At 38.7% G+C, this 288,358-nt stretch overlaps 1 long non-coding RNA gene and 1 other non-coding gene across 2 annotated transcripts; one reads left to right on the forward strand and one right to left on the reverse strand.

Moving 5' to 3' along the window:
• The first annotated feature begins 9,509 nt into the window (after window positions 1-9,509).
• On the forward strand, window positions 9,510-212,666 carry LOC127476076 (uncharacterized). Its single transcript, XR_007906466.1, has 3 exons — window positions 9,510-9,543; window positions 141,590-141,634; window positions 212,613-212,666. It is a non-coding gene; the product is annotated as an uncharacterized LOC127476076 (long non-coding RNA).
• On the reverse strand, window positions 211,271-211,383 carry LOC127476150 (U5 spliceosomal RNA). Its single transcript, XR_007906486.1, has one exon. It is a non-coding gene; the product is annotated as a U5 spliceosomal RNA (small nuclear RNA).
• Window positions 212,667-288,358: the final 75,692 nt, after the last annotated feature.

The raw sequence follows: 288,358 nt of genomic DNA on the forward strand, positions 1-288,358 counted from the left end.
TCTGAGGAAAACACAAGATTAGTAGTTGGCAGAGTTAAGCCAACTGAGTAGCTGAAAAAGAATGAAAAGAGCTACAGAAGTTCTTTTCAGAATCCTGCTCTCTTTGGTATTATTTCTCTAAAGCTTGATTTATCAAGAGGAGAATACAGTATTTGGTTTCCCCACAAGTAAGCTCTTTTCATGTTTTGTCTTTGAAATGAAAATCGTCTTTTGGAACAAATATCTGCTCTATCAGATAACTGCATGCTTGTCATCCCTAACAGTGTGCTGGCAGGAAGGCTGGGCAAGGATTTTTCTGCAGTACATTGAGTACACAGTGCTGGCACAAGATCAAGAATCAATTCCTCTGATATCGAAATATTGACTTTGCATGGCAAGTCTGATTTAAATGCTTATCATTCTTGACTTTGTAGGCTACATACATACTGCAAACATTTTTCATGTGGGCCTGAGAATAAACGTCTTTACAGCTGTCTGGCCATTTCTAAGCAGAATAACAAAGGGGCTGTGTGCATGTACGGGGAGCCTGTGTGTGTGAACAAAATTGCCAGCAGATTAATGCAACTGCCAGTTCTGCATAGGGCCTGTTGAGAAGTTGGGAAGGGTATTTTTAAAACTGGGAATTACATAATGTTGTTCTTCTGAGTGCAAACACGAGTTTCTCTGCTCAGTCTGGATGGGTGCAGGCCACATTGCTGGGGAAAGGGAGAACACAAATAAACCCCAGCACAATTATTAAAACATTTAAAAATCTTCACGATTTGAAATAATAATAATAATAATATTACTACTAATAAAAAAGTAAAGATAATTTCCCATAGGCAATCAGAACACCTATTAAGTTAGCAACGGCATTTAATTGGCATTATCGCATGCTTCAGTGAGGAAGACAATGGATCTTGCGGGTGCGCAAGTGGAACACATTTGCATTTCATAGATGATTAAAATAGATTTGATTGCATTTGTCTGAAGCCTGGCAAGTGAGGGCACATCTGCTGCATTCGATGTGCCCTGTGTTTCCTAGGACTAATGGAGTGCACTGAGTCACCGCGAGATGGGCTTTTACCTCTGAAAGTCCCACGGCACCTTCTGCTGCATGGCCAGCTTCTTTGTTAGCCCTGGAGACCTCTTCTTATAAAGAATTGATGTAAAGTGGAGCAAGAAGGGAAGGATTTGAGGCAGTGAACTTGTCTTCATCTGGTTATGCAAGAGCCCTTGGGCTTTCTGCTGCTTCAAGGTAGAATTTATAAGGTGAGATGAAAGGTAATTTAAGTCATTAATTTGCGTTAAGGGCTGGCAGAACAACAACGGTGCATTTAATCTTGCTGTAGAAAAAATTGGTGATTTTCAGACTAGGGGTCAGAATTAGGGATCTGATTTCCTCTTCTACTCAGTTTAAAAAGGGCTGCTTCAAAATGGAGGGTTTTATTTACTAGAAACATAAAACTGAGTTAATTGACTTTGTAAAAAACATCCAAGAACTTTATATATAATATAGAAACCAATTAATTAATGGTACTAAAATGTTTTCCTCCTGTTTTTCATTATGTTCACATCTAAATTCAACATTACAAATGCAGTCCTGGCATCAGTTCAGCTCAGACTTGTTGCCCATCACCCCAGCTTGGTGAAGGACAAGGGCTGCCCTGTGTTTTGCACAGGGGCAATGCCCTTGCCTGCAAGCCCACCTTTCTCTCCCTGACCCAGTGGCCACTCAGCAGCTTTCTTTTTGGCAGTGCTATGCTTTTTTCACAGCCAATGTAACCACCCCATGGCTGATGCTCTTGTCCTTCTCTATTACTTCCTCCAGTGCTTCCAGAGTGTTTCCTGGCCCCTTGCTGGGGTGCTTGTCTATAGATTTCTGCTGTTTATTGTTTTCTCTACTCTGAGGTGCCTTCTATTTTTACTGCTTTTGCTCTTGCTACACGTTGTGCTCTGCGGTCCCGTATTCTCACGGCACTGCTCTCTTTCATGTGCTGAATGACTGCTTTTCCATCTTTGAGAAATGTCTCTTAAAAACACATTGCCCTTACATCAAAGAGTGAAATAAAGATGAGCTGGCTTGACCGGGAGAACCTGGAAAATATGCCTCCTCAGCTGATGAAAGCAGTTTGCTCTGGACACTGTTTAGGAGTAGCTGTATGCATTCAACAGCAGTGATGATAGCTTGCTAAAGGAGTGAGTTTCTTGGATGGCTCCTGCACTGCCACCTCCAGTGGTCCTCGTGTGATTGTGGGCATGATTCTGCTCTGTGCCTTCACAGTGGGTTGCTGATGTTCTTCCTCCTGCCTTTCAGTCCTGATCTTTGCTCACAGCATCCTTGCCAACACTACGGATCTGTACAAGTTCTGGCATTGCTCATTTCTTGCTTTTCCATTGCTCAGTTCCCTCAGGAACAGCCCCGTCACTGCTCAGCTTGGAGGGAGTGGAGCACACAGTCCTTCTGCCATTAGGAGAACCCAGATACCAGCTATGCCTTGTACCTTTCACTGGGACCTCACTGCAGGCCCTGCTCCCTGAATTCCTTTTCTCCTGACCGTGACCATGCCCTGTATGTGTTGTAGGCAAGCTCCATGGCTTGGGTGGTAGCCATATGGAGATCAAGCACAGAAGTGCTGGAGGGTTTTTTAAACCATGTTGCATTTGGAAAGAAAATTACTGGTGATGTATGTCACATTGTTAAAATAATAATTAAAGTTTGCTTTAATTATTAAATCATGTACATGTTGCATTTTTTTTCCTTTTACTTAAGGAAAGTATTCCCCTAGAGAAAGAGTGCTTACAAAAAAATTTCTCACCATTTATTGGCAATGCTTTTCCCTTCAGCTTTGTTACTACTTAATCTTAGCCCCTGGAGACAAGTTGCACATATTAACCTGTCAGAGCAATGTTAAAATTGTGTGACACTTAGGAATATATTCAGAAAGTCCATAAAACCATCATAATGGTTCTGTTTTTTCTCCTCATCTGGTCATGTACTTTAACAGCATTTCTCCATACACTGTATCTCTAACCCTGTTTTTTTAAATGTGGTCTTCCAGCTGGAAAGGGCTTTTTGGAGGTTTTTGGATCACTGGCCAGAGAAATGTGGGCCTTTGCTTGTACCCGTCACCTGGTCTAGGGTTTCTAAACTTCAAGATACAGACAGAAACCACAATCCAAGACCTCCTTTGAGTACTTCTGCCTGGTTATAAGTAAAGCATAAGGACAAAAGCTCGAGCTGAGTCCTCCTGAATGCTAACTGATGGAGTACTGTGGGTCATTATCTCTATAAAAAAATTGACAATCTACCTGAACCTGTGTCTGCTTATGCACAGATCCTTTTATAAATGACTGATGATTATTTGTTTGCTCTGAATCCCCTAATGGCCCGAGACGTCTAATTAAACTATCGTGAAGATCTATTTTCTCAGGTGCAGTTGGCCATTCTTTCTGAGGATGGAGAGGAAGGTAAGGAAAGGCCACAGGAAAATGAACTTGGATATGATTAATGTCATCTGCTTTAGAATAGTATTTTCACTCACAGGTTTCAAATTGTTAAATATAAATTTGGGCATCCAGCTTTAGAAACACAGTCAGAGTCTGGGAAATAAACATTTCAGATGTTTCAGAGCCTGAATTCTGCAGTCAAGAGCAGTCCCCACATAATAAAAACTGCTGTTTCCACATGATGACACAGACACCAAACTGAGGGGGAACTATGTCTTTTAGCTTCAGTAGTGTTTATCTGTGGTAAACGCCTGGAATATTCTTTATCAGGGCATATAAATATATAGTATTTAGGCCTCTCCTTGAAGCAATACAGTTTGAAATATAAAAATCAGAATTAACACACAGGTCATGAATTTGTAGATTTCATTTTTATTCAGATAAGGAAAAATGTTTCTTGTTTGAAATGCAGTAAGCATGTACATGCTAAAAAATTATTTACCATGTTTCAGAAATGCAAACATAAGGCTAAATTAAGCTTGATCAGTCAAGTCTGACTGTATCCTCTTTAATACACCACAGTCGACAACCCTAATCATGAAGTTTGCAAGCTGCAGAAAGAGAATAATTTTTATACACCTTTGGGAGAGAGGATCCTTTCCTGGTAGCTAAGAAGTTTCTCTCCCTATTTCAGAAAGACAAATGTTCATAAGCAACAGAAAGATCTTTATTTGAAGGCAAAAATAGCACCTCTCTGTCATGTGCTCTAATTAACTTGCTGTGATGTCGCTTTGGTGATGGACACAGAAATAGACATTTGCTTTCCTAAATCCTGAAGTAGAAAATGAGGCATGAGTCAGGAGGATACAAGAGGGCAGAACTAATTTTCTTTTAATTACTTTTATTCAGGTTATATCATCCAGCAGCTGTTCAAATTTCATTTTGAGAAGTTGAATCCTCCTGAAATCCCAGCATGTCATTTTTGATGGAACTTACTCTCTTCTCCCTTATACATATATCAGGTTTTTTATCTAAGTGCTGATAGGGAAAGTAGACATGGTGAACAGTGTTGCCATTCACTGTTTAGGGATATAATTGGCCATCAACTCTCTGACAGTAAAATGAAGTAGGCAGAACACTGCAAAAAGTGTGGCCAAATAAGATGAGATTTCTCATTACTAAGTGAGTAGCTGGGGAAGTGTTTAACTGTTTCTCAAGTTGGCATACGCATGTACCAAGGCCTGCTTTGGGGAAGATCAGTTCAATGCACAGCTGCATGGCAAATTTTGGATGGCTGTACAGGCTTCATCACAACCTCCGCTTGGCAACTGAGCTTCGGGGAGCTTTGCTCACTGTGGCTCTAGACAGGGCTGGCAAAATTAAAGCTGTAACCACGTGAATGGTACTCCCCAGTGGCTCTCTCTGCTTTTTAGTCTGCAAGGCAGGTTTGGCTGAGGGCAGAAGATGGTCCTCCAGAGGTGCATTCCTGCTGAATACTTGCCAGTCTTCTGGCCACTGTCATCAGTGTCTGATTCAAGCCCTCACTCCCAGTGCCTCAGCTCCTCTCCTCCGAAAAGAGAATAATATGACTCTGTTTTCCAGCAACATATGAAAATAAAGACATAATGCCTTCTGAACCACCACACATGTTCTGCAGCTGAGCCCTACCCTGTGTCTAGAAATGATGCTGAAGGCAGTCAGTGCCCCTGAGAAGCAGCAATCTTCTTTTAGAGAAGGTAATGGATGGACTTGCTGGGGACTGGATAGACTTACCACTTAAAATATTTCCAGTCATTTTCCTGCCTTTTTGAGAAAGAGTAGGAAATTTAGAATAAAAATTACTTAGAAAATTCTGATTTTCAGTTCCTCTTTTGTTGTGGTACCTGGCTTTTTCTAGTGATGGACAAAGAACTGGACCTTTTATATGTGTTAGTTGACTTACTTTTGACTACAAGGTCTGTAGGTGCAGTCTCTTATAGGAGAGAACTTCTTTTTTTTATGGATAGTTCTTTCACATGCCCCCTTGGGAGGTTAGGTGACAAGTAACTGCTTGGCTTTCTAATTTCAGATGAGACCCTGAAACACTACAGAATGCCTGGGACAGAATGACAAAGACTATGCGGAAAATCTCAGAAGCAAAAAAAAAAAGAAAAAAAAAAAGGAAAAACCTGAAAGTAAGGAGGTCTGTATAGGAGCTACTTTATTTGCACTGTTTGAGGGTATTTGAAAGTCTGTAAGGTCTCTGACGCCTATTTCCTTAGGTAAGTTTAGGATGCCTTGACAACATAAATCAATATTTCAGTATTTAAAATCTAGGAAGTGAAATGTGTATAAAATGGAACTGCCTGAATGAATTTTGACAAGAGTTCCTATATAAATTATTTACTTTTTATTGTTTTATTTTTTACAGATATGGATGGTGACTGAGCCACTGATGTAAACTTGTATCCAGGTAGCTTTAAAACACATATTATTGGCCTGGTCCATAGTAATAATATAGTTTAGTTATAAACCAGCTTTTGTTATAGACAACTTTACAAGCTTAAAATATATATCAAACTACTCAATATATAAGAACCATTTCCACCTATACCTGAAATACTCTTATGTAGAGTGGCTGATTCATAGCTGATCCAAAGCACATATAAAACTCCTGAAAATATATTTAGCAAAGGAAGTGAAGGCTATTTTAAATTTATGTTGAGCTGGAATTAGAAAGTGCCTACAACAGTGGAACTTAACACACAAACTCCAACAGAGAGAGGGGGTATCATATCCTTAGGATTTACAGACTGATCAGGGATTCGATTCAATTTTCTACTTCCAAAGGACCACATTTCCCCACCATCACAAGCAGCATGCTGTGCTTCTTGTTTCCTGACCCAACAATGGCATTGCTGTCAATCATCATCTCCAGATTATGCAGCACAGACCTGTATCCTGAAGGTCCCATATGACCTTGGACCCATCCTTGTTCAGCTTCCTAGTTGCTGGCATCAGCCTCTCTGAGTCAAACATTGAGGCTCAATACTACATTTGCACTCCAAAGTCCATTCTGTTTTAGGGCTTCCTTCTTTTTCTTTTTATTATTCTCTGTTTAAGCTTTTTTTCTCCCCCCTGCAAGCTCTATACATTTAAGTTTCTTCCAAATGGATGCAAATGGCTCTTATTAGAAAAACAGAAACCAGAAAATCACTCCTGGATAAAAGCTATCCCCAGAATGTTTTAATGTTCAGATTAGAGTACAGTCCCCAGTGCTAAAATGGGGTTTATAATGGAAATGCTGACATCCCTACCAGACTCTATGGGCCTGTTGCTCTTTTGTCCTGCAAGTTATTAAAATTTAGCCTGGTTGCCTAAGAGACAGGGTAGCTACTTAGAAGATATTTAGCCATCAGTAAAAATTAATGTCCAACCTATTTATTGGAAAAATACACTTAATTAAGCACTCAAGCTATACAAGCCACCCACCAACTACAAGTGCGTTCTGGCAACAGAACTATTGTTACCCTGGTCCTGCTTCATCGTGTTATTTTCTTAAGTAAATGCATTTCTCAGCCTAGCAGTTCTGACTGCAGCATATTGATAAGATAACTCTTTACTAAAGGGAGCCATAGTATTTTTAGTCTCCTTTTCTAGCTACCAGTAGTTCATTAGTGACACTGTTGTGAGAGCGTTGATTCTTTAAGAGTCTTTTTATTAGCAGTCTGATAGTTTTATGTAGAAGAAAAATCCAAGGAAAGTAACAAGGCACTCAGCATTTTATGCTGTTTCTTTGGTACTTTTATCTTTTGTAATGTCAACAGATGAGCCAGAAGCTTTCAGGGTTGCAGGTTTTAAGCCAAACCTGAGTGTGTGCAAGATTTTTTTTTTTAATTTACACACAGTGTTATTTCAGGGGCATATTTTTGTTTTGCACGTGAAAGAGGTCTAGTAGATGGCAACTGCATGGGAAAATCAGATGTGAAAGTTCTGTTCCTAAATTGCTTTTAATTGGAGCCTTAAAGGCTAACATGGAAACACCGGGGAAAATATGACTTTTGCTATGTTATTTAAATAGGCTGTTAGCCATATCCCTAAACTTTATATGGCTTTGACTAGATTAGGAGCTCTCTGCTAAGCTATCAAATATGTCATGCTCATTTAAATTCCTAGCAAATATATAAATATGTATTTTTCATTGTTTATAATTACCATTTAATTGTAGGACCAAATTCCATAGCTTAACATTTATACAGTGCTTGATACTTTAAGCATTGCACAAATATTAACTAATTAATAAAAACATCTGAGCAGCTCTTCTGAGACTGTCAGATTCCAAAGAACTAAATTCCTCTTCTTAAAAAACAGGACTGTTCAAGCAAACACACTGTAAGCCTTCAAATGGCAAATCCAAAATGACACAGTGGGACACCATTTCATGCTTGAAATCTGAGCACAAAGCCTTTATTTTTCCAAGATTTTTTTTCTCCAATCTTGTAAATAAATACTAGGTAATGACTTCTCTTAGGAAGCAGAGGGGAGGCAGGCCAGAGATGAACTTGACATTGGCACTTACTTTGTTTTCAGCTGCATATAATATTTCATTGGACTATAATACTACATTGACTTATGTATTCATTCAGTCATGAAATTCAACAGGACTCTTCAGTTCTGTCATCAAAAAAAGCAAAAAATCAGCAAAGCAAACTCTATGGATTTAACCTTTGCTCTCCTTGATGAGAACTCATCAAACAAATTTGTGGCCTTTAAGTCCTTTATGAGTTATTTTGGTTTTCAAAGGTCTGATTTAATGATGTAAAACTATGTGACTGCCTCTGGCTTGCAAACAAATCTGAAAAAACCAAACCCAAACCAAAACATATTTTTAGATAACTTTAAGCTACACTGGTCCTTCTGTTTTCCTAGACTCAAGGCTTTGCTTTCCATGGTGATCTTACACTTCTGGTCCCCTCTGCCTCAGTCAAAGACACGACATTTCAAAGAATTACAGAATATGCTGAGTTGGTAGGGACTCAAAAGGATCCTCTCATCCAACCCTTAGTCCTGCACAGGACCATCCCCAAGAGTCCCACCATGTGTCTGAGAGTATCATCCAAATGCTTCTTGAACTCTGCCAGGCTTGGTGATGTGACCACTTCCCTGGGGAGCCTGTTCCAGCACCCAACCACCCTCTGGGTGAAGAATCTTTCTCTAATATCTACCTAAACCTCTTCTGACACAACTTCAGGCCATTCCCTTGGGTCCTGTCACTGGTCACCACAGAGAAGAGATCAGTGCCTGTCCCTCCTCTTCCCCTCATGAGGAAGTTGTAACTGCAAAGAGGTCTCCCCTCAGTCTCCTCTTCTCCAGGCTGAACAGATCAAGTGACCCCAGCCCCTCCTCACATGGCTTCCCCTCGAGGCCCTTCTCCATCTTCGTTGCCCTCCTTTGGACAATCTCTAACAGCTTAATATCTTTCTTATATTGTGGCACCCAAAACTGCACACAGTATTCAAGGTGAGGCCACCCCAGTGCAGAGCAGAGCAGAGCAGGATAATCCCCTCCCTCAACCAGCTGGCGATGTTTTGCCTGATGCCCCCCAGGACATGGTTGGCCCTCCTGGCTACCGATATTCCAATTGCCAATATTCCAATATTGCCACTGTGCCAGTATGCTGACTCATATTCAACTTGCTGTTGACCAGGACCCTCAAGTACCTTTCCATGGCACTACTATCCAGCATCTTATTCCCCAGTCCATATGAATATCCGTGGTTGCCCCATCCCAGGTGCAGAATCCAGCACTTTGCAGGGCCTTTCTGCCTTCAAGGGAGTCAACAGCTCCTCCCAGTTTTGTGTTGTCTGCAGACTTGCTTAGTATCCCTTCCAGATCTGTGTCCATGTTATTTATGAAGATGTTGAAGAGCACAGGGCCCAAGATGGAGCCCTGTGGAACCCCACTAGTGGCAGATGGCCAGTGTGATGTTACCCCATTCCCTATTACCCTCTGTGCTCGACCCATGAGCCAATTGCTCACCCACCACATGATATGTTTATCCAGCTGTGTGCTGGATATTTTGTGCAGAAGGATCCTGTGAGAGACTGTATTGAAAGCTTTACTGATATCAGCTAGGTGAGTTACCTTGTCATAACGTCCATGACCAGCAAGCTGTTATTGCTATATATTTTTATATTTGACATTGTGTTTAAGAACAATCAGGACAAAGCAAATCTCTACTGTTGGCATTTTGCAATTTAAGGTGGACACAGAATGGTAGAAGCTGATAATGAGCAAAGGGCAAAAACTGGCTGGGTAGAAGGGGATGTAACTGTGTTTTTGTTTTGAAACTTTTCAGCTTGGAAGTTATGTTTTTGAGAATTGTTTGGGGTTTTTTTTTTTTTATAGTACTATATTGTCTAAAATAGAAATGCTACTGGCTAGTAAATTTTAATTTCTGGTTCTTTGCTTTCCTTCTTCTTTTCCCCCCTGTCATCTGGGCCAATGTAGAAACAATATGTTTTTAACCATAGTTTGCCGTTTTGAGAACTGAGCAGGCTTTTAATGCATATTTTTTGTGAAAGAAATGAATAGTTTTACAGATTTTTTTTCTGTATTACCCTAAGTATACCCTGCAGTATCACCCTAAATTTATTTCACTTGGGAAGTAGTGTTAAGGATGAATGCTTTGGTAGCAGGGAGCCTCAGAAAGTTAATCCAAAAATAAAATTGCAAAAAGGAGTTTGAGGAAATGAAAATGACACTGACATAAGCAGCAGGAATCTCAGAACCAATCCAACAGTTTGATCTGTTGCCGTGTTGTTTGCATGTCTAATTAAAGAGCTCTAATGTATATAAGACAATTTGAAAATAGTGAAAAAAAATTAAGTTAATGTAGATGTGATTTCACAAGAAGTGTGCCGTTTATTTTGGTTGATAGTCGGGGATAACTGAATGAGAGTGAAAACAGAAGGGTATAATGGCAGCATATTCATTACCTAAGTAGGATTTCGGCTCTAAAGCAGCTTTCTGTGAATTTCTGGGTTTCTGATCACAGTTTCCCTTCATATTGCTCAGCCCATTACATCAATATTTATACATTTTGGATAACCAGCCAATATCATACAGCTCAATCTACTTTTTTTTGGTGCATGTTCTCTTTCAAGGGAACTGTGTTGAAGTTTGTCAGTTCTATGAGTACCACCTCAAGCATAAGCTCTGTGCCCCCTTATAGCAAGATCCTTATAGCAAGATTTGTCTGTTTTGACAGCTGTCCTTGCATGGCAAAGACAGCAGCTTGATACTATGAGATGAACAGGGATTAAAAAAAAAATCTTCAAATGAGAAACCCTAGGCAGAAGTGTCTGGAACAAAAGGAAATTAATAATCACTAACTGTGAATTTACAACATCTCTTCACATTAATAAATTAAAATACTCTCAAGAGAGGATCAGCAGATCTTAGCAGACTGGACAACAACTCTGAGCAGAAACACAAATAATTAAAAAGTATTTAAAAGCAGAAGAATTTGGGATTGGCTATGCATGTCAACAAAAAAAGTTTTTTTACTCTACTTTGAATAGAATCCCTGCAAACAGTGATTTATTCAAAAAATAAAATAAAAAACAAAGGACCTTGAAATGAGAATTTATAAGCCATCCCAACCACAGAGCAAAGTTTTTTTAACCTAATCAATCACTGCATAACTGTGCCCTAAACCTTCAGTTTCTAAATAATTAATAAATAATTAATATATTAACAAAAATATTCATTTAATCAAGACAAGGATATCCATAAAAACTGTTCCCAAATATCCCATATATTTTTCAACTTACTCGCATCAGCAAGATGTGAGAGCCCAAAGCTTATTTTCAGTGGCTCAGCTGATGTGGATCTTGTCCCAGTTTGAGCCGGGCACTGGAAGCAAAGTTTGCTGAATAGGACGTGAGCAAAATGTAGGGCTTTGATTTTTGGGCTGTGAGGCACCTCAGCAGCCCTGTGTTGGAAAAGAAGAGAAGTGCAGGTTCCCATCCACTATTTTGCACTTTCTACATCTCATGTTTTTAGATACAGTTTCTTATGATCCCTGTGAAAGATTTCTTGTGTTATTCAGGAGAACTGAATAAACTGTCCTTTTCTACTCTGGTTATAATTTTATGAGAAAGCTGAGATATTCTGGGCCAGATCAGCTGGCAGGAGTCAACAGCTATCCCACAGCTGGAGTGGGTCAAGTTTATTTCAAATTTTGGAAGGTCATTTGGTGCAATTTTTGGAAGGTATTTAAAGTTCTGTTTCTTGGTGCATTTTTGTCCTAGTTCCTTTTCTTTGATTTCATAGATTTTGTTTTCTTTTTCATATGCTTTTTTTTTGTTCTAAAATCCAATCCTCTTTTCCAGTAAAGGAAAATCCTCTATGCTCTTCACAGCACTATTTTAAAATATTTTAATTTTAGTTAGTAAGTATGCTAATGGTTTTGATTTTTTTCATTTTTCCTACTGCTGTTGCTATTTGCAGTTGCTGAAATTTTTAATATATTTTAAAAAATACTCTAAATAAAAAATAGTTTAAATTCTTCCAGACTGCTGTTCAAAAAATCTCAAAATTCACATTTTTCAATTCATTTTCCATTAGACAGCACTGTCACATCAGCACAGGGCACTATACAATATCTAAAGAGTGTGGAGAAGTCCCTGGGGACAGTGCAATATGGTGAAGGGGTGCAGCCACAGGAGGCAAGTGTTGTGGGATCATGCCACTGGAAGATATGAACTGTCATATGTATTACAAAAGCAAAAATAAGTGAACTTTCTGCCCATGAATCTGGTGGTTGTTGGAGCAGTGCTACTCATGAAGCAGCTGGTGAAGCAGCAGGAGGTGGGTGTGCAGGTGAAGGCAGCAGTAGAGTTTGAGGTGGTTTAGAATACAGGGAGATGCCTGATTTGAAACAAGTAATGCAAATACTGGTACTGTGGAAAATAAGAGGAAACTAAGGTGGATAAGGGCATTTTACAGACATGAAGTTACCAGGACTGGACTGGAACGTTTTGTACTATGGGTGTTACCACTGCTATCAGCAGTGAGAACTTCATGCAGTGGTTGCTGATAAAGGGCATCTCCTCTCAGAGGATAAGATACTGGGGTAGGTAGAGTTGCTCAAAGGCACCTTCCAGACCAGTGGTAAAATCAGGGGTACATCTCACTCTCCAAAAGCTCTCCATTGCTATAAGCACAAGGTCCCACTGCTCTGAGCGAGGCCAGGCACTGCCTGCACCTCGGTGCTGACACTGGCACTGGGACAGAGCACCAAGGAGCCATACGTGGGTTTTTTGTTAGCCTGGACTATGAGTTTAATCAGCCTTCTGGAGACCAAGACAAAGAACACTCAGCCCTGTTGGCTAATGGTGACCATACATTGTCTGAATAGCATCGTGTCCCCATGCATCTGACTCTGTCCCAGACACCTGCATTCAGATGTTGCTACATATTTTAAATTCAGGAACAAAGTGGCAGGAAATGGGGGGACAGAAAGAGAAAGAGCAGTGGTAGAGCTGACAAGGTTTTGTGTGTGGCTGAAGGGCAAAGATGATACAGCAGGGAAAAGCCCTGGAAAGGGGAGGGGAAGGGTGATTAGATAGCCTAATACATTTTTTTTCTTCAGTGTTTAATTTCCTTAGGAGTATATGCTGCATTTTATGTCAGTGACAGATAACGAAGGAGTCAAAAGATAATAAGCTCGGTATTCAGAGAAGATCCCAAGAAGTGGTATGTTACAGGTCTGTTTGGAAAGCTGAAATTCTCTGGTGATAGGAGATGGATGAGTTGGCTGGATGCCCCACGAGATTTTCCTCAGTCAATCTAAAATTAATTCCCCTCATAATTAAAATACATTTTATATTTTTAGGAGCAGCTCTTTAAGTGGCTTTTTTTTCTCTATTGCTTTTTACTGTGTATCAGAAAAAGGCCACTTTAATTGCTAGTTTGCCTAATTTAGAATGAAAAACCCCCAGGATGTTCATGGCTGCCTGTCTTAGCTACTCATTTGATCTTGTGCTCATTGTATAAGCTACAATGTATTTATCTCTCCAACAGATCTTTAGGGCAGTGACCTGCTAGTATTAATGTACAGATAAAGAACTGTACCACAGTCAGATAGTGCAGGTTTCCCAAGGTCCCGGGGTAGTAGATGGTGAACCAGGATTTTAGAATTCAACCTCTCAGCCTTGGACAGTTCTTCCTGTGCAGTTGTCTGGGGCCAATACCTACATCAGGAGTTATGTAGGGGCCACGTGGATCCCTGAAAGTGACACTCAATCCTGTGGAGCCTCGTGGCACCAACTGTCCAAGTGGAGTTTTCAAGGCAATGCTGCACTGGTTTATGACTGATCCTGCTACAGCCATTGATAAAGCTTCCACTGCTTTCAGTTCAGATAGTTCCACTGCTTTCAGTTCAGATAGTTCCTCTGCTGAAGCTCTCTGGAAAAACCCTAAAGCGAATCAATTTTTTATTCCCATTTTATTTTTTTAGCATGCTTTGTTGGGAACTTCCTCTGGGGTAAACCCCAAACAGCTCACTCCCACCTCCCTCCCAGTTTTCATTTGGTCTAACTGAGAATATCCCAGGACCGACCCCAGCCTACAAGACAGTTTCTGTTAAAGACAGTGTTAGCCTAGCATCAGGAACAACAATAGCAGTAGCATCTGACCCTAATTTAAAGTAGTTGCAAACTGGAAGATGGAAATTCAGTAATATATGCTGGCAGATTTCCTGCTGCTCCCAGACACTGGATCACTGCAGTTCATCTGAATTCCAGTTTACCCTATAGGAATACAATGAGTCAATTAACCCTTTAAATAAATCAACTAATTCCAGAGCAATTGAACAGCATCTGTTTCTGTATTTGATCAGTTACATAATAAAAATCTTCCTCCTGTCTTTCTATTTCCTATTGCATTCTGTGCTGTGGATAAATACCACCAGTGCTTGCCAAGTCACAGTTGCAGAGACCTACTGCAGAAAATGGAACCAGAGACACACAGTGGGAGAAATCTTCTTTAATGCAGTGCTTCAAATTGAATGCCTGCAGTGCTACACAGAATCACAGAATGTTTTGGGTTGGAAGCAATCTTAAAGATCATCTGGTTTCATGGCAAATTTAAAACTAAAATCCACACCTCATTAACAATGAATCCTGATGAGTAAGTTAAGTAGAAGAAACATCAATAATTTATGGTGATGAACTCAGCATTTTCCTTCTCCCTTTTTCTTTTTGTGTTGCATCTCTCTTTGGAAGCCTGTAGCATGTTACAAATGAGGTGCCAGAGATGAGCTAGAAAGAAAAAGCTAGGAGCTTTTCCAGGGAGACAGAGAATAAATACAGAACCTCCACAAATGCAAACACACATGCTTTGGACAGTTAAGAATTTTGAATCACACAGTGTTTTATCTTCTCAGAATTTCCCAAGTGGCAAAATATATCCCCAGGAAAAGACATGACAGCAGATGAAGAGCAAAGAGAACCAGAAAATAAAATTCAAATCAGAAAGCCTACCCTAATACAGTTTGAAATTACTTGTTCCCTGAATGATAAAGGAAAAGTAGTAGTCATGACAATGATCAATTTTGCTTAAAGAAGGCTACCAATTTAACGGTGGGTAAACGTCTTACAGATATCCTGGCTGAAATAGAACAGAGGGAATGAACCAAATGATTAGATTTCAAAGTGTGAATGAGCTTGTGTCGTTTTTAACAGACTGCTTTGGAATATAGCTCTGTTTTCTGTTGGTGTTTTTCACTCTGTGTTATTTCTTCAGTTGCCTAGCATGGACTTACCTTTGAGTTTTATCCTACAATATTTTCCAGATCAGTTATCCTGTGTGTAACAGTAGGATGGACTTTTTTCAGAAAGCCTATTATGTGTTGATGATCCCTTTTATCCAACTCTGTTACTGTTACCTTCCTTTTTGCATAAACACTTAGCAAATATATTTTCTTCTGGTGAAGGAGATTATGGAGTCAGGTGTTCCTCTGAAAATAACTTCTTACTTTTCAAAGACTGTAAAAGTTCTCTTACCCTGAATGCAATAAAAAAACCCTTGCTCATTAATATCATGAAGCTTTAAATTAAGTGATTTCTTTTTTCAAAGTTCCCAATTTTTTTTTCAGTATATTATGCCCATGACTTTTATTCAGAGCCATAGTACAGGAAGCTTTACTAATGTCGATGTCTTCTTTGCCTCTCTTGTAGGTAGTTATTTGCATAAAGGTGTGCTTAAATCAAACTTCAACCTGTCTTCTGTAGTCAGTGTAATTTTCAGGTGAGGCTACCATTGTTTCAGCAATCACTAAGAAGATATATTGAGGCTGGCAATAGAGAATCAGGGTTGTCCATGGTAAAAAGCAATCATGAGTGTGTGGTAGGCAGCAAGGAAAGTTATAATGTGATATAAACCTTGTAGCTCTAGTGAATCCATGCTTTTCAAGTAGCCAGTAGAACAATGAATTTTTATTTCCAGGCCTGTGCTGAATGATGATGTCTCTCTTGAGCAACAGTATTAAGAGACCAAAAGTGTTCTCCTATTGGTATCTGAATGTTAGTGTCCTGTATTGTTTTACTTCTGAGTTTGCTCTGGGGAACAGTGATCACTTGGTTTCAGTGAGGGGAGAAGATGTGTTCCATGGTCATACACCTCCTAGGGTCTCTGTTTGTGGGATCCACGCTGGTGGCTGTGGAGATGTGCTGTCCGGTCCTGCATTTATTCCTCAGGCATGGTCAGGTTCCTGGTTTGTAGAAGTTTACATCTGAGATGACTTTAACAAAGTTAGAGTCCCTGCTACTGGGTGGGGAAGTTGGAGAAATTTTCATTAGAATAGGGTGGTTTTACAGCTAGTTATCAGTATTGGTCTTAAGTTAAAATGAGAAGTAAGCTTTCAGAGTAATGTTTTGGAAACGTTCAAAGTCTTTTTGAGTTCATTAATGTGTATATTTTGACTGTTGTCTTTAGAAAACAATGGAAGAGAATTGATTATGGCTGTACATAATTTTTTTCTCATGTGTCTGCTAATTTCATTTGGGTGGGTTTAGTGCTCTACTAATATTTTTTTTTCTAACATGAAGGAGTTTGTAGGCTACCACTCCTTATGATGATTATACGAAGACTTAGATATTTAGAGACAGTTCTATGAAGAATGCTATTTAATTAAAGTTTGTTGGGAGCTAAATCACATGGAAAAGCTGAAATTCTGGTTAGTGATTATGTTCTCTTGGCATAGTAGAAGAGGCTATGATGCTGCCTTGGGGAGGGGTACAGGCATATAGACTGGTGACATCCAGGTGGCAAGGATGACATTAATGTGAACGTGAATTAAATAAAATATCATGCAGATTTGCCTACACAATTAATAGGTGAGGCAAAATGGTACTTTTTAAAACTGGTAAGTCATCTGCAGTTGGATAGCAAAGTTTGAAAAACCTCTTTGGTCATATTGTAAAAAAAAGCCTCACCCAACTGCAATTGCCTTGGTTAGTCATTTAATGATCAGACCCTACAGACTGAAGGACAAAAATTTTTCTGCTTTTATGAAAATTATTTGGATTTAAAAAAATTCCTGTTATTTTATAGTGAAATTAAAGGTTTTATTTGTTTAGCTCTTTGTATAAGATTAATTGGCACTTACTGATGACAAAAAATTTAGTGAAAACCCAGAGGGTCAAATGAAACCCTGATGTAAAGAGAGGAGGAGGAGGAAGATGAGAACTTGCTTTAACGCTTCAGGTAACATGGAAGCATGTAGGGTGACTGGTACTTAGCAAAGGAATTAAAGTATTTTTACAGACCTGGGTAAATCCATTGCTGTACCACAGCTGATATACACAGAAGAATGAACCTGCTACCAAACATGCAAAAAGTTTAGTTTTGTACCCATAGGCAAGGAGGTGTGCTGGCTGTATTTTCAGGGCCTGACTAGAATGACAGTAGCAATTATTTTTCAGGGATTGTTTTACAGAGAATTTAAGATGTATGGTATGTGTATCATATAATTGGCATCTGTATTGCCTCAGGACTGAATCAATGTAATCCAAGACTGCAGCTACATAAACTTCCCCTCTTATATAAGGAAAAGTTTTCTTTGGGTGATGGTAGTCTGCAGAGTCAGGATGAATTGGATAAATATCAATTTAACTGTTTCCAGGCTGAACTGGATAAGAAAAACCTCATTAATTTCAAAGGTATTTTAAAAATTTTCTTTATTTTGTATTGGACATAAAAATGGAAAGAATGAGAAGAAAAATAGGTGTTCCACTGATTTCTGTATCACTCTGGTACTAAGAGATGTTTTTATAGCAGTACTTCATCTGTTTCTCTCAGATGCAGATTTACAAGGCATCAGGACCAAAAAAGTGGGAAAAAAATGTTGTAGGCACAGCCTTGTGCAGCCTGTGTGCCCTGCATCACGTGAGGCAGTACTTGTCACAGGCACGTCCCTACTGCTGTTTCCTCATTATCAAAATAGCTTGAGAAAGTAAAATAGCTGGAGAAAGTATAAGATTGCTGGATTCACACCAGAAGAATATTTTCCAATTTTTCCTGTCTGTTAGGGAAAAACCAGCGGATTTTAAGTAGACAATGAGGAAGGAATATTTGAATAGGGTATAAATGTCCATTGCATAAGAGTGGACTTAAAGAACATCCCTGAAGCCAGTGCCTTGAAAGCACTCTTGCCACAGCCAGACATGCACTGTGACTTTCAGAGTTAGCATCTTCCGCATTTCACGTGATGTCGACCTGCCCCTTCCTACTTGGTGTAATACTTCTGACTCCATTCTGCTGGTTTTCTACACCCATGTCAGTGCTCTTGTTCTGCCCCATCTGTAGTCCCTTGGCTTCTGTAGAGCCAAACACTTTGGTTTGCTTTGTTCTCCCTCCTGTTATCCTGAGAACAAGCTCCACCAAAGCTGGCCTGGTCCACTGCTGAATCCTGCAAATATCTTCCAGTGGGTGGTTGCAGCACCTGTTGAGCCAAGCTTGCTCATGATGTCTGTATTCAGAACCTGCCTCTCTCCCAGGCATGATTACCCTGATCTCTGTGCTATTTCTAACTGCAGAAATCTTTTCTCCCTCATAAACCAGCTTCTCAAATTTAGGTCTAAAAATGGCCTCACCTGAGCTGATGGGCCTGGACAACTGCACAAAGAGGAAAAGCAGACTTTTCTGCAGTTCTGGCATGGTTGCACAAATTCAGCTGCTTGCAACGGTTCAGCTGACCATTGCCCAGGCATGAGGAAGGGGATTAATCAAATCAATCAGATAGCTGTCACCATGCAAGCAGATATTGCCTTTTGACCCTTTCCCATCTACCCTATCTCATCTCCATGTTCCTACTGACATAAAATAAACACCACTCTTCTCCCATGGCTATCAGAATGGAGAAAGCATTCAACAGTGGAGATGAACAAGGTGGGAGCAGTGTTTCTGAGGCTTCTCTTCTTCTCTAAGAGGTATTAGCCCGCATTGTTAGGGACTGAGAGTCGCTGCTCTAAGATGAGCTGAAATATATTCAGTCTTGCTTATTGCCTTATTTTGATTCCAAAATACTAATATCAAAATATGGCTTAAACACCAGCAAAGCAGAACACAAATCCATGGATGACTTAATCTGTTGTACAAGTGTTGGTTCATTTCTATTTCACAGATTTCAGTTAGTGAAATAGGGACAAAAAAGATTTAGTGGTGAACAACTCTTGAGAGCATGTGTATATTAAAGTTAGTTATTCCAGTAGCATCTATACTAGAAGAATAACAGTAAATTTGATTTAACAGCAGAGACAAAAGAGGCAGGTGACTACTCTGAATGTGGATTGCTGAAGGAGGAGAGCTGAATTTTCTCCCCTCTGGTTGCTGAAGGTTGCCGTGTTGAATGCTAGGTACGTTGAGGTCTTGGTAGTAATTTTGCTCATTTTGGTCCACGATGTCCCTGACTTATGTCTCAAATCTGAAGATTTCTAGAAAGTCTTCATTTAGGCTTGCAGGTGTTGTCAATCAGGAGAGTCCTGGGCACAAGCATATGGCAGATATTAAAGAAAAATTAAGAGGATAATTTTTAAAGTTCCATTAAACCTCTGAGAAGCCAAAGATACATCAACATTCAAAGGTTGGAGGAAAAGGCAGGATGCACAGCCTCTTTATGGTGATTACATGATAACTCATCAATAAAAGCCTCCTATTAGGTCCTTGATACTGGTTTTGTTCTGTGCTGTAAGATAATCCCAAAACTAACTCAGTTTTAATCTTAAATCAAAGGAGAACACTTGGGGAGATGGAGAGGAGGGGTAATAGTTCAAGGAAACAGAATTCTACAAAAAAAACCCAATTGTTAGCTTGCATGAAGAATCTGTATGCACAGATTCTTTGAGTCCAGAAGCATCTTGCAAGAATCTGCACACTTTTTTTTTCCTTAAATTTGAAAAATACTGGTGTCTTTTTATAAAAAAAAATTCTTTATGTGGATGATCTTAAAAGAGGGATCTGATCATTTGGACTCAGTAACAAGCTTCCTAGGTCAGAGAGGATTTTTAATTAACCTGATGTTCCAGTTATTTTAACTACCTTTGTAGTTCCAGGTAAAGGCAATATTCACTGCTTCCCAGCTTCAATTTAAAAGCACTGATGCTCTGCACATTACACCACAATGCTTCTGTTATTCCCATGGCTCAGGAACATATTAAAAAAAATTACTGTAAACATATGTTTAAACTGGGAAGTATTTTGGCATTAAAGACAGTATGGAAGAGGAAAGTGTGGTATTGATCTTCCTCTCAGGAAAAAGGAGAAGTACCCAAACCCTAAAATAAAGTATCAGTGAGCATTACCAGAAGTTCAGCTTTACCACTAAATTCAGCCTTTATAATTGTTTGCTGAATGGGAGCAGGACATCAGCACTCTGTGCACATCGTTTGCCTTTATTTCAAAATGGAGAGTCTGAATGCAATTTGAGACAATCTGAGCCAAATAGGAGGGTCAATGGCTCAGATGACAGTCTGGGCTCAGCATAGCTGGCCTGGGTGGGGTCCCACTCTGAGTAGGGAGCTGCCAAGCGAGATCACTGAGTAAGCAAGCCACGTTGTGAAATAAGTCTTCCAGACCTTCATAGGCCGTATACTCTCTTCCATTAAATAATATACTGAATTGTCCCTAAGCCAGTCCTAGAGGGTTAGTGGTTTGGTAGCCAGCCAGCATCTTGTTATAAACTTTCTGGCACCAACTGGTAATATTTGTAACAAATTCTATGGATGTGTTAACATAAGGAATTTGGAAACATTCACTTAGATGTCCCAAAAGAGGATGAATTCCAGTACTTTCATGACTTATTTCAAAGAAGATCTTTACCAAAAAAACATCAAGTCAAGTCTCGTGCTCAAGAAATAAACCAGAAAACTGTATGTTTGATTAATGCTGCATGTTGTCTTTTTTTCCAGCTAGTGGGATATCCATAAGCAGGTCACGAATGTCCCTTGTGTATATATGATAAACACTTTTCCACTGGTTTGATGATAAAAGTTTGCACTCAGCATAGCAAAATTCAAAGATTGTTGCTTAATAGGAATTTGTAATGTAAGTCACAGGGTGCTTTTTTTCTACATATTTTCTGCAATTGCATGGATAAAGAAGAAATTTTGAAATGACCATTTCTAGACTAGAAACAGGCTTTCTATCCATAAACAGATGCCTTACTGGACGTCATGGTGTCCTTATAACTCCTTAGTGGAGTTCAAGAGGCTCTATACAGTGGTAAAATCCATACTAAGGCATACAGCTGTATTCTAGTGCCATTGTCTTTGAAGCTTGGTTTGGCAAATTCTTGTAGATATGACCCCCGAAATTTGGGGGTTGTGCCCCTAAAGCAGCGATTGCTGTGTTTCCCCAAAAGAGGAGAGAATTTTCCTGAAATGAAGGCATATTATAAAGTGTTCTCTGGGATTCTTGGTACAGTAATTTCTTATGAGTAAGTAGGACAATTATTCACGTGGTGTTTGGAGGCTACAATGAACATTTGAGCCCAGGTGTGTTCTAAAAGAGTCAGGATCTGAGGTTTTGACTTCTTTATTTGACTAGAGACCTGGCAGGTGTCTAGGTTCATTGTACTTTGTAAAAGAAGGCTCTACAAACCCAAATATTTTGCTTTAGAAGTAGTGTAGTAAGGGTATCCAGAATATCTCATGGTACATTCTGAGGCAGCTGGAGAGCTTCAGAAGGGTTCTTATGGACTTATACAAATCAAACAAGGCTCAAATATAACACATAGAAATGTGGTAGCATTTGGTAACATATATTAAGTGTGCTGATTTATTCCACAGTAAAGGCAGGCAGTTCTCTTTGTCATCCTATTAGTCAGTTATGGTTAATTCTTGATATGGTGGAACTTTATATGATTTACATATTTATATAGTTTTGTTGGGGTTTTTTTGTTTGTTTGGTTGGTTTTTTTTGCTTATAAAGGTCATTAGATGCAATTATTTGTGTGGTTAATTCATAAGTAATTTTTTAAGAGTCAAGGATGATGGTTCACTTTGACGAAAGTTATTAATAAAATAAAATAGGTGCCCAGCACCATATTTTAAGGTCCTGGAAGAATCAGCCTCCTTCCACAAGGAAATGTAATGTGGTAAGTCCTTTCCTAGGTTAGCTGTTATGCCAGAAGAACATCGTTCATAGGATTACCCTCTATGAACAAGTTAATGTATGAAGTAAGAGAGAGCTTTAAATAAGAGCTGACTTACACAATACATGCCGGGGGATGCCTGACCTAGTGGCGGTGTCTGGGAATAGTCTTCTCTCTATTTTTTTTTCCTTGTTTAGCCTTTTTCCCCTCCCCCCTGCATTGCACATGGGCTGCTTAGTCTCAGGCTCTGGTTATGACTATTCAGAGTACGGACAAATGCAAGTGCCTCTCCTTGGACCTGAGGGCAAGCAAGGCAGCTTTCAACTGGCTAAGAGTTTCCTTAGTGCAATGCTTCTGCTGGAATGATTCATTCTTTCTCCCCATGGGATTTATTCGTGTGGGGTATGCTGTTGCCCCTGGGATGAAGCAGGGATCAGTCTGGAGTGCTCAGACTTTGGACAAAGTCTGTGCTAGTCCATATAGATCAACTTTCTGGGCTCTTGTGTGCAGGGACTGGGTCCTGTGCTGGAGGTGAGTGCCTGTGGGTGCCTGGGTGCAGCCCACTGAGGAGCTGCACAGACCTGCCTGCCAACTAAAACTGGAGGGGCATCTGGAGCGGACCTACTACACTCCTGCTTTGTGAAGGCCAGGCCAACATCAATACTAGCTCAGATTTCTCAGAACCTGTCCACCAAAGCGCTGCATCGTAACCTTCTAAACCCAGAGCATCTCTGTGAAGCTGCACGGCAGAAGTGCAGCCAGCGGCCCATAGGATGTGATCACTCCCTGTAACTTGGCACTGGGCAGAGGTCAGTTGGAGCACTGAATCCAGTTCTGTCTTTCTCAGCACAAGAAAAACACCAACCACCTGGAGCAAGTCCAGTGGAGGGGCCATCAGAATGGGGGTTGGACTGAAGCAAGTGATGTAGAAGGAGAAGCTGAGGCAGCTGGTTTATTTTAGCCCAGAGAAGGAACAGCTGAAAGGAGGTCTCCTGGCTGCCTGCAGCTACCTATTGTGAGGCTGTAGAGAAGATGAATCCAGCTCTTATGAGAGATGCACAGTGAAAAGGCAAAAGGCAACACACACGGCCTGGAAGATGGGAAGTTCCAGTTAGCTATTAAGAAATTTTTTCACTTTAAGAGCAGGAAAAGGTGGAACAGATTGGCTGGTAGAGGTGCCAGAGCCTCCATCCTTGGAGATGCTCAGAACTCAAGAGGACAAGTCCAGCGTAAGGCGTTTTAGTGCAACTGATCTTGGTGGTATTGGATTAGATGAACTACTCCAGTTCTTTCCAACATAAGTTATTTTGTAATTCTATTTGTGGTCTACTGTAATTCTCAGAGTAGACCAACATTGTCTCAAAAACAGCCTTGCGCTGCATAGACAAAGGTGTGTGACTACTACTGCCTTCTCAGAGACCACTGAAAAAGTAGGAGAGGCAAAATATTACGGTAGATCTACCCAAACTCTTTCTTTAATGGAAAATCCTCAACTAACAAGCAAATAGAACTCTAAAAGCAAAAAACTCCCGAAAGGAAGATAAAGCAAAAATACTTTAAATTGATCAACATTTTGTACAATTCAGTATAGAACTTGTTAGTCTCAGGTTATGTTACCTTTTTCTGCCCTTTTTAATTACCAAACATAGAACCAGTTTCCTACATTAAAAATGCCATTTAATGCAAATACAGAAATGTACAGACATGAAAATATTGAAATAAATATTTTACTTTATATTTCTATACCTGTTTTAGGATCACTGTGATGGAAGCTTAGGCAGGACTTTGAGACATTATCTAAGCCATCCTCTGAGGCTGATTTAGACTGTTTCAGCAAATGTTCTTCTCCCTGGTAAGTTTTTGTCAGAAGTCTGCACGGAGTTCTCTAGTTCTCCTCATGACACAGTAAACTTTAGTGAAGTCAATAGCTACTCTGGCAGCAAAGTAGAAATGAATGAGACTCTCTATTTTCAGAGCTCTAAAATAGCCACTGAGCCATCCTTTGGAAAACACCACTGTCAGGGAGGTCTGGTGAAGTGATGTTGGATTTCCAAAGGGACAGAGAAACAGACAACTGTATTCTTGAGAAGTTCATGCTGACTTTCTGTGAAGTGACAAGGACGGCTTCCCTGGAGGGCTGGCTAGCTTTAGGGGTGAGATTAAATAGCTGACTTTACCCTTCCTAAGTAATGTGCCAAAGATATTACTACCTCTCCTGTTTCAGTGCCCAGTCATTGGAACTTCTGCTGGCACCAAGGTCTGGTTAATGTGGTAGCAAGCCCTGTCACCAGGGTCCCCTGCCACTTGAAAGTACATATTTAAAGGCAATTTTGAATCCGGAAGGGAAGAAGGAAGAGAGTGTAATGCTGTGCTGTTTCAGCTGCTAATTGTGCCCAGATTAGTTAATTAGATAATTAACATAAGAATGCTCTCTTTTCATATTAGAGCATCATACATTTACAATAGAGCTGTTCATAAGTAGAGCACTATGCTGTGGGAAACACTAATTAATTTTGCAAATTTGGACCTTTAATTGCTAAAGTGCTCTGCTTTCTCAATGTTTGTTTTAGGGTAATGTTAACTGATTAATGCCTGTTTGGAGAAGTATTTATTCTCCCTGCCAGTTGGACACATTCCTCTCGCTGTGTGACCAGAATTCCAGTTTATTTGCAATATTAACTGCACTGCACTTCAGAGGAGCCTGCAAGAGATGAAATTGCCTATAGGCCCAGATGACATTGGATCCACTATTTGCAGAAAGCAATGCAGCCCATCATTTCCAGTTAGGACCCATCCTAGTCAGATATCTCTGCTGCCTGCATACTCGATTATTGGAACAACATTCATCCTGGCTTGAAAGCAGAATCTGGAAAAGCTGCAGCTGGCAAATGCAGCACCTGCTTCCTTAGCAGTAGTTCTCAGAAAACATCAATCCACGTACCAGGCACTTTGCTGGCTCCCTAATGATCTCTGAGTCAATTTTCAGGGCTTTGTGCTGGGTTCTCAGAAGCACTTATGTAAGTTGGGGAAGCGTCAGCAATGTCTGCACCGTCTTGATGGTCTCCTCCTTGGACTCCAGCTCCTGCCACCTTGAGAGGATTAGATCTATGGGTAACTCTGCAGCACTGGCATCATCCCCACCTCCTTTGGAAGCTGTGCCACTGCTCAAGGATTAATTCAACAGTTATCGAACCAAAAAGAAAGCAAGCCTCAGCGTGATTCTCTTGCCCAAGACTTACATTTGTTTGGGTGAAGGGACACACGGGCTTGCTTCCTGCTTCTTTATGCAACACATGAAAAATTTTGAGTTAGGAAATTGGAGCATAGATCTTCAGTATCCTTGGTGGATAATTCTGCCACTAAGCTAGGTCACCGGTTGTGGTTGTTTTTCTTCTGGTGTGTCTATGGAAGTGACAGGGCATTTCCACCTGTGTCTATCTGCACAAGGAAACACAAAAATATCTAAATTAATAAAATGTCTATGGTGCTCTGTCTGTCATGAGCACTTTAAAGGTGAGATTTAAGACATATTTTTAACTTTTTCTTCTGGCTGACAGCTGCAGTAGAGCTGTGGATGCCAGTCCAAAGTACTTACCATATTGCACCAAGGACTTAGCTGCCTAGCTCAGGGATGTTGGGTCTAATCTGAACACAAGATGTCTGTGTTGCTTTCTAAGCACAGCTCATAGTTCTTACTTCAAATCTTTTGGTAAGTGAAAGCTGACTTAACTGTATAAAAGTCTTACCTGTGACTAATCAGTAGCTGAAAAGCTTCAATTTAGCCACTCAATGAGCAAACCTGAGTCAGCAAAACTCAGATACAAAGGCTGAATACAGAGATGAACTTTAAAGAAATACTTTCAATCTTTTCCACTTGTTCAACTAACTTTTTCAGTACCTTAACCAGCTTCAACAGGGGAAATAGAACAGAAAACAATAGAAATATAGGCTAAATAGATGCACGCGAGGATATTTTTAATATGAGCTCGGTCATTTTGAGAAATAAGTGAAAATCTTTCCACTGTGATATTGCTGTCCCCAAAAGCACCTTGAACCTTAGCTGCATTCCTCGAAGAAGGAGAAATAAGAAGAAAATACCTCATTTATTGTGGGATGAAGGGTGTGGAAAAGGGCCTTTAGTAAGGGAGGGGCAATATGGCAGTAGAAATTACATGATACATTTATTCGTTACCGGTATTTTGCTTTCTGCCTAGACTGCTGCTGTGTTCATTGCAGGCTTTAAGTTGCTGCAATCATTCATTGAGGAAACAGAACAAAGCTGCCAATTTGAACACAAGACTTTGCTCAGTAGCAGAAAAAAAATGAAAAATTCAAGGGTAAGTCAGAAGATTACAAGGACCTTGAAAATCATACAGAAAATAAGCCTTTTAATTTAAGTAAGAAAAGAAATTAAGGTACAGATTTTGCTCTCTGCCTGCTGGGTTAGTCCTATTGATTCCAGGTAGGCCACACATTATTAAGTACCATAACAGGTTTTAGATAATTACAGTATTCATCCCTTGGGTAGCACACTTTTTAGGGTTTATGTGTTCAATTTTATCCCCTAGATTATTTCGAGTGGTAGGAATTTTTTAAAACATGAAAAGACTGTATGAAATGTTTCAAAGAAGCATCTTCAATGCTTTTTTCGAGTATAATTATTTGGTCTTATATACCTGCTTCATCCAGTGAGATCCTCCAATTCCTTCTAAGCCTTTATATTTCTGAAACAACAAGGTTCACGTTTGCTCAAGTGAGGTGCAGGATGTAGGACTTATGTACTTGTTTCATTACATTCTGAAGATATGTCTGCATCTAATAATGCAGTTTCTAAATGGCTGCTTTCTTCTGACTTTTCTTTTACAGTATTTTCCCTGAGGCAAAGCTCTTCACTTATTCCAGCTCAGTGTTTACTGTGCTGCCCAGTAATATTTTCCAGCGTTTGTTAGGATTACTGTGCTCATTTTGTTTCTCTGAAAATATCCTCCATAATCTTTGGAAGCTTGTGCTGGCTGTGGTAAAGTCATCTTTACCCACAGAGGTCAGAAAGAAGCAATGTGCAGAAGACAGCCCTTCTATTTGTATAGCAGTCCCACCAGGCAGCAGATGAGGGAGGTTTCTGCATCTGGGGATGTCTAGTTGGATTCCAGTGCTTCAACCTCTGCAGTACTTACTGCCTGACTGCAGTAAGGCTCGAAGAGATGATATTTTCTCCCTCGTGCTTTCTCTCTCTCTGGTTCTTGCAGGTACACACACGTGTGCATTTTCTACTGAGGCAGGTAGTTCAGCTGGTATATGTGCAAAAGGACCAGCCTTCTCTCTCCTGAGATTGTTTCCTCATGTGCATAGGCTGTTGTGTGTAGCAAACGATACTACAAGGTGCCCTATGTGTATTGATGCTCATAGGAGACATTTTTTGTGTTTACCATCAAGGGTACCTGGGAGAGAGAAACAGAATTAAAACTGCTGCTTAACTGAGGCCATGAAGTCTCTGCTTGTATTGAACTACTGGGTTTGGGTGTAAGTATTTTTCCTCTCCACCATTTCAATACTGTCAAAAGAACTAGTGTGGACTCATTTTAAACTAGCAAAAAAGTCTTTGCTGTTGTAGTTTAACTTTTGGGGAGGAACAGGCAGAAGCACAGCTCTGTCAACAGGAGTTACATCACTACAAAGAGTTTCCCATCTGGTAGGAGTGTTTTCCACTTCTCCGTGTCAGTGAAACTTGAGTGGGAGTCCTGCCATTATTGTGGGAATACAGGGAAAGATGTAGCCATGGAATTAATAAGGTGTTAAGATGGAAAGCGTGTTCTAGCAAAGGATTGTCAAAAAGTATTGATGACTGAAGGTGAAAATATAAGACGGCTCTGAGTTAATATTTTGGCAGAACATTTCTGTATGAGATGCAGGCTATTTATGGCAGCTTCTCAAGGAATTAGTGACCTTTGAAATGGTGCTGAAGTGGCAGAAGCAGCAGAGTAACATTTGTTGTTTTCTGTAGTACTAATTTAGACATGCAATGTTGACTTTATCAAGACAATCTCTTTCAGTCTAGATTACTTGATCACAAGAGTGCCCAGGCAACAATATATATATATATATTATATATAAAAGCATGATAAAGAAATGCTTTGAGAAGCATTGTTTCCTAGCCAAATATTGGACATGAGTTGGATTCTACTTTTTTAATTCTGGGAATCTCTTTGACTTGAGTGGGCTTTGGCTCAGATGCTGAAGAAATGGAGAGATGCCCACTTTGGTACAAATGTGTTGATGGAAAAAATTACCATTCTTGTGTAGTCGCCACTGACTGCAGTGGTGATTACTGTCACCAGCAATTTCCCAGTTAAAGTCACTTAGGCTATCTTAATTGATTTTTCCTGAAGTAAATTAGAGTGCTCTGACAGCCTGCTTTGCCAGCCCTCTGGTGGAGGCTGTAGCTTCCAGAAGAGGGGTGATTGCGCAGGCACATATGGATCTGTAAGAGGACTACTATCTGTCCCCTGCAGAAAGGAAGGAAGTTTGCTGTTTGTCTAGACTGTATCAGACAGTAATTTTGCCTGGGAATAGCTTGCATTGGACTTCTAGATTTTTTTTAAAACTTTGTTGTTATCTCCAGATTATAAACAACATAATGCATTATGCTTACTGTGGGTTTTTTTCATGCTATGTCCACTTTCAGCTAAAGCAAGAAATAATTAATAAGGTAACACTTTTTTTTTTTTTTTAAATACTTGTCCTCTGGAAATTGCTGTGATGCTGAAATCAAAATGTCCTTCAAGACAATATTGATTTGAATGAGACCTGGCTGTGAAAAATGACTTAAATAGAGTTGGTATAATGTGTTATGAATTTTCTGGAATAGAATAATGTAATTTATCATTTTAATATCACTTTTTGAAGTTTACTTTCATATTTGTGCTGGAAGAAAACATTTTGATTAAGGAGACGTGGGTTGACCCAAAATGCCTTTTTTTGATTAAGAAGTTTCAAGAAACAAAATGGCTTTTTGCTGATTTGCTGTTGGACCAGTATTACAAATTACAGAGTTACCATACATCTGTAGCAATGTATCAGAGTAGGCAGATAGTGTAGGTGACCTCTCTAGACAATCTTGAATTCAAGTCCCAAAAATTAATACATTAATTTATCAGGATGGATACTTTGATAAAAATTCTTATGTGGATTCTGTTGTGCAAGCATTTTTACACTGTGATGTCATTAAATTACTTTCTTGTCGTCATAGCTATATTGGCTCCATTAGTGACTTGAATAAAGGGACCTACAAGAAAGCCAGAGAGGGACTTTTTACAAGAGCATGTAGTGATAGGACAAGGGGTGACGGCTTTAAACTAAAAGAGGACAGGTTTAGATTAGATAGAAGGAAGAAATTTTTAACAATGAGGGTAGTGAGGCCCTGGAAGAGGTTCCCCAGAGAGGTGGTCGATACCTCGTCCCTGGAAGAGTTCAAGGTCAGATGGGATAGGGCTTGGAGCAACCTGGTCTAGTGGAAGATGTCCCTGCCCAGGGCTGGGTGTTGGAACTAGGTCCAACTAGGTTTTTAAGGTCCCTTCCAATCCAAATTATTCTATGAATTTACTCCATCAGTAAAATCCACTGATAAACCTTCCTAAGTGTGCCCAAAGCTTATGTGCCTGAACAAGGACAGAAAGTTTGATTCTGGTTCCATTTTTTTGGGTGAAAATCTAAATTAATGCAGTTTTGCTCACTTTTTAGCCTTATTCCCTTGTAACATGATAAAGTGAAAGACAATGAAGTTCAGATGCAGTAAAGTTTCTTTTACAAAGAGACTGAAAGAAAAGCCCATATCATTTCAAGTCCTCCAAAGGCACAAACTGCTGCTCTGAACATGTTGAACCCTTGTTTATTGTGAACTTCTCATAAAAGGGAAAGGAGTGTGGGACTGGGGATCCTGCTGGGTGAAAGGACAACACAAATGACTACAATACTGAGAAAACAAATGAGCATACAGAAGGGCATATCAGTAATTGTGACCTCTCATTATTAGGTACCGTCCTATTCAGTACCATAATTTTGGTAGTAATTGCTACTAATTGTTTTAATTTCTCCCTCCTGAACTTTCTTAGAGCTCATAGCATGAGGTCAGTTTTCCTTGGCTGTCTTCAAATATGATAAATGTAAATTTTATTTTTATACCTGAGTCAGGGCTTTGCGGAAATGCCTTCTTCCTCTGTGTGTCAGTACAGAAAGGAAGCAGGAGAAAATGCTACAGGGTCCACTGCTTTGCTTTGATTTTCTTTCTCAGAGTTATTAAAAGTGAAGCCTTTAAGTGAACAACTGTGAAAATTAAACCACTACATGAGGCTTATAGGAACTTCAGGGTCTGCTGTAGCAGCTGTCTGACATAGTGGTGTTACCTTCATCCTCAGGTTAGGGCAGGAGGAACAGCAATTCCATCTGCACAATGTTGTGATGGGACACATCAGTTCCATCCTGTGCCTGAGTGACACCAGGCACGTGCTGTGCAATGATGCTATTGCCATATCACTTCTCAAGTCCTGACTGGCATGGAGCTCCAGCTCTCCTCATTTGAGTATGGAATCTGAGGGAAGGACATACACTGCTACCAGGGGATGGTTGGTAGCAACCTGTTGAGGATGAAGATGGATCCTTCATTCCTAGGTGTCCTCCTGTCAAGGTGAAGGACTTTCTGAAATGCATTAATCAACTAAGATGAACAAAGCCAGCAAAACAAGTGTTTCTGGCCCTCAATTTAATAATTCATGGGGGGGGAGGGGAAAGGGAGCTAGATAAAACTGCAGAAAACTTCTGAATCTTATTGGTAAGTTTCTCTATAAAGGAAGCTTAGAAAGAGACTTTGTCTTTCTGTTTCTCCATATCCACAGTTAAATTGGATGTTTCTATGACATCCTTTTTCACTACAAAGTAACTTTAATTAGCTCTCCTATGGTGTAAACCTTTCGAGTTTAAAAAAAATAGAGTTACATTAAATGTCTGTGTTCTCAGACTTGCAGCTGCCCCACTTGTGAAGCAGTCATGGAAAAAGAAAAACACAAAATTGTGGTGGGAGGAAGGTTTTGATTTGGATCCTTCCTGGTGGGAACAAGTCATAAAACAAATGTTCAGTTTCCAGATTTGGAAGAATTGCAGAGTATTTTTTGCAGAGTTGCTTTAGAAGGAACTGAGTAAGAGCATAGTATCTCACCAATAGGCACTGCCTTTGAATTTTAGAAGAGGAAACAGTAGACTATGACTTTGAGAAAGTCAGATAAAGGCCAAAGGCAGGTTTTGGCTTGCTGAAGAAAAATAACTCTAATCTAAATGGCATGGAGTCCTTTGAGTTTTTGGTTTATGTTCTCTTTTCATTTTTATTCTTTGAAACAGAAATGAAGAAAATCCCTAAATCTGTGGACTGGCAGAAAAACAGCACTTGCAGGCAAAGGAATGATATTAGTACATATGGGTACTGCTGATTTGAGTATGACTGTTTGGTTCAAACAAGGACAAATTAATATCATCAGTTTTTATCTTTGGTGCAACTAGGAACTCCTGGCCATCTGATTATGGGCTGGCAACACTTTTATTGAAATTTATCAGCTTGCTTTGAAGTTTTCTAAGCTTCCACTTGCATAGTGAACATATTGATAAGAGGCCTCATGGTACTATGTTCACATATCAAAATTATGCTCACTGTCAGAGCAGTGAGGCTGCAGTTTAAAAATTGTGATAACGCAGCTTCAACCTGAGCTCCTTCCCCTCACCACATTAGGGCTTCTATGAGACACTTTGTGTTTCCCAGGTATCTGGCAGTTGCTAGCAAGATCAGAGCTCTACTGAATATCCTTTAATGTGTGAGTACCCATAGGCAAGCCCAAATAAATGAAAATGAAAAAATATAATGAAAAAATACGGGGAAAAGGTAGACTTTGCCATTTATACTCCTTTTCAAAATCCCCGAGTTCCACAAAGGGTTTCTCTCGCCTCAGAGACAATGTACTTCCAAATTTCCTGAAAGGTTAGTTTTATAACAAGGTAGCTGAAACAGAAAACTACCACAACAGAAGGTTTGCTTTTACTTTTGATGGTCACCGCCTCCAAAATCAGCATTGTTTTTATAGAGGAGGACACACAAATGCCTGGAGTATGGAAGGAATCATAACTGTTCAGTAGTATTGGGGACATTAGTAGAAATGTATATATTTAGAAGACAGATGTTATCTTATGATGCTGACAACATGAACTTTACTGTTATTAGCAAAGGATCTTTTTGGAGGCAAAACAGAAAGCTTTCCTAAACTAACACAGATATTGGCATCTTATTCCATTAATATCCCAGGAGTATCCCTCTAATTTACTGTGATATAGCTATTCCTATTATCCTGATTCTAAACTATATCTTTCATTGTCTAATTAACCAAAACTCTGTGAGAATGAACAAACACATCATTCTGCTGAAGTCTGTGCAGCTGACGCCTGTAACTTCTAACCCAAGCAAACTGGAGTTAGGGCAAATTTGGACATTGCTTTTTAGGGTAAAGCTCATGAGAATGGAAATAAATTTCTCACTTAAAGTTAAGGTCAGTCTAGCGCGTTCTATACTGGGTTTTAAAATCACAGAATCACAGAATATACCATGTTGGAAGGGACTCACAAGGATCATTGAGTCCAACTCCTGGCCCTGCACCAATTCCCAAGAGTCACACCATGTGCCCAAGAGTACTGTCCAAACGTTTCTCGTTGGCTGGGGGGAAGGATTTCTTTTCCTTCCCTTTGGATATGCTCCCAAGGCACTACATGGGATCACTTGGAGCCGAGGAAAGTCCCTGCAGAGGCCAGTACAGGCTGCTGGCAGCACCAGCTCGCACCAGCCCGCACTAGCCCTTGGGACCACAGCAGGCATTGCTGACCATGGGGATGAGCAATCTGTACTGAATAGTGATTGGGTCATAAACATGAAACAACACTCAACACACAGGTGGGAATGAAAAAAATGGCTTTGTTGTTATTGCCCTATTCAAATGTACTGGCTTGGATTTTGGGTTGTGCTTTGGCTGCAAAGCTTTGTAACTGAGGAAGGCACTCTGCAAGAGCTGGTGTTAAGCTATCTTTAGGCCCTATCAGTTCTGCCTGACCAGTCTCTCTTCCAGCATTAGACCAGTGTCAAAAAATCCTGCTTTCCAGCTCATCCTGGCCCTGGAGAGCAGTTCTGGGAACTGTAATCTGCTATGCTGTGGGCAGAGAGCCAGGCAGAAGAGGAGCCCAGGCATCTGTGGGGTGTGTACAGCAAGTAATGTGGCAGGACTGGAGCAGAGAGAAGCAGTGTTGAGGGCAAGAGGGGTGTACAGGGGGGGGAATTTGGTCTCTCCTCCTGAGGGGACAAAATGCTCGTTGGTGGGGGAGCCCATTGTTCTGCTTCACTGTACAGGGCAGCATGCAGCTCCCCCATGGCCAAACCTGCCCTGCTGGGTGCTACTGAGAGACCTTCTGACAAATCTCTGCCCCTGGTCTCAGCTGCAGATTGATGGAGGCTCCCCAGGATGCTTTGGGACCTGCCACCATTTGGGATCTGCCAGCATTCAGGGTTTGGTTTCAGGGTTTGGTTTCTGCTCTCTGTCAGAGGCATGGAAAGCTGCTGGGGAGAGGAAGGTTGGTTCTCATTTCTCAGTTGCCAGTCCTCCGATTTCTCCTCATACATTGAAAAAGTAAACCCACTGTGATATAGACTATTGTTGTTCATCCAAAAATGTGATTGGAAATGGTACATCTTTGTTTAATTTGAAAAAGTACCAACATTTATATCTTGAGACATTTATCAACTTCTCAATCAGACAACTATCTGCATGGCTTTACTTCCAAGAAGTCATGAAATATTATATCTTAGAAAAATCCTGTAAGCCTGACTTCTGTTATTTTATACCTAGATAAAGAAAATAACTTCTGATTCTCTTTAGATTATCCCAGTTGACAGTATATCAATGAACATGTCATTATCAGATTATAAATGTTGTGATTTTTGTGACTCTTGCAGTCCTGTTTTTGCCAACCAGCACTGCCTGTATCTCAACTTACATCTCTGCATTAGCTCTGTGCCTTCCTTGCCAGCACACTGGATGCAAAATTTTGTAAGTGCCTTTGCTACAGCAGCTGTTACCAGGTTTATTGCCCATATGAAATGATACTCTAGGATGTATTTCTTTACCCCGCTGCAGAGATGTCTGCACATGATGACTACTTGGAGACAAAGAATCACGTCAAAAATGAAGAAGCAGCTTCAGAAAGTTGTGGAAAAATGCAACTTTGCTCTCAGCAAAGACTGAATTTAAAATATCTAACTGCTCCATGTTGAATACAAGATAGGACTGCTTCTGGAGAGGAAAAACAGTTTAGTCCATACAGTAGATATACAAGCCCTTAAGGTAAATAGACAGCTTATGGATCTGACTCTAAGGAACCAGAAAACCCACAGCAATCACACACAAGATTTCTGTAAGGTTTTCCATCTTTTTGGAATACACAGTCTCTACTATCCCTTTAGTATAAAGAGAGATCGAGCTTATATTTCAGAATGCACCAGAAACACCAAAGTTCACAGATATTAAAAAAAAAAAAATAGAAGCAAATATATATACCTATATAATATTTATAAATTAAAAAAATCTTTGTAACCCTAGCCAGCATTTAGAGTAGATTGTCCATCTTGACATTTGAGCTCCTGAGCACCTGTGCTTTATGAAGCACAATTCCCTGTTTCTGTGCGTCGACCCCTTCTTTGGTCTCTTGCCAGGATGGCAACCTTTAGAAATTGCACAGCTGGTTTTCCACACTTTATGTGAAACATTTTACACTTGAAGAAAGAAATTATCTTGTACATCACTGGGATGTAAAGCAAACGTTGCAGCCGTGTTAGTGGTATAGGTGAAAGGGAGATGTTATTTGGAGTCCAGAAGCGAGGGAGAGAAAGGAAGGGAAGGAGCTTGTGTCAGGCACTGGCTGCATTAGAAAGGCATTAGTGACAGGTGGGGACAGCATGCACAGCAAAGAGAAAGAATATAAAATAGCTAGTCACTAGTTTTACCACAAAGGCCAGGCCTTGGCAGTTTCTGCCAATGAAGAGAATTAGACAGAAACAGTCTCCCCAAGCATCCTATGATGCCATCTGGCTTATTACAGAGGAAATCCCCATTGGCAGTCTGGATTTTTTTTTCCCTTTTTCTTCACAACAACCTGAACAAGTGCCAAGATTATTTCTCTCTCTCATGCTCCCTCTCTTTGGCATCAAAACATCATTCTGTAGAAGGGGGAAATATGCACTGCATTGGCTCAGATGAAGGCAGCAATTTAAGGAGCAGGAGCTTTTGCAAGCCTGAGAGGGAAGCAAGGCTGATAAAGGAGATTAAACAAGCTGAGACCCTTTTGATGAACAAACTGAACCATCTTGCTGCTGAAAAAGTAGAGATATAGTCAATAGCTCTGATACACTGTTGCTTGCCAGTAGAGCTATTTATTTGCATTATTAGTCTAAAGGGTGGTCTAGGCAATGAAGTGAGTCACTGAATAGGAGTTCAGGTGAGACGAAGGTGGTATGAGCAGGGAATGCCTCTCTGTTACAACTCTTCGAATCACCCTCTGTGGGAAATTACTTTGTCACCTCCATGTCTTTTCTGCAAGGTTTCCTTTTCTGAGATTAGCAATGTGCATGCACAACAGCGGTCTGTGTCTGACAGGCAAAGAGTTGCAAGAAGTGTGGTTAGTTTTAATTATTTTTCAGTGAAACATCCACATTAGGTGCAGAATCGAGCTGATTTAAATTACCGCTTGCCTGAAAACTGTGATTGACCTGCAAAAAGGTCCTACCATGTTTAAAAAGATGATTACACTGGAGGAAAATGTTGAATATTTTACCAGACACTGAATATTAATTTCTTATCCTAAATACATAGTTTTATGTGTGTAGTCACACATGTATATACACAGAGCTAGATTTTGTATATAATGTATTTTTTTAACTGTTAAATGTCTTTTTTTTCTAGATGAATAATTACTTTTTGAGTTCCTCATAATCTCAGTAGTCTTTTGAATGCCAAAATCTTTGTGAAGAGCAGCAAACTGATATTTTTCTCAACCTAATAATTTTCATGTCAGCTTGAAATGTTAATGAATATTTTGTAAATAACATAATATAAATATAGGACATGTATATATCATGCATGGAAGTCTGGCCCTTATTTTTATATTGTGGTGAGGTAGGATACTTGCTCAGTTCTGGCCCTGTATGATATATCTCCCCTCAATCTTTGTTATTATCAAATCATATTTAATCTGTGGGATAGAAATGGGACTGTCACATCTCCCCCTCTCATTCTGTTGTTTGTCCAGTCATAAAATTAGAGCTCTGTCTCTCAACCACTCTGCTTTTTAAGATTATAGTTCAATTGCATTATTGTTGAGTTTTCTCCCCTCTTTCTTGCAGTATGAAAGACACTGAAGTATTTGCTCTAAAAATATAGAACTTGTTCAAAGTGGTTATGTTGTGGGTAAAATGACCTATCAATACTGATATATCCGGGGAGGTGTTTTACAAATATAGGAAAAAAAGCAGTACAGTCAGCAGGTTTGGAAAAACTGTATCAAATGTCTGCAAAGCAACTGTTCTTATGTTAACACTAGTGCTTCCTGGCTTTGAAGTGTACTGGAAGAGCATGAAGTTTATTACCTAAAGTCTAAGGGTTTTTTGCACTTTCTAATTCACAGTGAAAAATTCTATTATTATTTTTATCATATAGCCATTTAGCCACATCTAAATTCAGAAAACATTATAAACAGTTCCACAAAGAAAAATCTATATTTTCTTAAAGAAAAGAGAGACTTTTAGGTATTACCGAAAGCATCCTACTGCTCCATGGAAAGAAAAGTAGGAGAAGGGGGAAGAAATTAAAACGAGAATTCTGTATTGTGTGTAAATAAGGAAAGATTAGTTATGTTGCCTCCTGACAGATTTGGGGTTTGATTTAGGTTCCACCTACTTTGTGTATTAAGAGTGTTTTCTACTGTTATAAAGGTTTCTGGCAGTGGATTTCAGTTCTACACTGAGAAACTTCACCTGCCTGCGGGGGACCTGGCTATATGCAGGGGTGAAGGTATTCAGCTTTACTGAAGTTGGCTGAGTGGTACTGGCATGCAAGTGGTACAGCACCACAGAACTGAGTGAAACCTGAAACTATTTCCAGGCAGAGAACTGAGGTCAGGATCCAGAGGTGTCCTTGAGGAGGCACCCTCTATGACCTTTGTGCAACATAACCTCACAGAGAAGGGACTGACATCTCCTTACTGAGAACTGCCCTGTGCAAATCTCAGCAAACTGTGATTTAGTGATCTCAGCAAATAATGACTTTGTCTGCGGTGTGTGATTTTCCACCCTCTGTGTGGTGTACGTTGCCACTATAAATGGCACTGACTGCCTTGGGTTTGTGCTGCTCAGAGCCAGACCCTCCATCTGCATGTCCAGGTGTGCAGCTGGAGGGCATGGAAGGGAAAAAGGTGTCGGCAGAGAGCACTGGGGAAAGACCAGGGTTTTTGAAATAAAACCCTCTGCAGCCTGGCCATTCAGCTTTATGAGGATGGCCTCTGGAAGGGACTGTTCCCCTAGACCTCATCCTCAGTTTTTCAAAGGGAAATTCCCCAGGCAGAGCTTGTGAGCAAACCCTCCACTGATGAAACAGGGGCGATCAGTCACCAAGATCTGGAAGCCAACTGGGGAGCTGTACTAGTTGATGGTAGAGGTGTACCTGATAGCAATAACGACTCAAGACCTTTATTAGAGATTTATTACTGTTTGATCACAGCTAGTCAATGTACCAGTCTTTATCTGAGTAACTCTTTCCAAGAAGTTTGAAAAATGAAAAAATAAAGTAGCCAGAATCTAACCTGACAAACAGTAGGTCCAAAGATAACCCAACAGTTAGCTTATTCAAATCTAATGAACTGCCTAGTTGTTTGAACAGTGCTGATAAGTTTTTGATAAAAGGCCTCGTATTATTGCTTTTGCACAGTTACATCACCCTTGCAAAAGACAAATGAGTCTAAACAGAGGACAAATGTACTTTCTTATATGTCTCTTCACAGAAAATGTGTACAAAATTAATGAAATAAATGAAAAAGAAACATAAAATAAACAAAAGAGTGACATTTATGTGCAGAGGCATATAAAAATTGCCTTTGCAACAGAAAAGACATCTTGATTGTGAAATTGGCTGCAGTTGGAATAGCACAATTTCAGTAATCTCTCTATCCCAAGCACAATATTTTACTTCTATTTTCCTTCAAATCCATCACTCAGTTTTCTTGACTATAGGAGTTTCCACCAACAAACATTGTACCAAACGTATCAGTAATTTATATCTGATAAGAAATGAAAATATTCATGGATTTCTATGCAAAAACTATGTGCTGGAAGTGTGGCACAGAATGATGAATAGCCCTGAATATCTGAAGGTATTTATGTCTTCTGTTATCTTTAAAAAGACAGATTTTGGAAACACGTGAGATCCAAATTTTTTACTCTGTTACAGTAGCTTTAAGTAGTGCAGTTCATCTTTAGGAAATAAAAAAAATATTCAGATGCCAGCAGCAGCACAGACTCATGTTGTCTCATTCTCCTCTCCTGTAGAATAGGAGGTCTTCAGGATACGTTTGCTCGAATTAGTGAGTTTCAGGAGTAGTTTTGCATTTTCATTCAAATACTGGGCCTGGAAAATAGGTGGAGAAATTAGGGACTTCTTGGTCACTGGAGTTCTCCTTTCCTCAGAACAGACACATATACCTTATTTTCATATGTAAGTCTGACCCATGCCGTAGCCAAATCCCCTCATAAACTGTGCAAACTGCATCATCATCTCTGCCCCTGTAAAAATGCTAAATGCCATGGTTTAGCTTGCTGTAGTTTCTAGTGCAGAATTTGCACTGGAGTAGGTCAGGCCAGAATGCATTTGGTCACTTTGCAATGGCAAATGGACAGATAATTTTTTTTTTCTCAGAGGAAAAACAAATTGGCATATGTGCATTTCTTAACCTAAAGGTTGGATGTTGACAGAGGGATGGATGATACCAAGATCTGATATGCTGCTGGGTCCTTCCCTGCACTGCTTATTCCAGGAAGCACTAAAGGTAGACCAGCTCTTGGTGTCTTCTGCAAATCCAGCTGGCGGGAAAAAAATCCGTTGTGCTTTGTTGTAACTGCTGCTGAATGGGGAGTTCCAGGACAGTTCTCATCCTTCTGAGTGCAATCACATTAAGAATAGTTCAAATCTTTCTCAGCAGTCCGTGTCCAAATATTTTGTATGTACTGTAGCTTAGCAATGCCTCCCAGGAAATATTACTCTGTCAGTAGGCAAACAATTGCTTAGCTTGAAAGAAGTGTAATTATTTAAGGCATGCACAAATGTTTTTGGCTGCATGGTGCTGTAACATTATTAACTGTGGGGGAAAAGCAAGCTAGATCTATTTTAGAAACTATATTCCCATTGTCCTAAAATGCAAAATAGCTGTAAGTCCTATCCTGACCAGAATTCCACATTTGCTCTTGATAGTAGATTGGATTTCAGAGCAGGATTAAGTAAATAAGTCATATTAAAATGACAAAATGGGTAAATAGAATATAATGTGAAATGAAATGTAAATTGGATTTAGGCAAACACTTTTATACAGACCTCCCGTCAAACCCTATCACACTGCTTCAAATTCCTACTGTGATTTCTGCTCGCAGTTCTATTACATGTTGCCACTCAAGGGCATTTGATGTTTTCTCTCTCTGGAAATTCATTTGCATTTAAATGATTTGAAATAATCATAAAAGCCAAGTGCTATGAAGTTTGAAATTAGTTACTGTCTATAAATTGCGATGCCATTAAAAGATGATTTTGAAGAGCTTTGCTGTCTCAAATGTATGCAGATTAAAATCTAACAAAGTACACCTTGTTACAAAACTGTAAAGAATGGTGTGACATGGACTTAAATTGATTTATTCTCCTACTAGTGCCTATAAACTTTACATACTTGGGTTTCTTCTGAAAGTGGAAAAAACCCTTTCATTTGCCTGCTGAATCTGAGCCAAATTCTGTTCTCAGATGGGGTTTCATTGGGTGTATCTGACACCAGTGCTTGGCCCTCAGAGTTTAATCTATATGGTCTATTAAATTTCTGGAAATGCTGTATGAATAGCTGGGTCTCATAATTTTTTTATAGAGGGAATAAAGGAGTGGGATCAGGAACAATGGAGGCCATTTACAGTTGGCAGTGTGTGTATGCGCATTTATACCTGTATCTGTTCAGTTTTACCCCGTCTCCCTTGAATTCCGATGTTCTCCTGGTAGGTGTTTCTACAGGATCTTCTCTCTGAGGCAGCTAATGCTCCTTACCCTGGAACCAGCCTTGCCTTCTTGACAATGGAAAGGTGAAACCCAGTTAGGAGCACAAATACATTTCGAAATACTGAAGCCTCCTTTGAAAGAGAGCTCTTTTTTCCGTTCACCTCTAGAGGAGCTTGGGCAAAATAGAGCCATCACCTCATAAACTCGTCTTCCACCTCACCTCCCCTAGCACTATTCCACTTTTAACCTACTCCTGCTCTTTGCCTGTGAGACCTTGTTGCAGTATACTGCCTTATATAAATTCCTACTCTCTGTTTATACCATTGGGATATTGTAACTTTACATTTTTGGATACCAACAGTACATTCCAAATATATTTTCCTATACCCAAATAATTTTAAATGGACTTAACCACAAATATATGTTCAACTATGTCTAGTTGTATAATTTGATCTTAAGATATTTGTAGCCAGGAAAGAAGAGTTGCCTTGTTTTATAGGTCTCAGAACCCAGGGATGGAATTACCTCCTTATGAACATATTTATGTGTGGATTTTTATTATTCAGAAGAATTAAAGAAGTGTGGACAAAATATCTTAAAGAACAAGAAAAATGTTTCATTTTTGTATTCCCAGTGGTTCAAAAATTCCTAATATAGTTTCCTTGAAGATAACATTAGCTCTAAAATTCTTGCAGTTTCTATTACAATAAAGACTCCTATACTTGTTTGTGTATGAATCATAAAGCAAAGCAGCTGTTTTAACTACCTCTTTAATAAAGGGTCTTTTTTTCTGAAGTTGTCTCAGTAGCTACTGCAAACTACCAGTAAATCCTTCCTTAATTGCAGTGCTCATATTCAATGTATACACATTAGTGTGGAGACAACACCTAGTCTCTTGAGTAGGGTTCAGGGTTGCTGTAGTGTCAGATTAGTGATGGGGAGTGGGGGAAGTGAGACAGGAGTGAACTGACAAATTGAATACGTTCTTGTTACTCTAGCACACCACAGGCCTCCTATGCTGGTGTTCTGGTAGAGTCCTGACTGACTTATCAGAAGAAAAATCCTGATAGGTTCACTCTGTAGCTCAGGCTAAATAGCTCCAAATAAAGGATGAATCTGTCCAGTTCTGAGCATTCCCTGGAAGTTCAGCCCAAAGACAGTGGATTTTGCTCAGGAAATGAGAGGCGGGCTCCTTGCCCTGGGCAGGTTTTCATTGCAAAACCGACTTTGGCTTCTACAGTTTTTGCTGAAAGTTGCATTGCCTGAAGTATTGATCCAAGAGCAAGCATTCTTTTAATCCCGGATGGTTTCATCCAAGCAGAACTAAAGACTACCAGCATCTCTTTCTTTCATGGAAATGACTTGGCCACTTTGCTAACAACCATTGACTTCAACCACTTTTCACAGTCTGCTTCAGGAGCTCAGAAGAACAGATGAATTTCTCCCAAATCCATCAAGGAAGAGCAAAGCCCTGGAGCAGCAACACAGAGAAACAAGGGATAGTCCCTGAGCAGTGGATGAAAGTGAGAGAAATTGCTGAGATACAGCAGTAATTTGGACAGGGATGAAGGATTCACCTACTCACTGTTGAACTGACTCAAGTGCTTAGGTACCTGCTTTTTCCTTGAGAGAGAAGCAACTGCTCCTGAGAACAATGGATAGACTATCTTTCAGTAGGAAATCCTTTTTAGCACACTGTGTAGAAAAGTTGGAAAAGCTTTTGTTTGAGCATAGTCCTCCATCATGGCAAGATTTACTTAAATAAATTAAAAGTTTATGAAAAGACTGTTTGTCTTGATACCTCTTTTATATATGCCTTTTTAAGAAAGATGCCCAATAAATGAGCCATGGTCATTGATTCTGTCCTGCTTTAAACCCATATACACAGACAACTGGAAAGTTTTGCAAATCATCTGGCTTTGAGAACTCTTACTACTCAAAACAAGATCTGGCAAGATAGATAAAAAATTACTCATAACTGCAGATGAAATTGTGGCAGGAGATTTAACTGAAAAGTATAACATTTTATGAACTCAGGGCAAAACAATATCTCCCAGAACATATTGCAATCCGATCTTTGCAGATGTTATTAAAATAATGCAGGGTTTGATAAAAATGCATAAATTATACTTTATTGTTGTGGATTATAAAATGTGTTCTGAAAGGGATGGTAAGCACAGCAGGCATTTTGCTTTATCTAGTTTGACAGCATTTCTTTGCCATTAAATGAGGAGGCATAGCTTTACAACATTTGCAAAAGGCGGAGGAGGAAAGGGCCCAGACCAAAAACTTTCCAAAGATGGGACTGCCTTCTTGTGTGCTTACACAGTGCTTAACACAAAGACCCTTGAGTGCTCAGTGCTCTCCCTGGCACAGACACTAACATAAATAGCAGGAAAAACCTTCTTCTTTGTTCTAAAATGATAATGTTTTCTTTACACTTTCAAAGCCTCATGTTCTCTCACAGAGCTTAAGCGCCCTTTTGCTTTCATCCGCCCTTTTTTCCTAACCACTCCCTACAGGTATCTTTTTTAGCTGTGCTCTGACCTATGCTGGGGAAAGTAAAGTTTTGGCTCCCCAAACCTGTGTTAAGTTCAGTATTGCAGCTCAGACCTGTCACTGCACAAGATGGGTTTGAGGGCCAGAACTGCAGCACTGAATTTAAAACATAGTGGGAGGTAAGCCCATCTCCTACTACTGCAATGACATTTTTAGTTTTAGGGGTTTTTCCCCTCAGGCAAGCATTTCTGAATGTTCTGGAGTGGAAACTAACAGATGGATTTCTTTAAGAAGATACAAACCGCAGCTTAGGGTTTCAATCTGATTTATTTTTTTTTTTTCTACCAGAAGGTAGGTAATTAATGATTCAGTGTGCAGCCACCATACACTGGAATTTAAGCTGCTGGAAATCTCATTTGTAACCATAAGAATGCAAAGGGACACAAAAGGTTTGATGTGTTTTTGTGGCTTTCCTGAGTTAAAATTAAACCTATTACCAAGAGCTGACAATGCCATATTGTTGCATTAAAGCTATGTTTATACTTTTTCATGCAGAATGTTTCCTGTGAATAACAAAATACAGAATTTGTGGTATTTTTTGAAGGCAGAGGTTAAAGTTATTATTCTAGTGTTGTAATATCTCTTTGTAGCCACACATGCTGTGCCTACTGCCTGCATATTGCCTCTACTGCCTGCAGATTTTGCAACCCTGATCACTGCTGTTAGTAGGGATATTAGACATTCGCTAGACAATATAGTTCCTGTTAGCTATCCAGCAGGAGACTGCATTTTGTGAACATACTGATTGTGTCCCACATTTATCTTGCTTTAAGTCTGCTCTCTTTGGAGCTGGTGGGTTGCTCATTGCACCTCTGTTCTTCTCATCCATTTTTGAAGATGTTGTGTTACGGAGTTCCCAGTTCCCATTTAGGCAGCTGTAAACAGGAGGCAACTGCTCCAGAGGAAAGCAGTTGTGTAATTAACACATTGATTTAAATTTGTTTAATATAAACATGGGAATAAATGTAAATAAAGGTGAAATACAGAATACTTGGTTTGTCCTCTGGAACTTGCTTAACACAGTGGAGAAGTGCACTGGGGCAAAGACGTATAGTTTCCTTGCAGAGACAAGAGCCTTGTGCTTCTTTTTACACTGCCTCCAAGGAATGAAATGACCTCCAAGAACACAGCACTAGTCAGAAAGGCAGTAATAGCTTAAGTCTAGAAAGCATTTAACAATTTGCTTAACTTTAAGCATTTTTTTTTTGTTTCCATCAGCCTCAGCAGGCTTTAACAAGGTTCTTAACATCCTTTCTGAACAAGGATACTTTCCCGGAGTTGGCCTTAACAAGGGAACTCACTAAAGGATACTTTCCTGGAGTTGGCCTTAACAAGGGAACTCACTACTTCCTTTTGCTATGCATTCTAATGCTCTTTGAGTTCTGCCTTTTCTGCAACACCTCTAAGGAGCTGACTCTGCTTTAGACAGGAAAAGAATAAAGGTAAAGGGCTAAGTAATTGGTTGCCATCATATCTTTGCATGCCACCCTTATTGTCCCATGGCTGGTGGTTTCTCTCATTCATCTTCCCTTGGATCTTGCCTGGTAAATGATGCAGAAGGTCACACCTGGGGTCCAAGCACCTGCACCAGAGACTGACCACACATAACATACTGCAGAAAAAAGGAAGCAAGAGCAGGGAGGGGTCAGGCAAAAGGTAATTCAGAGTTGCTAACTGCTTTCCTGCATAATTTTGGCCAGTTATTTGTCCAGCTCTAATTACGCTTTTACTGTTGATTTAAATTGTAACACTACCAATATTTTTGCATGGTCTTTGCTTGGGTGGAAAGTAAGCAGAAAACTGAACACTGATTAAAGGAAATGAAAGCAAATCTGTTTAGTGATAATGTGTGTAGCAACACTGAGACAGGTAAATGGTACTCAGAGATTGATTTCTCCTCATGTTTATGATCTTCAATATATTTGTGCATTTCTCATTTGCTGCCCAGGCAAAGTTTGCATTTCGAAATTACAGATGTATCATGACAATTTTTGACACAACAAGGTACCAAATTCTTTCATTCAGCAGACCTATGCTGTTACTTAGTAATACTTCTGAATGTGATTTTACTGGGTTCTGTTCTCATTGGAGAATATACTAAAATTCAGATTAAAGATGAATGCCTTCTTTATGCACTGGAGTTTTTCATAGATCTTCCTCAGAGAAGCTTTTCTTTCCCTCATTTCATCTTGAAAGGTCATTTTAGGAACTAAAAAGCCCTGTTGCCGACTTTTAAAATAATTATGATCTCCAATAAAATGCCATCTATTTTTAACATTGTACTTTTTAATGTGTCTTTTTTAAAGACACAAGTAGATGACTTTTTCCATGAATAATGTATGACTTCAGAGACTTTGAATGCTATGACATAAATTATCAACTACTTTTCCACTATTTGCTGATAAAGTGGGGGTGTTTTCTGCGTACTCTGTAGTTAGCTCATGTTTGGAGTCAGCTTCGTTTTGTTGCTGTATTTGAATGATGGCATTTCATCATAGTTTATACCACTTGATTGCATAAAATGTCAGGAGGAAATGATCATAACACTTCTGCAGGTGATAAGTATTCCCTGCCTGTACTCCCTGAAGTAAACCATGGTGCACTATGTAAAGTAAAAGCAGACACCGTGGCAAAAGTACTGGGATTAGGAACACAGAGTGTGACTGCTCTAGCAGAGGAAACATCTAGAAAATACCTTGTAAAAAATGTCTGTTGTCTCTTAAAGATTTCCAGGGATGGGCAATATCAATAAAAGTCAGAGACAGCCCCGTAAGCTGTGTGCAGGGTCTGGTGGAGTACAGAGGTTGGACTTCATGATTGCTGGATGAGTGACCAGGGCAGAGCATCCAAACGCAATGCAGAAGGGTTTCAATATTCCTGTTTGCCAGGGTCAACAGTAGTTGCAGTGTATTTAAACTGGTAATTCAGACATGAAGTAGAAAAACACTGGAAGGTTTGAAAAAGGGAAAGAAAAGAAAAATTAAGTACATGGGTGAGGCTGTGCTGTGGCAGTTAAATATTCAGCTGGCTTAATGTGATTCAGGAAATAGTGATGTTTAGGATGAAGAGAAGAAGAAAATTAGTGGGAGTAGAGAAAACCAGATAACATTTTTTCAGGCAAGGAGCATATTAAAGCAAATAAAACACTGGAGGGGGAGAGTCTGCTGGGACCTGGAGCTTAGCAGAGAAGTGGTAAAGCAAATAGTGGGAGTTAGAGAGAATAAGAGAGATGGAAACTGAAAGGTGAAAATAGCCTTACAGCACATGGAAGCAAAATATCTGGAGGAGACCCTGGGGGACACTACTGTGGATTTATGTCCTGCAATTATAATTAGTGAAAATGAGGGGATAAAATGAGATTTTGAATTTTCAGGAGCACAGAACTATTTCCAAGTTTTAAAGTAAGCTGTATGTTGTCCTTGTCTGCTAGTGTTTTTCTGAAAATTCTCATCCATTGGTAGTCTTCCCAGAAAGCACCTTGTCTGTGATGCACCCTGGGATGAACTGTCGTCATTGGTGGAAGACACAGCAGAAAGAAAATTCTGGAGAAATTGTAAGACCCATTTGTAACAGACATAATACAATATTAATAAATTGCATGGTCAGAAATAGCCAGCATATAAATAGGATGTGGCAACTGGAATGAGTTTATTACCCAATGCTCATCAAATGCTCTGATTTGCAGTGGTATGAGAGTATTTATATTTTCAAAAATGCTTTATGGCTGTCAGCTCCCTTGAAGAAAGTTCTGGTTTGCACTGAAACTTCATGAAGGAATTGGACAGGCAGAACAGTGAACCGCTCTCATACTTCAAAATCTAGAAATTCATTAATCCGCTGGCAGGCTCTGGATGCTGAGAAACAATAAAGCAACACTTGTTACATCTATGTGCCTTTTGGTGAGGAAGCTAATAGAAATGTGAAGAATTCCTGTCTCTGAGTCCACACGTCTTATGAATGTTTATAAGATCAAATACTTATTAATTTAGAATGGCTGAGTTTTAGACTTGTGTTGTCTCTTGTTTCCTTAGAAATCACCCAGTCAAAATCATCAGGAATTTTTCAACACCAAGTAATTGGATATTCTGCAAAAAAAATCTGAGTAACTTTGAAGCATGGACAGTCTTGGATAATTCAGAAAAGGTGACTGAATATTTCAAATATTTTGTTACAAATAATTCATTGTAGTCTAGCAGCAATAATGTCAAATCTGGCTAATAGCACAATAACTGAGGATTCATAAAGTGTTTCTGGGAATCACCATGTAATTACCATTGTCTCCAGCGGTGGTACAGGAAAATAATAGCAATATTTCAAGATATTTAATTAAGTAATGTCAGTGAGTTACCTTGAAGATGACTTCTATCACCCCCATATGACAGACTTGTGGATGACTAGCTGATGGGTGAGTCCCCTCAGTATGGAAGACAGGTGAACTGAGGAACATCAGCGTGATATGCAGAACTCAGTACGATAAAGTACGTATAATTGTTATTTACTCTTTAAAGGTGACCTACAAATACAATGCTTTAGGGGAATTTTTTTGTTGTCTTCTTTATAATGTAGTAAAAGAGTCTACAAAGTTCTTCTGTAGAAACTGTACATTTTTTCTTTCCACAGAAATTCTTGTCCACTTTGTTTTTCCCCAAAGGCCTCTGATCCATGAGGTAAATAACAAGTTTATGGTATCAGATAACAAGGAAAAAAAGATGTTTGTGTGAGGGTAATTTCTTATGTGGTCTGCTTTGGATGTGGGAGCTGTTATGAATTCATGTGTGGTTCACTAGTAATGTCAACAGCAAACCCCATCATCCCTGTCTTGAGAATTGTAGAAAAACTTGTAGCTTTCATGACAAAAATGTAATATGAGGTCAGTGGAAAGACAGAAAAGAGATGAAGTTAAAGAAAGATGGGTCTTCTAATAGTTATTTCTGTCAAAGTAGTTAAGGAACTACCAGTTTCTATTTATGTTTTTTTAGCATAAACAGGGGACTTTGTGTTCCTTATTCAAGTAACTGCTCTCTTACAACCTGTGGGATGCATTACCTTATATTTTGACTAACTGCACTTTTTCTCACTGTCACCAGACAGCTGAACTGATCACAGCCTTCAGTTTGGAAATCCTTGCTTTTTACTCTGATCCTTGCTTACTAGCCCATTTGTCTTCTACTCTATCAGTGCACTTCTCTGTGGACCCTAAGGTGATAATTACATTAGCTGTACTTCATCACAAGCTTGTTAGGGCCTGACAGTTGATTTTGGCTGACTATAATCGGCCTTGTCCCCACTTGTCATTGTCCCTTTGTGCAGTGGCTGAACATGACTCTTTATACATTAGCAAGTAGTGTGCTCCATTAGGAGTGGATCTGCTGAGTGAAATAACCTGCCCTGACCTCTGCACTACGTGTGTTTTTGGGGACTTCGTGCTAGCTACATTCTGGTCCTGTAGACTAAGTGCTCGTTAGTGGCCGAGGCACATCTTTGGGTTTATCTTCAGCTGAAAGAGGTCTGGTTTGTGTGCTCTGAGACACGCCTGTTGTGCAAATCAAAGCACAGTGAGGGGGAGATAGTTGGGAGATTTAAAAATGCTGATGAAAGTGCCTTTGCTGCTTGCTGATGTAACCAGTGTAGTACTGCCTCAGCTGGTCTAAAGTAAGACAGGGTCCCTAAGGTTTCCCTGGGTTCTGGATCAAAAGGTAAGTGAAATTATTTTTGTAATTTTTCTACAAATAAATCCTGTGCTCATTTAGCAGAGGACAAATGCTCTTTTTCTCATTGTGTGCATCCTGACAAAGGGTAATCTTGGCTTATTCCTGTGGAAGTATCTCAGTGTGATATCCAGTTGACTTCAGCGGATCATCTCAAAACTAGAACAGGTGGGTTCTCTTGTCCCTTCTACCTCTTCAAGACGGTTGGGCCCTTTTTTATTTCCTTAGCCTTAAATTTGGACATGAAAAAGTGAATAATTACATGCACCTATACTTCCTCTCCCTCTGCTTTTTTGTATATATCAAAGAACTTGTTCTGTGTTGCTGAAGTCCATGGATCTCTAGTCTTGGACTGTGCATTTAATTAATTAATTAATAATAATAAAAATAACTACTAATAATAAAAAAGTAGGATTTAATTAAATTCTGTCAGTGAGTGTAAATTTAAAATAGATGACTGGAGTTTATTGAAAGATCCTACACATTAAGCAAGATTAGGTGTGGTCGAGACAGTTGACAAGTAATATTGTATTTGAAGAAATGCTTCACTTATTTGCTGGGAATAATTATTTGAAATAAGATTGAAAGCAAGGGCAGAGTCTACTTTTTGCAGTTGTTGCACCCACCAAATGCTGGAAGTAAGGCAGGAAGTGTAGGAGTTGAGAAAACTTCTTGTGGTGGATTTTGCATCCATCAGCCATGATTCATGTGCTGGGAGTAGTGGTGTGTCCATTCTGACTCTTTCACTGCAAAACCCCTGGTGAGGGGTCGTTGTTATACAGCATTTGGTTCAGTGGGGCCTTAATTCATATCAGAGATCCCATAAACCTGCTCAGTACACAGTGCTACTATTACTACTACTGCAAGAGAGAAGGCTCTCACAGATGCAGTATTTGCTCATTTTTCTGTGATTCTGAATGTGACCTTGTGCAAAACACATGCAAGTTGACTTTGAGTAAATGATTATTTTATGAAATTGTGGCGTCATTGTCCTAAGCTCTTTCTTTTACATGTTTTTTTCCCCTTCCCTTTTCTTCCAACCAGGACTTTCATGGAAGATCTATTATTTGATTTACTTAATTCTGCCTTTTTTTTTCCCCAAAATTTTTCTTAAATAAAGCTCTTCTCTTTTTTTTTCTGCATTGTAGGTCAAGACTAGATGCAACGATGATGCTCTTTTTTTTTCTAATGCAAGCCTATGCTTGTGAAGACTCATAAATAACTTTAATGCCAATAAGGACTGTTCGAAACTTGTTGACTGCACAGGAGACATACTTGCAGACAGAGTAAAAGCATAAACAATGTGTTATCATTCTTTCAATTTAAAAGAAAGTCAACAGTAGGTGAAAGGTTTATAAGCATCGCCAATCACAGAAGTATCTTGAGAAGTTAGAAGCTAACAACCAGATCTTCAGCTATGAAAAATGGGCATAACACTGCTGAAGATTCTGGAGCTATAGCAATTTAAACCAGCCTGTCCTGGCCTTCTGATTTTTATTCTGCATTTTGCACATAATTTTTGTCATTAATCTCCATTAATGTCAATGACAAATGCATATTTCAGGCAGTCAGAAGAAGACAAAGAGGAGCATTCCTTGTTATAACCGATAAATTAGTGTCTTTGTTCAAACAACTAGCATTTACATTCACTGTTAGAGAAGGAAAAGCTTCTTAAAAATTTATAAGCTGACTATGCAGGTTAACTTAAATGTGCAGCCGTACAGTGTTGACTCAGAGTTAAATTTAGATGCACTTTGCAAAACTAGTGGAAAGTAGAGCATTTCTTCAACATCACAGACTTGCAAATGGTTGAGCTAAATATATGGTGAGCATTCAGTCACAGGTCAGGTTCAAACAGTGTGCTCAGAGTGCTTTCTGTGCATCGATTGGTCTAATTTTAGAGATCATTTTGTGTTTTATTCAAAACTAGACAAGGCTGTGAGGAAAACATGGACCTATGGGATACAGAAAAAGACTGAAACATAGAGCAAACCTGATGCTCTGCTTCTTTTTGTGTGCCTTATGCAGTCAATGTTGGGAACAGTACTCAGCTACTGGGGCCAGGTCCTCTCTGAGCTGCCTGTGAGTTATGCAGGGCATTCCCAGCCCATCTGACATCAAAAGGATTTTAGTTTATCAATTGTTTGTTCAGAGGCCTCCCCCAGTTCTTTGTAAACTTGGACCTGGGCTTTCAAACCCAGACGTGTACCATGTGAGCAAATGTGTAATATGTATGTGTAAATGCACATTGTGACCACATAAATCACTTGCTGTCATCCACGGCTGACCAGGTTGCTGCCCAATTGACCATGTTCCCATAAAAATACCTTAGTTAGAGACAAGCATTAGGCATCCATGATATGTGGATGTAACTGTATACCCTTAAACAGATTAATGGGAAAAAAATTTTTTTCACCCTTTATTTGTTTCTCACTCTCCCATCTACCTCCAGCCTGTCTCAGGACATAAAACACTTTGACAGATCCACCCAATCTTTTAGATTACAAATTCCTCTGGGTAGGAGGTTTGCTTTACATGTTTTCTCATATGAGCCTGGTGTACTCTCAGGCATTAGAGAGGTGCTTGAGCACATGCCTATACTTCTAAGCAAGGCTGGGGTCCAGGGGCCATGAACTTCACGTGCCAGCCCATCACCTGTCTCCAGGGTTGCCATAGAGTCAGCCTGCACACAGCCTGCTGGTGCCTGGAGGTGTCCCAAGAAGCTTTGTTCTCAGAGGGTGTGCAGAGGTTGTAATCCCACATGTTGAGCTGTGCTTCCATGTCCCCTGTCTGAACTGCTTACATGACTGGTTGGCCTCAGAACCACTGGCAGCTTGCTCTACCAATGCAGATACCATGCCCAAAGTGCCTTCAAGAGGAATGAGAAGAATCTCTTCTGGTCTATCTGTTTGAATTTTCTGGCCAAAATTTTGCTTCATTTACACTATTTGTTGTTTATCATGGGGAGAAGACATTGAGGATTACTGGGTATTGACTGTTATAATGGATGTAGAAAAGAGGGAGTCATTTCTGAACTGAGAAGCCACTCCAAGGAGGTTCACAGGCTGAGATTAGTTTAGATTAGGTTGGTTGAAAAAAATAATTAAAAACCCCCAAAATTAAGACAATACCTGAAGACTTCTTTTTACTCCTTATGAAGGGACTTTTTGACACAGTGTACTGTTGGGATAGAGTTCCATGTATTCTTAAGTTGAATGATTTCAGCTGGGAATAACAATAAATCAGATTTAGACTTTTTTTTTAAATAGAACATGATCATCTAATACCTGTGCATTTGGAACATCAAGTATCTTTAAAGTCATTAAAGAATGAGATGAGTTCAGCTGCAAATGTTACTTGAAAAGGAATGATCACTCCTCTCTGGGTGTAGGAAGCCTCTGATATGCTACGAGAATGGCTGCAGAGTCCTTTTCGAATTTGTTATTTAGCCAATGACTTGATGACATCTGAATCTGCATGATTTGCTATGAAAAATTTAAACCATAGGGAGCAGAAAGTGTGACTGAATTAAAAGACTGAAAAATGCTTGAAAATGCTTTCATGATCCTTTTTCTTGCTTAAAACTTGAAGATCAAACGAGAAAAAAATTGCGGTTTAGGATTACTTCACACTGTACAAGAAACCAGCAGAGTTGCAGAGTTGAGCTCATTTGGTATATCTACTTTAAAAGGCATCTCTTTGTAGTCAGTCAGGAAAAAGCTGTAGACATTAATAAGGAAATATTAAACATTTATTTTGAGTGTTTTGGCTTGTCTTCAGAGGATCATTTTGTAAGCAAATTATGTTACCAGATAGGCTTTATTCCACTATTGTGTACAAATTACCTGTTACTCACTTATTAATACTGCTTTTCTGTTTCCTTTTCAAGCCAGTGTCAGAGGTTCAGAGCTTGAAAGAGTCCAGAGTAATGTTGGAATATGTATTTTCTGAAGTTTATTGTGTATATCACTGCTAGAGCTCTTATGCTAAATTAGGAAAGTTTGAGATTCTTGCAGTAAGCTTTGTTGTGATGAGGATTGCCAAACTTGGGGTTTAGATTGCAAGTTAATAAGCAGTGGGGGGCAAAGAAGAACAGTGTCTCTCTCCTCTCTGAAGCACCGTACCCTGGTGGCAGCAGATGGCTGGATGCTGGGATCAAAGAAATTATGTTCTCTTTCACTGTGATAATTGCAACACTCCTTGCTGATTTCCATGTTTATGATCACAGATGAATTTGATATATTTCAATAGAAAAAGGTCCAGGAAGGTGTATTTCCTGTACAGTAATCAAGACAACTATAATCCTGGCTAAAATACATGCACACAAGGTGGTTAACAGTGAACAAGTGCAATGACTGCAGGGCTGGATGAGGCTGTCATTGCTCTTAGCTTTGAGAAGATGTTCCTTTCCTGATGTTGTGGGTAAGTGAGTGGAGTTTGTACAACCCATCCCTTCAGGAGTCAAGAGGTTACTCTCATCCAGGTGAAGAGAGCTTTGCTTGTGCCTTGTGGTGAAGGATAAGCAGCTGGGAACACTCTACATAGGCAAGTGCTTTTCTGTTAGCTGGCTATTTGCACTTATCCAGCCTTTTCTAACTAACTTATAGGTGTTTTGCAGGTCGATTTTTATGGCTTGCTTTGATGTATGAGGAGGGAGACTGTATAGGCTGAATATTTACTCCCATATTTTCTTGGGACAGTCAGTACTTAACAGTTGAACTGTGCAACAGTGTGTATTTAATCCCACCCGAAGGCCATTCAGTCATAAATATCTTTAGATTTTTGAGTACATAATTTGAAATATGAAGTCACCAGAGTCCATATTCCACATGTGGATGCAGGAAGTAGACAGGACATATTTCTTGAGCATGCCATGCTCACATAGATGTCATACAGCCAAATGACCATGACTCAGCTAGCAGTGAATTAAACAGCTCCCAGAGAGCACTTATCCTCCAGAAACAGAGAACTGGGCCAAGCCGTGATTGTGAAAGTGTGTAAACAGCACTTATTTCACTCCACCACTGTTATTCCAGGACCAAGAAAGACAATAAATGAGGGTGCTTGTACAGAAATAAAATTTCCTATTTGTTGACTTCATGTTCTGCAGTAGCGTTGCATTTCATTTTGGTTTGGTTTGGTCTTGGTTTTTTGTTGGTTTTGGGTTTTGGTTTTTTTTTCATTCCCCAGGCATTTATTGTTTTTAAAATTCTCTGTGTAACTATGATTTCTTCTAGAGGATCATCAGGAAGACCTGTAAGCTCTTTCCTAACAGGAGATTGAGAGAGAAGAGAAAAAGAACTGTTAGCAAGAATGCTGTCTGCTGTCTGAATTGCCCTAATTCATGAAGGGACATAAAGCTTAGACAAAAATTTATGGTGCCTTAACCCTGGGAATGACTCAGTTGTTTAACAGAAGCATAGATCTGGGCTGAACCAGAGTGTCAGGCTGGAGTGCTGCCATGGATGGATAGGGGTTCTTCAGGAAGGACCATCCACGGGAATGCAAGGAGTGCTATCTGAGAGCAGCACGGATGCTTGGATCTCTGCCCGGGGATGGATGATGAGACAGTTCAAAACTTGCAGGTTGGGATTAGGGGAAGTAACAATGTGGGTGACTTTGTACTGGGTGCCTGGTACTGACAGTTTAATCAGGAAGAAGCAGATGAACCCTTCTGCAGACAGCTGGAAGCCTCCTGTTTGGAAGCCCTGGACCACATGGGTGGCTCCAACCACCCCGATATTTGCTGGATGTGACAGAGCAGGACACGAGTGATCTAGAAGGTTTCTGGAGCATGCTGATGGTAACTTCCTGACACAGGTGATAGAAGAGCCTACAAAGGGAGACACTCAGGTAGACCCAATACTTATGGTCCAGGCTATGAAGGTTGTGGGCAGTCTTGGCTTCAGTGACCATGAGATGTAGAGTTCAGGTGGGAGCAGCGCAAAGATCAGTGTCATAGTTCTGAACTTCAGAACAGATTTTGTCTTGTTCAAAGGCCTGTTTGAAAGAATCCCATCGGACCTAGCCCTGAATAGATGAGCAGTCCCTGGCAGGGGGTTGATTTTCAAGATTCTCTTCTCCAAGCTCAAGAATGGTCCATCCTGACAAGTAGGAAAGCAAGTAAAAGTGGCAGAAGGCCTGCATGGATGAACAAGAAGAGCAAGAAAACTTTATCCTCTGAAAGAGGAGTAGGGTAGAGAATATTTAAACAAATTGGGCACACGCTAATCCTTGGACTTTAAGGAATTTGAAGGAATTTGCACAGACAAAGAGGATTCTATGGTCTAAGCAGCTCTTCCACCTTTCTGTGACATATGAATTTAGTTTTGTTCTTCTGAAAAAAAATCCACTAGAAGCTGATTTATTTTTCTCAGTATAACCACTTCTCTAACCTTGAAAACTTACTTCATTGCTACAAGGTGATAATAAAACTGTACAATGCTCAGTTTAAAACAAACAAACAAACAAGCAAACAGTTATCAGGGCAAGAAATAGAAACAATAATTGTAAACAACTTAATACATCAAGAGATCTAACTACAAAGTAAATAGTTTATGAAATGTACATAGTCAACCATTATCTACTAAAACTACTATCAAGAGTAAACCACAAACAGAAAAAAAAGGCAATAAACAAGGTAGTATATCCTGGGAATGAATGCAGGCCTAAGAGTTGGACTTGATGATCCTTATGGGTCCCTTTCAATTTGGTATATACTGTAATTCTGTGATCCTCATTAATAATTTGACAAGCTCTAGAGTTCAGCATTTCTTAGGGCCATATTGACATATTTATATATTAAAAAAGCTCTGAAGGTTGCCCAGAAATTGTATTATTTGTCATACCTGTTATTTTTTTGTGTGTCAGAATCTGTTAATTAACTATGATGTTATATTTTGTTGAGAGATATCAATTTCTCCAAGCTGCTGTTCCATTTCAAAAGATTTCAGAATAAGATCCTTCACCTATTCAGCTGAAAGCTAGCTATCCCACAGAGCCATTCTTTAATCACTTCAATACATGCCTTCATAGAGAGCAGAAAGTGTTCTTGACTTTATTAAAATACATTTCTTCTTCCAAACTGAACGCTAATCCAAATTCAGAGTCAAAAGATCATCTGGCTCAGTTCTGAAAGGTTTTTTAATTTTTTGTTTCTGATGTTAATAAGCCTTAAAAGTTTGAATATTGTTGGTGATGTATACTTTGATCAGTGGATTTGAAATGTAAGCTCTTTGGCCATGGCCCTTATTTTCATTATGTTCAGGCAGTGCCGAGTACAATGGAGACCAAACTCATTTGGAGGCCTCTTAATGCCAATAGCATTACATAGTAATTATAGAAAGAATATTAATTAGCACATAAGTTTTAGTGAGACGGGAGATATTTTTGATTTCTGTCTCTTACTTGTTCTGTGATTTTTGACCTGAAGTCCTCTGTAAGAACCAAACAGGATTTCCTAAGAATTAGTGTGTTTGTCCTCCTGCAAAATGTGTTTCTAAACTGAGTTGGGGGATATAAATATCCTCTTCCCAGCTGCAGATATATCTGTGGGTCCAGTGACTTTTGCTTTTCATGTTCATATGGGAAAAGATAGCTTTTCCCATATGCCTGAGCAGGTCTGTGAGCAGCACAGTCAAACAGATGAGGGTGCTGCAGCTGGCCCTAACCCTCTCCTCTCCCAGCCCCTGTTAGATGCTTTTGAATACATTCAACACAGCTTTACTTCTGGATCTGCTGTAAGAGTATGTTTGGAAAAAAAAACTTGAAAGAAAACAAAAACAAACTTGAAAAATCTTGTAAAGACAAGTCTTCATGCCACTCTTCCTCCACACACTAGGGTGCTTCAAAATGTGAAGATGTCTGGTTAGGAAGTGATCAGCCACTGGCAAGTGGCATTGGTGATTGCTTTGTTAAATTCAGGACAACAAAATGCAGAACAAGAGTGCTCTGAGCATGCATAGCCTGCATGCTTCCAGCTTTGACAGATACAGAGCTCCCCATGTAGCTGTAGGAGATGTAGCAGCTGCAGCAGCTGCAGGATCCAGCAGCTAGGAAGCTGAGTAGCAGTTAAGCAAGCTAAAGACCACTTTTCTGGCTTGGCTCATAATTTGTTTCCAAACCCTACAGACATATATTATAACTTCAGAAACTATAGTAATTGATTTGGGTTCTGGTTTTGTTTTCTTGCGGACTACAAAGAGCATTATTTTAATAGAGTTCTGCTTTACATTAAAACTTCATTATAAAGCATTTTTTCTATCCTCGCACACTGCTTCCGATCACCAACATCCAAAAATTCACCTCACCTAGATGAAAGATTGATCTGCTTCATATTTTCAGGAAAAGATATAATGAATGATTGGTTGTGGCTTGAAAACTTGGATAGCAGGTTCCAAAATGAACAGCATTTATGGCTGATTTATAAGCACTTAAAACATAGAATGGAAATACCAATACAGCCTTGACTACCGAAGAGACTTTATAAAATCTCCCTTTAAATTATAATGTCTTGACTTTAATGCATTTTAATGTTCTTAATTTTGAATTAGAAAGGAAAAGGAGTTAATGACATTTGCACTATGTGGCTCTGCTATGGAAAGTCATAGCATCTCATAATGGCTTAGATGGCAATAATAAATAAACAAAATGGTTGTTAAAGCTATTTTTTTTCTCATTTGTATGCACAAAGATGTCACAAAAGTTGCCTGTTTTCTCTTTGTAATGGTAACACAGTCCTTGCTTAAAATATAGTTGTCATAAATGTCAGTTGTTATCATCTTCCTAATATTTTTTATTATATGGTTGCACTGCTGAATCCACAGTATCTCTTGTGCTTGCTGTTGAGGTATAGTTGAAAATTTAGACAGAAGTGTGTGTCTACCCATCTAATGAATCAACACATTAAAAAAAAAAAATAAAAACCCTACAGTTTTAGCCATTCTGTACTGCACTTTGGTTTTCAATGTCATAAAAGACCCCACTGATGGAAGCACAGTGAACAGGGGTGTCTGGATGGGACTTGGCCTTAGTAGAGGATAAAGAAGTTCTTGTATTTTGGGGCTAAGTTAACTGGCATTTTTTGTTGGTTAGTGGTTTATTACGTTGCACTTAATCACTTGTAGGTACACCGGTTTGATCGCAGTTCTTAATGAGAAGTTCTAGTTGTCATTTGTGGTTTAAATGTAGTTTTGTGTTTGTGTGGGTTGAGAGGTCAAAAGCCTTGTAGCTCAGGGAGTTAGGTTTCCTGTCTTTAATTGCTGCTAATGAATATTCAACTGCTGAAAGGGACAGAAAAGCATTAGAAATCCAAGTGACTAGTGAATGAGAGAGCCCAAACAGTAGCAAGCTACAGAACTTATCTGGAGACCTATGTGCTTGGGTTTTTATATATTAGCCATGTGAATAAGCAGCAGGCTTGTGATGTTCATGAAGGGTTACCTGAGGAAATAACTTTTTTTTTGTGAAATGATATCTGAAATAGTTACAGAATCACAGAATCAATTAGGTTGGAAAAGACCTCTGAGATAATCGAGTTCAAAATATGTCTGAACACCACCATGTCAACTAGAACATGACACTAAGTGCCACATTGAATCTTTCCTTAAACATCTTAAACACATCCAGGGAAGGTGACTCTACCACTTCCCTGGGCAGTCACCTTTTCCGTGACGAAATTCTTCCTTATGTTTGAGCTAAACCTCCCCTGACCCAGATTAAGACTACGTCTTCTTGTCCTGTTGCTGGTTGCCACCTGGCTCCAACCTCCATTCAGGTAGTTGTAGAGAGTGATAAGGTCTCCCCTGAGCCTCCTTTTATTTAGGCTAAACACCTCCAGCTCCCTCAGCTGCTCCTCATCAGACTTGTACTCCAGACCCTTCACCAGCTCCATTGCCCTTCTCTGGACACATTACAGCACATCAATGTCCTTCTTACAGTGAGGAGCACAGAACTGGACACAGGACTCAAGGTGTGGCCTCAGCAGTGCTGAGTACAGGGGAACAATCACTACCCTAGTCCTGCTGGCCACACTGTTTCTGATACAGACCAGGATGCCATTGGCCTTCTTTGCCACCTGGGCACACACTGGCTCATGTTCGGTTGCTGTCGACCAGCACCCTCAGATCCTTTTCCACTGGGCCATTTCCAGCCACTCTTTCCCCAGCCTGTAGCGCTGAGAAAATTCAAGACTATGGATAACAATGTAAATCAAAAGAGTTTGGAAACAGCAAGGAGAAAAATGTAGAGGAAAACTGCAAAGCAGGTTGAAATTTGTGGGTATGTAGTGTGCTGGACAGCCAAACGCCCCCTGAAGAGATGCTTCATAGAAGTACTTACCCTTAAGGCCGAGGAAGAAATAGAGCTTGGAAGAAGTAGGATAAGGAAGCAGAAAGAGAAAACAACATGGCAGGAGAGAAAACAAGAATAGAATCCAGTTTCAAAAGGAGAGAGAAAAAGAAAATAGAAATAACTAGGGATAAAGACTCCAGGAGAGAATAAGATGACTGAACAAAAAGCAGAGAGTACAAACAGATGAATGGGTGAAGAGAGCACAGTGAATCAGTACAAAGGAAGGTAAGTGATGTGACACTTGCTCAGTGTTCAATAAAATTAAGTTTTCTTTGAAGGTGGCAGCTCCCTGAGGTCCAGAGCTATAGACTAAAGCTCAGGAGTGTGCAAGGGAGTGGGAACGATTCATGGCTCACCTTTACATCAGGACAGATAATATTACCAGATGATCTTGAGACCAAGGAAGTCATGCCTCAGGTCATTTTTAGCCCTGGGAAGGGGGTGAGGTTGTGAGAAGATAATGCAGTTAAACAGGTAGCCCAAGGCAGATGCTACAAGTTCTTGGGATATTTGGTCATTGCAATATTAGATTGAAGTGGACCTTTGGATCAACAAATCCAATCCCTGCTACTGTAGAGAAACATATTTTGTATTCTCTGTGGAATCACAGAAAACAGACTTTCCATTCCTTAAAAGTCTGATTAAATTATATTCCAATATCAAGACTCCTGCAGCTGACAGGAAAAATGTAGATAACTAGGAGGCAGGAGGAAACAAAGCTGGAAGAGGTTCATAGTCACCCCTCATGAAGCTTCTACAGGAGGACAGGAAAATGGCAGCTGTAAGGGCACGTAACTGCTCTCTAGCAGGTAGAAATGTTACTTGGTGTGAATTGTTGGGAATGGTGAGTCCCAGTTACATCTCAAGGTAAGATTAAATGCCAGAGTCTGGAAAAAAAAAGGGAGGGACTTACACTGCTGTGCAGTATGGGACATTGAAGGTTCAGAGGCTACAGAAACCTGCTGGCATAGCAGTCATGTCTGGATTGATGTGCATTATTGTTCAGAGAGGACAGATATTGAAATAAGTAATCTTAACTACTCTGTCTGTGACGGACTGGAAAGTCTCAGGAGCAGTTTTGGTCAAAATCCTTCAGACATAAACAAAGAAAGTGGTGCAAAGGTAACTTTCTGGTCAAGATTCCAAATTTCAAGAGAGAGCCCAACATACTAAAGGAGTAAGTGAATGTAGTCAGCCCAGACTGAGGAACTTGGGAACTAAATGCAAAGGGCTCTGGGAATTTCTTTCTGTCAGAAGAATGCAAACTATCTAAGCTAGACTCAGTCCCTACAGATCAGTAAAAAGATTAGAAATAAATGGAGAACCTATATTGAGGAAGAAAACTAATGAATAAATAAAGCTAGCTTTTGCAAAGTTAGAACTGGGAAAGGGTATTAAAATGAATAGAGGAAAAAGGTTTGTTTAGCTATAGGAAACTTAGGTCAAGGAACTTTTGCCTAAAATGATCCTCCCGGTGTGATCAAAAAATATTATTTTGCACTGGTAGAGCTAGGATTATTTAATCTGACACAATGAAAACTGAGAAGGGATTTATGAACACTGTCTGCAAATACATCTGGGTGGGAAGGCACTGTGTAGGAATAAAAGTTCAATCTGGAAACTGGAAGAAAGTTTCTGACCATGAGAACTGTGAGGTTGTGGAAAACCCTTCAAGTAAGAATAAGGTGGAGCTGTCACAGTTTGTGGTTGAGATTATCAGACAATTATCTATGATAGTAGGAATTTTCACTGTGTCTTCTGGGAGTCTCCTTCCACTGCAATGTTACTCCTAATTTTAGGGCTAGCATAGCAAGTACTTCGGCTGAGGAAGGGAAAGACATTGCTACAAAAAAAAGTTTAAAGGAAATGTTAGTTTGCATAATGACAGAGATGGGAAGTATGACAGTGGTTTTAATCATCTGAGTATATAATTATTATATGTGGTTTATTATTAGCCAGTATTTTTGGGGTCCATGTAGTTTTAGAACTCCCTTCTTAAATTATGATTCATCTGTGGCTCATGGCATAATATTTCTTTGGATAGAAATGAAAATAGAAAGGTCTCAAGAAAACAATGAGTATTTTTCTTTCATGATATGAAAATACTTAGTTTAAGAATGGACAAAGCAAAATTATTTAAATATAATCTCTTCTAATAACCTACCAAACCTTCTTCCCCAAGTTGAATTGAATTCAATTACCTTTCTCCTTTCCCTTTACTGAAAGCTTTTCAGGAGACTCTTAGAAGAGCACTGGTCTGCAGTTCCTTTTCTTGCTTCCCTTGTTCTTTCTGCATGTCACTTTTTGCAGTGAAAATAGTACAATGATTGGAAGACATATCTTGTTGTTTCAGCTGTGGGAAATATCAGTAAGGATTTCTTACTAATGATTATAACATAGAATAGACATATGTTTTGAAAATACATTGTTATGGCCCTCAAGCTATATGGGATAAGAATAAAGATTTTAACTAGAGCTATGGTGTGAAGAAGCAGCTCTATTAGCATTTGAAGAGAATATTTTTAAAGCAATTTGTGAATAAATAGGTGGAGAGACTTGCAATCTCCTCTGGAAGAAATAGGATGAAATAGATCTTGCCAAGATTCCTCAGCAACCTTTGATAGCAGTCAGTTGTTAACAGGCTACATCAACATTTTGCAGCTATTTAGAGATGCAGCACTGCATACCCAAAGGGTAGGAAAATGTGGTTTGTAGTAGAACAGCTGCTGCTAATAATGCAAGTGATGAACTGAAATGAGCAATGGATATTAAGTTTTTAAAGTTTCTCTAGTATCCTCTGGCTGTGCTACCTATTACAGGCATTCTTTGATTTCACACCATAGTATATCATGATTCAATGGGAACCATACCAGTCAAACGAAAATGAAATTCAAATTTCATTGTTTCAATTTGATTGTTTGTGGGAACAAATGGAATAGGATCTAAATCTTTTGTTCATGTGTTATAGTTTTCCTTGCAATTAAGGTTTTTTTAATGCATGAATAAAAATAATAAAATTTTTTAAAAAATAGATAATGTGGGAAAAACTGTTTTGCCAATTAGGAGAGCCCCAGATCTTTCTTGCATGATTTATGACAATGTTAGGTTTAAATTGAGGGTTGCCAATGCTGAAATAGGTGATTGAGAAATATGTGAGACTGCACAGAAATGCATAGTTTGTTTTATGCAATAATAATTCATTCAGTTATGAAACAAATTCCTAAAGCACTTCAATTGCATTTGTGAGAAAACTGTTATTACTGAAGGCAGAGGTTGTTAGGTGCCAGAAATAAAGCATAGAGGTCAAATTCAGAGATGTTCAGTCATGATGAGGTTCTCCTTGTTCCCTTACTTGACCTATTGATTTTACATAAGGTAAATCTGAATTTAGCTCAGTTGTCAGATCTGAACTGAATGAAGCAGGACTGAGGAAATGCCGTAGCCTAGTTTTTTGCAATGCATCTCTTAAATTTTGTCTTTTTACTTTTATCCATTTTGTTCCTCCTGAAATATTTGCAGTTTTTGTGGCAACTTGTTAACTTTCCTGTGTGCCAAGTGTTGCTTGCCTACAGCTCACAGGAGCTTGAGAAACATCTTTTCTGGAGAACAGAGACTAATTCAGATTGCCACTATTCTGTTTTGCATTTAATTCCAGTTTCTCAGTTCCATTCATGTTTTAAATAGTAACCAAAAATTTTATTCTTACAGTGCTCTATATTATTGTCGTTTGCTTCCTTTTGATCTTTCTTCTCTAAGGAGTTACCATTTGCCTCATCTTTTATTTTATACTCACCTGTAGATTTATTATGTTGTGTCTAACCTTCCTGCTAAAATTGTACCAGAAAGAGGGAATGAGCTCCCTCCCATGCCAATTATCCCTGGAATCTTATGCATCTCTACTTTAATATCTGCTTCATTATGCAAAATAATTCAATAAATTGGTTTTTAGTGTAAAAGATCAAATCCCATTTTTTCTCTGAGAACTCTTCTTTGTCCACTTCCACGTGAATTTTTTTATGATGTGTGATATGTCCCCACTGAAGTGAAAGGTCCGTGTTGTGCCACTACAATGTACTCTGCAGAAGTGATAATGCAGTTCTGACTCAATTTGTGGACATTTCAGTATGTTTAGCAGTGTTTATAGGAAGTATAAGAAGTCACTTTTCCAAATGCAGCAGAATCTTAAACCTCTCCAAAAATAGAGTTAACTAGTTGGATTCAAATGCAATACATATTTAATTTCTTTTTAATTCCATGTCTTCTCTGCAACAAAGTGAATGTTTAATTATTGCAGGATATTTTGTATTTTATCTTCTTTTTTCCATTCTTCTCCTTGCCATGGCTATTTCTTTAATGACTTGTTATTGAGAATTAAAATCCAGAAATGTTTTTATCTTGGGTGACAGCCATTGAACTGGTGGTATCTGCAAAGAACAATTATAAAGGAATGAGTCAAAGGTAGGGTACTGCAAGTCCTTTTGAACATATGCAGGAAAGAAGTGCAAAAGATGGAAAAAGGGACTGTTTGGCTTGATTAAATGCAGGTGTTATGAACATGGAGCAGAAGAAAAGACTTTATTAAGCTCAGGGGTTATTTAAAAATTTATGAGCCTATGAAAAATACCAGCTCTTTCCCAATTAAAAGAAAACCACTACCAACAAAAAAGGATCCTACTAGCTGTGAAAGAGCAAGAGGTAGCAACACTGAGAAAATCTTTTTTTTGCTTTATTTGTTTCCTTAAAGGGATCTGGGAGTTGACTCAGCCTTATGGCAGCCTCAGTCGTTCCCCCAAAACCCGGGGTTCATCTTGTTTGCGGCACCGCTGCTGCTGCAGAGTGTCTGTGTGATCTCAAAGCAGCCTTCTTGTCCCAGTCATGTTCCCATGATGCTCTGAAGCTGAAAGGTGATTTATTAGTACTCATCACAGCAGTTGTCTGGCTTGAAAATTCCTTGGAGAGGGGTCATATCTTCAATTCTGGGTGGCCTCATGGAGTTTCGGTCACTTTTTATAACCTTTGCGATAAAAAAATGCATTGAGTTAGCAGCATGATCTGTTGATGGGAGCATACCTGGGAGTCGTTTCTGCTTGCAGGGAAGTGGCTGCTGGATTTCCTCCTGTTCCAAGTGCTCTGTCATTTGTGACTACAGCACAGAAAGGCAGTACACTGCCCACTCACCTCATTGTAGCCTTGGTGGCTGCTGTTGTCACATTGGCCCTTTCCACAGCATGACTGTGTTCCTCATGCATGATCTAACAGGGTTTCTAAATTCCCATACTCAATCTTCAAGGTTGGGGATGTTGTTCTCTGCCTATACTACTCACTGCCTGCCTGCCAGAGGAAATGATCCTGCCTGGTCCATTGGCAGTGGAGTATAGTTTACAACTTCAAACTGTGGAGACCCGTTCTTCTCAGACTCCAGTTTCTGGGGGTATCCAGTTTGATATCAGTGCACAAACTGATGCTGTTTTTCCAGCATCATGGAAGGGATTGAGACACCATCTAAAAATATCAATTCCATGATATAATTTAATAATTTTTTGGCGAAAGAGAGACTTCTGAGGGTGGTAAAAGTACTAGTTACAGGTGGCAACAGTGCTGCCTCTAAAACTAATAGTTTATTACTCTTCTCTCAGAGTAAGAACATGGCCATGTCAGAGCTCAGCTGCTCTCTCATTTCTTATCCATTCAGCAGAGCAGATTTTGAGAACTCTGCAAGTGTTTTCCAGGCATATCTACGATGTGCAGTGAAGTCTGGTATGAAGAAACTTGAAGAAAGACTGTCCCGAGATGTTAATTCAGGGCCAGAAATCTGAGATAATTGTGGGATCCAGGACCCACTGGGATCAGCTCTTATTTCAATAGAATGGTATGTGCTGAGAGTTTTATGAGTCTCTACTCTTTCTTACAGCTATTTATGGAAGAAATTTAGGAACACTTTTTGTGTCTGCATGAAGTGATAATTGTAATATTTTCCTTAAAAACACCAGGTGAAAGATTGTCCCTGTCCAGCTCTGTATTCTTGAAGTACATGGAAATGAATTGCCTTGAAATTGAACATGGAGTGAAAATTGGCTAAAAAAAGAAAACTGAACAACACTGAAACACTCCCACTTACCAAAAAAAAAAAAAGTTTTAATCCCTCTTACACATTTAATGTGGAATTAGCTGCTCATTCTCAGCACTTACCCAATCTGTGTGTCTCATGTTGCAGAGTATGATTGCAGGATATTTATTTTCTAGGGAGTTAGCAGTGTTAAATATTGATATTACAGTGTTAAATTCATAGCAGCAGCAGTAACATTCAAGAAAATTCTTGCTGACTTTCAGCAAAGATTGAAGAGTTTGCACAGAATTTGTCCAAATCATGCTGCAAATCCATGTCTCCCAGAGTAAATGGCACTTCTTAGTACTTGGAAATTGCATCTGGAAGTACTATTTTCTATACAGCCTAGAAAATCTAGTCTCTCAGCTCCTCTGGCTCTCCAGTCTCCAGAATTGCTGCTTGAATGGATATATTGTGCAAAATCAGATTGATTTGGCATACAACAGGGTGTTCTCATCTCGTCGCACAGAAAGCCAAATGCTTCATTAAATATTTTGCCACTTCTACTTTTCAGAAACAGCACTTAACTGCACAGTTACTACAGCCATTACAATCCATCGAAGTGCTGCAATAAATTGCCTGTCACACAAATGGAAAAGTTTACATAATAAAACAAAATACAAGATTTTATGCTACTCACCATTGGAAAAAAAATACATGTATACAGTTTGGACATTAGATAAAAACTGCTGGCATCACAGTGTTACAGCCGGGACCACAGAAAGAAAGCGATATTAATACTCCCTGTCTTTCTCAAAAAGGGTGTTATTAATTTTTGTTTTAAAAATGAATATTGCTACTTCTGAATCTGAGTACTTCAGTGAAAATGACAGGGTCCAGTTCCTTTTCCCACAGCTAACTGTCCTAGGAAGTAGACGCTAAAGTAGTGTAGACACTTCTATCTAAATATTTAGATAGAAGCCCAGAGCCTGACCTCTGCTGCTGCTGATTTTTACCCATTCTTCTCACCCCAGTGGTCCTTACATGGGCCTTCTTCTGAAAATGCACAGTGTGGAAAAGGGCTCAGGAATTAGTTAGAGACACCAATGTTTTCTTATTGCAGAGTGTCTATATATGAAAAACATTGCATTCTAAAATACATAATGGAAGTAATGAGGCTGAAGCAGTGTTTTTTCTTTTTTTTTTTTTTTAGTTGGAGAGAGGTGATTTTCACAGCAGGCAGGTAACAAACTAATGAGAGCTTCACAGGTCAAAGGTAATGCATTCAGAAAAGCCATGTCTGCTCACAGGGCACAAGTACTGCATTTTCGTGGTGAGGTACGGACCAGTGGAGGTGATGCTGAGAAAGAGCTCCTTTCCAGCAGGTTATAGCTGGAACATGGGCATTGCAGCTTTCAGGTGGCAAAGGCTGCAGCTGTGAGGGCAGAGTCTGCAGGCAAGAAAAATGCCCACCTGCCTCCTGGCCAAGCAGGTATTTTCAAAAGCAATCCAGGTTACTGATGCTGTTCACTGGAGACATAGAAAAAGTTGGGATGCTTTGGCATGAAAAGAGTGGGAAGGCGGTGTCAGTGGGTGGATGCTGCCCCTGAGTGGGATAACTATGGCCTCTGAAATTCAAAGACTGGTGATAAATAGAATTTAACAACTTTCTTCAAATATAGATTTTAAAAATATGCATATATTTATACAAAGACAAATAAATACATTCAGAACTTCTGTCATGGAAAGTATTTCTTCATATTCATTTCTAGAAGTTCTTTTGTTGCCTGAAGTGGTCTGGGCAAGTCCTTATAAGTCTTGCAAAGAAAGGCTAGGCACAGTACCCTTTAATTTTCATGGACAAGCTTGGCTGAGTCACTGGAGAAGCCATCAGTGAGCTATTCATAAACAGGGACTTTTAATGTATTATGCTCTTCATCTATATTATGAACTTGTGTGGCCCTCTAATTACCATCCAATCATCAGAGCGTCAAAGTGTCTTACTTTATTTACAGTCCTGAAAAACCAGAGTCAGGTTTTATGAGCCTGACAATATATCAGGAAGCATCCTTTTTTGTTTATATTAAATGATTTTTTTTTTAATCACATGAGAAGAAACTTTCTACCTAATCATTGCAATAAACCTTTTGTGAGACTTTCAGAACATTATTTTATACTTGCCCTGCTGAAAATGGATGATGGGTCCTATTTATATGTTCAGAAATAAGTCCTTAAATCTTTTAAAGTACAGAGAGCTTGGGGGACCTCCCTGTAGGTGCCCCTGTTTATATTGCCAAAGTTTAGCGAGCGGTTGCAAAAAAACAGCAGCCAACTTACTAATGAGCTTGCTTTGACAGGACTGCATAGGTCATTGCTTATTAATTCACTGTGTTGCTGGCTGGATCATGCAACACTTTCTGGAACTGTAAAAGTGATTCAGGAGACTCTATCAAAACCAAGCTGCAAACATAATTTGGAATCAGATTCGCTGGATTCCAGTTCAAATGTTCGGGGAAGGACTGCCATTTTCCCATGTACTGCTATTCTTTTCAGCTCAAAACTTTTAGAATCTTCAGTGTGCTGGGACAAATTTATCCTGGGGATAACTCAAATGAAGTGAGTGAAGTCACACCAGGGATTCATTTGGCTCATTACTAACAACATGTCTCCTACCAGCATGCTCTGCATTGCTCAGCTGACACACTGTGCTGTGATGAGGACAGAAATGGTCAGCTCAGCTTTCAGTCTACTCTACCTTTTCCATGGCAAATTGGTTTTTTGACTTTTGAATGAGAAGAGTGTAAGTGCTATGGGCTGAAAAGAGTTTAGAAATGAAGCAATATCAAAGTCATAACAGAGAGAATTGCAGAGATCAGCAGGGACATGCCTTCCTCAAACTGTTTCCTCTTATGATACTAGGTAGTTGAAATTTTGTAGTGTAATACATTTTGTTAATGTACTTAGAATTCAGTACTTGTAATGTACTTGTTAATGTACACAGGAATTATCCTTTTGACTTGCCATGTAACTTCCTACGGAATTTCCCATATGCAGTATTTTTGGAAGAGTCCTTTTCCCTGCTCTCTTTCTAACTGAAATGTATAAAGATTGATTGACATCAATCATCATCTATGACAGCAACAATCTCTGACAAGCTTGAAGAATTGATCCATTTGGCCTGGGTATTAATCTGGCATTGAAGTCTCAACATTGTCTACTTGAGGATGACCTCAGGCATGTTTTGCGAAGAGTCTTTATTAATTTAGATTTAGAAACCTCCAGAGGAAATACAGTAGCTGTGCTTTATTCTTTCATTCACACAGAGGGAAACAATAAAGAGAGAGTGGAAAGTACAAAAATTTTCCTTTTTACTTTTTTTATTAAAATATTTATGACATTGTGATTGCATTAGATACATGCACATGTGTGCACATGTGTAGATACACAAAGAAATATATACACCTTCCTCCCTGAGGAGGCATTTGTATCTCATTGATTATATGGCATTGTCCTTAAAAAACATGGGGAATGTACTTAGATTAAACAAAATTGTCACTGTAAAGCTATAAAAAAATATCTTCAGATAACAAGAGTCAAGTCACACTTCCAGTTTATGGAGGAGATAAGAAGAAGCCAACATTACACAAAACTTTGTCAGTACATCTCTGCCAAGACAACATAAGTCTGGAGCTACATGGCACGGTGTCAAATTGAACCTCTGAGGATCAAGACTTGAAAAACAAAAAAAAACCTCCAACTACATACTCATGCAGTCCTCCTGACTGATTGGGTCACCTCCGGGACTGATGGGGGATTATTACAGTGGATGGACAGGACACTCGAATTCTTCTGGGGTTGAATCTCTTCATACCAAGACCTCCAGAACATCTTGTTTGTGTAACTCTGATACACGCTTCTTAGGAGTTCTAAGAAAATTATATTTATCTACAAGTCTGTGTATCCCTCTTACTATATAGATGGGCTTGTCTAACCTTCTCTGTGAGTGAATTTTCAAGAGAGAGATATGTCAATATGGTCAGAAATCACTGATATGACTAAAATCTTGTCTTTCATTTATAGAGCTCCCACAAATGATATTGGAGTTACTTGGATATACCCAAAAGCCAAACTTGGTCTTAAGTTCATAAAAGTTAATAGTAACAGTAGAATACTGTAATTAGGAGATCTCCTACACTTAGCAGAACAGTAGGAATTAATAACTTATGATATGATTTCAACTCTGTTAGATGTTCATGAGATTAGAATAAGCCTTTGTCTTTTCCATACAAAAAGAACCTGCAGAGACTGGTTTTGCTCTGAATATTTCATATGATTTATAAAAAAAGGCTTTTTTTCTTCTGTGAAAATGAATCAGAGGAACAACTTTTAAAAATATTTCAAGTGGTTTCAGATTTGCTCTCTGTAAGCATGGATTAATTAGAATAGTATTCAATAAGAATAGGAGTGCATCTAAATATTACCTTTTTATTTATACTGCTAAGTATTTTGCCATGCTGTGCCCCTGTAAACTTTCAGCAATCATTGTTGGAATCAGAAACAGGAGATTGTTGTATGCTGTCTTTGGCTTTATGATAAGACATAAATGTTTTTGTTTCAGTCCATGTTGCTTTCATTGTTATGGAATTTGGCTTTAAAAATTAGCTTTGAAAAAATAAAACATCTCAAATTAAAGAAAGCTGACTTAAAAGAAAGAAAAATGTGCATTATGCTGCATACATTTTTTGATTTATTATATATTCATCTGGTATCCTAAGTACTAAGAGCTCTTCAGCCTTGGTTGAGTTAAACAGAAAACTCTTTTTGACTCTTAGTGAGATGTCTGAGAAATATTAATTTCTCTGTTTTTGTTGGAAGCGTGAAAACTGTCCACACTTCCTACATTTTTTTCCCTGCAAATGTTTGATTCTGGACCAAAGAGGTCTCACTCTCCTCTGAAATAAAAAGTATTCACATAAAACAAGGCTATTATTAAGTCCACTGTGACTTACAGGATTCTTCAATGCACACTAAACATATCATGTTTTATCTTACTAAAAGGGGGAAGGAAGTTTCAATGCTGATAATGTTGAGATCTTTTTTGATCACCTATGTTAGGAGTAACTCATCTAAATTTTACCACCTTTAAGGCAGGGGTCTTGTTTTAGCTAATCATTACAGCTTCAGCTATTCTAAGAGAAGTGAGATGAGCCTTGTCCCTGTAGTAATTGATACTAAAGAGCTGGAAAGGATTTAAAGAGTACTGAGGAGAGATGTTATGGAGAAAGATGTTAGAAGGAATCAATATGCTAAGGAGGGTGGGATAACCCAAAGGGGATGCAAGGAGAAAAAGGGAGACTTCCTATTCAGCAAGAGAAAGGAACGTTTAGGACCCACCTCATGAAATATTTTCATACTGTAAACAATAAATAAATGTAGGGTGAGAAGCTTTTCTCAAGGGAGGCTGTAGCTGGTTTGTTGCTTAGGAGATTTAGAAGTACAAGCCATCTGGGAGAAAAACCTAGACAGCACAGAGGAGGGGTTGAATTCCTTTACTAATCTGTATTTTTCCATGTAAAGACTAACAAAATTAAAATGATCATAAATAGAAATGCATTTATAAGACTTTCTCATTCTGTGGAGGATGCATTTAGAGTTCTTCATCAGAAATCCTCTCCTCCTCAGGAGACCCATTATGATGGTGTGCTCCAAAGCAGGATTTCCTTTCAGTTTCTTCTGATTATTCTTTTGTTCCATAATGTGGATTTTTCAAAGATTTCTTTTAAGCTTTATTGCCTTTCTACAAACAGCTAAAGCACCTGTTGCTATGGAGGTGGCTTTTTCACTGATCTACATCCATTTGAATAACTAGTTTTGATAAGAAAAAGGATACAATTAGGAAGAAATTCTTTGTCATGAGAATGTAGACTAGTTTGCCCAGAGAAGTTGTGGATCCCCCATCCTTGGAAGTGTTCGAGGCCAGGCTGGATGGGGCTTTGAACAATCTGGTCTAGTGGAAGGTGTCCCTGCCTGTTTCAGAGGGGTTGGAAGTAGATGATCTCTAAAGACATTTCCAATGCAAACATTCTGGGATTCTATGAAATTTAACACTTGTAGGTTTGAAAATTAGAGTTGGAAGATGGTTCTTTTATGGGTGTGTTTTATGAATACTTGTCATGTTTTCTCTGAATGTGTTTAGGTGTATACCATATAACACCCATCTTTGCTAAAAAGTTAGGAGATGTATTTAGGTATCTTTCAGCACCCTATAGCATAGAGATGTTTGGAGAAAAGAACATCAATAGCAAGAAAAACAGAAGCATTTTTAAGGGCTTGTAAAGTAATAAGATTCCATGAAAACCTCCTCTAATGAAGAATATGCTTTTTCATTAAATATTTCTGCAGCTTTATGATACTTTGGAGCAGATGCAGGCTATGAAAACAGGTAGCCTGTTGATACAGAGGCCATCACATCTCAGCTGCTTGGATGGGAGGGAGAGAGGCATCTGTTTAGTGGAAGTATAGAAGTCTATGAATAGACCAACCTTGTTCAGAAACGGCCACTTCCAGCAAATTGATAAACGCTGCAGTAATTTGTAAAATTAGCAACAGGAACACATCATCACGGAATTAATTATGATTATCAGTATAACCTCAAATTCCTCCCTTCTTGTCTTCAGAAACTTTTCAAAACAAAGTAAGAATGAGGTTAAGACATCTGATGTTTTTAACACAAAATGCCCTCAGAATTAGACATGGGTGTTGCTGATAGTTTGATGAATTCTCATTTATTTTTTAGGTGCAACTGAGGTACCCTTAACAAAAGGCTTAAAGAATTTAATGAAAGTGTGGTTTTCCAGATGTACAATATTGCTAGTTTGCTTTTATATGGCCGTCATGAATTTCAAAGTAAATTTAACCTTAATTATGTTGAAAGTCTCTGTAGATTTTTTAAGTAGCTGCAAATCTTCAATGCTGAATATGGAGCAACAAATTTCCTATTAGAGAAACATATTGTTAATTTGTTAAACAAGTCACACCTGATTGCCACTTACACTTCATTGGTATTCTGTTAAGACAAGCCCCTTCACATTTAGTTAGGCATTGTTTCAAACAACTTGCCAGCAAAGATTTTTCTTTGGATCTTGGAAAGCAATATTTTACACATACGCAAAAACAATAACATTTGAATGACAGTTATTTTCAACTTGGGATTTTGATAAAGACTCCTAATTGTTATTCCCAGGCAAAAATCTTCATTAACAGGTAGTCTGGGTTATGAATATTTATCAACTACCTAAGGGAAGAATCCTTGAGAGGAAAAATTATTTTCTAAATAATTCAACCTATAAAAATTAGTTTGGGAATTCCTCAATAAGTTTACATTTAAAACACATATGAAATTCCTACAGCTCTTGAAGCTTGACCTGCTTCAAATCCTGATTTAACCACTGCTTTGCCACTGTCCTCATCCCCATGCACCTGCCACCCTTGGTCTTTATGATCCAGGTTTTTTTCTCTGAAGACAAGGAAACCTGATATTTTGGATATAAAGATAGTTTATCTGTAGTTTGCTTCTCCTACTGCTATGAACCTATAACATGCAAATTAAGTTTCCTCGAGCCTGTCCAGAGTCAGGTTATGTCACAAGGTGGGCTTGGCTGGGCTGGCACGTGTATCACCAGATATATGCTGTGGTGGGAAATGTGTCTCACATCAGACCCCATGTGAAGGCTTGGGACAACAAGTGTGTGACTGTCACTCTGAAGTGTAGGAACTGATGGCTCTGAAGTTACCTCCAGTTAGACTCATGTGTCATCCTTTAGGTACTAGAATCAAAGACTTGGTATAACCAGCTGCTCCTGAGGCCACAGAGTGATAGTTGGATTTGGATGCAGTTAAAACAGGGTCACTCACATGGGCTTCTAAATTTAATCCCCTCTTTTGAGCTTGAGGAACTACTTCTTAATAGTGTTTCTTTGTTCCTCCTTTCTTTTTTTTTCCCTCTAGAAATAAATAATAGGTGAATAAAGGAAAGATCCTAGAGTGAGCAGACTTATGAAAATCACAGAGCAAAGGAAGAGCCAAACAGAAGAAAGGAAAGCATGATATCTTCTCCCTTAGTTTAACCTACCTCATCACACCATGATCAAAAGCAATGGATACTGATGGGGCATAGTTTCTTTCAAAAAAAAAAAAGTGAGGAGATAGAGAATGAAACAAGTTCATCTGAGGATGCTGAATTCTTTACATGTAACTCAGAGGATGAGTGCAGCACTGATTGAATCACAGAGTTTCCAAACAGGATATTAATATTTCATTATTTTACATTGGTGCTTTGTTTGCACTGTATTATTTTAGACATTGAAGCACAGTACAAGACTTTAACACTTCTGATCCAACTCAAATATATGAAATGGGTAAAATTCTCACTTAATGAGAATGGCAAAAAACTGACAAATAATTTTTTTTATAGAACTGCTGAAACACTTCATCCAGAGTTGCAGTCCAGTGAAGCCTGTAGCTTGTCATTGTTCACTGTGCTTTAGAGAAAATGTCATGTGAATTCTTCTCTGCTGCTGTCCAACTGAAGTGAAACTGTTATGTTAGGGTAAGAGCAGGAAAACGTAACTAACAGCCATGGGACTTGGTGTTGCCTGCGTGTTGCACAGCTGTCTCTCCTGGCTAAACCGCAGGTACTACATGCTTAAAGACCTGGCTCAGATTAGATCACCATTTAAACTTATATTCATGATAAAATACAAGTTTCTATCAGCTATAGTTGCAAGGGAAAACTTGGCGAGATGAATGTAATTGCAAGCAGGTGCACGCTGGAGTCTGCGGGCAGCCTGAAACGTCAGCCCTGAGAGGAGTGCACGATGCTGGAGTGCTAATTCAGGAGTCGATGTTTCGTGAAGCTCAGCTAGCATCACTCCAAAAGAAACAGAAAGAGAACACAGGAGGCTTGCACTAACCTATGTTGCTTATTTAAGCATAGGAAGCCTCCCAAATATTGCCTACAGGAAGGACAAGATGGCAAACTCTGCTCTCAGGGCTCGGAGGAGGTAAAGTGCACTCTTTGCCTCTTGAAATGAAAGGAGACCTGAAGCATGGTATTACTTCTGGTTTGCTTTGGCTGCTCAGTAGGAGCAATATTTGTTGGCAATAAGCTGCCACACATACTAAGTACTGCTGGTTTTCTAGGTAGGGAGTTGCAGAACTATTTATAGTCCTGACCAAATGTCAGAAAGTGGGTACATTCTCTTCTGATCCTTACAGTTTTATCCTAATAGACTAAAATCCTGGTGACAGATGTCAGTCACTGCGCAAGTATATCTGTTTTACTGTGTGTCTAAATTTTAAGGCTTGCTTTCAGGAATTAAACTATCTAAAGTAAATATGTAACAATACACTCAGATTGATGGATATTTTGAGACAGTGCTGAAAATGCATTTTCTGTGCAATGGATGGGTTATTGCACCACAGTTGAGTCAATACAGCTGGCTGATGCTTTATTCCCAAAGCTTCCCTCTTGCATTTGTTTTCTTAGTTGAGCAGGAAAATCCTTAGTAACTGACTGCTAGGGTTATATCTTATAGTGGGAAGAAAAGGAGATTTCGTTTTACCTTTCTGTACAAAGCAAAGAAACCAAATTGGCTGACTTATACAAGGGAGAAGACTGCCAGCTCTTGGAATCCATCCTGTAGTCATCCTTTGCAAATGGATTTCAAAAAGCATTGTCTGTCATGGCCAGAAAAGTACTAAAGGCACTAAAAATGCCAACAAGTTTGGTTCGGGGGCCCTGTATATGGTGGAAAAGATGCTTGTCCATCATTATTAAAAATCTAGTCCATTTTTTATGAAGTAACTTTGAAAACAGTGTGTTAGCAGCAGATTTAGATAGATGTAAATAGAACAAGTTGTAATAACAAACTGAACATATGGTTTCCTATGTAGGGTGTCACTAATTTCCTTCATAATTCATGAGAGGAAAAGCAAGGAGTAGATTTAAGGATTGCACCATTTTGTGAAGCTTTGCTTCAGAAACATCATAGGTTATTAAGATCCAAAAGTTGTGTTCAGACTCTCTAGAGTGAGTCAGTTCTTGCCTTACAAAATATGACAGGTGAATTCTATGTGGCCTGAAACCATTTGACGTTTCTGTGCCATCTACTGCACTGGCAGCTGGACAACAGCCATGCTGTCCTCCCAGCCCCTCTGCTGTGTCATCCTCTAATTCCTGCCTTGCTGCTGGTTTCCCCAGTCTAATATTTAGGTAATTCATATTGAAAGTATCTGACTGTTCTTTCTTTATGGAAATACAGCCACTGGAAACATAAAAGCAGCAAAGCAGCTAGGCAACAATTTATTTATTTTTATTTCTTTTTTTTAGTCTTTAAAACATTCTACTTTCAATAGCACAATATTTGGAGGAACAAAAAGGATACTAAACAGAGCTGAATGGGATGGGGAGGGAATTGAATGGGTTGAAAGATAAATGACAATATGCCCAAGGGTTATGAGAGCCATCTAGCGATAAATACTCTAGGAGTGAAAAAGGTCACTCTGAATAAGTGAGTGCAAAAAGTAATCAAGCATTAGAGAGAGGGACATGCCATGTGTAAAGAATGAGGTACTGGAGTTAAGAGTATAAATACTGATAAGGAAAGGAAAGTGGGAGAATGAAAGCAGATTGCCCAAGAGCTTTGGAAAGTTGCATAATAAAACTGGCTTCAAGAACATCAGGACAAAGAGGTTGGTGGGGGAGAGTGCAGAGCTCCTGAAAAAGGCAGGGACTGCCATGAGGGAAGGTCCAGCCAGGCAAGTCAGAGATGGGGTGCAGAGTGGTGCAGGTGGGCACAGCTCAGCCTTTCTTGGGAAGCTGTTGTGCCCAAAGGCAACCTCTGCAGCTTTGGGGCTGCTCTATTGGAGAAGACCAGTGGCTGCAAATGGGGCTGGGGCCAGGGGCACAGCACAGATGTGTCCCCGGCAGCCCCGCGCTTGCCGTGCTGCACTGCTGATGGGAAAGGCAGAAGCTGTGTGCCTGCAGGAATTGCTCCGGGCTGGTCATGCTTGTTCTGTAGTCAGACTCTGCACAAAGCCTCCGTCTGGCATTCAAGGAAGATCTACCCTGACATATAGCAATGATAGCTTGCTGGGAATGTTTTTTACTTCTACGAGACTGAATCATATGCAGAGCCTAGTCATTTCAACACCCACCTGCTTCAGTTTAACACAAGACTTATTTCTATAAATTTTACAAGTCTTCCATATGGCATATACAGGAGATTAATTTTGGACCCCTACTGCATGTTTACATCTTGATTCTGAGCACTTTAATATGTAGTTAATGATGGAAAGAACCTCAGGAAAAAAGCCTCTGTGTTTCTTGCCAGCTTGTCTGACTAATTCTTATCAGCCTGTCTCCTGGGCTGTGAGAGAGCAGTGGGCTTCAGGCTTTTCATCTCTGCATGCCATGGACAGCCTGCTGGGTAAGAACACCAAGAAATGGCAGCTACAATGCCAAATTTAGCCAAACAAGGTGAATGTATCAGAAACCTGGTCTCACCTGAGGGATGAGATGCCATCCAGAGGGACCAGAACAAGCTTGAGAAGTGGGCTTCTGTGAACCTCATGAGATTCAACAGGGCCAAGTGCAAGGTGTTGCACCTGGGTTGGGGCAACCCTCAGCATCAACACAGGCTGGGGGATGAACAGATTGAGAGCAGCTCTGCTGAGAAGGACTCAGGGGTGCTGTGAGCTGACAATGTGCACTTGCAGCTCAGAAAGACAACCACATCCTGGGCTGCATCAAAGGAAGTGTGGTCAGCAGGTCAGTGTGCCCCTCTGCTCTTATGAGGCCATCTGGATTATAGTATCCAACTCTGGAGCCCTCAGCACAGAAAAGACATGGACCTGTTGGAGCAGGGGAGTGCCACAAAAATAATCAGAGGGTTGGAGCACCTCTTGTGTGAGGACAGGCTGAGAGAGTTGGGGTTGTTCAGCCTGAGTAAGGGAAGGCTCCAGGGAGACCTTGCTGTGACCTTTCAATACTTACAGGAAGCGCTTAAAAGAAAGATGGTTAAAGACTTTTTAGTAGGGCCTGTTGCAATAGGACAAGGCATAATGGTTTTAAACTAAAAGAGAGTAGATTTAGGTTAGATATAAGAAAGAAATTTTTTACGATGCAACTGGTGAAAACCTGGAACAGGTTGTCCAGAGAGGTGGTAGGTGCCCCAATCCTGGAAACACTCAAGATCAAGTTGAATGGGGCACTGGTTGAAGATGTCCCTGTTCATTGCATGGGGAATTGGATTAGAAGACCTTTAAAGGTCCCTTCCCACATAAACTATTCTATGATTCTAAGAAACCAAGAACTTGCTTGACCATTCAGATAGATCTGAGTGGCAGATAGATCTTCACAGTATTGGGAAAGCTGTCCAGCCCTCTTCTTCTGCCTTAATATAAGGACTGTAGACACAATAATAGTATGGGAAGTTAGGAAACTCCATCAATGCCTGATGAATGGGTGTTTGGTAGTGCCTGAGACACTTGAAAGGTCTCACATGCTGTTCTATAGTTTTTTATTTGTGGGAGCCCTTGGCTCCCATTGCCTGCTCTGGTGATGCTCAGATCAAACTCCCCATGACTTCAGTCAAAAGAGATCTGAAACCAGCATCACCAGCTGAGGAACCCTCCTAGACATAGGAGGGAGGCACAGACTACAAGTGATGCTCTGAAAGACCTGACTGCGATTTTGGAATAAGCATTGCTAGAGAATTTTAATTGCTTCCTAAAAGGAAGGGAGAAGATCTACAGTGAAAAGTTATGACTTTTTTCTCCAGAACTTTCTTCTCTTTCTCTTTGTGAGTGAGAACACAACAAACTCTGAGGTTTTTCGGGGTTTTTTCTTGGTTTTGTTTTTTTTACTGGTTTTTTTTATTTGTTTGAAAGCCTGTTCCTGACTGCCTTATTCCATAGTTATTGAGTTGTGGTTTTAATGTGAGACAAACACTGAAATAACATTCAAATTGATATATTCCTTGCTTATTTCAAAGGAAAACTAAGCAAAAAGAGGGAACAATCCAATACAGAATTTCTTTAAAGATGATTGATTTCTACTTGTAAAGAGATATTCTGCATTTCTTCCTTAAAAAAACCCCAAACCTTTGTATACTCTAGAGTAAGCTCAAGGCCTGTTTTGAAAAGATTAACATACACTGCATTGGGAACAGCCAACATGAAACACAGTAAAGAAAACTTCATAGTAATGTGTAACTGGGATTACTGGAGGCTGTTTGTGGTTGATTATAATGAAGATAGAAACACAAGAAAATCTCCAGTCTGTGATGTTTAAAATAAAATTAAAATAGATAGTATTCCTGCTTGGTCTGGTCTTACTGGGAGGTTTACTAGCTCACACCATTATTGCTTCTGTTGGGAGCTGAGGATATCTTTTTATACCCATGAGATGTATGCCCAGCAATACAGAGTTATGGAAGAGATGCGTCTCTCCACCATGCAAGAACAAGTGTGTAAGAAAGTTTCTGTGTCTGCAGTGAAGCAGTGGCCTCTCAGTGCTGCCTGGCTTTGAAAGCTAAGACATCCAAGCTTGTGCAGTTCTAAAAATGATGGATGGCTTGACTCTAAGCCCAAGAGTCCAGCACTGGCCATGAGAGATGGATGGTCTGTCTTTCTGGAAGGGATCCCAGCGCCCAGGTTGCCTGGTGAGTGGTTCACTGGTTTATTCACGTATGAGACTGTGTGTATGTATGCAGAGGGCAGAATTTTCCATCTCCATGAAGGAAACATGAAGGGGACTTTGCAAGGAGATTGTTTCAGAATTTTATTTATGCTCTTCCTAAAGGCACTTAAGGGGACAGATCTGTCTCTACCTTTTTTAGGTTGAGCAAAATCCATCTGGCATAGCAACAGGACAAAATCTGAACTTACTTCCTATGTAATAAGAACAGAAATATTATCTTGACTGAAACCCTTGTCCCACTCACATATGATGGTGTGGCACAAGGTGTGTCCCCAAGAACTGGATAGTTGTTTGTTGTCTTTGTCTGGTTTTAGGAGTTTCGTTCTCATCCCTTCAGCTTTAAACAGCTTGCCTCTTGCCTGTATTATGGATAATCAATGCTGCAGTGTTTATAATCAACACTGAGTGATTTTTCATGAAGCCAAACACAAAGAGTGGCCTTGCTGAATAGGCAATATGAATGGATTCAATTTATATTTCATTCTTAACCATGTGGATACTGACCCCATTTCCCCCCATGACCATAACCTTTCAGTATAGATGATACAGCAGAAGCATGCTCTAGCTTGCCTCATATTAGGCTATATTCACAGCTGTTGATGTTTCATGGATCACACCCGAACAACTGAGTTTTCATAGAGGTCTCTGAATCTTATATTGGTTTTGCAAATACAAATACAGAGAAAGAAGCTGAGAGGAGTATGTTACAGTTCTGTGACTAGGGAATTTCATAGGGAGCACTTCTTAGCCTATGCAGAATTTTTCGCTGCTGGCTGTCTTCAGGTCTAGTATTAATATCATGTCACAAGCATTTGAATGTCAAAGATGTTCTATCATGTTATTTCATTTTGATTTTGCTGTTAATATGCACCTACATCCATTCTTCTTCTTTGTCCTTACACTCCAGTTATATAACACTTTAATATTCCCTATAGATCTTGTTTAGGCAGCCTATCCATATCTAATACAGAAAACTCCTCTGAGGGAGGCAGTACTTCTTTCAGCACCCTCACCAGAACAAGTTTACATCTTCCTCGAATACAATGTGGAGGCAAACCCTTGGAAAACAAATTATTTTAGAGAAAAATATCCTGGGAACATCATGAACTCCTCAATTCCTAATTTCTAAAAATGACACTTTGATCTTCTAAAGAAGGCATTATGCATCAGTATGTGTTGGGCAGAGACTTGTCTTATAGTGGTGGGGTGTCATATGGCAAAAGCATATGTGTAAAAAGAAGAACTAACTGGTACCCCTAAACAATGATATCTGTCATCTATGAAAAAATTATCTGGGTTCCATAGTACAGCTTGGAGGTAGTGATGAATTGAAAACACAGTTTTGCTTCTGCTGCCTTCTGTAGCTATATCTGTTGGAGGTAACTTCTCTGACCAGTGGAGAAGACACACACAGACTAAGATCCTCCCTTAAAGAAAAAGAAAAATATTTGAGGAAAAAGTTGATGAGAGCATTCCAGCCAAGTGTCTTTGGTCTTAAGCATTATTTTAAGCATCTTACTTGTGTCTAACTTCCACCTTCCAATGTTAATTTCCATCAGGGTCATCCTTTTCAGATTTTCCGCTTCTCATCATCAGTGCCTACAAAATGAGTGATTTTTCTCATGGATGGCACATTTGCAAGCAAATTTCTATTTTCTTGATCTCTTCACCTGTGCTGATTTGCACAATATTCTTGTCCCTCATCACTGCATAACATTATTAGAAAAATAAACTAATGTAGTTTTTCCTTCTTTAGGTCATTTATGTTGATATTGAGACTGGACCTAAGGCAGAACTCTCTCTCCTGGAGAGAAATCCCCTCCTCTGCCATTAGCTGGATCTTACTTCCTGGTGCATAAAAGGATTCAGGGACGGATGTACAGCTGACTTTCCTCTGTCACGGTGATGACTGGCTCTCCAATGAAAGCATCTCCCCATTCTTATTGTTCTATGAAAATGAGACATTTTTAGCTCACTTTACAGACAGCAATTGGCAGTGACATTCTGCCCTTTTAGAAAAGTAAATTCAGTCACTGAAAATACAAGTCCCAGTCCTGCAAAGAGATATGTGTGGGTAGTCTGTGCCTCTTTGCTGATCCATATTGATCAGGGATAAGGGTCTGTCTCTGTAGATAGCTTTGAAGGTTCAAGGTCTCTGTTGTGGCAACATGAGCAGTTTGCTGAGAGCCTGTACATAAAAGGAAACTGGGAGATGAAGTGGAAAATCTTGTCTCTGGCCTCCCTCCTGACAGCATGGGAGGAAAGAATGTCAGCTTGGGCATTTTTCGGCTCTAACTATGAATAGCTTCAGTGGAGTTAATGATACTTAACTAGTGTTTCTGTAGACAGCTAATCTGTTCTTCTGATCCTCCCAAGGCTCTCTGCCCCCTTTCCCCTTTTTATTAAAAAATGAACCCAGTCAAGACAGAATTTTAATCTTTCGTGACCGGCAGTTTTCATAAAGAGCTGGTTGGACAGGAGCAATCATAAAGTTTCTGTATCTGATGGCATTGTTCTGAAGCGTTTGTTGTGCCTCCCACTTGTGGTTTAGCTGATAAGCACAGTTCAAAGAATAAAAAAAGCATTGTTGATTGTCAATGGGCATAACAAACCCAGATTGCGTTCTGATGATATTTTAACAGAGATGTTCTTTAAAAAATGTACAAAAATTTGACTGTGCTGTTTTGGATAAACATTTTCTAAATGTACAAATTACAGTGGGAACAACAAAAGAAATGAAAATCCTTAAGATAAAAGAGATCAGACAGATTTTTTTTTCAGTCCAGTCTATTCAGTTGTCTCAGGGATGGATTATGTGCTGTAATTATGGCTATAAGTGCACCTGACCTAAAATTGACATAATTAGTGTATCACTAAGTAGCTTTGAAAAGAACTACTACATGTATTTGTGTATATATACATATATATATGCATATCTATGGTCAAAAAGACCATGTATATATCTATATATGCAAATTATAGATATAATCAAAGAAAGGCACCTGATGACCACAGGACTTTCTTCCTGTCATATTTCAAATACCAGCAGCTGAAAAATGAGAAGCTGGAAATCTATAGGAGGAGATTGTAAAATGGTTTATAATTGAATACAGTAACAGGTAACCCAAATCTAAGAATGGTAGCAGCTCTGTGTATGACTAACATTTGTGTGGTGGTAGGATACAGAGGACACTACTGGAAGTTTTTCCATGTATTTTTAGGTCCTTTATGCCAAAAGTCCCTCAGTGAGGTGCAACATATCATGTGGGCTCTGACACTTGGAGTGAACTGCTGAAATGCCATTGAGAGAGGAAGTTTGAGATCACATGAGAAATTTTAATGCAAAGATTTTCCAGAGACAGCAGCTTACTCAAATTCAAATTCTAAATTTAGTCTCTCCTCTCCTCTCTTCTCCTCTCTCGAAAAAAGAAATATTTATTGACTTTGTAATGGGATTAAGGAAAATTGGAAGAGAGTATCATTAACCCAAGGGATAAATGTTATACATGCAATCACTGCTATCCAAACTGTTGTTCATCTGGAAAACCAATTTAAGTTAAGCCTTTTTTAATTGCTTCTCTGTGTATATTTACTCAAATCAAGGAAGGGGCAGAAATATTTATTTTCTCTTTGTTGTGAATGTCTACCTTTTTTTTTATTTTAACTTTATTTTTTGGATACTTCTTATGAATATGGATTTGAACAGAAATGTCTGCCTGAGAGTCAGAATACCTCTGTACACTGAAGGAAAGAGGGTCTTATACTGCAGAAACAGGGGTTGGGGTGCAGCTGAAAGTGTCTAGGTGAGATTCAGGATTTCTCAATACCATATCATAAAAAAAAATTCATGGCACATACGTGGAAAAAGGAGCCCATCCTGCCTCGGCTCAGTGCACCTACATGTCTGCCACCACTTCCTGTTCTGTATGTGATATTCCAGAGAGAAATTAAGAAAAAAAAAATCTGCTGTCCCAACAACATTTTAAAGGCTAACCTCTGGAGTGGGAAATTCTGGAAATTTTTCTTCCTGTACCTCAAAAGCCTTCTGAAAGAAAATCTATCCTACTGCAGTTACTTTTCATTATCCTGTCCTTATACCCTTGCTTATGCTCCAGCATCACAGTCTGTGCACTCCAGCAGATAGGTAGGTGGGGTCACAGGTTAACTCAGGCTTGAAGAGACCTCAGGAGGTCTCTAATTCAGCCTCCTCTCAAAGCAGGGTCAGCCATGAGGTTCGACTAGGTTGCTCAGGGCATCATTCATCTGGTTGATCAGTTTGGTAATGTGGTGATGACAGCAGCTGGTTGTTCAAAGTTCAGTACAGGAACAGCAAAACTCAGAGCATCTATATGTGTCTATGACAAAGGAGGCAGAGAGGGGCAGTCCTGAAAACACATGTGTTGTCAGTAACAGATTCAGACACAGACTTGGGAATCCGTGAACTGAAAGGCAGAAACCTAAGCGGAAGTGCTGCTTTATATCAAAATCATACATTACACATTAAGCTGTTGGAGAGCATTTAGGAGAGGGCCACAGGATGGTGAGGGGTCTGGAGAGGAAGCTGTATAAGAAGCAGTTGTAGTCACATGGTTTGTTCAGCCTGGAGAAGAGAAGCCTGAGGGGGCACCTCACTGCAGTCTTCGACATCCTCATGTGGGAAAGCGAAGGGGCAGGAACAAACCTCTTCACTGTTGTGACCACTGGTGGAACTTGAGGAAACGGCATGAAGCTGAGTCAGGGTGGGGGGTTGGGTTGGATACTGGGAAGAGGTTTTTTCACCTGGAGCATGGTAGAGTGCTGGAACAGGCTCCCCAGGGAAGTGGTCTCAGCACTAAGCCTGCCTGAGTTCAAAAAGCATTTTGACAACACTCTCAGGCAGATGATGTGACTCTTGGGGTGTCCTGCACAGGGCCAGGAGTTGGACTTGATGATCCTGATGGGTCCCTTCCAGCTCTGCATATTCTATGATTCTCACTTTTCTTTGGCTGGGGAAAACATGAGAATTTCCTTGGAAAACTTGCTACTTCCTTTTCTGATTTTCTGATGAACAAAAGCATGCAGTTTTACTGCAGGATGGTAAATAGATGCCGCAAAGGGTCTGCATTGCGATTGTAGCTATTGCTCAGGCTAGTTAATGGTTCCCTGTTTGTTCAGAGAGGAAGAAGCTTTGACATGAACTGGGCAATGTAAGTAAGTATAGAGGATTAGTTTAACGTTTAGGACACTGCTGACTGTGTTGCAATATTGACCTTGAACACCACTTTCTCAGTAATGTATATATTAAGCCTTTGAGCACCAACATTATTTTATTAATGAAGTAACCTTTTGCTTGTGGTAATACTGGAAAACCATTACATATATTTCAATGGAATTTTTCTGTGTGAGAAAAGAAACAGTAAAAAGCTCAATTTTACCATTTTATTTTAGGTGCAAAACAGTCTACAAACCTCTGCATAAAACATTTTCCCTTTGTCAGCATATCAGAAGGTAAATGCTCAGTGCTAAATCTTGGCACAGTGTGTATATGGAACTTCATGGCATACCTGTCAGATGTTCTGATTCATTTTTAGGACTTTGAAATATCACAGCTATAAAAGATTTAAAAGTTCAGCACAGATTCAGCTGCTCAGTTCAAAGAACCGTGCTCATTAACTGTTTACCTGCCCTTTGCATACCCTCCAGGCTCAAAATGGGAATTGGCATCTTAACAATGAGCAACGCACCAGCATTGTGCTAATGAGCTGCTTGGCATATTCACTTCCATGCCACTCTGAAGAGGTTCCTTCACTCTCACATCCCCACCACACCTGTGCATAGAGAAGGCAGCGACATGAGGGCAGGTAGGGAGCCCAGGCAGATGAAAGCCCCAAAGTTCACTGAACATGGCATCAGCCCCCTTCTCCTCCCTCACATCCACAAGTAAATATATATCCACCAATGCAAAATGCTGCATCTTGTGCTTGATGCAGATTTCCCTACCAATCCTTTTAGTCCTTCTTTCATTTCACGCCATTTGCTATTGGCTGGAGGAGTGTGGACACAGACAGGTGGTCCCTGCCTTGGAAGATCTCGCATGTACTGACAGCAAAGCTGTGGAACAAGTCTTTCCTAACTTCATGGAACAGTTTTCAAGGCTGCTGCATTCAGGGTTGTCCAGGGTACATTTGATCCCCCTATTCACCAACAGAGCTGCTCTGAAGTCTTCATAAGAAGCGAAGCCACACTGTACCTACTAGCGCTTTAAAAAGATGTAGATTTGCTACTGCCCCAACCCTTTTCTCTTCAAGAACTGTGTCTATTTACTGGAAATTTTTTGCAGTCACAGGATGTTGAGTACCTACATGTTTCAGTGCTGCATTTTCTTTGCCGGGAGATGCTGTGGAACGTAAGCTTCTCTAATGACAGCTCCTTCAAGACCTTTTCAGTCTTGTCAAGTTTCCTTATTAATAGAAGAGAAGCAATCTTGCTTCTTTCAATGGCAGCAACTCTCTAGGCAACTGCTGAATTTATAAGAATACAGATGGTGCCTGCCATTTCTTTTTTTTGAGCACCACACTGCATTCCTCATTTGACATGTGGAGCTTGTTTGGTACCATAATGCAGCAGCTGGAGACACTTTTCTTAGAGGTAAAAGCAGTTTTGCTTGCACTTTTGTTGGCAGCATTGAATTTTGCCCACCTGCAGGCAACATTAATATTTTTTTCTCTTCTGAGGTAGCAGAGCTCATGATGGTGATCTGATTTGAAATATTTTGGCACTATGCCTTTTCTTCTCTGCTACCATAAACTGATAGAGCTAAGCATCTCTCTCCTTCTAAGTAGCAAAAAAAAAGGAAAAAAAAAAAAAAAGCACGTAAGCATCTAGATGAGTCTGTACACAGCATTTGAAATGTTTAAATGGAAATGTTACACTTTGGGCTCAATCTCTGGCAAATGACAATGCTAGATTTGAATTCTACCAAATTAAACAAAAACCAAGGCTCTTTTATTAGAAGAACTAAATGGAGATAAATGCTATATAGCAGGTGTGCTTTGCAGTTCAGGCTGATCTTTCCTGACAGACTGTGATGTGTTGATGAATGCACTGGAGCAGCCCAAAAATGGACAGAAAGAGGAGGATCTCATGACTCAAGTGCAAACATTTGTTAGTCATAGGAAGGATGACCATGTTGTAACCTCTCACATAGTTAACTGGTTTCTGGAATATTTCCCTATTGTGTTTGTAAACAGCTGGTTTTGGGGCAATTTGGGTTTCAGACTCCTGCCTTTGTAGTTTTAACTCCTCTGTTTCTTAATAGCTCTCAAAGCAGTCTGCTGGTCCAGTGTATATAGCACAGGTGAAGAAAATTAATAGACCCAGAATAAAATGGCATGTAAATAGGTAGGACTACAGTACCATTTCTGATGATTTAGGTGATGCTTCTAGCAACTGCCCAGCTCCTGACCTTGTCGGAGTGCTCACCAACTCAAATTGCCAGGCTTCAGCTTTGTGCTACTTGGCAAAGATTTGCAGTTGAGTTCAGGCTCACTACCAGTTCTCACAGGCAAAGATTGAAAAGAGTTAAAAAAATTCAAAGAGTCTTTTCAAAGTGGAGTAATAACTCCTCCTATTTGACATATTGTTAAAGGTTTCTTCAGGGTTTTGACCCAGAGTACTTAAGAGAAAGTATGAAGCTAGATAAAGGCAGACATCTGAGTGCAAGCAGTTCACCTTAGTTTCTAAGTTCAGATACTGACAACCCGGCAACTGTCCTGTGTGCAGGCAGAAACTCTCATTTGCTACATGTATTTACCATTAGCACATTGCAAAAATATGGTTCCAATTATAAAGATCAACAGACTTCTCCTTTCAATGTGCAAGCTGTATTCTCCAGCAGCAGCTCAGTCAGATATTTTCTTCACTTGTTCAGTGTACTGGTTTATTGAGATTCATGAGGTAAAAAACAAAGCAGACATTTTTTGTGCGAGTCACTTGGGTCTTGAAGTGAATTACAAGATCAGCTGTTCTAACAGGCCAAAAAGAATATTTTTAGTTCTGCAGTTAGTAAACCAAATCAGCAGGACATGACTTTGTGTGTTCTCTGTGAAAACCAACTGTTCCCTAGTGCTAGAGGTGAAAGGGTACATTTTTCCTTCGGCACATGGAATGACTGAATTTCAGCCACTTCACTGTTCTAGCAGAGCTTGTTCTCATAGGAAAAGTTGTTGGGTAATTAGAAATATCTGTAAAGGCAGCTAGAACTGCGTCTCCTTTGGCCCTTATCTAAAAGTGTTTTTAAAAAGTAGCTGAATAATTTGATACCGAGCTGTTGTATATTATTAATATATATTATATTAATATTAAACACTGAACAGAAATGTGGTTTTGTGGACTGTGTGATGCTTACATCTTGTTTCAGCATCAACAAGGTCCTTGCTGAAGCACAGGCACCCAGAGGCTCGGCAGGAAGAGGCAGAGGTCTGGGATAACAAATTAGTCTTCTCACTTTCATAAAAACATAGAAGCCTTGAATGGTTTGGGTTGGAAGACACCAAAGATGAGCTTTAAGTCACCTAGTTCTGAACCCCTGTCATGGACAGGGACACCTTCCAAGAGACCAAGCTGCTCAAAGCTTCATCCAACTTGGCCTTGAATGCTTTCAGGGATGGAGCATCCACAACTTCTCTGGAAAACCTGTTCCAGTGCCTCACTATCCTCACAGTAAAGAATTTCTTCCTAATATCTAATCTCAACCTTACCTCTTTCATTTTAAAGACATTCCCCCTTGTCCTATCACTACACACCCTTGTAAAAAGTCTCTCTCCAGCTCTCAGGAAGGCTCCTTTTAGGTACTGGAATGTGCTTTAAGTTTCTCTGGAGCCTTCTCTTCTCAAGGCTGAAACATTCCAACTCTCTCAGCCTGTACTTTCCTCTTATTTACAGCAAAAAACCCAACAAAAAACCCAAAACAAACCACCAAACAAATCAAACCAGAAAAATGATCAAACAAAATATGAATGGAATAAAGGGAATATTAAAGGGAACTAAGTCATAGAGCAAAAATAATACAACTGGATAATCCCATTTTCCCTAGAATTCTCTAGGCAAATAGCAAAATGACAAACATTATGTAAGAGCAGCAAACCCTTCTAGTAAAGGCGCCTGCCTCCTTGTGAGGATAAATTGGATCGGCATGTCACAGCTTGGAAAAAGAGCTAATGAAGGATACTACAAAAATGTGCAAAGGACAGAAAAAAGCAAACATGGAAAAAATTATTTATGATTTGTCACAGTTGCACTAACTGTCTTTTAATGCTTGCATGACTTGAGCCTATCTGGAGACGTTTTTGCCTTTTTACCACAGGATATTATGCACGTTAAAAGTGTAAATGGCTGCAAAAGGCAATTCATGGAATTAATGGGGGAAAAAAGATCCTTGATAGCCGTTAAACACAGAGGAAGACACAGTAACTTGCTTAGGACACTGTGATTTATGACAGGTGAGAGGATACATCAGGGACAGTATCCAGGTGTGCTTGTGCTATTTCAATATTCTTTCCTTATACATTAATGCCAAATTTTGATCTGAATACACTTTTGGTCTTTAAGTTTCAGTATTGCTAAAAGCAACTTCTGCTGTTGAAGGAAGGGAGGAAAAGGTTCTAGCTGATGCCTGTTAATTAGTGTGTTGAAGTATTTTCTTGCTTCCCTTTCATCCACAGAGTAGTGATTTCAGTGGAGATGGTGTCAATTCACTGAAGTTCCAGCAGTAATAGCCAAAGCAAGAGGAATCACCCAGACCTGGGGTCTTAATTCTCCTCAGTAAATGGTCCTTCTCATCTGTGTGAGAAAACTCTGAAAGAGTTTAATAGTGGAGCAAACCCAGTAATTTAATAATTAAGTCAAAGTTTAATTTATTATCACTCACCTGATGTTTGGGGTTTTTTTTTTTGGTTTTCTGTGTGTTTGTTTTTTTACCTCTTAGGCTTCCTAAAACTTATCTGTACCTTTCAAAAAGCATATTTTTGGGTGAAAAACACCTATCACTATACACTATACCTACCATTGCCTTTCAACTTTATCTGCATATGAAAATGTAATACTGCTGGCTGAATGAAATAAAGTCCTTATTTTATAGCTGAATATTTGATATTGAGGGTTTCCTATTGTTGCACTACCATAAGCTTTCAGACTGCTAGAATCATCTGGATAGAATGTCTCTTATTTTTAATATTTAAATAAATGCAAAATAACTATCTAGTATTGTCATTAATGTTTAAAATAAAATCCTCTTAAAAATTAATATGAACTTTTTTGATGTTGCAGATATAGGAGACAGATGTAAAACAGAGCTGTGGGATGACTCTCCTTGGTCCTGTCTCTGGACTTTGGCGGTGACAAACTTAGGGCAGCTGTAAAATCTTTCTAATTCCTGGTCTGGCTTTAGGGACTTTTCCAGATGTTGAGCCTGTGCTCTTGGAGTGTCTCTGTTTCAGCTCTAGCCCACCTCACTGGCCCACACAGGAACCACAAGGCAGGTTATTAACAGCTCTGTGATGTGCCTTTGCAAACCAGCAGAAGACGATGACACAAAACTTCCACTATCATTATATGTATATGATACTCTTAAGGGGAGGCTATCATAGGAACTTTTAAAAGGGATTACTGAAAAGCTAAACCACTTTCTCTGTTTAAGACCTCTGGCAGTCTTTGCTTGGTGTGAGGACACAAGTCAGCCAGGTGTGGAGTGGGACAGGTTGCTGCAGGCAGGGGAATGGCTGCAGTGTGTGTGGCTTCAGTCAGGTGCCAGGCATAGGTGCTCTGACTTGCACAGGCACTGCACCAGCACCACTGATGCTATCGATCCGCTTGTCCCTCAGCTGTTCCCTGTCTCTGCTGCAGTGTAAACCCTTCTGGCAGGGCTTCAAGCAAGGCAGTTCTTTATTTACAGGCAAGAGCAGAGCTCCATGTAAACCCCTCCTTTTTCTTTATTTTGGGGGGGTTGTTGGTTTGTTGGGGTCTTGTGTTTGGGCTTTTTTGGTTTGGTTGTTTTGGGGGTATCTGTGGGGTTTTTTGTTTGGTTGGTTGGTTTGGTTGTTTTTGGGAGGGACTGTAAAATAAGGTCTGGAAAGTATTCATAAATACCTATCTGTTGTTCTCATGTTGCACATGTACACTAGTCAGGTGCCTAGAGGGAGGCTGATGAAGAAACTAGAGTGCTACCATGTAGGACAGTTGCTAAATTGTTTTCTGCATTAACTAGTGACATTTGAGTTAAACTAATGAGAAGCATGTCTGCTGCAATGCAGTGTACATTTATTCATGGAAACTGCTTTTTTCAGCTTATGTACTCTTTCACCAACACTCTTAGCCACCATTACAACTGATTAATGATGACTTTCATTAAAAGGAAACTATTATGGACAGCCTTATTTGATCTACTTTGAAACTTTTCTATTTCTGTTCATCATCTTCTCTCCCTCCTTTCTCCTCCTTCTCATCTTTTCTCAGAAATGATAAGTGAGGCAAGAGATAATGCCTTCACAGCCTTTGATCAAGTGCTGTACATATGGCACATGATGAAAATCAGACAAAAAAGCAAAGTGATATTCTCGATAAAACAGGTACTTCTACATTAATAATTTGCCATCATCTAAATTGCCATAAAAACCTCAGCTAGATTGATATAAGCCTAATGCCTTTTGCACAATAGGCAGGTTTTAAAGTACAAAGCTACATCTCTTCTCTGATATAATCTATATTCTAATGGAACTTGCTCTATAAGGGATGGCCACAGGATTTCTACAGCTAGAGTATTCAACTGCTTGCTTTAGGCTTATATGACGTTACCTATTTTATATGTAGCTTTCTGCAAGAAGTTTTCAGTAATAATAGAAATGCAAAATACTCAGTTCTGATTTTGTGCATGCATTTGTGTTCTGGATTCTGGAGACCCATGGATCTACTGAATGGGGAGTAGCAGTTGTGCCCTCATCAGTGTATATTTACTTTTTGAAACCAAGCTACATCATTTGATTTTCTGTACAGATGTCTCACTTTATACAATGAAAAGACAAGGTTTATTTTGGGGGTATTTCCCATTTTGTTGTAGAATTATCTGCACTCCTTGGAGTTTCTCAAAGCAACTAAGTGGAATAGCAGGTGTTCCTGGAAAAGCAAAGTCAAGACACTTTCTGGCAGTTTGGCACTGCCTTCTCTCTGGTGTGACAATATGCAGAGGGCATGACTTATTCACACTCTAACTCCTAAATGTTAACCAGTTGCAGAACAGCTTTGCATGATTGGGAAGGAGGAGCAGAGACCATACTACAGAAAGACGAGAACATTTTCAAAAGAATGTGCAGATCAATTTTGTCTACACATGTTCATAAAGAACATATTATCCAGTTCATAAATTCCTGAAAAATATTCAACCTATTGCAAAGACAGCACCTTAACACTGTGTTAGAAAGGTGAGGCAATGAGGAATAACTCTTTTTCTTATAGGTATCAAGTTCCAAATATTTTTGCACCATGATTCACAATCTATGTTTGACTTGTAATTTATCTACTCAACTTGCTACTGTTCAGTTCTCTGCCTTCTACCACCCTGTATCCTAATATTCTTGAGCAATATCGTACTCCTGGGTTTGATTTCTTTTCAACCAAACTCAAAGAAAATAAAGAGGTTTAGCAGCATGTCAAGGGAGCATCTGGACTGAGGAAAGAATGAGAAAGGAAAAACAGCTAAGGTTCTCATAGATGTAAGATCTTGACTGAACAATTTTCTTCCATGGTGGGAGTCTGCTAGGCCAAATATTTTTAAATGCCTCTTTGCAGTGGTGCCACACAGATAGAAACACAATCTCTAGTGGAACCATTATCTATTTCTCTGTACCAACCACTGTTATACTTAAACCCTACAGGTAACTGTTCCTATAGCACATTTTTCCAATCCTTTAAGCATCTCATATGTTTGTCCAATACTGAGGATGTGGCTGTGCACTCACAACCCAGAAATGCTCAGAAAAATGTTTTCTTAAAATTATTCAGTAATACATAGGTATAGTATGTTTTCTCTTTGAAAAAGGAAAGCTTTTTACCCCTGGAATTGAAACTACAGTATTGTACCTGTGAGCAGCTTCTTGAATATGACGGAACATAGTGCATGAGGAATTCAAGTACAGTAAACGGCTTCTCAAGAACAGGAGCTGTTTAGAGCCTTTCTCACCAATAAATACTATTCCTATTACCCACCCAAAAAACTGTGGTGATTACTAAATGTGGAACATGAGAAATCAAGTCACAAAGGTGTTATGGAGCTCAGTGGACTATGGTATTAGAAATGTGCTTTACTGAAATGGTTCTGAATTTTTATTACCATTATTCAGAGAAAGAAACAACATGATGCAAAGGGGCTTTTTTTCGTGATGTCCAAAATGTTTTTAAACATTTTTAAACTTAGCTCTTTGTGAATGTTCTTAATTCCACAACTCTTGAGTGCTTTGTTTATAGGCTTCCCCCCTCCTTACAATGTGTTAAGGCATTACAGCCTCTTATGAGATATGGACTTTGCAAAGTGTGTTATGATCACAGTAAAGACAAGGAAAAGGTCTGTGATAATATAGTGCTTTGGTTCAGTACATGAGAACAAGGTCAAGAAGCAGTACACTGATGAACATTCAGTCTGAACTGAGGTAGAAGGAGTAAGACATTTAAAATGAATGCTGTAGCCAAGAAATAGTGTGTGTCCCAATACTGGTTTACCTCAATTGCCCTTTACATTCTGTGAGGACACTCTGCACTGCTTGGGCTATATTAGCATTTGCCTTTGCTTAACAGTGGGAGGGAGCACAGATTTAAAACTAAAAAAGACAAAATGTATCAGGGATGCCTCATTCACAATCCCTTCAAATCACAGGGGACCCTGTAGTGTTTGAGATGACATATTGTCTCCCACATTGCCATTTTCCTGGCTTATCAAGTCTTCAAAATTCCTTATATTCATTGCAGAAGGCCCATTATAAATTATGTGCAATTATGTTCAGCTCTTTACTCAAAGATTTATCCTTCCAATTTATAACTATCAGTTGTGGCTTTGAACACCACCTTATCTACTCAGTGCCTGATTATTAAAGGAATAACACAGGACTTGCTAAAACAGCAAGTGGTGGCAATGACTTTAATGTAACCTTAACACAACCTTGTTAATGCTAGGGCCAATGCCTCAATCTAAATATCTACTCAAATACTCTGATTGTGGCTTATTTTGTTGCAGAGAACCTTGTCAAACAGCAGAGTTGTTTACTGTAGATCAATAGCAGCATAAGCCTAGTCTGCTCTCCTGGTCTTTTCTGGGAGATTAGTTTTTGCACCAGACATCTGCTGGCAGCCTGTAAGTGATGTGTGGTAGACCAGCTCGCTAAGGTCCCACACACCTCTTTGACTAGCCTGGGGTTTGGGTGGGAAAATTCTTTACTGTCTTTAGAAATTCTTACAAGTGTCTCATGTTAGCTACGAATGGTAAATTTAAAAAAAAGTTACTTGAATCTGTTCTGGTTGTGAACCAGAGAGACTTACCTACCTAAGTAAGGTTTCAGGCTGAAAGAAAAAGGTCTGAAGCTAAACATTTTATATTTCCAAACTTTTATCCTCTTCTTCTTTTTTTATATATCAAAATGGAATGAGTAGCATTTCATCGCTTTCTTCCGTGGGAATAATCTGTGCCTTTCCCTTCCACTTCTTCCTCTATCTTCCCTGACTCTCTTCTTTCTGGAAATTGTTATGCTGCAGGTGTACTTGTAGGCACTGTTATAAAGTCCAATACTACATTTCAAAATGTTATACTTTTGGGAAATTTAAAACTTTTATTAGTTCTAAAAAGCTACAGAGGCAGAAAAAATGAAATAAATTTCAATCTAAAAAAATTAGAGATTTCAGTTCTGCTACTAAAAAGTTTCACAAAAGAATAAAGAAAAGGGGGAAAGGGTATGAAGGGGGAATTATTTCTTCTCTTATTTCAGAATTTAATATTAATATTTAGTTTTATTATTAAAAAAATCAGATGGGATATTTTGATGAAAAATTCATTTCAATTTTAGATGCTTTCCCTCAAAATCATGAGAAATATCTCTGCATCTGGCCTCAGAATTTAAATATCTGTATACATGGTAGGTGTTGCAGGAAGTGATTCATGCTACTTGTTTAAGGATGCAGTGAGTCTGCCTTGAGACATGCCTATATATCTCTTTCTGTCCGTGGAAGGAGAGCAGTCTAGAAAACTAGTTTATGCAAGTCAGTTATCCTTTAAAGAGATGAAGATAGAAGCTGTGTTTTCCACCTCTCTTTCCTTTTGAAATTTGCGATGGGCACCCCCATACATTTGTAGGTACCAAAATCTCTGCGATGATCTGATCTGTAGTCACTAGACTGCAAGTTCTTCAGACATGAAGAATTTATGTGTGTTTGTTTCTGTGTTTAAAACACTGAGCATAACAGGACCATGATTATGGTTGGGGATAATACAAATCTGTTACACAACCTTCAATAGTTATTGGTTTGTATTGTTTTGCACACAACATTTTGTAAAGATTAAAAAGCTGCTAAGCCCAATAAACTGGAGTATCATGGACAGTCACTAAGATCGTATTAAATAATTCCCAGGTGTTCATGTGATGTTGCCATATATATTAGATAAGATGGAACACAAAATAGCTGGGTATTTTTGAAGCTGAAAATAATAAATATGTGATATTTCTTTATGATGGTTCACGTTTAATACTACAATCCTGACAGTGAACCTGGCTTTGGAAAGCTACACTACTAGAGACTGATCTATAGCTGTGAAGCACATGATTCAGCAAGAACTATACCTGGGCAGTAGCTCCTGAGCCTATCTATATTTTCTCCTCTAATGGCATATCTATCTACCTTCTTGGGTTTTTTCTAACCTTTCAGTATCCCTGTCCCAGATTGTGATATTTCAAGAGTGTGCTAGAATTTCCAAGTTGGAGGTTGTAGTTAGACTTTGTAGTCACTGATTTGAGTTTCTACCCTTCTCAGAAGAGTGTCATTAATATATCCATCCAGTTAAAGTAGTGCCTTCTGGAGGCTCCGGTAAAGAAACAACATTCTGTGAGTAACCAAGAATAGAAAAGTTTGATCTGTACCACATTAACTCCTCAATTACACTGGAAAGCTCTACAACATAATTTGTGTTTCCTAGGACTGGAGGATAGTAGGATAGTCTAGGTTAGAAGGGACCACAGGAGGTCTCCAGTGCAACCTCTTGCCCAAACCTGGGCAGCTGTGAGATCAGATCAGGGTGTTCAGGACTTTATCTAGTCAGGTTTTCGCAGCCTCCAGGGATGTCACAGTCTCTCTGGACAGCCTGCTCCACTGCTTGGATGTCTTCATGGGGCAAAAAATTACAGTCCTTCTGACATTATTCCAGTCACATTTATCAGCTACCTCTTCTGCAGTTGGAACACCTTTGGTCTAGAACTTTGTCAAAACAATAGTATACAGAAGCACTAGGACATTTTCAAGTGTGTGGCCATTTAAATCAAAGTCATCAAGGAAAAGAATTGAAGTTGAAAGCGTTTTGTTTTGGAGTTATTATCACTGAAAGAGATCACAGTTACATATTGAATTTCGTGTATATATCTATATATCTTTATATATGCATGTATGCTTTTTTTCCCATAACATATCAGTTTTAGGCATTACATGATATGACATTTATACAGACCAGCTACTGAGTATAATGAAGTAAAATAGTCCAAAATTGTAATTGTACAATGAGCAGGTAAAAATGTCTGTATTTTATAAAAAATGCTGTTTCTGTTATAGCAATGTCGCTAAAGCATTCTTTTCTAATGATAACAGAAGAAGGAAAAACCTAAATTTCTCTTAAAGCATCCAGTTTGACCAAATCTAACCCTAAATTCTACCTGCTGATGCTTTCAAATAGTGTTTATGTGGAAGATCGAAGTAACAAATAGAAAGAACCTCAGTTTTCTAGTAAAATACCATAAATGTTACTGATCTTGATCTTCATGCTATCTTGAAACACTCTGTAACTTTTACTACCTGTGTCTGTTTAGGATGTTGGAAATAATTTTCTTGGCATTATTTATACTCCCTTCACATTGTATAATAACTTTCATGATTTTTACTTGAATGTTTTATAGGAAGTTTGCATATAGAATTATATGTATTTATTCTCTTCAAAAAACCAAAATATACAGTAAATTTTTAGCTGTGGTACAACACAGATAAAGTTAAAGGTCTCAGGTCAAATCTTCAGCAGGCGTAAATAAATGACATTTCATTGACTTCAGTGGAGGTACCCCAGTATATGCCAGTGAGGATCAGGAATATGAAAGAAAGCATTATAAAAGCCATGAAGAAAACAAAAACATTGAAATGTTCTAATATACTCTGATTGTGTGTGGATCCCCAGAGAGTTGCTTTCTGGAAATAGACCAGGGACAGCAATTACAGTGTGGATAAAGAAGGACAATGAAACCATCTCATTCATAGGGTCAGAAAAGAGAAATTGCCTGACATATTTTCCCCCTTTTGCAAACCCCATATATCAACCAGGGAGGGAGAGCACAGCACTAAAAGCAGAAGAATTTGCTGCATCGCATTTAGAAGCTTTTAGAAGGGAGTATTTTGGGGTGCTTAAGAAAATAACAATGCTGATTTAATTCTGCAAATGGAGTTAGCCAGAAGTTTGAAGTGCTGAGGTGAAACCTGAAGTGAAGCTGAATATTTACAACTTCACTCTGTGTTAATCCTAATGCTGCAGCATGAATACATTTTCATAATCTCTATTCTTGTGAGTCATCCTGGTGTCCTTTGCAGCACAAATTCACACTGGGCTATGTAATTATTTTTAGAAAATAGGAACTTTGTCATCTTTGCCATGCAGAGGGATCGGGTGATGCAATTGGATCCCCATTGCTTTCCTGAACTTGTGACAATGAGGAACAAGTTCATACCAGTGATTATTCATGAGCTTTGTTATAATCAGGATGTGTATATGTAGATACAGAACTACTGGGAACGGTTTCAATTAGAGCTCTGTGTGATTGGGAGTAGTGATGCTTGCTTCAAGCTTTACAAGCTGGTGAAAATAACCTTCTAAATATGGTATCTCTGTCCTCAAAAGCCTGAGGGGCTTCCCATCCTGAAGGAAGGATCTGGCAAAGGGAGAGAAATTGTGCACATGATCGAATTCTTTCTTTCCACACATAAAAGTGTGGACCTGACAAAAAGTACTTGGGATTACTGGGCAGCTAAGGGACTGTGTAACGAGATATGGAGGCCTTCACCTTTGGGTCACCTGTGACATGAAGTCATTATCATCTCTCAGCTGTTTAGTGGTCTACATCAAATGAATGTTGTCCTCTGTTGCCTGTGACAAACATACACAACACACAACTGCAGCGAGCCAAAGTGGCATGAATTGGCACGTTTCAGAGGACATCCGGAGGACCACTAAGCCCTCCTGTAATGTCGAGGATGAACTGACTCCCCTCGTTCATGGTTGTTTCTCTTGAGCATATTTCCTGCTTTTCCTTGAGGTTGACCTTGATTATAGGATTATTTATGCTGCTTGATGTCCTTCACTTCTCCCCATCAATAACTATTTAATATAAAATGCTCAAAGAAATTTGGAAGTTGGAGCCAACTCCCCTGCAGAAGAAGGGCCATTACAACAGCCCTTCTAGTTCAAACCTGGAGTGTGCATAATTCAGCATCCTGTTCTGAGTCAAAGTCCAGGGAAAAGCATGATAAAGAATGTAAATATGGAAATATCTTTCTGTCCATGTATCCTAAGATGCATATCAAAGCGTCTTCCCCAAGCAATCAATGATTTGAAGACTTTTTGAGCAAGGTTGTTCCTGCCTTTGTACTGAATAGCTCCTGATGGACCTATCATTAAATTAGGCTACTCCTTTCTGGAATGCATTTGTATTTTCTCTCTCTGCAGCATGACAGCAGAGAGTTCAGAGTGCTGGACTCCTTCCTGCATATTACCTTGTCTTTCCAGCTCTGTCAATTTTCCATGCCTTCCTCAAGGATCACAATTTCAGTGGGAGAACCAAGTATCCCAGCTGAATCACAACCTGACGGTCAAGGAACTTTCCAGGGACATTTCTGGACATGTCTTGACATTTCCCAGGGAAATGGAAAAGGCACTTTGTCCAATGGCTGTGAGAGACCTAAAATCCCAGTCTTCCCAATTTTTGTATACATATTTTAACCCTTACTTATTAGATGTAAGGAGAGAGCTGCAGGTGGCTATCCTCTGGGCAGTCTAAAGCAAGGAGAGGGAGAGCCATGACACCACCTTATGAGGCAGTGAAGGTCTGGCAAGGCTGATCCACCCAGGCTCAAACCAAAAAAGTGCGTCCACACTGAGAACTGCACCCAGCAACCTTCTTCTCATGCCTTGCTTTTGACCTTTCCCTGTGCACAGTGAACTTATGAGGACAAAAGCTGTGGTGGATTTCCCAGAACTGAGGCACTGTATACCTGGTTTCCCTGTTTGTGCAATGCTGTCCAGATAGCTTAGGTTTTAAAGGAATCCAGTAAGAAATGCTAGCTCTTTGTTGTGATACCATCTCTAACAAAACCTCAAGTTGTATTTGTGCAGTGACATCAAATTGTGTTTTTGCCCATAGATTTGCTATTCATTGCAATTTTTGTGTCAAGTAAACTGGACCTTTGTAATGTCCAATAATTGCAGTATGCATATGAACGACATAACAAGACTTGTAAAAATATAAAATGACCTCTGACCACTATCTCCTTCTTTTGGCATTGTGCTAAAAGTAACCCCTCAGCCCAAAGAAATACTGAGACACACACACACACACACACATGCACAGAAAGACACACAAAAGATCTCAGAAAGCGCTTACAGGCACAGCTATTCTCTATGATGAATATTGCCCTGTAATGTTTGCAAGGACTGAAAACTTATACACAATAACTTGTAGCATGCCCAGAGAGTAAATTAAAGAAATTGATTGAAGAGATAGAGATAAAAAATAAGAAATCAAAGGCACACTTCATAAAATCACAACTCCATAAACTCCACTACAGTGGAACTCCCCTGTAATGAAAGGTAAAACTCTGCAGGACTTCTCATACTCTCCCTCCTTATTTAGTACATTGCTTGGGTTTTACACCGCTCCTGACAAATGAAAACCATCCTATTGTTGCCATGGACTACACTTTGGTAAGGGCTTTCCAAAGGAGTAACCTTACAGGTTACTGCACAAACATAGATTTGATGTATAGAGCCCCTGACTGCAACACTGTGTTACTGAAGATGTTTTTAGTATGTCCTATAAATATTTCTGAGGCAGATGCAACAGTGTATTACACACTGACTCATTATGCTGTGTCTTGATTCAGTGACACTGGAAATGTAGAACATCTATCCCCTGACATATTTAAGAGGTAACTTCTAGTGAAAGCAGGCATTTAAATGTCTTTGACTAATGGTGTCTAGAGCCTTAATGAAACTAATTGTAATGCTTAGTCAGTGATACTACTTTCTTATGCAATTAAATAAAAATAACTAAAAAAAGAAAGTGGACAAGACCACAGTGTTTTGACCCAGTTCTATAATTTTTACAATTTAGTTCTTTTTGCTTGAAGTCATCTCTGCTGACAGCATTATTAGTATAAGGAAATGTGAATAAAATCATTGTTGCATCATGAAATCAAAAAGTATCCACCCAGAGAAAGCATAACAGAGAAACACAGTATTTGTTGCCTTGAGGTTTTGCTCTGCCGTGTGAGCCCCAGAGATTTTAATCTGAATGAATATTTTGAGAATTGCCTATTCTAAACTTACCAATTATGCTTGTAGGAGCTGAACATTTTCTGACTTAAATTATATATTTTCTTCAGATAAAGAAAATCCTACCTCATAAATATTTCATTAGAAAAATGAAAACATGTGAGCTTGTTTTACAGATAAGGTGTCAAGCTTTTAGGAAAAAAATTGCCAGGGAGGTGTTTTCAGAAAGAAAACCAGTGAAGAAATTAAGAGTAAACTAACTTGCTTTAAGGTTAAAAAAAATACATGGTATGCACATTTATACACTTAGAGAGTTTGTGCAATTCCCATAATTATATGTGGAAATAACCAAATGTTAGAAACTGCAAGTGTTAATGTGGTGAGTAGTTGAAAACATGCATACACATTTTAGTGTAACAGTATGTTGAAATCCATAGGTAGATTGATATTTATTTTTCTATTTGCTAATTTACAAACAATATTTTGTCACTACTGTATAAATGTGTGTGCTTGTAGAAGTTACACTAGATTTTACTATAGTAAGTTATACTATATTTTAAAATGTATTTATTTTACAACTATATGCAGCAGAAAATGTTTGAACTATTTAAATATAAATTCAAATCTACAGATAAAAATGCATATTACAGCAACTGTTTGGAATTGTGGACCTTTCTCAACACATTACCATTGCTCGTAATGGGATGCACTTTGTGAAATTTCAACTTTCTGAGTCAAGGGGTTAGCATTTAATCAATAGTTCTCACTGTTATGAGCTCTACTGGGAAATACTAGGTTGTGATATACGCTATGCATCATGAAGCAGGAGCTAGAGCTTGGTAGAAAAATAATCTGATTGCTGAGTTTCACTGACAGTGCTCTACTTATACATTTTCTGTATGTCATTATTTTCCATAAAGTCCACATAAAATTGCCATGGTCTTTTCCATTATAGTGTCTAAAAGATGTTACATACCAGAGTGTTATTGTGCTCCTGTGAAAACCCATGCTGGGTTCCCACTGGGAGTTACTAGGAGCTGTTAATAAATTGGAGTGTAATGAACTGGTGCTCATTTTTTCCAGTTAAACAATAGGTATGGGGGTTCCTTCCTGACAGAACTGGAAAAACTGTGTGCATCATATTAAAATACAAAGACTGAACACAAGAAAAATCCTTGATCTAAATGTTCCAAAGACACTACAAATTTTAAATCCAGGGCCAAAAGTTAGTAGATTTTAAAACCAGAAAGGGCAACTGTGATTTTTTAGCATGGGAAAAGTAAGAGGTGACAATGGTAAGATGATTCTTTTTAATAAGAACTAGTCTGTTTTCTGAGTTGGATCCCAAGGAGCCATTCCTGAGACGTGTCATACAGCCTTGGCTCCCCAAAAGACAATGGGGTCTCACAAGCCTGTATACATAACCAGCCTGAAGAGTGGACAATATCTGGACCAAAGCCCGATCATGGGCTGATATAGTGGGATACACTTGAGAGCTTCATCAAGCCATTTGCACTTCTGCATGCCCTAATAAGGAAGGTGTGGTCATGACAGGGAGTTTTGCTGAAAAATACACAAGAAATTCCAACAGTTTATGTGAAAGAGCAGATCTTTCTTAAAAACCTTATCTTCAGTAAAAATTTAATGATAGCATGTATCCCTTCTTCCTTCTCTCTGAAAGATATTAACACCTCCCTGCTGCTTCTTAGGACTAATTTTCATGTTTTATGTGCAAGCCTTATGTTTTATGAAAAGCAGACATCTTCCTGTTGGGTCCCTCTCATCCATGTGCTCACAGGAGTCAGCAGGAGACCTTATCATGCCTTTGGCTTGGCTTTGTGGAAGGTCTCCACGCTCTAGGAGGGTTTGCCGACCACTGTGGACCGTGAGTGGAGATTACAGACCATCCCATTTTCCTAGATGATAATAGCAGGTAATGGTTGTCCAGTTTATTTTTGCACTTTTTAGCTGACAGCTACTTTACAAGAGTACTGAGCAGACAGCAGCAGAAAATGGAATCTTATTTATTTTTTGTTAGGATCCATGCTGAAAATTTTTGCTGTCTCTAAGCTGCACTTCAATCAGAGCATATCCCATCAGCAGACTCATATGTGTTTCTTTTTACACTAAAGCTGTTTTACCCTTGGGTTTTATAGACAAAATGATAGCACAGAAGAATTGTGTGTTATTTGTGGGTTATCTTTAATTATAAACATGCTTGTTATTCTCCTCACAATTTTAGAAGGACAGTCAGCTAAAAGAGAAAACAGATCCCTCTTTCAGTATGTTTGTTGCAATTTTTATACTGTAAAGAGCAATGGCAACTTGCAGTGTATCTGTTTACAGAGTGGAATTACACAAGTTTAGTACACGCCACTAAAACTAGGCATCCAACTTGAAGGAATTATTATTTAGCTTAAAGGAGACTAGTCCCTATAAATCAACCATGCACTATGCATGTATATGTTTATTTTTACTGCCTGTTGGGGCGAATTTATAGAGTAGTTCTCCAATAAATTACTTAATTACTGAAATGTAAAGCCTGCAAATGTGTTGTAGTGCAGTAGTGCTGTTCTAAAACCAGACTACATCTTCCTTACAAGAAAAATATATGCTTGAAGAAATACTGTATTATTAGGTTGCATGGAAATGAGCTACTAAGGAGTCCAGAAAATTTCTTGTTTCCATACAATAATTTATTTTTTACCATACCCCTACATTACCCACTTTAATTTTCCTCCATTAAAATATGGGCTGCAGGTAGCAGAAAGGGGATGCAAATGGAGAAGAGATGCTATCCTGTGACTGTTAAATGCATCTTTTTGGCAGTGTTCTCCTGACCCATGGAGTGTGAGACTCTTAAAAAATCAAACCAAATCAGAGTGCATGTGGGATGACTTGACATAACAACGTATGGTACACAAAAAAGCTTGGAAGTAGGGAAGAAACAGTTCCACTTTTGGACAGCTTTGCCATTCTAACCTCTGTATAACTCTGCTTCAATTGAGAATTTATACACATGCCCATCTTCCTCTCTCTATTTTAGTGCCAGTGTCAAAAAGTATGAATTAAATTTTATTTTAGTTAGTGAGACATGCCTGGTTTTCTGTAGACTCAGGTCACACTGATGGGCTATGGATGATGACTGCAAGTGATTTGTGTCTCTAAAATACCTTAGTCTGTGAATGCTCAAGTGTGTAGAATAGAATTCATGGAGTACAAAGTAACCATATGTACTTTACTGAGTTCATACTGAACCGTTTCCCAATCAGTTAATGCTTCATATTGCTTGTCATGTGATAAACATATTTGACAAATCTAAGCAATAAATCCAGCAAACACAGCTTAATGGCATGTTAGACCAGGGAGCACAGGCTCAGCTCCTGTGCAGCTAGATCAGCGTCTCCTCCTGCCAAGGAAAAGCCATGATGTGTCAAGTCTTAATGCATCAGGCAAAGCCCAATGACAAGCTCCCTTTGACACTGATGATGTCGAATTAGAATATTAAACACCAATGCCCTGATTGCCTCTCCACGGGCATCTGATGTTTCTCTTTGGCCTTGTGGTCATCTTTCTCCTTGGCATTACTCTTTGTACACAGAGTGTTCCTTCTTGTTATTTCCCCTGACCTCAGGGGGAATTTAACTCCACAGTTTTGCTCAGTAACTTACTCCAAGTACGGAGCACAGAATACAATCTCACCTCAGAATATGATCCTCACATTCCTCACCTTATGCCATTTCTAACAGGACACAAACCACAGAAAAAATTGGCCCTATTTGATGAAGAAGAGGTTGCCATCTGAACACATTACCCAGCACTAAATGCAATTCACCGGTATTTCTTTCTGAATAGAGTAAGACAAAACAAAACAAAACAAGCAGATTCATGTGATAAAGATTCAGTACAATGTAGTAATTTACTTCAGCTACTGACTATATTCAATTTGATTTAAATATCTTAATATTTAATTATCTACATTCATCTTACTGAAACGCACATAAAGGAACATCTTCAAAGAAATTAGCTTTGAACATTATTTACAGACAAGGTGACAGCTGTCTAATTCATTCACTTGCACCAGGGGAGAACAGCAAAGTGATGTAAAAAGGTGTTGAACTGTATTATTTAATTCACATAATAAATTTCAAGTAGAGTCGTGGTAGAGTTCTACGTGGTTCATGCCTTTATAGTGATCGTCTCATTAGATGTTTGCACATCTACGTCTGACCCACCTAAATGATTTCTGTAGCTGTCTTGAGTAAACTTGCAATAGCAAAATACTATGTTTTTCCAACAGTGTGTATTTCTCTGGGGGGTGGGGGTGTGTGCAGGTACAGCAGGAAACGTTCTAAAAAGCACAGCACTGTTTTGAAGGCCTTAAGGCGGAGGGATGTTAATGTGGTTGCTTTCAGTGCTGATTGTGTGCTCTGCACTAAGGAAGTTCTGTTCTTCCCGGAGTCGCTTATTGACCACAGCTTGATGGCAAATGGCAGGAAAACAATACTGCAGGTGGGTAGATAGATAGACCTCTTGGGGTTCTGTTCAGTCATGATGGGTTGCAAACAGTATTTGTAGTGAAAATTAAAAAAAAAAACTAACACTTTTGGCTTTGATTCTCTGCATAAAACAGAGTTGGTAGTGCTGTGCTCTGCAATTTCTATAATCCTGTTAGCACTGAGCTGTGTAATGCTGGTCTTTCATTAAAATACTCTAGAGGATAAGGAAGAGCGGATATACTTCTGACCTTACCAAATTTAGCATTTTGGAGAGAAGATTCAAACTTTAATGTCAAATAGCTGGTGTGTCAGTCCAGAGCACATAAGTGAAAAGAGGACTGAAAAGCTGAGATGTAAAAAGGTTAAAAACTGTGTTTCAGCAAAAGGCTCTACAGAAACCAATTGCTCTGATGTAGATTAAGCTGTACACTGACCTTTCAAAGAATAAGCATTTTTCTCAACTGTCACTGTATCAATGCACAAAACAAGCAGTATCATTAGGGAAGGCACCCAGGCTGGCAGACTTGGAAGAGATTATGTCAATGAGTCATGACCCACCCATTCAGCAAATGAAGTGAAGGTTAAAGCTTCTGTGTATAAAATAAATTTCACTGAAAAACTGCAATTATGTTTATCTCTTAAAAAGTCTTGGACATAAAATCTGGGATTATTGAGCTTGTGTCCTCAAAAATATATTTTTTTTAAAAGGCTAAAATCAGATGTTGTGAACCTCTCCAACCTTTTGCACCTACATGTGTTTCCTACTCAATAGGAGACAGCATTCTTAGCCTATGAAAATTATTATTATTTCAGATATTTTGCATTTGGCAAATGATATTGAAGAAATACACTCTGTAAAACAACTATCTTGTTAGGGCACAGACAAGACTTGAATCTGGAGCTTTGTTCTAACCAGATGCCATGTGTTTAAGAGATTGCTTGGGAAATGTTTTGTTGTACCTCACAACCTTTCTCAAACGTCTTAGTAAACCAACAGTTGCTGAAAAAATATTTTATGACAGTGATTTCTCACTGGCTCTGTGTTCACGATATTGGAACCAATGCCTGATTTTAGGCAGGAACTCAAGAACTGGTATTAGCAAGTAGGTAGGTCTACAGCAAAGTTTTTGCAGACTTCAGCAAGTACATCAACCCAGCTGTATCCAAAATAGAGGTGTATCCTTCATGTGAAAGAGCCACACCCAGTCATTCTTAACACTTATTAAGTTGAACCAGGTTCAGCCTGGAGAAGAGAAGGTTGTGTGGAGTCCTCATAGCAACCTTCCAGTATCTGAAAGGGACCTACAGGGAAGCCAGAGAGGGAGTCCTTGAGAGGAACTGTAGTGATGGGATAAGGAGTAATGGGTACAAATTGAAAGAGAGGAAATTTAGGTTAAATATTTGGAAGAAATTCTTTACTGTGAGGGTGTTAAGACACTTGAACAGGTTGCCCAAGAAGGTTGTGGATGCCCCAACCATGGTAGTGTTTAAGGCCAGACTGGATGGGGCTTTGAGCAACCTCGTCTGGTAAAAAGTGTCCCTGCTTATGGCAGGGGGGACTGGGACTAGATGATCTTTACGGTCCATTCCAACCCTTAACATTCTATGATTCTATGAGATAAACCTCAAATGAGCTAGTTGCTCAGGTTAAAAGTATTTCTATCCTGCAGGAGTAAACTTACATAGCAACAGGTGTAATGAATGCACTGTTTTCTGGCACACCACCAAGTTGGATTCAGTCTAACTACACAGGCCAATAAGTGAAGGGATGGTGGCACGAATTTCAGAAATACTGAGCAAGCCTTCCAGAAAGCCTCAGCTCTTGGGGAGCTGAATGCATCTTTGTGTAAACGCATCTTTGCTGCATCAGAACACAAACCACCAAGATTAAAACTATATTTTATATACTTATTCACATTGTAGTGAGAACAGACATTGCTCTACGTACGTGGGTTTGGTGTGTGAGCTGTTTCTGCCTGGAAGGATCTAATTCGTTGAATGTCTGGGTTAATATACCAGTCAAGCAAAGCCTCAGACTAGAAGAGCAGCAAAACCCAGGCAACTGAAGCTTTTATTCCATGCCTCTTATGCAGTTGAGGAGAACTGGAGAACACACATCTCTCTACCAACAGTCTTTGCAAACAAGACAGATATTTCCACTCATAAAAAGCACAAATAAGCAGAAAAAAATTATTTTCCTTATCCAACCCCTTCATCTGTACGTGAAACTCAAGATCAAACTAATCCCTAGTTGATTACAGCTCACCGAGCCACTTCACATATGTCAGTCAAGGTTATGTAAGCCACAAAGTGCAGACTGACAGGAGAAATTTTACATGCTCGACTCGGTCTCTTTGAAAAGTGTCATTGATCTGGGTGAAGCTAGCACCAATCTTTGTTCTACCAGGTTTGAAGAGAGCAGTAAGAACTGGGAAGGAGGGAAAAAGGGTTGTGGCTTTGCAGGCCCCAGCTTCAGCCACTTCAATGAAACCAAAGAGGCAAAGGAATGATACGGGAAGACACCAGTTGTGTCTTCCTAATCACTATTCACTCATTCACTGGGGCTGGGAGACTGGGTGCTCTTCACTGACCTTATTGGGCTTTATCAATATGCTGACATGGTAGAAAGTAGGATAGAAATGTTCTCCCTATTTAAGTCTGTCCCCACTTAGGTCATGCTTTTCTGTAGACAGGGGCTATTTTTGATGAGGCCTATGGGAAAATTATTTTTCAAGGTTAATTACATGCATAGCTATCAATGACACAGGCCTAACATGAGAAAGTTTTTGTAACATAGGTGAATATTTAGAGCTAAAATTTCTGTACCCTTCATAGCCCTAATTTGTGTGAAGGAGAAAAATATGGCAGAATATATATGTATAAATCCTTCTTGTTCACGTGTCTGACATTTGAAACTCCTCAAAGTTTCATAATGAATCTGGAGATCATTGATCACAGAACAGCAGTTCATGGCCTTAACTATTACATTTCTCTTCAGTTAGGAGAGGGTTATGGCACCACTGTCATGTTCTCAGGAGTTCTGGTCAGGGGGGAGCTCTTCTCTTTCACATGGGCTAGTGATACTCATGGTGATATCTAATTTTGTGGCTGCTCACTGGCTTTGAAATAAATGCGTCATTAAATGATGTGCATAATTATATTTTTATATCCATTATATATATATATATATATACATATTATTTTATCTATTCTGTATAATATTTGCCACATGACATTTTAATGTGGACTGTTGTTAAGCAATATTTATTTCCGTAAGTGTCTTCTGTTAAGAAACTCCAAACTTGTGATAGGTTCATGATCTCTGTCTTCACTAAGTCCATTATTCATGCTCCCAAACACAATGCTGTCTTTTCTCTTTTTCTTGTTTTTGATTTCTGTGAGAGACACAAATGAAAGCAGCTTATGCTATTACATTCTGACATTTTAAGCCTTCCTAATAGTCCATCTTGCATACAGACAGTAACTGCGTTTACTTTCTCCTGGTCCACCTCTTTTACATTCCCTGTTGTTTAATCATCGACTCACGCCCTTATGCAAGGCAAGAGCCTTTCCTTGATGTTCCTCTTGGTGTAATGATAGTCTCACTGTCCTTTGCCACTTTTTGTGCCCCTATGACTAAGTCTGAATTAAAGTTGAACTTCATGCTATGCAGTCCTTGCCTGCTTTGTTGCAGAAAACTGAACATCTGAATCTGCATCCCGAGGTAACTAAGAATCTCTACCAGAATGTGACACTACATTGTTTCACCAGTTCAGATAGCCCAGAGAACTAGAAAAGGCCTTTCAAAGGCTGAATTGTCATTAAATGTAGACTCATTTCAGTTTCCAAACTGTTTCACCTGTTTCACCATGTAGAAGTTCACTGTTTGCTCCTGTCCTTGTAGTTCATCAATCTGAAGTTTTGTCCTTCTGGACTGTGGTCCAATATACAAAGACTTGCTCATCATATTATATACAAGACTTGCTGAAGGGTTTTCAGAACTATGACACTTAAGAAAAAGAGTTTGCACTCTGCTGAGGTTAATAGCTTTGCAGAACTCAAAAGCATTCACAATTGTTCTTGAGTGAATCATCATAACAGCAAGCAGGTGCTTATATATAATCATACCTTTTGGGAACTGTCTCAGATCATTTGTCTGCCTCAAAGGATGTTCCTCACAGCTATTCAACTGAAAGACATAAAATGACTCAAATTGGCCACTTGGCTTTCATTTCTACCAGAAACAGTGTACAATTCAGGATTACTTTGTTGTTTACACATCTTAAGCGAGAGACATGGAAATGGCACTTTTATATGTCAGAAGTGGTTTCTTTCATGTTAATGAGTAAAAACCCTATTTCACAAAGTCTATTATGTGAATTTGATCTGTTTCATGGATATGTTGGACTGAGAGCATATAAATGGTTTTTTTGGCCACTATTGCTTTTCAACTGACTTCAGGTACCCTAACATATAATTCGTTACTGGTAAACAAATCCATTGACATAAAAGCCAATGACCTTTTAACACATACGGTGATATTCTTTAAAACAATAGAAAGTCTTAACTTAGTTGCATGATTTTAACATAAAAGAGCTCATTCTTTGCTTTAAATGAATAGTGAGGCATAATTAAATGTTTCTCTTTCAACTGTCCATGTAATCATTGAAGAAATCTCACTTATACTGCTGCCTCTGGACTTATATCTGCATGGTTTACATTCTTCTAATCAGTGTTTCAACGATTTTTTTTTTCAGAGGATAGTAGGCAAACCGCCTTTGAATATTTTTAGAGCAGTTCATGAAAAAAGACCTCCCACAATTCCACAACTGCTTCTCTTTTCATAAGATACTTTTTTTAGTTTCTCCTGCTAGAGATGTGCAATGCGGTGAAAGAAAGTCTAGGACTTGATTGATGCTGTTTACAGTTCTTTGCTTAGTCAAAGTGTAAAGAGAATGTAAAATCAGTGTACAATACTATCAGCAGGAGTGTAACAGCTTTACAACTGCTTTGCAGGTTTTTTTGCGCAAGCCAATGGTCACAGCACAGCCTGTGATGAGGTCCCCTCAATCCTCTGAGCAGCCAACCCTACTGCATCTCCTCCTTCAGATTCTGAAACAGTAAAACAGTTTGCTACCATAAAAAATATATATAAAAATGTCATGAACAAAATGGAAAGAATGTATGGCGTCCTCCTGAAAATGGATCATTTTTATTGTGGTTTTTTTTCCATTTGTTCCTTTGCCCTTAACACCTTAATACCATTACCTTGCAGCAAAGAATCAAACTGCTGAAAGAAAATCTTCCAGGACTTGTTTCCAAGTCTCCAGGAAAGGCTGAACAGTCATCAAGAAAATGTCTTGGTTTCTTTATGACTTCTCTTTTTGCTTTGGGATCGTAGTTTCATTTCAAGGTGTCTCTACAAGGTTATATCTAAAATCTCAGTGAAAAACCTGCAAGGGCCCTTCAATTTCAATGAATTGCATGTGAGACCTAAAAAATACTGTGTGCAAAGCTGTGCGAAGAATTGTACATTGATTTAGCAACTGAAACAAGACTTACACGATTAATTATGGAAATTATTCTGCACTATTTAAAATCAAATGTAGATTTTGTTATATTAAATCAGTAGCACAAATCTGGTAATTCATTGATTTTTTTTTTTTCTTTTGTAGATATGTGCAGTAGAAGGCAGATTTCACACTTTGAAAGTAGAAAACTCTAGTTATAACAACTTTTCTCAGTGGAAGTAATTGCCTTTGGAAGGTGAGATATTCTTATGTCTCTCCACAGATTAATTCTCTTAGATCTTATTAGCAGTTGCACAAAAATGGAACTTCTGTCTCCTTTTCTGTAATTTAGGCATGCCTAAGCATTGCAACCACCATCTTTTCTAACCCTTTAAGGATAAATTACCTGGTGGTAAGATGTTAACCTCATTTGCATTAGGTTTCGTTCAGTACTGGTGTTTCTACTAGGTGGAAAATAGTATCTTGTACTGAACTTTTTAGGAGGTAGAAAGCTTCCAACCTGCAAGTTTGCAACTTGGAGAAAGATATAGGCAGCTTTCATATTTTCTTTTCTCTACTGGGATAACTAAGACACCAACAATAATTCACCCTTGTATGTGGCTTTTTTGCTATGTACTGTTCTGTTCATATTCATGATCCAACTAGGGAAAGAAAATTTAGCCTATTATTAACTATTCGTGGAATCGTTAATTATTCACAGTGGAATCTAATGTAATTGTGATGTTGCTGGGCTTCTTACCCTCAGGGACAGGTTTTCTCCTGCCCTTTCCAGCCCCAGATCTTCAGCTGACCGCGCAGTCAGCCTGCTATCAGCCATAAGGAAGTGTTCTGAGAAACCTGGAGCAAGTCAATAAACACCCAGAACTGAACCTGCACACTAAAGAATCAGATAGCTCAGGGTAGTGCTGCAGCAGTGATGCCTGAGCACAGCAACCCAATTCTTCTTTGTAATGGATGACCAGAAGGGAAGTAAAACGGATGCAGAGCAAAGCAGAAAAAGAGAAAAAAGTTCTCCAGAGACTGGGATGTGAGACGAATGTTTAAGGGAACAGTCGCAATACGTCTTGTTTAACTGGAATTAAACTTTTAAGTCATTCCCTAACTTGCACTCTGCTAAGAATGACTGATTCTCTTTATTTAGTACAATATTGTAAGATATCTACTTAAAACAGCTATTAGTTGCGGAAGTATACTATAATTAGCTTTTACTGAAAAGTACTAATAAAGATAAATATTTATATACTCAATATATTGATTGAAAGTTTAAGGAGGAGAAAGGCTCAGTCTGATATTTGCAAGACCAGTCAATGTTTCTTTTATTATTATTTTGGAGGGATTTGCACCACTTGTTTTTAAAAAGTGAAGTGATCTGTTCCAGTCATTAATCTAGTCACATAGACTTAATCTGTGCTCATCTCTGTATCTCAAGAGCTACGTTTGCCTGAACTGAGTTTTCTTTGTAGCTTTCCTCTAGAGACTGGAGTGCCCTGCATAGTAAGAATCAATATATAAGACATCTTTCATGAGAACTAGACTTGCTAGAACATTTACTAAAAATTAGTGTCTGGAATAGCAGAAATCTGTCCTTCACAGCGAAAGCTGAGGAAATGACTGTGCAAATAGACTGCAATTTCTTTAAGGATTGTGCTGACAAAGCAGTTCCACGAGACCACTGGCTAAAGCCAGGGCAAAGCCCTAGTGCCCTTGAATGTGCAAAAAAGGAACAGGTATTAGGAGCTGGAAGGTGCTTTTGCCACTTCGCCTTGTACTAATTGTGCCAAATTGAGCTGCTGAGTTTGGTTTTGGATCTCGTAATTTAAAAAAAGTGCTAAAGAAATTTGATGCATCTCACCTGTGGTCCAAAAGTTCTTTTACCATAGAAAACATAGGAATTTGCATCTCATTAATTTTTCCAGAGGATACCAATATAAGCTTTGATTTGATGGAATTCCCTCCATTCTGAAGAGAAAATAGTAAAGCTTTCTAATCTGCTGGAGAAAGGCACTGTATGAACTAACAGTTAAATCTGCAGATCCAACCAGAAGGAAGGCACACAGGTGTTCAGCATGCATGGGAAGAGACTGCTGAAGGAAGTGCTGAATTTTTCATTTCTTGAAGCTTTCATATCAAAACTGACTGCCTGTCTGGAATTGCCTGAGTTGAAATCACATCCTTGTGTTCAATAAAGGTATGCCTAGATGTAATGCTCGATCAAGGATCTCCTACTAAATAACCTAGTGGTCCTTGTTGACTTTAAAATCAGGCAATCTATTTCTTCTACAGGCTGAGGAGAGAAGAAAGAGATAAAGATTATTTCCATATTTTCATTTTGGGAAGGTACTCAAAGAAGTGTGATGTTGCAGTATATATATAGATAGATGGACAGATGAGAATTGATGACTTCTTACCTTGAAAAGGAAATTCTTATACTTGCAATATAATAAAAGAAACATCAAAATAAAACCAATTAATTTCGCCTTTAATTATCACAGTTTCTACAGCTGTTGAGCAAATTATAGCTTCTTTAATATGCCAATTTTGAAAGTACTTCACATTATAACCAGCAGATAACAAGGGAATAAGAGTAATTGGAATTAAATTTATACAGTGGAGAATTCACTGTTTTAATGTTGTCTAAATGGGTTTTAACATATTGAAACTGCCAGAAACTCACATGTGAATAAAAGCTGTTAAAGAAAAAGAAGAGAAAAGTAGGATATCAAGTAAATATAGCTCCAAAAAACTTTTGAAGTAAAATAGTGCTATGTAACTTGCAGCTCCCACGAAGTTCCACTACCCTTGATCAGTTCTCAGTTAACATAAGTTAAGAGCCAGCACTGATATGGAATAGATAAGGCTTACAAAACATGATTCTCCTGCGTGACAGGTTATTTTCCTCCATGACATTAATCTTTTATTTCTTGTGGGATGAGAAACTTCAGAGAAAGCTCAGAGGCAAGGCAGGAACAGCAATTCTCTCAGAGAACAATCTATTTTGATGTTGGTATTTGTTCCAGGCCAGCACCAGTCAAGCTCAGAGCTCCCTGCTGTGCAAAGCTCTTGCACAGAAGCATAGAAAGTGACCTTACACAGTTGATCTTACAGCTGAAATAACAGAGATAGGAAGTGGGTAGTGAATGAAGCAGAGGCTGAGGTGACTTGCTTGAATACCTATCACAAGTAGGATTGAATTGAGGCTCTGGGACTCTCAATACAGTGCTGTTTGCTGTCCCTGACTGTGATAACTGGGATGTGAATTACAGTTCAGGTCTGAGGTAAACCTCCAGAGTACAGCCTTTGCTAGACCTACAGCATCTTCTTGCTGGGGTGTCTGGGGTGTCCTCAGCCAGCCAGCCACCCATCACATAAAACAAGTACAGTTTCATGAACTTGTCCTTTCTAGTTCTTTGCACACTGAAGGAGATTTTATCTTTGGTGCGCACAAATCCTGGGCAAAATCCTGACTGCATGAATATCAGTGCAAAATGTTCTGCTGGCTTTGATGGGAACAGGATTTTACCTCTCAGGCTCATGGATCAGAAAAAAAACAAAGATGCCTTTGAAGGTGTGGCTTTTCAATGGCATCAATAGCAAAGGAACCTTTTGCTGGGCTGTCAAAGATACTAACTTTTAGGGTTTGGCCTAAATACATAGATAGAAATAGTCGTCTTCTGCTTAGACATCAATGGTGGGTGCATCTGCATTAGCATTTTATTTCCATTCTAACATGTAAAAAACAAATTTGTAAGCAAATTTTCTGATTGCCTCTCATTTTTTGCACTTGTAATCACATCAAGGAGTGGTTTTGGAGCACATGAACTGGATGTAATATGGGTCAAACAAAACCATGGGCTTGGGGAAGGTCCTGCATGTGCTCTAAGTACTAATCGATGTTCAGCCCATGGGGCTAGAGTAGAACTACTCCAAAATAAACCACAGTTAAAGTGTTTGTGGATGCTGCTCTACATCATCAAAACTTTTGCTCTGCAGATTTGGTCCTGTTGTACCACATTCCTTGCTAATACCAGCACACCCATATTTTTAGCAGTTGTATGTCCAGGTTAGCATCATATTGATGCTGGCTTTTACACACCATCTGTTTGGACATGACCTGAAAAATTTAATTCAGTGCCCATCATTATAGGTCTTGTACCTGAGGGGGTGTTTAACCTATATCTGTGACCTGTGTCTGTGTAGGTTTAGGAATGGCTTTAATTCAGTTTGCAACGCAGATTGATTCCATAGATCTTCTGGATATCTCGAAAGTCAGATCCTCTCTAAACTTAGGGTTCCCATAGCTCTTCAAAGCACATGATCCCAAAGTCAATGAAATAATTGATATACTCAGAGCAGAAAGACTGCAAGGTCTTGCTTTTTTTTCCTAGGTCAAGACAGACAAATGACAGCAGTGCCTTAATCTGTGGTCGGTGATAAGTACATGGGGATCTGCTAGTGCCTGGTTATACCCATATTGTGCAGAACACATGAGATTCATCATGTCTGTAGGCTGGCCCAAGGCAAAACTCTCGTGGTTTATCAGAAAAAAAAATTCAACTGATACTATATCATGGTATAACCTGAGGCAGTAATGAAAGAAACCTTCCTTTCATGTGCTTTCATTTGAATCTTGGCTTCTGAAAGAATGCACAGAAACTAGATGTTACCCTGTCACCAGATCATGGCCAAGATTTTCCCAACACAAAGGCCTTCACACCTTGCTCTGTAAATTGCAGGGAAATAAGTTCTGTTGCTACTAGCTTCAGTATTTAAAATTCTGTTACAAACACAGAAAGCTAAGAAGGAAGTAAGTTCCCTGTATAGACAGCAATCCCTATGTGGAAATAATATAGATGACTAATACATAGCTGAAGTATATAATAATGGCTGTATCAATCTGGACTGCTGGTTTCTATGTCCATTTCATCTCTAATTTACAGTCAGTAAGACTGTAAGATTAGACAGTAAGATTTCTGAATGGCACAAAAGTGCTCCACTTAAGCAAGATGATTTCTAGGTAGCTGTCGGATGTCAAGGTAAAGATGACAATGCCACCTGGAAGACCCAGAACACAACATTCTCTAGAGAGTAGAGAAAAGATGATTTTATGACATTACATTCTGACACTGTGTGAATCAATTTTAATGAAGGATATACTTGCTTTGTTTTGCAGTGATGAATCTGGAAATATTTAACCCTCCAGGCCTGAAGGAAAAAATGTCATTTTAATGGAGTAAAAATGTGCTATGTCTTTGTATTGAACATGAGTTTGAGAACTAAACCTATATAAAAAGACTTTTGTTCCCATATTTTTCTCAGAGAAACCGAATAAAAGCAAGACTGTATAGTACATTTTTCTATCTTATTGCATATGGTACTTTACTCAGATTTTTAAAGAAGGAAAAGATTCCACTTCCAAGCCATCCTTCCAAAAGGCCAGACCAACATTTTTTCAGAACTATGAGCTAACTAAAATTATCTTACAGCCATATAATTTAAAGATCAAAGGACTTCTATACATATATATGTGCAAAGAATGTCCAGGAGTCTTTTAAATCCACTTGTGAAATGAAGGTGTTTCTGCAGTGAGATGCAACAAGCAGTTAATAGTAAAAATACATGATAGTTTGAGATAATAGGTGAATCAAACTTCCTCCTGTCACTGCTGTATCATGATGTAAGTAGAAAAAATGCAATTATCCAGTTGGAATGTGAGAGGGAAAATGTAAATAACATAATTGTTTCTCTAAAGGAAAGGGGGCAATTTACATGTTACAGAGGAAACTAGAAAGAGACTTGCTACATAAGGGCTTTTGTTTTGCTTCCATTAAAATAAACCAACTTTTCTCACTTGGAAGAAGGATTGGTTGATAAACAACTTGAAAATTCACTCCTAGCACCTTTACTTCTAAATTTGTCTTACTAATATCATCCTATGGATTCTGTAATCATGTTCTCATGAATATTTAAACATTTCTCTTAAGCAAGAGCAAGCCAAAATGACACACTACCTGTTCTTTCTTGTGGTAATACTGTCCGTTGTCTTTACTTTCAACAGTGGACTATTTCTAAGTTTTGTATGCTCTTGTAAGCAAGTAGACTAAGCTGATTATGTCTATTCATTTAATGTGGTTTGTGGTTTCTTTGGTGTTTTGCTATGCCTTTTTAAAAGTAACAATGGCTGATAAGATACTCTCCATCCTTAAGTTCTTGCCATATCTCTTTGAAGACTTTTGTCTAACCTGTACAGCAAGTTTGGGGTTGTTTGATTGTTGGTTTTTTTTGTTCATTGTTTTGTTTTGGGTTTGCTTTTGTTTGTTTGTTTTGTTTTTGTTTGGGGTTTGTTTTGTTGTTGGGTTTTTTTTCTCAGTTGAAGTGTTTTCTGCCCTGGCTTTGTATTCTGTTCAATGAATTCAATTCACATTACAGTCATCACCATTATTGTGATTATTTGCTGAAATGAAGGACAACCACGTATTAGCTAAAAAAAAAATGGTATAGCACCACAGACAGGAACAGATGGAAAGATAAATTGTGCGTGTGACAGGAAGCCTCCTTAGTATTACAGTTTTAATTTCTTTTTCTGCAAACATCAAAGAATGTTTTTGTGCTATTTGAAAGCTACTATTGCTTCAAATGCAATCCACAGTTAAGGCTCTATAAGTACCTGACTCCACTGTAAGCATCATATGCATTAACGGAAAAGCCGTTTATTAAGCTTTTACAGTCCTTAATGTTAATTACTGCAATTAATGACTGGAACTGCAAGTAGAGTTCAACTAAGGGTTTTCTAAACTATTAATGGGGCCTCATTAATAATGTTCATGACTGTCTACTGGGAATTATTCAACAGCCATGAGACTTATTAGGTGTAGGACCTCAGTTTGAACTTTCATGACTCCTCTTTAGATAAAATAATGATGTCCCACAGACTCATAAGACCACATCTTATATTGGTTTTTTTTGGAAGAAAGACAGTTTTAAAGCTAACTTTGCAGCCAACAAAACAAAATAAAGCTTTATGACTCTGAATACATCATGTTAAAATCTTCTAGGTAAGAAAATTACTTTTTGCTCTGTAATGCAGAATCCCACTTGGAGGACAAAGACTACCCTGTCACTAAATTCAAGCTTCAAGAATAAAACTGCTATACTCTTTTAGGTCACTACAGCCTCAGAGAAGTATCACAACAATAAGGTAGATTGTGTCTCATCCTTTCAGCTAATAATGTTCCCATAAATTTGACTTCTTTATGAGCATTCCCACTATAAAACTGCATTTGCTCTTGGAAGGTCTATGTCTGGTCCACAATACAGTAGCACAAGCATCTTAAATGTATGTCTGCAAAAGCCTGCATACTTACTTGTCTTCAGGCTTGCCTTTAAATTACTTGATCTATCAAAGCTAAGCCTGTGCTGAAGTGTCTGCCATTTTGGGTCCCTAAACAAATAGTGTTGCCAGGGGCACTTTGGCCGTTTCCTGACTTTTCTTTGAAAATGGGACCCAAGTCAATTTGATGCACTCCCTGCTCATAGCTCCCTGTGAAAGTGGCTCAAACTGCTACTCAGCTCCTGTTTTTCCTCAGGAGACTCATTTTCTATTGTACCTACAGAAATACCCACCTTATGAGCACAACTTGATGTGCTAGGCACATAGGTTTTACAGCAGCTTTTTGGTCAGACTACAATAATGATGACCATGAGCTTCCTCAAACTGACCCTTGCAGCAGATATTCTCCCCATAATACACTTATAACAATGTTTTTCTTTCAAAACATTCCTTTCTTAAAAAGTCACCTTCATTCATCTGGTTTCATATTTTGCTTACTGTAAGTTTTCAGTGTAGTTTCCATATGAGAACTGGCAAAAAAAACTAGAATTCCTATCACACAAAGGTACCAATATTTTATGACAGCTCATGAGTTCGTGAATTTTAATGAAATCTGAAATCTCACAGGTTTTTTTACTTAACTATATCCCCTCAAAAATTATTTCAGTGTCACAAATATGATTTGCTCAGTAGTCACTGTTTTATCTGCTTTAGGTTCTCTTATGAAAATGAAAATTATAAGGTTGAAATAATCTGTTTCAATAAATTTTCAAGTAAAATGCAACAGCATCTGTGCATTCCCATCCAAAATTTTGAAATTTGATTTCAAAATTTCATATTTATTTATTCGACTTATATTTTAATGAAAAATCTAGAAAATGTAGTGCTCTGAACAAGCTTTAAATACAGTGAGATTTTCATGGTGAGATGTGACCTGCACTTGACTTTGCTGGCATTACGTGATGGGCACATAACTGGGGGGGAGCACATTACCAAGTGTGGTTTTATTGTTCTTGGGTAATAATGAGTGGTCTCTTTCAATAACTGAAGTAAGTACTGCTCAGAGATGCCTGATTCAAGTGTAATGGGAAGAATCTATTCAGAGTAGGTCCTGGCTGTATGAATGCTGACACTGAGTTGATGTGACAAAGCAAGAACTTTTCTTCCATTTCTGTGTGTTTATTTGCACTGAGTTGTGTCATGTGGTAAGTCATGCCAGGTGAAGAATGCAGAGATTTCCCAGATGTGGTGACAAGGAGATAGAACAGATGTGGCACCTTTGTTGCCTGTAATGCATACATAAATGCACTAGCAACCTGCTAGCAAGTCTTTACCAGAATTATATAAAAAAATAAACTACATCAAAATAAAGCAGAAAAGAAGGGTAATATAGTCTAAGGACAAGTAAGTGAACAGACCCCAGGGTTTATTGAGCTAAGTTACTTCACTTAGCACAGCATATTTCCAACAAATTTACCATACACTGAGAATTCTCTCATAGTGCATTTACTCCTCTGCTGTTCATTGCTTTTTTTTTTGTTTCTTTGTTTGTTTTTTCTTTTTTTTTTTTTTTTTTTTTTTTTAAACAGCAATGATGGTTAATGGGCTGCAATGAGGATCAGGAGATCTAAACTTAAGCTCCTGGTCTGCCATGGATTTCCCCAATTACTTCAAAAAGTCTTTGTATTTTTTAGACATCTCTGCATCGAGGGCTGTAGTTTGGGAATGCCAGTAAGTCTGAAAAGATATTGCAGACAGTCTAGCTGTGATAGCACCTGCAGAAGTACTTGTTTAGAAGAAGTGTCTTCGATATCTTTGCAATGAATGGTTATCTGCAGGACCTCCTTTCAGCAACATTCATCAGAATTTTTGTAGTGCTGAACCAAGAAGCTTCTGGGGTTTGTGAGTCTACTAAGAGTCACAAAATATGTATTGTTTGCTGCAGAAAGGTAAGAAAAGAAGAGTCTATTGATTACAACAGGGTGTGACTCCAGGATAAACAATTGATTGTATTTTAAGCACTATGAAAGAAAGGATAGTTTTCTGGGACCATGCAGGGAAAGAACCAGTTGGGTTGATTCACCTGTTGCTCTGTACAGAATCAGCATTTTCAGTGCCAAGATGGAACCTGCAAATTCTTTGCTGTTCAAAGACAGAAAAGGACATTGACCTTGACATTTGGAGTACTTATAAATATGCAAATTTAGGTGCCTAATTTTATATGCTCCTTTAAGTGTATGGGAAAAGGTTATAGATAGTGCTCCCATACTGACACAGAGCTCTGACTGAAAGTAGTAACATGCATGATTGAAACTCTTGGCTAAATGTTCAGAAAAAGTGGAAGATGAGCTGAGGGCACACAAGAAGAGAATCTCTTCAGTGGCAGTAATTACAATGCAACCGATAAAGCTTACCTGGGGCTGAATTTCCCATGGATCAGTCATGCTGACTATCTTTTGATACCAGAGTACAGGTACGCTAGCATTGTAAACAGGTAAAAGTGGTATGAAGAGCAGATACAGGGTACAGTCTAACATGTAATGCCCAGCAGGCACTAAATACTGAGGGGGACAAGTTGAAAAACAATTGTCTTCAAATATCATGCACAAAACCACTCTGTTCTTCCTTACCAGCAACAAGTCCATTTAAATAACAACATTTCAAAGCACAAAAGCAAAGTAAAGCCTCATGAAAGTCTGTTTCAGTGAGGACTGCATCACCCCAATTCTTTTGCTTTGCCTCTTCAAGGAACTCTTTTTCCCTGACATGGAGTTGAAGAATTAATCATCCTGTTACATAAAATGCATACTCCAGGGGGAGGATCCATAAAGCACGCAAGAGAAGGGAGGATTTTTTGTAGAGTAAGGTCACCCTCAGGGGGTGAGAACACAGGGAAAAGTGCTCACTGAGTAATTACCATTTCAGGATCCTCTAGAGAATTGCAGGCTTGATACCATTCGAAAGAGCCTATGATTTTCAATTAACTCTTTGTTCCTGTAGATTGGTAATTATCTCAGTATATGTTGGGGTGCTGGCTTGCACTAATCTCAGCAGGGAGCAGGGGAATTGGAAGTGGTCTCATTTTCCTGGTGGTCAGTGTCTGACACAGGTGTGAAGCCCAGGCAGGGCTTTCCTGAATTGGCTGTCAAGAGCAGGGGATTCTCAGATTTTGGGGAAGAAATCTACTGTAAGGCTGGGAAGAGAGATGGGTACAGAGCAAGCCTCCAGCTAATAGTTTTCTTATCTGTTTCTAGCTAGGTTTGAAAATGCCTAGCAGTGTCCTGCTCCTGCTGACCAGGTGATGCTGGCAGCCTGGGTAGCCCTGGGCTCGCCCTGGATAGCACTGTGCACTGAGATTTAGGTGACATAGGAAAGCATTATGCAAATTTGGTGCCTCTCTAGGCAACAGGTAACATTGAAGAAACTGAGATATTATGATGAAGCAAAATGAAAGACAGGAAGACTGTTGAATTAAGAAAAGGGGTGGAAAAGAAGATATTTTAAGGTGTAACAGGTTATAAAGGCTTCACCGTGTTTTAATTACTGGAAGCTAAATCTCTGCAGTAACTTTTTAGACACATTCTACAGTTTTAATTAAGTAATTAGGGAGTTTGATGAAAAATACAACGATTTTAGAATTTAAAGTATTCTGGAGAGTCTATAGGCAGGGGAGTCTTTTTTTTCAGGTGTCTCCATATTATATAATGATTAACCTTGAATGAAATGTTACAGGAAAGACTGAGAGCTTTTATTCATGAGTCACAAGCATAAAACCTGACCCAAAAGCTCTTTGTAAAAACTCTGCCAGTGAAAAAACTTTGTCAGTGTGAAGCCTGTAGCACTTAGGTCAAAATATGCATTCAGGGATCAGGTAAGGTGTAGCAGAACAGCATTTACCTCTTAGAAGGACAGACTTAATGAGCAATAGCCACAGAAATAAGCAGAACTTCTGTGTTACAATGTGTTGAACAGATAATGCAGTTGCATTTAGGTTATGTGTGACATTATGTTTCAGATTGCTCACAGTAAGGTCTTGAAAGAAACGAAAATGTAGTACAAGAAAATTAATACTGCTATCCTTGTAGCTGTTACTTCTCCCATTACACACTGTGTAAGGTTATGGCCTTATGAGTGTGATGTCACAGGATTTTCATACAAAGGATGAATACAACCCTACAGGAAAGATATATGATGCTCTCAGTCTCTTGAGCAGCTGTTGGGTTTGGTTATGGAGATGGGAATCCCAAGGTCCCCAGGTCAGCACTAGTGCAGAATGTGCCTGTAGAAGTCTTAAGGTCATGTTCCCATAATTAAGTTGTTTTAAAAAATACTGTTTAAAAAAACACTGTTTAAAAAAACTGTGTGGATATGCTATTGCCACACTGAATCTCAGTATGTCTTTCTCAAGAAAAAAACTTTTCTCTCCAGCCACCAAACTGAGGTTCTGAATCTACATTTCTGTAACCTTCACTTTGAGAAGAAGTGTGGGTTTGATGGTGTGTATATTCACTGAGGTAATTTTTTGTTTGATTAGTATTTTTCACTATGAACCCATATGCCAACAGTCTATTTATTGCTGCAACACTGAACATGTTCTGCTTGGGATATCAAAAAAACCTCAACTAGTACTTCCAGGATCTGCCCATCTCTCCCAACCAAAGTTCCTAACTGTTGTGAATCAATTACTTCATGAAAAGTATGTCAGGTGTTCCTTGTCTCCAACTCTTCTCTTTGAGAGGTGTTCTATTTTATATAAACGTTTGTTTGCTCTTGCCTTCTTTTTGTAGTGAACCAACTCGTTTTATCCGAAAAAAAGTAAAAATGTAGTTTTGGGGACAATTCACTCTCATAAAGGCAGTATGGATGAGACTGCACCTGATTTAGTTCTGTGTAGCCTATATGGCCCTCCAAGAGTGTTGCAGAAGTCTTTACATACTCCAGCACCCCACACATTCCCTCACTCCAGGATACCCATATCTACTCTTCACCACCTCCATAGAAGGCTGTAAAAGAACTTTGAGCTGAAGCCTGTTTCCCTCTAACAATATTTTCATTTTACACAGTGAGGGCCCAGAGGAGACCCAGTGTAAGTACTACTTGACAGACACATGGCCAGTCTGCTCTAGAGGCATGTACCTCCAAACAGTGGGGCTCAACCTTCTGCTTGTCCATCAGGCCCCAGCCGCACTTGGCAGTATAGATTCAGCTTGTAAAATGCTTCTTGTTGAGGTCCCAAAGCAAGAACCTCACCCCAGACAAGATGGAAATCTGGGATGCTGCTTTACAAAATAATATTTGTATAAAAAATTTTGTCTTTGTCCTTATGAGGTCTTCTGGGAGCTATGGAAACTGCATGGGAGGTGTTAACACTGTTCAGAGGGAAGAGTCCTTCAGCTTTTTGAGTTATAAAGAGTAATTCCATCATGAATAACATAAACTACCTAAAATCTCTTCAAAAGCATATCTACTCAAACATATGAATACTGAATAAGCAATATAAACTCTGTGCTGATAGCATGCATTTGGTAGCAATCTGGTTTGTTATTAATGAATCAGTATATTTTGCTCAGTGGGGCACAAAGACACATTTAATCTTGAAATATCATTTGTGTTGTGTTATTTTGTGGCACATTTCACCTCAAAGATTGCTGCATTCACTTCATCTTGAGTAGAAGGTCTAATCCATCAGTTAGTGCCATCTCATTATAGTTCCATCAGAGGCACCTAATGACTATGGATACCTAATACAAGTTTGTGGGTGATTTCAAAATGTGGCTCAATGCATTCGGGAGGCATGAACAGCTCTCTTATATCTGAGAAGACTAAGAAAAAATGCAGAAGGAAAGAGGAGCTAAAAAAAAAGCAGGAAGCAATTAGAAAGAATAACTGTGGCTGCTGGAAGAGAGTATTTCAAAATGGCAATATAAGTAAATCCTTCAGTAATTAAATATTTAAATATTTTTATGAATGAATATGTATTTTCTGTTACAAATATGAAATTACATAGTAATTATAATTATCTCTACTTATATCTATCTCTATATTATCAATTTTATCCACAGATCCATGTTTATATATTCTATATACACAAAGATATGTGGATATAAATGTGTGCATTCTTAGAATCCATGAGAATTGTGTTTTTTCATCACTAAATACAGACAGTTCTATGTTGGAATTAATTTTCTATTACAACTGCACAAAAAGCATTCAGAAAGAGAGGAATTCACTACTGAGCCAAGGAAAAGGCAGAATGTTATACTGAAAAAAGATAGACTGCTATGGTCAAAGTACTGCAGAAATGTCAATGTAGTTACAAAGAGACTGACACAGTCCAGTTTCTTAGTTTTATTTGAGATTACAGTTCTTCATAAGAAAAATCTATCTCTGTATTGCAGATTTTTGTGGTTAGTCTGGGCTGGATGTTAAATCAAAATAAAACAAGCAGAACTGCTGGGAGTTTTGCACTTAAATGTGAACCCCACTATCTAGCTTATTTGGGGCATTGGTTGGTTTTTTTATTCCTTCTGGTTGCAGTTTCCTGAAGACATTTGGGAAATGATTATCACTTCTCTGTCACAGTATATATGTCTGACTTCTGCCACAAACTCTGTAGTTTGAGACCAAAGCAAGTGCAAGTTACCCAGAAAAGCTATGTAGTCTCCATCTGTGGAGGTTTGCAAGGCTTAGCAAGGCAGCAGCACAGCTCTCGGGCTGGTAAGAGACCTGTTCACAGCAGAAAAATGGTCTTGAACTCCCAGAGAGGTCCCTTACAAACACAGTTTCTGTGATTCCATAAATATGTTTGACTTGTGCTACAAACACTCCAAGTACTGGGAAAAAAACACCCCAAACTTGTTAAAATATTATAATAATTCCAGCCGGGGAATTCCGACTGTTTTCAATTTCTTGTTAATTTATTCCTGTGCTATGAAGTGTTTGAAAACCCTGAAAATAAATGTCTGACTCACAGAAGACATTTCTATGAAAAACTACCAAATTTACAAACCTTTTTTTTGAAACTAGGAATTTTAGACCAAAATGAAAGTAAACGCTGTCATAATTTAGGATGAATGTCAGTACTATGCCAGATTGCAACATAAGTGAATAAATGGGGGATGAGAGCAACACAGCAACAGTATAATTAACTCAGTTTAGCATTTTTAGGGTTTTGCATCAGTAGCTCTAGAAGGAAACAGACAGCTCTGCTTTTTGGCCACATCAGTATGCAACCAGAGATCAGCAATAACCAGTGAGCTGAAAAATACAGTTTTTCCATGCACACATCTGCTAATCTGAGGCAGAAGGTGTTTGGCTTCATACCTATGGAGTTTGGTGTGAGCTCCTGGTAGCTCTCAGAGGAGAACGACCACCCTTCTCATCACCTTTGTTCTGCAGCATAAACCTTCAGCAATTGTTTAGAAAATGGATATGAATATCTTAGTCTTGGGAAGAGCTAAAAGAACATTGATCTGAAGGTTTATTCAAGCCTTTGGATACGCAACACTTCTTTGCAGTAAGAATGTCCTGAAAACAGAGCTAAGGACATTTCCAATGATTGCTTTTATATGAGCCAAATCATGGTTTTGTAACAAACTCACAGCCTAGAGCAGCAATGTCAATGTTTGAGGTTTTTCTTTAGCAAAGAAGCCTACTCTAAAAATGGTAGGAAAATAAATTTGTAAGTGGGACTTCAAACTGCTTTACTGTGCCCTGTAAGTCTTAGAATCTTTACTGTTTGATCAATGTGTAAAAAAAAATAGTCTATTGAGGTCAATGGGATGTTTTCCTAAGCAGGAAGTTGGAAGGATGGATGGTGCAGGACACCTGAGAGCTTTATCTTTAAAAGCATTGGTGTTACTGAGGATCCTCAGGATAGGATTTCAGATGCCTTAACTGAGAAGATGTTTGGTAATACTCATATGCTATTCCTCTAGAAATTTAGCTTTGTAACTATGACTACTTACTACTTAGAGAGAATCGGAGGAAGATGGAATCCATTTGCATGTAAAAGTGGAATAAGGTCGTTAGTTTTCATGAATTTGGAGTAACTACAAAAATCACCAAGCTTGCTGAAGCTTCGTTAGTCTACCACACCGTAGTGGGTTTCTGTGGCTGGATTTTGGGGGGGCGGGGCTACAGGAGTGGCTTCTGTTAGAAGCTGCTAGAAGCTTCCCCTGGGCTCCAGGATGGGCTTCCTGGCACTGACCAAGGCCAAGCCTATCAGGAGTAATAGTAACGCCTCTGTGATAACATATTTACGAGCAGAAAGGTATTGCACAGAAAGAATTCCAGCCAGGGAAGAGCAGAGTGAGAACATTTGAACAACAAGGTAGACACCAAGGTCAGTGCAGAAGGAGGGGCAGGAGGTGCTCCAGGCACTGGAGCTGAGGCCCTGCAGCCCGTGGTGCAGACCATGGGGGAGCAGCTGTGCCCCTGCAGCCCATGGGGGACCATCGGGGTGCAGAGACCCACCTGCAGCCCATGGAGGAGCCCATGCTGGAGCAGGTGGATGCATGAAGGAGGCTGTGACCCCGTAGGAGGCCCAAGGTGGAACAGGGCCCAAGGTGGTCCTGCTGGGGACTGCAGCCCGTGGAGAAAGGAGCCCACGCTGGAGCAGGTTTTCCCTGGGTAGGACTTGTGGCCCCTGTGGGGGACCCACGCCAGTACAACTCATTCGTGAAGGACTGCACCCCATGGAGGAGTGACCCACGGGACAGCAGTTGGGGAAGAACTGCTGCCTGAGGGATGGACTCATGCCAGAGAGGTCCATCAAGGACTGTCTCCTGTGGGAGGGACCCCCAGGGGAGCAGGGGAAGGACTCCTCTCCCTGACAGCAGCAGAAACAACAACTGACCATAACTCACATCCCCCATCCCCCTGCACCGCTGGGGGGAGAACACTGAAGGAAGGAGGGGTGGGGGGAAGGTGTTTTTAAGTTTATTTTACTTCTCACTCTTTTGCTCTGATCCTCTTAGTAATATATTTAAGTGATATCCCCACTTTGAGTCTGTTTTGCCTGTGATGGTGATCAGTAAGTGACCTCTCCCAGTTCTTAACTCATGAATCCTTAGCTGCTTTTTTTCTCTCCCATGTCCAGTTGCAGAGGGGAGTGAGAGATCGGCTTTAGTGGGTACCTGGCATCCGGCCAGGGTCAACCCACTACACAGGTTCGTAATACACTGTATCACAGAAAATTAGCTCATAAGTCACTCAAAGCTCAGCTCAGTATTACTTGGCTGACCACACTTCATTAGCTGCAAAATTCTTTTATTTGTTTTGTGTTTGGTTTTTTTTTTTAAGAACTTTGAACAATGATTTGTTGGCAGATATATTTGTCTCCCAGGGCGGTGAGTTGCATGGGTGTAAGTGAGGGCAGAGCTTGGCTCTAAATGACTAAAACGCTATGCTCCCTTGGCTGTGAGATGCCAAGGCAGTATATAAAAATAACAGAGAGCATGAAAACTTCATAAGAAGCAGAAAGAGGGGTCTGAGCTAACCTATCGTGTCTCCTCCTTCCAGGGGGGCCTGCAGAAAGGTTTCTGCACCTTCAGCTGGTCTTGTTTAGCTGGAGTACACAGACCAACTCAGAGGTGAGGGTGCACGGCTGGGGAAGGTGCCATGGTCAGAAACCAACAGCAGTTCCCCTACTGACCAAACAGGCTTTGCTGACACCTTGTATGGAGAAGGGTGGGATGGACCATGTATGTGGGGGGTCCTAGATCATTGCTTGCCACCTTTCCAGGTGTTGTATCCATGCTCACTGCAGTTTTCCTGCAACATGGCAAGCAGATGGACCTTCTACATTTTGGATAAGTTATAGCTTCTGTAGTATATTGTCATGGTAGCAATGAGATGCCCTCCCTGAACAGTACAACTGTACACACTGCCTCATAGAACAATTCTGTTTTCATTCATTATACCTATTGAATGTTTTAAAACATGTAATTTTTAGGTAAACTGAAAATGGAAAAAAAATACAAGTTGGGTTCAATATAGAAGAGAGGCAGTTTAATGAGAGAGAAAAGCGAACACTGCAGTTTTTAAAGCACAGGGGAAATTTAAGCATGGAGTACTAGAAATGGGATTTCAGTCTTTGTTCTTAATATGTGTTGCATCTAAAAATTCCATTTGTTCCACTGTTCTTCAGTGCCAGAACTAAGCAAATAGTTTGCAATAAATAATTTAACCTTTGAATTTAACCTTCATCCCTGCTCATGGAGTCCCCATGTGCTGGTTGTAGCAAACTTATTTGTAATTCATGATCATGCAACTTTTAGGGGTGAAGGGAAGTTGGACATATTTATTATTGTGATGTGCCAGTGTGATATGGCACTCCCAAATGATCCCAAGGTATTGCTTGTCCTCCTTGATCTGATGGTTGCAGCAGGATGGTGAGGACACAAAGTGAAAGCAGTCATTTTGAGATGAAACCTGAACTTCTCCTTTTGAAAAGATTAACATCTTGATGGTTTTTGCGTGGGAAGGTTGACATGGAGTTACTAGGAGAAACAGACAACACTATTTCTGACTGAGTCTGTAATTCTGACTTGCTCCAGGGTTTGCATCTAGAGGGGACACTTGGAAACAGGGCACTCTGAGACCTCTTCCAAAATAAATTTCACCTTTTACATTGCATTGTGAAATGGACCTTTATGTCAATGAGGAAAGTAAAGGATTTCCTGATGCCTCTACTACAAAGACAGGTCACTTTGAGTTGTGTTTTTTGTCAGTATTCCATTCCTTGCTCTGGTAAAACATGTAGCTATGATCTCACCCTGAGAGATTGTTGGCTTTGCCTCAGAGAGAGACATTTTTTTGTCATAAGGAGTTACAAAAATTTAGCTAAGAAAATGTCCCAAAATAGTTTCCCATACTGCAGCTCAAAGCATGCAGAAGTAAGCTGTGAAGATTACTGCAGAGCTCCTTTTCCAATGAGAATGAGAGAAGAGCAAGCTGTATATATTTGACATCATAAAATACTACTATGGCAACAACTTGCTGTTTATCTTCTTAACACCAATTTGTAAGGAAAAAGAGTACAAAAATGAGAAATCAATTTATATTTTATCTGCTTTTCTTTTGATGGGTAGTTTTCAGAATTAAAAGGGGAAGGTTTGGCACTGCCAAAGTACAGAATCAGTGTTTCTCTGGATGATTACACTGGAAAAAATAATGCCTTGCTCATCTTGCTGAGAAACTACAAAGTTTTGAAGGATCCAAATAGTGCACAGAAGTCTGATGTATCTTCCTTTCAGTTTGGAGATGGGAATCAGCAATATTTAGAATGGGTTTGCAGAGTACCAAAAAAAAAAAAAAAGAGACAGAAAAAGAATGTATTTTAATTCTACATGCAGATGGGAAAAAGCACTAGATTAAAACAGTAATAAAATATTATCAATCCAAAAAACAATGAAATGCCTAACACAGAATTTAATTGATCTCTCAGCTTGAAAAAAACATGTAGGTTTTTTAATCAATAAGCACTAAGTGCTTAAGAATTCAGGTAGGTTTCTTACAGGCATCCATAAGAAATTTCCCTTCAGCCTCAGTGACAGATAGGTATCACAATTTTCTGGACAGTGAGGATTGAAATCACAGAAATGGGTCTTTTTATTTTTTAGAAATCCAAACTCAGCTGCCATGAGGTATTAAAAATTCCACTATTTTTTCTTTTTTAAAAAAGTAAGGAAGTACTTAAACCTTAACAAAAACTTGAATCCTTTTTTAGAGGTATGAAATAACCACTTAAACTACAGAAATGTTTTCCTTGTTTTTCTATCTTTATGGCCTACAGTTTTCCTTTTCTAAAAAATGTGAGATGTCTTTTATTAATTGCTGTCTTAAGTTTTCTCTCTTCATTTATTTTAATCCTTGACAACAACATACAATTAATTTTCTAGGAAAATTGGACAATAGGAAAAAGGAAAATTAAAAACATCCGCACATTTTAGTGCAGCAATACTGGCATATGCATAAGCAAATGCCAGGCTCAATGCACAGTTCGAGGACAATCCTTTTGTGTACTACATGAACTTGTGAAATCATTATCCCAACAATTAACCAGCAGGATTAATGAGACAGGGGAAAAAAAGAATAGTTGCTGGCATTCAGTATGTGCAGAATCTAAATGTCCTCTGACTTCATTTATTTTACTTTACATCTTGCTGGAATGTCTTCAATCTTTTAGAAAGAGAGGCTGCCGTGATTCCTGGCCCAGCTATTTTTGTCTGTAGCAAACATTAGATTGATGTTGCCATACTGTCCCAGCTACCATTCTCTTTTTCTTTCCAATGAATGCACTAGGCTCTTATTAAATAAATCAAAATTAAAAAAAAAAAAAGTGGGGGAGGGAGAGAGGCACAAATCAAACGAAGCTGAGTGGGCTCTGTTTGCAGGCTATAGCCTTGCTCCCACTGGGCCCACGCAGCACGTGCCCTTTTATCTTAGTGCCTTTAAGCTATGGTGGTCTGTTCAACCTTCTGGGGCTACATATGTCTCTGCGCCAGGATAATTGTTCTCAACAGCATGAGCTTAACTCTATCATCCCTCCTGGCTCTTGACTTACTGTAAATTAAACAGTGGCTCTATGAAAAAAAATGAAGCTGGGAAGTTTTGGCAGCTTTTTAAGACTATTTTTTTGAAAAACAGAACTTATGGGTAGTGTGGAATATTTTTCTGGTTTCTTTGTGATGAGATGGAATTAATTTTAAATATATCTTTGAATTTTTTTTTTTTTAACTCTGAAGCAAAGAAAAATCAGAGAGAAATTAGATTAATGAGGAAAAGACTAGACATGGACAGAAAATATATGCATGGAAAACATGCAGGAAGCCAAATTCCCATTTAGAGTTTGCCAAATTACCCACAACTTCTCTTTCAAAGCCCTCCTAATAACTCTCTATTGTATGCAAAGCTTATAAGAATAGAGTTAATAACAGTGTATGAGTATCAATTACACATTACAGATGTAAATCTTACAGGCCCCCTCTACTTGGTAGGAAAGGGGCTTGTTTTTGACAGATTGCCCTGTCAGCATGGAGAAAATAATAAAGAATAGTAATAACAGGCAGAAAGCATCCTCAGTTCATCTAGTTGCTTTTTAACTACTTGTTCTAGTACTCAGGCAAAACAAAGTTTTCACAGATGTTGTCATCCTGATCTGTACTGCAAACGTTCTTTAACCCCTTACAGTCCCTTGAACGTCTTGTTCTTTTTACATCATCTTTGTCTTTTCAAAAAGAAGAACCATCAGGAAATTTTACAGTTCCTTTGCCTTCACCCTAGTGCCTTTCCTAGCACGTATTTCAGTATAAATTAATGTTTTTGAACAAACTTATGTTTAGTCAGATGACCTTTTACCAGAACCTTTTAATGTTGGTTTCCATATATTCTTCTCTCTCTACTGGAAATACCTGCTTTGAAAAATTGATTTTATTTTTTGGTAAAAGCCAGAAGGAAATTTTTTTTTTTCAGAAGAATTCAAAGAATGGAAATAATTGAGCCATAATTTTAATGTTCTTTACTGGAATCTGTCCAAACTGGGGTTTAAGTCAAACCAGCTATCATCATGTGAGGTTTTAGCTCTGTCAGCTTAGCAATGGCAATTTCATTGTATACATTAGTGTATTGCTGTGTGCAGGGGCAACAGTGCTGTTACTGCTCAAGATTTTAAGTCTTTCCTGTAGAACAACTATGATCTCTCATAAAGACTTTGTGTTTTCTGTATTTATGATAATTGTTTTACTTAATTTACTACAAAAAATGACTTAGTTTGAAAAAACACAAGTTTACTTCAGAAAAAGACGTATTAAGATGCACAGTTATACTGCAGCATAGTAAGGTTCTTTACCAAACAATTTTTCTTTCCTGATTATACCCTAGGTCCTTTGCTGGGCTGCAGAGGCCCCATGTGGAATTTAGACAATGTATAAGTGGTGCCTCTGTGTGTTTCTTTGAACTCAAGACTATCAGAAAGTCTGTGTGTCCTTTTCAGTCTTTTTACACCTGAGATTTGAGGTTAAGCTCCAAAGGGAGCTTTACCAAAAGATCTTGAAGTCTGTAAGAGATTCTTGCCCAGGTTACAAAATTCTTAAGACCTATTCACAGTTTGAAACTTTTTTATCCCCCAGGTCTTAAAAAGGGCTGTGTTGGGCTAAGCATCTACCCTCCAGGTCTTAAACAGTGTTGCATAAAACCTAAAATAGTTCTGCTCACAAAGTGAAAAGGTCTTCTGGAGATGCAGCTTCTAATTTTAAGTAGTGGCTACTGACCCTTCCTATCAAGTTATAATTTCTTTATTAGTCGTAAAGACTAAAAGTTCATTATCAACTCTTCATCACACTTCCTATGCTGATATCTGTAAAATCAATGTGTTTCATTACCAGGCTTGTAGTAGAAGCAGTAAAAACTCTGTTTCACTAATTCACTGCTATCATAATGGCATTCACTATAGAAATCTGCTGTAGATGTTTACCAAAACATATCTTTATTACAAGTATATACATACTTACTGAAGTATGTATATGACAGTATGTCCACAGTTAGTGCAAAATAAACTCTGGTGACATGATATGTTAGTAAAATATCTAAGTCTACCATGACTCCTGCACACTGACAAGCTGACCAAGTTGCAGTCTCCAGACACTGATGATCCCAAAGCTGCATAGACCTTCCTCTCCCCACACCTCAGCATCAGTAGCCAGCCCCACACTGACATATGTCTGAGAGTGACCTAGTGTGATCCCTTTGTGGGACCTTCAGAACAGGGTGTTGGGACATGCTCCTAAGGGATTTGAGGAGGAGCTGTTAAACACTTTAAAAAAAAAACTGGAAAAGGTAACATGACATTCCTTTGGGCCTAAAGCAAGGAGGTAAAAGCAGGACTCAGCCTCTCCTGTTGTCGTAGTCACAGTTCAATATTTGTACTATTTGTGTGCCTGGACGTGCAATCTGAGCTGACAGATACTCCTTGCTCCTCTCCATCACAACATCAGAGATCATGCAAGCCTAGCAGGAAGGCACACAATCTCTCAGGTGTTAGCTGAAAGACCAATCTTTTACCCCTGTCTTATCACTTATCGCTTATCACTTACCACTTATCACCTAATCACAGCAGATGAGGTCAGAGATCTGCAATTAGATGTAGGTTTCCTCTGCACTAGTCAAGCAAAATATTCGTGCTTAGCGTGTAACACAGATCGGTTTTACTCTGCATATTTTCTATAAACCGTTTTTTTTCTGAAGAAACATTTGGCCTCGTAACTTCACACTTTGCCGTGTGCGTGGAATTTGGCGATGTGTCCTGCGTGTAGTCTCTTTAGGTCCTCTCAGTTGGCTTTGTTTAAGTATCTGATTCATAGAACAACTTTGTACTTTTGGGCCTGGTGCAAAACCAGTTTAAGTCAACACTAAAGCAAAGGCCTTTATATACTCTGCTTCAGGTCTCCTTTCCCCATGTCTCAGTTTCTTGGTCCTTCAGTGTTTTTGAGGAATAAAGTTCCCCTAATAGGCTTTCTGGTCCTATTGAGAGCCTAGTTTTTAAGGACTCCTTTATCACTTATTTTCCTGAGATAAAGGTAGACGAAGTGCTATAGTAGGTGTGTTCATAATATAAAATGCACTGAGCAGAGGCCAGCTACAGAAATGAGCAACACAACCTGGAAGCAACTAGAAGAAAAGGGAACAAATCATGACTTAACCTATCCATGGTGAAAGCAATCCTGGAAGACCCCAGCAAATGGATTTATTAGTTTCAGAAAGTGGAGCTGAGGGTCCAGCAATCTGTGTTGTTCCCAGTGTCTGGAGGCAGTGGGGGCTTTTGCTCTTTGCTTGACTATCAGGTCCTGTCACTCTGGCTCAGACTGAGGACCCTACCCTGCAAGGGAGCCTAAAGGGCTGCACTGACAACAGAGGGACCTAAAGCAACAACAGCCTTCACGTGCTATATAGAGACAGGTTTCTTCAACAATGCAGAAGTCTCCATGGTGCTCTGCAGATATACCCTGTACCTCGGGGGACTTTAAGTATTGCAATTCATATGGGAAATATTTTTTAAAAAATCTGGCTTTCTGTAAAACATGGTGCAGGAACCAGGAATTTCTAAGGCTTGAAATGCTTTATTCATGTTCTGTCACAGGTGTTTGGTGTGCGGTGAGACGATTCAGTCCGGTGTAGTTGAAATGAGATTATGTGCTTACTCCTATGGACAGGATTTAATCACTGCCTTTGCCTCCAGAGGAAGTTTTCCTCCTCTGAGTCAGTCTCTTTATGGGGGGTCTCAGTATGGATTTGTACATGATGTTTTAGGCATTCACATTAAACAGTTCTAGCCCAAATCCTTGTAAATAATAATAGTTTTCTAGAGTATAACTGAAGTAGTAAAACTTATATTTTAAAAGCTATCTGGGACTCAGCCAAAGTATTAAATAAATAAATAAACAAATAAACATTTACACATTTAACTATTGACCATACTGAGCTTACTGAGAGGCTAAAAATGAAGGAAAACATCCCCATAAAACAAAAATCCATGCTAGGCCAGACAGAGAAAAAGAGGTTGCAAAGTTGCAATACGGAGAAATGAAATAGAGACTCAGTAGATAGTTAAAATGCTACTCTTGTCTCTAGCAAGAAACCTGACTACACAGCAGTAAGAATGCCTCTTTATTTCCAGAGCTTACTAAAGCTGTGATAGATGTGTATCTGGAATATATTTCTTCTTGTGTGAATAGGCTACATATCACTATCATTAACAGTAACTCAGCATGTTTATCACAGTGCATTTCAAGAAGGCAGGAAAACACACAGGTTACTGTTCTAATTCTGAAATCAGTCATGAAACCATCAACTTACTCATTGTTTTTAGTGTAAATTTCATATTTCACAAGTTTTTTTTCTCCTTAGAAATGGCTTATGCAAAACGTAATAGAAATATATTTGAATGCCATGCCTGAGTCTTGGTAGCATTTCTACAGCTCAGTCCAAAGTGAAGAGCATTTCTTCACTTGAATATGTTGTGTTGACTGAATAATGTGTTAGTGCAGTCAAGAATACAGTGTTTGTCATCCCCGACACTTTGAGAAGATATTTGCTCAAATAGAGTTCAGCCTAGTTCTGCAAAATATTTATTGCTAGGCCCATATTCACTATTTGTGGATAAGATTGGACGCCTCTATTCTTTTTGAATTTGTTTCCTCTACTGCACTGTTCAGGAGTCTCACTATTTTCAGCATCCAGATTTCATATCAGTAAGTAGTAATTACCTCCCTGAGAAAATCCCCTCTTGTCCTGATTGAGGCCGTGTCATTGCAGCAGAAATGTTATTCAGCAGCCACTGGGCATCCTTGGTAGTGACATCTGTTTGGTTGTCTGGTGAGGGATTGAGGTATAATCAGTCATATAGGTGTTGAATAGTATTGGCTTTCTGACAGACCATCAGAATGGTCATAGAAGCAGTTTAAAAAACAGCCTGTTTGTTTCTGCCACCCAGTGATGTCTGGCCATCAGTTTTACTTATAGTATTGTACAAAGCAGGACAAGAAATTACTTCCAAGACAGAAAAATAATATGCTAACAGGGGAGAAAAAAGAAAATGCTTTGCCTATCAGATTTTTCTTTATTGATTTACGAATGATCAGATGACTAACTAATCTGTGGCATCGAGCAAAGAGTTAAATCTCCCATCTTTTCTAGAATTTCTAAATGTGATTGCCTAAGATGTAGATGAAGGTAAGGCAGAGCTTACAATTCTATTGTTATCAGTTAGTGAATAAAAGATGAAGATTAGCATGATTAAAGAGAAATGAAACAGGGGTTCAGTGGTATTAACTCAAGGGAGTAATTCTCCTGGACACTACTGGGACTGTGTCCATGGCTGAGGACAGAAGAATTATGCTCTAAGGAAAGTAAAAAGCAGAGCCTGTCTAACCAGCCCTCCGGGGGAATGGGAGTGATTACAGGGCGTGCTGTTTTTTCTTGGTTTATGGGCATAGGCAACCACCTGGAAAACATGTGAAGGACCCAATGCAACTGGCATCAAATCTAATGTAGCCGAGTTCAGACTAGCAGGTGAAGATTATGTCTTAGTGTTTGCAGAGCTGAGAGTGAAAGCGAGGACATAGCTACTGATGTTTTGTGTCTCAAGAGCAAGACCCACAGCAAAAACAGGGTTAGTACACTTAATTTTCACAGAGGGAAGATAATATGAACAAAGGAAACTGAAGTAGGGATTTGGTGGATACAGCCTAGGCAAGAAAGCAAGCAAGAGAAATTTGGGGGGTTCATCTCATATAACTGCAGGCACTACACTACAGATGGCTATATTTGAGTAAGTCATCCAGACTCCCTTTAAAGTCAGTAGAAATAAATAGTTGCTTTTAGAGTGTAATTCATCTTAACTTCAAGTAAACGACTAAAATGTCTGAGATTAATTGTGCCCCAGAAGTGTCTGTTTCTCTGCTTTAACCATGCAGCGTTGCTCAGATGAGGCTGTGCACACCATATATTGAGGTATGGATCAGACCATGAGGTTTCAGAGGGACAGCAGGAGCAAGAGACTGACACTGCACTGCCCCCAGAAGGGTAGTGCTTCCCCATTCAGCTCTCCATAGGCAGATATGGAGGAAATCTGCAACTAACCCAGCATTTCTCCAGAAATTTTAATGTTCATCTTTACTATCATTCGCTCAGTACCTCCACCTCTACAAACTGTATATAGAGGAAAACAAAACAACAGAAAAGCATATAATTCCTTCTTGAATATTATATAATAAAAAACTCCCTTTAAAACATAAAGACAGCTTCTAAGCAAAACAGCATTTCAGTACACATTTTTTTAAGTTAACACAATTTATTTACATGTAGACCGGTGTATGCAACAGCCTTCACTGCTATAAAAGGGGCTGGGCTCAAGCCACAGCCTGGAAGCAAATGTTTATGCAGTCGGTTCCAATGGTTTCACTGCAAGCTTTGCCTAATGAGTTCTCCAGACTTACTGCAGGCACCACACTCAGCTGAGCTGGTGTCCAGATTTTAAAGCTGCTGGACTTGAAAAAGTGCAATAAGATCTTAAAGCAAGGAAATTCAACCTCCAACAGATAGCTAGTATGATGTATTTATTGCACAAGTACAGTTAGGACCCATTAGGGTCTCCATCATATTGAGAGGACTAAAGAAATGGCAGAGGAACTGTTACTTACTTGATGTTATGAACAGCATAGGCAGTACCATACACTTCCAGAAATAGAAATCATAAGAAATTTATTGTTCTTTTGGTAACAGGAAAGCTAAAAAAATGTTTTTCTGACACGATTTCTGAAGGTATTTCTGGATCTGCAACTATATGTCAGACAAACCCAAGATATTACAGGACCCTTGAAGTAAAACTACCTGATGATACCATTAAGGAAGATACTATACTTCTTTGCTGTCCTTTTCTTTACCACTTGAGTTTAGACTTATCTATTATATAATGCCAAAGCATTCTGAGTTATATAGTTCAGATGTGTTTTCTGTGACTGATATAAAGCTTCTGTAAGTGATAAAAAACTGGTGAAGCTGACATGACAAGTAAGAAAACTCTTACATGATACTTTCAGAAAGTTGTACTTCACTGCACTGTGGATGTTACTTTCCCTTCAGTGTTTGTTTAAAAACCAGTAAGGAAGCTGTGATTCTTTGGGCCTTGTTTTACTAGATATTTAGCAAGAACTTAAAAACCAAAGGTCTTTTCACTCCTCTGTTACTGTTCTGTGAGAGGTAGTAATGTGAGACAGTTTCAGCCTGAAACACTACTAAAGAACTGAATATTTATCTCTTCTGAAAGAATTGAATATTTAGCTCTTCTGACTTAAAGGGAACAGGAATATTTTAATGAACACTGTTACCAGAAAGAGAATTAAAATGCATAATAATAAAAGCTAGAAAGAAAAATATCACCCTCTGAATATTCTAATCTTAAAAGTTATACTGGAAATTATGCTCTCCAGCCTTGCCTTCCTGCTTCTCAGTAGTCAGTTGGAGCCTAAGCTGGAGATCACACCTATACTGCTGCATTTAAAAGCCAGTCTAATCCTTCATGAATTTATATTTTTGGCTCTCAGAACTTCCTTCAGCCATGATTTTTACAATTTATGTGTTGTTCAGAAAAGTACTTCCTTTTGTTAGGTTTAAGTCTGCTGTCTAATAACATTTTGTATGATGCATTGTCAATACGTGTTACTTCTGCAACTTTTGCCTGGTAAAACCTGATTTTATAGACCTTATTATATTTCCCCTTACTCATTACTTGAAGAGTCATACCTTATTTAGTTTCTCTTTCCAAAAAAGTAATTCAATAAACTGACTTTCATTGCTCTTTTCTGTATGTTTTCTAGCTCTGCTATATAATTTTTGTAATAGTGGGACCAAAAATGCACATAGGATCCAAGAAATGATTGTACCATTGATTTCTACAGTGACATAATAATTTTTGCTCTGCTTTGCTCTTCATTCCTGTTCTGACAATTCAGATGATGCTTTTTGCTCTTGTAACTGTCACTAGGCACTGAGCTGACATTTTCCAAGAGCATTCACAATGAGTCTAAAATCTCTTTCCTGAGGCTTATTAGGTAATATAGAAGTTCTTGAAGTATACATCCTGTTAAAATTGTTTTTCTCACATTCACTGAATTTAGTGGCAACAAATTTAATCTCATGTTTAACCACTTGGGTGGTTGGTGCTGTGAGATGTAGTAATCCACTAAAGACCGACTTTGCCATCTCACTATCCTTGTTGTTTTTCACTGCTCCATCTGTAAAACCTATCAATCTCTGTCTATTTACCAGTGCAGTTAATTTTTTTATTAGCATGGCTTATCTGAGGTCTTGGTGTAAATTGCTTCAGGGATTCCTTTAACATATCTTGCTTTACATTGTGACTTTGCCATCATTGTGTATGCTTAGTCTTCTGAGATCAGGACAGGAATCGGAAGACCTGTTTGAACGTTTTTTTCTTTCAGTAATTTTTTTCTTTTTTTTTTTTTCTCACTCTTTTTAATTTTAAATCTTGAGTTGTCATTTTATGAGGCGGTACCACGAAATATAAAATAATAATATGGGCGTAAAATCCAATAATTCGTGAAATGGTTAGAGCATTTAATAAAGAGGAAAGTGAGTTAAATAATGATAGACTGTTTGTCAGAAAGCAACTAAAAGATGACACCAAAGTGTCTTCCATATACTACTCCTGGCACCAAAGTTGTAGAAGAGAAAACAAGCTGCAGCTTCCCCCTAGAAATAACCTCCACTGACAGACAAAAAAATTCCTCAGAACCTGTATAATGGTACATAACAGAAGCATTTGCTTCATTCCTCCATGAACAAGCAGCTTCTTGAACTATATCTTTAAATTTAAAATTGTGAATATATCCAAATTTTCTGAGAATATGATTTTTTGAGTCAAAAAACCTTCTTCCTGATAAACTAGGATTTGTCTGAAACCTGCCATTCATAAAAAACTGAAATTTGCAGGAGTTTTTCAAAACTGAAATGTTCCTTATTTGCTGTTCTTGCTGCTGTTCTCCCCTTGTCAACTCTGGAGAAATTTTGAAAAATTCTATCTCCTTGGTTCTTATAGAGTGGGAGGTTTTGGTACTGCAAAAACAAAGTCATTGCTTGCCTACACTATAATGAAAGCTACTGCATGAAACATGACTATCAAAATTGATGATGGCATTATCTGCGGCATTTGGTTTTATATTTAATTTTAGTGACTGTACTGATTATAAAATAAAGAGTTCAATTATAATTATATTTATGCATTCAATAGGGAAAATACTTTATTCACTGACACTGTTTCCTTGCTTTTGCACTGACATTTCTGAATCAAAAAATAGTTGTGAATTGCTGGGCCTGATATTCTGTATGAGAAATTAAGAATAACTCAAGAGAAGTACATAAAACCAATATAATCCTAATTTATCTCTCTGTCTGTTCATGCATATTCTCATTCCAATGATTTTTTTCTTCCTTTCTTGTTTTTACTCCCCACTACAATTCAACTTGGGGCAATTTTGTATACCTATAACTAGCAAAAAGAAATTATATCAAGTATTTCTAGGAAAAAAATATGTAACACTACATCAAGGAGAGAGAGCAGTCTCATATGGAGGTAAAGTAGATCTACATTTCATTCTGCTCTAAATCACTCTCCTCTACAAACAGCGTTTTCCAGTGGGAAATTAGCAGTGTAAAAGCTCAGTGGTACTGAGCTTCTGCATAGGATCGATTCTACCTCATCTTCCCTGTTCTGTAGTGTTTTGGTTTTTTTTCCAATGTTGATGATAAAGTTTTCAGAGGATGTTTCCAAGTGTTTCTGCACTGTGAATATCATGTTTCTAACAGTGGAGATCTTTATCTCCCCTCTTAATTTGCTCCTTCAGGTGGTCCTAATGTGTTCTCTTTCACTGTCTCTTTTTTGTGTGATTCCACACTTAGCATTTTTCTTGCAGTTTCAATTCCTGGATTATGTGACTATAGGAAAATATCTTTTGTATAAATAAAAAGCAAAATTTTTTGTCAGTCATACCTGGAGAGAAGAAATGAAAACATAATTCAGGTATATCTTGAAATGTCAAAACTCCCAACTGTTTTTGAAAGTCAGCAGGTTTTGGAAACATAATTTTAAGGCAAATTTCATAATTTTGAGAAGTGGGTGAAGATATTGAAAGAGGTCCTTGGACCTGATTACAAAGTAACTGTTACAACTGAACTGTTAACCATCAAGAATTTTCCAGTGTTTTAGTTCCTTCCCTAAAGGGACTCTAACACCAAACCTACTGGTTTCGAAGCAAGGATGAGTGTAGGGAAATTCTGAGCTTTAACCCATCATTTTATTACAAGATTCTAAATGTTAAGCTTCCTAATGAGCACAAAGGTTGTCACACTACCGTATGAGGTGGTTTTTGTTTTGTTTTGTTTTATTCTTCAAATGTGGAGTATAAGACTTTCATTTTTAGAAGACAAGAAACACAGAGGGCATTTTTCATCCAATCAAAAGGATTGTAACACTTTATACTGTCACTTCTGTGTCCGTTCAAGTTTTTCTCTGGTATTGCAGTCTTTTATAGGGTACTTTTTCTTTATTCTGTAGTGGGGTAGCTTCCCAAATGTCCTTCCAGTTTTCTATTTAAGAAATGTGTGAGATGAGCAGATTCTGTAGCTGCTAAAGCTATTTATTGTTTTCCTGGATGTGGATTATGTTTCTTTTGTTGCCTGTAAGAAAGCAGTCATGGAAAGAGATAATATCATCAATTAATATTTATGAACGGATAGTTTTCTTTTAATGGTGAAATCGATCCTTGTCCCTAGAACAGTTTGTTTTACTTCTAAAACAAAACAATGAGCAGGATTGCCAGATAGCTTTTCAGATTCCATAAATGAAAAATATCTGCTTATTAACTCTGTTTTTTTTTAATCTAGCTTTTGTATCTTGTTCTTGAATCAGTTACAGAGTGTTCAGGAGAGGTTACTCAGTAAGTTTCTAGTTTTATCATATTCTCCTTGTTTGTGCAATTAAGTTTAAAACCTATTCCATATTTCACTGAAGGCTATACATATAGATGTGGCTATGGATATGTGCATCTGTGTGTGTTTATTTATGGAATTGTCAGTCTGCTGAGAATTGCCTGTGACGTAGACAGATTTATTTATCTGGTTATTTGGAGCATAGTTTCAAAATAATTGCCAGGTGAGATTGAGATTTTATTGCTAGTCCTCTCTATTTCACAGCTTTGCTGAAGTGGTTTAATTATCAGCTATTAGAGGTGATAATTCATGCACCAAATCTGAAGAGATCTTTAAAAAAAAAAAAAAAGAAAAAAACCAAAACACTCAGTGCACTAGCAGTGCTGGAGAGAAGAGTTCTGCTTGCTATTTACACCCCTTAAACTAGCTTTTGCCATAGCAAATAAGCCATGCTATAGTGCTCTGCCTCTTTGGTAATTTCTTTTTTTTTTTTTTTTTGGTTATTTTGTCCTTCAGGTTGTTGCCGAAGGTTTTGTCAAGGGGCTGTTGGCTGGCAGGCTGTGTGTCACCACAAACGGGGCTGCAGTGGAGACGGGCACGCTGCCCCACCCGACCATGGGGCCTCTGGGCAGAGCTCGGTACCACTGGTGCCTGGCAAAACACAGGCCTGTAGTACTAAGGCTTTACACAGGGGATGCCTGTTGGTGCTTTGTCTCACTATTGATGAATACATACAAAAGTGCTGACCCTTAAACTCTACTTCGAAGATAAAGTACTTGGACAAGGTGTTTAGCTGAAGCTGTTGGATATGGGCATGAAACAGGGGGAATGCCACCCCCATGGGAAGATTGTCATGAGGAATACACAAAAGAGCAGGAATACAGCTGTACTTTGAACAACTATTTTGAAATCATGGCACCAACGTCTATGCATGGAACTATGTTGGTCTGATGCTTATGAACTTAAAAATAATGCCACGATCTTAAGACATTGTGTCTGTTATGACGTGCAGACTGATAGGATAATACATGTGAATAATGACCTTTCTTTTTCTCAAAAAAGGAGAACGTCTTTGCATCCATGGCTCCTCGAACCAGGATGGTCCAGGTACCTTGACTTTCTCTTGTTAGTTTTATAAATGTGCACATTCCCTGAAGCTGCATACTGCTCTTTCCTCCCTTGTATTCTTTCTCTGCTTTTCTCTGTTTACAAAACAAATGAAAAATTTTTTTGAGAGCTAAGGAGCAGGGTGAGTGTCTTTGTAGATTACAGTTGCTTCAATTAAAATGCTTTCTGTGTTAAAATAATAATGCTTTGCATAAGAAAATGTCTTACCTGGAGAACAGTTAGTATTTTTTCTTTGCTATAAGCATTTTTATGTAACCTTACATAAACATATAATCAAATAACTGTTATAGTTAATATCTTAAAATTCTTACCTAATTTTAAATGAAATATCTTCCATTCTAAGCTTCCATTAAAAAAAAATAATGTTGAACAGTCTAAATCTCAGACAGCATTCTCTGAGTTGTCCTGGAATTTCAAATATTCAAAAATATGAACTGAAATAAGAAGAGAGAAAGAATACTAAAACAAGATCAAGAAGTATAAAAGCTGAAATAGTTTATACTTACACAATAAAATATTCTAGTTAAGAAAAATAAGATGAAAAATAACATAGAGGGAAGAGAATAATAAAGATATGTAAAAAGAAAAACATTTTAAAAGACCAGGAAAAGAAGCTAAATGTATTATTTATATTAAAAAATAAAGTAATTAAAATAACAAAGCCAGGAAAAATCACATGATTTCAGTTTTAAATTTATTGATATTTTGTATTGAGTTACCTTGTTTTTTTTAAAATCATACATATTTAAAACTCTCAATTCCCTCTTTTTTTTTTTTTCTATCTTACAATGAAATGATATCTCCCCTCTGAATCAATCTTGTATTATATTTTAAACTATGGTTTAAAATAGCATTCTTTATTTCTCAGTTTTCAAAGTCAGTGGAACAGTTTGTTACCGTTTTTGTACTTCTGACTAGCATTTGAGAGAAAGGGACTGTACTGAATGTCCTAATGCTTCTTCAGTAACACCAATGACTCCATCATCCTGGAGTGGCAATTGAGGGAATTATCGACAGACTAGAGGAAACACCACAATTGACACGTTTCTGTAGTATTATTGAAGACAATGAGGCAAATTATGCCCTTGACATTAAACATAAATTACATGTGGTGCATTTTTTTCTTATAGCAGACAGTGGAATTCGCTAAAAACCCTGTCCATATTGGATGATACTGCTTTGAGTGTGTTGTAAAGGGGTAGGGAAAAGGGAAGCAGGGAAAAAGGAGGGAATTTTTAGAGTGCTTCTATGGATAAAAATACAGTTTTATTGACTCATTTTACCTCAGATGAGTATGTTGGGAGGATTTTTAGTTTAGCTTCTTACTGCAGCAGATGGGGATCCCAGCTGCTTGTTTCTTTCCATCCTGACAATCTGGTTACATCACTTTTCTAGCAGCTTGCATGTCGAAGGCTTTAATCACAAAGAAAGAAGCTAGAAATATCCTTTCTTTAGAAAACAGAACTGAAGATAGAAATCAATTTCCAGCTTTTCTTCTGATTGGGTCATTGGTAGTGATGATACGTGCTAAAGGCATAGGCTAGCTTTGTTAATAGAAAAGTGATCAAAGTATGGACACTTTGCTTCTCATTAACGTCTATAGACCTCTTCTCCTACAAAATATGAATTACCATCAGTCCAAGTGCTTTTCCATCGGACTGGGACAAGGCAGCCTTTGCATCTTTAAGTTCCACCTTGCAAATTCACTCAAAGGTAATTGGACAATGTGAAGTGTACCAGCTCAACCTCTGAACCTCTTAACCCAAAAGCTGTCATGACAATTTATTTTAAGGGAACACTGATATTAAATTGCAGCACTGATGACTGTGACTCCCTAACCAATTGCGTTGAGAAACTTAACTTTTGCTCTTAAATGAGGATGGATTTTTCCTAACCTAATGAGGAAAAGTCTAGATAGTATTGAATCGGGGAGGACAACCTGAAATATGGAAGGATTTTGAAGAGTGAAAGAAGAAATGGACAATGAATAATTTTGAAAAGCTAGACACTCCAGTTTAGAGTGTTTTCTCTGTTTGGAAAAGAAGACATAAAAAACCCAACTGCAAGACAGTAGACTGTATTGTCATGAAGCTTTGTGGAGCAGAATTTCAAAGTATTACAGGCGAGGTTTTGAACCGTTCTTCAGCTTCACATATGAAGTGTAGTGAATAGTCAAAGGAGTGAAATCTAAAAGGTTTGTTTAATGAAATTTTTTCTGTAGGACCTTGAGAGAAATGAGAGGAAACAAAGCATAAACTGCAGTAAGAAGAAAGATATGAAATTAAGGCACTTATCTACTGATACCAAGAATCTCTGTCTGTCTCTTTCATTACATTCCCTTTTCATGCTAAGCAAAACACTCAAACCAAACCTTTTATGGTAACTTATGAATTAAAAAAAAAAATCATTTTTCCCTCCATTTTCAAAACATTAGTTGTGGTAAAGCATCAGAGGTTTGCTTTATGAAAGTTCTGTGGAAGTTTCGTGAGTTAAATTGACAAAATCTGTTTTGTACGTGGCAAATGCTATATAGTGCCACGTCTTCTGAAAATAACAGGTGTTAGGTGCCTTAGAATGGGCACTCAAGGTCGGTGAAGATTTTGACTTCTATACCTCTGTGCTGCTCTGTCAGTGTGTTTAGCTACCCAGTACTGAGCACTGGCTGGAATCACAGGCGGAAAGGAGCAGTCCTCTCTCCAGAAAATGTTTGAATAGTGTGCAGCGTGGGGCCACATATTAAACAACTCTCCATCTCCATAACACTGCTTCATCTTCTCTGAGAGGTATATTGGGCTTTAACTGGATGAATGCTACTGCTATGAGTGCAGACTGAGTGCTAATTCCTGAGGGGGCTATTGGTAGCCTCTTTAGAGCTGTAGTAAATAATGATTAAGTCCATGAATTATACAGTTAATGCACTGAGGCTTGTGTTCTCTGTATACCTTACCTTGCATTGTAGCTGGACCGTTATTTACTATACTACTCTGTAGTTTCAAAAAAACATTTAGGCAGCCTTTTACTGTGAAGAATCTCACAAGTGCTCTACCCAATTTCCTGCAGCCCAAAGTGTAGACAGTTGCCCAAAATTTGACTGATCTATTCCAACATTCTTTACTTTTTCAGCCTGGGAAGGAGTCTCATGGGATCTCCTTTGCAGCAGAGCCAAGGTTAGTTTTCCTGTGCTATTTCACCACTTCCAGTTCTAACCTGAAATGGAAAACATGTTGGTACATGAAAATTTGAGGATGTTTTCCAAACACTTTCTCACTAACAAAAAGGTGCAGTCTGAGCTCAGATTAGATTCCAGCCTCTCTGCTCATTTGTCTTAGTGAAAGAGTTGTCTCTTCTGCTAGCATGATAAATCCCTGCAAAAGACAACATAGTCTACAGAAGCAGGGTATACCTACCTATGAATAGGGAATCACCTTACCTAATTTTTCAGTTGATTCTCTTTTCTTGATAAGTTGTCTATGTTCCGTCTGCAGCCAAAGGAGAGAGAGGAGTGTTTTTAAAGGTGATTCATCCCATTCCGAGTGTTTAATGTAGGTGAGTAAATTGCCCTCTGGAAGTGCCTGTCGCTCGCTTCTTCTCTCTGCACAAACTCTAGAGGGAACCTAAATAACCAGTTTAGACTAGACAATTTTTAGATGAGTGAAGATAAGTGTGATGACTCCTATCCTCAGGTGTGCATCTGCATGAGAGAAAAAGTATAGGTGATGGGAGAGATAAAACATGGGCACAGTTTAAACACGATATGAGTGTTATCTTACAGTCTCTCTGTATGTGTTTGCATGGCTACTCCGTGTGTGGTTTTGTTTGTTTGATTTTCTTTTGCTCCAGGATAACCACAAAAAGGGGATTCAGAGGAAATGACATTTCAGGTATCAGCAACAGGTATCACTGCCAGCCATTGGATACTGCTGAATATCCATCCAGAGGATCATCACCTTGGAAATCTCATGAGTAATACTTCAAAGCACAAACTGCCATCTTGATGCACGGTGCCTTAAGGGTTCAGATGGTTTAGAAGTGAAATGGCTTCCATAATTTCTGTGATTTACATGTGAAATTGATTTCATTGGATTTATTTGGTCAGGAGGCACAAGTGTTTTCCCAAGGAGTATAAATAAACATGTTACTAGAAACTGAGTAGATGTGATGAACCATAAATTCAGGAAGCAATGGATGAATGTTAGCAAATTTTACAAAACTGCAGCTATTTTATAGGGTTTTGATTTCCTGTATCAGTTCATGGTAAAGAAAGACAAAACATTTATAAAGGACAAATCGGATGAAATTTTGGTGGATGCCAAATTCCATCATTTTCAGAAGTACATTCCTGTTCTTGAAATCTATTAATATTTTGTGCTTGAAACCTAGGCACATTGCTTCCTTGGACTGATAATTTTCTTTGAAATGTTAACATTTATTATTTATCAATGCTTCCCATTAAAAAGCCCGCTTTTCTCCTTCAGTTATGACAGAGCAAAACTCAAAACTATTACAGTGAAGCCTGTCATCTTCAGCACCTCTAATTGCTCAGCCATGGCCTGTATCTCCCCATGCAACAAAGTGTATATACATAGACAAAACGAAGCAGTATAAGCTGCTGATGCACCATGTGGCCTGAGTAACCTACAAGGCACCAAGTGGGGACATCACAACACTGGAAGTGAACTAGCTGATCCTTAGTGTGTCACCTCTTCACAAACATACACCTCCTGTCATGCCTGTTGTGACCATGTTATTAACTTAAAGGCCCTGAAAATTAAACATTTTTTTCCCTTCACAGTTTGTAGGGCAGGTAATGGGAACTTCAAATGCCCACTTGTTGAGGGTTCTCATAATGTTTCTGTGACTTCATCCTTCTTTAAAGCCCATCAGCTCTCCTGGGGTTGCAAGAAGAGGCCAATCTCAGGAGTCACTTTCATGCAGACCTTGCTTCCAGTGTAAGAAAAAAAATGCATCATCCTTAAAAAAGAAATAACTGCTCTCACCTAAATTTAGTTGGTAAATGTTAGGCTTCTGGTCCCAGGCTGTCAGCAAGATCCTTCTATGGTCAGTGGATCCTTCTATGCTCTTCCAGAGGCTGATTTAATAAGACAAGTCTTGTACATGTTTCTTTGTCAAAAAAATTGTATTCCAATTTTTGAGATAGAAGTAATTCCTTTTAATCATAGCTGTCTAACATTTCTAGGTGCAGGATGATAAATTGATGACAACCACTATGAAACAATTAATCAGCCCAGTGTTAGTTCTTCTAGATATAAAAGTTCACTCTAAGAAGAAACCAAACTTTTTAAATTTTCAGTGCTACACTAGTTCTTCAATCATATTTGATGAACTAAACCACAGGTAATTAGAATCTAAATTATCTCATTTAATATTGAAGATGAAATGTTCTTTTTTTTATGTTTAGATTTTCAGCTTTTGGGAAAAGTGACTATAATCTGCAAAGTCCAAAATCAAGGATAATGTAGCAAGCAAAGTAGAAAATTCTACAATAAAAAGTTGATACAGTAATTTATTTGGAAGACTTTTGTTTGGAGAAGTATCATTATTTGCATATTTTTTCTATTCACATAAACACACATATTTATAAGCATAAAAGATTCTTTTTAGCCATAATGGAGTCTCCTGACATAAGAACTGATACTACTCTGTGTGGTTGTTACATTTGCAGTCTTTAATTGGTGTATGTAGTTCCACTTGCTCTGGTAATAGCAATGAACTTCATGGGGTTTGCTTTGTGCATGGAGTTCCCAAATAGAAAGCAAATTTCACAACAGGAAAATGTGAATCTTGTGTTTATTCTCAACACTAAATTCAATGGTTTCACTGATCTCAGTGTCACCTGCCATGGAGACACTTGACCTTTACCCAAGAAGTTGAAAATAGCTCCTGCCTCATATCAACTGAAGGCAATTGTGGCTGCTCAGGTTTCAGGCCATGCCACATCCTGGGTCACAGGCTGTAAATCACTAACTGTGGTCTGCATACATATGGAGTTATTTCTGACTAATTAATGCTTTGAACTAGAAGCATTCACAGCATTTTACTTTGTTACTCTCCTTTAAAATCTTCCTTCTCTTTTTCCCTTTCTGTGCCACCAACAGTTTTGAAGAGTAGACTGCTGGTCTGCTGGAAATGCTTCTGAGGGTCCATGCCGCTGCTTCTTCATACTCCTGTGACTCTCTGTCTAAAGCCATGTGCTCCGTCTCATCTTACACCTCATTTCTAAGCTTTTGAGGTTCTTTGCCATGTCCATCACTAAACGTTATGAATTTCTGATCCCCTGCTAGAATTTTGAGACAATATGGATGTAAATAATAAATGTCTTTTATCTTTACAGAAAGACACTAATCTTATTGTGGTCTTTGCTCATCTTCAGATCCAGCACTGCCTCATCTATCGAAGTCTTACCTACCCTGATGTTTAAAAGCAAGACCCACAGAAAACCAATCATCAGTAAAACCCCCTCTGAGAAATGGAATGACACAAGCCTCACAGAACCACTGGAAAACAAGCCCATAGCTTTTGCTGAGTTTCACCTATACTTAGCATTTTTGCCATGACTAATCCATTCTTTCTCCCTAAATTTGCTATGGCAAAATGACACGCCTGGATCTTTATACTGAACACCAAACACAACTAAACCCTTCATGCATGCTATCAGGGAGCTGCTTGCTTTCAGCACCAGAAAGGTCATGCCAGAATGGTGAGAATACAGAACAACCTGGGATAGAAGGAAGTGACATATTGTTATGCAGAAATCACTCTTTTCACTTGTTGTGTATGAAATTACAATGTCTATGTGCATCACTCTCTAAAATAAGACCAAAATATATGGAGAGATTTTAACCTCCCTCCCGTAGCATAATTGCATTACACCATTGTAATTCTCTTGCAGTTACTGCAGTTATGTGCCCAAACACTCTGCAGTGTTTCTTTACCTATTTTTTAGCTGGGTTTTCAGTCTCATGCACAGTTCTATAAGAATAATATCACATCAAACTCCTTAAATTTGAACTGGCAAACAACAATAGGAAGATAACATTTAACCTCTTACACACCCATGATAGAAAATCAGATAAATTATTAAATGTGGTTACTTGGCCTTCCATCTGTTTTATGCTTCCAGAAAAATGAAAGCCACGATCCTGAACACTTCTGTGGTTGCTTGATTTCACATATGTACCCAGTTTTTGTGAGAGATGGCAAAGTACAAATGAAGTTCATTAGACTCTCTCCTTTGCCCAGGCCATTTCTGATCAGACTGTGGAACAAAGAACCTCTACTCCTAATACGTAGCAGAATACCCAAGCCAGACTTTTGCAATGTGTAGAAGTTTGGACCTTTTTTGTGACCTTTCTCTTTATTAAGCTGCTGTGATTATAATGAGAGAATAAATCACCTCTGGTAATTATGGAGTACAAGCAAATTGCCTAGCTTGTACAGCAGAACAGAACAAGAACGCAGCCTAACTTTTCCTGTGCTTTGGAGACACTGTCAGCTCCCACCAGGACTGTGTGACTTGGCTGCAGCCCCTTATGGGATGTGTTGTGCTCCTCCATGAGAAGCTCACCTTTCCCTACTGGCTATAACTGCTTCTGGGGGCTGCATTCATATTATATGTTGTGATAACTTGGCACCTTTAAAATATGCTGTCAGGTTCATTGGACAAGTCTCTTGCCCTGGTTCACAAGCAGAGGAGAAATTTATGTTTCCTACATTTTTCCTATAGCTGCTCAACAGAGGTTAGGACAGAGCCTCAGGCATGTTCTAAAGCTTCACTAATGTTTTCCATATCTGCAGAAATAGGGCCAAATCTAAGCCCTTTGCAGTCTATGGTGAAACTCACTTTGACTATGGGGACAGATACTTGGCTTATGTTCCTTAGTTTGTGTTATTTTATCTGGTAGTCCCTTGTGCTTGAGGAATAAACCATTAAAACTGGATTTATATATCACCTAAGAAAGAATGAGAAGTAACTCAGAACACAGAGAAAAAGGAGAAAAAAGAAACCAACCCCCAAAACTCTTTATCATGACTCTGACAGCCTACAGAGGAGAGAAATAGGATAGCTGTGTAGTGCTCTTGGTCCTGGAGGAGCTGGTGAGGGAATTTGAGCATCAGGCTTGGCAGAGCTCTGTGTTGCTGCGAGGCAGGGTGGAGCATCCTGCACCGGGTCACAGGGTGAGTGGGACAAACTTTTAAACTTCTTCCTCCTTCAGAACATACCAAACCAGTGAAAGCATGCATGGCCTTAAGCTCAACTGGCCATGGCAGTGAAATGCTTTCTGTGATAGCTTTCTTTGCTTTCTTCACTTTTATTTCCTTTCCTGATGGTAAGTTTCAACTTAATAAAAAATGATTACTTTTATTTAGATTGTATAGTATGCAATTTTATCAATCCCCCTTCTCAAGGGGGTAGGAGAATTGATAAGGTACCACTTAAATGGCCTACTGCTGTAACATATTGAAACTGGGATCATACTTGTGCACCAGAGCAGCAAAGTCAAGAACGTGCTGCAGGACAGAGAGCTTATTCTAATAAGAACCTTTTCTTGAGTTTTGATGTGTTTATGTGAATAGAAACAAATAAGCAAATAATGATACTTCTCCAAACAAAATCTTCCAAATAAATTACTGTATCAACTCAGGAGATGGGATTTTGAAGCTACCAGCATCCATCTCCCTGTTGGCTTCCCTGAAAGCTACGAAGTGTGATTGGTTTATTTTCCATAAAGGACCCTCTGTTCCTTCCCATCTTGATTAAAATAGTATTAAAATACTGCAAACATTAAACAGTATTAAAATACTGCAAACTGGGGTCAGGAATGTGGAGTTTTTTTGTGGTTTGATTTTGGTTTTTTGTGTGCATAGATTTATCTTCTGTTTGGAGCTGTATGAGCTCACTCAGTGTAAATTCCATTCTAAGAGGTGGTTATCAGGAATACAGTAGAGGATGTCTGTTACTCCTAGAATTGATTTGTCACCTTCATTTGCCCAAGTAGTCAATCCTATGATCCAAATCAACGATAATGATGCTGCAAAGGAAACTAGGAAAATAATTTTTCGGGTTTCTAGAATGTGATCAAGCTATTATAAGCCTCAAGATGACTGGTTCCTCCAAAGGTGTAATTTTTTGAGCTTGACTTGTGGACTTAGACGGTATGTCCTGGCTCAGAGAGGGAAGACTGCCCAATGTGTAAGGGCTTCTCAGGGCAGGAGGTGTCCCCAGACACCTAGGACAGTATCTGAGGGTGCCAGTGGTGTGGTCATGTACCCATGGAGCACTGCCTGACCCTGAGCTGCAGCCCCTCTGACTTCACTAAGTTTCTATCAACATTACCTGCCAGACTGTCTGAGTACTTCAGTTAGATCTATGTGGGCTGAAAAGTACATGAGACTATTTTTTTCCCTTTCTTCAAGTGTGCATGTTATTTTGCATTCTTGTTAGAGAAGGCGGATGGAAAGATTTGCACTTGAAGCTGAATGTGTTGCCATTTACTGTAGATCTTAGAGACTCTATGTGTCTTGACTGTCTCAGACTAAGCTTCAAACAAGTTCTTGCCCAGATAATCTTTGCCTCCTCAGAGAAAGTTCTGCTCTATTAGGAGAGCAGAGCTGTTGTCAGAGCTGCCTTTGTTTGTACAAAGCAAGCAGCACAAATGAAGTCAGTACTCCCAGAATCAACCCTGCCTGTCCCAATTAATTGAATCATAGAAACATAGATTGTTTGGTGTTGGAAGGAACCTTAAAGATCATCTAGTTTCAATGCCCTGCTGCTGGCAGGGACACCTTCCACTAGACCAGGTTGCTCAAAGCTCCATCCAACCTGACCTTGAACACTTCCAGATGGAGTATCAAAACTTCTCTGTTCCAGTGTCTCATCACCCTCAAAATAAAGAATTTCTTCTTAATATCTAATCTAAACCTACCCTCTTTCAATTTAAAGCCATTCCCTCTTGTCCTATCACTACATGCCCTTGTATGAAGTCCCTATCCAGATGTATTTTCAGCTCCATTTAAGTATTGGAAGGTGCTTTAAGCTACAAGAGCCTTCTTTTCTCTAAGCTGAACAACCCCACTTCTCCCAGCCAGTCTTCATTGGAGAGGTGTTCCAGTGATCATCTTCATGGCCCTCTTCTGGACTCACTCCAGTAGTCAATGTACTTCTTGTACTGAGGACTCCCAAGCTGGATGCGGCACTGCAGGTGGGCTCTCACCAGAGTGGAGTAGAAGGGCAAAATCACTTCCCTCAACTTGTTGATCACCCTCCTTAGATGCAGCCTGGGATGTAGTTGGTTTTCTGGGCTCTGAGCACACTGCTGGGTCATATCCAGCCTCCTATCCACTCATATACTACTACTACTACTTCTTCTGCCATTACTTGTGCTACTACTACCACCCACCTACCCACACTCAAATCTTTCACCTCAGGGCTGCTCTCAATCTTTTCTTCTCTCGGCCACTATTTGTGCTTGGGATCTCCCTGACCCAGGTGCAGCACCTTGCACTTGGCTTTGTTGAGCTTCCTGAGGTTCACATGGGGCTACCCACTGCGAGGCTGTTAATGAAGATTCTTTCTCTTCTCTCTGCTGATGTGCTGCATCCCAGCAACGTCAGCTTTACTGTGGTTAATACTTGTATGAAATCAGCAGATTTCCTTACATGAGGTACCTCTGTTATCAGCTGAAAGCAGGTAGGGGTATCAACTGTGAAGATTTTCCTATCAGTTACAGTTCTGATTTTATTTTGCAATATGTATCTCTCTAAACAAGAAGAGAGATTAATTTTCATATGTGAAAAGATTTACTACCTGCAGTATTGTATTGAAATAGTAATATTTTTTGACCACTCTTGGAGTCTGTTTTTGTTCTTATTTTTAAAAACTGTTAAAAAGCCAGAAATCATGGAAATAAAATAAAGCTGTTTGTTAGTCAGAGCAGAATATTATTAATAGGAATATATCATGGATAAGGGAATATTTCAGTCATGGTACTAACAAAACATGCCTGTGTCAAGGACAGGACTGAGGTGAGGGTGGGTTTTTTCATTTTGGTTGTGAACTTGTGTATAGACATGTTGAAACAGGAGTTTGTATTGCCTGTGAAGATGGACATGGAAACAGGCCCAAGGATGAGAATTGATGTCACATTATGCAGCTGTGCTGCAGTCTTATCAAGTCTGCTTTTATAGTATTAAATGAAGTTGCCCACAGATTATCCTCTACCACTTAGGGCAAAGAGCCTGATGTAACTTGTTTGCATGGCTGGCACTTTGACTATTGCAGGATAGGGTGACCACCGAGTACCTTTCCTGGGCTTCAGGTTCCCCGCTCCCCTTCTTCCCCCCAGAATTGCCTGGGCCAAATGCCAGGTCAGTGTAGTGCCGGCCCTGGAGAGCAATGGGCAGCCTATGACAACCTCATGCCTGGACCCTTGGCCCTCTTCCATGTGCTGATATAATTATTTTGAACTTTCCAGAGTACTGGATATTGATTTCTGCATTTGTTTTCTATTTGGCAATTAAAAAAGCCACTGAACCTGTGCTTCATTTGTATCCTCTTTTGAACCGTTGCTGGTGATCTATATGTTATATCTTGACTTTCAACATGTAGATTCTTATGTAACAAAGATTAATTTATGCACTGGAATTTGCTTTCAGCCACAGTTCTATGATGTGTATTTACAGAAGCCACTTTTCTAAGTTTAAGTGTCCTCCTGCAATGTGTGCAACAAGAGGGAAACAGACACAGAGGGTCTTCAGGAGTAATAAAAATAATAAAAATTGGGCCTTTGCTCTAGATTAATGGTCTGAATGAGCTTATCCTTCCCCATTAACATAACAGAGAGCATAGGGAGGTTGACCTGGCTAGCTGAGGTTAACCACACGTCCTGGGATGCTGAGCATCCTTCATTGCTGCTTTCCCTGAGATTAGATTCACAGTTAGAATAACTGCTGTTAGCCACATTTTATGTATCATATTTCACATTACTGTTATTTTGCACTTATTGGGTCACATTGCCAAAACTAATTAATAAACTACAGTTCACAGCCTGTCATCTCATGTGCAGCTCCAGCTGGACCGCTCTCTTCTGACACTTGCCTGTGGAATCTGTAGTGTACTTCTCCCAGTGTAAATAAATGAGTTTGTGAAAAAATGTTCTCCAAAGGGAAGAAAAGGTTCACAGTCAGACTTTTAGTTTATCATACGTGCTTAGAGTGAAGTACATTGCTGAAGAAAAAGAATCTTTTTATCTTTTCCTGAAGACTTTGTAAAATGTTTAATTCCATACCCTCCAGGCCAGTTATGCATGTAGCAAAGTTATTTAGGAAAAATAGTAAATCTGAATGTAAAAAATAAAGCAAAACAGTAAAAGAGTGATTCTCATAGCAGGAAAAAATATTTGAAAAACTGTTTCACACACTTTTTACAATGCTCTTGTAACTACCTGTGACCTCCTCTTTTTTTAAGAAGAGAGGTGTGACATGATACATAGACAGGGACATGGTTCATTCAGCGTGACAGCTCAGCCTCAAGATGAGGAAGAGGATACTGTTCAAGTCAGTGGTATGAAGCTACATCTCTAAACTGCATCACTAAAATTTCCCGTGGTGGCACATGGAGAGGATAAACCAGCTTAATAAGACTGCTTAGCCTTCTCAATCATACCACCTTTGACTTACTGACAAAACTGGATGTCAGCCACTGAGTTGTTTCTTTAAGTTTCTCTGCATATGAGCACGTGGGATTTCTGCGTGTCTTCTTTTATCTGAATGCTACTTGCATTATGAGACTTATGAAATCCTATGGATTCTAAAGTCCTGCAGTTAATAGGATTAATAAAGACTGCCAAGAAATTGACATTTTTTTACTGGCTCAAACCCAATTTTATAGATTTCCACTTTATTTTTATGCCTGACACTTTCCATGTCATGATGGATAATGTGACGGTGGCAGTAAATAGAGCTGACAGTAGAAAGACTCCTCATGGAAAGCAAGTCTTTTTGTACGGCTCATCTGTTGGATACCTCTCCAGAATTGACTACAGGATGTAAAAGTCTTCACATTATAACCAGAGGGTCATGTGGACTTGATTTTACCTTGCAGATTTAGACTACACAGAACCATAATGATTGTGCAAAAGTGATGTTTATTGCAGTCCTCTGAAGAATTTTTACTACATTCTGATTTGGGGGGGCTTTTGCCTTCAAATTTGTTTTCCAGTAGTTATTTGCAATGGTTGTAGGTGTTTCATTTGAGGCAGCTGAAAACCAAAGAAAGAAGTCAGTTACAAAGAATACAGAGGTTCTGATACTGAGCAGTAAATGAATAATAATAGTAATAATAATAATACAATTAATTATACGGTAGAAGCTGCCCACCTTAATAGTTTGATTTTACAGGAAGATTTACTTTGCAGTAACCAACCATGTCATAGTGTATTGCCTGTATCCAGGTGTTTGGGTGTCACAGTAATGAGTGCCAGGGAAACACAGAAAATTCATATTAATTTGCAGTGCAAATACAGGATGAGAAAAAAACTCTCAAGAATGTCTTTTCAGTAATCCTATTCCTTATTCTTTGCTATGGGGTTGCCTGAACCAGTCTACATGGGACACTGTAGCTGTCAGGACCACAGAGAACTAAGCCTAAAAATTTGCAGAATGGAGTAGATTGAAAGCACTTGTGAAAGTGCTTATTTGTTCCTTATAAATTGATGTCTAAACAAAAACGTCCTGGGAATAAATGACTATACTTCTCTTTATTTAGTCTCTTCTGCTGATTTAGTCTCAGCAGACAGGGTGCCACATGGATGTTAACTCAAGGCTCGTATTAAAATATAGTTGAAGGAAGCTTGGTGTATTCATATGTAAAAATTATCAGCCAACACTATGATGATTCACCACACTGGATCTGCTGTTTTACAAAGTTCAGCTTGTGACCTTTTCAGTGTAAATAAGATGCAATGGAAATGTGCAAGAAATCTATATTGCACCTTGAATTCAGTCATTTTACTTTCAGCTACAAGTTTGATGAGTTTCATGAAAATTTCAATGCACATGGCTCAACAGTGCTCTTCACACAGGCACAGCTTGCCAAAGTGCTCTCTCTCCTAAGTTCTGAGCACAGCTTCTAGGATTCATATCTTGGTATTAATCCCCAAATGAACTTGAAATACTGCAAATTGGTTTTTTTTTCATAGATATTCTTTTTGCTTAAATTCATATTTTTCTTTAACTGGCTACAAATAACTTCATTTACTAGAATTGATGGAAAACAAAGGCCAAAGAGGTCAGAGTGTAGAAACCCAGGCAGTTAATGAGGTGAATATAGACCTTTTCTCAGGGGGAATTTCTTTGTGAGTTTCTCTAACCTGCACACCTGCTTAAGTAATTCCATCTTAAAAGTTTATCTGGGTTTATTTGTTTTTTTCATTGGCACTTCTACTTATTCCCAAGGAATATTTGGCATTTGAGAAGAACTTCAATTTAATGAAAATTTCTGGGAAAAATTCTAAGCTTACATACACTGCTGCGCTGCTGAATTAACTCAATTTATACTTTATATATCCTCATATTACATAGATCAAAATGTCACCTATTCCTACTCATCTGTGAGCTTGACTTTTTTTTGTGTGCAGGTTAATGAAAGTTTTTCCAAAGAGTCAAGAGAGATATTGTTTTAAGCCTATATATATGTATATATAGGCTTATATATATATATGTAAGTATAAGAAAAAAACACTCAAAAAGACCTTCTAAAGCTGCATTATTCTGATATTAGAGGTATCCTTTTCCATTATTCATCACAATTATTTACAGTTACAGCCACAGAAGGCTCAGCATTAGTGATATATCTTCAGCAGATACTCATAACTTCCTCAGGACAATGAATTAATTTTGCATCATTTTCCCCTTGACAGTACTTCTGATATAGTGTCATTCGCAGTAAGACCTCAGAAAGTTCCAGCATACACACATTCATGAATTTAGGCTATCCCACTTTCCAGCCACATATTAATTAATTAATTATTCAAATTTTATTTTGTTTCTGTTCCTCTTTATCAGTATTGCATTTTTAAAGGACCAAAACAACTAAATACAAGTAGCAGTCAATAACACTTGTTCAACTAGCAGCAGTTTTATCAAAATACAAGGAATATGCCATTATTTAATTGGATTTAGAATCAGTGAGACTGAAAGGAAAAGGTTAATACAATCTAGTGATCAAAAATCTTTTAGATCACTATTTATGAGCAGTCTCCTTAGATTTTTTTAGTATTAACTCTAGTTGCTGAGTTGCTAAATCTGTTTTGAAACACCTGAGTTTAGTTTTCCTGTACCTGAAGTCACATTCTGATAAAGACTTGTCTTCGAAAATTATAGGAATGATGTACAAGGCAGAGGCACTGCAAGAGCTGAGAGGAGTTCCCAGCAGCACCACAGCTGGTAGGAGTACTTTTCTCAGGTGAAGTGGTTTGTGTGATGACACTGTAGACTAAAGGTCTTTCATTCCTAAGTGGGATTTTTGAGAGTTGGGAAGGGGAGACCGAGGTCTTCTTTGGGACGGTGCTTGTCAGCCTTTAGCTGGTCACAGAATGTAGCTGCAGCCTATTAAGGTGAGAGTGAAGGCACACAGGAGGCTCATTTAATGCTGGGACTTGCTGAGCAGAGGAAAGTGAGGAGCTGTGTTGTCATATGGGGAAAAAGTAGTCCTGTATCTGAAGGGCAGTTTGGCTGATTGTTTTCAGGAATTTTATGTGGTCTAAGAAGGGCTGAAAACTTCAAAATACTTTGTGTTTGGGTTTTTTGCTAATTTACACACTCATGCCTCTTGTGGATAGCACAGAGATCTTTTAATTATCTGATGTAAATGCCTAAGCCTCTAACGTTTCTCTTGATTAGTGCCTTGTGTCTGCACTTGAGAGAAAGGGATGACCTAGAAAGCAGTAGGATAGATGTAGATGGTCCTGCCCTCCCTGCCCACTCTTGGTTTCCAACACTTACTAGCTAGGAGGCTTTTGGAACCAGATCTGGCTTCTCTGAGGGCTCTGCAATTTGTCACCTAGGGAATGAAGATCCACCTCCTTTGTGTGAAATTCAGATTCTCATTGCTCCTGGACACTTGCAGTGGAATAAAGAGTGAACAGTCACTTCCTAAACACCCATATCAGTAATGACTGTAAACATTATTATATTCTACAGGCTGAAGACACCTAGTCTATTTAGACATTCCTTACAGAGAAGTGATTTTTCATTATGTTTTTCTCAAAACTTTTCCTGGTTTTATAATCTTCTTTTTAGGAACTAGAGACAAGTGTAAAATAAAATACACAGGCAAACAGTGGATTTATTCAGCAGGATTTTCTAAATACTCTTCTTGTACTCTTCTTGTTCTCTACTCCTCACCTAATCATTCCTACTGTTTAGCTGATTTGCTTGATTATTATTAATCAGTGAGGTGATAGATCCATGAAATTACCTATTATAACCCCACAATCCTATTACTAATTAGCATCAGTCAGAAAAGTGTTGTTGGAGTGGATTTCATGTGTGTTTGGTGAGAGTTTTCTCCATGAGCACTTATATTTTTCTATCCTGGTCAATAAAATGACTGATGATAGTCACTAAGTCCCATAAAGAAATGCAATTCTTCACAGGGGGACCTAAACTCTGCTTTTGTGAGTAATTTAGAAAACTTCCAATCTCTTCAGATCCCTCCAATGTTATTTTCTGTGACCTATATGGGTAGGGAGACAAGAATATTATTGCACGTGGCTGTCAGAAACAAGAAATCTAATTAAGCCTGTCTTTCTGGGTGTGCATTCTGTCTTGGGGAGGTAGATGTCAAGATAAAGAACAGTAAAAGTGAAAATAACAGTGATTTTTTTCTGGTTCAGTAGCATTCCTAAAACAAACAAAACCCTTTCGTCCTTGTGGCTGCAGATACCATCTCCAAAAGCTGCTGTGCAATGACAGCCTGGCAGCAGGATGACACTGTCAGGGCAGCAGGAGTGGTGCTGGGACACATAGGTGATGGTGGGTGCTGGGGGGCACGGGTGAGCAGGAGCTGTGCCCCACCAGCCATGGAAAGAGTGAGCTGCAAACAGCTCTCATACCTGCAGAGTGTTTCTAAGAATTGCTGTCCATCTCATTCAGGATTTTTGTTACAGGCAGTTCAAAACTCAGTTTCTTGCACATCATCTCAGGAAAGAGCTGTTCAGGAAATTTCTGTCAAAGGTGTCTCTGAAATTCTCTTTCATCACTTCAAATTAAATATGGTTCATTAAGACTTCTTTAATCAGTCTGGAAAAAACCACCATTTTAAAACAATTAAATTAAAGTGCTTCACTAATTTTGGAGCAATGCTTTGGTTTAGTTTTTTTTTTTTCCATTTTAAGGGACCATTTCTGATGAAATTTGTTTTGTCTATATATTAAAGGTGTTCAGAAACCTGAAAAGTAGGCTACAGTATTTGTTTTCTGGAAGCAAAATATCCTAAACAGTTTTCACAACTTTCTGACAGCTTTAATCTTTTTTAATCAGGAAACATTGAAATATTTGTTTCCATCCCAAAATGAGAAGAAGGAGAAAATCAAAATGGCAAAATTGTCTTTGTCCTAGCTCATTCCTATACATGAACATTCCTGGCATAGCCCCTGAGCTCCTGCTGAGGTTGTAGTCAGCAATTTGAGGTTTATATGGTACAAAAATACTGTCAAGGTTTTAAGGACACTAAGTAAAGCAGTTTGGCTCATTCTTTTTCCTTGTTTCAGATATTTGACAGTAAAATGCGAGTGTGTTAAAAAAATAATAATAATAAAAGGCATCGTGTAATCTTAACATCATCAAGGGGAAAAAATAATGTCTGGAAGATCTGAGTCACCAAAGGGATATCCAATATAATCTCTGAGATTACTTATGTTGTAGCTGTTCTTTGGCATTTTATTCTTTGGCATTTTGTTCTTCCAACTACTGTGACTGAACTATTTTAAACAATGAAAGCTGTGTCTTTCTGTGGACCTCAATTTAAGAGCAGCCTCTGGATTTTGGATGTTTGAAATAACTTCAAAACTAAGCTAACGCTGCAAAGACAGAGCCCTGAGCTTTGGGACTGATGAACAGCATCCAGCAGGCAGAGACGTGCTTGCTGGGGTGCCAGGTGGATGCAGTAACCTTGGGCTGGTTCACTGCTCTTAACAGCTTTCTGCCTGCACCACTCTCCTACTGTCATCCCACCACTTTACTCCAACATTGCAGGTGACACTAGATGGACAACCTTTGGTATGCTCTGCTGTGTCCCCTGCCTATTTCCTGTAATTAAAAACCCCAGAACTTCCATAAGGAGGTGTTTCAGGTTGTTGTAATTAATTAGGAAGTCTATCTATGAGGTGCTGAAATACAGGCACAGGAGACAATATGGAAATGACCACAAGGAGGGTCCTTCCATTCTCTGCCACTACCTAAAAAAAAAAAAAAAAAAAAAAGATTACTGTAAAATGTCTTATCCCCAACAGTGTCAGTTAATATGAAAAAAATTAATCTTATTGTGGCTTTATTTTCCCTATATTAGGATAGTATAGTGTTATTGGAACTGTATTACAAGTTCTACTTTAACTAGAAAAGTGCTTCATGAAAAGGCAAGTGAAGATTCAAAGTCAGTTTTAATTTTTGTAAGTCATTCTGTTCACTGTAGCCTCTGTCATACGCTTGAGTGTTGCAACAAACAATTCAAACTTTTCTCTGAGGAGATTGTTTACAAAAAAATGTATATGAATTTTTAGAAAAAAATTTTGGAACTTGATAAACTTATGATGGAGAGTTATATGATGTGTTTGCACTTAATAGTAAATGGTAGAACCTGATACTTCAGATTGTTTCTTGAAATGTACTCTCCCATGTCCTTAACTTTATCTTGAATTTGTTTTTCAAGTGCTGCCTTGTGATTTATTTTAAAGGCCTTCCTAAGTCTGTCAAGCACTTCTTTGTCTAGGCATTTAGACAAAGTGTTGTCACCTGCAAATACTGATATGGCTGTTTAGCTCTTTTCCAAACAATCTTATTAATTGCAGTTTGTAAATAGCTCAGCAATTTTTCACTTTAAGTTTCTAATTTGAGACTAAGTTACATACATCTATTTGCTGCAGTTTTGTCAATCACTTATTGAAGTACAGCAGAATATTCACTTTTCTTTCATGATTACTTTGTTTTCCTAATTGGTTCCTCGGGAAATACTTTTTCAATTAAATACATGGACTTTCAAGTAACTTATTTATGAAATGGTCTTCGTCATCCATTGTTTAACACTCTTGATGCATTACAATAAACTAGAGAAGAACAATTTCCCTTAGTAGAACCTCTGTTAGCTTGGCCTCGTAGCATTCTCATTTTGGTGATTTTCTACTTATTGTTCCGAAAACTTTTGTGAGTATTCATAGTTTGTAACTCTGAGAATTCCCTGGTTTCCCTTTTTGGAAGGAAAGAGCAATGTTTGCTACCCTGCCATTCTGTGTTTTTTAATGAGCTATTCTGTATTCTTTGTTAGAAACAGCAGCTATGCTTCTAAGAGATCTCCTGGAGGGATGCCATCAGTCAGGTGACATGCTGCTCTTTAATTTATCAGTTTAATTTTCCTACTCTTCTTATTTTGACAGATCAGCCTGACATAATGTGCTCTTAATTTCCTGATAAGGATACGGCTTGGATAGGTATCTTGGATGTATTTTTAATGGTGAAGACTGATATTGAATCTGTGGGGCACTGTAATGCTGTTCCTAATATCTACAACTTAACTTCTTTTAGCCTGTCTTTCTCTGTGGTTTATAGACAGGTTCTGTGTTATTCTATCAAATTCTGATTTGGCCATATGTTTCTGAAAAATCTATTACATCAGGACCCTATTACACTGTCAGACAATGCAGTTAAGCATCTTCTGCTTTGAAGCTGTTGTCCTCAGTATATGGACACTTAGGGGCTTCTTTCCCAGTATGGGCAATACACCTAGTCTTATTTAATTCCCTTTCCTAGCAGCCTGACCTGTGACTACAACCTGTCCCTTTCCATTTCATCCCAGTTCTAGAGCTGTCCTCTCTAAAGCACAGAGCTCCCTACCCTTGCATTTCTGACACCTCTTGCAGTGTCTGACTGACCAAAGCTCTCCCTGGCTCCTGTCAATGTTTCCCCTGTTCCACATCTAAGCGATGTCTGAGAACTTGGAGGGAGTCTGTGCCAGCAATCTGCTTGCATTTTGGTTTAAGGTGGGGACCATTTTTATGTCTAGGCTTTCCTTATGCACCTCCACTAATGTCTAACAGACTTAAACCCTCCCTGTACACTGTCTGTCCAGATGTTCACTGATTCTGTGTGAGATACCTGATGTAACTTGTCTGGTTCCTGGCTCTGGAAACAAAAAAAAAGCTGTAGGCACACTGGGTCAGAACATTTTCCCCAACAGTCTGAACTTAAGTTACTACACCTCTGTATCTCACTTTTCCTGATACATTAGAGTAGCACAATGTAATTGCTCTGAAACATTTTTAAAATCCTTGCTGCCTCTATTTGAAATATAGTCATATTATTTAAAATAAAAGGTTTAAATGAATAATGGGTTAAAAAAGACTGGCCTTTCCATTTCCAAAAGTCTAAGTAGAAAACAATTGTACAAAGAGCAGCTTTTAATGGGAAAGTCAGTTTTATGCCCATAGCCTATGTGAAAACAAGATGGCATCATTTCCTGCAAAACCTATTACTGTATAGGGAGATTGTCACTTATCCCAACACAGGCTGTGCAAAGATCAATGTTTACCCTTCTCTGAATCACATATAAAACAAATGATGTGAAGAGAAGATTCACCATCTATTTAAAAACATTGGTTTCTATTTTGGACATAACATGTAAAATTTCTGTTTAGCAATTTCAGTTAATTGTTAGATTAACATTTTTGGGAACAGATTGCAAACTTCAAAATGGAAAAGATCATTTTAGGGAGGGAACCAAGGCAGCTGTCAGTGAGCAAAAATTAACATAAATTTGCATAACAGATGTACAGTAAGGTGTCTATGACAGACAATCGCTGAATATTAATGATACAGACCACGACATCATTTGCGTAAATGCTGTCTGCTGGGTATTGAAGCTGCTGCGCTATTTGCAGAAGACAAAGGAGCACAGAGCTGAACAGATGCACCAAATACATCGATGCATCTTAATTTATGACATCCTCATGAAAGACCTTGTGGTGCGATTTCAGGTTTTATTACAAATAATTCAGAGATAAAGGAACTAAGTAATTATCTTTTACACTACAGTCAGTTCTTTCAAAGGGGAGGGAAGCTTACTTGTGACAACCATTGTGATGATTTTTTTTTTTCTGGAAAGCCTCTTTAAAAAAAAATACCCCCATTACAAAGAGTCAAATATTCATCATCATTAAAAGATTAGTGCATATTAGCATGCTTCATGGGACTTGCCACCTAACGTACCATCACCACCACAACTGGAGTTCTCCAACAGGCAACGAATTTCAACACTCTACAAGGAGTAAAACTGGAGAAAAAGATAGAGATAATATAGGCTGCTCAAAAAAAATAGTTACTGATGTAATGATGTTTTAGATGAGTGTTAACCAGAGTTCACCCTCAACCTTTTGTGCCTTTAGTCCTTGTTATAAGCTCCAGGTACAAATGGAACCACTCAAATATTAAAAGATATCTATAGATATATAGAATACTCTTACTAAAATATTCCTGTAGCTGGAGAAACTGATGTAAGTTATATGCAGATAGCAGCAAAAAGCAAAATATTTGGGTCCCTGACTATATAACATAATAAATTTAATGAGTGAGGAAGGGATAAATGTAAAAAAATAACTACACAGAACTAGACTTGTAAGCCAAGTGTATAGCAAACCATGTAATGCAGGGGCTACTTCTCTTTTGTGCTGTTAATTTATTTGGGCCTTAATGGATTCCTCTCCAAGCCCATGCTACCATAAGAAAATGAATTGCTGACATGATGGATCTGTTGGTAGCACATATAGAGTTTTATGTGCATAGTGTTCAATTTCCTTCTTGTCAGCTAATCAGCAGCAGCCAGACTTTTTATTTCAAGGGATTTCCTTTTCCCATTTGAACAGAGAATATAGCCCAGTAATCACTCTGCAGAAGCACTCCATGAGCTGTTATTTCCACCTGCTTTTTTCTCAGAATCTCTATCAAAGCCTTAATCCAGTAACCTGATAAAATCCTTTCAAGGTCCTGTAAGGTCCATTGTGAAATTGTTCATGTGAATGGATTGTGAAATAACATGAAAGTTACCATGTACCCAAAAAAGCCATATGGTAATTATTTTAATGGATGCTTTCTGTATGGCCAGAAGGCAGTTAACATGTTATTTCACATTTTGTGTGAAAGAATGGAATAACTGCAGTCTGACACTTTTCTGTCCAATTTTGCTCCTAATGTCTTTTACAGAAATGCAGCTTTATTCTGTGTTTCAGTACACTAACAGCAGGTGATAGGCTGATGCCCAGATATGCTAACAAGAGTTAACGCTAATAATCCCCTTCCTTTTAGACTTTCTCTTGAATCTCCATTCTAACTTCACTTGGGGAAAGAGATGGAGTGCTAAGTGAGGAAGGACCGTGTCCAGTGTGTACAGAACAGTGATGAACAATAGAGCCGAAGACTTTCTTTGATGTAGTGGAGATCATTGACTGTGCTCTATTGTCTCAGTAACAGAAAAGGTCTTGCTGCCTGCAAGTGGCTCAGAATTATTTAGGTGGTGTGAGGTTTTATGCAACTGTAGGTAAGCAAACTGCTGATCTTCCCTCTAATAACTTCTAAGCCTTGTTGACCAACTTCAGTCAAAACCAGCAGAGGAGATGAGCCTCGAAGACAGCAGAGGCTGAACTGAATAAGTCTGTTTCCATGCTATGAAAACTAGTTTAGGACTCTTCCTCCTAGTCAGCCTTGTTGAAACACAGTTTTCTCTTAATTTTGTGAGTATCCAGCTGGCAGGGTTTCTTGGGTAGCAACTTGACCACATGTATCTTGCAGTGAACTGCCTTTCACCCAGCTGTAGGGTTATGTGTCATATGAAATCACAAGAGTCAGGGGAAAACAAGGTTATTATGATGTGGATGTTGGCAAAAACCTGCAAGGATAGCATTTGTGTAAATTTCAGCTGTTTGAATGCTTCAAGGTGAAATCCAGACTCAGGACTCCCTTCTCCATACCAATTGCAACTATTTGGTCTCAATCATGCTTATACTTATTTCTTATGTGGCTGTTCTCTTGCTCTTGGTTCAAAAAGAGAAGTGAACATGTCTGTGCCTGAGTCATTTGGGATATTAAAAGGGGAAGAGGTGAAACCAGTTTCTCCAGCAGATAGGTTTGTCTAAAAGTGAGTGCTTACACCTCTGCAGCTGTCTTAGAAGAAAGTGGCAGTCACTGCTATATTTAGCCAGGAGCAGAGTCCTACATTTGCGTTTAGTCCTATTGAGGAATAAACTATGTGTTGATTTGACCTTGGCTGGAAATCAGGTGCCCACCAAACCTGCTCTGTCATTCCCCCTGCTCAGCTAGGAAGGGGAAAGAAAGTATAACAAAAGGCTCATGGATTGAGACAAGGACAGAGAGACATCAGTCACCAGGTAGTCATGGGCAAAACAGACTTGACTGAAGCCTCCAGGCAACTCTGCTGATGGGCTGGCTCTCCGCTGTTGCTGGAGGGACAACCTGGCAACCAGGGCTTTCTGACCCTTGGAGGGTGGGGGTTCAGTAGTGGCAACACTGTCATGTGGAGTGACCACTTGGAGAATACTTGCAGGGTTGAAAAATGAGATTTCAGAGCCCAGCTTTTTAAGAAACTGCATTTACTGAGCTCAAGGTTTTCTTTTGTTCTGCCCCTCAATTTTTAAGCATAAATGAAATTAATTATGATAAATGACTTCATATTCTTTCAGCAAACATAAGTTGCTAATAAATAATGTAAGCAATTTAATGCAAGGTTGAAAGCTTATCTCCAAAAGGAGATGATTTGTTCTGACTGAATAAAAGAACCATGATCCTGGATACTCTGAGAATGTGGAGAGACTTTGAGCCAGTGTTTGAATAAAGGAGGAAAAGAGTAGATGACAATTGTTTGCTTTTTAATGTTCTTCCTTCATATTTGGGTTTTAGTGCAAAAAAAAAAATCTCATTCAGCCCCAACTACCACCTCAAGGAAACATTCAGAATGCAGTTTTCCTTACAGTTTAACAAGTGAGCATGTGAGGACAACAGACCAGTGAGAGGAACTGCTATGCTTCTGGCTAGGAAGTACAGTTCTGGTAGCACTCGCAAATGGCTGCATTGTCATGGGGTATAATAGGGCTTCTTTGGTGCCTGCCAAAGGGCTCCTGAAACCTGTACATCCTGTCACTGTTCATTTGCCAGCATAGCATGAAAACACTTGGCAAATAAAACATGAAAAGCTTCAGAGCTCAATTTGTTTGCTTTTACACTATTAGAAAACCATTGACTTCACTGGATCTACTCTTAATTTATCCTGATGTAACTGAGAGAAAAAAATAGTTATGTAGAAGTAGTATATGTTATTTTATTCATTCAGTTTTTCTCTGAAATAATTTAAGAGCCTTGGCAAAAGAAGACCTAGGTTGATGCATAATATACCAAGCTGAGCAGTAACAAAAACAGACCCTTTCTACCCTGCTGCAAGTATCACCATATCACTATTTGAAAACTGCTACAACATATTTCAATAAACAAATACTTTTTGTATTCATTTAGAGTAAGCTTTCACAATGAGGTCACCTTTGGAGTGGTATCCTGCAGCTCAGGCACTCTCAGCAAGATGCGCCTGAGGAATGGGCTGCAGAATTCCATCATCTGTTTTGGATAAACGAATATCATATTTGTTCTAAATGTCATATGAAGATCTCCTTCCATGTCTGAACAGATGGAAGATAGTGTAGTAATATCTTCTTTTTTGTATTTTTATTTTTTTTCTCATTTTAAAGTAATACAGCAAGTTCCTCTTTTGCCTGATTACCCTGTAAATAAAAATTTATTGTTAGCAATGATTAAGTTATAGTTACGCTACTTTGCTACTTCTGTTGTGAGCTCTCTGATTACTTAATGGCCCTTGTTCCACCAGTATGTAAAAATTCTCTGGATAGAAACCCAGGGATTGATCTGGCTAAGCATGGAGAGTGTGAACTCTGACTGGGAGCAGTGATCCATTTGCTAAGCGTGATCTCCTTGAGGAAGCAAAAGTGAGCAAGATTTTTGATGAGAAGTAAGAAGGATACCTTAAAGTTAAACAGTAAATGTTATCAAAAATGCCTTTTCAGTACTTTGGAACCCACTGTTCTGATCATACATACAAGCTCAATAAAATAGTTTTGAGAAAAAAAAGTCTCAGATGACAAGTATCCAAAAAAGTCTAAGATGACAAGTGAACAAAGGCAGGCAAGGACCTAGTTGCTGTGGTTACTCAAATCTGTCATGCCTTTGAATGAAGTTAACTTTAATTAAAAGGATGATGTTAGTGTACGTGCAGCTGGAATGGGTTAGGAGGGAAGCATTGTACAACTTCTACATAAAGGATATGGAGTAAAAAAATAAGGAGAAAATGGTGAAATAAAGCGAGAGAAGGTGAGTAGAGTAGTGAAAGGTAAGACTTACTAGAGTATAAGCCTAGTGTTCACAGAACTTAAAATGGGAAGGTGTAAAAGAGAAAAACCAATAAATTTCAGACAAGCTGTGAGGGTGTAAAGAGTAAGACCTTTTTGATGTGACATTGATTAAATGCTAAAGAAAATGTTCGGTCACTATTTTTCATGTAAGACTAAACCCTAGTGAAACCTGACAACCCCCCAGCTTCAGCAGAAGTAATTTCCAAGACTGAAAAACAATTTGAAATATTTTACCAGAGTAACCAAACCAAAGTTTGTGGGCAAAGCTTAGAGCAGCCCAAAAGTAGATATTCAAAAATTAGCATGTGTAAGAAAGACTAGGCCACAAACAAGACTTCTACAAGAATGTTAATTATAAAAAAAAAAATAATAATGAGAATGGTAAGGAAGTGATAAAACCTTCTGAAGGAGGAAACTTGTATTAGCACATGTATTAGTACATTTATTAGAATCTTGAACCTTCCATCCAAATCAAAGAACACATTGCAGCATAAAATTTTTGAGAAACTGGTAAAATAATAAAATGGAATCTATTCAGACTGAATAACAGTGGTCAAAAATCCTCTAAACACCACCTACCTGCCTCAAGCCTGAATGGACCCATGTTACTGCTATTAACTAGTGGAATGTTCTTGGGAAGCCCAGCCAGGAATAAGAAATGTAGCCCTGAGACTGAGGCATATGTGTCAGGAAAACAGCTGTGTAAATAGTGAATCTTTTGTTTTGCTGGTATTTCTGAAAATAAAGAAAAAATTATTTTGTGTTGAGCACGTAAAGGAAACATTTTTAAGGTAACTTAATTTCTTTGGCCAGATTTCTTGCAAAATGCATTACTTATTTTTTTTCTTTTTTTTCCTTTTTGCTTTTTTTAGTTTTAAAACAAGTTTTTTGAAATTTTCTAAATGAAAACAAATTTTGAATGAGAAAATATAATCACCCAATTTTCTTTAAATATATTTTTTTTTCGAAGGCAGACTACTTTAATCATTTTGTGGCTCAAACTGTTCAGTAAATTCAGCGTGACTGGCTGTTATATTTTGCTGTTCATTGAATAATTTCTACCAGAGGTATTTTAGCCAAAAACTTTCACCAAGCTTTAGTCTAAGTTAAGCTATGATTCTGTTTTTTCACAATAACAGAAGATATAAATGTTCTCATAGAAGCAGATATTAAAACAATTAAAAAAAAAAGTAAGTAGTTTACAAGTATCCAACAGAAGAAAATCGCTGTGTCTAAAAAACTTCTTTCCTCACTGGCTTTCATAGGAAATCAATGCTGTGTTTTAAACCCCGTTTGAAAATGGGCAGAATGTCAGCTGTGAGAAGCTGGAGGAAGGATGGGTGAGGGCTCCCCGGATTCCCTCAAGAAAGGTGAGCAAGGTCCGTGTGCTGTAGGAGAAGTCTGGGGGAACATGTGGGACACAGATAAGATAGTTATCAGTGCTGAGATCTAGTGGCACCAGGAAGAGAAGGAATAGGCTATAAATAGTGAAGCTTATAGTATTTCCTATGGTCAGAAACAATAGATATTTAGAAAAGAGCTCCATCCCTGAAAACATGAAGATTCAAACAATCCAGAGGCAGTTTTCCAGCTAAAACCAGCAAATATCTTCTAAATAACACCTTCTCAATTCCTTTCTCAAAACCTTTTTTGGAAGCACTGTAGGATGCTTTTTTCCCAAGGTATATAAAGTGTTCTTATCCAAAAAAAAACATCCAGGTCAAACCTCTTTGCCCAAAGCACCCAAACTCCTCAGTAAGACCCTGCCTTAATGGGAGCCATTGTGAATATAGACAGGTGCTGGAGTGCAATGAGATGTTTGGGAGACCTGGATTGAGGAGCTTCATGGCTGTTTTCCATCTTGTGCTGCCATTGCCTTCTCCCTTTGCTGTGGTTTGGCTGCAGTTTGCACCTGTGACCCAGTCCATGAACTCCAGGCAAACCACAGCTTTGTGAGGTTTAGAAAACAAAGGAAAGAGTTAACAAATGACTGAATTGTTCAAAACAATAAATATGTCAAACTGAGTCTGAGAATATACAAACTGTAAGCTTTATTTCTACCTATAAAGAATTCAGGAAATTTTTGAAATACAGCTTTCCAACCAAATCTCAGACATACCAGGAATTAAGTCGTGCTTCTAATTGAGATACTGGTTGTGCCGTCTTAATGAGAAATTAAAGGGTATTTTCAATTTTTGTTTCAAAAATGCTTTTGATTTTGGCTGCTTTTCTTTTTTTTCTCAGCTTATTCTGTAAATATTTGAATGTTTAACCTTGGTTTTTGTTCTCATTCCACAATACTAGATCTCTAGGTGATACATGTTCCTTGAGCTATTCTCTGACATGCAGGTGGTACATGTTCAAGGTCATGGCCCTTGTTGAAAGACCAAAGAAAGCTGAAATGCAACAAATGATAGTTATTTTCTACTTCTTTTGCTTTTATTGAAAATAGGGCTTATACTGAATAAGGGCCTTCTGCTTCTTTTCATTATAATATGAAGACAAGAGTATTTGTGTTGCTATCACAATGACTAGTTTTCAGTTTTGAAAACACAGCAAAGAGAAATATGGATATTGTGAATCACAGGGAAGATACTCTCAGAAATTTGCTCTCTTACTGTGCTTGTAGAGTTGAAATTTGGGGCGAGGGGGGAGTATGGATGAATTAATCTTTGTGCTTGTTATATGTATTATATTTGTGCTTGTTTGGCCTGGGATAGAGTTAATTTTTTTCATAGCATTGGGACTATGTTTTGAATTTGCAGTGGAAACTGTGTTGATAACACAGGGATGATTTCACTATTGCTGAGCAGCACTTACATAGAGTCAGGGTCTTTTCTACCTCTCACCAAACCCCACCAGTGAGGAGGCTGGGGGGCACAGGGAGCTGGGAGGAGACACAGCTGGGAAAACTGACCCTTGCTGACCACAGGCATATTCCAGACCATATAGCTTTGTGCTCAGCACATAAAGCTGGGGAAAAAGAAGGAAGTGAGGTATGTTTGGAGTGATGGTGTTTTTCACTGCAGGTCATGATGGAACCCTGCTTTTCTGGGGATGGTTGCCCATGGCAAGTGGCAAATGAATTCCTTGGTTTCCTTTGCATGTGCGCATGGATTTTGTTTTACCTGTTAAACTTTCTTCATCTCAACTCATGAGCTTTTTTCTTTTACTCTTTCAATTCTCTCCCCCATCCCTCTGTGGGGGCAGTTAGTGAGTGGCTGTGTAGGGCTGAGTTGCCAGCTGGGGTTAAACCACAGACATTTTCAAGAAAAGCTCATATCTAAATGAGAAAACAGTACTTTGGGTTTTTTAATATGAATATTAGAAGTAGGCAGTGGAAACAAAAAAAGATAAACTTAAAAAAATTAATACCTAACTGTTTGTCTGATCTATAACCATTACATTAAGCAATAATTCTGTCATCCTCCGAAAGTAATTTTACACCAATAAGTAGATTTGGGGGGAAAAAAGTGCATGTGCTCAAGTCTAGATGTTTCATTAGTTAAAAATCGAGCTGCTAAATTACTGAATCTGGAATTTTATAAGCAACAACTAGTAGAGAATGTGAAATATCCAGGACATTCATGCCGGCAAGATGTAAACTATGAGATGGACTGAATGTTATTTCTAAAATGCCCTTCTTTCAGATTATACTACTGTTTAAATGTATTTGTATTGACAGGTATTTTATGCAGGTTTTCCAGGACCAGATAATTCTTTGTTTCCAAACCCATGGAAAAGATTCATTGATACCTTTATAGATGTTCACCTGAGTTTTGGAAGACTGAGGTCACCTTTCAAGCTCTGTTTCAATGAGCATTCATTTCCTCAAAAGACTCTTACAAGAAGAGTTTGAGAAATTCTTTGTCAAATCTCCTCTCTATCTGACTTCAGTGCTAGAATCTTGACTTTGATATTTGATATTTTCCCAAAGCGTTAAGTTGTGTTTTCTCCCTGTAATAGAGGGGGAAATCCACTGGAATAGTAACAAACTTGGAGACATCAATACTCTTATGCTAAACAATTTTTTTTTTCTTCTTTGTCTACTTGTAGGTTTGGTCATCAGCATAAAAAGGATTTTCATCACTGATTGTAACGAGTGGCCCAATGTTGAGAAACCCCTTCCTAATATTCTATCTTTTCCTTATCCTGTCTCTAATTTTCTTTAAAATATGCTTCATTTCATTCTCATTTCATATGACCTCAAGTTCTGAAGCATTAAAATGAAAAATTTAAGTTTAAAACACAGTTAATCAGAACATATTTATCCATTTCTATATTGAAGAAACTCATAGCTTTTTCAGTCGGAAAAAACCATAGCTAAATATGCATTCAATGCATATATTGAATTGATAATATTTTACTTGTGGTAACTTAAAATTCTAGGTTCCATAAAGAATTACTCCCTAGTCATATTTGTAACACGTGATGGAGTTTAAGCATAACTAACTACCCCTCCCAGCTGAGGTCTGATCTACTCCTTTGTGTTTCACAGCTCAGTAAGGAAGAGTAAGTTGAAACACCAATTTCTGCCACAGAAATGAAACTCTATGGTCCCCAGACTGCTCTTTTGGCAGACCTGTAGCTGCAAGGAGCCTAGTGTTCTTCATCAGTGATGCACTGCCACGCAGTTGACCCGAGGCTCAATAATGGAGGTGCATTATTTAATTTTTAATCAGAGGCTTTTCTCTGTTTTTTTCTTTGTTGCCAGAGGAAAGTTTCTTTTTTATTTATGTGTTAAAGACCTTTTATTCTAACCAATCTGATCTCAAAATATGGTTGGTGGCGCTTTTTTTCGGTTGCACTGTAAAAATTATTTCCTCCAGAACAATTGCCTTGTCAGCAGTGTAGTCAGCAATATTACACATATATCTCTTTTTCCCTTCACCCCCAATGTTATATTACAGTACATTTTTGGAGCAATCTCCTTCATAAATCTGTTCTCTTCAGTTCTAGAAAAGCAATTTGCAATGTTGTGCTTTCTTCCCAAACTTCACCAGACACTGTTGCTTTCTTGGTGCAAAATAAATAACAGGGTGTGATAAAGACATCTCTTTCGACAGTACTGATTAACTAGCACAGCCGTGTCCCTTCCAAGAAGCAGTTCCTTTTGAGCAAGCAATCCATTTCAAATGGTCTTTGGTCTTGTTGCTCTGCTGTGTAATCCGGTTTTTGTTTGTGTATATGTGTATGGGCTCTTGAATCATAGCCAGCTCCATTGGTTCCAAGTGATCCTTGGAAGTGTGCCAGTGTAGAAGTAGAGAGAGGACAGGAAAATTAGATGTAGATGTTTGGTTTTTTGTTGTTTGGGTTTTTTTGCAAGGACTTTGGTAACAATCAGAACCCTTCTTGGAGGGTGCAGGCCTGTCACCATGGCACATAATTAGATACTACATACATTTTTACGTGACTGACTTGTAACCATTAGGATTTGATTCAAAAGAATCAAAAGACTGCAACCAAATACATTCTATGTATATATTATCATAGAGCAAGGATTAGTAACCTGTCAGTTTAAGGAAAATCCAATGAAACAACTGTTTCTGTCTGTTGTCCCATTCACAGTAACTGGCTGAGCTGGCTGTTCCTGCAATGACTGCTGCCTTCTGCCACCACTCTTCTTGTGCTTTGTTGAAAACACAGCAGAACTAGTTTACCAATTTCTATCCTATAAAACCAATTCCAAAGCACTTGTTTCTAAATGTGGATCCATCTGAAAAGAAGATCTCACAGTTGTTTAATTACCTGCAACAAGATCTACTTGTAACATTGTATGATTTCTGCTGTCTTTTGACTCTCAGATGTCCCTGGAATATCATCACAGCTACTTCAGGCTTCAGAGATGTGTTTATGAGCTGGTAGGTGGGACTTATACCGGGTGGTGGGCAGAACCAAAAACTCCTTTGTAGAGGACTTCTGATAAAATCAAGGCATAACATATTAGTGCCAAACAATTTCCCTCTCTGGAAGAGTGAGAAATATTTTCTTCATCTACAACATTAAGGCAGGTGGATTTTCTCTGGCATGAAGCACGGCAGGGCACACAAAAAATGGGAGTGCACTGTAGTGTGTACTGCAGAAATGATCACTTCCTTACTGAGAAGTTCCTCTCTCTGCTTTGAGGAATTTTTCTAATTATTTGAAGAAAAATTCTGGGAAAGCTACAACATTCAAGCATTTAACCTCCTGTCATGGATTTACTTATAATTTTTCCCTTTCTGATGATTGTACTCTTTCCTTTTTACATCTCACTGTAGCCTATTCTCACTGTCATCCCATTCTGGCTCATGTTCTTAATTTATTTTTTGTTCTGCAATTTATTTGCTGCATATAAAAAGGGTGCTACAACAATTCTGAGGTCTAATGGGCAATTTCTGCCACAGCTACAGCTTTCCTAGGGCTACCTGTGCCATAGATCCTTGCAGAAGGACTAGATCTGAGAATGGGGCTACATGACTGAAATGATACTGTAGTCAAAAGTTGCATTCTTTTGCCAAGGACAGCAACTACTTCTTCTTAGTTCAGATAATGGGGATAGCACAATTCCATCATCACTCTCACATTCTTGGAAACGGGAGGCTTGTGAAACTGGAAAGTGTTACGCAGGAGTAGGAAAGTCTCCATAAGCCACCTAGAATATCAGTTTCCCACCCTTTAGTTATTTTTATCAGTCTTGTTTTATACTAGTTGAATTGATTACTGTGGTTTTGTGTAGTCACTAGTCTCAAAACCACCTTGCTGTGAGCACTGGTTCCAGCTGAACCTCTCTCAAACTGACTTCCAAGTTCATGGCTATCTGTGCTGAGAATTTGCTCAGAGGAGAGCTCTGGTTAGACTTAACTAAGCTTCCTTAGCAACCACAAATAAATTCCCCACTGGTTCTCTGTGTTAAAGAAAGAAACTTGGTTTGAAGATTAATTTTGGTTTCTCCTTTTCCCAGGGTGTTAAAGGTCAGTCCCCTGCTGATTCTGGTTTGACTGAGCCTTCAGGTCATTCCTGAACAGTCTTATAACTACAAAGCAAAGTTTGAGTCCTTGGGAGCAAAGAAAAGTGCTGCAATGCAGATCAGCAACATAAGAATATCAAGATGAAAAATGACAGCCCCAGAGTAATTTCATTAGTGTTGTTAATACTCGAAGAGGGCTGAGGGCAGAATTTGTTCCAACCTCATGCATCAGAGTAAGATTAAAACTTAATATCTCAAGCCACATCCTGTGGTGCTGGAGAGGAAGGAGCAGTTCTCCATTGTGTGTGTACTTGGTAGGGAGGCCAAAAGGGCTGTTGTCTCTTGTTAGTTCCAATGGGTAGTTCTAGCCTCATGGTGTGACAATTATTTCTTTTGACAGAGGAAAATATCCACCCTGGACTCAGCCATGTTGCCATATTTTCTTGGATCCCAGGAGAGCATTTAGTGCCTGTGACTCTGTAACCCCTTATCCTCACATCTGCAAACAGCTGAGAGAATAACTTTGGATATATGTTCAACAACTCTGAATGTTTAGCTTAGCTATTGCCTGTTACCCCTGTGTGCAAAGAAAAGAAGAAGGAAGGGAGAAAGGATGATTAAGAGAGTGAAAAAAAGATCAGTATAGATGAAAAGCAGTGTAGGATGGTGGGTGGAGCAGCAAATGGAAATGAGTCATTTTGTTCCTATCAGAGGCTATCCTGATAGGAATAGACGACAATAATCTGACTGCCTTACCTTTACAGCTCACATCAGTTTAGGCTTGGAGTTTCTTGGAGCAGATCTTTGGACAATGAGTTTCTTTTTACAGGTTCCCACTCTTAGCTGGAACACCTAGATGCCATTGTACTACAAATAAATAAATAATTATTACCAGCACCAATACTTAGAGTTAGATAATGGTATGCATGGCTTTGATTCTGAGAAGATGTATTATGCTATGAGGATTTATCTAACCAAAATGAATATTCCTTCTCTTAGTTCATTCCAAATTTCTCCCTTGAACTGCTGGCACTTGAATTATCCATGAAGGACCCAACTGTTTGTCAAGTAGGTTGTACCATGGGGAATAAAGTTTGTGCATTAGAATGCAATGGGGTCAAACAGGGGTGTCTGCAAATACAGCAACTGCTCTTGGGCTGGAGCTTTCTATGCCTCTCACTTTTCAGAAGCAATTTCGGTTCTCCACTGGGAGCAGGCAGAAAACCAAGTGCTTTACTACACTAAGCATGAGCTTCTAAAAGAATCAGCTTGGAAAAGACCTTTAAGATTATCAAGTCCAACCATTAATACACCACTGCCAAGTCCACCAATAAACCTTGTCCCTTTGTGCCACAACTACAGATCATTTAAATAACTCCAGGGCTTGTGAATCCACAACTTCCATGGGCAGCCTATTCCAATGCTTGACCACCCTTTCAGTGAAGACATTTTTCTTAATATCCAATCTAAACCTCCTCTGGCACAACCCAAGGCCCTTTCCTCTTGTCCTGTTTCTTGCTCCTTGGGAGAAGAGACCAACATACCCACCTGTCTACAATCTTTCAGGTAGTTGTAGAGAGCAATAAGGTCCCCTCTGAGCCTCCTTTTCTCCAGGCTAAACAGCCCTGGCTCCCTCAGTCGCTCCTTGCAAGACTTGTGCTCCAAAACCTTTACCAGTTCTGTTGCCCTTCTCTGGACCTGCTCCAGCACGTCCAAGTCTTTCTTGTTGTGAGGGGCCCGAAACCGGCCACAGGATTCGAGGTATGGCCTCACCAGTGCTGAGCACATGGGGACAATTGCTGCCTTCATCTTGCTGGCCACACTATTTCTGACACAGGCCAGGATGCCCTTGACCTTCTTGGCCACCTAGGCCCACTGCTGGCTCACGTTCAACCAACTGTTGACCAGCACCCCCAGGTTCTCTTCCACTGGACAGCTTTCCAGACACTCTGCCCCAGCCTGTAGTACAGCTCTGTAGAACCCTCCTTCCCTCCAGTAGATCAATGCTCATGCCCAGTTTGGTGCTATCTGCAAACTTGCTGAGGGTGCACTTGAATACCTCATCCAGAGTGCGTATACAGATATTACACAGGACCAACCCCAATAGTGAGCTCCAGGGAACATCACTGGTGACTGGCTGCCAGCTGCATGTAACTCCATTCACCACCATTCTCTGAGCCCAGACATCCAGACAGTTTTCTACCCAGTGAACTGGGCACCCATCAAGATATTCGCAGTATGGCACAACTTCTGTGGCTGTGCATGGCTTGCAGCAGAAATATGGAATTCGTGAGGGAAGATCCTAGATGCAGATGTCACATTTGCAAGGATGAATGAGCTGTTTCTCTGCATGAATGATGATATTAAACAACTCCCTCCTACTTGTATCACACTTCTGTATTAACATCGCACACAGAGAAAAAGCCACAGACTAGTGGATACAAAACTTTACCTGGGAAGGCTCCTTAGCTTTCATGAAAGTAAAGCAAAGAGCTCCCTATAAAACCTATTCCCTGAATTCTCATCTTAGCTTGACTAAATTTAAAGGTTGTCCCAAAGCGCAGGGAAGGACCAAAGGAAAACTGCCTGTTGACTTAAAAAGACACTGGATTAGGCCCATGATGATTAAAGGGCTTTCTATATTGGCTGAGCCTTTTAGATTAATTCATGAGAGCAAAGTTCAGTCAAAGTTAAGTGCTTTTGAAACACCCCCCAAAGTTTTCTGTTTCAATAAAAGAGAGAGGTGGTATCCCCCTACTTTCGGGCAGTTGCTCTCTGAAACAAGGCCAGCCATTCATCAACTTTGAATCATTAATTTAACAAAAACAACTTTTCTTTTTTTTTTGTGCGAGGGTTCATATGCAGCAAACCTTGTGAAATAAATTTGTTTCTTTCTTTTTCTTTAGGGTAACGTCTGAAAATTAGGAAACAATTAGATGTCAAGCTAATTAAAGTAGCATTTTTTTCTTCATATAAAACAAACCTTATGTTCTGAAGTGGTTCCAATACATTCAAAGTACTGAAATTGGGCCTGAAAGAAAAGACTTACATCTGCCTCTCAAGGTCTACTCTCCCTCTAAACTCATGAATAATCATTGTCACCAGCTTATCACTGTCAGATTAGGGGCTTAGTATTACATTGTATTTAAACCTGATCCAGATGGCTGCCAAGAGATTTTCAGGCAAATGAACTGTGAGGCAGACTATCATCAAGAAATATTTCACTGTTTCTGCGTACAAGTGTGTTTGAGGTCTCCAAAGTAACTTACAAAGTTGAAAAACTTTTTTAATTTTTTTTCTTACTTTGGCACCTATGAACTTAACCTTCATCATCAGTTCATCAATATCATTTTTCTGAAGGTAGAGGAATGTTGTCTATGACTCATCCTTCATCAGATATTTAATTTACTTGAATTTACCAAGTCTTTCAATTAACAAGCTAAATAATAGAAGCAGGAGCCATGAAGTTGTGTGTGATTTTGTAGACACGCAGCGATTTTGCATAATTTGACATTATTCAAAAACGGTCAGCATACCTGGAAAAACCATCTATTTTCTTTCTTTAATTTTTGTGTTTCACATTACTGAATGGGTATACTCACTTGTAATATGTCTGCAGTAAAAGAATTTCCCATCATAAGCATAGGGAGAAATTCCTTTTGTAGTGACTGACACAAAATCATTTTGCACCTCTATTTGCAAGTCTTTGATAGAGGGCAGTAGAGCTGAATACACAGCTGCCATTCCAATAGGGTATCACATTATATCTAAATCAGCTCCCCCTTGATTGCTGAGCTATATACTGTATTGAACTTATTTTTAAACAATGTATATGTGAATGTATATGATCTGTCAATGTATAAATTGAATTAATGGTTCACTTTCATTTATGTAATATCATAATTTTAAGTATTTTAATATACAGTTATGCCATATTTTAATTTTATGTCATATTTTAAATTTTAAATGATGTTGCCAGTTCCAAGCTCACCTCAGGAAATGTTTTGTCTGCAAAGTAGTTGTTCCAAGCCTAACTTTTGGGATTTTTTTATAAAATCATTTCATAAGAGGAAAAAAATCACTTGGGGAAAATAATTGTGTTTGTTTCTATCTTTTTTTTTTAATTTTTATTAAAAAAATAAATTCCATTTATTAATTCTTTGCATTTTACATTATTTTTTATCTTTAAAAAATTTCTGTTATTTCATTGTAGGTGACATCTTAATTCAGAAAAGAAAGCCCTTTCTATCAACACTAGCTAATTAATGTAAAAACTTTCCAGAAGAAAATACTTCAACTCTTACATGTTCTTATCTCACATCAATAAGTACTGTTCCATTCTGAAATGACTATGCTAAAAATAATGTACAAAGAGGCTTCTCAACAAAAAAATCTCAGAAAAATAAATAAAAATACTACAATGAAACTGTTGATAAGCTATTTTTTCTCCACAGTTCCTTTCATAAGGAATTTTGAAGCTGCTGATTTAGTTTTTAATTTGAGGTGGAACAAGTTTCCCATGAAAGCATCTGTGCCTGATATTTTACTGCAGTAAAGGCCATCATGAATCCCTTGTGAAATCTATGACCTTCAAACTTGAAATTATCTTGTACTTAGCATATTGTTTTATCTTGAAACATAGATTGAAATTTTTTAAGTGATGGAGGGGACATAGCAACATTAACATTAATGATGACTGTGTACCCCTAGACAGTTCTGAAAATCTCAACTGAAGATGTCAGATATGTTATTTTATTATGAACTACTGCAGTAACATTGCATTTGTGCAGATAATGGAGTATTATCTAATCATCATCGTTCCATGTTTCACACTCTGCTTGAACTCATGTATGAATGATTTTCTGCATGATAATCCATTTTTGCAATATATTTGAGATAGCATATAAGGGCTGTGGCACATTATGATGACTACAGAAATCTCAAGTGTAAGAGTATAAAATCCTTGGTGGTATCCAGCCTTAATAATTTCAGCTCTTGATGTCGGTGAGGCACAGTCTGTGGGAGTGAAAGAAGGCACTTTCTGGACCACAAAAACAAAATGAGAAACAGAATGGCAAGACCCCAAAAGAGCAGCACAGCAAATGTCCACACTCTGACCCAACAGTCCTACTGCAGCATTAGGCAATGCACTCTGCCCTGTTTATTTACTCTGGAAGATCCTAGGGTGATGAAGGGACTACAGAGTTACTACAGAGCAACTGTGACATTTGTGTCCTTGTACAAGGTGAAAAGACTGCAACAGATGTAAGTAGGGGTCTTAGACTGTATAGTTTTGGTTTCTCCAGGGGAAAACATCAGGAAAGTGTGATTTCAAGGAGACATGCCCAGCAACTTCTAAAAGTCAGATCCCTTTGCCAGTCCTAAAATTGACACTCCTTCCCATGAGAGAAGGTGGTAGAGGTGGAGAACTTGTCCATTTTGCTTATTTTATTATGGTGCAAACTGTGAGAGCAACTTGTCTGAGCCATGTGCAAGCACAAATAAAGAGAGGACCATACAATGATGTTTGCAGACCTTGTTATCTCTCAAAACCAAGATGAAGTGTCATCTCTCAAAACCAAGATTGAGTCACAGTATTGCATCTAGAATGGAGACTATGCTGCCTCCAGAAACTGACTTTACAGGATGGGCTTCTCATTCTTCTGTCACATGCTATGTTATGTTGTGTTTTGTCCTATTATCAGGGCAGATAAGTTATCAAAGTGTATAATGTAAATTAAACTAGATTTTCACCTGTTTGTAGTTTTCTAAGGACGGTTATGGATTGTGTCACTGAGTATTGCCTATTATTGATCTCACAGTGGAAAAAATGTCATTCATGGTGTCACTACAAAGAAGTGCAGAGTCAATTTGAAGTGAAAGGAAAACATGGCAACTGTAGAAACAGAGATAGAAAATAACTCTGCCGTGAGTAATGTTAGCCACTCCCTTTCATTCAAACTGCAAATAGTACAATGGTGTTTCTTCCCCATCAATTAGGGCATAAAATTTCACTGCTGGTGCTGACTTTCATGCACTACTTTGGTATTTCTGTCCCTGCTTTTGAGATCTTGAATGACTCTGTCCTTGCTTTCATTTCCAGCCTAGTCTCAAATATTGTGCCCCTCATGATTATATTGTTCCACCAACAAGAACATCCAGAATGTCTCCTTCTCCTTGTCCTTCTGCCTTCCTTTTGCTCTTTAAAGAATAATTTTAATTTTCTGCTCTTCTAGATTCAAGTCTTGTCAAGTAAGATTTTTTTTTATGCCAGAATTTGAGTTCAATAAATTAAAAATTCTTATCTTGCCATCTCTGTGACTCTCACTGCGCTCATATGAACCCACAGACTCACCAGGGCTGGTTTTGCAGGAGACAAATTTGCATGCAACTGCAGGTACTTGGCAAGCAATTATAAACTATGGTGTTAAATCCATTGTCAAATCTGATTCTTGGTTTCCAAAAGTGGTAGAATACTTAAAAGGTAAGATAGAGCTGCCAACAACATTGCTCATTTCTGTACATAAGCAATTTAAATGACACTTTATTTCTGCTGGGCTGCACAGACACAGGTTGCTGTCCATCCTCATAAGCAGAGCACTGACAGGGCTTGACATTTCCCTTCATATGCTACAAGGTATGATGCTCAGTCATCCACCACTGGGCTGTCTATGAAAGTTGTTTCTTTTACAGATCTCTCTGGATATACACTGCATTAGGAGGGGCATACTTTCTTCCTGCTCCTGGTTGCAAGGAGAGAGCATCAACAATCTCAGAGCTCTGAAGTACTCTTCAGACAGAAATAGCTGAGGCTTTCATGCTCAGCACCTCTCAGGACTTGAACTGTGCTCCTTGAATGTCAGGAGAGAAATGCTGTGCTAGCAACGTGTGCCCCAGCATCAGTATTTGAAGGTGTTATCTTTCTTTTCATCACCTCAGCTTTTCAAGCCTGCATTCCATACTCTCATTTATGTGATGGGGAATCCCTGCTAAGCACAGTTAGTGAAATCCTGGGCAGTGCATTTTCCTTGTGACTAGTTTGAGTATCAAACAGCTGCCTCAATGATATGTTGATGTTTGTAAAAATAATATCTGACATTTACAAAGCAACCTGCATCCTTAAATATTTTCTTATAATTATGTAACAGGGAGGAGAAATAGGTGTCTCTTATGAACTCAGACTATGAAATAAAAACCTGCTACACTAAGACACACAGAACCAGCAGCACAGAGCTTGCCTTGGTTCCATCCTTCAGGATGGATACAATTCCTAGAAGGAGTCCAACGCCTTTTCTATCAGAATCCATGGCCACTTCTCTCATTCCTCTGGGTAGCGATCAAAATTGGAAAATCCCAAATGGCTTTTTGACCAAACCTACTCTGAAAGAAAAGGCCATACAGGATTCCTAAGAAAAAAACATATTGATACAGCCTCTGACAAACGAGTCCTTGAATTTCTGGCTGTCAAGCATTAAAACTGTATCCTATTGCTACATCTTTTTTCTAGGCATCTGCTCTTGGCCACTGCTGGAGAGGGAGACAGGGATAAATGCTTAATGTGATCCAGTAGAACTTCTTCTCTGGAGGTAGTATTGATCTATTCTACTCAATTTAAATGTATTCTGCTTATAGTGGAGTCACAAAATCAGAGGCAGGTAACAGATGGCTCATTTGACTGTGTGAAAGTTATCTTGTATAACAGCTATCTAAGTGGTCTTTTTCTCCTCTAACTTTTCTCAGGAAAAGTTCATTTGGCCCAACCAAAGAGCTGTACACTATCTATAGAAATTTGGATAGGATTCAACTCAATTAACATTATCTATTTAAGGTTAGGTGTCCAATCTCAAGTCCTCCTTTAGACTCTCTCTGCAGTCAGGAAGGACAGACAGGCTCCTCCTCTCTAAGGCACACCATCCACCTTCTCCACTGATTCATGAAGCAGCACAGAGAGTAACTCAGGCTAGATGCCTAATTTTTGATGACATAATAATAGGTTACATTAATTTCTTCCACTCTATTTCTCATTCAGTTTGTTTATTTTGTGTTACAGGAGAGTTTGGATCTTTTTTTGTGTGTGTATGTGTCTCAAGCGCATTTAGAAATTCAAGATATTTGCTTATCCAATAGTGGCATCAAACACAAAATCCCAGTCATGCATCATGAAGGCTTTCTGGTCAAATCTACCATGAGAAGTCACAGAGCCCTCTGGGTAGTTTTAAGCAATTTCTTGGCAAATAGAAGATAATCAATTAGTTCATTTTACCATCTCAGGCAAACTAGTGAAGAATGGATGGGTCCTGGGCTGCTGATGGGCTGCCCTGTCTTTTCCCTGTAAAACCATGCTGTTTTCCATGAGAAAGGGGGAAGGGAGGGTGTGCTAGCCCAGACCCTCCTTTTGCTCATTAGATGGAGATACCTCAGTGTTTCACCTTTTCCACCAGTATCATCATTCCAGTCAAGAAGTGTGATAGTTACTTATCCTCTTGCAGAGTTCAGTTTGTACTGCCTGTCTGTGTCCAGCAACTGCTGGCTGTAGTTTGCATCCTGCAGCACAGCCAGGCGTGCTGTTGCTGATAATCAAATAGTGCACTGTTTGGTATGCTGATGCACAGAGAGAAACAGCAGCTCCTCAGGTGCTCTGTCTCTCTCCTTATTTCCAAACATGAGGCAGCCAACTAGGGGTAAAGGACCTGTCAGTTGAAACAGACGGATTAAATTTGTAACAAAAGAATGTCTGCAGGCAGTTGTTTAGACATATCACTAAGATACCACAGATTCACTTTATCCTCTGCCGCAAACAGCAGAGGAAACTAGGCAGCTGTAGTCTCATTGGTGAGTTTATTACCTAACGCCTGTGAAGTGAATATCGAGAATGTTGGTGTTGCCAAGCAACTGCCTGAGGATGGCAGTGGTCAGAGCACACATGAGGACTCTGTTAGAGGAGTCCTGTACAGCGAAGGTCGGCTCCATTCACCATTATGTGCCACAGCAGGTGATTAACAGGGTGGCTGGTTCTGTCCTGGAGGAACATGTAGCTCCTTTCTGGCCATGAGGTGTCTCTGACAGTCAGTGAAGGTAAACTGGAGGAGAGTGGAATAGCAATCCTCTGACCAGCACAATGAACATAAAAAGGAAATCTCCATCCAGTCAAATATGATCTGACCTTCAAAGTGTCCTAAATGCAGGACTGAGCTCAGAGGTTCTATAAATGCTAGTGGAGGTATGAGGAGCATTTAACATGCCTAGGACCAACCTCTGGCTTTGGACAGAGCTGGCAGGAGATGCCATATATCCATACAGGTACCTCCATTTACCAGGAGGCAAATGGTTAACTAGGAATGGCTCCTGATCCATAAACAGCTCCTGATCTCATGAATCATGATCAGAGAGCCTTTGGGAGACCGCTGGTCAGCCCTGGATTGATGTACAGCCGGGGCTGTTCAGCTGGTACGTATGACTGCTCTCCAGGGCCCAGGGATGCTCCCTGAAGCTATTTTATAAGTACAGGAACAGCCCAAGGTACTGCTTCCTGTATTTCTAGTCCAGTTTTTCATCTGTGGAGTGGTAGCATCCCAAATCCCCTTGTGTCCTTCTCAGATGGCTGTTAGATCCTAACGGTTTTCCCCTTGGCTGAGCGGTGTCATTATCTTTGGAGCCACTTTGCTTAATACCTGGTCAAACATGGCAGAAGTGTACTACCCCAGCAGAGACCCTGCAAGAGTCCTCATGCACCCCTTTTCTAGACATAGGGCTCTTGCACTCTTCATGCTTTCTCTGGAAATAATAAGTCTCATGACTGGGGAAAAGTTATTTAATATCCCATCCCAAACGGACGTCTCATCGGCATGCTTGCAGTATTCATTATTTAACAGATAGCACTGCTATTTAATCTTTGTATTATAGTAGCATCTGGAGGTTTCAGCTGAGAGGCAATATACAAATACAACGTGAAAGACAATTTCTTTTCAAAGACTTGACATTGTAAGCAGAAAAACAGCATTGCACAGTGATTTGCTCCAGATCCCACAGGGGAGTAGTATCAAAGCAGTATCTCCCACCTATTTTTTAGACTGCTGAAATAACACAGTTGATGGAGCCTTTACATATATAAATAATAGTATATAGCAAAAAACAGTGTTTACTTTATACAAGAATATTTAACATAGCCCTGAGAAGATTAACAGGGTTAAAGAACAGTTGTTCAAGGGATAGACATAAGTAAAAACATCACTTAAAGCAGAAACATTAATGAGACTTCAATGAATACACTCTAAACCTGTTTTTTAAAGATCTACTTCATAAAAACCTGATATGAGGCAAAACTGAAGTAGTTTTCATATTGGTTACATATACTGATGCTTCTGAATGAAGTAGGGTTGAAACTTTTTTTATGGAAAATTGAAGATATCATGAAACTACACTGTTTTATAAATTCATGTATGTTTTGCCAAAAGGCACATACTGGAAAATGCATTAGAAAACAATCACCATACTTGTCAATTTGTAAATCAAAGTCCTCCATTTTCCTTTCAAAACTCTTTTTAAAAATGGTTTAAAAAAACTTAAAATTGTCATGATTTTTTTTCTTTAACTTAACTGAAATGCAGAGCTAAATTAAAAGGAAAGCTGAAATAATTTTTTTCAAACTTCTTCTTTCCTGAAAATAACTTGTTGCTGACCCTAAATATACTGCATTTTTATCTCCTTGTATTTTTTAGGATATTCTTTGCAGAATTACTCTTCACATTTTGAGCCAGAGTCTGTGACTCAAATTCACTGACTGTTAATGGTTGTCTGAGTGCTTTACTATCTTGGTTCATAAAGATATCTCTAGTAAGGAGAGAATATAAGTATGCGTTTCAAGTAGGGGGCATGTTTTGAAAAGCTTTCCTGAGCTGATCCAAGTCCAAGCAATATATTGTCTTTTTGCTTTATATTTTGTATCTTTGATTAAATTCTAAATCACATAGTCACAGAAAATTGCATTTCTCCCCTTTTGTTCTGTCAAACTATATCATGCCTTGTTCCCTGTGCTCACAACTATCACATCATCCAAGTGAAACCCTGGTGTTTTGTTGGATCCAAAAGAGAATGCTGAGGTTGTCCAGAGCCATCTGAGGTCAAAATGGGAACTTTACATAATCAGGGACACTTAGATCCATCTCTGATGTTTGGACAGCACTGAAGGTCCTCTTTGACTTATGAAACTACTCTGTAAGGTAGCAATGAATCTATTGATAAAATCACAAAATGTAGCCTGGGAGCAAACTCTTTTATTCCACTGGATAACAAGTCCTTCGAAGTTTATAACCTGGCAGCAACTCACGTGGCATGTAGCATCCTTGGCAGGAGCCTGGATATGATCATTAGACATAGAAAAACCCCTACAAATGTCACTCTGCTGGCATGGAATGGGATGGTCATAAAATTTGCACCTTTTTTGAATCTTAGACATGGTTTTCTTTATTGCCTTATTATTTTTTGACTTGTTTGGAATACAGCAAAATCTACTGACTCCATATAGAAACATACAGCAATACATACATTTCACAATCAATGGAAGTCCAAGACCCATCCCCTCCAGCAAGCATATATTTGACTTCAAGTTATTCAGTTGTCTTTCAGGGAACTATTCACTCTTACAGAAAACATTTATTTGGGTAAGTGTTTGGAAAATGGACACAGAAACAAATTGCATAAGTAGTATTTTACTTAAAGTTCCACAGAATGTTACCACCAAAAGCAACAGACACCAGTTTTTCCTTACATCTCCTGTTAATGTGCTGTCCTTTCATCCAGTTGTGTCCACTGGCTGATGGGTTTTGGCCTGGATACATGATGTCCTCAGATGTCTTGTACAGAGATCCTCAGTGCAAGAAAATAACCAGGGACTCTCAGCATGAAGTTGTCATCATTTGATGGAAAATGCATCCACCATATCATTTAGGATTGTCTGTCCTTACTGCAGTGTTCCATTGCAGTCAATGGCAATGGCACAGTCTAGGAATTAAAGACCTCTCCTGCAAATTTCCTTGAACAGTGACAAAACTTTCTCACTCAGTCTTTAATTTAAGTTTGTCCTATGCTGTCAGTCAAGGTCCCCGTGTGCATTCACGACCAGGAAACAAACATCAGACTGAGAAGTGAGGTGGGCCACATAGTCAGTGATTTCTGGCTTTCCCACTGAAGTCTCCCAGGCTACTGTCTGCTTTACCATTGCACGAAGAGGTGTCTTTTTAAGGCTCCCACTGGCAGCAGTTCCTTTGCTGAGGTTTGCATTATGCAATGCTGAATGGAGGCATTTCATCACATCAGTGCATAAAATGGACTCATGTCAAGACTTCTTGGCTTCAAGAGACTGCAAAGCAGCAGCAGAACAGAGCTTTTACCCTTCCAGTTCTTGGTCACCATTTTTGACTCCTCCCCTTGGTCCATTCAATATAGTTTGGGAAATAATATTTCAGAACATAGTTGTTCTTTCTTTCTCTCTTTCTTTCTTTCTGTAAAGCTATGTAATGAGGCTGAGTTAAAAAAAGAAACAGCTGTGAGCCTGTATTATTTAACACTGTAAAGTGTTTTCAGTTATAGTTTATATCACTGAATTTGGGTATATGAGGAAATTGTAAAAAAAAAAGGTCTCCTATCACCATTTCATCTGTGCTAGGATAGAGAGTAGAGACTTTCAGAGAGGCTAAAACTTAGCCATCAAAACTGTTTTCAATAAGGTTATTTCTATATTTTTATATTATTATGGGGGAAGGGATTTCAGAAAGTCATAAATCTCCTCTTCTGAATACTTGCATTTCAAATATCACAGAATCATGGAATAATTTGGGTTGAAAAGGATCATAAAGATAATCAAGTTCCAACTCCTGAATATGGTCGGTCTTGGGAAAATGTCTTCAATTTCATTATCTACCTTGTCTATGGTAATTCTCTTTTGCCAAGAGCTCCTATGATGGACCACTTCTTTGAAAAGGAAATCATGAGGCATCATAGCAAAGATGGGACTCAGTGACAAAATGTGATGTGAAGTCATAAAAATGGCAGTATGGTGAAGAAAATGGCAATATTTCTTTAGAAAGATGTCTGGATTATATGAGAACATATTTGGGGATTTCAGGTAATTTTTAAGAGGGCATTCGAATATTTGCTATTCTTCAAGACATTTAGGTTTTTGAACTGGAAAAAAAAATAATGAATGTGGATTCACACAGTTCACTTCTGTGTTAAAAGTGGAAAGATGATCAAATCATCAAGTTCCTGCTGACACAGCTGAACCAATGTTAACACAGCTGGAATTTTTTCCTGAAATTCTCTAGTGTGAAAAGGTTGCAGGCACGCTAACACTAATATCTCAGAATTTAACACTCTCAGGCTTTTGGGAAATACAATTTAAACCTAAAATTAGATCTGTATGGTGGTTCAAAACTCAGATATGTGTTTTTCAGTCTAAACTAATATCCAATTTAAAACCATTTTAGATGAGGTAAATTAAAATATAACAGGTAAAATGCATTGCATTATGGGTAAGATAACTTTTAAAGCCACACGAATAAAAAGGAAAGCTCTACCAAGAAATTAAATGTTCTTCTAAGCATTTTCCATGTCCACAAATTAACTCTGTTATTCATATTCTGATTCATTGAAGATTTTTATACCAAACACTTTCAAGGTTATAAGTAGCTTTCTCTGTTTATTAAGTTTTCCTCAGCTATCAGAATCTTGATGAACTGTGCAGTCTGTGTTACAGTTACGTCACATCTGGCTTTGCTGAAGTTTGAGCAGCACTAGTACATGTTTGTTCCTATTAAAGAATTTATTTATCTATCTGTTTATCTTCTACTTATTGCAACGTTTCTACTGGGAATTTGAGGATAGCTTTAAAAGTTTTTTGAGAAATGCTCTGCAAAGATTGCTCAACATAGAAAATTTTTAGAAGAACAAATGAGAGAATGTTTACTTCTTGCTACAAAAAATACTGTGATGTGGAAAAGAAAAGTGACTTGTCTTAAATTTAAGATTAACTTTATCCCCTTAGCTTGAGCCTTTAATCTGTAGAAAAGCCTGGGGATTTATGAGTGTTAACAGACCTGAATTTTTTATTTTTCCTTCTTTCCTTTTACTTGTTCATTTTCAATCTGCGTGTCCCCTAAGAATCTGAGAGCAAAGACTGAAAGATATGGTGATTTATTTGATATGTCTCTATTCTGCCACACAGGCAGCAACACAGTTAAAACCAAGGCGGATGGCTAATGGTTTAACTGAACATAAAGTTCTGAAACTCAGTGGCACCGAGTTTGCAACAGATACCAATACCTGTAAATGCACAAATTTTTACATGAGCACTATGACTCGATGATTCTTGTGAGTCTCTTCCAACTCAGAAGATTCTGTGATTCTGTGAATAATCTTGGTCTTATTATCTTATTAAACTACCTGTGTTAGTTATGTTCTGAGAGGTGACCCACATCATTTGGTGTTCAAAATTCCTAAGGAATTTTCCTGTTGCTAATAAGATTGCCAAATAATTGTTCTAAATGTGACCATTTTACAGTATATGTTGAAATATGCGTATACAATTTCTGTAAAGTGTTGAATATTCTTTATTGAAAAATAAACTAACTATTAGTTTGTGGTTCACACATTTTTCTGGTATGTGAATTTTGATTTTAATTTTCTAGTGGAGGAAGGAACTGAACAAAGTCTTCGTGAGACTCATACCCTGATTACTGGGCTGTTATGAAAAGGTCTATTATGTAAAGAATTCTCCTCTAATACCCACATTTTAAGACTTTTGAGATTATTTCAAAGTGGTTTTTTTTTTCCGAGAGAGGATATCTGGTTCTGCATCCTAATTTAACTGAGGAGTTTGAGTTTTAAAGAAAAGGTGAGATTTTAGATACCTCTGTACTTAGTGTTTCCTATTAAAATAGCTTCTAATCCAGTAACATTTTCTTTTTTTCAATCATTCTTCTCAGTGTGCTCATGTAGAGAGTTTATGTCCTAACACGTGGATTCTAACTGGAATGTTTTGTCTAGGATTTACTTTTTGTAACATCTGACCTGATAGCACTCACATTCCTTAATGAACCTGATCCAAAAGAGGTCATATGGCTGCTTGTTCTTGTGATTTCACTGGAATAAATAAGAATGTATCCCACTAAGTTCAATGGAGTTATGGTGGTACAATAGCGTTATCAATAGTGTTGGATTAGGTCTTTCATAGTAAGTGCAATTAGCACCTGATTAATCTAGGAAACGCAATTTAATAACTAATGAATATTGGAGAGACATAATGTAGGAATGTAAGTGCACTAGAAATAGATTCACTAGAAAACAAATGGGAAAACATAAATTAGGGGAGGAAAATAATAAGAAAACTCATCAATGTAAAGACAGTAATGAAGAAGTGCATTTGAAAGTCAAGAACAATATTATTTTTCTGAAATGTATTTTCTGGGAAGAGTCAAAAAAAGACATTTTCTTATGTCTTGTATTATCAGCTTATTTGGATCATCCTGAACAATTGTAGGCTTCCTCCACTAAAAAATGCACTTAGAGAAGCACCTGCAAGCTTCAGTTTGCATTCTTTCATGACAACCCGATGGTTGTATGGGAAATGACTACTTTGTTATTCAGATAAAACCAAGCACTTGTTTGGTAGTTTCGCATATAGATGAAGATTGGGTGAATAAGGATTTGTACTTTCATTTCCCCCATTTCTTCATTTCCTCCCCTTCCTAAGCTCATAAATTGCAGCGGAAAAGAAAAAAAAATGTTTTCTTTATTGCTCATTTTACCATGTTTGATTTGTATATATTTGTAGAAGAACAGAAAGTTTGACTGTGGCTTTAGATTAAGTGAGTATCCATAAAACCAAAGAAGACAAATATTTGAAGAATCAAGTACCCTATGTGACATGAACATAAAATGAGGGATCAATTGTTTTCAAACTGAACACATGAAATAAACTGCTTTTCTAAAATAAATGTTTCTAAACCTCACCACTAAGTTGAAAAGAGTAGGGGAAAAGGAAGAGGAAGAGCGGTGCAAAGGGGGAAGGAATAGGGAAAAGGAAAGGCAAAAATCTTTGTCTAATCAAACCAGTATAAAAGATGAAAGGAGTTTTCTGATACAGACTCAGTGATGTTAATTTTGCAATTCTGTTTGGAAGTGGAAGAGATAATTGCATTTTCAACTTTGAACCCATGCCATGCATTTCTGTGCTGTGACCTCAATAGTCTGATTGCCAGCCTGTTGAGGTACTAAGAGCAAAACAGTGGGAAATGACACAGCAGAAATCAAATTGCATGAGTCATTTTTTTTAATTCCCTTTATGTTCCGTATATAATTCTGATGGCAGCAGAGCTAAAGTTAATGAACAGTAGTAAAAGCATCTGCTGAAGCTGTGTCAGTAGATTCACCTCTGTGTTCACAACTGCAGCGCTGCAAAATTTGTCCAAGGTCTCTTTGAAACAAGTTTTTAAATGAGGTGAAAAGTATCAGATTTATACAGCTCATGAAGGAACCATATAGAGTTGTGGTGTCATAAATAAATGCCAACATAGTAACTACAATAGTGGTGGGTAAAAAAGAAAAATAAATTCAGGGGGGTTTCAACCCCATTAGATGACTATAAAATTTTTACAAGGTTAAGTAAAGTGAGCAACTAGAGCACTGTGAAAAGTCCACTGTGCCTTTTACCCAGATTACCAAGGGCAAGTATCACCTTCTTCCCCTCAGGGGTGCCCAGACTTTCACAAGCAAAAGAGAAAGGCCCCATCGGATTAGTTTCTGGGCTTTGCAGCAGGAGGCATTGCTTGTACGTAATTGCTCAGTTTCATTATTCATGGGCTGAGAGCAAAGTGCTCAGGCGAAAGAAAGTGGTGAGGGCTGGGGCACTGCAAGGAAGATACTTAAGATTTGATTCAATAAAATACTTTATAATAACTTATGAAAAATTAATTTCCTGAAAGAGGAAATACCAAGCACCTACTTAATTTGTGCGTGTTGGTATTGTCATGTGCAATCCATGTAAGGATGACCATGGGGGACCAATATCTTTCTCATGGGAATCACATGAGAAAGGATAGGGGATTTTTTGGTTCTGCTTTAATTTCAGAGGCTGTTCCTTGAAATTAAGTAGTGAAACTGCGCTAATTACTCAAATTCCTAGAAACATTTCACTGGAGTGATCTTTCTCCCTCGTACCAATGGGAACACTGGTATCAAGGGGGTAGCAGGATGCTGGGACAGGTGTGGGGAGCTTCTTTACTATTCTGAGATTTGTTCATCAAGTTCCTTAGACCTAAATCCCTAAATAAAAAATGTGAATCCAATGACTTTCTTGTCTTCAGTTGACTTAGGGAGCTGAATACTTTGTGTTGGGAAAGCTGCTTACCCACATTTGCCTTGATTCTCCAGTCTGACAAATAAAGACAATTAAAAGTAAGTGACTAAGAGCAGACTCAATAAAGATTTGGCTGCATAAAATCAGGTGTAGATCTATCAAAATGTCTCTGTTGTAAAACTGTGATCTTGAGTCCTCCCTTCAGTTGCTACATATCCCTGAAGGAGATTGGAAGTCATGGAGACCCACTTGCCATCTGCTGGACATCCACAGCTCTTTTGAGCCCAGAAGCACCTCAGGTTTGAGACCAGGCATATTGATCATATTCAAATTCATCACAGTCCAGAAACCAGATTTATGTATTTCTCCTCTGAGGCCTGGCTATAGGCATATCAAATTGGTTTACACTGAAAATACACCCAATATTTTGACCAGGTTTTGAATATTTCCCTTCACACTTGAGCAAAAAATGCAGAGACACTTCCATTTTAGAGACAGTTTTAACCTGATACCTAGGGAGGTAGAGGAGATTGAGACAGAATCTAGGCAATGTACCCTCTGACTGCTCTCAGCAGTTCAAGAGTTACATGACCTGCAAGAATGCCATGGGAGAGGTTGGCTAGCAGAAGAGTAGCCCCTCAGGCTCTCCACCCTTCATTAGAAGACAACTTATCATCCTTTTACCCAGCTGATCACATTGGATATTGTTTACATTTTCAACCTAGAAGGTTGAGCCAGTCCAACATTGGCCAGGTTCCCTGCTCAGAGGGATTAGTTTAGATCTCTAGGGTAACACAGAGGCATAACTTCAGGTGCAAAAGGGATTTGGAATAGCTATTTTCTGTGTTGCACAAGGGAGAGGAGAACACTCTGTGCTACCTTGATATCACTGCCTTACTTGTGCGTCAGTACTGGGCTGCCCTGAGGAAAACAAAAGCAGAGGAATATTGTCACTATGTAGGCTAAAGAAAAGGAAACCATTTCCATTCAGCTTCTTTTAGAATGGGTCACAGGGCCTTTGCTTTAATGAATTCTGTACAGGTGTAGGCACCTGAAAAGGGCTTTATTTAGGAGATGACTCTATTCCCAGAATTTTCCTGGTGAATAGTTATGGGCAATTCCCTGTTCAGCCTTGGCCATTTCCCATGAAGAAAGTGGATATTATTTTCAAGATTCTTTTGAAGACAGCTATGATGTAGTGATGTAGTTATTCCTCTTAAACACTATGCAAGAAACTGAGGAACCTGCCTGAGTGCTCTGGATTTCAGCCTCAGGAAGGCCAAAGTATCACTTTCTCTATCAAAGCACATGGGTGCCAACTTGGATCCTGTCTCAGAATTCTATCTGGATTTGCTTATTTTAAAGATTGAGGCTTTTAGCTATAAATATCACAAAAGTAACTAAAAGCTGTACATCATTTAGAATACAAATTAGGAGTACTTTTACAGATTTAAGACTGACAGCTAAAGAAAATAAACAGTTTTGTCTTTATCATGGTCATGACTACTTGAATCTATGGAGGGAATACAACTCCTGCAGATGACAAGACAGTAGTGTCAATGGATAGCAGAATGATGGGGTGGTGTTAGGGCTCACAAGACCACTCAGATGATATCACACTGCCTTTTAATTCTCATGGGTTGGGAGCTCCCGGGAATGCAGCTGACATCCAGCACAGGTCACAGCTGCTCAAATGTGCACTGTGGCTTGTGTTTGTGTTTGTTGTTACAGGAGGGGAGGCAACAGGCAAGCAAGGAGTTATGGCTCCATTGCTGCAGAGGTCAGGGATCTCCAGCTCTCTGGTCTACATGCTGCTTATTCTTGCAAACAAAGTTTTTCATGCAGTAGCCTGGAAACTATAATGCTGATCACATTTTTTTATCTAAAGTTCAAAAAGAGTTGAATTTTGTTTGAAAATTCCTCCAGAAGTCAGATTCTTTATTTAAAGGAACTGGTGGTTTTTAAGAAAACTGGAACCAACTAGCACCTATCAAACCATGGCAATAATAAAGTTTTATTATTTTATATTCCTTTTATCTAGAATTTTCTGGATGCATCATAAGCACTCATTAACACATATCCTCTGGATTATTTTCATAGAGGGAATGACTGCATAGTCAATGATGAAAAGATGTCAGAAATTCTGGTATTATGTACTTCTAAATCAGTATGTATCATTCAGAAGACACTGACAAATATTTTCCTTCCTGAATGCTGAAACATACTGCCCTTTCCTTAAAGAAATGCCACATTACCCACTCAACAGTTGTATTGTCTCTTGTAATTCACGGACCCACAAAAGGATATGACCACAAAGGACATCAGGAGGACATGTGGTCCATTTCCCCAGATTAGTCATTCCTGAGAGATATCTGTTAGGACAGGCAGTTTTTCAGCAGTATGGTGTCCTTAAAGACCTCTAATATTAGAGATTTCCTGGCCTCCATCTATAAAAGCTTTCCAATGATTTTCTATTCCTAAATTTTTTAGTACTTTTCATAAAGTCTGATCTATATGTTTCTTGTAATTTAAAACTACTGCTTCTCATTCCATGCTTTGTAGCCATGAGCATCAGATATTCCTCCTCATCTTTTCATAACAAGCTTTCACACACTTGAAAACTGTTATCATGCTCCTCCACCTACTCTTCTTTACAATCCTTTGATCTCAGGGTCATATTTCCTTGACTTCTGCCTGTTATTGTGTCTCTGCAATACTTCTCTGGCTGGTCTGCAACTTTCTAGAAGATTATTGCCTGAAACCAAACCTGAGGTATGCCTGGGGGAGACCTGACCACCACCTACAGTTCACAATAAACCCATCCGTTCAGCTGCAGGACTGCTGCCTCACTAGTTGTTCCTTATCTTCAGTTCCCATGGCTGATAATTTTTATCTTACAGTCTATCTGGGAGCTCATAGAATCATAGAAATATAGAATGGTTTAGGTCCAAAATTACCTTAAAGATCATCTGTTTCCTACCTCCCCACCATATGCAGGAACATCTTCCTCCAGACCAGGTTGCTTGGGGCCCCATTCAGCCTGGCCTTGAACACTTCCAGTGTTGGGGCATTCACAGCTTCTCTGGGTAGTCTATTCCAGTGCCTCAACACCTTCTGAGTAAAGAATTTCTTCTCAACATCTAATCTGCATCTCTATTTCAGTTTAAAGGCATTCTCCCTTGTTCTATCACTACATGACCCTAAAAAGTCCCTCTCTGGCTTTCTTGTAAGCTCCCTTCAGATATTAAAAGGCTGCTATAAGGTTTCCCCTGAGCCTTCTGCTCTCCAAGCTGAACAATCACAACTGTCTCATCCTGTCTTCATAGGAGAGGTTCTCCAGCCTTCTGATCATCTTTGTGGCCCTCCTCTGGGACACATCCATGTCCACATCCTCTGTCTTTCTTATTTTGGGAGCCCCAGAGCTGGACACGGTGGTCCACGTAGAGTCTTTGTTGCACTTGTTGCATTTGTCTCTATTGAATTTCATCTTGCTTTTTTCAGCCCATTCTCCCAAACTGTCAAGATTATTTTTGAATCTGAATCCTACTCTCCAATTCATTCACAATCCTTCCTAACTTCATGTCAACTGCAAATTTAATAAATGTATGTTCCATTCCAAACTCAGGTCATATTACATACACTTTTATAGACTTTCAGAAGACTGAAAGAAACCAGCAGGCAATTTGACTAAAGCCTCTGCTCCTACGTACTGCTCAACTATGGAAAAAGTTTACTTTGCCTTTTCTAAATATATTTGAGACTTCCTTGATTTTGGTACTCTTTTGAAAACTTCCAATATTTTTAAACCTCCTTTCTTTTTCTGAATAATTTTTTAAATATTAACCATTTCTATTAGTGATTTTTAAAAGTTTGTTGTGGTAGAGATATCATATATAAAACACTAATCACTTGCATTGTGCTAGAATTTTTAATGTTGTACTAAACTACGTAAATCACTAATGCAGTACAAATGCCACTAATATGACAGAGATTATCCAAAGCTGCTGACACCAACAGGCTCCAAGGGAAAATTTCTCTGTGATCAGCTTTAATCAGGCCTTTCTCTGAAGCTTTTGTGTAGGCTTCCACTCATGCAGGTTAGGGCATCTGCCAAAAGAGTATTTTCCTTGCTGTTTGTGTTGTGCTGCAAGTGACCATTATAGCTCAGAGGCAGGAACGTAAATCCTTATATGTTTGATTTGCTAGGCCATGGTGACACCTTTTCCATCAGAAACAAAGCTTTCTTATAGTTCAGCTTACTCAGCAGGGTTCGTAAAGCTGGATAATCCCATGACTTTCAGCTGCTAAACCTGTTGCAGATATTTAATACGAAATGACAGAGGCACTGTTCTTTAAACTATTTCTTTGACACTTAAAAAAAATTCTGAGGCCATTGACCCATCACAAAACAAAACTTAGAACACTTGGTAAGGGTATCTTTGTCACAGACCTTTGTGATTTACGTTGATGAGCAATCTGAAGTTACCTGAGAAGCAGAGGATTTAAACTGAAGTTACATAATAATGTTTGCGTTGGCTCTTGTAAAAGGCACTATGAAAACCATTTAGATCTTTAAAAGCATTTTTAATGTGGGAAGTAACAGATATCAGGAAAATACATTTTTCTTAACTCTAGTCGTCTTTAAATATTTTATTAATATTTGTATTCTACGTGAGGTCTTGTACTACTTTTGGCTGTACAAGTGTTGTGAAATGAGTGTTTTAAAGTTGCTTTAAAAATCATCACCAAAGGTATCAGCGAAAGCAGGTTTCATATAAAAGCAATGGCATGACAGAATTCTTGGCAATGTTCACTCCACTACTTACTAGATAGCTAAAATATACCAAGAAAAAGCATACAGAAATTTAAAATCAATATCAGTCTGCACCAAAATAAATGCAAGACCAACTATATGGAGGCTGGGACAGGGATGAGAGGAGGGAGGAAAGACAAAAAGACAGCAAGGCTAAGGACAAGAAAGGATATGGCCTAAAGGCCTGTCAACACTTAACTAACTTAACAAATTACTTAACTTAAAGAATTTAACAAAGGATCCAATACAATTTACTATAACAGTAACTTATCAATCTAAAGTACTTATGAATTTAGGAAAACAGTATCCCTAGCACATTTGATACAGCATATGCACACAGACAAAGAGCCCATACAAGGTACCTCTGAAAATTTCCCTCAAGTTCCACGAAATACTCACTTCGAATGTTTTTGCATTCTTCTCAACAGGTGAAGGATTGAGTCTTGGGGAGGGAGATGTCAGCCCAGAATCTGTCAGTCCTGGGCTCTTTTCCTCCAAGAAACAGCGAACGTGAGAGTCGCTAACACTGAAAGGTGTCCCAACTCAGAGGGAGATGCTGATTGCAGCCTGCTGTGGCCCAGAAAAGCTCAACAGGTCTCCCTTGGACCACTGTTTATAGGTTTGCAAGAGGGTGGGCTTTAGTCATAATAACCTTTCATCTTGGATGCACTTTGAAAGTGCGAGAACAAAAAGTACTATTCCACTCAGATTGTTATTCAAGTAAAAAAAAATGTTTCCAAGGTTGTTCACTAAAAAAAAGCGAGGAACTCATTAGACAGCACTGATTCCAGGGAACAGACAGTGTTTCTGACAATCTCAGAGGAGCTCTGCCCAGGTGTTGTCAAGGCCGAGCCCAATGAGCATTGCTCAGACCATAGTGTGGCCTGTGGGGGGGAGGGTGAGGATGCACCACCACAAAAAGTCAGCAGAGCTTTCTGCAATACCCATCAGCTGCTATACAGGATCTTCTTTTTCACTCTCTTCATGGGAGCTTTTTGTCAGTATGGTTTCCAGTCCTGTCTGTGAGAAAATCTAAAGTTAGTCCAGGCATTGTCCCTTTGGACTACACTACCCAGAACTCTTAACAGCCTGCAGGCTGAGATGGTGAGCTGGGCTGAATTTTTAACCAAAAAGCCTATGGTCCTTTTTCACCCAAAATAAAAATCGCCACTTCAGATGTTCTCCATCTTTAACAAGTCGGATATACCCCTGAGAATAATCTTTAATTTTCTGCTTTCAACAACATTTCTGGCAATGTCATTTAGTTCTATCTTAGAACCTTTACTAATGCTCTGGCAGATATCTTTAAACTTTGCCTGAAGTAATGCCAACTAAAGTTTCTGGGATGACTTAATCCTAAGGAAATCTGAATATGCCAAAAAGGGGCATTGGCACTTAGCATTGTGCATTTCTCTTTCAGACTCTTGATATAACCTTAAGCAAGATAGCAGACAGTGCCAGCTGAAAGACTCAGAAGTAATTTGCAAACAAATACAGAAGTTGAGAGGATGGAGCCGTAAATAACACTTTAAATATGTATGAAAAGGAAATTAAGGCACAAGAAGACTTAATTCTTTTTCACTTTTTCTCTCAGTAGGATTCTCCAGATCATAGCTGGCCCTAAAGGGACACTGTAGCCATTGTCCCCCTTTCTGTGATATCTGTTTCCCAAACTCATGACGACTAGACACCCTGTGCAAATTGAATATAGGTGTACAGAGACTCTTTCCTCATATTGCAGGGCTTGTTGTAAACCACACACGGAGCATCTTGTAAAACAGGCTCAGATGCAAATAGATCCAGAGCTGCTGTTATGTTGCCAAACCACTTTGTATTCTTGATTCTTCTTCTGTGTTCCTCAAGGGCTGGTCAGCCAAATAGTGAATGTGGGAGAATTGTTTTAGAGATTTGTTGTTGTTGTCAAGAGTGAAAGGAAATTGGCAGCCCAAACAAAACTGGAAAATGTATCTCGTATTTCTGCAGAGAAGAATCATTTGAGAAAGAATTAAGAGGAGTAAAGTTTGATTGTGATTCTTAGAATACAGTACAAAGACTTTGAAACTGGCCAGAAGGAAAAATAACAAGCACTCCTGAACACATTCCTTGCCTTCTAATTTGTCATGATACACCAGCTTAGACATATGTTTTTGCCTTTTTGAATAATAGTCTAATATTACCCACACAAACTTGGAGTGAGTAATGTCTCACTTCCTTGAGTTTTCACAGTATAAATCCACAAGCATAAATTCACTTCTTAGCTTGGCACACTGAATGCTAAAATCTTCACATTCCCACAGGAGTCTACTGCTGATATATGAAAAGTTGTTTTCAGCTATGCTACTCCCCTGGGGGGAAAAAAGAGAGGATATTTAGTATGTCTATTTTGAAATGCCATGCTGGTGGTACAATAACCAGCAATGACAGACCTAATGATGCCTTCCATATATTCTTTCTCATACAAAAACATCAAAAAAACCCCAAGGATGCCTTTACTACCAACAAAATGTAGAATAACACTAATGGTGGCACAATGAACCTCTTTCAACTGATATAACTTCTACTTTGCCATCATTACTTGTAGATATGTATGATTATTTATCTAAAATAACTTGAGTGAGAAGGAGGGACACCATTTCCTTTCTGCAAGGTCTCCATGGTATGTAAGCCACTGTCATAATTACCATCAATCTTGTCAGAAAGTGGAGGGTCTTTTCTACATTGTTAGCATTGTTGACATTTCCTTTGGGAAAGCCAGATCTTTGTCTGTAAGACAAAATTAAATAAATAAATGCTGAATATAGGACTGTGACATTGCAGTGCAGTATTGGTTTTACACAGTAATTCACTCACATTACTCACCCCTTTTGCTCCCCTGACGGGGCTGTCATGTGGAATCATCCTTCAGTGTCCCGGCGGGTATGGGGGAGCTGTGGAGGTGTGGTACCTTCAAAGCCAGCAACTGCTGCACAGGGGACTTTGTGTTTAGCTAAACTACTTGGTTTCTAGAGGAGAAGGAGGTGTATGACAAAAGTCTGTGACAACACAGTAGTTCCCCTAAATCAAAATATCTTCGATTTCAGGTTTTTCGTTCTGTGAAAGATCAGCACTTTCCCTGGGCAATGGGCATTTCCCATGGGGAGGGGTGAGGGGTTAGGAAGTGTATCAGAAATTTAATTCAAAAATGTGTTGATGAAATATTATGGACAAATTCTAGATATTATGACTTGTAGCACTACTCTCAGTTCATGACAGTGGAAAATAATTTGGGAAAAGACTAAGGGAAAGGTTTTAATCACAAGTGCTGAACAAGTAGTGGAGTTAAGCATCAGACATAAGAGGAAATAGTAAGCTTTTCTGATACCTGGGCTGATTTATATCTCCTATATGGATCATGACTGCAAATATCTTTAAAATATTTCTATTCCTCATTATTCACTTGGACTGGTTATACACCACAGTGTCCATAGCCACTTTTTTCTTTTCCTTACTCTGTTTGAACCCCTTAGCTGACTGAATTACATTGTATTGTATTGTCCCTCCTTGATAACAAATGAAGAAACAAATATTGTACTTAGCTGAAGAGGTTACCTTCATAAGATGGAGCACAGTAACCTGCATTTGTGAGAAGACGTGTGGGAAAAGGAGTTTCCTCCAGCTGTGAGAATAGCCCTCTGAACAGGATTTGTTCTTGTGGCTGTGTTGAGGATGGGAAATGCTGGCAAGATCTTGCCGAGATTAGGAGTACAGCAGAATCCCTGCACATGCTGAGCAGAGATGAAGTGGTAGAGAGGCAGCTTTGGGGACTTGTTGGTAACTCAAGCTAAAGTGCCCAAGAGGTTGTGGAGGAATAGCAGTAAAAATCTGTTGACTCATCACCAGAGCTGTAAACACTCTGTCAAGGATAGAGGTAGAGCATGCAATCCTTTTATGCAGGATTGCATAAGACGCAGATTTGTCTCACCTTCATGACAGATTGTTGGTGCTAGGGTGTAGGAAAGGGATCATCACAAATATTTTGACATATGCAGGTATCCTGAAAGACTCCAAGATATTTTTAAGATCTTCAAGGATCCACCTTCAAGGGAAAATGCAAGGGCTGTTGTCACAAATGGTGGATTTTGAGTAGGATTTTCCAAAAGCTATTTCAAACACAATTGCTCCAACAAGTAACATGCAAAGGAAGGAAAACTCAGAGCTCTCCACTGCAGCCAGAGAGAGGACACCACCTACCAACAAGGTGTACTCCTACTTAACTTTTTTCATCAGCAAGTGCTGGTTTACCTTTCCTTAACTCATGATCTCTTTGCACTCTCAGTCCCTCCCCAGGAGATTTGTTTGTTTAACCACTGCAGATCCATTGCTTGTAGGGGAAAAAGTATGGTTCACCTAGTTCCAGTTTTACATCATTCATGCCATAACAATGAAATGAGACTTGTGCACAGCCTCCTGTTTAACCTTTGTAACTTCGGACCTTACACTGAAGTCAAATTTTTTAAAGTTTTGAAATGGTTTAAACAATATTTTTGTTTCATTATCACCACCAGTATCACTTAATGCTACCATTAAGGTAGGTATCAGAAGTATTGATGCTCTTCTCGTTTTAATCAAGTTGGAAAAACGCTTGTAAAAATAAATTCATCAAAACATCTACTCATTAGGATTTCTGTCCATTTTTGCAAAAGGTCTAGAGAAGCTTTCAATAGAACTTCAAAACTGAAGTAGTGTTTCAGCCATTTGGACCTGCACCCACCTGACTGAAGTCCAAAACTGCAAAGCACCATTCTTTTCTTGCCACAAGAAAAGAAGCTCCTTTCATGAGCTTGTAATCAGCTGCTGATTTTTGCTTATTTGTTTGGAAACTGATACAGTTCAAAAATATCTACAACCCCTTAGCTTGCCTGTTCATATGAAGTTTCAAAATGTTGGTGGGGAGCAAAAATATTTTACTTCCCTTACGGTCCTCTGCTTGACATTCAGAGGAAACCTGACTGTTGTGGACACTGAACTGTATTGAGGCTGGCATCATAAACAGCATTTTTCCAGGGAATTCTTCATACCCATGCTTTGGGCACCTAGTGCCCCTTTTATAAAGCTAACTGTACCAGGAATTTATTGTTTTAAAACTAGCAGTTGGTTCATCACTTTGTTTAGGTGATAGTGTGTCAGGAGTCTTCTAGACCAATGTGTGATCTTCTAAGTGTTTTTCATCCTGAAAGGTGCTAAGAAGGCATATCCTCTGGTCTGACCAGCAGAGAGTGTGTTCATTGATGAGATAATATAACCCAGTGCCTGCAAATATTCTGAAAGTATGTTTACAGTGAAGTGCACCGTGAACTTAGATAACAGAGACCCTTGCTATGCTACCTTGTTGTTCTGGACTGCCATTCTATAGGTTACCTCAGAACTTAATTTTAGTCACATACATTTTTTCTCTATGAAACATGAACTTTGATAATTAAAGGAAGGATTGCATGATGACAGGATAACAGGCCTTGTGGATAGAAAAAAAAATTGGTAGATGTCATATATTGTGACCTCAGTACACCTCTGGACTCTTATGTACAAGTTTAGGAAACATGGACTAGATGAAAAAAGTTATTGAGTGAATGCATTACTGATTGGAGAGATGTGTATTAAGAGAGTAGGTATCACTAATTTGTGATCAAATCAGAGGGGTGGTTTGAGTGGGTGTTTATGGGAATTATTCTGAATGGCATCCAGTGCTTCCATTTGTGATTTTCAGGACAGGATGAAGAATGCATTTATTAAGTTCACAGAGGCAATATATTGCCCAGCTGGGCAATATATGTATGACAAGACAGGATTAGAACTACAACAGTGTTGATAAATTGGACAAATAGCCTGGAAAAATAGAATGTAATTCAATAAGCCAAAAAATGCAAAGCTCTGCTTTTTTGCAGGAATAGAAAACCACACATAAGCTGGAAGGTATTGCAGCAGATTTTCAGAAGGAAATTCAGGTTTGAAATGAGTCACCAAAAATACCATTGGCTGCAAAAAAAGACACAGATACATGTGTGCTTACTCAGTAAATGTCTCTTCTGTTATAACAGCATGATTTCTGAGTGAGGTTATGTCTTCAGTATGTGTCCTGTGGCCAACTTGGTTGACAGAGAACATGAAAGTTGTAGATTAGCTGGAGAGAGACCAAAGGACAGTAATGAGAATGATAAAGATTAAGAGGGGACATTTGGGAAAAAAAATGAAGGTATTGGATATTTTTGGTCCAAACACTGGAAGTTTAAATAACAGAGAGTTAAGCTGAGAAAGGAAATGAACTCTTCCCTTTGTCTGCCTGTCAGATAAGAACAAATTATCTTAAATTATGGCAAGGCAAATACAGATTGGACATAAGGGAATTTTTTTCCAGGAAGAAGGATGAGATTGGATGTGGCACTTAGTGCCATGGTCTAATAACTGCGGTGGTAGTGGATCAAGGGTTAGACTTGATGATCTCAGAGGTCTTTTCCAACCTGACTGATTCTATGATTCTATTATTCTGTGATAATGAGCTACTAGAGCAGAGAGTCTGGGAGAACATTGGAAATCCCACCTGAGAAATTCATAAAAGCAGTTTTGACAAATATCCATCAGGAATGGCATAAGAATGGCTCATCCAGTCTCAGAGTGGAGAAATGACTGGATGACTCCTTCAGTTATTTTCTGGTTTAATTTCCTATAATTCCAAATTTGTCTTCAGTGTTGACCATGCATATATTCCTTTGGCTGAGGTAGCCCTACACTTGACTTCTGATTTTTCTGTGCTTAAGGTACAATGATCAGTCACTCTTTCTGACAAACTGTCAACCAAAACAAAAGAACTATCTCATCTGGCATGTGCGTGACATATCACAGGACCATGTTATCCAATTTTTATCCAGATAAATTATAAAACTGTGTGAAAAACTGCAAGTACGCTTGATAAATTCACCCTTTGGCCATTTCACCTCCACTCTTCCATCAGTTTCCTTATCAGTTTCTCCAGGTCATTTCTTTCATGCAAACAAGTTCAAACAGTTACCAAAAGGTATCTGTATCCGGCAGGCACCCAGAGAAAAGAACTCTCATTATGGAAATATATCCTCTCTTCCTTCTTCTCCCCTGAGGACAACAGGTAGCATCTCAAGTAGAGTGATGCAAGATACTCATTCATTCCCAATCTGCCATTAAAATGTTCACTCCGACAGCTGGTGATAGTGCTGTTATCTTTATGCTCATGCCAGGGGTCATTCCTGTCTTTACAAAAGCATGCAGAGAATTTTTTCTACTTGGGTAATGTCCTCAACTATCAGTTTGAAAAAAAAACACTTTCAATAAATTAGGATGAAATACAAAAATATAAAAATCTATGCAATCAAAGGAGAGGGTCTTATTGATTTCAGCAGGCTTGAACCAGATCCCTTACAGACAACATCCAGAGGTTGATGTACCGGTCATTAAGCCTTTCTTCCCTTGTAATCAGTTCATTTGGTCTCATAATAACAAAAGAATCTAGTGAAATATGTACAAAGAAACAATGCAAGGACATTTTAAGAATGCTGCTTGAGCCTTCTTTTACTTCCCTTTGAAATATCTGCCATGTACCAACTAATGAATAACTCAGGCAACCCAATCTCCTGGTGATAAAACCTTTACACAGACACTCCACTATTGTGTAGTCTCTTTTTAGCTTAATGTTATTTAATGTGAAATTTCTGCTGGGAAAGCACAAGTAGCCTAGATAAAATGAAAGTATTGCTAACTTGCCTGACAGTAAAACTGAATTTTTGCCTCCTTCTGAATATAATAGTTATATCAGTGATCAGTGACATTTCTGCTTTGCGTTTTATACATCATTCATTTCTGTATTTCCTAAATCCATTTCTGTAGTCTGACGTATCTGTAAAATTCCAATATTTTACAGAACACTGCCCAGTACTACTGTATGCCTAGAATTTCTTTACTAATACACACAAACACAAAAAAAAAATATAATGCTGAAAAAGTATGAATAGCTGCAATTCTAATTTAAGCATTTAAAAATTCTCTGCTGCCTAATAAAATTATTTCAGTCAGCAATGTCAGTGGTTTGCATTATATGCTTCCAAACCGGAGCACTGAAATGCAAGGTTTGATTTCATCTAGCAAGGATCATTTAGTTAGAAATCAAAAGAAGTCTGCCTGAAAAGATATCTGTAAGAAATCCACTTTGACAAAACTGGAATGTGTCTGGGAGTTTTCACCTTGCTTGTTTCTGCTCACTGCCTTGCTTCCACTGATTAATGTGTGGTTCCTCAAAGCCTAAAAGATATATGCTGACAAGCAGACTTTTTTCCTATAGCCCTGAACTTTGTTTCTTTGAGATTTTCTTGCTGAACCAGAAAGTTAAGCAGGCCTTTCTCTGACAGTGAACTTCTGCATGTACTATTTTTTCAGACAGCTGAGAGATATTATATTATTCTAATTTTTTTTAAATGTACCAGAATCACAAACAATTTGGAGATGGGCCATCATCAGGTGCAGAGAAATGGCAAACAGTTTTTCCTTCAGCAACAAGCACCAGACAAAAGTTTGTTTTCAAAAATTGCAGAGCAGTGGATAGGTTTGGGTCATGTTCATGTGGAGCAAACAGGCAAAGCTCAATGAAAATCTTACCTTTTACTTCTAACTAAGGGATACAAACAGCACATAACTACAAAAAGCCAAACTACTCAGGTGATTTTTGAGTTAATATCCATCTTGCAAGCCAGCTCAAGGCCTGGGTATTTTACGTATCCTGAAGAGGATCCACCCTCAACCATTCCTGGTGGGTGATATACTTACTCTCTTCCCTTTGACTAAAATTGCTAAAATTGCAGGGGAAGATGTGCTTGGCCTTCCTTGCTCAGGAAAGTGAGCGTTCTGCCGCCTGCCTAGCAATGCAGAGCAAAACAAAACCCAGAGCAGAGGCTGGCTCACAGGCATGTGCATTATCATCTCTCTAAGCTGATAACCACAGACAGCAGTGTATGAATGAAGGTGCCGTGTATGCAGTGATTATTCAACACGTATCCACACCATCCAGTTCACATTAGCATCAGCATGGGCGTCTTATCAGCCTAGGCTGCCTTGCAAATGAATGCTGCCAGGCTGCTGGAATTATCTGCACAGTCAGATACTCATTTTTAGCTTTTTCATCATGGTTGAAGACAGCTCCACTTGATCTCAGCAAAGTTATTTTAAAATCTGAGAGTTTGCCAATGTTTCTTTTTAAAGGATCACATCTAGTGTGACTCATTACTCCTGGATTTCATTTGTCAGAGCAGCCAAGTAGTCTAGCTTTTACATTCCCAATGGCCATTATCTCTGTTTGTTAACAGCTAAATGGCTGATGCATGGGTACACATTATTCCTGTGTTTTCTTGCAGAGAGAGATCTTTTGCTGGAAACAAAACATTAAAGCAAGAAACTAGAAAAATATGATAATCCACAGATTTTAGAGAAAAAATGGTTATTGACTGGAAATATGTATATAAGGGATATACATATACATATTATATACATATATATAATATATATATATTATATATATAACATATATGGGACTACCAGCTCTGGGGAATTTATCCATTGGATTTCTTTAGTTTTAAATTATATGTTGGATGTATTGAAATACAATCTTATGCTACCAACAGTATATGTTAAATAATAATTTCTAGCAGAAATCAGTATGTTCATTCCAAATACAGCAACTGGTTCCACAGTATGATCTCTATTCATCATAGTGCCAGAGTTCGCCTTAAAAAAAAGTGAAGAACTTGTATCCATCCATTTAACTCAGCAAAGTTAGTTCCACTGGCCACTGAATAAACCTGATTTTAGGTGAATACTTTAGTGAGTTAGGGTCTGAATCACAGCAAAATTGAGCTGAAGAAAACATTTGATTAGCTGATGTGGAGCCTGAACCATGTAATTATAAGATCATGCACAGCTGGGGTGGAATTCATTAGCCAACACATTGGAGTCACCTTTCGATAAACACAAAGAGTAAAAATAATTGTTACTCTGTGCAATAGATGTCCTACAGTTTGTGTATTTCATGTCTGCTATATTGTGCAGCACTCGCTTTCTGATTAGCAATGAATCATGATGATGATGATATACAGTTGCTCAAAACAATTTCAAGTGATAATTAGTTCAGCAGAGAAAATTCCTACCACTAGTTCAAGAGGTCAAAGCAAATGTAATCCAAAATCTTTCAAGCCACTTCACATTTATAAAAAATCCTCTCTAAACTCCTCCATGTTAAGACTAGCATCAGCAGTAAAAAGAGATATAAACATTAAAATTGTTACTGTGATCTTTACAAGTTTTTTTATTTCTCTTTTTTTTTGTGTAAGGAGTGTACCTTGAGTAATGCTTGCTACTAGTTGTAAATCTATTCATATAAATGATACTGGGTTAATTTTGAGTTGGTAGATGTAATATAGGCAAGATTTCATTCTAAAAACAAACAGGAACATCTTCTAAATTATGGAAGATCAGACAGTGCTGAAAGAAAGCAATTGCACATGAATGTGTGACTACATCTGCAGCACAGCTGTTGAGAGGGGTTTACAAGGAACCAGGCAAGCAGAAATTCCATTGTAGTATGGCAATGAGTTAAGGTAATACTGTTGCCATAAGTGTGCATGGTCCAGTCACATAAAAATTTCATTTAATCTTTGAAAATGTTGCATTTTAAAATATAATATAAATGTGTTAATTGGAAGGAAGGACAAATAAAAGACCAGCAATACTAGATGGTTCGTTAAATAGATAACATCTTGTGATGACAATTAAGTATTGTCATTACAGATTTTTTGTCATTTCAAAGATTTCTTGAACTACATCTGTGATAAAAAATTGTATTTTAAAAAAAAAAAAGAATTCTACTCTGTGCAATTAAATTATTGAGGTAGCTTAAAGAATCACTGGCAAAGGTATTGGTAAAACCAGGTTTAATGTAAAAGTGAAGTTCCTTGGCAAAATTCACTCTACTACTTATTAGGTGGCTAAAGTACACAGAGAAAAAGCAAATTAAAATCTAAAATCAATCAATCTAAAACCAAAGTCAACCCAAAAATTATCTATGTGGATGCTGTGGAGTGTGGGGGGGAAAGAGTAAGAATAATAAAGAGCAAGGAAGACTCTCCTGTTGAGTCACAAGGTGCAGAGTAGACCTCCTTGCTAAACTGAGCCCTGGACTTGACCAAGAGTTTTAGCCTAAAGATTTAAAAGCACTTAAACTTAACAGCACTTAATCAGTAGTTTCAGTTAAACAATTTAACAAAAGATTCATATAGAATTTACTATAGCACTCAGAGGCCTAACTTACAAATCTAGAGTGCTTAAAAATTTAGGAGGGTAACATTAATAGTACATTTACCATAGCCTATTCACAACTGCATGCACACAGACATAAAGACTATGCAGAAGGTATACCCGTGAATAATTCCCCTCAAATTCAGTGAAATACTCAAGCTGGATGCCTTTGCACCTTCTGAATGGGCGAGGGGTCGAGTCTTGGGGAGTGGGGGATGTCGGCCCAGGGTCCGTCATCACTGTTCAGAGGTGGTCCTTCAAGCACAGCAAACATGAGAGTTCACTGGCTCTGACAGGCAGCCCAGTCAGAGGGAGGTTGCTGGTCATAGCCCACTGCAGTCCAGGAGAGCTCAGAGGGTCTCACTTTGGACTGCTGTTTGAAGGGTCACAAGAGAGTTGGCTTTAATCATAATAATTTCTCATCCAGCAATTTGGGTTGGTAACCTTTGCAAGTTTGATGACAAAAATGTTACTCCACTAGAGATGCTATTCAGGCAAGAAAAATAAATTTCCAAGGGTGGTGGTTAAAAACAGGAGCTCGTTATCATAAGTCCCTGGAAGCAGACAGTGTTTCTGATAAGATCGAGAGGAGTTTAGCTCAGCTGCTGTTAGTCAAGGCCAAGGCCTAATGAGCAGTTCTCTGATCGTAGTGAGGCCCAGGGAGCAGAGCCTGGGGGGAAATGCGCTACCTCATTTGCTTAGTGTATAAACTAACATGTGATCAGAACATTAATAAGTAGAATAATTCAAACAACACTTATAGGTCCCTTCCAACTTGAGATATTCTGTCATTCTAGGATTCTATGATTCTAAAACAGTTCTAGGTCAAGAGACTTTCTGAATGGTTTGGAAGTCAGTAGAATTTGTGCATTTCAAATGCCATAAAAAGGTCATACATGTATCAACATGTTGGCACTTCCATAACACCAAGAGAGCACTTTCCAGAGGATCCACGAACATGACATTTTCTGATCTCCCTTACAACAAAGCATGCCGGTAAATGTCTGGACTTTGGACATTATGTGTCCTCTTGGGGTGTATTGCAAAGCATTACTTCAGCAGACTGCATCTGGCCTTGAGGGTGGCCTGCCTGTGGCCCTGAACACACATGTCTGTCTTAATATGTCTCCAGTAGCTGTGACTGTTTACATATCTGGGTAACATTTTATACTGGGGACTCTTAAGTTCCCAATGAGGAGAAGAGAGCTTAAACCCTCTTAAATCCCCCAGTAAATCCCTGCCTCGTGTACATGTTCCCACCAAGGTCATTTCTGTCTGAAAATGGGCTGATATGGTGCTTCAGCATATAATTTAGAGAGAAAGCAGCTGACAAATTAATTTCTAATACATCACCTCTGTGTTGCAGGAGACAGTGCAAGCTGATGGAGGGGCAGCGTGGCTTGTGGGAAGCATGGCACTAGCATTCAGGGGCTGTGAATCCTCTGCCTGGCTACAGTGTATTTTTTTTCCACTGAATGACCTTGAACACATAATTTGTCCTGTTATAATATGAATAAGATGACTCAGACTTCGATTTAAAACACTTCAAAATCTATGCTTGAAAAGCTCTATATGAATACAAGCTATTATTGAAAGCAGTGCTAGGATCTGCACCAGGTCCCCTCTGTTTCTGCATCTATTGTTCTTTATCTTCATCTCTTCTTTTGTCTTCACTCCTTTGCCTCCCACAAACCCCTTCCCATAATCAACCTTCATGACACTGCAGTCAAAATAGACCCCTTCAGCAGCCTGAAATAACTACTTCAGTTTAAGGCAAGTAAAGCAAAAGAGAACAAGCCAATAAACAAGCTGTTGATTTTTCCCAGTAATCCAAAACAATTATATAAACTTACATATGATCCCTGTGCTCCCACTCCTCCTGCAGTCCTTCCTCTTTCCCTCTTTGTTGTTTTGCTATTGTTCTTATTTGATATGCTACACCTGCTTGAGTCCAAATGCCCTTAAAGGCAAGGGCTGTATCTTTTTTCTCTCTATTGTGCGTGACGTATAAATGTAAGAATGAACATTACATTTGAAACATTTTCAGAAGAACACTTTGATGATTTACTGTTCTGCATCTTTGTAAACACTTTGTTTCCTCCCCTGCAGGGAATCAACTGCCTCTTTTGGATCTTTTGTCACTGATTCTTTTTGTGTGTTCCTGTTTTCTCTGCCACAGAGCTGAGATGGGTGCCTTTGAAAGCATTTGCTTCACACTCATTTATTTCTTGCAGAGTCATATCACCCCAGGGCTTGATTCTCTCTGTCTTTTGCAAATGGTTGCTCCCACTACTTGGGGCTACTGATGATTTCTTCCTGCTTTTTCTCTGAGTGTGGGTTTTCCCTTGAGAACTGCACCTGATTTCTGAAGAAACCAAGGGCTGTATCTGCATCTGCATGAGAAGGAGCAAAGGGCTGTGTTGCACCATGCCCACTCCCTCTGACAGGGGCAGCCAAATGACCCCAAGGAGGGTGCTCAGAGGGTGGCACCCCCCTGGGACGCCTCTGCAGGTCAGGACTTTCTGACCCATATCATTGTGCTAGTCAGCCCACAGCAGATATTTATTCCATGAGTTTCTCTAGATGTTTTTGAACCTATTTATAATTTTGGCTTCCAAAGCATCCTGTGGCAATGGCATTTGAAGTTATGGATTATGTGAAGAAGTACATTTTGTGTACAGCCTGCAGTCTGATAGTTTCATTTGGTGTCTCCATGTTCTTTTCTTATGAGATACAATAACCATCATTCCCATCATTTCTCCTTACCATTCATCATTTTATAAACCACAAACTCCTTTTTATTCTGTGCTGAAAATTGCTATCCTGTTTAATATCACTTTGGACAGAACCCATTTCATTTCTCTGATATTTCTTGTTGCCCTTCATTTTACCTTTTCTTTTCTGGACTGGGGAGCCACAGTTACACCTATTATTTAGAATTAGGATTTTTTGTAGTGGTGTAATGATGTTTTCTCTCCCCTCCTCTAATGTTAGTAAATATTATATTTATAATATATGGGGTACAGGGAAGAAAGGCTGCCTGCCATCAACCTCAGAACTTATATTTCAGAGCAGTATCCAAAAAGACTCCTGCAGTCCAACTATACTCATTATTAAATGGTATACTTTGCATGTAATTCTATTGTTAGAATTATAGAATGATTGGGGTTGGAAGGGACATTAAAGTCAACTAGTTTCAAACTCTTTGCCATGGGAAGGGACAACTTTCACTAGACTAGTGGTTCAAAGTCCCATTCAACCTGTCCTTGAATGCTTCCAGGAATGGAGCATCCACAACTACTCTGGGAAAATTGTTCTAGTGTCTCACCACCCCCAAAGTGAAGAATTTATTCCTAATATCTAATCTAAATCTACTAACCTTTATCTTGGAATCATTATCCATCATCCTATCATTACATTTCCAGATAGAATGCTTCCCTATTTTTCCTGGAGACCTCTTTAAGTACTAGAAATCTATTATAAATAAATTGTTCCTCCCCATGGAAATCTTTAGTAAAAAGCAAGAGATTTATAGAATCTAAAGAGAAACCAGAGTTCACTTACGCAATTGCTTCTGGATTGCCCTTTCTGAGGCTGTGACAGATTCTAATCCTTTAGATTGAACTGTTAAAAACACAGATTCTGATATAAATAATAATAGAAAATACCATGTTGATCCTTTTGCATTACATTTATATAAAGATAAGAAAGAGTAGAAACCTTATGACATCATCTAGACAGAAGGCACTAGGTAGTGGACATACACAGTTCACTCATTTCAGGCTCTCATTTGATCCACGTAAATTGCTTTTTCCCATTTTCCTTTCTTTCTCCATATTTTGTTTTGAGTCTTAGTTTCTAGTCCAAACAAAAATTCAAAGTAAAATTCAGTCCAAACTGTCAATCCTACATTGGGTGCTGGACCTCTGTAGGAATATCTACCTAGTTCTTCTGGCTCATATGTGAGCCTTTAGGAATTCTACCATGAGATATTTGTCTACAGAAAAGGACAGAAGGAGGAGAGACGACATTAGAAATCCATCAATATATGAGATATTGAAACAGAAAAAGACATTAACTGTTTCCTCTCCTTAACCATATGTGGCCATTAGCTTAATTGTATTAAAAAGTGTCTTAGAGGTTAGGAAAGATCTAGCTATTACTGAAGGGAAAATGGGAATAATCTACTGAGGAAACTGGTCGAATCTTTCCTTGGCAAATTTCTATGAAACAGAAATATCTGTCAGAGGTTTTTTTGTTACTCTACCTAACTGCAAAGCAATAAACTGGACACTAGGAGGTCCCGCTCTGCTCTGCCTTGAAATACAAATTGACATTGAAGACACCGCCTCACCAGGCCATAGCTCCCAACAGCATTCTAAATGACTGTAATTGGTTCAACAATACCAGAAAAACACTTCTGCCCATATATTTAAAGAGGCAGGCTTCAGAAATCTGTCGGTGAAATAAGGCCTGAAAGAGAGCATTCCATCTGGGGTAACCCTTTTTCACGTATGTCAGTCCCTGTGAAATGTTTTATGTATGTATTCTTTGGAAATCATCTAGCAGAAACAGCTGTGTGTGCTGCCCACCTGCTCAAGCCTACAGTCTAGTGTTATTTCAATTAGATTTGATTGCAGGAAAAGTTTATGAAACAGCTATCAATGATTTCATGCCATCTGGCTTCCGCTTTTCTTCTGTTTAGAGAGACCCTGTGTTTACATTGATTGGCCTTCTATATATACAAGCATGATTGAGTTTTATTATTCTTTTTATTTGTCTGATAGCAGTGTGCTTGGTGCTGTACAAACTCACAACGGAAGAGAAGCTGTAAAAATTTCATGCCATGAAGTTTGGCTCAGACCACCACAAGGCTTCAGCTAAGAACATATCAGAAAGGTAATTGTATTTTTAAAAGTCTGTTTTATTTGTTAGGATATAAATTTTCTATATGTACTGTAACTTGGTTTTAGCCAAGTAAAAGCTAAGTTCTTAAACAAGACAGTACTTAAGTTCCCTTTCAGAGTCAATAGGAAGAGAAATAAACTTTACCAGTAGCAGTGGGTCCAAAATCATGTTTCAAGTGAAGTGAATTGCCTCTAGAGACACTTGTTTTCTGCTTTTCATCATCATGGGAGCTTGGACACCCAGACTAAGGTGGGCTCAGCAGAGGAGATGAGTTATCCCTTGACTACTGACCTCCTTGGCTACTTTTAAAATGCTCAAATTACGGAAATATTCTTTTTGATTAAGAAATGCTCTCCAATGAGCTATTTTTTCTTTAGTAACCTTTAGAAGTTTGCTCTCCTCTCAGAAGCAATATGAACATAAGTCTTTTAAAATACTCAATTTATTTTTCCTTCTCCCCCCAAGTTCTTGGTGTTTCTGTTGTCTGTGAGGATTTGGTAAATAAAAGTCAGTCTGATACTTGTTGTCTCATTGGCAGAACAAATTTGTCTTCTAGCTTCTACCTGAATTCAGTTATGTCAGGCTTTAAACCTGATGGTGTAGCTGAACTTGACATTTCGAACAACAGCTGAAAGGTTCATCCCTGTTTGGGCAAACCAGCTCTAGGAAATGACAGTTCAAACTCACACGACCATCTTGTGTGTTTGTCTCTCCTGAGATAAACCAAATTTAGGTGCATGAGTTGACTTTGGAATTAACACCATCTGCTCACACTGTACTTGCTTAAGGTTTGCTTGTGCCGCTTGCCTCTTTCTTCGCAGAAGGATGACATGCTGTGTGGGGCTTGCAGGCAGTCTGGGCATATGTTAGGCTGTCAAACTTACTGGTCTGGAGGCATCCTACTCTTTGGAAATACTATAACCTTTTGAAACCTTTTTTATAAAGGGCTATGATACCATTAGAAGGTCCAAACCTCTCCTATATTGTCATGACAGTGTTTATTCCATAGTTGTGTACTTGCCTGGAATGCTAAGTACCAACAGAGATTAAAATAAAAGATGTAGGATAAAACTGTAAATGCTCTGGTGAACAGTGTCTCCCTTTAATTTCTATAGTACCCACTGCAATGCGGATTACTCCTACTTACATCACTTGGTGTGATTGCAGCCTAGGTGTCACAGTGCTGTTTCTATTTAATACAGTGTGCAGGCATATGATTAATCTTTGGTGGAAATTAGCTGTTTAAACACCTTGTAGACCTGGCCTCTGGTACTTGCATGCTGAGATCCACTCTATCTCATGTACTCTGCTGTCTTTTAAGAACAGATTAAGAACCTTGGTTGTATGTTTTCCTTGCTTTCATCACGGCACCAGTTTTTCGAATGTTTTACTGGGAAAAGAAAAAATGCACAGATCATCTGGAGTGGAAAACAATGTACTCTTACCAAATTTTTAAACCAAATATTTGAAGAAAGTGAACAATTCTCTTCAAACCCAATGAAAGTGGGGAAAATGGTAAACATATTTGCTTTTGCAGATCTCCTTATGAATTATTTACTACTTTACTAAAACAACTTATGCTAATAATACTGTAATAAACAGTGCAGGTCTGACTCATGTTCGACTGAAGAGATATGTGAGGAGAACACAGGAAACTTTGCCGTAGACTCCCATAATTCTGTAGAATACAAATGGTATAATTAGCCCAGTGTTGCTGAATATATATGAATGTAGGCAGCTGTAGAGCACAGCCTCTACATACTTATAAGCACATGTTTAAAGATTAGCTAAATATTTATTTCACTATTATTCATCTATATTTTTTGTTATGAATTTTCATGACTACAGCACCTAGTGACCAGACTAAACTGTAATCAGTGGCATCAGAAAAAAGACCAAGACTCAGGTAATGAATTGAGGCAAGGGTACAGGAGTAACACCATGGATAGATGGGGACATTTACATGTTCATTGTTTATGGGAGTAGCACCCTGCCTTATTTCAATCAGCTGCAAGATTTTTTTGTCTATATATGCAAGACCATCAAGGCACCTAAATCTGAGACATTTCAAACTTGGGAATTAGGAAGATGAAGGACTTCAGGTATCTGAACTTCAGTGACTTATCCAAAGCTTTCCATGAGACTGTGAAAGAGCCAGGTCTTGACCCAGACTTTGTAAGTCCCAAATCAGAACTTTGCTGCAGGATGAATCCTCTTGTAATTGGCAATGCACTTTGAAACTGTCTGCTTAGAGTCTAATTATCAGCAGATCAATTCCTTTAGATTCAGAAATATAAAAAACCAAGTGTTATCTAGTCTCTGAAAGTGCTAAGATTTACACATGTGCTTAATGCTAATCCTCTGGGCTCAGTGGAAGAGATCACATGTTTAAAGTAAGGAACATGACTAAGTCTTTGCAGGAGTGAGGCTTAATTGTAAAAATTTAAAATCTCTATAATAACTACCTGCTCTCCAGCATGATGAAAAATGGAAAACACCTCATGGAAAAACCAGAAGGCACCCCACTACCAACACAGAAAACAACAACCTCGACAACAAGCTAATACAAAGAGTCTCAAAGAAATGGGCTATTACCATGAAAAGAAAATCAGCAATACAATTGGCAATTTAAGGAACAGAGACGTCATTAAATAAATACATGTGCAAACCAGAGGCTAGTAGTATTGCCAAAAATAGACCTGCAGAATATGGAATTAATATGGACTAAGCCATTTAATTTGAAAACCTTTTCATACTTTGGATGCATCTGATCTTAGATGTGCAGTATGAATAAGCAGTACTTTTCATATATATATGTGTATGTATGTGTGTGTATATATATATGTATATTCTGTGACTGCATGCAGAATAAATTCAAAGTGGAGGGAAGTGGCTAAGAATCAGTAAAATTAATCTTAGTCCATTATCTGTAAAAAAAAACAAGGCAAAACTTTTGTTACAAACCCTCAAACCATTATGGATTTGTTAGCAACTTAAAAATCATCTCAGATTTGTCAGGATATCAAAAATGGATCATGAAATATCTTAAGTGAAGGTTTATTTATAATTCTCCATTGAGCCCATGCAGATCTTTATTTTTCTGCATGGCTTCAGATATGAAATAACAGTTTGTGGCTTAACACTTTGAGCTGTGTTTCACCATAGGAGGTTTTTGTAACTCTGAATAGATCTTCAGCTGGTGTAAATTCTATCCCAGCATCTGGTCCTTGTCTTCACTGGTTTTATATTAACAGAATTAATAACAAAACTGTGAAGAAATATGTTCATAAAATGAACATGGTATTCAAAATATATTGCTGGAGAAGAATTGTTTCAAAACAGATGCTAGATTACCCTTTTTCTATTTTGCTATGTTAGACATACAAAAATTTAGTAGAATAGGGACAAATGGGAGAACTTGAGAAGTATAAAGCATCTGGAAGGAAGCTGAGAGTGAAATTTACAGGCATCACATCATCTCTAACTTCCAGAATGAAACTTGTTTCTACAGAAATACATCATGTGACTTAGAAATTCTTAACTAATACAGCACTTTCTGTTGCACATGAATAGAATAGAATAGAATAGAATAGAATAGAATAGAATAGAATAGAATAGAATAGAATAGAATAAAAAATAACAGTAGGAAGTGACCTATGACCACATTGTCCAATTGCCTGACCACTTCAGGGCTGAGCAAAGCATGTTGTTAACGGCAAAACCATTTAAACACTGACAGGCTTTGGGCCTGGGAAGCTTTCCTGGAAAGTCCGTTCCAGTGTTTGACCACCCTCTCAGTAAAGAAATGGCTGACCAAATGTCCAGCTTAAACCTCTCCTAGCACAGCTTTGAACTGTTCCCATGTGTCCTGTCACTTGATCCCAGAGAGAAGAGATCGGCACCTCCCTCTCCACTTCCCCTCCTCAGGAAGCTGCAGAGAGCAATGAGGTTGCCCCTCAGCCTCCTTTTCTCCAAACTAGACCAGCCCAGAGTCCTCAGCCACTCCTCACAGGAAATTCCTCCCAGCCCTTTCACCAGCTTGGTTGCCCTCCTCTTGATGTATTCGAAGACCTGAACATCTTTCTTAAATTGTGGGGACCAGCACAGCACACAGCATTCCAGATGAGGCCACACCAGCACTGAGCATAGCAGAACAGTCACCTGTTTTGACCATCTGGTTGTGCTGTATGTGATGCATCCTAGGATGGGTTTTGCCTTCTGGGCTGCCAGAACTACAGCTGGCTCACACTGAGCTTCTGTTGGCCAGCAACTAGAAAAATAAACTATAAATGGGCTGCAAAATATTTGGCTAAAAAGTTAACTTCCCCTTATAATGTTCCTTGGCATAGGGTGAGGACACCTGAAATGCAGAACCAAGGAAGCAGGGGAGGTGAACCTACCTGTCTTTCTAAGCAACTAGTGCTTCCCTGACATGGTAATGGCCCAGCAGCAGTTTCTCTCATCAGAACCACAGCCTCACATGGGGTTAGGATGAAAAACATAACTTGAGTATGCAATATCAGTACTGAGTAAAATGCAGACATTATGCAGCCCAAAGTTCTAGGAGTAAGAGGCAAGAGAGGACTCAGGCACCTCAGAGTAACAGACCTGTTACATGCCTGGCTTCTCAGGTACAACTCAGCATAAGGAGGGATATATGCAAAAGAGGCCCCATCCAAACCCTGTCTAACAATCTATAGGGGATACAGGGACTTCTGGCACTTCACCTGTACTTCCTTGCGGATTCTGAATTGCCCCTGAACTTGCCCCTCTCAAGACCAGGAAGATTCTCAGTATGTCAGGAAGAGTATTGGAAGCTGAAAGTGCTTGTGAAAAACCTACAAAATTTTAATGGATTTTTAGGAGCATTTCTATAACTATAATTCATGAATGAGTTTATTAAATTGCACATTAATTCCTATCTGAGTCCCTCACATCCTATTTAAGTTCAATGCCAAGTGCTATCAGCTGAGTCTGCATGAAGTCAGTCTGCTCCACATGGCTATCTGCTCTCCATATGCTGGCCAAGCCCAGCTCTGTCCTTGTCGCTCAACGTCCCCCTGGGGTCCTGGTTTTCTGCTGAAGGAAACTGTGTGTGGCCATAGATGTAGCCAAAACATGTTCCAGGAGCATCTTGATGGCAACTGGAACACCTTCCCTCCTGCAGACATGCATATGTATCTGGGACTTCAGCATGTGCTGGGGACAACCCTCACGCTGAACGCACTTGTATCTGAGATAGTTGCAGATATTGGACAGTAAGGCAAGAAAGTGTGTAAATCCACTAGTTAGCATGGTCCTTGATGGTTTCACGTGGTTTTGTGCAGTGCTATCCCAAATATCCAGCTCTCAAATTACTCTGGAAATAATAGACACTCTTAGGCAAGTTTCAGAGAGGCACTTTCAGAGTGCACTCGAAACAAACATGTGAAGGACTAGCCTCATTTCCCAGCTAGATAATCAGTATTTTAGAACTTTAAATAATATTTCTCCTTTCACTTTGTGTAAGGCCTGTTTCTGTTAGAGAAACTATAGAGCTGACACTGTTATTAGCTCATGTCAATTAATTAATCTCTTTTATCATGGTGGACATCAGAAATCATCAAACTCTTTGTTATAAATAACATTATTATATATATATGTATGTATGTATTTATAGTTGTCTCTCCATCTTTTGATGTATGAAATGTATATTCATCTTGTAGCACATTTTAGATCCAATTTCTACCATCATTCAGGGCTATGGAGGTACACAGGCTTATAGCCAACCTTTGGTAAATTTTGAAACCCAACATGAAAAGAAATTTACCACATGGACAATTGTGCATGCTTTTTATTTACATTATGCCTATATGTAAAAATCTTTTACTTGCATTGAACTTGACTGACAGATTCAAGGCGTGGCTGTCCTTAAGAAATGACCCTGAGCTTTAGACTACAGGACTAGTATGACAAGTCATGCCATTCAGAACTACTAAGTAATAGGTAATAGTAATAGGAAGTACCGAGCAGGGGTGAACCCTATTCTGATGATGAGCAAATTGAAGATGCTTGAAAATGCACAGTGAACTTCATAATATGTTTGTGCAGAGAGCTAGTGCTTACAAGGAGATTTAGCTGTGTGTTTGTTCAGGTGAGTAAAGACGAGGCTGCTTGGCTTCCTACATGAATCCCAACTTCCTTTAGAAACAGACTGGGTCACGGGTACAGTTGATAGGATGAAGTGAATGTACCTCTACCAGAAAAAGCTTCCCATCTTCAGGTACTGACCCTCCTGAAAAGTTTACTTGGTGGGATGTGAGAATCCAGGGCTGAGAAGACATTATGCTCTCTCCCTTACCTGGGCAGGTATCTAGACTTTCAGGTTATACAAATGGTAAATTCTCTAGAGCTGTTCTCCTCTTTGGACATTTTTTTTTCATGGTTTTAATGATAAAGATTTTCTAAAAGTTTTTATAGAACAGGAAAAATTGGGATTGCAACTGAATTCTTACATGGGGTGGGAAATGGTTAATACCTGGAGAAACTGTATTGCTCATTGCTCCTCCTTATCTAGATTTTTCTAGAAATGACTGAAGCATTTCAAATCCCAGAACAAATCCAGGCCAGAGTATTTCAAATTGTTCCTCATTTTCAAGACAAACAAAACTCCCTCCTCATTATACCTCTGCCATGTTTCCTTTTAAAGGATATATCTAAGTAAGAAGGAACCACAGAACTTTGGACAGTATTTGAAATCACTCATCCTAAAGCATTTCATGTGTTAAAAGTAAGTAAGACTGTCCTTTGATGAAAATTCTGAATGATATGTCACTCTGCCTTAAATCTGAGCTGAAAAAAATCAATTAGCAATGAAGAAAGGATAGCACAAAGATATATATTGCAGTAAGAGGACCAGCAGAGAGAGGGCAATTTAGAATGATAGCTACATCAAGCACAGCAGACTCGATTAAAAATTTAGCAGTTCTGCTGATGAATGTGCTAGTTCAGATTTTGAAAGCATCTATGAACTTAATTTTCCACTGATTAAATAATCATTTTATAAACTGTGTATAATTCATGTAATGTTAACTCAACAATCTTGTGAAATATGACTGCAGCTAAACAGTTAACTCACGCCCAGTGACATAGGATTTGCAACAGACCATTAGCATGAGCTGGACGAGGTAAACCCCCTGATCTTGGTGCCCAATGCCTTCAGATTTGTCACTGTTACTGAACATAGACGTACATATACCATCTGAGGTACTCCTTCTGAACTAGATCCCCATTGCAAGTGTTTCTAAATAAGAGTCCTTACAGGTGGGTTGCCTGAATCCAAGGTTCAGCACCTTCATACAAAGCCTACACTTGATAGATGCTGAACACTAAATCCTCAAAAAGTAAGGAGTAATCATCACTGATTTCAAAGAAAATGAGTACCTTCCAAAGTGAAAAACTGTGACAACCCAGGTTACTCTTTACTGGCTTCATCCCAGATGATTGTGGTAGGGAATTATAGTAAACTGTAGAAAGCAACTCAGTTTAGCTGCAAAAAATTGCCACTGAAGTGCAGCATAGAATCACCCACACTTCTTAGAGAGGTAAGGGTGATCCTTTGTTAAAAGGTACAGCAGGAAAATTACATATCAAAAAATAGTTATAGAGATAACAAGGCAAGGCAGATTATGAATAAGCAGGGGTAGAGCAGGTGTTGACTTCCATCTGCCTTGATGAGAAAACTCAATGGGACTTAGCAGAAAAACGTGAATATACACAGACTAGAAATTAGGAGACAATTGCTAATTATGAGAAAAACTGGATTCTGTAAAGGTCTCCAAATCACTGTAGTGAAGTCTAAAATAAAGCTCAGTAGGTCTAAAGGATAAATGACATGGAGTGGAATGATATGGTGAGGTACTGGACTCAGAGACCTCAGAGACTGGTTTTCATCTGATGTGAGGAGATGTACAACTAAATTAAGTTGGTTTTAAATCAACAATAGAAGAGTGATGGGAAATTTGAAGATATTGGTCCTCATATATCACAACAGCAAGCACTGCGAAAGGCCAGAATAAATGTATTTCAATTTTCTATTTTGAGTTCTTTCTAGAAAACAAAACCTGAAGAATATCAGCACAAATAAAAATACTTTAAAATCTTGCATGATTTCAAGCATTCCTAAATGTGATTTTTAGAGTTTCTCTCCATTCAAATATTCTCTTATTTATACTACAACTGATGTCCAGCAATCTAACCTATTTGGAAGAAAATGGGAGATATTAATATCCCAGTTATAACTTTTCTAAGTGTTCTTGGTGTAAATCCAAATAAAACCCAACAGAGACAGACTGGCTCACAGCTTTTAAATGTGCTTCAGATTTGCTGTAAATATTGAAATCGTGTTTGTCTTGCAGCTTTTTCTGGGTTTCATTATGAGGTGTTACTTTCACTGATGCTGCAAAGATTAAAATTAGTGAGAACTTTGACACTCACATTTGCAGAAGATCTTCAGTGCAGTATAATGCAGTTTTGGCTCTGCCTTGCACCTCTGAGAAGCATCATGAGTTCCAGAATTTGGAAACAGTAAAGAAGCCAGAAACACACTTGAGAAAAAAGGGGAAAATGTATGTGTACTACACTTAAACTTCTCCAGAGGATAATGAAATTGCTCCTATGTGTGACTGCTGATGGCCAAGACTTCCAGCTGCCCCCTTTCTGTTTTCTTCGCCTCCAGTCTGTGCCAAAATATCTTATTTTTCTCATCCTGTAGCAGATTTCATGGGTCATTTCTGTACTTCTCTTGCTCTTGAGTCTATTAAAAACTTTGAGGAAAAGCATATTGACTCTGAGGTTTTTCTCAGCTGAGGCCCATAATAGTGAAGTAGTGCACCCACGTAATCAGGATCCACCCTCACAAGTTTAAAACTCAGTCTAAAATCTGCCAGTCACCCAAAGGAAAAGCACAGCATTTAAAGCACGTCAGACTTGCATATAAATAGCTAAATATAGTGAAATATCATTTTTGTGTGTGATGTGACAGGTGAGCCACACTCACGGTGCCCAGGCTGAGTCCCTGAGCAGCAGCTGTGTGTTTTATCCATGACTCCTGGGGACCAGCCAGCCTGCAGAGTCAGGTTCCCAGCTACTCCCTTTCCCACTTGCCTATAAGAGATATACTGACAGATAATGGTTTTTTCTCCATTCGTTCTCACTTTTTGATACTGCAAGTTCTCAAGTTTCCTACCTGTGTGATTTAGACCCTGCCCCATGTTCAGAGATGAGAAATGAAAGTGGTTTCTCTCCCTGAAGGTGAGTGGAAATGTTTAGATTGCAGATATTCCTTTGATCAGATGGGCCCCCACTTTCAAAATCACCTTTTTCCTTGTGGAGAAAGCAACATGGTCTCAGCTAAACGCTACAATGCTTGTTCTGTCACCAGGTGACATCATGTTGCCATGGCAATGCTTGGCAGCATTTCATAGAGGATTTCTGCATTTCAGATAATGGAATTTAAAAGGGCTTTGGTCTGAACTTTTCAGGGTCACTTCGAAACATAAGATCCTGTCCTTTTATCTGTTATAATGAAGGGGGGGAGGGGGTGGAAATGAAATCTGAAAGTGGCTGTAGCAAGCAAGCCAGGGATAGCTCATGTAAAATGGAGAGGAATTAACCTTCAAAGTGCACTAGGTATCACCTCCATCCAGTTACTTCTTTATTTAAGCTTGGGGTGTTCAGATGTGGACTTCTCACTTACAGGCATTTGTCCTACAGCACACACATCCCTTCACAAATTAATAGCTATCATCTGTCATGTAAAATGGTGTTTCAAATTTACCTCACTGACTTTTACCGAGAGGTTTCCTCATCACTAGCTGTCATTCTTGGGAGGATCAGGAAGTACTCCAAAAAATCAATTGCTTCCTCTGAATAATGGGAACATCTGCTTTTGCAAGTGATGTAATTTCATCAGATCAACTTTTTGATACATGCTGTTTGTACTCTGTTAGATGGCTAAAAATTGATTTAAAGAACAGTGACAGTACATGAAACTCATAGAATAAAATAATTATCATCTGAATAGTCAGGTTAAAGTTTATCAATTTCAACACAAAATCACAGCATCCTGGCAAGTTTGATTACTTCTACTTGGCAATATAAAAATCTGTGTTTTCAATACTCAGAGACTTGCGGCATTATTGATCAGACATGCACATTCTGGTTTTGAGAACAAAGGAAAAATTATTCAGCAGCTTTTAAGGCAGTCAGAAAATAATGGTTTCTTAAAAATTATTAAGAATTACTTCTGAAGTTCTCAAGCTTTTCTTTCAAAAAAGTCTTCAAGCAGAAAGCATGGAGGAGAGTTATAGATATATAGATCTGGTCAGCATGCAAAAGAAAATACATAATAAGCAATAATAAAGTTAATCACCAGAGTTCTTGCCTTTGGATAACTGCAGTTTAGCTACTTCTGGGGTTTTTTTGTCTCTTAGGAAAACTAGGGAGACTTCAACAATATTCTAACTTTTTCCAAAGTTTGTACTGCTTTGGGCAAGTGTTTTCCATTTGCATGAAATGGCACTAAATATGTTTTATCTCCTACAAATAAGTATCAAGCAATCATTTTAATGAATAGGTGAACCAAATGATACACAGACATTAATGTCAATTCCTCTATATTTATTAAATAACTGTACCTTTCCCCATACATTATTGCACTAAAGTGTGTGATTCTTCCCAGACTCAGAGCACGTCTTGAAGATTATTTCAAAATTGCAAGTAAACATGGGAAAACTGCAAGGCCCTTGCACATTAACTTATAGCAGTTGTAGTTTAAATAACCCCATTAATGTGTGATATTATGAAGTTTATTACATAGACCCATGATGAGCATAACGAGTGAGCAAATGGGAGTACTACAGAATAAATAACACTCCTTTGCTTACAAACATCCCCATAAGTTACAATAATAAAGTGTATAAAGTGACAATCCATGAAGAAGCATCGTTCAGTTGGCTGCACTAAACTTTTCTTCCTAGGCGATAAAAGAAGCTTCAATAAATTTTTTATGTGTAAAGTTAATTTTTCATTATGCCGACTAAGAGAAATGTAATCAAAATGTCAGCAAAGGTTTTGGTTTGATTTAGCCCATCACTTTAAAAGATGTTACTCATCTCAAAGGTGGTTTTTGACACTCTTAATGTGTTTTTGAAAGTGTTTTATTGTCTACAGTTAAGATATCCTGAAAGTTTCCACCTTTGTAAATCAAAAGGGAAGCAGAGGGGACAAGTGGGGTTTTATAGGTTTGTTTTGCTATACACGAACTTAGAGTCAAATGTCATTGAAACCTTCTTTGATTGCTTTCAAAAATGAACCTTTTAGTAAGGTGAGAAGGGCAACAGTTTGCTCTTGGACCAGTGTTGTTGTCATCCAGTAGGTTTTCCACGTGACAAATCACAAAGGCAACAAAATTCACCACCAGAACAAGCGAACAGGATTTGTCCCATAGCAAAAAGTAAGCTTTCACATTGCATTTGAATGCAGTGTACAAGGTTAAGATAAACTTTGCTACTCAGGTTCCACCTGTTATGTACAGGGGGCAGGCAGAAAGCCCAGTCAACCTCTTCACAGTCATTTCTCAGAAACTGGACTGTGAGACTCCCCCCTTACTAAGTGCTCCAGGACTTGAGTTTGCACAGGTTTAAGCATGCAAACAAAACAGTGAACAGTTAATCCTGACCAATTAAGTGCTTCCATCCTACAACATTTCGGGATGAAATATCAGAGTCTGGGGTGCTCGAAGTTGGAAATTTCCCTCCTAAAAAAAAATAATCTAGCATTTTATAGAGTTATTTACTCCAAAGTGAAATGAGATACAAACATCCTGGATTTTTTAAGCAATGTTCATTACTTGCATTGTTCCCAGAGAGAAAGTTGTCCTTATAGGTTTGTTGAGCACATTAAACAAAATGCGGGAAAAAAAAGCAACCTGGATAAATAACCAAGATATGGTGATCCATTTTTTCAAAGACTACACATAGGTATGATGCTGGTCACTATCAGAGACAGAAACATGGGATTGCTGAACTGTTCATTTACTCTGACAGTGCCATTTTTGGCTTCCATAAATTAAGAACTTAGGAGTCCCACCACAGAATTAGGATGGGATTCATCTAGCCTGATTTCAGCTATCTAAACGTTAGGAATGAATCTAAGTGTTTTTTAGATTAAAGTCTGATAAAATTAATTCCACCCTCAGTCACTTGAGGAAACCAGCTAGTCTGGGAATTCTGAGTTTCTGAAGCTTCTTCCAACTGCTTGAAACACTTGGTGTTCCAAGTAACAGACTGGCATAAAAATATATTATCGTATCCCCACCTGACACAAATTTGATTGAAAATAACACGGTCCTGCATGATTGTAGCATACTCTCATCATTATGCATGGGGAAGTTGTGGCAACAGTACATAACTCAGTGAGTGCTATGAGAATGCTCTCTGTAAAGTTCAAGACCTCTAATATCTCTGCCAGTAGATGGTGCCTGGTGAGTAACAGCCATACAGCTGGAATACTCTTTCTGCAGTTTAGCAAGAGGTGAGGTTTGATTGATAATAGATGGAGTGCTCAGTTCCCTTTGAAACTGTTATAAATCAGTCAGATAACTGCAAACTGAAAAAAAATTGTCAGGATTAGCAAAGGATTTTTCAAAGACTTTAGCAGGTTGGAGGGGTTTTTTTACATTGCTGAAAGTCAGAATAGGAACTGGGGACTAAATTGGTTTTTCCATCCTCCAAGAAAAGACTTATCAATCCTAGGTCTGTAAGGATAAAAGAACCTGGGTACTTTGAAGGGACGGCCCAAGCTCTGTGCACAATATAGGTCCTGCTACAGTGCTTCAGGATGATTCACCTGCTCAGGGTCTTAACAGGAGAGGCAGAAGTTTGGGATTTCACCTTTATGACTACAAGGATGGAGCCTGCCTCTGTCTCTCCATTGCTAAAAGCATGACTCTGCAAGTTAAGGAAGGAAATGATTCCTTCTAAAGAAAGTATTTCAGTGTAACCACATCAATCTAACCAATACAAGAAAATCACAAAGGATTATGAGGATTCTCTCATTTTAAATTAAGCATAGGAAATACCAACAATAAAGTATTGTCAGTGAGCAACCAGGAAAGACCTGGTAGCAGTGTCTATTATTAATGTTATCTACTTCTTGCCCTGAAGAGATCCCACTTTCTGTTGCTTACTCTCTGCCAAGCTTCAACTGTTGAGGCTGAAATTTGACTTGGCAGACATCACCCACAGGGGGGTCACAAAGCTCATCTGAGGAAGAAAAGAGACATGCTCTTGCATCTGTAACCACCGCTTGCTGTTGTGTAACCGTATTGGTGACAGAACTATCTTTCCACTTATTATCACTCTGGCCACAGAATGCTTGAATTTCTTCTACAAAGGGACCCCAACTTCAGAAGCAGGCCTGGTCCCAGCTGAAGATGTCCAGAAACCAGAATGCTAAATGACTTACTAGTGGATTTCTTAGATGTAGAAGATTGACTCTTTTACAAAAAGAGTTATTTGCTGTGTTTTTTTAAAGATAAAGTATATTCATCAGTTTAATTTGGGGGTCAGGACAATATGTAGGATGATGATGAGTCATTGCAAATCTTCATAAGGAAACCACTGCATGCTGCATTCCAAGCACGCTAGTGGGCATCACCAGGTCTCCCATGCTGTAAGAGCTGAACCAGTGATCAGGAGGGTCAGCACTTGAGACAGGCTCAGAGAGAGGGTTTCATCTCATTTAAATGCACCTATAATGCAGATGCCAGCAGCTAGGCAAGTCACCTAGGACTCAATTTATATTCCATGGTCAAAAATAGACACTTTTAAGTAGTGATTCATCTGACCTATTTTACCTGTCTAAGAGGAATTGTACTGTGATGTAAGAGTTCCTGTTTCTCTCCAATAAGACAACCTTAAAGGGACTAATTCTGACATGGAGTAACTCTCTGCATAGCAGACATCTGCATTAGTTAGATAAATCTCACAATCTGTTTTTGTGCTGTACATAGACCTTTCTGGAAGGTGAGTGAATGCCAATGAGAATACAGCAGAAAGAGAACTTGCACTCCAGAATTCACTAGATTGCAAAGACCGAGTGCTATAGAAAAAAATTCATCCCTACTGAGTGTAGGATGACTACAGTGTGAAGCAAGCAGAAACGTGAGCAGATTTAAGAGTTTCCACCATGAGATGGATAAATGTACAAGTGAAATAAAACTACTTTAGTGTCTGAGTTTGGAGAGAACAGTGAGAACTAGGAAAAGGCTCTTCCCCTCCCTAGCAAGAAGAAAATTTTTGAAATCGTAGCCCAACTTTGGAAAAAGAGTAGAAGAGGTCTTTTTTATTTTAATGTCATATTCACATTATGGAATTGCACTATTTCTGGGAGGATGTATTGTCTGTAGGACACTTAAGATCTGTCATCAAGAGGCTGCAAATACATTATGCAGAAGCATACCTTCCCCATCATGTTCAGATACTAAGCCACAGTACACTGAAGGTACATATCAAATGTGGCAGTGAGCACAAGACATCTCTCCTGAAGGTACTGCCTCTGAACTCAAAAATTAGAGTCAACATTAAGAGAATCAAGACCCAGATGACACAGCTGAGAGTTGCCAGGAGGCACTCCTGAATGAAGGGTTGAGCCTCTTTGCAATGCACCCTGCTGTTATGTAGGGGATATTTCTTCACACTTCCCAAAGGTCAGAGACCCTGCACCTTTCAAGGTACAGTTAGCTGTTGTCCCTAGGAGGACATCATGCAGTCAACAGACCATAACTAGATTCTCCATTGCTATTGGTCTAACTACAGAAATCAAGGGAAAGACAATCACAGAGTATTACTCTTTTCAAAATTTATATTAATACTAGCCCTTACTATCTTTGGAGTGTTTGATTTACAATCTGAAGAGCGCAGCATTTTGATACATTTTGTCATATTAAGAAGTATACTCATATCACGTATTAATATGCTGATGGTCATCTTGATTAACCCACCAGAGATTAAATCAGGAATCTCCTGAAATTAAAATCTGAGTTTTTTCAGACAGAGTTGGCAATAAGAAATCATCCAAGACATAAATTTGCGTCCTCAGAGATCAGACAGAGGAGGGCATTTAGAGTGCAAGGGCCATATTACCATTTTGGTGCGTTTAGCAATATCAAAGTATAGGAAAAAAATGACCTGCTTGGATTTTCATTTTAGTGGTACCCCAACAGCAGCTTAAAATGGAGGAAATTAATTCTGGAGTTAATTATTTTCTTCCTGGCTTATACAAAACGTGAAGTCTCTCACATGTACGTATCTTATATTGTTGAGAAATTGCACTCTATTTTTTTCTAGATAATATTATCAGAGAATATCAATGGTAAATGTTAGGATCCAGAAATATAAAAGTTAAATAGAAAAAAAAAATCTACATTTGAAGAGTTATAAACAACATAACAACATGTATGTTGAGTGAGATAGTTCTAAAAAAGAGTTCCAAAAACCAATAACTCTTGTCACCTGAAGAACTGGTTATGCCCTGCAATCATATAGTATTTGATGTAATAAAAGTTTTCTAGTGCAAATTTCAGTGTGTTGTAGTATTAGCCTTTATTAAGATGGTAGTTAAAAGTTTGTACTACAATTTTTATCTACGTCTTATTAATTTTATCTTGAAGACTCTTCTTTTATTCTCCCTTTACACATAGCATTATGTTTTATATCTCAGACTTTTAGGAAATTGAATCCAGCATCAGTTCAAGAGAATTAAATTTAGATTGCTTGGTTTTGAAAAGCTAAAAGATTCAACACTGAAGACACTTTTAGAAATGCTCGATAATGATAAGCAGTAACTTAAGGACAAGCTTGTAGTTAAGGTGCAGAACTAGACATCATGAGATTTGGATTCACTGCAGTGCTTCAGATCTTTTTTTGTGAGCTGATGCAAATATCCATGTTCCCCATCTGTATAATGGGAACATTATTATTCCTCTGTCTGCATTACCTAGGAGTCCTGCAAGCTGCTCTTCAGACTTGTAATATTCCCTCATCTGTGAATGCTCTTCAAGAGAAAAGCCTTTGAACGTATTCTTTTACAGGGCAGGAATGATCTTATTATGCTTTTGAACAACACTGTGCAGCCCTGGGATCTGAATCTGCTTGTAGCTCCTTCTGCTGAAGAAATGCAAGTGTTAATAATAATTAACAATATTAGCACCTTTTAATTGTGCTGCACTTGTAAGCGCCTTCTTACCTCTTTGCTCTGGGTTAGGCAACTCCCCATTGTCTGCTTTAGCTATGGTAAATACCACTGTTGCTCAATATTATTATTGTTCTAGTTGTTAGCAATTTATTCAAAGAACATCTTATGATTGCAAATAAAACAAGCAGGTGTCTGCATTGAGGAGTTTATAAACTGCATTAAAGATAGCACAGCAAGACATGAACAACAGAGAGGAAACATTGGAATTCAGTGCCTTTCACAGAGGTACAAAGCAATAGGCTTTTCTTTTTCCTGTCCTTTTCTTCTCATTTACTTTCTTGTTGTTTTCTCGGAGTCCTGCTGTTTGGGCAACCTTTGCATTCTCCAAGTGCTGGGCAAAACATACTTATTTGCTAAGTTTAGGCCAAGATACATAGGAGGCCTCAGGGGAGACGGATGGTGCAAGAAAGTAATCCTATTCTCTTTGCACATCCATGAATAAATGCTACCTCTTGAAAACAAATCATAATCTCTTATTCATCAAACCTTCAACTGCTCACCTCCTTTCTTGTGGACAGCTGCACAAAGAATAGGGATGACCCTTGGCTCCCAACAGTGTCCTATCCCAAGGCAGAATTGGTATCTTATGATATATGATTCACAGCTTGACAAAAAGGAGGAGAAGTTAATTTAGGTCCTGGTAAAAAGACTGTTGACATTAGAAGTGAAATTCCTACGGTGCTTTTGACCAGGTCTTCTTCTGAGCCTATGTAACCTGAAAAGAACACTTCCTCTTTTTCCTTCTGTAGTTTGCTACCATCTCCTGTTAGAACTTGCCCTAGGTGGGGCTGTGGTTTCCACATAGGACTTATAGGAAGAAGTAGAGGCATGTTAAAAGGTCTTGATCTCCCCTGTGCCAACAGCAGCTGGTGCAACATGCCTTGCTGCATCACAAAATGCAGCCACAGTTGTTTTGAGAGGCATGTCTTTCAGAGCAGAGACTATCTGCTAGGGTCAGTGGGGCTCATTCCTGACCAAGGCTTTGAAGTGTTCCTGTCTATCAATCTACACACACTAAATAAAACACAGAAGAGTTGAGATGACACTGGATTATAACGAGAGAGTGTAGAAGGGCATAGGGTAGAGTTCAGGTGTGCAGCACTTCATGGAGTAGTTATGAAGCCTCCACAAGAGTCAGAGGCATAAGGAAGGAAAAGTCTCTGTAAGCTACTTTCATTACAAGATTGTACACTGGGAATGAAAATGTCATCCCAGAGCGAAGTGCTAACTTAGTTACCCTACAGACAACTCCAATTGAAAAAGAATTACAGGTTAAAAAGGAAAGAGAAGAACCTGTCAGCAGGGCTAATAACAGCTAGTGTCTCTTCAAGAGTGGAAAATGTTAAAGGCTGAACTGCTGCCAAAACCCATGATAAAGCCAAATCCGGCAGGGAGATTCTGTGTTTCATCAATAAACTCTGGATCAGGCCCTTCATTTCCCCTTTGTTCACTGCACTGAGCAAGAAGTAGTGGAAATAAAAGTGACTCACTCTTGTAGGAGGCTGCTTGGCCCCTTTGCCAGGCAGTCGGCTGACAGCATATTGCTCTGTAGGGCATGTTGTATCTCTGCACTTTCCTTATCAAAATGTCAATACTTTCTCATTGCCTTTGAGTGTTCCTAGGAAAGTGCATACAGAGTGCAGGAAATGAAAGTCATGAGATCCAAAGGGCTGAGATAGGTATTCCTAGGAAAAGGCTCAAGGTAGAGGTACGGACCTGAGAAGGATAAATGTTATTTACTTATTTTTGTATGGCTGCAGTTGTGGTTTTGAAAGGCAGGAATAGAAGTTTGAGGCCTGGTCTGACACTGAGTGCCTGTAACAAAGTCTGTTGAAGTCAGGAAAAGTAACTAACCAGTCCCACTCTTGGCACTGAATAATGCAGTACACTTTCCCCATCCTTTATTTTGGCTTCTCAGCTCAGCTTCGTTTAGGGAGTTCCCTGTCATTATCAAAGAAAGATTTGCAGTTTCCTACCTGCTTTTCCCTTCTTGTAAGTGAGTAGTGCTGCTTTAGCCTCCACAAAGAGACATATCTGCAATAAATTAGTGGTTGCCCTTAGTCCATGAAAAATTTGCCAGGATTTCAGTGGGTCTGGATTTCACTCCTGTGTTCCTACTTTGACTCAGCTTTGTTCCCATTTTGTCTTTGTAGGACTGGGCATTTTGAACTCATAATGTCAAAACAGCAGAGGGAAGCAATAAAATTTCCTATTTGGGCTTCTCTGTCCAAACTTTTCTTCTCATCAGTGTCTCTATAAGCTGTACCACACATTGGTCTTTGGTCCCTACAGTCCTACCATTGTAGCAGGTACAAGGCAGAGATGACAGCACAAGCACTGTGCCCCCCACTCTGACTCTCTCTTTTGTATATTGCCAAAAAAAAATTAGTATCAAAAATTAATTTATCTAATGCTTGAATTATTTTGAAATGTCATCATTTGATTTAAAAGTGGAAGTGGTCTGTTTAGTGGCAAGATTGTGCCTCAACACTGGATCTAAAGAGCCCACCTCTCACCAATGTGCCATCAGGTGCAGTTTTCCTGAGGCCCCCCTGAAAGGGTTGTTCCTTGGCACAGTTGGACTACGTAGAAAAGAAAACACAGCCTTGGGCTTCATCACTTTCTCCAAGGAAACACTGTGAGCTAATTTTTTATCTGAGTGGTGGAAACCACAATGTGATAAACTGTCTATAAATCTGGCCTGGACTGGAGGCAAAAATGCCAGATAAATTGATTGTATACATAAAATGAGCTTTTTTAAGTAACAGCAAAAAATGTAAGGTGTGCAACAGCAACAGACAGTACTAGCATCAATAATAAGATAGTTACTAACAGGCTGAGATTTCAGTTTCAAGGTAGATTTACATTCACATAGATGCACTGGGTTAGATTTTATGTGAGAAAGTCAATGAAAAGAAAATCCAAACTGATCAGAGATGCTTACTTGCTATTCTGCCATATCTGAATTTTATGTGTATGTTTGGTGGCTGATTACTTGGATAGAGGCAAATTTGTTTTATTTCTCTCCCTGCAGCTTGTTCATTAAAATTCTGTTTTACTCCAGTAACCAGTATTGTGCTGCATCCTGACAACTGTGCAGAGGGAAAGTACCACAACAGACACATGCCAGCTGTCCCTTCCTATCCAGCAAACTATTGTTTCCCCGTGTGGAAATATAGTATTTACCCTTTTCCTGGGGAAATAACATATTCTGCAGCAAGAAAATAGCAGGCAGCTTGTTCATACACCGTTAAAGTACACACGTGGTAAACACAACAGCCTGCTTTCCCTCTGCATTGCTTCAGTTTCACACAGATGCACACCAAAATTACTCCTACTAGTCTTTTTTTTTTTTTTTTTATTTTTGGCAGACATATAATCTAACTCCTGTTATGCTACCTCCCACACAGCTTCTGAGTCCAATAAAGGTGTCTCGCCCCATGCTCATTCCCGCAGTGCATGGAAGACACATGGCTTTGCAGAGAGCTGCACAACTGCCTTCCACTGGCACTGGGCATGTCTCTGTAAATTCCAGGGTCACATATCACAGCCTTATCTCCTGGATTAGGTACAGAAATTCCTCCACTGCTTCAAAATACTGGCATTATGCCAAAATGCCTGGATGCCTAAAACTGAGCTTCCAGGCCACATCTAAAAAAGGGCTTAGGTACCCAAAGTGGGCCTTAGATGGAATTCAGGCACCCGAGTACAAAACGGTCACAACCCAGTTGCGGAATGCTGCTATTTGTCTATTTTCCAAGCCTAGAGATTCCCGAGGTCCAGAGATGCTTTACTTTATCAAAGTCCCCAGGTGTCTAAAGTTGGGTTTGCAATGCCAATGTAGTTCCAGAGTTGGCATAAGTGGATATGATACCTAACTCAGGTCTCAGAAAGCCTAACCTTACAATTTAACACTGGAAAAAACAGTTAAATTTTCAATGGCGTTGGTGTAATGTAGCACCAAAACTGCTGGTGACCAGCACTCCCAGGCAGGGGGCCATGAAATCTGACACTGGGTTCTGACTCCTCTTTTTAAGTTACTAAATTTAAAGTCTTGTTTACATTGTCAGTAAATCAGTGCAGTAACTTCAACAAGAATATTTTAAGATACAGCAAAAGCATTTGCTTTTACGTTGTACCTAAATGTCTGACACTATTGAATTCCAGCATCTTTCAGGTCATATTGTTAGGCTATATTATATTTGAGTTGTAAAGGGAGAACATGCAGAGAAATACTCTCTGCAGCAAGTTATGCCTGGTTGACTTTCACATTGACTTGGTGTTTGCTCATTCAGCATTAGAGAGGTATTTGGGCCAAGGCTCTAATAGGTGAAGAATCAGAACAGGAGGAGATTTTGCGTCAGTGTGTGGGCTGTGAATGCAACAAGGAGGTGATTAAATAGACACTGGCAGCAGAAGATAAAGTTAGCAATTATGAGGCCATTTCCAGGAACAGGCTGTCCAGAATAAAATTATTTGCTTAAAATCAGAAGGTAAAAGTAAAAAAAGTCTTTCAAAGAGGTCTGCTGTTGCAACAAGATTGGGTTTTCTTTCCTTTTCCTTTAGAGCTGCAAAGTAAATTGTTGCACGGTTTCCCTTTGCACATATCTTGGTGATTATGCTTAATACTATTACCCTTCCTTTCAGACCTAGTAGAACTCATGTAGAAAGTTGGGCTGGAGAGCAATACTGTCTGTTTACAATGCTAAGGTAGCAGGAGGAGACTGTAAACTTTCTTACACCTTCTCATCCTGATGCTGTGAGCCCAGCACGAAGGGGCAGTTACCTACAATGTAGATCCCTACCACGCTTCACCATACGTAGGGTGAGGTGGCAGCAACATCACCAGATGCTCTGCTTAGTACCAGTCATAGTGTGAAATCATTAGACATTGGGCAAAGATCACAGACTTCTTCCCTACAGGCTTCCAGATTCATGACAGATGACAAGTCTTTTCAGTCGTTCCTGACATGACTGGCTTCAAAACGCATTGCTGAGAAGTGAAGACCAAATCCTGTAAACTGTGCACATAAGTGATCCAGCCTTCTACCCTTTATTTAGGAATTATGCATGCATCATTGTCATATTGCAGAAGCTGGTTTATATCGATCAACAAGAGATACTGAATATACATTTATGCATGCTGAGAGTACCTCAGGTGCAGGGAAAATTATGTTATGAGACATGAATGCATGAATTCCACTGCAAGAAGACTGATGTGGAAGCTCAGCCTCCCTTAAATATTGTTACCTGTGCAGCCACCTCGCTGTCCTTGCACATTTCCACTGAGATTAAAACAGCAGATATTTTGGAAGATTTCAGGAGCACTTAACTTTGTAAGATTATGTTACTAAAAAAAATACCTGAAAGATATCTATTCTCTTAGGGATTTCACATTTTTGGCTGATATGTCATAAGTGTAGATACCTCATAAAGTAGTCTTTAAATGCTTCCCTCTACAACCAAGTCCATCCCTCAGAATACAGAGAGACTGTCAAATATCCCTGAAACTGGTCTCAGCTAAATATATCACTAACGATGGTGTGATTTCACAGGTTTTAGAGTCAGTGGGGAAAATTATGATCATCAGGTCTCTTGTGCCTTTCATATAACCAAGGCCCCAGCATTTTGTCACTGCTTCCTCCATCTCCCCTGACAAATTGACCTTCGTTGTCTAGCCTCAATTTTGTTCCATCACTGCAGGTAACACAAATAACACAATTTCTATAGGAGTCTCCATAGAGACAGATCCTCCACTAAATCCAGAGCCTCATCTCTGCAGTCAAACCTTGATACATCAAACCTGAACCCTGAGTCTGGAAGCTTTAACTTCTGCAATGAGGGGATTGACAAAACTAGCCTGGAGCTAAGCAGAAATAAGATTATCGAGGTACAAGGTTTTACTCAGTGTTAAAGAGATAGCACAGATAAGCTCTATCCTCTGCACAAGTAAAGGGGTGAAAGGATATTGCTTCTGTAATTTTTTTTTTAAGGAAAGAAATATTCTTATAAATCTGTTCTGTGGGGCGTGGCAGACCATAGAGCCAATGACACCGATCCAGGAAAAATTGCATGGACACCTGTAAGATCTGTGCATAATGCTATTTCTTCAGCAGTGTTGCCACAGTGTGTTTGGCACACGTGCCATAGCATAATAACAAGATAATAGCCAAAAGACTTGAAAGAACAGTCCAGTGTGTGGTTAGAGGACCCATGTGCTCCAAGGAGTGCTTTTGGGTAGAGAATTGGGATATTTTGGTTAGACCAAGTAAACAATGAATTATATTTGAGTACTAGGGTTTTTTTCTGTGTGAACAAGTCCAAAGATATTTCATACAGGCTTATTCTTATTCTGACAAAATATACAAAGAACAAATGGTTCAATCTTTTCCACTAAATACAGCTTCAGGCATATAATTAGCAATCTAGAGAGGATGATTGCAAGTGAACTGGCATGAAAAGTTACACTGTTATCACAGATGAAGTTATAATATTTCATTATCATTCCATGATGCATGAATTAATTGATATTTATTCACAGAGGTGCACTGGAAATAGTAGTGCCTTTTATGATAATTATACCTATTTTTCAATCCAGGGGAGAAAAAAAACTACCTTAAACACTATGAGTTATGAGACAAACCTTCAGAGAGCAGCTAACTACTTACACCTACAGAAATACTATAGTTATGTGCATTTATTTTATATATTCATGGTTCTCACAGCTATACCTATGTACATATGCCCAGTCTTTATGTCACATAATGATGCATTTGAGAATATGAACATACATCTTGGAGAGAAAAAAGTGTTCTTAAGTGTTGTTTTTATGAGAAATTATTAATCTACCCACAAGTGAAATACTTTCACCCTTCAAGCGAAATAGTAAGAGTTGTTTGCCATTTATGAAGATTACACAGATCCCAAAAAGGATGGAAAAAGCATACCTGTTTGTGCGGGTTTCTCTCTAAGGATTACGCTGCTGCGTTCTACAGGTATAATATCAATCACTGGATTTAAATTTTTAGGTTCTTAATCACTGAAAGTAAATGGTAGGTTAAACTAAACTGTGAACTTTGGTGTGTTTGTCAACTGCTTTATGAAGTCTGATGGACTTTGTGATTGGATGGACAAGGGCAGCAGGTGGAAGTATTTAGAAAGAGTTCTAGAAATTATTTAAGTAGATTTTGCCCTACATACAGGTAATATTTATTACCATGGTGAAAAGAGATGGAATTAGTGCTGTGCTTGCTTTGCTTCCTGAGACTAGAAGTTGCTCCTCCCATATGTAATAAAAGTTGCTGACTCTGCCATGAAACCTCAGAGACATTAATAAACACTAGGAAATCAAAGAAAGGCCAGATAGTATGTGGTTAGCCACAATCAAAGTGAACAAAGAATTTGAAGAGCGGATGCCAAAACAGAAAAGGAGGATTTCACAAGTACTGAAGATAAAACAGGTGACACTGAGTACCATGGAAGTGCATGGAAGTAGAAAACTTGCAGGCACTAAGAAGGAGATAGCAAAGAGCTGAATACATTTAGAAATATCCAAGTACTGCTGAGTTTCAAGTGGAAACTGCAGAGGATCTCTGCAGATTCATCTGGTCAAATGGAGCTGGGAACTGCACAACAGAAACACGAGGTTGTCTTTCAGGGCCACCTGCAAGATGCTAAAGCTGGGTCCAAAAAGGACCCTTCAGTCCAAGACTACTATGCCAAAAGGAATGGGAAGAACAGCTTGTAAAGGAAACTAGACAGTAACAAACTGTGCTGTCTTCTTGGAGCCAAGTCTCATGACATCATTCAGGGAAGGTATTTTGAGTTTGGCAGGAAGATTTCCACTAGTGAAATTGCATATTAGCAGAAATGACACTTCTGTATGTGATAACACACGGAGAGTTTGGAAGGACTGGTAGTGATGCAGTTCACTGTGACCTTCTATCCTTGCAGATTCTCAAACTGAATAGCTGCATAGGTGTATGATGTTAGATATAAAGCAGTGATGCCAATAGTAGAGAAAGCAAGAAAAATGTTGTGTCCACTGCAGTACAGAAGAAGCTTTATGCTGAGGAAGAGGCTGGATTACAAAAACAAAAAACTTCCAAAAGTCTAACAGTTTAGAGAGGACAAGAACAGAACAAATAGTATCCATTTTATACCAAATCCCCAAAATTAAATAAACTTTCAAAGGACAGAACAAAAATACATTCTTTATACATCAATGTATCTATACATCAATATTAGGATTCTTTGTATAATAATCAGGAAGAATTTGAATTTCTTGATTAGGACCATATACCTGTTTAGTTATTGGTACTGAAACTGCAAGATTTGACTAGAATTTTAAAACTGTAAGTTCTGTTTTATGTTGGAAGGATGTTGCAGGAAAAGGAGAAGGAAAATTATCATGACCTCTCCATAATTTCTTGATAGAGTAAATGATCCTAAATGCCTATTAAAATTTCAAAAACCATTGAGTGGAGTAATAGTTAAGGTCTGATATAGATCACTAGATCACACCATGGAACTCCAGAGGAAGACTTTCAGATTCTTTCTATAATAATGTGTGTGTGATAAAAATGCATGTTGTGGTGGGGGTGTCAGCTTCACTCAGGTGTGATAAATTATCAACTTTGACATTGCTGACGTGTCCTTGGAAAATTTTTAATTTTAAAAGTGAACATTCTGAAATCCAAAAAGGAAGATAAAAATGCAACTACAGATTTGAAAGCTGGAGCGTACTGAGTGCCAAGTGACTGACTTTGTTGCGTTTGTCCTGTGTAAACAGAACAAACCCTGTGTATTTGCAATCTTAGCAGAACAATTTGCTATATGGAAGATATGAGCTGGCTCAGCTTGATTTCATCATAGCGTACAAGAACCTGTCTTGAGAAAACTTTGAAAATGGAGTGCCAATCAGTGTATCAGACAAATCATCATGAAGCTCTCTAGCTGTCAGATAGACAGATTCAGACTAGAAAAAGGATTTAAAGTTTAACCATAAACCAACGATTGGAACAATCAACCAGAAGTTATGGCTGGTGTTTCAATGGGAGTGTGTGGTGTGGTGATGTCAGAGTGACTTGATGATTTTTTTCCAAGAGATATCCTTATTTCATCTGTAGCTAGTGGGTCTGAATGAGGAGTTCATTCAGGAAAATCCTATGGACTACATTCTGTAGGGATCTGGGGTAAGTTATTACAGCATTGAAATCCTACTATCTGTGTAAAATTTAGGAAGCAAAAACATCAGTCCCTACAGGATCACTACAACTCAGTTCTCCTTATCTCACTGTCTCTTTTAGGAGAACTAGACTTCTTGAAGAGTTCAGAAAACAGCTGTCCAAAGCCTCAAAGTTTTGTTTTAGTTCTAATGATTTTTTTCTCCAACTTTGAACAAATGTATAAATCCTTTTAAATGTGTGCTTTTGTATTGATGGGACAGAATTCTTGGCTAACATACTTTTCATTTCTTTTTTTTGCAGAGGTTCTACTCTTATTTCATGCCTTTTCCTTGGATTCTGCATTCATTAAATTCAAGTGCATTCTTGTGTGGTAGGCTAGAGATACGATTGTTTGTAGGCAGGTGGTACTTTGCACAAGTATTGACTACATACTGTGTATGCTGATTTGATTGATGATGATATCTTTGGCTTCTCTTTAAAGCAAAGTGTACTTGTTATTGAAATATTTTCTCAGAGCCTCTAAATATCTTAATAATCTTATATGTATTTTTTTCTGTCAGCTCAACTGAGAAAGCTGCTGTTTTGGGATCTGCAGGACCCCACTTTGGGACACACTAAAGGCTCCCTGTCCTACTGGTCTCATTGTTCCCTTATCATCTTGTCTACTTAGGAGGTAGAAGTTCTGTCGACACAAGGAGCTGTCCAAAGGAAATTTGGAACAAAGAAAATGTGGAAGTTTTGAGGTCATGTGACCTTTGCACAAAGGAAAGAAGCAAAGTCTCACACTGCATATGCCCAAGACCTGATCGAGGGGTGCATTCTCAGAGCAAGTATGTCTCTTGAAGAAAGGGGAGAGGCCTGCTGAGAGTTTCTTGCCTGTGTGCATGCTTATTTCTCAAAAATTTAGTAATCTTGTGGTTGACATTCTTCATTTGAATGTAGTAAATGAAAGTGTAATTCTCAGACCTGCTTAGTTTAGTGGTTATCAAGTTAAAGTTATCATTGTGATAACATCAATGCAGCATCTTATCCAAGAGTCTGTTTGAGATCCAGATGTAGTTCTCTCTTCTTGAAATTAGATGACTTCTCTATGGTACTAAGTAGGTGTTCATCAAGAGGCTGTTACCTTTGCTGTAGCTCATTGCTGACATCAACTGTAGTATCTAATCCATTAAATGCATTAGATATTGAAAAGAATATATACAGAGATGCTTGTTTGCTTATTGGGTAGATCATCATCTTTCATATCCATTTTCTGCTCAAGATGGAATATTGTTTGAGTTGATGCTTCAGAGCTACAGATGTTTGATTATCATATCCTATCTAAGCAGAAAAATGCAACCAAAATCTTGGCAGCTTGTAGTATTCTTCTACTCTGCATTCCTCATTCCCTTGCATGTTTTTACCTATGTATATAAATCATGAAGGAAACAGGGGTAAGAATCACATCAGATAGTCATCACAACCCGTCCATCCATAAAAGGAAGGATAAAGAATATCAAAAGTATCCTAATAGATCTCTATCTAACAAATGCATTGATTAAACTTGTTTGTAAAAAAGCTCAAGTGATAGAGATTTCAGTGTCTCAAACTATTGCAGTTTTTAACTACCCTCCGTGTCATAAAGTCTTAACTAACATTTATACCGAACTTTCTTTGCTTCAGAGTGTCTCAGAGAGTTCTTTTCTCTCTAAATGCTGTAGACCATTCACAGGAAACATAAGGAAGGGATTATTTTCTCCTTGAGAGTTATTTTCTCTATTTAAACACTACTGCACTTCTCTCCAGTTTCCTCTAGGCTTAACAGTCCCATTTCTCAAAATCCTTCCTCATTGGTCATACCTTAATTCCAGCTCACTGCTTTGCTCTTTTCTGTCTTTCTTGGACCATAAGAAAGACAGCTTTATCAATGCTGAATAGAATAGAAAGATTCATTACTATATGACATTTCCCTGAGTACCTTATAAACCCCAGTGATATTGCTTTTCAATGGTAATATGGCATTTTGGGTTTGTGACTCACTATTCTTGCCAGGTCCTCCTCTCTCAAACTTCCTGGCAAGTTTTTCCTCATTTTGTATTTGTGCAGTTCATAATTTTTGATAAAATATTTAACTTTGTACTTGTCCTTGTTGAATTGAATCCCATTTTTGCAGAACATTTCTTCAATTTATCAAGATTATTTTGCACTTTAATCCTGTTCTTCAATCTCATTACAGCCTGGCCAGTTCTGGATCATCTATGGATTTAATAAACTCATATTCTTTTACCCAAGCCATAAGTGAAAATATTGGCTAGGCGCAGGACGTACTGGCTGAAATGTATTTATACATCCTTTTATTCTGACATTAAAGTAAATACAGTTTTGTATCCACCCTGTAGCAGTTTCACTAAGTTTTCTTGACTTGCTTATGAAAGTTTTATGCCAAGCTGTATCAAAAGGCTTTGTAAGATATATGATCTCTATGGTTTCTTCCTTAACCCTCAATCAGTTAAAACAGTTTGACATGATTTTTTTCTTAGAAGATTCAAATAGAGTAGGATTCCTCAGCCTGGAAAAAATACATGTCTAGAGTCTAAAATTGTGGAAGTTGAGAGGAAAAAATGAATGATTGCTCACTGTCCCTGAGAAGGCAGACAAATATCTTCTGACAAGGTTTTGAGTCCACGGCTGACTTCCACAGCTCTCCCAGTTGGGTTCTCATGTCTCCATGTCTGGGATTACTACTGCCTGTCTCCTCCTTGTGCAGGAGCATCATTGAGGTAATAGTTTTCTTTACAGGTTTCTGTTGGTGACAAATAATATTTCATACCTCATAAAGGATTAATGAAATGCTAGAGTTCTTCACTTTATTCCAATACAGTAAATATACTCCTTAAGCAAGATGGTTACTTATTTACTGAAGAGTTTCTGAGCCAGTGATGTTTACCAGGCCCTAAAGAACAGTTTTCTGGTCTGTACTATCTCTGAAGAGATTTGCTTTGGTTTCCATCAGAACAGTACAGCCTAGATAAAGACTAACAAGCACGGGGTACGAGCAGGCTACAGGCAGTGCCTAATTTGCATCAAGAAGTTAATATCTCAGGGAAAATGCATATCTAATCCGTGGAGAAAAAGTGTAGAGGCTATAGGGAAGCTTTTCTGTATCTCAGGATCAGTTGAGCGAGGAGAAAAAGCATCTATGGACAGAAGTTTTAAATGATATTTCCATAAATCCTGAGTGAAGTCTTACAGGAAAAATTTAATGTAAGTTCATGTGTTGGTGACAAAAATATAGACCAGTTGCTCATCTAAGGGTTATTCATTTATGTTTATGACTTATTCAAAATAATCCAGGGGAAAAAACCCTAACTTTTAAGAGAAAATTTTCCACTAAAAAAAAGGCCAGTGGGGATGAGGCAATCACCAAAGGTGAAGTTTGAAGTGGAGTTTCATTTCAGCTTTCACGTTTCAAATGTTTCCTACTGGACTGAGACAGGAGACCTCTTCTACAGTCTGCCACCACTCAGCAGCCACATGGTACTGAGCTAATTGCATTGCTTGACTTTCTTTTGCCTTTCCCCAGGCAAACTTTGCCTCTTTTAATAAATAAATAAAATCATTTAGAGAAACTATCCCACAGTTTGTGTGGATACATCATTCCATGATGACCAGCCTCATCTAGGTGTTACAGAGAGTAAGTAGATCACAAGCACAGATACAGTATCACCTTCATGACTAATCAATATTCCACCAACAAGACTCCTTTCTATTTTTATTTCTAATCTTTTATCATATTTATGCCTTAACGTAAGTCTCGAATATACAAAGCTTCATGGAAAACAGAATATACGATATTCTCTTCTATTTGTTATTAATACATAATGTAGGGCTCTAGAGAAACACAGAAATACCTGCAAAACATTCTGGAGAAAAAGAAAGGATTATTTTTCTCAGACATTATTCATCAAGTTGAGTATATTAATCGATAAAATTGAGATAATTTTCTTATAGTCTACCTGACTAATTATTTAGACTATTCCTTTATGTTTCTTTTATAACAATTTTGATACCTTGTTATTCTGAAATATTTGAGTAACCTGAGACCAAGAATGATAGCTCTTTATTTGTTCTTCTTTTCTGTCAGTCTTTTATTCTCATTAGATTCTTGTTACCTATGCCAAGACAACAAAATTCTAATTTATCTGCTTTTCTGTTCTCTGGTAATGAATTAACAATGATGGGAACCATAGCAACTGAAGCAAAAACTTCATTAAGCAAGGACAATTTTTCAGTTTACACTGTACAATGTGAAATTGCTTTCAGTAACAAAGTCTTCCACAGAACAATTATAACTGGAACAAAGAAAGCAGTTAAGCTGAACCCCATTGCAGAAGAGTTTGTATTTCAAATTAAATGCTGACCAGGTTTCCAGGTTAGGACATATTCAAAGGTAGCCATTAAGTGTCAAAAAACACTCAGAAATTTCATAGGTTTCAAGCAAACTTTTGGCAACATTCACTGTGATTCATCCTAAAATGTTATTCCAAGCCAACCAAAATAGTTAATACCATCAGAGCTTTATTTTGAAAAATGAGTTTCCCAGTTGAAGTAAATGCAACTGGAGTGAACCACCTAAAATATAGACAGCTGCTGTAAGAGAATTATCTGTCCCATCACTCTGTGTTCTTGAAATTGCCAACAGTTTGGTACTATGTAAAGACATAGGCGTAGACATTAGACATAATGCCCTAGAGTATCTGGCTTTGGACTATAGTTTAGCCCTTCTAAATAAAATCACTCTCAACTTGGGAGGATGGAAGCCTACCTAGTCTTGCAAAAAGGGTGGAGTTAATAGTCAACCCTGACAAAATTATGTTAATGACATCTCAGCAATTTACAATTCAAGATCTACTTTAGAAGATAAAAGAATTCAAACGTGAATTAATAGTGGGAGTAAACATCCTAACCAGAAATGCCAGCTGTACAGGACTTTCTGTGAGCAACAAAATAATCATCTGAAGCACATGAATTGATACAAGGGCAACTCAATCACCCTGTCATCTAATGAGAAAGGAGGACAAGAAGTGACCAGCAAGTGCTTTGAGTTCATTGTGAGCATTTTTTTAATGTATAAAAAACAAAGAAAAGGTTTACTTTTCCAAGTAATAAGGGAGAACTGATTAAGAACATGACAGAGAAATTACCTAGAGGGAGTTACCATAAAACTGGAGAGCTTGTGATTCATAGGAAAAAAGGAAGAGAGTAGCAAACCAAAACCATTTGGCATTTGAGGAAGACTGACTTCAATAAACTCAGAGATCTGGTAGATACTAGCTGATGAGAAACAAGTGTCAGTGTATATGGTACAAATGGAGATGTGAAGAGAAAGAAACACAGAAATCACAAGGAAACATCTTATGAGTAGTGGATAGATAAGACCAGGAAAGTATATTCTCAGTTGCTCAACAGAGAGGGACACTGAAGCACACTGAGAAGCCTGAAGTGTTTAGTAGTTCTATTACTCAGTTCTCACTAAAAAGGTCAACTCCAAGTACAGGACTAGCACAATTAATACTGGCAGCTAAAAGGATTCTATCTTAGCCTGGAATAGCAAAGGGAGAACTCATAATGCATAGATAAAGAGGATGCTCTCAGACTGGTTAGAGTTGATAAATGTTATGCTAGCATGACTTAAGAAATCTTAGAGCCAGTACTGGTTATCTCTGAGACTTCATGAAGCAGGTGAGGCACCAGCAGACAGTAAAAGAGCAAGTGTAGTACCTATCCTTTGAAGTGGGAAAAGGAGGCAGTGAACACGAAAGCATAAGAGACATTCTAGATCAGAACAGAGGTCACTGAGCATAGCCAGTGTTAAATGTCCAGGTAAAAGTATAACTAGTAGGGAGCAAGTGAGTAGTGGTACATCCCAGCCTGACAGGATGTAGCTTATTTTAAAAGTCTATCAGAACAAGGATGAAAGATTTAAGAAAAAATATGGCCAGTGCAGAAGTATAGAATAAAAACTATCATAAAATGTGGTCAGTGTAGAATTACATACATGCATAATTTTGCAGTGTCTTTGTACAGGGTTTTTTTTCTCTGATATGGGTCTTACATAAAATATATCATTTATTTTTGAAGACACATACCACGTAGTATTCAAGTTTTGGGGGTTTTATATAACAACACCAATGTTGTCTTTAAAGTTACAAATCTGCTTTGAATTTAAGTGTCTAGCATATGTGTAAATAATTTTGGTAGAAATGAAATACTTAGATTTCAAATAAAGCAAAAGTCTGATATGTAGCTGCATCAATGTGATGGTTCAGCAAAGGGAGTTGACAGTTTTTAAAATGATTGGCTGAAAGTGCCTTCCTGTTTGTTATCTGAGAACTGTAGCACAAATTCAAACCCCTTTGACCGAAATGGAAGATCTGCTGTTCAGTTAGCAGAACATATCACATTAAAATATCTTCTTCTCTTGGAAGGATTATGTAAATATTAACAGAGACCTAATCTCCTGTATGACTTCAAGATATTGTGCAAGATTCCATTTGCTTACTTTGGTTCCTAAATGAGAGAGAAGGTAAAATTTGTGTACCAACACATTGAGAGTATAGGTATTTGGAAGTCAGCTGCAGACAGTGGTTGGATTATGGGGAATAAAAGGGAAACAGGTAGGACTTTTGTCCTGTCTGATTTTGTCCTATCTGGGTTTTTTCCCTTTTGCTTAGGTGTTTTCTTAGTTATTTCTTGAGACTTTTATAGCTAAAAGCATTCTGGAAGAGTGGCTACTGCTATGGCAATATGAAATTTCAGCTTTGTTTTACAGCTCTCAGTATGAACACACACCATTTTTTCTCTCTTGAACCATCTTCTTTGCTGGTGATGCTACATGTCTATTGCATTGTTCTTGCTTTATCAGGGAATAAACAATCTCAAGATAAAACTTAACACATCAAGTTAAAAATCTAACTGTACTATGATTAATAACTTTTTGAAACATTGTTATTATGTACAATTCTGTTATTATTTTGGAGAGGAAGGGAAATGTCTCTAAATTTTTCTGTGACATAGGTTCTTTCGAAGTTTCAAAATTAATCCTAATGGATAGATTTTTTTAATTTTTTGGCATACATATCCACATAATATACATTTTCCTTCTGCGAAGAGAAAGGGTTAATACATCCCTAGAAGAAAGTAGATATGATACCACCTAAAAAGGCATTACAGTTGCAAGACAGAACACATTAATACTACTTTTTCCTTCTCTTTTTTTTGTTGCAAAATTATTGTACCTTAACTTTTGTAATGACTCTATAGTGGTCAGCTGTGATTAAAAAAATATATAAGATACATAAATATTATTATAATAGTGTATAAATAGTATAAATAAATATAAATAAATGTTATTAATAAATATTTTGAGGTAAAACCAGATCTTAATTGATTAGTAATGTTGAGTAAGGTCATTATCACAGAGTATTCTGAGTTGGAAGAGACCCCCAAGTCCAACTCTTAAGTGAATGATCTGTACAGGGATAAAAGTCACAACCTTGGTGTTACTAGTACCCTGGTCTAGCCAACTGAGCTAATCTCTGGAACAACCTGAATTTTCAAGCTGGGCAAAAAAGCTCTGTCAAAAACCACAGGAGAATGTAATGTTCTGGGACATAACTGTTCGAACATTTCTTACACTGTTCTTAAGTTGATAAAACAGAAGCAGCATAAAATAGGAGAGGAAGAATATGGATCTTCACACACTTATATGCCACTGCAGAAAGACAAACTTTAAGGTTACAGAAGCAGAAGGCATCCAAAAATCACTAGAAAGTGTGTTCTTTATCCAGATGTCAAGCATATGTAGGAAAGTAGCATGAACTCACTAATTCCAGTGTGTAGGTGCAAGTAAGATTTCTTGAAAAGTTAAGAGTGAAGAATGTGTTTTGAATTTTGTGAAAACATTTATAGCAAACCTGGTTTGGGTGTGAGACTTCACCATGCCAGTGGCTGTGGTGTGTACTTTACCATGAAGACATGGATACAAAACCTGGATGTTAGCTCCAGAGTTTGCAAGGGTAAACTTATAAATTTGAGATTTTGTTGATGAATTAAATCCCATGAAATTCAGGAAAATATTGCAAATTATGCATTTTGAGAGGCCCAAAGGCTACTTTCTACATTTTTAACACTTTGAAAAGCCAAAAGCATATTGGGAGCATGCCTGAAGTAGACCTGGATGCTATTAACTGTATGATGCGTGGGGAGAAGGCAGGTTTTATGGGGAGGTGTTAAGCTATTCAAAATAGCATCTTTGACCTCCAAAAAGAGCTGGCTCATTGCAGCCAACAGGATGCAAAAATGTTGAAAGAAGCCTACATCCTCTACAAAAAGCAATGAAAGAAATGGCTGTGACAGTGGGAGTTAGAAAACAAGCTGAAGGTTTTCTTTGGACTTAGATACTTTCCATGCTGGCTCAGATTTAAATTTTTTATCCCTTCAACCAGGAAGCTTCTCTCACCAGATAATCACCTCAAGCAGAAAAAGGAAGATTCCATCCAGGCTATTTGGAGGTTGCTATTTACATGCTGTAAACATTCACTGTGCATTTGCTAGTGTTTGCTGCTTGAATATCAAGCAGTCCCTACTTTCAAGTGGTCTTCACTGGTAAAGTCAGACTTGGTGAATTTAACCACTAGTTTTATTCTGCCGTGGATGCATTATCAATTGTATCAAAGTACTCATGCAGTTTCTGCTCTTAGTTTTATCACCTTTGAGAGCTACCAAGAAATACAGGTTTTACTCAAAATGTTAAATCTGTGTGAGCATGACTGGAAGGCTGGAGTGTGACCTGAACTTGCTGATATCATGGAGATCCTTTTGGACAGAGATAATACGATTTCTCTATGTAACAAACTCCAGACCAGGAAGCAAATTTATAGCTGTGATTTTGCATGTTTGAACATGTCTGGAGATAAAACTAAGCTATGCTATCCTGGACACCTTGTAATCTGCTCTGAGAACCCTGACTTTCTCCTGAGTCTATGTGCAACTTCTAGAGTTACTAGATGCTATGAGGGCTGCTTTTCACAGTGCCTTCCATCTCACACACCTACACAATATATTTTCTGGGAGGTCACTGTAAACTTGAGACACATCTGGAACCAAATGTGATTACAAAACTGAGCAACAGTCTGCAAAGTTTCAAGATTTGTTCTTTCGGCCAGTCAGCTGCTGGCCAAGAGCATCAAAGTAGATCTTCAGTGAAGGCAGGAAAGGTCAAAGTTTCCTGTTTAGTGAACAAGGACAATGCATAGGTTATTCCTGTAAGAAATAAGGTATTAAGTTATAATGGCATTGTCTGTTAAAAAATCCTGCCAAACTGCTTCTGAATTCCTTAGTGGTAAAATCTAGATAGGGACCAAACATGTTAGAGACTGCCCTTATGAATGACTGCTCTGAATATGACTTTTTTAGCTGCATTCCAAGACTTCTTGCTAATAGTTTAACATATTTGGAAGGTAAGTGAAAGAAAGTTTTTGGAAGGACTCTTTTCTCAAAACTGCTCTCATGTTATCCATATACATTCAGACATATGAAATGTGTTACAGCTGTTACAGGAAGAGTGTCTGAACACTCACATGGCTTTTGTGATATCTCTGAGCCTCTCCTTACGGAGAGGATCTGATGGCTATATTCTGTCAGATCAGAAAAACTATGTCAGCAGGGTGAGCAAAGGAGGAAGACTGAATGGCCTGCATGAAAACTGAAGGCTGTATTGTGTCTAAAGAGGCTAGTGAAAATGTCAATTTTGAAAATTTGAAAGCTTTAGTCTGTTACTTAGACCATCCACAGGAACAGTGTAAAGACATAATCACCCAACAACCAGCCGATATCAGGAACAGAAGATTGCTGATAGAAACTTAAAGGACTTCTCCTGTATGCATTCTTTTCAGGCATTTTTGAAGGTTAAGTAACTATGTGAAACTTTTCTTTACAGACAAAAAAGTTAGAAAATATTAACCTAACGTTATTGCAGACTGGAAATACAGTATCACAGATTGTAAAATCCAGTAATCTTGGCTTAAGGAACCATTTTCAAAAGCCTTTTTTTCAGTTTATGGAGTGCTTTTATGGAAGACAATTGTTTGCACTCAGTGTGTGAAATGTGATTAGTTGTATGTGACTTTGATGGATGCTGCTTTTGAAATGCATTTCAGAAGGGACTTAATTGTTTGTGTATGAGTATCATATCCATAGATCAGAACATATATAGCCAGGGCAGGAAAAGAAAAAGCTAAGCACAGTGAGTACTTGGCTTTTAAAAATCCTTAGAAACAAGGTGGATATCACAACCCCGATCAGTGAGTGAACCTGTCAATCTTGAGTTCTCTCCAGAAGCTTCTGAAGGTGATACCAATGAGCTGACTTTTCTGTGGCAGAACTGAGACATTTAGGGCTTAAGAACTGAGCTACTCCCTTCAGGCCAACTAGCAGTTGAGGCTTTGAAAAAATCAACAATAGAATATCAAAAGCAAGAACTTCTTTGTTGGTGACTCCTGGGTCCCTGAAAACATGACTTGGTTGAGAGATGAGAATATACCTCTTTTACAGCTCTGTATCAAGGCCCTATAAGACCCATGGCATTTGACTCCTGGTCATTCAAGTAGTGATTTAAGTAGTGACCAACTCACAAAAAGCTCTTGGTATCTTAAGAGAAAGCTCTTGGTTTCTCACTTCCAACACAAAAGCTGGCAAGAAGCCAAATGAAAGAACCACATTCATTTGAAAAAAACACAAACAACCAAAACCAAACCAACCAACCAAAAAAAAAAAACAACACCAAAAAGCAAACAGGTTTTTTAAAAATAAAACCTCTTTTGCAGTATCTAGCAGGGTTTATCAGGCCCGGGACCCAGAAGCCTGCAGGGGTAATTAAGGCCATGTGTCTTGCAGAGGAAAATACCAGAGCCACAGGCACTCTCACCTCCAGGATACTGGAACAGAGAACAATCTGCAAAGAACAGCTTCAGCTGAATGCATAAAAGCCAAACCTCTCACCCCAGTGCTTTTTAGATACCTGATATGTGTGAGGCAGGATGATCCACACAAAAAAAAAATTGAATGTGCCTCTGCAGAGCAGGAGAAACACAACTGCCAAATTCAAAGAATGCCAAGTAACTGCAATTCTGTTGTCCAGGAAGTATTGGGAAGTGTAAATAAATATTACAGGAGAAGGAAATGCTGAAGTACTACTAACTACACTGGGCTGATCTCAAATATATTTCTTAGAATGCTAAATGAGGTTTTGTGCATAAAGGCTTAGTCGTTAATGATTTCAGTTTACTCAGTTTGGGGCAGAGTATTATCCAAGCTCTTTTCACACCTAAGTCTTGCAAAGTTTTTCAAAAATACCCTGTCTCAATTAAATATATCTTAACTAAATGTAGCAAAATATGCACTTTTGGAACATCTGAAAAGTCATTATAAAGACATTGGACTGGATTTGAGATCATTTCTGCTCTTCCCTCCCTTCTTCTTTAAAATCTGAAATCTGGAGAAGGCTTTCTAACTCAGTATAAGATGTATACATTTTAGTTGTTTTGGTTTTTTTTTTTTTTAATATTGAGTATTAAACTTTTACTTTAAATAAATTTATTCTTTAGGACTGCATTGTATCACAGCTTTGAATGAGTATATTGGGATAAAGAAACACTATGGCGGTGAAGGGTAAGCAAAAGTCTTTGAGCCCACCACAGAAGTTTTACTAAGTAACATGACTAAAAAAAAGTATCTGTTTAAAGATCACCGCTCCAGGCTTGCTGAAATATGTTTGAGCAAGTCTAGGCATGCCCTAGGTGTTATATCTTAGATTTATAAATTGTGTCACCGGCCAGTTGTTCTGCCGTTCTTAAATCTGTTCAGAAGATAAGTCCTTGCCATGGTAATGCAGAAAAATATATGGTGAAATACAGAGGCAACTGAGCAGGGTTTTTGCAGTGGTTGAGTGTGCAGTGTAACACTAGAGGCATTTTGTTTAAAATTCATTGCCTTTCTAGGAAAGGAAGCACAGGTTGTGAATGTTCATACAAGTCAAAGTATTTTCAGCAGTTGTTTTCTGTGGGGCACACAGCAAGCCATGCTGTGTCTGGGCATTCAAGTGGTTTGCCAAGGCCATGGGCAGATGCTGTTTCCCAGTTCTCTGCCTCCCCAGCCAGAAGACATTGCCCCCACAGCTCTGCTGGCGAGGGCACTTCTAGTGCTGCAGGTAAAGCCACCTCCCTCATCTTCAGTGGCAGGTCAAAGTTGCTGGCTGACTTTGCCAGACGAAATGCAGTTAACAGACCCCTTCAAAGGGCAAACGTGTGAACAACAACAATGCAGCAATTGCAGACCACGAAGTTGGTACACTCTTCAGCTAACATAGCTGTTTGCAAAATGAAGAGCTCTGATTTCTGTACATGGCCTCACAACAGTCATCTGTCTAGGAAGAGCTCTGTCTTACACATCTTAGTTACTTATCCCAGGTTTACATGTAATGTGTGGCTTTAGACCTCCCATCTGATTTTAGAAGTCTAACATCATATCCATGAGGGTCTACAAAATTAGGACAATAATATAAAGTGAAAGGAGTTTTTATCACAACATTCACAAACATAACTATCCAGAAACTTAGTGAAGACCACTGAGTGGTCCAAACCAAAATTTTTCAGTAACTTCTACCATGGACGACTGAGTTGAATCATCCTTTTCACAAAATTATTAAGCTACATCATGAAACAATTAGGTTCTCCTCTCCCACTGGTCCAGAACGGCAGTGCACTCATGGTTATCAATTCTTTTTCCTAATTCAGCAAAGATTTCCTCATACCAGATGGAAACCATTTAGCATTTTCAAGAACATTTTTGCCTGAAGCCAAACTATAAAGAGGATAGGTCATGTCCTAAAAACACTTTTCCCCTCACTGTAGTTTTAAATCACCTTTCCTGTAGTTAGTTGACCAAAACTCTGGATAATAATGTAGAGAAGGACTTGATAGTGTGGTACAGCAATGCCAGTACTTGTATCTCTTTTGAAGTCTATGATAAACAGTATTCATTTTTCAACAATTTTTTTGTTCCCCAGAGGCCCTGGAACCTTCATCTTCCTTCTCTGTGCCCACCAGCTTGTCTGTTTTAAATCCCTCTTTCTTTTCTATCCATGTTCATTGATTCATGGGTTTTGTGCAAGAGGACAGCATAAAGCTGTGCAGTGAGGGTGTCATCACTGTAATTGAGCATCGATTATTTAAAGAGCACAGTTGTTACTTTGGTTGATGAGACCATCTCTGAGACTGACATCCACTCTGAGAACAGAAACTTGGGGTAATTTACCAGACCCTTTTTTATACCCCTTATCAGGATTGGTTTTACCTTTTATAAATCTGCAATACTACAGTGGCAGATTAGGTCCTTGCAATGGGTGCTGCATTTGGTGCTTTACTGAATGATAATGTCGTGATCATCAGATATCTGTAAATATTAACCTGTAATGAGAAACACATACGCAAAATGCAGGTTGGTTTTTATATTGAAAAAAAATACACTTGGCTGTGCTGGAAATAATAGCTTTTTATTTCATTTTATTTTTTTCCCCGAGAAAACTTTCTCCCTTTCTATCATACACCATCTTGATCTTCCACTCATGCTGACAGAGAGAGGATACAAATGAATTTTAGAGCTCCACAAGGATAAAAATCAGCAGGGATTATTAAGCTTTTTCTGAGCTGGAAAATGCTATGCTTCAGCATCTGGTTAATAAATATTTATTTTGCTTCTATTTCTGTTTGCGCATGAGGCCCCATCATGTTTATTTGAACAGTGAATATTATGGCTAAAAGACATATTTCCAGGGGCGGATATGTTAAACAGTATGTGTCACACCTTGGGTGAAACTGAGATTTTTAAGGAGTGTAACATCTCTTTTTTTTTTTTTCCCCAGCAGCCAAAAAGTACAAAAAAACTTTGAAAAGAAACTAAATCAAATCTTGACTTTTGTACTAAGATTCTCTACAATCTAGAATGAAAATAAAAGGCTCTCTTATCAGATGAGGATGTACGTTGGCAGGAGAACTGAATATGCAACAAGTATCCTTACAAAGTGGTGATGAGAAGCACGTCTTTCGAGGGATGAATGTTCTGTGTAATGTGCTTTGGCCTTGGACATAAAACACAAGACAGCTTTAAAGTATCTGTAACCTTGAAAGCTAGTTACAGGATATTCACACATTCAGTCAGTTGTTTTCTTGTTTTGACTTAGTTGTCCTAAGTCAGCAACACACAGAAGGGAAATGAATATTTTAACTATTTAAATATATTAAACAACAAAAACATAAGATTAAGAAAATGTCACAGAATGTGGAAAAGACGCTGATGTAGCCTGGAGGCATTCATGTCAGCAGAAGGCTGGATTCAAGTAGTGGAGGAATGGAAAGGCCACAACAATCCTATTATAATCAGTACTGCTGAGCAACTTAGATACAGGGGTTGCTGCCAAATTCACTATAATAAATGAATAAGTTGTGTTCCCTGCCTGGGAAAAGCTGGGTGGGAATATATGTGCATCATGTGAGTAAACTGAAAAGACCTAAACTTTGAGATATTGCACTGACAGATCTTTTAGAGTTACAAATAATAGTGATAGGTGAAATTTTGCCTTAATAACTGCAGCTGTAAACCCATGGATGGAACATTGTTAGCAGCTACTCATAATTCTGTTGATAGGGATGTAAAAATAGACCATTTTCAGCTGTTGTGTACTGCTAGCTGTTTCCGATGGGCAAAATGCTGAATCTGCTCTGTGGTGGGTTTTTTTATTTGTGATCTAGAATTATATAGTGCAGTCATAAGGGTATTTAATAATGGTCTTATTATTGTCCTGAAATAGAGCTCACCAGCTGCAAAAAACCAACATTTTATTTACCCTCTCATGCTGTGTGGCTTCCCATAGATGAAATGGTATTTATGCTTGACAAATATTCCACTTAGTATCAAAGGTAAGGTGATGTGCTTAGCAAGAGCTGAAGCCCATCAAAATGAAGGTTAATCCACACAGAGAGATGAGCTGTCATTCAATCACTGCTAGCAAGGCTGCAGGAGTTTCAGCAACCACAAGACATGACAGTCCTTTTGGGATGGTTGGTTTGTTGTTGTTCTTTATTTCCTTTTTTTTTTCTGAGAATAATAACCAAGTTATGGTACAGACACATCTTTCCCAGTGGCATAAAATAAGCCACTGGAACACACTACAGATTTTTTTTTAGGAAAACAAACACATAAACACACCAATTCCCATGCTAGTCAGAGAAAGTTTGGTTTGATTAGAGTCTGGACCCTGGAACACTTGCTCAGAGGTCACAAATCTTGGAGTGAACAAAGAAAAGGCTGATGTTACAAGGGAGGAAGTTGGCAGATGGAAGCCAAGAGAACTGCTAGCTGATGCCTAGCTATTTGTGCCTGCCGAGCTCTGTATGAGAAAAGGTGGTTGCTTTGTCTATCACCATTTTTTGTTGTTTGTTTTAGGGCTTACTGGAGGAAAGAAAGTATGATGAGAAAATGCTGACTGTGATGCAGCTGAAGTGTTTGTAAAAGGGCTAAATTCACTGCCAATGTAATTCAACATTCAATACAAGCAATGGAGCTAACCCAGGGGTGAATCTGGCACCCTTTACTTTTCAGATGATTTAGTACATACTTGTTAGAAAGAGTAGCTTGTATTAGCCCATTAGTGTATGCCATGGTTTTAATCCATTGCATATGTATTGTATTCATTTTGGTTATTAGGGCTGAGGGAAGTAGGGCTCATGCCATGTAAAAACACACACCGACTTGTAAAGCTACTTGTTACTATAGCATCCGTGCATCTGCCAGGTGCAGTCAGGAGTATTAGCAACACTTCTTGCATGTACAAATTTTCCTGAAGTCTCCAGTTTAATCACATGCACATCACTGTTCCTGGAATGGAGCAGGGATGAGCACTCTTGGGTTTGCTGCTTATTATACTATCCAATAACACCCCTTCAAGGAACCTTTACAGCATCGGATTGCAGAGAGGATACAAATATCCTTCCCTTCTAGGACACAAATTTCTCTTGTTTATTTGACTGATTTTTCCCTAGCCTGTGGCAAAAGACTGTTGTGATGTGCACCATTAAATATGCTTCTCTGTCAGGTTTTTTTGGGAGATTGTGAAGGAATTTTCTTCGTAAGTTCTTTCTGTGAGAAGCTTTTTTGTTCCATTCAAATTTTTTGCAATCTCCCTCTCCTTGCAACGGCTATATTCTTACATTTTTACCCTATGCTTCTCATTTTCTATGCTGAAAATCACAGAATATGACAAGAAAAAATGTATTTTGCAATATTTTTACCCACATAATTTTCAGTGGTTTTTTTCTGGCAAATGGTCTTGTTGGGTGCTGGTTCATCTGCAAAACACCCTTAATGAAGCAGCAGAGATGATGGGTACAAAGAAAGCTCCTGGTGGTTTGAGATGACATCTTTACACACCCAACTTGTCAGTAATTACTGCATAGGGTCTGAACTCTTCCCATCCCACCTGAATTGTTTTCTGGCAATGAAAAGGGCCACCCTCTGTACCAAATGCTTCAAGCCCACCAAAATTCACACTTTGACAATACCGTTGAGCAAACTAGTGTTATGAAGTTTGCCTCGACTTTTTTTTCACAGTTATCATATGGTCCCCTGCCATCTGATAAACCATGAAAATAGTTGGAAATCCATGGAAATAGTTTAAACCAGAAACAGTAAAAAATCAGAACAGTTTCGTCGCAGGATGATTTATGGATCATTCAAAGAATTCACCCTCGTTTTCTTGTTCAGATTCATTTATGTCATAAAAAATAATTCTGAATAGTTTAGAGTGATTAGATAATCAAAGCCTTGTAACCCAAAAGGAAAATGCAAGAAATTCAGATGTGTGCAATGTAGTGGCTGATCATTACTCTTTAACTAGAAGAATTATCTTATGTTGTTTACTAGTAGCATATTTAATAATGAAAGATGTAAACAAGCTTTGCCAAGCATAAGATTTATTGTTGGGTAAACACAGGGAAAATGTATTTACAAGAATGTTTGTGAATTCTTAATTGTATTTTACATGAATATTTTTACACATTTTTTATTCACTTCATCTAGTCAACTGAGGAAAAATTTTCTTATGGAAGTGTACACAGAAAGTAACTTCTAGGTCTGATTGTTGTTTAATTATGAAATTAAAAAGAAATTAATGCGAAAATAATGTGGGTTTGGGAAATTAAATGCAGAAGAAAATTTGAGGTCAGCCAAAAGAGGAAAATAAAGTCTATCTAGACTGACCTACCTCCAAACAAGCCAGTTGCAGTCCTGGGATCAGGACAGCCAGGTCAGCACAGAGCTGTGCCAACTGAATTGAGCTGACTCATTTATACAGCCCCTGGGAGCCGAATGAGTACTCTATGTGGCACCATGCCATGCAGACATACTGTCCTTCTTCCTGGGCTATCTTGGCTATCTCTCCCTTGACACAACATTGTGTAATGTAGATGCGTCCTTAGGTGACCAACCATCACGCTCAGTGAGCAAATCCCAAACAGTAAATGCTCAGACAAAGGGCTGTAATCATTTATGAATGCTCTGTAAGAACTGATATTTGTTCGAATGAACTGCTAAATAACAAACAAAAGGGAAAAATCTGGGACCTAATTATAGAAGAGATATTAGCAGAGATGGGAGCTAATTTCAGCTGGCGTATCAGGCAGTTGCCAAAAGTATAGCTGCATTTTCTGAACCTAGTTTTAATATTCAGAGGCATTTTATCTTGCATCCTTTTTCTTCTTACCTGTGTGGTACCACATGCAATACATTTTACCCTCACTGTTAAGAAGTGTGAAATATACAACAGTTTGTTCTGATATGTTTCAAACATACTGTTGTGTTCACCCATCCAGAAACCTTTCAGTGAGTGTAGTGTGCTGGTCTATTCATCTTAATGCAAAGCTCTGTTCAGAGTTTCACACTCTTCAGTCATTACTTATATGCTGCAGCACATAGTGAATTACTCAGTAGTGCCTGAAGATCATTCAGTCTTGGCCGACAATATTTTCTTTTTAGATTGCAACCATTAATAGCAATTCAAATTGACAAAAGCCTTTGACAATACCCTTGGATGTATGTGCATGTATGCATGTGTTTGTGGAGAAAAGAGACCTGAGCACACGCTTGATTGCCATCCTTAAGGCCAGGTCTTTCCATTGTTGTAACATCAACGTTATTCCAAAAAAAGACTTATTGTTGCATTGTAAATTCAAATAGATTAAGCACTTGGAATTTGCCTGTTAAGTCGAACTGCTTCATCCATTGTTGACCTTTGGAAAGAATGAGGAGAAAAGAAAAAATACCATGCAAAAATATACTATATTGTTTGGGAACATTGTATATGTAATAAAAAAACCCTTTATACATATTTTTTTTCCAAGACATAAACAGAAGTACATATTTTTTAGAAAATAATTTCTGAACCCAGCAGCCATTTTTTTGTCCTAGTTTTTCATAAATGGACTCACATCATACTGATTTTCCCCAAATCGAAAATGAAGTTACTCTGGTTCCCACTGACAGTGCACTGAAGGCCTGGGTAATCACCTTACCTTTTCTTCTGTCCTTTCCTCTCTTCAGCAGAGGGTGATGGTACTATTTTATTGCCTTGTAAAGTGCCTTGAGATCTGAGAATAACTGGAGCCTTGTATAAGTGTCAAGTACAACCACATTTCCAATATCTAATTAGGTCAAATTCTACTCCTACATATACAAATATGACTCTTGTTAAATTCAGCAGAATGTCAGAGGATGTAAGAAAGAATATTTATACATAGACAAATCAGTTTTAAAGCTGTATAACAAATATTTTTAGATATGAGTAATACTTAACCTAAAGTATCCTGATGGACTGGATTTTGATGGAGAATCTCCATCCTTTATTGGACGCAGGGGGAAACACAGGATGAGGAAATGGCTGACGTATTTCATGCCTTCTTTACCTCAGTTTTTAATAGTAAGACCAATTATTCTCAGGGTATGCAGTCCTCTGAGCTGGAAGACAGGGAAGGGGAGCAGAATGAAGGCCCCATAATCCAAGGGGAAATGAACAGTGACATGCTACATCACTTAGACACACACAGGTCTGTGGGTCAGATGGAATGTGAGGGATCAAGGGGATTGAGAGTGCTGGCAGAAGCGCTCATCGAACCACATTTCCATCATTAGTCAGCTAATCAGGGGTCCAAGTTGACTCGAGGTTAGACAATGTGACATCCATCTAGCAGAAGGATCAGAAATTGGATTCAGGAAACTACAGACCTGTCAACCTGACCTCGATGCCAAGGAAGGTCATTGAGTAGATCATCTTGAAGGCCATCATGCAGCATGTACAGGACTACTAGGGGATAAAGCCCAGATAGTATGGGTTTGTGAAAGGCAGGTCCTGATTGACCAACCTGATCTCCTTCTATGACCAAGTGACCTGCCTAATGGATGAGGGAAAGGATGTTATCTCCATGAACTTCAATAAAGCCTTCGATGCTGTCTTCCGTTCTCCTGGAGAAGCTGGCAGCCCATGGCTTGGACAGGTGCACTCTTCACTCCGTGAAAAATTGTCTGGGTGTCCAGGCCCAGAGAGTGGTGGTGAATAAGTTTCATCCAGTTGGCAGCTGGTCACCAGTGGTGTCCCCCAAGGCTCACTACTGGGCCCAGTCCTGTCTCATATTTTCAACGACATGAACTAGGAGACCAAGTGCCACCTCTGCCAGTTCACAGATGATACCAAGCTGGGTGGGAGTGCTGATCTGCTGGAGGGCAGGAAGGCTCTGCAGAGGGATCTGGACAGGCTGGATCAATGGACTGAGGCCAATTGTATGAGGTTCAACAAGGCCAAGCGCCAGGTCCTGCCACTGACCATGGCACCATGAAGCATGATAGGCTGGGGAAAGAGTGTCTGGAAAGCTGTTCAGTGAAAAAGGATATGGAAGTGCTGGTTGACAGCAGCTGAACATGAGCCAACAGTGTGCCCAGGCAGCCAAGAAGGCCAGTGGCATCCTGACCTGTATCAGAAATAATGTGACCAGCATGACTAGGGCAGTGATCATCCCCTGTACTGGGAACTGGTAAGGCCACACCTCGAATCCTATGCTCAGTTTTGGGCCCCTCACTTCAAGAGAGACATTGAAGTGCTGAAGCGTGTCCAGAGAGAGGCAATGGAGTTGGTGAAGAGTCTGGAGCACAAATCTTACAAGTGAGCTGGGGTTGTTTAGCCTGGAGAAAAGGAGGCTCAGTGGGGACCTTATCACTCTCTACAGCTCCCTGAAAGGAGGTTGTATCCAGTGTCTTCTCCCAGGTATCAAATGACAGGATGAGAGGAAATAGCCTCAAGTTGTGCCAGGGGAGGTTTAGATTGGATATTAGGAAAAATTTCTTCACAGTAAGGGTTGTCAACCATTGGAACAGGCTGCCCAGGTAAGTGGTTGAATCATCATCCCTGAATGTATTTGAAAGACTTGTAGGAGTGGCACTTTGGGATATGGTTTAGTGCTGGACTTGTCAGTGTTAGGTTAACAGTTGGACTCGATGACTTAATGGTCTTTTCCAACAGAAACTATTCTATTCTACTCTTGTATTTAATTTCTACTTTGTACTTTAATATAAAAGTCACTCTTCCAGAGGCCTCAAAATTTTACATCTGTAGTTTTATGCCCAGTAAGGCTGTGGGATCTGCTCATACTGTGACCTGAGGGTAGAGGAGGAGATGTCACCTGGCAACCCTGCTCAGAGCCCAGCAAACACAGCACTCTTGGATGGAGTCAAAGAAAAACTCCTGCCCTGCAGCTGCTGAGTAGTTGTGCTGAGCCTCTCTGGATGTACTCAGTATCCAATTCCCAATTCTCAAATGTAGAGAGAAGTCACGATCCGAGGAAAACAGTAGCTATCAGAGATACTGGGAAAGAGATAAAGTCTTTGTCAGCCCCTCAGGAAATCCATGTCTGAAATGACCAGCTTGATATTTGTGGGATGGATGCCAAAACTGCATAGAATTTACTGCAAATCAATGTATTATTGCAACAGCCATATCTTTCTACTCCTCGTAAAAAATCAGGCCTCTATGACTCTGGTTTACAATTGTAAGGTAATAGAAAGTTTAAACTAGAGCATATTTTTTCCAGTGCACAGAAAAATCTTGTGCACTTTTCTCTCTATAATATATAGAAGTTTTCACTAATATTATTGTATTTAGGTTTCCTGAACATTCCCAGCAATTCCTCTGCTTCAGCTGCTTTTCTCAGAGCAAATAAATATTTGCAACAAGTAGAACTGTGTGAGCTAATAGAAGGGGGGGGGGGAAAGACAAAAAACCTGGCAAGCAAGTTCTCTGTTTCTTTGAAAACTCTCCAAAACCATGAATCCTGTGAGAGCTTAATTAAAATGAAAAGGGAATTTTCAAAGAGAGAAAACAAAATAAGCTTTTTTAATGCTCTATTTTTATTCTGAGCTCAGAAAATCTCTTTCTCTTTTTCAACTGGTTTCCCCAAAACATAAATATTGGCAACTTTAAGGTTTGTTTTTCATCCTCTTGAGCAAGAAACAGTGAGTTCAAAAGCATTTTACAGTCAAGCTTAGAGGGTTTGCTCACCCAAGCTTGGATTTCTGACACAACTAGTGAGTCTAGAACAGTAAACACTACCATGAAATCAAAGCTGCCATTTCAAGGGAATTATGATTAAATGGTAATGTATTCACTCTGCTGATAATTAGAGGGACCTGGTTTTTTTCAGACACAGCAGTGCATACAGGTCAAGGTCAACCAAACCCTACACACCACCTTAGGTTCACATGATGAAAGGGTACTTCTTCAGCCAACCTCACTTGGGAAGCAAAAGTCTCATCTGCTTTCCTTTAACCAGCTAGCTGAGTGGCTGGGTATTGCTCTAACATGAGTCCAGATCAGTATTTGAATGTTTCGGGACGTATCAAGGCTTATCTGCTCCAACCATCTGCTGATAAGCCACTACTAGTTGATATTTCAAAGCTTTAGAGACAGAAATTGATGGAACTTGAAATGGTTTTTTTGGATATCCACATTCTTGTCAAAAATGCATGAGTCCTTTCAACCCTTAATAAGAACAACAAGCCATTATTTAAGTGTCAAAATTTTTCAAACAATCTAAGTGACAAAAATGATCATTTATGTCAGTTTGCTTCATCCAGTTCTGCAGTACGCTGACACTGAAATGTGGAAACTTCCATCTTAACTATTGATGAAAACACAATTGCAGAATCCTGTGTAATCTGCTCTAGGTGACCCTGCCTTGTCAGGGGGTTTGGTCTAGGTGATCTCCAGAGGTCCCTTCCAACCTGAACAATTCTGCGATTCTGTAAATATTTTCTGACTTCACAGGTATAAGTCAACAAATGATTGCAGTTGCTGTTGGCGGTTTTCAAAAGCTCTGAACATACATGGTACTTTTCTGCTCAGTCATGAACTCTGAGTAATCATGTGTTCATGCACAAGACCAGGCTCCCAGCGTGTGCAATGGTGTTATTGCACATTTGATGTAGCATTCAGTCCTCTGATCTAATCAATGCAATGTAAGGGCTTGTGGGAAAGTGTTGAGGCAGGTTTGAGGTTTACTTTGTGTGCAACAGAGAGCTACATGCCACCAAAGTCAGCCTGAAGAGCTCCATCTCACTGTCTGTGACACTGCATTTGAGCAGATCAGCTAATAGAAACACATATGCAGAGTGATTTATGTGTCTGTTGTCAGACACAGTAATTAGCAGTGGCAGGGTCTTTTCCAATTTGGAGAAGGACCTGGCCCCATGGACTTATCCCTCCAGACAGCACTGCTGCATTCATTCCAAAGTTCACTTAAAGTGTTTTTAAGTAAATGTACTTTCCTGTACACTGCTTGCCAGTCCTATATGTGGTGAACATCTTTCCAATAGTGGAAGAAAGTGCTGTGCATGTGTTTTTTCTTCCAGAGGTCATTTATGGGACAAAAAAATCAGTCTTCTAGATGACTCGCTTAGGATTTTAAAAACATGGTTTGTGCTAGACTTATTTTAAATATTGATGGCAAGATTTAGTCAAGGTTTTCTGAGGATAACGGTGGCTTATGCAACCAGTCAGCACATAGCTATGTGCTGATTGATTTTTCTATTTTACAGGGAATTTTTTTGTAGCTGATCCAAACACCAGCTCATTCTTTCCCCACTTACTTGTAATTTAACCTAGGTACTTAATGAATTACAAAAATGGACAGAAATCATCATCTTATAAAGAAAATACATTTCTAATTAAAAACTATGTATACAGGTCACACTTTGCAGAAGGAAGCATAAGTCAAGCATCATTCTTCTTGATTTGTTCCAGGTCACTGTTTTTCTCTGCCTGGCTGCAAAACACTAATGGATCGTCATGATAAAAATTCACTTTTGTACCCATCTGTTATATTGCGCTTTTAATGTCTATTTTATTTAATGCGTCTTGATTTTACTCCACTCCCAGATGCAAACACACCACACTTTATTAGAATAAAATTTTATCCCTTTTGGTCCTCTAAATGAGAGAAGAAGCTATAGAAAGTTTTCTTTGCAGCACTGAGAGTTGTAATATATGTTAGCATAATAAATTGACAATTGTCAAGTGCACATTCCTCTCAGAGTCAGTTTCTAGACACTGCAGTGAGTCCCTCTAATCTAAGTTGGTTTTATTGACATCAACAGAGAACTTCTATAGCAAAAGTGTTTAAAAAAGGCAAAGTCAATAGTGAAGATTTTTTTGTGCTTCAAGGAATATTGAAGATGAGTACATAAAAAGGGAGATGGAAATGTTTTCCTGACAAAATGGGGCCTAAGTAGATGTCTTCTAAAATAAGCATTGTTTGATAACCCGTGAAAGACAAGAGATTTTGGACTACTCTGGCATTCTGTTGTTAAAAGAAGATATTGAAGAGAAAGGAAAGATATGAAATATCAAATGTTGAAAAGAAAATGTCAGCAACATACATCTCCAGAGTATATGTCTAATGCAGCAATTATCCACCTTTTTTCTTATTCCTACTCTTGTAGATCAAACATTTACAAGCAGTCCCATATATAAGCATCAACAGTAGGTGAATATGTATCACTATTGGCTTAACAACCTAGTAGGGATTATGATCCCTCCTTTGGCAAAAAATGGTCTGTTGGAATCAGTACCAGTTATATACACTGTGGCAGCACCTTGAGGCCTGAGATGGATCACTGAGAGGTAACAGCAAGATAATCCTGACAGATGTAATAAGAATGAGTTACAACTGCTGGCCACCCACTTATTGCCAAATGCTTCATTAATTTTGTGCATTTAATGTTTGTATGCCTTTCTATGTTGTTATCTCTTCTTAGCAAGTTACATGATCGTTTAAATCTGCATGCTCTCTGGATATTTTACCTATTACAGTGCCTGACAGTAGTGCATCCAAGGTACTCTTTGAAAACCCCTGAGGCAGAGGAGGGGGATGCAGTAACTCCACAAAACACTGCTTACAATAACTGAGTTTGTGGAAGGGTTGTTCATGTGATTCCCATGAGTCACAGCATTCCTCTGCCCTTCTTCACAACTTGATAGGTTTGGATTGCCTTTGTATCTTACAAGCTCATACAGAGCCCCTACACCTGCCAGCTGTGTCATGTCTTGTGACACATCTCTTCTTCACACAATGTTCTGGAGGCCTAATCATAAACATTTTATCGAAAGCCCATCCTTTGGAAATCCTAGCATTGTCGACTCTGTTTTATTCTTGGGAGTAGTAACAGTCAATTCAACATCCCCTAGAAATAGTTTCTAATTAGAAAACCTAGCAGAATTGAGACTGCTAAGTCAATGAATTACTTTTGAAAAATCACCCTGACAAATGGAATTTGCAGGTAAGTTCCTTAAACTTCTCTCTGAAGCTTTTATATTAAGGTGGGAATAAAAAAGTAGCATTAACTTGGCCAAGCATGGGGAGAGATCAGCTCCTGAGCTAATAGTGAAGGCATTCACCCAGGATAAAGAAAACTAGTCTACTAGGCTCTACTTCAGAGGACAGTTTCCCTAATTTACATTGCATACATCTGGGAACAGAGTCCTTCCTTTAAGGTGAATGTCCTAACCAGAAAGCTGGAGACTTGAGTACAAGTTTATGATTTTTTTCTATCTGTCTCAATGGATATTTAATTATACCAGTGCAATCTGGGATAGTTACAGGGCAAAGGACCGAGAATGCCTCCATCCCCAGATTTCCCCCAGTAGATGGTAGTTGTGGTTTCACTTTCCTTGGGAAGAAGGCAGGTTTCATTCATCTAGTGTGAACAATTCAACTGAGTAACTTTTACTGGGTAACAAGGGTCATGGGACTTCTTTTCCTGTATTCCAAAGCTTTGGCTGACTCAGTGGTAGCTTCTGAAAGAAAGGCATTAGGCACCCAACTGCAGAAGCAGGCTCAGCAGTGAGCACTGGGAAGCAGTACTATTCAATCCAGGCTAAGGGACCTGCATTTAGTCCACGTATTTGTCATCTTGCACAATATATGACCTTTTGGCAATCTGACTCTTAGCAGATTAAGTTTTTGATGCATGCTTAACCAATCCATCATTTTTGGAGCCTAGGGCTGCCATTTGAGAGCTGTGAATCCCATTAAGCTTCCACACACCAAAAGGTTAAGAATCACAAGGTTGTGATTCATTCCATTCCTTCCGGAGTTATTAGGGAAAGAAGCAGTGGTTGGAAGGGGGAAAAGCAGTGATTGTGAGGGGTTGTTCCTTCAGACTTCAAGCAAATGGAACCTAAATGAAGGAAAGAGTGATCACGCAGACAGAGAGATGATGGGGAAAGCACTGAGATAGATGGATCGTGAGGCAGATTTAGTATTTAGCATATTCACCTAGTCTTCTTGGAAGTACTCCCACACCCAGGGGACTGCTTTAGCCAAATAAAACACAGTGCCAGTGGGATCTCTGTCGATCTGTCCAGATGAAGCAGGACCCCGGCAACAACAAATGCAAAACAAAGATCAGATAAAATATAGGTAATAAGGAGCCTGATTATCTCATGCCTCTGATGAAGGTACTGCACTAGAAGAACGAGGAATAATCTTGAGTATTAGACACTGTTTATGACTTCCATTTTTTAAAAACCATTGGATAAAATACATAAATAGCTTTGGGTGCATAACCTGAATTCAAACATGGACTTCCCCCACCCATGGCAATGAACATTTAATAGCTTTTGGGGTAGGGTAGGAGCCCTTTTAAGGTTCATGTGCAAGAGGGTGCAAGTGAGATGAACATTTTCTTCTAGTAATTTTATACCCTTTTGAATTTCTCTTGAATAAAAACATTCCTGATGTGATATAGAGCAATCATTCAGCCCTGTCAGAATAGGTGATATGCATTGCTTGTTCTGAAAGCCAGCAGTTGTGCTACATTAAAACCAATAAAGCAATTGAAATGTTTTATTTTAAAAGTAGCTTTCCCAAAGTGCTAGATTCTAGTCTCAAGAGTATAATGGATAGATCACAATACAGCTTGAAAACCCAACCACCCTACTTGCATACAAAGGCATAGCTGTTTGGGATTTCAGATCATGTCCCTTTTGTGTACACTGCACATCTGAGAGTTGAAGTTGGCCTTGAACTGGAAAAGGATTAAATAAGTCTGCCTCATTTTTTCATAAAACCTCAGGCTCTTTGTGACACTAGAAGATTGTCTGAGTCATACTTTCATATTAATAAACCATATATGTTTTCACACATTTCAGGTTAAAAATAAATGTATTGCATTTGCAAGTCATTTGTTCAAGGAAATTCACCATCTTCAAAGCACGTATTTCTGCTCTTCTAGTTATCAGTTGAAATGAAAGGATACAACAACAGGCTGGCAAGGTTTCTGGTTTTTTCTAAGTTATTGTGCGTTTTGTTTGGGGGGGATTTTTAACAGAGGGTTAGTCTATTGCATAGGGTTTCAGGAAGTTTTTAAATTAAATTGAAGTTTTTCCATATCTGTCCAAAAATATACTGTAAAAAATACATTTTCTGCTGAGAAAGATACATTTTCAGCACTTAATGAAATTAAATGTAAAACCTATTTTTTCTAAGATGTTCCAACCTTATATAAAAACAAAAAAAATCTTGTCAGTTTTATGTTGCAAATTTAATTTCATACAGGAAGTAAAATAATGTAAACCTGTGATTTGGAGATGCTGTAGTTCTTTTAAACAAATGGTCGAAAAATTAATTTGTATAAATTCTGAAACATACTGGGAAAAAAACTATGGCTTATGAATATGAAGGTATGACTCAGCCAGCTTATTAGCATCACAACGAGCCTAAGGTTTTATGAAGAAACTGAATTAATATTTGTTCAGCACTTTGAAAATGTAAAGAGCAGTGTACATGATTACTAATTGTTTGCTTTACTATTAAAAATTGGAACAAATACCTGTGTGAAATTAATGTATTTCAGAGTAATTCATAGGAGAGTCCACAGGTAAGCTAGAAACCTAATAGTGGAAGCCTCACACTTCACAATCTGAACAGAGCAGTTGGTGGAGCTTGAACGTCTCCCCATCATCTGCAGTTCCCTTACACAACACTTACATGAGTTGCAGTGTTACATCGGGAACTCCGCACTGAATGCCTTGAACATATACCCAAACCTGTTGGCTGAGAGAGAGACAGTATTAGAAACCAAAGCATTTAACATCTAGGTGCTATTATAATTAACATTTAAGGGCTTGATCCACACTTCCTTAGAACTCCTGAGGACTCTACAATGTCTCTAGAGGAAAAACATCAGGTGAATGTCCATACCCTGTAGAAAAAAACAAGACTTGTTTTACTCTTTGCTCTTTGTATCTCCTAGTCAATCCTGAACTCTCCTCTGTCTCGTGTTCCTGTTTCAGTAGGATTAGTGGAGCATATTGACTCCCTAAAAGACTGAAGTTTCATAGTCTCACACTGTCTTGAGTCACCAACAAACCCCTGACTCTTCCTGATCTTCAGCCTCTTAGAGAGGTTGAGGAGAGAACAGAACCTGGATTGGCAACTTTCTGCAAGATTACCGTGGCTGTTAAATCAGCAGGAAAAAAAAAGGATACCAGTAGTCTTGTTTAAATAGAAAGGATAATCACAACTTCTGGTCTGGTCAGGCTTTTCTAGTGTCTTGAGGGCTCTTCAAGGATTAAGGCAAGGGAATACAGTTTACAAACTGTGACTGGATGCAGGAATGAATGACATGCCAAAATGCTAATTAACTTATGGATGAGGTCTGCTAGTGCAGCAGTTCTAAGTAGTGCATTATTCAAAACCAAAATAACAAGCTTCCAAGGGAGTTTTAATACCTCTTGGGTTAAATAGAAGTTTAAAAAAGATTTTCAAGATTACACTTTTCTACTTAGGTTCCTAAATTCTGCCTAAATCCCATATTTGGCATCAAAGTCCTCTTTAGATTTGACTCTTGCTACTTCCCTGCATTGGGACATTATACATGTGGTCCTTAAAATACAGCAGCTGATGTGTTTTATGTTACTAGCTAACTCTCATTACAATGATTTTCTGATCCCACTGTATCGATAGAAAACGTATGCTTCAGGAAATATCATAAAATTCACAACCAGTGAGTTTTACAGACACCAAACAAAATATCCAGATAAATCTCAAGTATTTAGTGTGTACAGTAAGTAGCTGACTTCATTTCTCAGCTGCCATATATTTGTTCATTATAAGGATATTATTGAGAATCATTTTGAATGATTTATGAAGCTCATATAGATTCAGGGTAATGTTAAGAAAACACTGTTTATTTTCTACAGGCAGTAGATGCAACCCCAACTCTTGCAAGCAGAATTATTTCTTTTATTTTATCACACAAAAAACATCTCAGTGCAGAAGACTTCTATATGCTTTTAGCTACTCAGTAGAGAATGACTGCCAAAGTCTGAACAGCTACCACTTCCACCTTGCTTAACTGACCTTCTGAGAAATCGTTACTGTTCTAGACGTGCTTTTTTGGGTTGGATGGATGGTTGCTGTGCCAACAACTTTGTGTAAAGCCTCACAGATACTCCCAAACCACCAAAAATTTTCTGTTGCGGGTTAGTAAATACAAACCTTTCTGAAACAGCCAATACTTCCAAAAAAATATGCCCAGCCAAGCACATACACTGGTATCTCCAATAGTGTTTGTTCTGTGAATGTTTTCTGGGGAAAATCAATTCAGCCAACAGGCTGAGCAGAAGAGGTTTATCTGACTGCTTACTTGCACTGTCTCAAGGGCCAAGTTCAAAACAGCACTTTGAGTGATGTGCTTAGGTTGAAATCTGCTTCCGGTTTTTGAACACCCTACTCATCTCTTATCTGCATCTTAACAAATTCAGAAGTGGTTCCTGTGTGAGTACAGGTAAATCTGTCTCTGCTCACATATTTTCTGCTTCAGAGACTAAGGCTATTAACCAAAGTGCCAGGAACAGCGGGATTTACTTTCTGGACTGATCATGCATAAGAACAAGGGCTTGCTGTCCACTGACAGCATCAGAGCATTGAGAGCCAAATTTTAGCACCAACTCTGAAATTCTTTCAATAGTTAGGGGTTCCCAGGAGTGGAAAGGAATGCATGCTGGGCCCTATCACTTTCTGCTGGGATATTGCTGTTGATTTCTGAGACTCCTAATTGCTTAATTGAGCCAGAAGGAGTACCTGTGCCATGCTGCTCGGTTTAACATATGCTATATAACAGTCTTAATTTATTTAATGTAAATATAGGGTATTTTATAGAAAGTATCAAATATTAGCCTTAGCCTTATCTTCCAGCACTTTGTTTTAGTTCTAATATTGCTTCTTAAATTAAAGAGCTAATTATCTTCCCTGCATATCCATTAGAGATTCCGTTCAGCTTGCCAGGAACCTTGTTTTTTATAAATTAAACTAAATTAGCTTCTGGAATTCTTTGCTCTCAGATTTTTAAATCATTGTCACAGTTCTCAGAGCTCCTTCTAACTTCCCAAGAATCCCAGCAGAGACCCAATGGTATGGTGTCCTCACCTAACCAACTCTCCTCCTTCTCCACATTCCTGCTTTTGCTAACAAACACACTGGGCCTTGTTGGACAAAGCATTGGCAATTTTTGTTCATGTCATTCTCCAGCAAAGACTCTCCCTCAATCCTGTTTCCATTCAGTGGTTATCAGTTTAGTGTTCCATACACTGGGAGCTTCTGATCCTCATTCCTAGGACAAAGTTCAAAGAACTCTGGATCACTCGCAGACAGTTCCTCAAAATTTATCCAAACTCTATTAACACAAAACATGGTTTATTTTGCTTTTACTTGCGGGGAAGATGAATGATGACTGTGTTTTTAACTTTTTTTATTTGCACTCCAATGTCAATAATGTTTAATTTGCCAGGAATATTGTCTTACATTCTTATCCTTCTAACTTAGAGGTTAATGATTTCATCAAAAACCAGCCAAGTCAAATGAAATAATACTGTATAGCCAACTGTTTTCCTACTATTTGTTTTAAGAATAAAATTACTTTTATTGCCCAGTAATACTACTTACACTACTGCAAAATGTATAATTTCTGAAGATAAAACTGACCAGATATGACTACACTATTTTCCCTCTTTTTTATAAGCTATAAGTATACATTTATAGGTTCACAATGAACTCAGATAAAGTGATTCATCCCTGCCAATTGCAGTTGAGGAAACTGAAACCGCCAATAGAGAAATCAACGCTTGTTTGTTAATCGTTTGTATCATTAAAATTCATCTAAACAGAGTAACTTACAAAAAAGAGCTGCAGGTATTCACAGAATACATCATTGTTACAGCTACACAGCCCTCCAGCAAGGTTGGCACATATTGGTAGTTTGTTCTAGTGCATGACACTTTTAAGGCCTGAGATATAGCAGTGATAGGTTGTCCCTGGTGATCATTTCACCACAAATGGAGGGCAGAAGTGGCTTGGCTACCTACTTAGTCATAAGGGGCTTAATCACAACCCCAAAACAGTCTCTCCTTGCCTGTACTTTAACTTCATAAGAACCATCATCCACTGTCTAGGCAGGGCTGTGTGTGCCAAGGTCTCTCTCTCTCTAATCTGTCCAATGTCACCTTATTTTTGCTTGCTGTATTTCTTGTCTTATGATCAGTTTCCATTGCCCCAAGAGCAAAGCCAAAGAGCATCCTTCAAATCTAGTAAAGTCAGCTCCATTTATTTTGGGAAAGAAAGGACAGTAGTTCATATTTATCCATGGTTTATTATTTGTCTACTTAAGGTTTTGTATTGCTCCTGTCATCACAACATCTGAGCATTTTAGACATAAAAATTTGGCAGTAGTTTAATTCCCAGAAGAGTGCACGGAGCCTCTGGCTCTGCTCCCTGCTATTATATTCAATAGCTAGGATTTCCAAGGGACTTGTCAGTTTAGGTGCTTTACTCTCACAGAAATTGAATGTAAATTTTGCACTTCAGTCCTTTAAGCTGTTTTGAAAGACCCTTCTCATACTGTTTCTGGGAAAGAGAGAAAATGTAAAAAACAGCCACTGTGCAGCACAGGAAATACTAGTGAGCTGAGGATTTTCCTATGTACTTCCATCAACTTTTGCCCTTAGTTTTCCTTTGCCCTTGTGGTTCTTTCTGAAACCTGTGGAGAGTATATGGTATGAAAAGTGAAATTTGTTCCTTCTCCACAAATGGGAAAATAATGCTCATTCCTAAGGCTTTGCCCAAGGAGGGCACTGCTCACATCTAAGGAGGAGGCCACTGCCCTCCATGCCCATCTTTCAAATGTCCCAAACTCCAGCTCAAAGAGTCAGAAAGAGAAGGGGCAGAGAGGGCCTAATAGGCACATTTATGCTATGTGTTGCCAGTGGCAGCTTTTGGGTACACTTAAGCAAACCATTTCACAGCACATAACAGCACTGCACAACACATCAGGAGAGGAACAAACTATTTTCCATTGAAGCTGCAGGGGGATATGTAGATAAGAAAAAATGTAATTACCAGAGCAGTAATTTAGTCAGGATGCTAATACTTCTAATCTTTCCAAAAAAAAAAAAAAATCCCCTCACACCCTCAAGGGATATTAATGAACAGAAGTGGTTAAAACCTCAAGTTTTATGTCTCATTTGAAAGATCAACACAGTTGTTCTGGACTAGACACTGCAAAACTTTCAATAAAATAAAATGGCAAACAAATCATTATTTGATTTTATATCCACTAGGAGCAATAAACAGTGAGGCCTCACAGCTTCTGCAGTGTCTGAGTAATTCTAAAAATTTCAGGACTGCAGCATGTAAGTGGTAAAACATCTGTTCAGTGTGGAGGGTTGTATATATTCTTTGTAGTTGTTTTTGTCATTTCTGGTTGATAAATAGTTTGGGGGCTCCCGCTGTATAGAAATGGCTAAATGGAGAGTTTACTTTTTCAATGTCTTATTTGACTCTTAAAAGTGCAACTACCATGTCCTCAGGCTCTTTTCCACTCCTAGATCTCAATATTTTTGAATTTGAAAAGCTTTTCACATTAAAATATTATGATCAGTTTAATAGATAACAGATGCCACATGCCATGACTCTGTCTTGGTACTAAGTCTTTTGGCATGATGTTTCTAAAGAGTTACTGTTATCTACACACACAGACCCTGAAATTCTATACAAATTTAAGAAGGCTATGTTGTTTCTAGGGCAGAACAGGTTCAGGTTCTTGGTTAAGCATACTGACATAACTCTTAAAAAACAGATTTGGAACGGGGAATGTTATCAGAGATGCCCAAGGTCTTCCTACCTGTCTGGCTTCAGGTTTCTCTGAAAAGAGGTGGTTTAGGTTGGCCACTGGTTTCATAGAAGTCTAGAGTTTGTGCTTTGCTGACTACAGAACCTGAGTTTCTGTGATATTTCTTATGGTAGAAATGCAATTGGTCAGTGTCACTCATGGAGCCTACTGAAAAATGCCTCCACTGGACTAACATGGTCTTGCGTCTAATGTGGATTTTATGTTTTTTAATTGAAACTATTACATTGTCAAATACCAAACTATACTATACAGACTAGTAAAGAGGTACAATTTATATTAAAAAGTGCTTAATTTTCCAGAGAAGAGACTCAGCATTTTAGTGAATCAATGACTTCACCTAACTGTTCTTATTCAGATGTCACTTTACATTTACAGTAAATAAAAAATGAAAAGAGGAAGAAAGAAAACATCGTCTTTTAGCCTCAAAAAGAATTTTTCCCCTAGAAAAGTTACAGTAACCAATTCCCTCCTAAGAATTCGTAGTTTCCTACCAAGCCCCTCACAAAAAAGGGAAAAATTTTACCTCCTGCAGAAGGGAGGTGTATGCAGAAAGACTTGCCATAGTTGCCACATATATTTCTCTTTCAGAATGCTGTAGTACTAACAGTATGGCTTGCAAGGCTATAAAGTATAATACTACATGATGCAGTAGACTTCCTTGCTTCTGCAACAGGCACGAGTGACATATGTTATGTCACTTGAGACAGATGAATTAAACTTATGTTGCTCTTTGGAAGTTGTTCACATCTATCTGAATTGTTTACAGAGGGGAAAAACAACTTCTTGAAATAAATTTGTGGAGCAATATACTGCCACATAGGACAGAGGGGATCTGTCTTAGTTTCTCCTCTAGAATCTGGAAATATATTGTGCAGCTGCTTACAAAATCTCAGGCTCTCTTCTTTCAGGGTATGCACTGTCTTGCAGATATTACTGTTTGTTATTTATTAATTGCAGATTCTCACCAAGGACGTTACTTAACAGTGTAGGAGCAAATTTTCAATATGAGATTGACCTGTGACTTGCCAGGATCAAAAGCTAATGAAGTCAGCAGGAGTAACCAGAATGAGAGGGGGTTTTTAAAACTCTCATGCTTTTAAAATCCTCTCAGAATAAAATTAATTCACTGACTCTTCTCACCTCTGCAAGTGACATTGATGGTAAAGAAATGGTGGGTAAGAAAAGGAATATATTTTCTGACGTTCTGAATTACTTTTTATACAGGTCATGCATGTTTATGTAATCTGGGTATACTGCAAGCATCATATTTCAGTGTATCTAACCCAGAGCCTCTCTCCAGGAGGAAATCTGAAGTATCAAGTCTCCTCTTGATATTGTGTCACTTAAATTTTTCCAAATCTTTCTTGGGAAAGAAATGAGTTGAATTTGTAAAGAGGGAAGACTAGAATGCCACATGATGAGCAGATTTTTTTAGATTAGTTTCAGTGAGAAGAGATTTTAGTATGGGAATGTTGTGGAGTAATTTCATTAATTTTTGGGAGCCTGCTATCAGTGCTATTCAGACTATAGGCAGATCTCATGTTGCAGATGCTTCATTCAAGCAAGAAAAACAGCTCTTACGACTCTAGGAAAGGAGCAGAGCAATGGTAAAGCAACAGCCAAGTGTAAAGAGCGGATGAGAGCAACCACCAGCAGAACAAGACTTATGTAACCAGATTATATATCCATCGTGCCACTCTCTCCTTAAGAGATTTCTATACAGTTGTGAGCAAAATATCAAGTTGTGTTTCTTGGAGGCTAATTTCACATCATTCTTTCCTCCTCCAGCACTATATTAACACTATTTCAAAGTATCAAGATTCAGATAGTTACGGCACAAATAAATCCCTTCTGAGTGATTGGAATAAAAGAAGTCAGGGACTTCCACTAACCAGTCTGCTTATTTTTGAGATTGACAGAGGTTTAGCATAGGATATAAAGAAAGAAAAAATAGAACACCCAACACCAAAATATGAAGACAGTCAGTTATCTTTTAAAAGGTAGTCAAAGGTACTAATCCTATTTTCATCACTTTGGTAATCACCACAAATTAAATGGACATTAGGGCACCTTTCTAACAGAAACTAATATGGGAAATAGCCACACAAACCCATTTCTTCCGGGCCACTGTGAATACTGAAAAGCAAGGGGAAAAAATAACTTAAATCCTATTAGGACAATGATCCCTACACATTCCAGTCCAAGATTAATTCTTTCCCACAAGAGCACATAGGTACATGACTTCAACCACCTTTTCAAAAGAAAAAATAAAGACACTTTGAAGAAAAATGAGATAAATCCTGATTCTTAAAGCCATTAAACATATGCTTAACTTAAAGTACATGTGTAATGTTCAGCAAAGCAGAAGCATAAAGTATAGATTTGTTTTTTAATCATATATTGGTTAGACTCTATGTTATATACAGACACATGAAAAAGAAAAGCAAGTTAAAGGGTTAGCTGTTTAAAGGACCAAGTTAAACAAGATGTAATTATGACTTCACTTAGCCTTTTTATTCCACTTCAAAGCTTCCATGTGGGAAGGGGTTTGGCAGGTTAGAGTCAGCTTTGGTGTCTTGTTTAACATGAGTTTTTTTCAATGACCAGTCCTTTTCTAATGCATCTATTTCTTTGAGATACCACAGGACAAATTCAGTGTACCATCTGCAGAGAAGTCACACTGATACTACCTGGCCCAACCTCTCTGTAAGGTTGAGCCATTATTTTCCTAATTTGGATTTTATTGCTGACATAAAATCTTTAAAATCGCAGACAGAAAGCGAGATTTAAGGCATTGTGAGAAACGATAACTGGTCAGGACCACGTACTCTGAATCCTTTATCTTAATATCTAATAATAAACCCACAGGTAATAACATGGCCTGTGAAACCTTCTAGATAGGTGCTTAATTAAAAAGCAAGATCAAAGGTCACTGTTTCATTTAGAATACAAATCTCTCCCTTTGAAACTATAAGGGAGGGGCCAGTGTGCAATAGACTGAAATACAAAGCTTTTGTTCATCAGTTCTATGCCTCCTACAGGGGCACTGTAGCTGGAATGCACCAAGCGTGTCAGCCCCCTCTCTAAAGCCTTTTTAAGGACAGCATCTTGTGTTTGTAATTTCTGAGCCTGGTTTCACAAGCTTCACAGATACCAGCTGGAGGAAGGGCTGCAAGACCAAGGTGAGTATGATCAGCACCAGGGTGTTATCCAGGAAAAGTGGAACTTCAGTATGTGCAGTGTAGGGGTGGGCAAACAAAAATTGCCTGCGTAGCTTACAATAGTAAATACTCTGCTTCTTAGCCTGTTCCAAATGCAACATAAAAAGGAAAGTAGGCCACAACACTATTAATAATTTTGAGTTTAATGACAGATGTAGCATAGGTAGTAAATTAAGTACAGAGGTGGGCAGGATTTTATTAGACACAGATGAAAAGTAAGGCTAGGTTTGTGATACTAAAAAAAAAGATCTCTATGCAGCGTAAAATCTGTTCCTCATACAACTTGGAGATTTGAGAACAACCCAAACATGTTTGAGAACTTTCATTCAGCAGGAGTTAATACTCCCATTTAACTCAGCCAGACTATGACACAAGTCCACAACCTTACTATATACAAAATCAGAAAAGAAACCATCTGCCTCTTTTTTTTGCCTTTGTAGTGTCTCCTGAAGCTTCTACTCCAACAGTAATTGCTGTTGATGTTGTTCTCACAGTGACACGATGCTTAGTGATTGAAAGTTATCTATAAAACCCTAAAAGATTGATAAACTATAGTTTTCATGACCTCTGCCACAATGTACAACAAAATTTAAATACGTGTAACTTATTTACAACTTATCAACAACTTTGTTGATGTGTAGAGTCCTGATGACCTAGATCTGTTATGGAAGTAGATTGCTGACAGCACTTGCAGTGGAAATTAAATACCCTCAAAGCATGTGGTTTGCTTCCAGAGATTCTACAGGAATAGGCCTTTGGTTTGGGCTGAGGTTTGCCCTATTCCTCATTGTGGCACTTATGGACATAGTTCAATGACGGACTTTGCAGTGCTGAATTAACAGTTGGACTCAACGGTCTTAGAGGGTTTTTCCAACCTAAAGAGTTCTATGATTCATTGTGAAATGACAGCTCTTTCTGCCATGTTACACTCTGAGGAAGGGGTATGATTTTCCCCTCTTTTGTGGTTCTCCTTCTCTCTCCTAATGGGATTAATATCCTGCTCGCATTGCAGTAGCAGTCCAAGACTAAGGGTTTGTGAAAATCTGAGACAAAACCTCTACTATTTTGATTAATTTCTAACTACAGTGAATGAAACTTTTTCTTTCCTAACATCAACATCATTTAACAGTCTTTTTTTAAGTATTATTTTGTATGACATACCATGCCACTCTCTTGGTCTTAGGATGTAGAGTATCTCTTCTAGTCCTGCCTAAGGATGGTAAATCACAGTCAATGTTAGAAGCAGTGCTATTCTCTTTTTTTTTTTGCATTTTTGGTAATTATTTTCATTTTATGTTTGTCTTGATCCAGTGTCCCATCATTAAAAAGAATATCTAGTGGCTGGTATTCTAAGGATCAAATAAATCATCTAAATAGTTAGATGATGATGTCTTTATTTGCCTTCAACATCCCTTTCTGTGGTTTGCACAGTTCCAGGTATGGATGTTTTATTTTAAACAATAATTGAATTTACTGAGTAAAATTTGTGATTAATATAGGTGTGAATTATTCCAGGAGCAGTAGACACTGCTGAATAATGGAAAAATATATTTTCTGAATAATTTATTTGAAAGACATAAGAATTGTACAATAAATTATTCAACCAATATGATTCAACCAGTCTTTAATCATTTTAAGGTGGCTTGTGCTCCCTCTACTGGATGATTAGGTGTTTCCAAAGGAACTAAAAATCTGTAGAGTAGTGATTTCAGAATTATTTTTCAAAATATTTAAAAATTCTTGGCTACAGGACAGTGAATCTTTCAATATCGATACATAAACTCAGAAGGGTATATCTTATTGGGTAGCCATCTTTTAAAAGGCCAAGTTTTAAACATAATTACTTGGCACTGTAGGCTGAATTAAAAATAATTTTATAAACTTCATCGTTAAGTGCTATCTGACACTCTGTGATGAACTATGGCTTGGCTGGAGTAGACCAAGGCATAAGGCACCCAAGTAGTGTTAGAGCAAGTGATAATTGGTGGCGTTCACTGGCCATGGGAATGCCTGGATGAGTGCAGCACCTTGAACTTTGCAATCCTAATGCCAGTCTAAGTCTTCAATAAATATTTCACTGTCTGAACATAATATATTAAAATATTAATGATGAGAAGTGTTGAGTAGATGTTGATGCCATCAGGTATGGGGTGGGCACTGACACATCTCAGTCTGCTCATCTAGGTAATCTGACCCTCTCAACACAAGAGAATTCACCTTGTCCCCACCCCCATCCTGACTGTGGCCATGGTTTTATGTGTGTCACACAGTAAGAAAAACAGGTATAATTTCTTCTCCCAGTTAGGCTGCGGAGATCAAGCATTGGGCTGCCTGGTAGGATTATATAATTTTCAGTATATTATCCCTTTTTCAGTTATTTAGCCCTCCTTTTTCTTAATTCAGTCTCCTTGCAAATCAGCAACTCATCCCCATGTTACTTTTTCTGCACTGGTCCTCCTTTTATTATATCAATACACGACTTTGAGGACTTTTACAACCTTGTATGGTATTCCCAGGTCTTTTCAGTAGACTTCCTCAGACTCCACCAAAATCTCTGTCAAAGGCTTTCTAAGCACTGCTGTGGAGAAGCACTGTAAATTTTGTGATAAGCCTGATCCAGCACATATAGAGGGACAGTCTTTCAATATTCTTTTTCTCTAAATTTCAGTCATGTCCCTTGAGAGTAACTTATTCTGGCAAAATGAAATTGAATCTAATTCTTAACTTACAATAAAAATCAGTGTAACTTTAGTGAAGTGACAGAATACAGCTAGGATAAATGAAAGAAAAATCAAATATGCTTTGTGGGACAGCGAAGAAAAAAAGTCCATAATTGCTAACATTAGGATCGGTCCTTCTAAGTGATGGACATCAAACAACCAAATATATTCAAAATCTATTCACTTTCATGTTACTTTTCTAACCCAATATGCCAATAAAATAGCATTATACTGCCAATCACACTGCTATCAACAGTCTTTAGATTACAGCTTTTATGGTGATAGAATGGATGATGTCCCTTTGGAGAAATAAAGAGAACAGGAAATATATTCATGGCTTCATAAGCAGAAATTCAGTGTGGAAACCTTGAATTAATTTACTTAGTTCAGATGTAGGATTGTATAAATGTTTGCCATTATTTCTAGTGTGAAAATGAAGAAAGATTCATATAAAGAGAATTTGTCAGAATACTCATCACATTTCCATTATCTAGAAAAATGTAGCTTGGGATCCATTAAATACAAAAGAGTGAACAGCTAACTCGCTTTCTGATAGTTCTATCAAGATTAGTTAGAGTAACATAACAGTACAGTACATAGGAAAGCAGTATAGATGTATTTAAAATCACTCTAAAAATGGTGCTGAAGAGATATTTTTAGTAAAAAGAAAAGAATACAAGTTAACATGAGGGTGTCAGTTTTAACTGGCAATTTGATCCACATTTTTTGTAACAAGTATAAATATTCTCATTGATATTAAGATTCTGGAATTCAAGAATTGCTAAAACGGACCACTTTTTTTCTTTATTGACATCTTTCTCAGACTCTTTTTTTAGTGATACCCAGTGATAAGATAAGGGGCAAGGGGCACAAATCTGTATATGAGGGAAAACTTCTTTACTGCAAGGGCAACTGAGCACTGAAGCAAGTTACCCAGAGAGGTTGTGAAGTTTCCACCTCTGGAGATATTCAAAACCCACTTGGACACAATCCTGTGCAACCTCCTCTAGGTGAACCTGCTTTAGCAGGGGGATTGGACCAGATGATTTCCAGAGGCCCCTTGCAACCCTAGCCATTCTGTAATTCAGTGATTAATATTGCTTAAACTCCTCATTATTTCCTTTAGCCCATTAACTAAGAGTATCTTGAATGTGCAGGTATTTGTAGATATACAGCGAGTCTTGTTGCCTCTTCAAATAATGTCTCTAAGAACATGAGGGCATTTAAGACTGAAAATAATAACTGATTTTTCTATTTAATTTTATTTCTATTAGAAGCAAGGAGGCCCATACTGGCATCAGGAGCTGCAATATCTTCAGACTCAGTACCAAACCACATCCAGATCCTTTAAAAAATTGTTAGAGACTACATGTATGGCACTTGTGATTGTCTCCAGTGGGCCTGGGATGTGTTGGAGAGACTGTGTGTGTGCATTTTCCTCTGTGCAGGAGAGATAAACCTGATGCATTTGGCATCTATTGCAGTTGTGATGCACTAACAGGTCACCTGCCATACACACATCCATTGAGCCCATCACATCTGAGATGGTACCGAACCGGCAGGTTGAGTTACCTTACGAGCAGCTGACAGGATGAGAATAAAGCCATGTCAGCTAGTTAGGAATCTGCCAGGTGGCAGGCTTTACACTGTGGTAGCCATCTGACTGATAGGAAGATGCATCAGAGACAGAACAAATCCACCACATGGAGCATTTTCCAAGCAGGCATGGGAAATTAATTCAGTGCTCTGAATCCCCCTTGACTGCCTTAACTACAAGTTTACTCTTCAGCTCAAAAAAGGAGATCACATGAGGAGAATATTGTATAGAGAATGCAAAGATATAAGACTCCATGTGCAAGACCTAACATTTCATCTTGTCCAGACTCACAACAAAATTTTGGAGGAATTTAAGTCCACTGAAATTTCTCGCCGAAATATCTGAGTTTCAGGAGACAGATTCTGAAATATTTCAAGCAACAAGATTTCCAAATCTTGTCTAAAACTGAAAGTTCGTATCAAAAATCATCTTGTTACAGATTTGAGAGGCAGTGTTTTTCGTAGTTGTAAGGAACAGAGAAGCATTCACAGCACAAGCCTTTCTTTTCAGGACTGAAATAGAAGCCTGCACAACCCTTAGGTTATCATGCACAGCCCTGTTTTTAGAGGAGTGCTCTTTGTCTGAAAGCATCAGCTGTTACTATGGTTGCTAAACACTGCAGTAAAATGTTATTGTTTGCATGTGAATTGTCAAACCCTAATAATATAGACTGAAATATTATATGCCCCATGACTGCTTCAGACTGAAGTTTTTTGGAGCATTTTGCCTCTAACTGTGCACAGTCTCTCTCTGAATGAGGTTAGGCTTTGTCTATGTTAGCAATGCTGGTGACCTCTTCTTTCATAAGCTCTTGTCCTTAGAGAAGGCACTTGAAATTTGGCAGGAAGGTGAGAAACTGAAGATTCACAGCTGCAGTGGATGTTAAAAGAACTCCAAACATGTAAAATACCATATCATGTTACATACTTGAAAAAAAACCTACCGAATTATTCTTTCTTTTGCTTTATTCTCTCCATACCTTTGTTTGACAACTGCAAAATGCAGCTGACACTACTTATCTCTCAAAAGCATTGTGAAAATAAAGAAAAGATTATGAAAAGCTAAAAGTCTGTACAAATAAACCCCACTAAAAAAAAACCTATGAAAAATTAATGATTCTGTTTGTAGAAGAGGGTTTGAAAAATGCATGGTAAACAAAGTAGGAGCCACTACAGAGAAGAAAGATTAAAAAGTATTGTATAACTACTGTCTAAAGGAGCCTCATCCTCTCTGTGTATTGAGTCACAGGTTTAGGAGAGAAGGTGCAATAGATGGAAACACTGGTATGTAATGAACACAAAATTAAGATGTATCATCATACTACTTAATATACAGGGCAGGCAAACAAAGGTAATACAGCTTGCAGGAACACTGAGAACAAAATTGCTGGCTCCTCTGATGGTAGGTGGAGTTCCTAGGCATAAAAATGTCAACTGATGTTACACATGGAAACCACTTTCAGCTTCTCATCCAGCCTTCACCAGCCCTTGATGAAAGTAGGAATCTAGAAGAGAATATGAACTTTTTTTCTGATCTCTTTAATAGATCAGTTCAATTCAGCTCCAGCAACACAAGGATCATTGAAATTTGGAAAAAATTTTTAACCTGCTCTAATCATGGCATATCAAATCTTACAGTCTCTTCCAAAAAATGCAATTTTTGAAGCCTACTAGTGAAATAATTAGGATCTTGATGCTTTCTTGAGCAATTCCACAGATTTTGCTTATTAGCTTTTACAGAAAGATTGTGCAACATTATGAAATGCCTTAAAAACAGGTAAACTAAATATAGCAGTGTAATCACATTACCTCAGATACATATGTGTGTGTATGTATGTAGTTTGTCATATGGAATAACAATAAGCATTTGGAATTAAGCCTTCGGTCTATTATTGCTTTAGTACCCCAAGTCTGAAGATTTAAGCATCACACCAGTTCCTCATCAGCTGCCTTACAAGGATCCTCCTCTAAGGACCCAAGTTAATGCCAGCATTCTGGTGCCTGGTCTGTACATAGCTCTACACCTATGACACCGCAGAGCTGCACAATATTCTCAGCCAGGAACTCCTCTGCTACCTTATTTCTACATCAGTCATGGAGGATCGGGACCAATACAAACTACTGATGGGGATTTTTTGCAGTGATAGGATAGCCCTCTTCACTTAGGGATGAGCACTCATGGAGGGCATGGGAAAGTCAGGTTTGGCAGAGTAACAGAGCACTGTGTAACAAACATTCATTTCTCTTGCAGGCATTTTCTGATGAAGACCTGAGGCTTTCTGGAAATCCTCATTTCAGGCAACTGGAAGCATGTCAACACCACACAGCGGTGTGATACAAAGTCCATGGGGACCCATTTGCTTTTGCATATATCAAGGATTATAATTATTATTTTGGACTCAGCCCGGCTCATGTGAAGTACAATCTGTAAATACCATGTTCAACTGCAAAGAGAGCCATCTCAGGCATATCTACTCTAGTTGATTTTATACTTTACCACTCCCTTTTCTGCTATTGTGTCAACCATCAGGACAGCTTAAAAACATCAGGAAGTCCTGTGGCTTCTTAGGAACAGGAATGGTACTTTTCATTACAGTTTACTTGGCCAGGCATACTTGATTCTAATACTGTATGAACCGGGAAAGATTTTTGTCTGCAAAAAGCAAATTAAATTACGTATAAACAACAGAAAAATATGTAATTTTTATATTATAAGAATGATTTCTAGTAGGATCTGGGGTTTGTTGTTTTTTTTTTTTTATTGTGGTCTTTCTGATGCTCTTTTGGGTATTCTTAAGTTATTCATGCCACTGCTTACTAAATAAATATCTGAAGTATTTTTTAGATCTAGGATAAACTATATCATTTTCTCTTTCTTCTGCTATGAGGTTACTTATATTAAGAGGCCCTGTGACTCAGTTAATCTTTGCAAAGGAATCATTACACCAGTAATAAAATGGAAAATGAGCACACTGCAAACAACACTTCTATTCAGAGACTCTAGAGATGCAAAACCATTTCAGAGAACTATAGCCATTAGCAAAAAAAGCAGATTACCTGTGACAACCAGCCAGATATATGCACAATATATTTGATAGAGCTTTCACAAAGAACAATCAGCTCATTATTAAAGAAAATGCACAACGGGTTTTAAAAGGATGAACACTTCGGGACTGTGAACACTGGCATCAAGCTCCTGGGCTACAGAAAATCCATGGAAACTTCCCACAGCATCCTTGGTGGGTATGGTCCTAACTGTGCTGTAAAGCAGCTCTTCATTGTCCCCTCTTACAGCAGTTAAGGGTACAAAAGACACAGAAATGGACAGGCAAAGGTTTGAAGAGCAATAGCTTGAGCAGTCTTTAAGCATCACTTGCGTTTTGTAGATGTTTTTAGTTTACTAGGATACTGTCAAAAAAATTAACAGGAGAAAAATCTCTCAGGGGTTTCCAACTATGCACACAGCTCCTCTCATCCCTCAGGTTCCTGAGCCAGATGTGTCCTGAGGCCAGGACAGTACCACGGGGAAACATCTCTGGTACAACCTGTGCTTTTATTTCCCCCAAGGCACTCACTGTACCACACAGTTGGAGACCAGACACTGGAAAAGAGGGATCACTGGGTCCCAGCCTTCTTGAGAAGGAGCTGCCAAACACTCCAGTAGACTCCAGGTTTCTCTAACCCATGGCAGTACCAGAGAGCAGCAAGGCAACCATAAGGAGCCTGTCACCTCACCATGCATACCCAAAAAGCCCCTTTGCCACAGCAACCAGTTACCACAGCCATTCTGGACAAGGGCCCTTGAAGGAGTTTGTACCCAGGCACCAGTTGCTGCTGTTAAAAGCTGTTTCCTTGGGACAGCAACAGAAAACTGGGACTGCCAACAACTTGTAGAACGCTCCCCACGGCATGCCTTTTGCATTCCCAGTGCCCCTGAAGGTGCAGCCTCTGTGCCTCTCTGAACCCAAACCCTAACCCTAATGAAAGCTCGGGGCTGAGGTCCCCAGCACCATTGTGGGCCCACATTGGGATGGTATTGAGACCAGTGTTGGTGCAGTGCCATACTCCGATTGGCATGCCTTTTCCAGGCCCAGTCTTCCTGGAGCTGTAGGCTTGATGACTCTCTGAACCCTAACCATAATGACAGCTGGGGGTTGAAGCTGAGGTATCAAACATTAATGGTCCAGAAGGGTAAAGTGTGGATGCCAATTGTATAAGACTGAATTTCTGAAGACATAAGTTGCAGGGTGAGCATTATGCAGAGCCAGGACAGGAAGGCAGGCATGTTTTTGCAGATGGGAGATATTTCTAGGCAACTGAGGAACTCAAAAGTCTCAAATTTTGGCTAAACTTTTGCTGAAAACTGTTTCATCTCCCACTGAGCACAGAAAGTGAAAAGTACAGTGGTAAGAAAAAGCAATCCTTGCTTTTCTGTAGGAGTTGTATACCTGAGGAAGTCAGAAGAAAAACTATCTCAAATAAATGCTAAATCTCCCTTCCAGGTGATTCACAGCATTGTGTTAAATCTGATTGACTGTAAATATAATTGCACCACACTATTTCTCTAGATTCCTTCCATAAGTCGGTGGAGACAAGCCTGTTCAGGGTGAGATTTATGTCACCCTAAGGTAGGTATCTAACTAGGCCACCTAAATCACAGCTTGAAAATGCTAATCTCTTCTGTTTAGATGTAAAATTAAGTCATGGTGATGTGTTAAGATGTAAACATCTGGATTACAGACAAGTAAACCCATCGTCACAGAGCTTAGGAAAAGGATGGTCTATACATTCCGTCTCAAGGCAGTTGAAGTGTTTACATTTTGCTCTGGTTTTTTGGCAGCCTTGATCTTGCTGCAGCCCTGGGACCTGAAGCTAAAAGGAGCTGGGACCTTTTCTTCAGAATCACCACTGAGATAAAAGTCTGTTTTCTACTTGTCCTTTATCATGACGGAAATAAACAATGGGGCTTCATGCTGCAGCTCTATCCAAAATACCTTGCTCTTACATAACTACAAACCCTTTTTAATGTGCCTCACCAAAGTGGTTCTTTTAGTCACAGAAATAGAGAAGAGAACAGGAGAAAATCCATATATAAACCTGTTTCTGAATATATTGCCACAGTCCTAAACCCCATTTGTTTTCTTCTCTCTTTTAATTAGTTTTTCTGCAGGCTCTAGCCATTAACTCTGTTTTAAAACAAACTATCCAAAGCTTTTCTTTGATAATGGTTTAATTTTAGCTTTTTTACCAATCTCCAAAACACAATTAACTCTCATGCCTGGTATCTCTCATCAGATTTTCTTGCATCTCCTCTCTTGGCAGCCTTCCAAAGCAGGTTCATTTAACACCCACAAAGTTCCCACAATTGAATCCCATCTCTACAAATCTCACTTTTCCCTGCACATCAGCTCACTGTGGAGAGCAATGGCTTCCTGTGTCGTTTACTTCAAAGCCATCAGATGCTGTGGGCAGCAGTGCTTGTATGACACTGTTTAATCCAACCCTCACTGCTAAAGTGTCCAGCCAGGACATGGAAGGAGGCTGCTGCTACGTATGCTAAATGAGCAGCACAAATACAATGCCAGTGTTGCCACCATCAAGACAACGGCATGGGTTTGGGCTTGGAGTTAATTACTTTCCCTTTTCCTCTCTGCACAGGCAAGAAATTATCTCTTCATTTAGGTTGCTCACTGAATGTCGAAACAGCCCCATTACAAGCTGTTTTTTCCTACTATCTGCAACCAGAAGTAACAATAGCTTGTGCACAGGGAGACAGCACAGCCCTTCCTCCTTAATGTACACATCACCAAACCAGCATTGCAGTGCTTCAGAGCAAAGCAGTGGCTCTGATGGGGGCAGGAATACTCATCATCATTCTCTGCATTCGTGGAGAAGCTTTCATTTGAAGGTTTCAAAGAACATACCTTTTTCCAGCATCTCATATAGTGCATAAACCTTACAATATCATTGACATGCAGGCTAGGCAGCTGCACTGTGCTACGGCTTTCTGAGTCCCCAAGAGAGCTAACATCAACACCAAGTAAACCAGAGGCACCTTCTTTTGAAGCCACTGGGTTCTCAGTACTGTGGGAAGCCAAGATACTTCCTTTGAGCCATGCAGTTCTCAGCAATTAGGACTGAAGGCCCGGACCACTAGTTATCACATCACAGTTTTGACTGAGTTTTGACACTGTAAAGCCAGAATGCCTTTGCTTAAGAAGGCAGTACAGTCACACATAATACACCATGGTAGGAAATTGCGTACAAATCTTCTACAGCAGATATACTGGGGACTTGTTCATAATTTTGATCACCTACATCTCTAATTTAGGGAATTCGTTACTCTAGAGCCCTGACACAGCAGTGAAGTTTGCACCTCAATCCTTAGACTATCAGTATTATTTTTGTGGGGTTAGATTTCTTTCTTCTGATAGGGAAGGGACCAATGTATATATTTCTTCTCAGGTTTTCTGAGATTCTGAAAGTCCAGTTGAGTTTTATAAGACTACTTTGCTCTCAAGAGTCACATAATATGTGGAAAAAACCCTGAATAAACAAAATTTTAAAAAAATAACACTGAAGAAATGAAGACTAGAGCAAAGAAAATTAATGTAGACCCTAAATGCTACAGAGAACTGCATGACAGATTTTATAGACATTCTGTCTTTTAGAAATGTAATTGGAAACTTGTCAACATCATTAGGTGCCTGGGAATTTTTACAAATCTGCCCCTGAAGGAGCTGTGGCATAAAATAAATGCTAAAAAAAAGGAGTTTATTTCCAAGAATGCTTTTGGCAATGGCTTATGGAAGGTTAAAAATATTATTTTTTTATTCTCTTTAGCTTTGTAGAGAGTTGGTAGGACAATGCATTAATCAATGCATACAGAGCTATGTTCCTTGTTTATGTTTGAGTCAGTAGTTCGGGACTCTGGCAGAGTTTAAAATAATCTGCTACAGAGTTGCTGTGTGACTGTAGATAAGTGTCTTCTTTCTATACTCCTTTTTCTCTCTATTTTGCAAATTTATGTTCTAAGAGTGTTGTGCTGGAACTCTTGGCTGTAGCACAGTACTCAAGAGTGTTCCAAGCAAAGCTGATGAGATTCTTATCCTTGTATAATCTTCTGTTCTTCCATAACCTGAAAATGGTCAAGTGACAACTTTAGAACAAAATATGCCTTTGGAAAACTATGGAACTAAGGAAGAGAAATTTGTGCTGTATTGTGGTAGATCTTTTCCATTTTGTTGTGATGAAAACTGTGCCACAGGGTGAGTCACAGAGATATCAATGGTCACAAAGATAGGTCAGCCCTGTTGGTGTAGTTGGACAGAGTGGGCTTTATTAGAGCACTAGGTGTAATGAGTCAATTTAACATGGCAATTATATTTGTGATTTAGACAGAGAGACCAGTTATAGATGGCAATAAAGGAAGGCAGAACTTGCTGTAACCACAGAGGACTTTTTTGCTGTAAGGCAAAGTGAAGAAAGTACAAGCTCTGGAGAAGAAGGGTGCAGTTGACAGGGTCAAAGTAGCTGCCAGACTTCAGAGAACGAGAATGGAGATCTGGTGATGGAATAAGATATATAAAAGTCTATAAAAGCTTTGACAAAAATGGTCTCAGTGGAGTAAGAAGAGCAATAACTGAATTGGTGAGGGAGTAGTTAAATAGAGAGATTAGGGAGAGAAAATGAATAGCCAGGAGTTAAGACAAATCACTGATATGGACATAGCCAAGGATGGGGGAGAGAGATAACCCATGATGAAAACGGAAAACAAAAATGGGTAAAAGAAATTGGAAATGTTTTTATAAATCTGAAATGAAAATTTTTCAGTGTTTTCCTTTCTATATTTTATTGTATTTCATTTAGATTCAGAACCAAGCCAAGATTGCAAAGTACAAAATCCTTTGTGAAATGGAAGGTCTGTCTCCTGCACAGTCTTCATTTCAAGTGAGTTCTGGCTAAAATAACTTTCTGCTTTCCATGTTTATCTGATATCAGATCACTAAATTACTGAATATTTTTGGCTGTTTGAAACCACTACACTTTTGTGTAAACTGATTTTGAAGAATTCTGAACCGCTCAGTTCTAAGATAATTCTTTTACTTTTTTATAATGCATTCAGTGAGAGTTCTCCTGAAAACTTTTAGTTTTATATGGGACATTATGTTTCTAGAAAATGTACTTCAGTCTAATTGCTGCAGATATGAGTCCTTTAGTTGTGATGCAATGCATCACCTGCCACTTTTAGTCTTCAAATATATCAGCAGAAAATTTTTTAAGTATGGTACAATCTCTTCCAGAAAGGCAACATATTTCACTCTTATAAACTCATCACATGTCAAAGCAGTCAGCTTCTACTTTTTTCCAGGAGAAGCTTTAAATTACTGATGATTTTAACTGGTAATCTACTTTCAATGACTTTCATTGTTGTCATGACAACATCATCGAGCATTTTTTCTGCACATCTTTTCCACGCAGGTTTTGCTTGTATATGTACAGTTTTCTTTTAAGATTATTTAGATGGTGACATGAAGCTATATTAAGACAGTCTTTACACTGGCAACTTTAAAGTTGCCATCAAATTTAGGTAAATACAAACTGAAATATGCCATATTTTTTAGCTGAGACATGCCTGAGAGAAACAAGGTCCTTTGTTTGGTCTGGAGTAGTAATCAGTTATAAAGCTGTTTGTCACGTTCCCAGGCAGAAAGATGGACTTTTCTACAAAGAATAGATTCTTATATCTCAAAAACAAGATGAGGAAGCTTCTTTAAAACCTCCTGTATTGCATGTGATCTCAGCAAAAGTGTGGATAGTTGGTCACTTACTGCAAAGTTTCTGAAATTTGATGGTGATTCACTTTTCAGTTGACACAGGAACACTGTCCCCACAGCAGTGAAGGGTAATGATAGGAGGATTTCATGGTTGACCTGCACGAAAATCAAGGAGCAGTCACTGACTGTAGTGTTGGCTGAAGAAGAGGAAGGAGTATGTGAGCAACAGAAGCAGCTCTCTGCCAGTGATGCTGAGCCACAGACACATTTTATTACCAAATCAATTCCAGTTGCAAAAGATGCATTGCTGAACCACTTTTTCACACACATTTAGTATTCTTCTTGCTCTGAGGGGCTGGGACGAGATTTCCTTCCTCTTAAACCCCTTCAAATCCAGAATCTGATGCAGATTTTTAATCGGGATAATTTTATTTTCTGTTAACAGTTTTGGTTACATGTTCATTTTTACTCTGATTTTATTTCACTGGAAACACAATGAATTGGAAAAACTCCATAACTCTGATTTCTTACAGCTTAGCTCCACTCACTAATGACTATTTGTCATTTCCCTTTCTCGAGGGTATTTGGTAGTCCAGAGTGTTGACCTGTAACGCCTGCTATTTTCTTGGCATTTTCATGGCTTCTCTAAATGTATTGCCTCCTCCATTCATTTGCTCCATGTGTCAGGAAGAGCTCTCAGAGGTCTTGCTCCCCACTGATTTCCAGTTTCTGACAAAGTATTAACAAAGTTTCACATCAATGTGTTCCACTGGCAGCTGCAAATAAATACTCCTATTTTCATCTGCTCTTTGGGGAGCTTCATGCAACAATTTCTATTCTGTTCAATATGCAAATGTCCCAGCTTCATTCTGTTCCCTCAGAAAGTGAATGGAGTTTATGAGGAGAGATGACATATTTTATTAGATTAATGGAGTGAGAAGAAG

This window comes from Manacus candei, unplaced genomic scaffold, assembly GCF_025592945.1.
Source record: "Manacus candei isolate 608988 ecotype Guabito, Panama unplaced genomic scaffold, ASM2559294v1 h1tg000048l, whole genome shotgun sequence".
NCBI lineage: Eukaryota > Metazoa > Chordata > Aves > Passeriformes > Pipridae > Manacus > Manacus candei.